Here is a 222926-nt window from a genome sequence, read left to right on the forward strand (position 1 = left end):
CACAGAATCCTGAGAGAAAATAAAGTTGTTGCTTTGAACATTAAGATTGGAAGTGGTTTGCTCCACAGGAAGATAGCCTCACCAGTGACCGTCTATCCCATGTGACTTCAAGGAGGTCAGAAAGCTCCCCAGTCTCACACTGTCTATTAGGACCATTGTATGCCAATTTCGCAGGGGAGGGAGTGAGGAAAGGGGAAGTTGCCAAAGAAGGGAGAGAAGGCAGAGGTTGGAGCCATGCAGAGAAGAGAGCCTCAGCTGCTTGCCAGTCCCAGCACCAACACTTGCCTTTGGGCCAATGGTTGCAATGCTGTTTCTTAGGTTTTAGCTTTCCCTTAGGTGAACTTTGTTTTGAAACAGTCTACCATTGTAGTGACAGCTAGAATGAAGCCAAGGTTACGTGTTCATTTCTCCCATGGTTATTTGGGTTGTGTTCCTCCTCTAAAGATCCCTCACTGAATATCAATAGGTGGGTTAGTTCCAAGGAAGACCAGGCCAGATTCACAGGGTGGGACGACTGAAAACATGCTTATTGGTATCTTTACTCACAGAGGGCCAGAAAATTCACTGTCATGTAGTTAAGACAGGATGTTTTAAGCACTTATTATTTCACATTGTATGATTTTTTTTTCTCTCCATGTCAAGAAAAATCAACCATTTAAAACCTTGTTTCCTTTACTCTTAAATCATTGTTTTTTAAAGGTGGGAGTGAAAGTTATCCAGGTCTATAAATGTCTTTTCAAAAAAGTAATATCTCTTTTTATTAGTGTATGCAGAGTTTTAAAAGAACTATAATGAAGCATGGTAACTACACAAATATCACTTTACATAGCATTTTTAATCATTGTGAAAGACAAGCCATTTGCTCATTGGTTCTTGATATTTTCCCATTTATATTCAGATTAATGAAGAACTAATAGCCATCATCTGGCTGAATTGTAGCGAGGAGTTTACATTGTGAAAGTCTCATATATAAAATTTTATTCTCTAATAGAAAAAAGGGAAATAGTAAAAATTATTAATATTTAAAATAGTTATAAAATACATTTCCCTCTCTAAATGGCTTGGTAACTTTAAGAGTCTTTCCTATGTCTTTGAATATTCAATTCTAGTAAATATCACAGCCAAAAAGTTCCAAGCGAAGTGCAATACTTTGATTCCATGTTTTAGGAATGATGCGGATAAACCTGGAAATAATTGGTGGGTTGAAAAAGTTCTTCACGTGTCCTTTCACATTATTATTTCCTTCGAAAATCTGAAAGCAAAATATGAGAAGATCTTTAATTATGATGTAATGGGTATGAAAATCTTATTGATAATTTTTTTTTTGCAATTTTAGTTCAAGCTGAGGACATCAATGAACACATACGTTATCAAAGATGATCTTTGGTCAATTATGAAATCACATGCCTAGCAGACCTCTTTAGGGATTCCACCCCACTGGCTGGAAAAATAGAGACATTTGACATCTGACATGGTGCTGTGGAGCAGTTATGAAACCATCTCTGCCCATAGCTCCTTGGTAGCTGTGTGACTTTGGGCAGGTGACATATATTCTCCGATTCTCCATTTCCTCACCAGAAAAATGGAGATAACAAAAGTTTACCTCACAGGAGTCATCCTTAAGATTTTTCAAAAAGTATGTAAATATATGACAGATGCATAGTAAGTGCCAGACAGTGGTTAGTTGTCACCAACATTTAAAGTAAAATGCAACCATGTGTTTTTACTTATTCTTTTTTGGCAAATGCCTTCTATCCTCACTTGAACTGTGTTCCATGCCTTTTTTTCCTTTTAGCATTCCCAGCAGGTTCCCCAACATTTACACACAGCAGAAGCTAAGTCACTATTTGTTTATGACAACGATGCTTACCCAGCTATAGAGACACTTTAGTACAGCGACAGATAAAACCAGCCAAACCAACCAACCGACCAACCAACCAATCAACAGACTAAACAAACATCTCAGGAACTTAAAAAGAGAGAGAAGTTCAAATTCATTCACCAAGATAAGTTCTGAGTCCAGGATGAGCATCCAGTAAAGGTTTATCCCCTTCTGTGTTGCCCCTCCTACTGGCTCCAGCCTGATTTCCCTTCCTGGAATTTTAGACTCACCACCTTAGATATGCCCCCAGGAGCATTTTAGAAACAAGGAATTAAGGACTATAATGGAATAGTTCGTCTTGCAAGAAATTAGTTTCTTCATCAGTGAGGATAACAACTGTCTCCTGCTTAATAATATGATACACAATGCTTCATGGCTGTGGGTATTTGATCAGTCAAGAATAACAAGTATACCCAAGGTAATGCTAATATGATGTTATTTCACAGTGGAGGGTTTTCTAGACCCATGTTATGGACTGCATGTTGGTGTCCCCCTCAAAATAATACATCGAAACCCTAATCTTCAGTGGGATAGTATTAGGAGGTAGAGCCTTTGGGAGGTAATTAGGATTAGAGTAGGTTGTGAGGGTGGGGGCCATCCTGATGGGATTAATACAAAAAGAGGAGAAGAGGTGGGATCTCTCTTCCTGCACCAAGGAAGGCCATGGGGGGACATAACCAAGGAGAGAGCCTTCATCAGGAACCCAACCATGCTGGCACCCTTCTCTTGGATTCCAGCCTTCAAAACTGTGAAAGAGAAGTGTTTGTGGCTTTCAACTATGATCATTTATTACAGCAGTGCAAGCCCACTGAGACAGCAGTTTACCATCTTTCTCAATCAGAGCTAATGATGGCTCATACCTCTCCCTGGTGTTTTGTTCTATTTCACAGGTGGCCCAGCCACTGCTGAAAGATAGTCTGCATGGTCTCTGTCCCCACACCAGCTACCTGCCAAGCTAGGGTTCGGACTTATTAGAGAGGAGATGCATGTCCGCGCATATTTGTCAAAGGCAAAGAGCTATTTGCAAATAGAGGTACTTCTCTCATAGCAGTTTGTGAATTGCTTTGTTGTTGCCAGGACAGCACCCTATACCTTGTCCACCATGGAGGATTTCTGCCTGTAAGGCTTCCATTCCATTCCCTGGTCACTGTAGTGGATGGTGTAGCTTTTCACATACATTTCGGAGGACAGAGACTTGCAACCCTGTGTTACAATTGCAGTTATTTTCTTGATTTTGAGCAGATCAATTTGTAACCACTGTTTGTTGTTGTTTGCCTGTAAAAATGATGAAGACACATGAATAAGGCAGATATTAAATCCTTTGATTTTTTAGACCAAGGTATCAGAAATGTGCAGTGCTCAAAAGCATTTTTCTCTCATCCCTTATGATTTTCTATCTCCTAAAGGACTTCCCTGTTCCCTCTTGTTTGTTGTTGCAGGCATATATAAACTTTTACTAGAGTATTTCATATCTTATACAATAATGGTTTATTTGTTTGTATCCCTTACTCTTTGAAGGCAGGGATCTATTGTGTTTCAATGTATAGCACACAGTTGGTATTCAGTGAATATTGCTGAATGAATAAATGAATGAATCTTGAGAAAAAGTTAGATTGCTAAATCATCTGTAAATATTATTTTCTTAAACAGATTTGTTTAAATGCCATGATGATATTTCTGATGGGTTATCTGGGAAAGGATTGAATAGTATCCTCTGTAACTTATTTTAGAAAAGTCTCACTTTTCTTTCCATCACTTCTGTCAACTAGGAGGAATAGTCCAATTTCTTCTTTTCTGATATTTCAAATAAATGTAATATTTGAAATACCTGATAAAGCCATGCCTAGGACTTGATATGGCATGATAGATATCCTGTCTCTGGCCTAACAAAATGCCTAATCACATGTTTGCTGACACATACTTGGAGAAAGAGGATCAGAAGGACTGAGTTTTAGAGTAATCAGAGACAATTTTTCACCTTTGGAGGATACATCATGCCCCATAGTCTCATTCAGTTCTATATGAAATAGTGAATATTGATGTATTTCTTTAACATCACTTATGTGTACAAGTATGTATGTGTATATGTTTATACACAGATATATGTATATATTCATATATTGTATGCATTTTTAAAGCAACTTGATTGAATTAAAATTATTGTATTAATTTTTTTTGTTAATTTTGTAACATTCTGTAGTGACATTTGGTGATTTCTTAGTGTATCACCAGGCTGAATAGTAACCAATACAGGTTGTACTAGAGATACAGAGGCAGATATCTAGAGGGTTTTTGAAGGTATAAAAAATTTTCATAGACATAAAAGAGGTAGAGACACCTCAGTTTGTATGTGTGCCTGCATAGTGTCTAGCCTCTCTAAAGAGACCCTATAAAGACATCTAATATTAATAGAAGATTAAGTGAAACGGTTATGATTTAGAATTCCAGATTTGAAATAATGGCATTAAAAATTAGAATTAGTATTTCATCTTTGAAGCCATTATTATATCACAAAGACTAAAAGCGGATTACATACAGAACAAAGTTTTCCAAAAAGCTGTAAAATACAAGGTAGGGTGACAAAGTTATTCCATTAATAGATCTAAAGGGTTTTCTGGGGGAAAAAATGGATGAGATCCTTTCTCCTTAACTTTTTCTTTTATTTTTTATTATTTTATTTATGCAATGATATAAATGCAATGCAATATAACATTATTACTTTTATTATTTTAACTTCTTTAGGTCTCTTTTACCACTCTGCAAAATTGCAAAATGAGGTGTTTGCATGGCTTCAAATGGTGGGAGGGCCAATGACCTGTTTATCGGGAATATAGGCTTCCTGATTCTCCCACCAAACTAAGCTAAAATGATTTAATCTCTTTTGTGTTTAAATTTAAAAGGGAAAGACTAGACTGGATACTTTGTAAACCCCTTGCCGTTCTTACATTCTGTGGAGTCTGTGATGGACCAGAAATTAGTTTTGAGACACAAATGTCAGTTCCCAAGACTACCCGTATGGGGCCCATCCAAGTTCTTTTGTTTTCTCCACTACCACCACAACTCTCTTTCCATTACTGGCAGCTTAACATAAATATAGGTCCTGGGATTCTATGGAGTCCAGGGAACTAGAATGTAGGTATCTTAAGGGAGGGACATCAGAGGATAGAAAATAAGGAAGGGTTAAGTTGATTGATAGAATCATTCTGATTTTCGATGCCATTGAGATTTTTCAAGTCAGTTGAAGAGTGAAATGAAAATGAGTAAACTATTAGCCATTAGCCTAAAAGTAAGTCACTGGAATTATTCAATGGGCTAATATTAGGGACAATATAATTCTCTGGAAGATGCTTATTAAACTTGGGCCACTGATTTACAACCCTGGTTTTGCAGCATTTTGCCATGCCTCCAACTGTCTAAAGGAAAGTCACAAAGTTCTCAAAAAAAAAATGGGAACAAAGAAATCTAAATAGCACTATTAAGAAAATGAAAAGTATTGCTAAATTTGAAAAAAGAAAGTGTTGCAATCTAAATCAATTATCACTAACATGAGTTGTTTTAATTAGGAGTTGGCAAACTACAGCCCAATGGCCATATTGGGCTCCCTGCCTATTTCTGTAAATGAAGTTTTATTAGAACATGGCCATGTTCATTTATTTATTGTTTATAGCTGTTTTCCTGCTACAATGGCAGAGTTGAGTAGTTATGACTGAGAACGTATGGCTCACAGAGTCCAAAATATTTATTATCTGGTCCTTTGCGGAAAAATTTTCCCACCCTTGATCTAAATCAAAACTAGACCAAGAAACTCAGAAATGATTTAAAAAAAAAGAAAGAAAGAAAGAAAGAAAGAAAGAAAGAAAGAAAGAAAGAAACCTCTCTGAGCCAAAATCAGAGTTAAAGTTATCAAGTCAACAGATATTCTAGATTCTCAGACATAGGATCATAATCTGCAGAAACAGAAGATTATATTCTGATTTCCCAGGATCCCCATGTTCTCTTTAGTGAGGGCGTTTGTTTTCTTCTGGAAGACTGAGTGAACTCCATTCATAGGCATATTTTACCTTGGCTTGCCAGGCATTCACACGACCCTGGGCATTAAGACGGGCACGGAAGGGTTCCCAGTAATCTCCCCACCAAGATTTTTTAAATGAGGAGGCTGTGATTTGCTTGTTTTCTATCTTTCCACTTTCCATGCCCAGTGGCGTGGAGCATCCTGTCAAAAGAAAAATAATGTGATTAATTATGCCCCACCAGTATTCCTTGCATGGTATTTTGTACTTGCAGAGGAGACAAGAAATAATATCTCTACTAACAATAAAAACAACCATTGCCAACAATGGATAGTTATTGCCCACATGTCAAATACTATTTTTAGGCTCTACATGTATTACTTGATGCTCCTAATTACCTCCATTTTACAAATAGGAAAACAAAAAAAAAGCACAGCAAGAAAAAGGAACTTGCCTGAAGTAACACTACTAGAGGAATCAGAAACTAAATTGGAGCCCAGGAAGTCTGATACCCAAACACCATGTTCTAAATATTTAAACTCATTTTCTTCCTTCAGAGAGCTATGGAAGCTTCTGTCTTTTCTTTGAGGTAGAAAATATTCCTACACTGTCTATGTATATAATAGTATATTCTATTTCTCTGTCTTAAAAAAGCTATAAAGAAGAAGATACAGTGGACCCTTGGTCATCACGTTCGACAGTTTATTTTAAACTCTTTGAGGATTCCTGTTATGCACCATTGGGAATTTTGCCAATGTGTGCACTTCAATGTTAGTCCTCAGGCTGTCTGTGAACATGAGAAACATAGTGAGTGAGTGCTGACTGCCCATCATCATCATCACCTCTGTGATGCTTTGTTCTTGTTGGTAAGTCATGCAGACATTTTCTTGAAGTGATATCTTTCTTTATGAAAAAAAAAAAGATTAAAAAAAACCCCTACTGCTAATAGTGATTATATCAAGAAAATTAGGGTTTTTTTTTTAAAGCAATGCTTCTTGAATAGAAAATGTTTTGAATAGATTAATAGTGTTGATTATCACATTTTAGAGCAGTTTAAATCTCTGATCTGAGTAAACTACCATTTACATCATATACCATATGGAAAGAAAAAAACAGTGACCCTTAAAAATCTTTGTTTTATATAGTAGAATTTTAGTATGGTCATTTATGATTACCTGGATTTATTTATACCACAGGTCACATTATATCCCCTGAAAAATACCAGCTTACATAGAAAAAGCCTGACTACCTAAATAGGGAGCCAAATGGAATGCAGAGTTTAATCAGTTTCAGGAAGTTTGGGGGTGCATGGGTGGCTCAGTCAGTTAAGGCTCCAACTCCTGATTTTGGCTCAGGGTTGTGAGATCAAGCCCTGCCTCAAGCTCCACACTGAACAGGGAGTCTGCCTGAGATTCTCTCTCTCCTTCTCCTTCTGCCCCTCCCCACCAGCACATACACACATACTCTCTCTCTCTCTCGAATGAATAAATCAATCTTAAAAAAATGATGCAAGAAGTTGGTAAGCACTTTAGATTTTTAAAGCATTCATTGAACATCTAATATATGACAGTAATGTTGCTAGATACTTTCATTACATTAAAGTCTGAGTGACCTGTGGACTTCGGAAGAGTCAGGCCTAGTCTGAAGCTTAGTTCTTATTGAAATAGCCTGATGGAAGTTATTCTAAGCTAGGGCTTTTCCTTGGAGGGTCAGGGCACTGTCCCTGCCATCCTGGTACTGTTAAGAGATGGTACCTACCCTCTGGCTGCTAGAACCAGTCTTGATCTAGGTCACAATGAGAGTTTACCCGAGCAGAAACTGTTTCACCAAGGTTTTTACCAGGCACCTCTGTGATTGAAGAGAACTAAAAATTCTACACGTTCTTCATATCTACTAAAGCTGGATTCTCTGAGAGGCATTCAAGACATAATACATCTTAGTTCCTTACCGTTAACCTCACAACCTTGCAGCTCCAATCGAAGAGCAGGTCTATTATAGGATCTAGTTGGAGTGATCCTAATATATCTAGCCACAATAGGTGGGTCAAAATTATTCTCTTTTATTGTAGAGGCATCTGAATTGCCATCAAAATACTAGAGGAAAAAAAAGAAAGCTTAGTTATTAAACAATTATCTATAAAGTAATTTTATAATAAAATTTCAGTTTAACTTAATATTGTCATATTAAGTTTTCATGTGGCCTGAATTAAACCTTGGTCTTAAGAAATTGGAGATATTTTCAATTCAGGAAGATGGTGTACATATACTTTGCCTTGTATCTCCTGCTGAGTACAGCTACAACATAAGAAGCCTCTGAAAGGTGGAGAGAAGAAGGCAGACTGGCTAGCGTCCTTGGGACTCAAGGAACAACATGGTGGTGGGCTCCCCAGGTTTTATTTTTGTCTCATATATCCCAGACTGGGAAGTGAAGAAGCCAGCAACCAGGAAACACCAATGAGTACAGACAAAATAAAGTTCTGGTGAAAGCTTCCTTCCTCCAGTCACACAACCAGGAAAGACCAGTCTAGAAAGACAGAAAATTTTCAGACAATAATTGCTCTACTTCTAACTAAACATTATAGAAAACACTGTGGCTCTTCCTCCACCCAGAGCAGTAAAGGCCAAGTTGGAGAGCCTAGACTTCCATGCTCATAAAACTGTAACAAGACACCTCCAAACACTCACTGGGATTGCATCAGAGAAAGCCAAATAGGAACCCAGGATTTTCATCTCCGCCAGCTGCTAATAAGGCTCCTACCACTGTAGTACCAGTGAAGACTATCCCATTTCCACCCAACAGCAAAGAGGAGTGGTCCTCCCTCATTGGGGAAGCTGGACTTCGAAGTCTACCTGGCAGTGATGAGGTGTGCCCCTGCCCCTTTCCTCGCTGGACCAGTGTCAGAAAGATTCAGCTAAAACAGAAGAGAAGGGAAGCAAGACTGAAGACCAGAAAAATAATAGATAAAGGCAGTGAAACAGCTAGTTCTTTGAAAAGATTAAAAAAAATAAGGCAAAAAAATAAGGCAAATATCTAGCAAGAATGAGAAAGTAAAATGAGAAGAGATGCACATTACTAATATCAAATTCAATAGGCAATATCACCGTAGACTCTACAGACATCAAAAGCATAAAAGAATACTACAAACACCTCTATCCACATAAATTTAACAACTTAGAGGAAATGGATCAATTATTGTAAAGCACTATCTCAACTTATCCAATATGAAATAGATCATTTGAACAGCCAGTAACTAGTAAAGAAATTGAATTCATAATTTAAAAGATCCTGGGGCAGCCTGGGTGGCTCAGCGGTTTAGTGCTGCCTTCAGCCCAGGCCTTGATCCTGGAGACCCGGGATTGAGTCTCACATAAGGCTCCCTGCATGGAGCCTGCTTCTTCCTCTGCCTGTGTTTGCCTCTCTCTCTCTCTTCTTTCTCTGTCTCTCTCTCTCATGAATAAATAAATAATCTAAAAAAAAATATCCTGGAAAAGAAACCACTAGGCCCATGTAGTTTTACTGGTGAATTCTACAAATATTTAAAGAACACCAACTACCAACTCTAGAAAATCTTTCCCAAAAGACAGAAGAGCATGCTTCCCAAATCATTTTATGAAGCTAGTATTACTCTGATATCAAAACCAGAGAGTACAAAAAAATAAAACTATACACCAACATTCCTCATGAATATAAGTACTAACGTCTTTAAGCTATGAACTCTAACTGTAATCTGTGTTCTCTCCAAAACTGATTAGTAGGAAGTATAAGTTGAGATTTTCAGGATCTATTCTAAGGTATAGTGCAAATAATTTATTATTAGAGATAGCTAATAATACAGATACTAGAAAAATAGTCAATGATTTACAGGAAAAATGAAACAGATTTAAAGTTATCAGCATAATAATGGCAGACTGACTCCTTACATTCTGATAGTTCTCTTTGGAAAGGGGGTTATGAAGGAGTTTGGGACTGGTACACATGGGATATTGGGAATAATTCTGGCTGAGCCTCTGAAAGACCCAGAAAGGGATTGTCATTCCTAAGGCAGAGCAGAAAAAAAGTCTGAAAAGCACACTGCTTCCGAGCATAACTGGCATTAACATTGCTATTTCCTTCAAGTCCACTGAAATAAAGAATAAAATAAAATGTAAAAGTTAGTATAATCAAAACTCTTGGAGGCCAGTTTTTAGTGTGAGCTCCTTAAAAGCACAAGACCAGATATTCTACTCTGTCCTACACCATCTGCCAACCTGAGAAATCTGGGTATTTAGTTTGATCAAAAAGTGGGCTTTTTGTGGAGTTTTGGAGTCTCAGGTCAGACTTATCACTTTAACTTGTAATACCAGACCCTCATTTTGCCACTTTCTTGCATAAGGCCCGAAGAAAGACATTTGTATTTCTCCCATCCAGAAAGGTATTTTTTTTTCCAGAAAGCTATTTTTAAAAAAGACATAGTGATAGGCATAGTCATAGTAACCTAGTGACCCCAGGGTGTGTCTTGAGATTCAGAAAGAAACGAGGCACACAGACCATCACATTCTTTGTACTGTTGCCTTTGAAGATCTGCCAGTTTGTCCGGTCAGAGCTGTATGCCACATAGAACTCCATGGTGTAGTAGGACTTCAGATACTGTTTGGCACCTTGTGTCTGGATCCCTGTTAACACGACCTCCCTCTGCATGTCTATCTGCAATATAGCAAAGCCATTAAACAGAACTGTTCTTGTCAACAAGTCACACAATTAAGTCCCTCCTTAATTCTTTGTGTAACCAGCTTTCTTTAGAACCAAAAAGTCAGCACCAAAAAGTTCTTAGCAAACTAATAAAATGGCTAGATACAATCCGTAGTTGAGCACAGGGTACCTGGACTTAAATCCAGCTGTATGTGACTTTTGGCAGGTAATTAGTCCTCTGTGCCTTAGTTTTTGCATCTGTGAAAAAGATATCTAGGGTATTACTAGAACTAACCTCATATGGTTCATTTTGACTATGTAAAGTACTTAGGATAGTGCCTAGAACATTGCAAGAACAACAAAGAGAAATTATTAAATCACTGTCACTTTATTATAATGGTACTGTAAATATTGTCAGGTTTATAAAATATACCTGGATCCAAGGTTTAGAGTCAAGTTCTGTTGAAGGTTTTTCTGGGATCCAAGCATTATATGACCCACCATTATTTAATCTTGCTAATTTGGGCTCCCAATAACCTAAGTCCAAAACAGAAAAAAAAATATTTTGAATTAAAAAACAAAAACATATAACTAGCAATTTCCCAAGTAAGTTTAGTCCCAGTGGAAGACCAGATCTCTGCAGGAGCTTCTACTGAATTTAAGAGACCAGACAGCTGACATAGGCCTCAGCTACTAAGTCAGTTCATGGTGATGAAATCTTCAGGTCTGCTTGGTCAGTTGTCAACTACCACCCACCTCCTTTCTTGTACAGAAGTTGTGTTTATCTTTTCTCACTTATGTTAATGTGGTTGTTGCTGAGTGTGCTTGCTTATGGGGAGGACGTGGAAGGACTTATGGGAGCCTCATGATCCCTTGAAACTGACCTCTTGGTCCTGGGTAGGGATTTGAGGCAGAGAGAGGAAATTTAGGAAATCCTGACAGACTGGGTGATCAGCAAAGTTTCTTGAATGGGTGAGTGGTTGGCACAAGAAAGAGCCCTATTAACAGGGAGAATAGTATCTGGCCATAAGACCTTGTAAATCTGGCTGGAATATTACACTTGTGATCAAACCTGGGACGAGGATGAATGGGGAAAGTTTTGGAAACAGGTACATGATATTAAGAGTAAGGAATTCACTCCTTGTTCAATCCCCGCTGAGAGGTTGTACTGCTTGTGTAGAGATTCTGAGGACCCCTCGCTCTTGGTCTTTCCTGGGACAGACTCTTTGGGAACATTATACACCAGAGAGGGTGACAGTGATCAAGGAGTGCCAACAGGTTTTAGTGCCTATCATATTGCTCCTTCCTCTACCAGATGAGCACCTCAAGATGGAGCTGCTTTACCATGTGGTAGAGAAAAGCCTGGAGGGGAGTCATGATCCATAGATTAAATAGGCAGGGTTGTCATGGGTTGTTTTTCAGGCTGTGTACTGCATAACTGTAGGATATGCTTCCAAAGTCTATGATGCTGCTACTTACCCAAATGCTCAGAAGCCTTAATTTGTGAATCAGCTATGATGCCAGTGCTTAGTCCCATTGGCATCTTACATTCTACAAAACAAAGCAAACCAGAACAATGAATAATTTTTGCTTAGAAAATACACATAACAAAGTAAAAGTTCCATGGCTAGAGATTATACCCCTGGTGGGTGAGCTGGTTTCATCTACCTTGTAAGGTACTGACTTAAAATATGCCTGGTTATAAAATGGTCAATGTACTAGCAAGACTGGTGCTTTAACAGAAATAGTGACATCCTAGAGGAAAACATGGAAATCCTGAAGCAATTAGTTTTAAACTGATTTCCATCAGTTTATATCTTGAAATAAACAATTATACAACATGAAGTATTACCCCTTATAAGTCTACATTCCCAAAAGTTGACTTGAAAGTTACGGAGTTATTTACATTCTGATCACAAAAGAAAATGCCAGCTACTGAGATATCTGGATATTGACACGGTACTTGCTACTTAACAGATACTTCATAAATGCTGGCTGGCTGACTTGCTTGGCTGGAGGGGTAGACAGATGGAAATGATTTCTCAAATACTGAAATGCCAAGTTCAGAGACTATCCCAGTCATTGTTGAATTCCTGGTATCTTTTCCCCTCTCTATTCTAGGAGACTGGAAAATTCTCGCATTCTCTTTCCCACGAATTACACATCATGAAGGAAGATACTTTATATTGGTTCCCCAACTGAGAAGAATGCCTTTGGGCTGAAACATGTGATTTAAGTTTCCTGGAAGACTCATGTTTGCAGTGCAATCAGATGATGGGTCAGAATAAAAGTGGTTACTGGTATACATGATGCCTCTGTCATGCAGAGTTCTCAGAGCTCAATATTTCCAATCTAAAAGTTAATAATGTTCTAGCAGGGACCCTCCGGCTAAAAATATCATGTGGCTCTTGGATGGTACCTCTGTCTATGATGAGAAATGGTGTTTGCATCCCTGCTCTCTGGTTTTCTCCAACCTCTGTGTTGAGGAGCCACCAACCAGGTTTTGATGACTTCATTTCAAGAGTTTTAAATGAACCTAAAATAGACAGTGAAGGACGTTAACCACCCCAAGTTAACAATATTAGTTGGCAGCTATCAAAGAATCCTAACATCCCTGCACCACAAGAGGCTTTAGAAAATAAATGAAAAATGATCTATTCTCTTTAGGCAGGACCAGAGGTGTAAATGAACAGATAAAAACAAAACAGCAATACACATATACATTAGTAAAAATAAATTGCCCCAGGACCTTAAAAAATCTCCAACACCCCTTACTAGAAAGAAACTTTCATTTATCTACACATAACATCACAAGCTAACCCATGCATAATACAGTTTCTGAGTTCTAAGTATTAAAACAACCTTGAATGACTTATCATTGGGCCTCAAGACTACTGTACATGTTTCCTTTCTCTCCCTTTATTTCATTAGTTTTTTCTTTTTTATGAGAAAATTAAAGTCAAACATTCTTCTCCCATATTTTCAGGTTTCCTATTAATTTTACATATTTGGATAGAGATGCACATAAATTGTTTCAGAAAATCACTGAAAGAATGACATTTCTGAAACTTCTGATTGTCCATTCTGATATTTAATGCTTCCCATTGCCAGTTAATTCTGAAATTCTGCTGACTGTAATTCATGTCTATTTTCCAGATTGTGAGTTAAAATTAATAGCTGATGGTCATCCTCCTTTAATACCAGAAAAAGATTCTAGCCTCCCACACTCCAATACAGGTATTTAGATTTGAAGGTTTAGATGGGCCAGCCAATTCCAGCTTCTCAGTGTTTCACACAGGCTTGTGGGAAGGGGGACCCATCTGGCAATTTTACATCCAGTGAAAAGTCAGGAATAAGTCTGGCCTAATCCCCTCCATCTCTGATTTTAACAGAGTGAGTCTTTATAGCTTTATTAGTGAGCCACAGCCTGAATGAAGCAAACAAGAATACCCTTTCCCCATCCTTAACCAAACCAGTCCCAATTGGACCTGCTGTACCTTTCTGAGGCTGACTCACATAGCAACTTCTCCATCCAAAGTACTGGCAAGGGATGCCTGTCTGCCTTCACTAGCTTCTCACAGCATTTGTGGAAGATAGGCTACTTGTGAAAAATGCAGTGTCTCTGGCACCTGCCCAAGATCTAGCAGATCAAAGTCTTTGAAAGCAAAATCTCTGCCTTAGCATTTGCATTTTAACCAGCTTCTGAGAATTTTACTATGCCTGTTACAGTTTGAGAGTCCATGGCATCTAGCACTCATACCCCTACTCACACAGAGATACACCTACAAACAACTCGTTGGCACATAAAAATCCTTTGTGATTTTTTTTAAAACCTTCTCATTATTTTGTACACGAAAAGCTCTAACTACCCTTCTTATTCTTTAGCTTTTGTGATCATTAAAAAATTCCCCCTCCTACCAAACAGCCTCATGAGTCAGTTTAAGATTAAGATTCCTGTAGCTGTTTGCCCAAAGATATCGGAGTGAGAGTGTGAGGAATAGAATTCAAGAATGCAAGAATCCCTAAACCCTAGGAAGTTTTTAATCTCCTTCCCAACCAACAGAAAGCTTTCGCTGCCTGAGCCGTGTGGGATTCATTTCGTAATCTGTTTAAGACCTGGCCTAAGTGACCCAGAGTGGTTTGGAGAAAACTGCATAAGACATACCATCTTTGTAGAACTGAGTTGAACCACACATTTAGCTGGGAAAAGAGATTTAGCCTGTGTGGTGCTATAAATAGTGAACGCATTAGCTGGCTCTTTTGTACTCTGTATTTTGTTTGAGGATAAGTCTCTGCTCGTGATCTCTGCCAGAACCCATGCCTGACTCTTAGGCAGTAAATGCACAGGAGGGAATGAGGGACAGTGACAGTTGCCAAGATTGCCTCCTCTAGCCATTTTTCATCAGGGACCTCTTTTTATTGTGCACTTCTTTACCAGGCAGCAGGGGCCAGACCCCTAGCTGGTGCTGTTGAGTGCCATTTTCCAGCAAGGTCTGGCCATGAAAATGAACCACATGGATGTCTCGGGAGCCGCCCATGTTCAACAGATGCAACCTCACCCACTCTTGCTCGTACATTCTCAGGCCGGGCAAGTTGTAGGTCATCCCATTGATGGCTGAAAGGACAGAGAGTTGCGATCAGTTAGAAATCTGTGTACACCAGCAGAGAGGCGAGTAAGGAGGTCTGAGGCATCCCAGCTACCACCCATCTTCCTGTCGCTGTGACTACCCAGGCACAATAAGGACCCCTGTGTGTCCTGATATCAGTGAGAGGCTAAAACACGTCCTCTTCACACTAGCCAACAGCAGTTTCCTGCAGTTTATCACTCTCCAACCCCCACTTCACACTTCCCTTGCTCTGTATTTCACTCACTTACCCTTGACATTTACAGTGTAGGTTTTCCTGTGCTACAAAAACACAAATATGAGCCAGATAAGTGACTCCAGTGGTTAGAGGAAAGAGAGTGAGGGGGTACACAAAACATCATTGCAAGGCTGCCTAAATTTAGAGATAGTTCCAGGCAAAATCAGGAAGGCAGACCACTGAGGTTCATGTTTATTCATTTGTATGATAGCTCCTCTGCCCTTTTCCCAGCTTAAATGTCAAGGGTTCTCAGGCTTCATCCACTCTCTGCTCAGTGAAACATATGTGAGAATGTATGTGTGTGTGTATGTGTGTGTGAATGAGTGTGTGTGCTTAAATCATCTGGTGAGCTTAATCACCTTAAAAAATAATACAAAATTTTAATGATATAGCTTTGGGCTCCCATGCATTTAACTGAGATTGAAGTGAGTGAAGTTTTTATTAGTGATATTGTTCTAAAGTTAAAAGAACTACGATGGAATTTCAGGAACTGAGCAAGTGAATTCGGGGAGGGAGAGGAGTTGAGATCATCTTGGCACCCAGGCATGAGAGCACCTACCTTCCCACTCCTAATGCCAGGCCTTACTCCCTCATCAGGGCAGGAAATAGATCTCAAGTGATTATCAGGTCAGCATTGCTAAATCATTACATTAGGATATGGAATGTAGACACTCAACATAGCAGGTGCTCAGTAAACATTTGATAAATTAAACTGAGTGATAGAGTTTGTTCATTTATTCACTAATTCAGTAAACAATTACTGAGCGCATACTGCAAAGGCCAGGTGCTGAGTCTGAAGCTGGGAACTCAGGTGGTCTGCTCAATCAAATACCCTGATAAATACTATACCATGGGGATTACCCAATTACAGAGACTTCAACTACAATGCATTTAAAACTAAACCATACTGGATGTATTTTACTCTTTCTTTGAGGAATTGGGAAGCAGTGGCTTGAGGGTTCTCAGACATCACAGGATAGCCAAGAGACCAGCAGATCTGATTCTGAGGCCTATGCTTTCCCATGAGGTTGGGAGATTTCAAGAGAGTTTGCTTCCCACCCCCAAGACCAGTGTCATGGATTAAAAAGCCTAGAAATGGTAGGAGAAGAGAAAAGGAAGTTCTGCTTGGAGTTTATCAGTTAGCTTTCCACTGATTCTATTTTAGAACACCTAATAGAATCTTTTTAACCTTGTGCCATAAGCAGTCAGGGGGTAGGGTTTTAGAGCAGATCATAAATCATATTGTTTACGTCTCTACTCCAAAGTGTTGATATGGGTGAGATCAGATTGTATTCCACATGAACAGAAGTTTAATGAGAAAAGTAGAGTTAAGAAGGGCAGCCCAAGTGTAAATGGGCCAGAGGGGGCAGTATAGACCTACTTAGCCTTGGTGAATTATGGTGGCAGTGAAGTGGATGTTGTGTATGTCTTTATTATTATTATTATTATTATTATTATTATTATTATTATTTTTCCTTAAGCAATAGCAACTTTCTCCTTTCCTGTTACATGGAATGACTGACCCCTACCCAAAGCATAGATCCTTCATGTCAGAAATCTTTCAGCCATCCCCTACATTCACCAAAATCTGAAAACAGTGCTTATCAGTTTCCATTTATTCTCTAACCCCCAAGTCATTCTCTTTGTTGTTCACCAAATCCTAAATTCTATCTTTCTCTAAAACTACTTTTAACTCAGTGGACACTTAACAGACAAAATTCCTGAATGGAGTTCAGGGTACATATGCTTTTCTCACTCCCTGACAAATGCTCCCTTGACATGATTCTCCTATCACTCAACTACCCAGTGTTCTATCTTGTTCTATTTTAGATGCTTCGGATGCCACCTGGGAACTTCTGAGAGCTGGAACTGTCACCATCATTCTTCTTTAGAAAGTACATATGGGTAATTACTTTTTCTAAATAAATGATTGTTCCTTTAGTGATCAAAGACAGGTTTATTAACTGTTTACACTGCAGAGTAATGCTAATGCTTTTTGATTCATGCTACCAGCTGTGGCACACTGGCTTTTTGTTGGTTGGTCTCCCGTGCTAGCTTTCAGACCTTCTCTGGGTCCTTTATGTGCAGTGCCACCTGCCGGGTGACATTAGCCCTCAGACATTTAAGGACCAGCGGTGGGTTGTAGCTCCCAATTTTTCAGAAGCACCTTTTGTCTAATTTTATGAAGACCTAGGGCAAGAATCACAGTCACCCCTTGTGATTTAGTTCAGAGATTAGATCAAAGTCAAAGGAAAATACCATGAAACTCATGAGAGTGTTTTGCTTCTGATGATGTAAGTCTCCAGGACCTTGGGGACTGGGCCTTCTTTTTATAGTACCAGCTCTTCTTCTCATCAAAGACCATAAAAAGTAAGACGAATTCTCTTATATCCATGGGTGTGTTGCTCTTATCAAGTACTCCTTTTCGACAGATCAGAAGGGGACCTATCAAGCCAGAATGGATATCCTTTTCCTGGAAGACAGTAGATGCAAATTTCACAGATTTTCTCTTTCTCAGGATTTCCTTTGCTTTTTGGTAATCTCTGATTTATAGAGAAGAGGAAACCTCAGGGGCTCTGAATTTGAAGATTATAGATGAGTAGCTTATTAAGCATGGGTATCATCTGATTTTGTAGCACTCATAGTCCTTTATCTGATTAGTCCTTTATCTCGGCATGTCAGTAATGATAATGTTAATGAAAATATCAGTACTATTTTAATTACTATTTATTGAGCATCTACTCTCATAGCAAATATTTTGCTGGTAGTATCTTATTTAATTCAGACAACAATCCTGTTTAATAAAAATAAGCTCACTTATTAAGCAAACATTACCAAGTGTTTATTGTGTGCTATCTACTGTTTTCTCATTTTTAGCTTTAGAAACTGAGGCTGAGTGAGATCAAGTAATTATCTTAGGCTCACATGGTAAGTGACAGCATAGGGATTGAAATCTGTCTGTGCTCTCTCTCTCTCTACCATGCCCCAAATGAAGCCACCTTGATTTTGCAGTTCTTTCATAAAGAAAGAACAAAAGAAAGCTAAAACTTGCTCAAGGAAATTGCAAATCAATGTCTTCCTCTGCAAAGGTAGTCACTCTGACTGGGGTCAACCATTTCAATACTCCTCCCTCCTCTCCACTGAACACCTGCTACTCTCCCACAATCATCTGAAGACAAATAGCTATAGACTGTTACCCAATATCCTTACACATTCCTCATGGAGAGCAAGACATTTAACGAGAAATCATTTGACTCTTCCGTTTGGTGGACTCACGTCATAAGGTTAGGGAAATGACAAAAACTTTCAATCAGTATGCCTACCGGGTTTACTGCTGAGTAGTAGGCCCATGCCCGACAGGCAGAGCCAGGATTTTCCGGCCCAGATCGTGTGGTGGCGTGCCATACATACGTATAACTGCTATTTGGCTGAACAGCATTATCTTCCTTAAACCATTCAGGAGAGTCATCTTCATAAGTCTTTCCCTCTGATGATTTTTCATAGGAAAGCCCATGGGCATGAAGAGAGTATGGTCTGGATGCTAAATTTTTAAAACGAACCTAGAAAAAAGAATGATCCACAAATGGACTTAAGTTCAACAAAAATCCAAATTTAAAAAAATGGTCATATTATAAGCAAAAGTGGATGGTTAGAGACTTAGATCTATATACAGTAAGATATATTAATTGCATACAAGTACAAAGTAACATATACATTATGTCATCTAGTTTTTACAACTGTGAGTCAGATAGGGCCCAAGCAGCTTACCCTAGAAACCCCAAACATGTTTGTTCTTTGGCTCAAAACAGAAGTATTGACATTAGGCACAAATGAAATGATCACAGCAGGTGCTGCAGATTTGAAGGTGAATGAGCTTTGGATCTTGCTCACAATACGCTTTCAACCTCCTGATGAAGACACCTACACATGTGGATTCAAGTTATAAATATAGAGACCAAAAGTGTGTAAACAAAGTATGAATGGGGTTAGATGGGGATGCTTGAAAGGAGCAATTGGAAGGCAGCTATGCTCACCACTATACCACCAACGCGAAAGGAGCAATTGGGTTGAATGTGCAGGAGAGGTTGTGTAGTAAAGACAGTTTCTTAGGGAAAACATATTTGGCCCTTACAGAATGAACAGGAGCTCAGCAAAGGCCAAAATAAAATCATGAGATCATTTTTTTCTTTTCTTTTTTTTTGAGACCATTTTTTTTCTTGAAGATTATCAAATTACTTGGCAAGCAGTCTCTGAAGAGAAATGTAATTATTTGTTAATTTTGGAAAATAAATTACCTATAGCCCTCTTGCCCCTTTCGCTGCTACAACCCTCTGGTGCTTGTGAAAATTCCTCTGATGATCTTAGCAATGCTCAAAAGATGACTTACTTGAATAACATCATCCACTTCAGCTCTAATAACAGGACCAAGAATGCCGAGATGCTCTTCATACTCCCCCAAAGGATCACGTTTGGTAAAAGTGCTATCAAGGTACTTTCGAAAGACTACTTTCTTGTATACGGTGTTCTCTTGAGCATGTATATGGTCATCGACATCGTCACTAAAATAATTAAGAATGGTATTTGTTTAAAAGAACAAATGAAAGACCATTCAAAGAATTAGGGGAATTATCCCTGTTTTGGGTATAGTATCTAGCATTAATCAATACTTGAGGAACACATGAATGAGAATATAATGAGTAAAAACTTAAACCAGTAAATATCCTTCAGATCCTAGTTCGCATATCATTGCTTAGGTTGTTTTCCTATGAACTTTTAGACTAGGCCAAATCTCTCTATATCATTCTTTAAGTTTCCATAGTATTGTCAGAGTATATATAGTATATTCTTGTAGTATTTTTATATTTCTCTAGTATATATGGTAAATTATATGTCATTTATTTGTGATATTATCTATTAAAATCTGACTCTGATACTAGAGTGAAAGCCCCATGAGGTCAGGAATCATACCTAGTTTGCTCACTGTTTTATTTCTAGTACCTCACAAGTTACCTGGCACATAGTAGGTACTTGATAGATTTTTGTTTAATGCATTAATGAATGAACAAATATAATCATATATTCATATCGCAAATTTTAATATCAGCAGCAGACAAAGCCATGCAATGGGATAGTGCCAGGGCTTGGGGCTGTCAGGTGACAATTGTCACCCCTGTGAAGGCCACTAGGTGGCAGTTTGTACTCTGAAAGTAGCCATTCTCACATTTGCTTTGTTAAATCAGATTATTCCTTGTGTAATTCACCAGCCCCGTCTGGGGCCAGAGCACATCATATTTTCTCACTGACTCTTAAATTTCTCAAGCCTGTGGAAGCAGGCCAAAAGCTCCTCCATTAGTCTCATAGTATTTTTTATGCACCAGGAGAATCCCATGCTGCCTTCCTTCCAGTCTTCCTGGACCACTGGCCCCATCCATCCAGACTCTGAGCATAACATAGTTTCACAGAACACATGGGGACAAGCAAAGCAACTTTGACTGCCATAAACATGGGTTGCATATCTGGAATGGTATATAAGATTTTGAAGGAATTGGTTCCATTCCTTTCCACTTTGGAAAGGCCTTGAATCTTACTCCTTTAGGGCCTCTCTTAGAAATCCCTAGATAAACTATTTATTCTCATATAACAATGGGAAAATGTGTATGTGTGTGTGTGTGTGTGTTTTATTATTGTATTTTAGAGGAAGAAGAACAGAGGAAGAGGGAGAGAGAGAATCTTAAGCAGGCTCCATGCCCAGTGTGGAGCCTGATATAGCCCTGAAATCATGACCTGAACTGAAATCAAGAGTTGGAAGCTTAACTGACTAAGCCACCCAGGCACCCTGAAAATGTGTTTTAAACTAACAGAGTTCTTATATGGAAATGCCAGGATGCAGATTAATGAAATAATTTCTGTAAGCCATACCATGCATTGTGTCTCCTTACTCTAATTACACTTTGGTTTTTGATTTTTAGTGTAACTGTAAGCTTCTGTAAAAGCTGTGTACTATAGTTAGACAGTTTAAGCATGGTCACCACATTGTGTCCCAGAGAACCTGTAGAACCTTGCCCCTTGTCCCTCTCTCTCTTCTTTCTCTATATTGTTATCCAAGAATACAGAGTCCAGCCCATTATGGCTTTCCATCGTTAAGCAGAATTGAATTGAAAACTCTTTTAAAAATGTATATGGATTCCTTAGAAACCCTCTGTTGTAAGTTAGGACACTTACAAACTTGCATGAACTCCTTCAGCTCTGTGGTTGAAGGGTGGCTGGAACCCTGCAACGTTAAATCTGAAGAGGATCTTGGGGGCCATTTGGTGTAACACCTTTATTTAAAAAATGAAAGTAACAAGGTCCAGGAAAGGAACTGACATATTCCAGGAAACAAGGAATGGCTTAGAACTTTTGAAGTGTTTCTCATTGATCTTTGGATAAACACCAAAATTCTTCCCATGGCCTACAAAACCTAGTGGCATTTGGTCTTTGCAGAGCTAGTGCTTTCTTAGCACTCACTCTCTTCTTGAGCTCCAACTACACATGCTTGAGGACTTCCTTCTTCCACAGGGCCTCATCATGCTTTTCTCTCTGTCTAGACTGTTCTCTCCTCTCTACTTCTTGCCTGGTTCATTCCTATTCATCTTCTGATCTCAGGTCAAATGCCACTCCTTCAGGGTCAGATTCCTCAAGTCTCATATCACCATGTATCTACCTTTCCTTCTCAGTCTTTAGCTAGTTATATTTTACACTTATTTATGTGAGCAATAAATTCATATCCACCCACCCAACTAGACACAAATTCCATGGGGACAGGAGTCATGTATATTTACATTCTCTTTTAGAGTCTCAGCACTTAGCACAATGCTTAGGAGAGAATAAGCATTCATTAAAGAGTTATTAAATGGGGATCCCTGGGTGGCGCAGCGGTTTGGCGCCTGCCTTTGGCCCAGGGCGCGATCCTGGAGACCCGGGATCGAGTCCCACGTCGGGCTCCCGGTGCATGGAGCCTGCTTCTCCCTCTGCCTGTGTCTCTGCCTCTCTCTCTCTCTGTGTGACTATCATAAATGAATAATAAAAAAAGTTTAAAAAAAAAAAAGAGTTATTAAATGAGTGATTCTATTAGCCAAGTTAAAAAGGTTGTCTGTCGAGGTCTGGAGAAAGTGTTGTTTGGTCAAAGTCTGGAGAAAAGGTTGTCTGGTCGAGGTCTGGAGAAAAGGTTGTCTGGTCGAGGTCTGGAGAAAGTGTTGTTTGGTCAAAGTCTGGAGAAAGGGTTGTCTTGCTGAGGTCTGGAGAAAAGGTTGTCTGGTCGAGGTCTGGAGAAAGTGTTGTTTGGTCAAAGTCTGGAGAAAGGGTTGTCTTGCTGAGGTCTGGAGAAAGGGTTGTCTGGCTGAGGTCTGGAGAAAAGGTTGTTTGGTCGAGGTCTGGAGAAAAGGTTGTCTGGTCGAGGTCTGGAAAAAGCGTTGTTTGGTCAAAGTCTGGAGAAAAGGTTGTCTGATCGAGGTCTGGAAAAAGCGTTGTTTGGTCAAAGTCTGGAGAAAAGGTTGTCTGGTCGAGGTCTGGAGAAAGGGTTGTCTGGTCGAGGTCTGAGAAAAGGTTGTCTGTCGAGGTCTGGAGAAAGTGTTGTTTGGTCAAATTTACCCAGAATTATTTCCTTGGACTGTAGCAATCTTTTTAGCAGTAGTGGAAAATGAGAATATAAAAGGAGGAAATTTGGTCAAACCTTTGAGCAAATTTTGAATAATCCCAGTATAGTTCTTCAGCAGCAATGTAATAATATTTTCTGTTTCCATTGTTGCTGCGGAGGTACCATGCTGCAATGTTGTCAGGATTTCTGGAGGAGTTAATGTCTGTCCTAGTGTCAGTTTGGTAAGGGTCATCATAGGTCACATAACCAATTTCAGCAGAGTATTCTTCACTGCTCTCTTCCTTCTGCCTTGGAATAATCTCAATATAATCTCCATCATTTGCACTGAGACCTACTACAACTGGTGGATTAAGTTCCTCTGGTGGAAAAGCATTATTTAGGGTAGGAGATGGTGTGAGAGATGGCACCTGACCAAGGTCTGGATAAGGCAAAGTTTGGTCAAAGTCTGGAGAAAAGGTTGTCTGTCGAGGTCTGGAGAAAGTGTTGTTTGGTCAAAGTCTGGAGAAAGGGTTGTCTTGCTGAGGTCTGGAGAAAAGGTTGTCTGGTCGAGGTCTGGAGAAAGGGTTGTCTTGCTGAGGTCTGGAGAAAGTGTTGTTTGGTCAAAGTCTGGAGAAAAGGTTGTCTGTCGAGGTCTGGAGAAAAGGTTGTCTGTCGAGGTCTGGAGAGAGAGTTGCCTGGCTGAGGTCTGGGGAAAGTGTTGTTTGGTCAAAGTCTGGAGAAAGGGTTGTCTTGCTGAGGTCTGGAGAAAAGGTTGTCTGGTCGAGGTCTGGAGAAAGTGTTGTTTGGTCAAAGTCTGGAGAAAAGGTTGTCTGTCGAGGTCTGGAGAAAAGGTTGTCTGATCGAGGTCTGGAAAAAGCGTTGTTTGGTCAAAGTCTGGAGAAAGGGTTGTCTTGCTGAGGTCTGGAGAAAGTGTTGTTTGGTCAAAGTCTGGAGAAAAGGTTGTCTGGTCGAGGTCTGAGAAAAGGTTGTCTGATCGAGGTCTGGAAAAAGCGTTGTTTGGTCAAAGTCTGGAGAAAGGGTTGTCTGGTCGAGGTCTGGAAAAAGCGTTGTTTGGTCGAAGTCTGGAGAAAGGGTTGTCTGGTCGAGGTCTGGAGAAAAGGTTGTCTGATCGAGGTCTGGAAAAAGCGTTGTTTGGTCGAAGTCTGGAGAAAGGGTTGTCTTGCTGAGGTCTGGAGAAAGGGTTGTCTGGCTGAGGTCTGGAGAAAAGGTTGTCTGTCGAGGTCTGGAGAAAGGGTTGTCTGGTCGAGGTCTGAGAAAAGGTTGTCTGATCGAGGTCTGGAAAAAGCGTTGTTTGGTCAAAGTCTGGAGAAAAGGTTGTCTGATCGAGGTCTGGAAAAAGCGTTGTTTGGTCAAAGTCTGGAGAAAGGGTTGTCTTGCTGAGGTCTGGAGAAAGTGTTGTTTGGTCAAAGTCTGGAGAAAAGGTTGTCTGATCGAGGTCTGGAAAAAGCGTTGTTTGGTCAAAGTCTGGAGAAAGGGTTGTCTTGCTGAGGTCTGGAGAAAGTGTTGTTTGGTCAAAGTCTGGAGAAAGGGTTGTCTTGCTGAGGTCTGGAGAAAGTGTTGTTTGGTCAAAGTCTGGAGAAAGGGTTGTCTGGTCGAGGTCTGGAAAAAGCGTTGTTTGGTCAAAGTCTGGAGAAAAGGTTGTCTGTCGAGGTCTGGAGAAAGTGTTGTTTGATCAAAGTCTGGAGAAAGGGTTGTCTGGCTGAGGTCTGGAGAAAGGGTTGTCTGGCTGAGGTCTGGAGAAAAGGTTGTCTGGTCGAGGTCTGGAGAAAAGGTTGTCTGGTCGAGGTCTGGAGAAAAGGTTGTCTGGTCGAGGTCTGGAAAAAGCGTTGTTTGGTCAAAGTCTGGAGAAAGGGTTGTCTTGCTGAGGTCTGGAGAAAGGGTTGTCTGGCTGAGGTCTGGAGAAAAGGTTGTCTGGTCGAGGTCTGGAAAAAGCGTTGTCTTGCTGAGGTCTGGAGAAAGGGTTGTCTGGCTGAGGTCTGGAGAAAAGGTTGTCTGGTCGAGGTCTGGAGAAAAGGTTGTCTGATCGAGGTCTGGAAAAAGTGTTGTTTGGTCAAAGTCTGGAGAAAGGGTTGTCCGGCTGAGGTCTGCAGAAAAGGTGGTCTGGCTGAGGTCTGGAGAAAAGGTTGTCTGGTCGAGGTCTGGAGAAAGCGTTGTTTGGTCGAAGTCTGGAGAAAGGGTTGTCTTGCTGAGGTCTGGAGAAAGGGTTGTCTGGTCGAGATCTGCAGATATGGTTGCCTGCCAGGCTTCAGGTTCCAAGGAGGGGAACATTTGACCAATGTCAGTAGGGAAGGGCTCGTGTCTTAGGTCATAGTCCTGCATCTGGCCAGGCTCTGGAGGAGACGTGTGACTAGAGTCCACAGTGGAGTGCAATGAATCAGAGTCTTGAATAGGGAATGTTTGATAGTGTTCTTCTGGGAGTACTGTCTGATAAAGATCTAAAGGGGAGCTTGTTTGACTGGTGTCATTTGGGGGATTCTGATTATGGTCAGGAAGTGAGGCTAACAGGGTACGATTCATAGAGGGGAATGTGTGATTGAGGTCTGCAGGAAAAGATCTTCCATTGGATTTATGGAGTAATGATGAATGATCAAGTCTCCTGTCTGAAAATGTGGTATTGGCCTTTCCTCTTAGAGGATGGAAGCTCCTTGGAGATAGAGGAATAGGGTGTGCAAGCTTCTGTTCTTTTTTCTTTTTTCGTGTCTTAATGAGAAAAAGGCTTTTCTTCAATCCACCATTTCCTCTGTCCCATTTTACTTGTAGAGTTTTATTTCTAACTCGAGAAAATTTTGGGTAACCACTCTGCTTTCTGTGGTTGTTTGAGAGTGGGATGCTTTCTCCCCAAGACTTTGATGTATTCTGGGGGCTGTCCAGCAGCTTATCAACAGCCATGTCTTCATCAGCATCTGGGACTATTTCATAACTACCTTTCTCAGAAACAAGATGCCATTTCCCATTCAAAATCTTAGATGGATTCTTTTGTTTTAAAAGTAACAGATCATTGGGAAGGTCTTTCCAGGGTCCTATTCTGGAAGGAGAAGAGTTGCCTTGGCTTAAATGTCTCCCAGGTTTAGGTGCTGAAAATCCTACCTGGGAGAACTTGTGCTTTGCTGTGTGCTCTCTTCCCTTATGCCTAGCATGTTCTTGATTCCTGAATCCTTCTGCATCAAGTGGAAGTAATTTTACCCCTGTGATATCTGACTGCAGAGGATCCTCCATAGAATCTTCAGAATAAGGGCTAGAATGCTCTGCTGTGGAATGGTTGAGAACTGAGTTATTGTCTAAGCCAATGTGTCCGAGAAGGGGACCAGCTGTGGTGGCTTCTGGGTGAGGAAGAGCTTTCTGAGGTTTTGCAAAGTTATAGACAATAAGCCTGCTAAAATTACGTAAGGAAGAAGAATTGGAATTAAGAGCTGTATCGGTATTTGGAGGATCGAATTCAGAATTGTTCTCCAGAGCTAGGGCAGTAAGATTAAACTCATCTTCCTCTTGATTAAGTGATGAATTTCTGAATGACCTAATTCCTAACCATGAAGCCAGGTTGTTCTGGTAATCATAGTCAGCATCATTCTCATCACCATTGTCTTCTGGGGAATCACGCATTTTCCGTGTAGTCATGACTGTAGGTGCTGGAGATTCATATATAATCTCATAGGAGTCTTCATAATCATCCCGGATACACTTAACATCCCTGAATCTCAGCCTTAGGTTTTTGCTTCTTGGACTGGAATTTATTGTAGTTAACATCCAAGTTCCTGCAGAACAGAGACAGAGAAAACAGAGAGTGCTAAATCCAGAAAAATATATAGAAACCCTACAATCCATTGTGGCAGATAATTTTCAATGAACATGATCAGTTAGTGATACTCAAGTGTGGTGTAGGGGCCACTGCTGATCATGTTCTACAATGACATAAGGAGAGAAGTTGGGTGTAAGTTGTTTAGAAAACTGTTTACCAATTTGACATTGCTGTGTATCCAAGCATGGGATCAGTGCGCTTATCTCATATAACAGAATATGGATCAAAAGTATTGATCAGTGGAGACTAGGGAGAAAAGTATTAGCACAGATAGTTTAAGAGTCACTATACTTAAGAAGGATGTTAGGAATAAAGTGGGCTTTGAATATCATAAACGTCTTGCTTGAAAATTGGAGTAGGGGGGAGGATGATGATGTTCACTCCTATAAGTAAGAGACATCTAGATATTTCTAAGCAATACATGATTCAAGTGGGCCCAGGGAAATTTTGAATCTCTTTGAAATGGTATTATCCACTGGCATACAGATGATTTCCGGGGGGAGTTTCCAATAGTTACCACTTGTTGAGTGTCTGCTGAGTCCTAAGCACTTGGTATATATGACAATTAATGGTCAAAACAACCCTGTTAAATGTTATTGTGTTTTTGAGATGAATACATAGAAGCTCAGTGAGGTCAAGTAACATGTCCAAGGTTACACAGATACTGAGTGTCAGAGCACATCTGAGGAACTCCAAAGCCCATGTGCTTTCCATGCTTTCCACTGCTGTCTCTGAGTCCAGCCTCCAAGGCTCTGTATCTGATGATCACTAACCCACAGTGGCATGGCTAGCTTTAAACACTGGAAAGCTCATTTTGATAAAAGAAACACTCTTTTGTGGCTGAATGTTCATGCTTTCTCCTCAAAATCATACCTTATCTTTTTGCTGTTGTGTCTGTACTTCTCATTTAGCCTGGAGAAGAATATATGAAACCCACATTAGGGGACTGGACCCATTTAAGTAATTAATTCCCCAAACAGAAATCATGAAAAGTATTGAAAGGAAAGCCTGTAAGGTACCAGAAAGATAAACTCAGGAACTGTGGTAGTCTGGAAAGCTGCAGCAGACTTTTATAGACCAGAGGTTCCTTTCCAACTGTCTAGGCTCTTACCAACATTATCCATTGTGACGGTCACAGATTCCCCACGCATAGGGAAGAGGGTCAAGGTGTCTTCATGTCTCTTTCCATAGATGAATGAATGCCCAGTGAAGTGAATGGTCAAAATGTCATCCTGGGTCCCTATACTGCAGAAGTGCCACTGGACAGTGTCATCAAAGCAGAATCCTAGTGTGGGTATACTCTCGGGCACATAGCCATTGATAGCTGAAAGAGTAAAATCTGTTAACATACAAGCCTCTGCCAACAAAAAGGAATGTGTCTAATTATACCTAAGATTAATGTCTCAATATTAATTTGGTTGTGTCAAAGCAGTAATTATGATAAACTTCACCAGGTCTAACATGTGACTAGAAGGTCAAACTCAGAACTCAGACATCCCATATGAGAACTTATTTTCCTAAGTTCTCCTTTGGCTAAGGGAAAAATATTAGGATAAAGACAAAGCCTTTCATTCATGTTGACTTATTCATTCATTTGTCAAGTGTATATCAAATGCCCTGTTTTCCACATTTTGCTTTTAAAAATATTCTAGAGCGTCTGCCTTGGGCTCAGGTCATGATCCTGGGGTCCTGGGATAGAATCCCTGCTTCTCCCTCTGCCTATGTCTCTGCCTCTCTTTCTGTGTCTCTCATGAATAAATAAATAAAATCTTAAAAAAAAGATATTCTAAACATCAACTTAGAATATTATTTAGAATAACTTCCTGGAAGAAAAGCATAATATAAGAAATTCATATTGACATATTAGTGAATAAGAAGTAATGTCCCTAAAAGGCATGCATATTTAGCACATTTACCAATTTTTTTATTGTTCCTTCTTTACATTGAGATAATCTATAGTTTTCATTCAAGTACTGAGTTCACACATTTTCATTATCTTTCAAAAGCAGTATCTTTACTTAGGTTTTAAGCATGGTATTAAAATCACAGGTTTAATTTCTATGAGGGCAAGGCCCACATCAGCCCAGGTTACCACTCCAGTCCTGATAATAGTACAATGTCTGGCACTAGTGAACACTTAAATATTTACTGAATAACTTCCTGACATAATACGCTTGTAGTTTGTATTATATTCAGGAGACTCTTCTAAATGGTTTATAGCTGTATGGTCTACTACTGTAGCCACTAGTTCAAGTGGCTATTGAGCACTCGAAATGTGGACAAACTGGATTGAGATGTGCTGTAAGTGTAAAATACACATCAGATTTCAGAGACCTAGTATGAAATAAAAAAGGAAATCTCATCAATTTTTATATTGGTTTATATTAAAATGATAATATTTGGGATATATTTCTCTTTATTCATATAGCTACTAGAAATTTTTAAATTATATTTGTGGCTCACACATAATTTCTAATGGATAGTACTAGACCAAAACTATGACAGATTCACTGCCAAAAATGAAATTATGCAAAGAAAGCTGAATAACTCCCCATTTGGAATTATTTTCATGGCACATGCCAGTTCTGATAATTCCAATAATTCATCTGAAACTATATGAATAAACTATGGAGAAGTCCTCCTCATATCTATGATTACCTATTAGAGAAAGTGATCATAATGACTCTTGACTGAGGAACAGTGGTGGAGACACTGACCACTGTGGCAAAGTTTGCTTCTAGCTGGTTTACTGAAATTTCTCTCAGTCTTCTCATAGCATTGGCTTTTGGTGCTGAAATTGAAAACCACAGCAAATGCCTCAACTTTGGCTCATGGAATTCCTTCTGTTCTGAACTTCTTACTGCTCACTTCAAACCTCTTCATGGTTTGGCTTTTTAAGATTCTTGGCTCCCCATATGCATATTGCCTTAGTTTGATTTGGCCATCCACCTTTGGATTACTTACTTTCTTTCTGCCCTGGCCATAAAGACTGTTCACCTTGCACCCAGTCTAAAACTCCCATATACTGCTGACCAAAGCCTGTGGCCCCTTTCCTCACCACCCCCACCTCTCACTCTGTTTCTTTAGAGTGGATATGCCAAGAGCATGTACATATACGTATATGCACATTTGGAGCATGAGACCAAGAAGCTTTCCTAAGGAGAACAAGCTTTTGGCCATTTGCTTAACAGGGTTGCTCTCACCCAGTAACTTCATCAGCAAATCCCTGGACTGCAATTGAGGATGAGAGATGAGTGGATTCTAATCCATGTCTCTGCCTTTATGCACAGTCATACTGTAAGCATGGGAGTGAAAACATGATGGACAAAAACAGTGATTTGACTTACTGCTCATGATGTTTGATTCATAAAACTTGGGGTCATCACGTTTCACCTTATCAGGATTTTCACAGAACTTGTTGATATTGTCCTCAATGTACCAGCTCTTGTTCTCATCAAACACAGCAAACACAGCCTGCTGCTCAATGTCTGCTGCCCTCTGGAGGATAAACGTGCTGTGTTCAGTAATTAATGTTACAGTTGATACTAACCCACAATACTGAGTTCTTCTCAGAAACCAAAGAGGCACAGTCTTGGGGACACTGAAGCCACAAATTCAGGCATTTATGAGAGCCAATTTTGTACAGAGCCTTTTTTTTGGACAGAGCCTTTGTTAGAACCAATGTAATATGCAAAGACAGAGCAGATCAGAAAACACCCTAATAGAAAAATTTCTTCTCCTCATGGCAGCTGTAATTGTTATCTCTGTAAGTGGATACATTTTAACCTGAATAATGGACTAGATGTGCTCCAAATAGTTGCAAAGGATAGAGCAGAAGTTGTAATAGGAAAGCTTTCTATTTCTCCCTGTTTCCTTTCTTAGCTCAAGAAATTAAAGTCTTCCAAATACCCATTTCTGATTTTTCTAGGAATAGATTTATTTTGTATGCCTTAGGATGAACTTCTTTGATTATAGCTTTGCCTTAATGGGAATTTTAAGTTAATAATATAAGACTATTATTCTCCAATGAAGATCCATATCTTTGTTCACTTTTTTCTCTATAATTTAGTCTCACTAGAGGTGGACCATTGCCTGGGTTCAACTTCATCAGATGCTATGTCCCCAAATTGTTATCTCTCTGGTGCAGGTCTCTTAAAAATAACAAGGGTTGGTAGAAAGCTTTACACTTTTACCAGGTGGTATCTCGCTGAGCCCCAAAATAACCCTGTAAAATTTGTTTAGGAGGGCATTACCCATTTGATAGAAGGAAGAAATAAAAAAAAGGCTAAGTGACTTGCTGATCACACAGCAGAAGACCTGGAATTTCACACCAAGACAAAATGTGGTGTCACATGATAGAACTGCCTTCTAGAGTAAGAATCTAGATGAAAATAGACAAGAAAAAAAAAAAGCCCAAAGGAATAAATGTTGTCAGATTTTCTCTGAAGAGGACAACATAATATTTTCTGTTCTCTAGAAGAAGCCTCATTATTTAGCAAGGAGATCTAATCTGTTCCAGCCAGAAGAAGTTCTCAGAGTTTCTGAAAGTTTATTTCATGGATGGAATACCTGTATGCCTCGCTTATCCAGGGATCTGCTCTTACAAATTAGAAGTAGCCCAATCAGCCCAGAGGCAATGTCCCTTGTGACGTCCACATTACTGTAGTATGGTCTCGTTAAGCACTGTGCATCATTTTCTGTGGGTTCATCAGACTCTAGGATGTTCCACTTATAAGTATAGGTTTCCCCTGGTTGAACTGCTCTGATCATGGTGTTATTGTCTGAAAGAAAATAGAGTCAAAATTGTTCCCATTTTCAAAATGATTACATTAAACAAATAGACAAACGGTGAGTTCTCATTAAAACCAATTAATATTAGGAAAGGAATATTCTTTTTATATTAAGCTCCACTTAACAGAACCCTGGATTACACGTCGCCATTAGAGATTGCTCCACTAGAGGCCGCTATGGCCGCTATGGCACCCATGGGACTAAGAATTTACTTCCTAAGCACTAAAGTAAACTAAACCCCTGAAGTGAGCAGGGTTTGGTTCTGACTTTTAGGATACCCTACTTGTATAGTGCCTGACTGCACAAGTTACATTACTGAGGAAAGAGGACCGTAGGAAAATGTGGCATCCTCTCAGAGGTGAATAGTCTCATTCAGTAGACTCCAATTCAAACCTGAAGTGAAGGAAGAGTTGACTTCATCTTCATAAGGAGAGAAGGTCACTCCATGAGGGTAAATGCTGTAGACACGGCTGGCCATATTTTTGAACACGATCTACAAAGTTAATTCAAATTCATTATTTCAGGACTTAAATTCAATCGTGAAAATTACCATAGGATGCTAGCTTGGCATATCCACTTGTTGGAGGGTGCGTGTGTGCGTGTGTGCAAACTTGTTCTGTTCCTCTCGGCAGCAACCTCTTCCCATCACCTGGCAGAAACTTATGAGACAGTTTCACTCACATGGTAAGGTGGAAAATGGAAAGAGAAGTCTTCCCTTAGAAGTGACATTTTCCTCACAATATATCACTCTTTCCAAACTGATCCCCACGCCCCATCCCCTCTCCTCTCTGCTTGGACCACATCTGTCTTCAGATGTGTCTGTTCCTTCTCCTCTTTAGACCATGATCCCCTTCTCCAGCCTGGCAGATCTCCTAGGACAGTGTCTTGGTGTCATGTTCTGAAGGGCACACAAATAGCCAGATCCTGAATCTCCAGGGAGGTATATTTATACTTGCTAAAAAGCACCTAAAAGGGATGGGGGAAATCAGAAATGAGGGAAGGGAAAGAGGAACTGAGAAAGGCTACTTTCTATCCCTCTGTTATTTTTAAATGAACAGAATTGTCCTTGGGTGCAGATATGTTAGTTCACCCCCACAAAGGGGTGGAGGGGGAGCATCATTTACACAGGAGTCCTAGTTAGGCTCCTTAATCTTCAAAAGAGAACTTTAATCTTATCTTCTGTTGATTGATTGCCAAAGCGTTTGGATCACCCTTAATCTATAGATAACCTGCATTCTAGAATCTTGCCAAAGATTGCAACCTTTACTTCTCTGCTGCTCAGTTTTTATCAAAAGCTTGATAACATATTTTTAAGGAAAGTTGTCTGAAGAACACTTGGTGTTCTTGAATCATATCTAAATTTACCTTCATTGGATTCTAATCATGGGAGAACTACATACTTAGAGCACAATGATGAATTGTTTCTACTCAATTATGTTTACTGTTATGCTCTCAAGCTATAATGACAAACATTGTTTTACAAAACTATGGGACTTACTGGTTTACTTATTAAAGAATAATTTGTTTATTTGAGAGACAAAGAGAATGTGTGAAGTGGGGCAGGGGCAGAGGGAGAGAGAGAATCTCAAGCAGACTCCCTGCTGAGCATGGAGCCAGATGAGGGCTCGGTCTCAGGACCCTGAGATTATGACCTGAGCCGAATCAAGAGTCAGATGCTTAACCGACTGAGCCACCCAGGGGCCCCAGCAATTTACTTACTATACCATTGTAGGGGTTATATCAAGGATTCTATGTACTATATTATACTGCATCCTCTTTTTAAGGATCCATGGGAGAAACTGGTCTTGGTATCAAGGGAAACTATGTTTTCTTTATGACTACTGTGAACCTTGCCTTGACATATTTTACTTGGCTACTAGTAAGCTTTGGACAAAATTTGTAGACAACATGCATATGGCATGTGTTTTATTATACCTATGCATGGCTTTATTTTCTTTGTCCTCATATTATCTTTCACCTCTCTTTGGCTCTTTGTTTTTTTCCTTTATAATTTGATAAATTGTCTCAGATGCTTTGTATTATAAGGTAGGCTATAAATCAGAGCAAATACTACGTAAAAACTAGAGTTGCATTTGAATTAAAAACTATATGGACAGGGTGCCTGCGTGGCTCAGTGGTTGAGTGTCTGCCTATGGTTCAGGTCATGGTCCTGGAGTCCTGGGATCAAGTCCTGCATCAGGCTCCCTGTGGAGAGTCTGCTTCTTCCTCTGCCTATGTCTCTGCCTTGCTCTGTGTGTGTCTCATGAAAAAATAAATAAAATCTTTAAAAAACCTACATGGACATATTTTTCTTTTTAATACAAATAACCAGTACTTATAAACTGTCTTTCCTATTTAATTTCTTCCATGGTTCTATATTTCTGTTACTTACTTTGAGTGTGTCTCTGACCTGGGCTCTGATAATAGGGCCCAAGATCCCATCTTCTTTGACATTCAAATTCTCCAAACGCTTGGTGAAAGACTCATCTTGGTACTGTTTGTAGACAACCTTCTTATACTGTTTCCCAATTTGGTTTGAGAAATTATCCAAATGCAGAGATCTGTATTTTCTTAAAGTGAAATGAATTTTTTAAAAAATTAAACCATTTCCTCAACTAAAGACCCCAGTATGATGAGGAAACCCTTGTACTTAGAAGTTCTGCTCTTGGATTAGCAAAAGTGCTAGTTTTCTAAAAAAAAAAAAAAAAAATCTTAATGTGGTTTGCAAAGTCCCAATATCTGCTCTCTAGTTGGCAGACTGAAAACCTCTTATCTGTCTTCTCTACCACTGATAAAGTTGTAGCATGGTTGGAAATAACTACTTAGAACTTCCTGTCACTCTGGTCACTAGAATAGACCTTAGATATCTCTGGGAAAAGGTCTACCCAAAAGAAAGGAGAGGCCATACTATGATTTTTTCTCAAGTCTTCCTTATCACTTAATTTATGGTAACTTTATTGACTTCCCAGGTATTTCTCAATCTCTAAAAGTATGTTCCCATACCAAGAAGCTTTGACTATCTTTATTAGACATAGTTCTACACTGTTGAGCTAGCCCTCCTACCATCCACCCAATCCCAGTGCCAACTAAAAAACAACCACCTTCACCCATCTTCTATAGCTACTGTGATAAAAGATTTGGGGCAGCAACATGAAACACTTTTCTTCCTGGTCCTCTTTATTGTCTTAGTTTGTAAAAATGGAAGTTCCATGATAGAATTTACCCATTTTTGTGCATTTATTTTGCACAATAAAAAGCACACACTGGGGGATCCCTGGGTGGCTCAGTGGTTTAGCGCCTGCCTTCAGCCCAGGGTGTGATCCTGGAGTCCCGGGATTGAGTCCCACGTCGGGCTTCCTGCATGGAGCCTGCTTCTGCCTCTCTCTCTCTCTCTCTCCCTGTGTCTCTCATGAATGCATGAATGAATAAATAAAATTTTTAAAAAAAGCACACACTGTTGCCAGAGTCCTGGAATCTTATCTCAGTTCTGTCAATTATTATTATATAATCCTGAGCAAGTTCCTCTTTTGCTCTTTTTCTCAGTTAAATTTTTTTGAATAGCAAATACATTCAAATGATTTTGATTGCAGTAGAAAGCTCTCATTCACACAGTATATCCCATCAACCCCACCTCTTTGACCTTCCCTGATGTTCCCTGAAGTTCCTAAATATTCACTTGCATTAATTTCATATGTATAATTCCATCATATTCCATCATGTTTAGCATCTTTGCTAAATATATATAATTCCATCATATTTAGCATCTTTATGCATAAATATGCAAATATGACTTGCAAATATAAATATTCTTATACTCTCATTCCTTTTACAAAAGGCATTTTGACTTTTTTTGCATTTTTGAGAATGCATTTTTGAGGTGATTTTGACAAATAAAAATTGTATGTATTTAAGAAGTACAACGTGATTATTTATATATGTATATATGTGATCACCATTTAAGCTAATTAACACTTCCATCAACTCATCTCATTACTATTTTCTTTTTTGTGATGAGAACAGTTAAGATCTAATGTCTTAACAAATTTCAAGTATACAATATTAACTATAGTCACCATGCTGCTTAATTAGTTCCACATATAAGTGAGATTATGCAGTATTTGTCATTTTGTGTCTGGAATATGTCTTAGCATGATATCCTACAGTTTCATCCACGTTTTTTTAAATGACAGGCTTTCCTTCTTTTTTAAGGCTGAGTAATATTCCATAGTGTGTGTGTGTGTGTGTGTGTGTGTGTGTGTGTGTGATATTTTCTTTATCCATTCATCCATCAACAGACACTCAGGTTGTTTCCATATCTTAGCTATCGTGAATAATGCTGCAATGGACTTGGGAGTGCAAATATCTCTTTAAAATATTGATTTCATTTCCTTTGGATATATATTCAGAAGTGGGATTGCTGGATCATATGGTACTTCTACTTTTAATTTTTGGTGGAGCGTTCTTACTATTTTTCCATAATGGCTATTCCAATTTACATTCTCGCCAACAGTGTACAGAGTTCCATTTTCTTCATACCCTCATCAACCCTGGCTACCTCTTTTTTATAGTAGCCATCCTCATAGGTATGAAGTGATAATCTCACTGTGGATATGATTTGTATTTCTCTAATGACTAGTGATGTTGAATACTTTTTCATATACCCATTTGCTATTTGTGTCTTCTTTGGAAAAATGCCAATTTAGGTCCTTTGCTCATTTTTAAAAATTTATTTTCTTATTTTAAACATTTTATTTTAAGTAATCTCTACACCCAATATGGGGCTTGAACTCACAACCCCACGATCAAGGGTCCCACATGCTCCACTTACTGAGCCAGTCAGGTACCCACCTTTTCCTATTTTTAAATCAGGTAGGGTCTTTTTGGTATTGAGTTTTTAAATATATTTTAGGTTTCAACAGCTTATTAAAGATATGGTTTGTAAATATTTTCTCTCATTCCATAGGTTGCTTTTTTTGTTTTGTTTTATTGATTGTTTCTTTTGCTGTCCAGAAGCTTTTTAGTTTGATGTAGTCCCACTTGTTTATTTCTGTTTTTGTTGCCTGTGCTTTTTGTGTTTTGGCTTCTTTGGTCTAAGTGTCTGTTTTTATGGCATCATTATACTATTTGATTTCTATAGCTTTGCAATATAGTTTCAAATAAAAAGTGTGATGGCTCCAGCTTTGCTCTTCTTGTTCAAGATTGTTTTGGCTATTCAGGATCTTTTGTGATTTCAAATGAGTCTTAGAATTGTTTTTTCCATTTTTCTGAAAAATGCCATTGGAATTTTTTAGGGATTGTATTGAATCTGTAGATCACTTTGATTAATATGAATATTTTAGCAAAATTAGTTCTTCCAATCCATTAACATAGAACATTTTTCTTTTTGGTTGTTTCCTCTTCAATATCTTTCATCAGTATTTTATAGTTTTTGTTTTCATTGTATAGATCTTTTACCTCCTTGGTTAAATTTGTTCCTAAGTGTTATTATTTTTAATTCTATTGGAATGGCTTGTTTTCTTCATTTCTGTTTTGGATAGATTGCTATTAGTTTAATAAGTGCAGCTGATTTTTATAAATTTAATTCATATACTGCAACTTACTGCATTATTTTATTAGTTATAATAGATTTTTGGTGGAATCCTAAGGGTTTTCTATATATAAAATCATATTATCTGCAAAGAGAGACAATTTTACTTTTTCCTTAGCAATTTGGATAACTTTTATTTCTTTTTCTTGCCTGATTGCTGTGGCTAGGATTTCTAGCACTATGTTGACTAAAGATGGTAGGCACTCTTGTTTTGTTCCTGACCTTAGAGAAAAAGCTTTCTTTGAATATGATGCTAGCTTTTGGTTTGTCATATATGGCCTTTATTGTATACATTTCTTCTGTACCTAACTTGTTAAGAGTTTTTTATCAAGATAAGTGTTGAATTTTGTCAATTGTTTCTTCTGCATCACCTGGGTTGCTATTATACTTTTATCCTTCATTTTGTTGATATGATATATTATGTTTATTGATTTGTACATGGTGAAAAATCCAAAAATGATAATCCAAATATGATATATTATGTTTATTGATTTGTACATGGTGAAAAATCCAAAAATCCTCACTTGATCATGGTGTATGATCATTTTAATCTGCTGTATACTAATACTTTGGTGATTTTTGCATCTGTGTTCAACAAGGATATTGGCTGTCATTTTCTTTTTTTGTATTCTCCTTATCTGGCTTTGGCATGAGGAAAATGCTGGCCTTGTAAAATAAGTTTGGAAGTGTTGTCTCCTCTTCAATATTTTGGAAGAATTTGTAGCTTAGTATTAATTCTTTAAATGTTTGGTATAATTCATCTGTGAAGCCATGTGATACTGGGCTTTTCTTTGTTCAGAGGCTTTTGATCACTGATTCAATCTTCTTACTTGTTACTGGTCAGTTCAGATGTTCTATTTCTTTATGATTCAGTCTTCCTAGGGTGTATATTTCTAGGAAATTATCCATTTATTCTAGACTATCCAATATGTTGGCATATCATCATTATAGTAGTCTCTCAGGATCCTTTGCATCTCTGTGGTATCAATTGTAATGTCTCCTCTTTCAGTTATAATTTTAATTATTTGAGTCCTCTCTTTCCTTGGTTAGTTTGGCTAAAGGTTTGTCCATTTGGTTTATCTTTTCAAAAAAACTATCAGTTATGTTGATCTTTTCTATTTTTTTTCCAGTGTCTACCTCATTTATTTTTCCTCTAATCTTTATTTCATTCCTTCTGCCAACTGGGCTTAATCTGCAGTGCCCGTCCAACTCCTTGAGGTATAAAGTTAGGTTATTTGAGAACTTTCTTTGTTTTTTAATGTAGGCATTTATTTCTATAAACTTCTCTCATAACTGTTTTTGCTGTATTCCTAAGTTTTTGTATGTTGTGTTTCCATTTTCATTTGTCTCATGATATTTTTTAAAAATTTCCCACTAGATTTCTTTTTGACCATTATGGAAAGTATGTTTAATTTCCACATATTTGTGAATTTTCCAATTTTCTTTCTGTTACTGATTTCCAGTTTCATACCACTGTGGTCAGAAAAGATATTTATTTGGTATGATTTTGGTAAGACTTATTTTGTGACCTAACATATGATGTATCCTAGAGAATATTTCATGTATGGTTGCAAAGAATATGTATTCTGCTGCTGTTGGATGGATTGTTCTTTACATGTCTATTAGGTCTAATTGGTTTATAGTGTTATTCAATTCCACTATTTCCTTATTGATTTTATGTCTAGATGATTTATCTATTGTTTAAAGTGAGGTATTTAATTTGCCACTTTTATTGTATTGTATATTTCTCCATTCAGTTCTCTTAATATCTGCTTCATATATTTAGGTGGTCCAATGTTAGGGGGTATATATATTTTTAATTGTTATAACCTCTTGATAAATTAACCCCTTTATCATATAGTGACCTTATCTCTTATGACAGTTTGGCTTAAAGTCTATTTTGCCTTATATAATTATAGCCACTTCTGTTCTCCTTTGGTTACTATTTGCATGGAAATTTTTTTTTTATCATTTTACTTTTAACAAATGTATATCCTTAAAGCTAAAGTGAGGGGCGCAGCGGTTTGGCGCCTGCCTGTGGCCCAGGGCTGATCCTGGAGACCGGGGATCGAATCCCACGTCAGGCTCCCAGTGCGTGGAGCCTGCTTTTCCCTCTGCCTGTGTCTCTGCCTCTCTCTCTCTGTGTGTGACTATCATAAATAAAAAAATAAAATAAAATAAAATAAAATAAAATAAAATAAAAGCTAAAGTGAGTCTCTTGTAGGCAGTACATTATTAGATCTCAGTTTTTATCCATCTGGCTACTCTTATCTTTTTATTGGAGAATTTAATCCATTTTTATTTAGAATAAGCATTGATAGGTAAGGATTTACTATTGATATTTTGTTGTTTTCTGACTTTCTTGTAGTTCTTTTGCTTCTTTCTTCCTCTGTTGCTATATTTCCTGTGATTTGCTGATTTTTTTGTACTTATATGTTTTTATTCTTTTATCTTCTGTGTACCTACTAGAGGTAGAAATTTTTGCTTTGTGGGTGCCATGAGGCTTATATCAAATGTCTAAAAGTTCTAACAATTTATTTTAAGCTGATGACAACTTAAATTCAACTGTATAAAAATTTCTACATACTATTACTTACTATTCCCTCCCAATTTGTGCTATTGATGTAGCACTTTATATCTTTGTATATCCATTAACAAAGTATTTAACCTGGTGATTTTAATGCTTTTGTCTTTAGACTTTTATTTTAAAGTTTTTTAAAATTTTAAATAGAGTTAAAAGTCATTATGCACCACCATTACAGTATTAGAGTATTCTGAATTTGACTATATATTTAGCTTTACCAGAAATTTTTATACTTTCATGTTGTTACTTAGTGTCCTTTCAACTTAAAGAACTCTCTTTAGCATTTCTTGTAAGGCAGGCTAGTGATGCTTAATTCTCTCAGCTTTTCTTTGTCTTGGAATGTCTCTATCTCTCCGCTTCTAAAGAACAGCTTTGATTGATTTAGTATTATTTGTTGGCAGATCGTTCTTTTTTTTCCTTTCAGAAACTTGAGTATATCCCACACTTTCCTAGCTTACAAGGTTTCTTCTGAGAAATCTCTATAGCCTTATAGGGGTCCCCTTGTATATGACGAGTTCTTTATCTCTTGCTTCTTTCGGGATTCTCTCTTTGACTTTTGACAATTTCATAATCATATATCTCAGGATAATATTTGGGTAGATCTTGCTTGAAGTCCTTTGAGGTTCATGAATATGTTTATCTATAACCCTCCCAAGATTGGGGAAGTTTTTAGTTATTAGCCTTAATTTAATTTAATTTATTCATGAGAGACACAGAAAGAGGCAGAGACATAGGTAGAGGGAGAAGCAGGTTCCTTGCAGGGAGTCAGATGTGAGACTTGATCCCTGGACCGCGGGATCACACTCTGAGCCAAAGGCAGAGACAACTACTGAGCTACCCAGGTGTCCCAGTCACTATCTTCATATAAGCTTTCTGCTCCTTCATTTCTTCTCCTTTAGGGATTCTCATCATGCATATATTCATTCTTTTGATGGTATCCTATAGGTAATATAAGCTTTCTTCACTCTCTTCCATTTTTTTCCTTTTTGTCTTTGTAACTGAATAATTTCTCATTATTTATTTTTCTGAAATTTTCTTCTGCATGATCCAGTCTGCTATTGAAGCTTTCTATTGAATTTTTAGGTTCTGTCATTATATCCTTCTGTTCTAGGTTCTCTGTTTAGTTATTTTTGATGGTTTTTATTTATTTATTACACTTATTTTATTTATGTATTGTTTTCCTGATTTCATTTCATTGCCTATCTGTTCTCCTGCACCTCACTGAACTTCTTTAAGATGATTATTTTGAATTTTTCATGAGAGAATTTGTAGATTTCTATTTCTTTCACATTGATTACTTGAGTTTTATTAGTTTCCTTTGTAGTGCCATATTTGCCTGACTTTTTGTGATTCGTGTAGCCTTGTGTTCATGTACATTTGAAGGTTTAAACGCTTTCTTTCAGTATTACTAATTTTGTCAGGTAGAGAATCCTGTTAAGTCTCGGCTGCTGGGATTACTTCTGTGATTACAGTTGAATGAAGCTGGAACCAGGTCATGTAGCTGCTTCTGAGCCTGTAGTGGCATCTGTGGTTGGCAGGCCTTTTACCAGGGGCTCAGGTGGGCATGGACCCTATCTGGTCTCTGGGCTGATGGGACTGCCCCTAGGACCTTGGTCAGTAAAGCTAGTGTTGGGATAGTGGCTTATTTCAAAGTCTAAAGTTGAGTCTGCAAATGGCAGCATTGTTATTTTTTTTGATGGGTGTGGCTCCTATTTGGTCCTTGAGAAGGCTCCCACCAGGCCATTGAGTATGTCCCTGGGTGGGCAAGACTGCAGTTGGCAGAGTTGGAGCTGGGTTACAGTGATGCTTCAAGATCTGCAGTGGGACTAAGATCTGTAGACCAGCCTCCTGGGGCATAGATGGTTGTCGCTCCCTCAAAGTCTCTTAGCTGTCAGGACTATTCCAGGGCTGAAGCTGGTTACAGGGCCACTTTTAGATCTATACTCAGACCAAAATCTGTAGGCCACCCTCTAGGGTCACAGACAGGTGTGACTTCTCTCGGGTCCTTTGGCAAATGGAGCTGGTGTCAAGACCAAGGCCAAGTGGGGCTATACCTGAGTCCACGATGCGACAAGGCTGTTTCCAAGTTTGTAGCTGGGAGCACCAACAATGAATCTACCACCTGAGCATGAGATGCCTTCTCAAAATATCCTTCTTTTGTCTTGGCTCCCACTGGGAAGATCTTGAAGTTTCTCAAATTCCTACCTCAACCCCAAAGCTCTCACAGAAGTACTTCTCTTTGTGGATAGCTGTCAAATTGCTATTGCTGTGTGGGGAGATGAGCAGGAGATCTCCTATTCTACCATTTTTTCCTCCCTTGAATTCTTAATCTAACAATGTATCTTGGAGAACTTTTTATATTAATACACAGGGGGCATTTACATCCTTTCTCGAAAACAGATACATAGTATTCCATCATATAGATGTGCCATAATTTATTAAACTAATTTCCTACTGATGGATATTAGGTTATTTCCAATCTTTTGCTACTACTAACAGTGCAGCAGTGAATATCCAGTACATACATCATTTCACATGTGAACAAGTATGTCTATAGAGCAAATTCCCAAAGTAAGATTGTTGGGTCAGAGGACATATGCATTTATAATTGTGATACATATTTTCAAAAACATCCTCTAGAATAGCTGTACCAAACTACTCTTCCACCAACAATGTATGATAGTGCTGTTTCCTACAGCCTTGTCAACAGATTATATCATCTGGATTTGTGAGTCTGAGAGGTAGAAAATAGTATCTCAGTGTAGTTTAATTTGCACTTCTCTTATCGTGAGTGAGCTCAAATATTTTTCAAGTGTCAAGAGTTATTTGAATTTCTAAATTTCTTACTCTCTCATATCTTTTTAATCTAAAAAATAAATAAAAGCTGTTTGTAACTTGGAGAGTTAAAGTAACACTCATAGAAAATATTTCACACAGTGCTTGGCAATAGCAAGCATCCGACAAGTGGTAGCTGCTATTACTATTACTACTTCTACTACTACTGTCATTATTGTTACTACTACTATTACTACTCTTATGATGCTGAGTTCCCTTGGTGAGTTTAGAGTAATTCCAGATTGGTTTGGACAAAAAGACTTGAATCCAATACATATATACTCTTCAGAGCTATCAACTCATGGCATTTCATGCCATGAACCTATGACCCCTGAACCTTCACACAGTGATAAGAACCCCAAAACTCACTTGTCCATATTTGCTGGTATTACAGGTGCATAGTCCCAAATGACTTCTTCTGCAGCGATGAAGTATTCCCACCTCTTCATGTACCGCCTCTGGTCACGAGTCAGTTTCTTAGGATTCCTGGTTTTCTTTGCACAGTTTTTAATGTCTATGTAAGCCTGCATCCCAGCTGAATTAGAATACAAAGGCAGTGAAGGAATTTGAGAGAAGAAATTATAGCTGACCAAAATGCCTATCTTTTAAAAAAACTTATGGAGGGTTTAAATAATACCTTTATTGTTAAGTAAAGGTAATGCTCAGACAAATTCTGAACATTTTGGTCTGCAGCTCTTCTGGTGCAGTACAGAAAGGGGCAGGAATAAAAAGCAAAGGAAAGAGAGGATGGGTTAGAGAAAAAACTTGAAAAGACTTTCTTTGTTTCCTTCAGGAAAAGAAGTATAATTTCAAGATCCTTAAAATCTTATGACTTAGGCCTTGTTGATTTCTCATTTTTCCTGTCATCTGTCCCTTTATTTGTAAAATGGAGATAATGGTAGTACATACCGTGCAAAATTGTTGTTAAAAATTAAATAAGTAGGGATGCCTGTATGGCTCAGCAGTTGGGCATCTGCCTTTGGCTTAGGTCATGATCCCGGGGTCCTGGGATCGAGTCCCACATCAGGCTCCCCGTGGGCAGCCTGCTTCTCCCTCTGCCTATATTTCTGCCCCTCTCTCTCTGTGTGTGTTTCTCATGTGTAAATAAATAAAATCTTCTTTGAAAATTAAGTAAGTTAATATAAAAAGCATTTAATGTCAATAATATTACTGTTGTTGTTGTTTTATTGTTATTGGGGACTCTATCTTCCAGGTATGTATGGTGACAATTTCAAAATTTTGACTGCTCAGTGTGAATAGGAAACAAAATAGTCCCATCAAACTGTCTCTTTCTTATGTGTCTGGCTTTTATATACATTGTTTTATAAGAAAATAATTTCCTATAGTGATACCATTTACTTACATTTTGGCCTCCTTTTACCCAGACCTTCTTCCCAACAGTTTTAAAGCAACAATGTGTAATAGAACAATTAGTTATTTTGTTTACATGATCCCACATAACAACCCTGGGCTGATTTTCTTTTCCCCACCAAAATTTACTGATGTTCTTTAAAGCTCACTCCTCAGCTAGTTAAATATTATGTTTTTTTTTTTCCATTCAAAATCCATCCATTGGGTTGCTCTTTATTCCAGGTTTTGTGTTCGTCTTTTTACAAAAAAGAATCTTTTCAGGTTAAATCTTTTGCACTTTCAGTAACTTTGTGCCTCCATAAATTTGCAGACGTTTGATTTGTTCTAGCACTTAGATTTTTTTTCTTTAGCTGAATACTAAAGCCCATGGAAGAATATCTCTATGTATGTATTTGTTTCCTTCCTTTTTTTCTCCTTTTGAGGAAGTAGACCCTTCTTCAGCTTTTGCTTCACTTTAAAAATTTTTTGTCAATTTCCCCACTTCCTCCATCCCAATGAATGTGTTATAAGTCTAAGAGCAGAAGAACTAAATTCTGTTCTCAGGACTAAGGTATGTGTGTCTGGAGCATGAATGGCTTGAAAGGGCAAAGGAGAATGGGGGAGTTAGTGTTTGGGTAGAAAAGATCCTATATTCACAAGCAAAATTGTTGGAGGAATTTCTTACCTTGAAAATGTCTTGTGATGAGAGAAGATATGATCCACTTTCCCTGTGGGCTCATAGTCATGTTTGCAGTAGTGGATGTAGCACTGACAAGGGTGATGGCTGAGATCTTATGATGATTCTGCTCCAAGACCTGGCCATTGAAATGAATGGAGAACAGTTCTGGCCCAGAGCTCATTCCAATCAGATGCCAGCTAATGTGGTCATGGGCACAAACCGTGATATCTGACAGGGAGAGATGGGGAGTGAAACAGGCAGTCAGCACTTTATAATAAAAAATTCAAAAAATAAAAATAAAACAAAATAAAATAAAATAAAATAAAAAAATTCACTCTCTAGACACGTATTGAACACCTCCTATGCATCAGGCATTGTTTCTGGGGGTATAGACACTCCACCTGTGGTTCCTGCCCTAGCAAAGTAGACATCTGAGGGACGGGAAAACAAGCAGTCATAACTCATTGCAATGACTGGTACTCTAGAGGTAAGAATAGAGCCCAGAGATGAGGAAAGCTAATTCAAAAACACAAGGATTGCTAAGGGATTAGCCAGGGAGGAAACCAAGTAGGTAACCGATCATCCTGGTTTACCTGGGACTGAGGAGTTTCCCAGGATGCAGGACTTCCTGCAGGGAAAGCCTGGGGTATTGGTCACTCTAGAATCAATTTAGGCTCAGCTGGAGGGAATTACCAGAGCCCTCAGTAAGGCTGAGTTCAGAGGCCTAATCCTCTCAGCTGGATAGAGGTCAAAGCTCTGCCTAAGGGAAGGATGTGAAGATGCTTTAATAATTTTTTATTGCTTCTATAACCACTTGTTGATTGTTTAAGTGATTGATTGTTTAAGTGACAAGGCAATGAATTATTCTGTGGAATATAGCCTCTCCTTAAATGCAATGGACAAGTCTTCATTATGCTAGGCCACTGGGAGCATTTCATGGATGAAATAATGAAAACTGAGGACAAAAGTTGAGTTCTGCTCCTTTTGTGTGCTCACAGTTACTGGGAAAATGTTAATTTGCTCTGTAGGAGGTTCCAACCCTAGCTTCAATCCTTGGCTTGAGTTTCAAATTTCAGATCCATAATCACTAGATACTACATTATGGGACTGAGAATCAGTTCCATACCCATAGAGAGGCTGAGGGGCTTGTATTTTTTAAGAGACCACTTTAGGGATTCCTAGACGGTGGGTGAGAACAAGAAGTTAGAAACTTTGAACAAGAAACTAGAAGGTAGGAGGCTTTGATGAAAGTATTTATCTACCCCAAAGAAGTGCTTATGCTGAATTAAGCACTTAATATATCTGTATTAGCATTTATTTTTTTAAAAAACTTTATTTACTTATTCATGAGACACACACACACAGAGAGAGAGAGAGAGAGAGAGAGAGAGAGAGAGAGGCAGAGACACAGGCAGAGGGAGAAGCAGGCTCCATGCAGGGAGCCGGACTTGGGACTCCATCCCGGGTCTCCAGGATCACAACCTGGGCTGAAGGTGGTGCTAAACCGCTGAGCCACCCAGGCTGCCTGTATTAGCATTTATTGCATTTATTTAATTTACCTGCTCCATAATGTAATTGCACAGTATTAACTTTTCTGTTCTACTAACAATGGCCCCCAATCCTGCCTCTCTTAAAGCCCCAACTACTCTTTTTTGACTATAAACTCATAATCTCTATGCCCTGACCAAATTATTAATTTTTTGCATATGGCTTGCCTTTGTTTGACTTCTATAAGTTTATAGAAATGATTCACTCTGCCAGGACACAGATACAAGGTCTCCTTGACCACTCCCCTCTAAAGATTAGAGCACTGGCAATGCTATTTTGTATGTAAAAAATTCCTAAACACTCCCTGCTCCAGGGTAAATGGTCAATCCATTTTTGTAAATAGTCACATTGAGACAATAAGCTTCCAAGGATCACACTAAGCAAAGATGGAACAAGGCTGGAACTCAGATCTAAGACAGAGGTCAATTAACTAATTTTTGGAACTCTGAACAATCAAAACCAGAGTCATCTGAACACATTTATAATAACCCAGGTGGGAAGATAGCGCCAAATCAAATAGAATACAGTTTAAAAGCAATGTCCAGACCTCAACTTTTGACAAGTTTTGTTTTCCGTAAGTAAAGCCACTTGTGATTTTCAGATACAGAGAATGACCTCTGAGAAGCTTAGTGTTTTGAAGTATGGAATTATTTAATAAAATAATGTTTTCATTTTTCCCTTATTTTCCTCAGGATCTTGGGTTCTAAGTCGTTTCTATCAGAGGTGGAAGGAGTCTGGATGGGAGTCAGTTTTGTCGTTTTTCTTGCTCTTAACAGTTGCTATGATTTTGCTTTTCCAAAAAAGTCTCTATGCAAATGGAAAGAGAGAAGGTCCTACGTGCCATTGGATATTACTCATCCATCACCTTTTGAAATGCTCATAGTATTTTTGTTAGTGGGATATTTCTCCTAATCTATTCATCTTCACTCTAAATGTCTTCCTTGTATTCTTTCTGCTAATCCTTCCTGCTAGGGATTGACCTTGAATTTGTATTTTGTAGAGTTTCCTCTATGGAAGAAGCCATGACCACCATGTAGCAGGGACCAAAGAACTCACTGAAGGAGACTGAGCTACTATCTTGGACGTCTTCCTGGAGGCACAGGGTAAGGTGAAACCTGCTCAGATTCCTACATCCAATATATTAAGCTACACAGTCTTTCTCTTAGGTAACTTCCACTTGTCTGTTGAAGTTGTTGTTAAACAAACAAAAAAACAGATGATGAAATCTTGAGAACCACTGAAGTGGATTACATTATCTTTCTGATTAGGAGTTGAAAAACAGTATGAATTTGGTCAACTTCCATAGAGCTATGAGGAAAACAATGGGACCAAAGGCACTGACGATTTTGTTGTGGTTGGATAGCGTGCAGCCCACATATTACCTGGCATTGTCCCATTCACATAGCCATTGACTGTGTACATTAAAGATGATGACTGGCTCCAGCTCTTGCTTTCATCAAACACAGCAAACATCAGCACATGTTGTTTGTCAAACATCTTCTGAATCCCATTCTCAGTGAGGGTGCCTATGAAAGAAAAGATGTACTTTTTAATAGCATCCCGGACAGAAGACTCTCACTACGAATTCCCAGATAGCAAAAAATTTAAGGCAAGCAGCCAATCATAATGGTAACTTTAAGAAGTTCTTATTTTAAAAATAGCATCTTGGGGCCCCTTCATGACTCAGTTGGTTCAGCAGTCAATTCTTGATTTCGACTCAGGTCATGATCTCAGGGCCATGAGGCTGAGCCCTCCATTGAGCTCCACACTCAGCATGAAATCTGCTTGAGATTCTTGCTCTGCTTCTGTCCCTCCCCCACTAGTGTGCGCATACACTCTGCCTCTGAAATAAATTAATAAATCTTTTAAAAATAGCATTTTTAACAAGTAATAATGATTAGGGGCTTACTAAAATCCTGGTACCACAGTAAGTTTTTTCTCTGACACCTTACAGCCTCGAGGAATGGGGATTTAAAGGTAAACTTAATCAGGCACAAGGAAAAAAAATATTTGGTGACTGTCAAGGCTTTAGTGAAAGTGTTCATTTCCTCTAGTGTCAACAGGCCAATAAACAGGTACTTAAGTTCAGCTGGCAAAGTATACTCCAAGTTTCATATAGCCATCTTGCTTGTGCATGTGATGAGGCACTAGAGAATTTGTTGAGGTTAAGGTTAATCCATTCTCACAGCTGACAAAGGCAGCTGACAGTAAATGAAAGTAAAATAGGACCTTTTTATAAATTTGAATTTTTTTCAGTGCCATCACAGCATCTTTTATATACTAGGCAATGAAAACGTGTATTTCTGTACTGAACAAAAGAATTAGGAATGTATGTATATATGGTGTGTGTGTGTATGTGTAGACAGATGGTGAATCTACCACATTATTTCCCACAGTGTAGTATATCATGGTTGTTTGTTGTTTTAATGAAAGACAGGCTGAATTATTTGGGTGTAAAATGAAAATTCATGCTTCCTCCTAGGCCCAGCCAATGAATTTTTTTTATAAAGTCAATCAAATATGTTTGAAATCTGCCACCCAAACTGTCCAGTGTTCTTGTTTATAAGAAAGGAAGCTTGAGTTTTGAGTGTTTGTATACCAAATTACCAACCCAAACCTCAATTATGTTAGTCAAAGTTCTAAGTACACTCAACAACATATAGGCTACTGTATAATTTCAAAAAGACTTGGCCTTGAGGTCAGTGTTACAGATTATACAGGCATGGTATCAGAACATACTCTCAGGGATTTACCTGGGGAGTCTTCCAGGACTGAGACAAAGGAAAGGTTAAAAAAAAAATAGGAAGATTCCAACCTTTAAATACCAATCTCAAGCGAGGATCCGGTTTCCGCACTCCTCCCTTTGTTTGATTTATAGAAAGGTTCCAAGATTCTCCTAAGTCTCATTCCATTATAGTATGTCTTACCATTTCAATTTTAGTTTTTGCTCTCTTTTATTTTTTACCTTTCTTACAAATAAGCAGAGGTCCAATCAGCCCAGAGTTGAAGTCCTGTATCAAATTGTCATAGGAGTAATAGATGTGTGTAAGGCATGGAGGGTCATTGTGTGTGGGCCCGCTGTCCTCACTGATATGCCATTCATAGGTGTATTCCTGTCCTGGAGCTATGGCATCATCCATCTTCTCCATAGGGAATGTGTGGTCAGAGTAAGAAGCACCTGGAGAAAAAGAGCCATGAAAACATCTGGACAGTTACTGGGGATGACTTTTTCACCATCCTTAAATTTAGAGGAACATACGATCTCTATAGAGGTATATATACTTTCTGTAGTGAACTTTCACTTTTAAGAAAGATTCACATATACCCACTTCTGTGTCTTTGCAATTATGAAAGCTTTGGCCCATGGTGATCTGAAGTGAATAAGAAAGCTGCTAGTATATTTGTTAAAGTTTAGGAAGTTAATTTTCCAGGGTATCTAAATTATTATTATTTAAATATAATCAGAGATCTGAATCACCTTTGGTTAGTAAATCATCTCAGAATAAGAGGATGAGGATGGGTTCTATTTCTATTTTTCTCTATGGTGCTTGACAAGACATCTTCCATTAGCATGGGATGTGAGTACACTCAGAGCTGTTCCTATATTGTTTTGTCTTTCTTCTGTATTTCATATCTTTCTCACCTCTGCCACTTTCAGCCCTATTTTATGACTTTATCACAGCTCCATCTTCTGAGCATCCCAACTGTGCCCAGCTTGGAGTCCAGCTCGTTTAATTAGGTGAATTTCACTATCATCAGCAGGTGCCGGGATTTCTCTTGGAGATGCATTTATCTTTGTTTGGGACCACAGCGTGATAAATTTGACATGGAAAGGGTGATCATCAGAGTGGAGACATGGGCAGCCAATAAGGATCAGAAAAAAGGGCTCAAATGTTTTACACGATGGGGTGAAAGGCTCATGGAAACTATTCTTACGAAGCGACTGTGCTTTTTGAAACCAAATGATTAATTTGACATGGAAAGGGGGATCATCAGAGTAGAGACATGGGCAGCCAATCAGATAGAAAAAGGCTCAAATGTTTTACATGATGCGGTGAAAGCCTCATGGAAACTATTCTTACTGAAGTGACTGTGCTTTTTGAAACCAAATGATTAATTTCTTTGCTCCCATTCTCTTCCCCTCTTCTTCTCTTTATTCCTCCCTTCCTCTCTCTTTTTTCTGCCCCCTCCCTCTCTTCCTTTCATCATCTTTATCGAAGTGTAAGTTGCATACAATAAAATCCACCAACTTTAAGTAGAATGTTTGCTTAACTTTGACAAATGTGTACAGATGTATAGCTACCATCAGAATGAAGGTGCAGAACAGTTGTTTCACTCTGAGAAGCTGCCTTGTACCACTTCCAGTCATCCCTTCCCCCACTCTCTGGGCCCAGCTGCTGCAGATCTGCTTTCTGCCACTATATGCCTCTTTCCTATAAGGTCCTATAAGTGGAACAATACATTATATACCCTCTTCTGTTTGTTAGTGTTAGTTAGGATGGTATATCTTTTTTTATCTTTACTTTTCCTGTCCTTGTCTTTAAAATGGATTTCTCAAATTCAGCATAGAGTAAGGTCTATGCTGAATTGTCTTCTGGCTGCATTGTTTCTACTGATGTTTGCTGTCATTCTGTTTTTTGTTTACCCAGTCTTACAACCCATCTCTTCATTATAGTGTTCTTCCCATGTGCTTATAATTATTGATATAGTTGAGTTTAAGTCTACCATCTTGCTCTTGTCTTTATTCCTTTTTCTTTTCTTTTTTGCTTTATTTTAGATTATTTCTTTTTAGCTAGCTCCACTATTATTTTATTAGCTTTGCTTTGTTTTTTTTTTATTAGTGTAAACATTCACATATTTAATAGTACCTTTAAAATAAGCATTACTACATTTAAAATGGTTCCAAAATGAATCTATAAATTAGTGGTCCCCTTCAGTTTACAAGATACGACTTTAACTTATCAGAGTCTATCTTCAAATAATACTATACCATTTCACTCATAAGACACTTGTAATGGTATATTTCCATTTCCTCCTCCTAGCTTCTTTGCTTTTGTATTATGCATACAATTTATTTCTGTATATACAATACACCTAATACTAATTTGTTATCATTTTTGCTTTAAAGTGCAGATAATTATCTTTTTAAGAGATAAAAGGAGGAAATATTTTATCTGTATTTACCCATTTATGGAGCTTTTTATTCCTTCTTGTGGATCCAAATATCTTTTTAATATCATTTTTTTCCTGACTGAAAGACTTAGTTTAACACATTTTTCTGGTGTGCTAGTGAGAAATTATTTCTTCTTTCTATGCCCAAGATAGTCTTTATTTTTTCTTCATTTTAAATGGATATTTTTGCTTGGTTTAGAATACTAAGTGGACGAATTACCCTCCCCCGCTCCATACCAGTACTTTAAAGAAACCCCTAATTGTCTTCTGGCTGCATTGTTTCTACTGATGTTTGCTGTCATTCTGATTTTTGTTTCTGTGTCTTTTTTCATCACAGGTCTTCAGTAACTTGATTATGATGTGCCTCGGCATGGTTTTCTTCATGTTTCTTCTTTTTGTTTTTTTTCAAGCCTTTGTAGGTTTATAGATGTCATCACATTTGGAGATTTTTCAGCCATGATTTCTTCACATATTTCTTCTGTTCCTCCCCATTCTAGGATTCCAATTACACATATGTGACATCACTTGATATTGTCGCATAGATTATTGATGCTTTGTTCATTTTGCTCAGTCTTTTTTATCTTCAAAATTCATTCAGATAGTTTCTATTGCTATATATAATATTCTCTAATGTTTTCTTTTACAGGGCTGTTAATTTCATCCGGTGTACTTCCCACTTCAGCTATTATATTCATCTGTAGAGTTTCCATTTATGTGTTTTTATGTCTTCTGTCTCTCTCCTCATCATGCTCTAGAGCATATGGAGAATGCTTATAATAGTTGTCTTAATATCTTTGCCTGCCAGTTCCACCATTTCTTTTATCTCTGATTCTATTTCTATTGATTACTTAATTTCTTCTTGATTATGGGTAGTACTTTTTCTGCTTCTTTTAATGCTTGTTAATTTTTATTAACATTGTGAGTTTTACATGTTGATTGCTGGATTTTGTTGCATTCTTGTAACTAGTATTGAATTTTATGCTGGCACATAGTTGAGAGACACGGAATTGATTTGATACTTTCAAGTCTTTTTTTTTAAGGCTTTGTCACCTTTTGAGTAGTGTGCAGTCTAGACCAATTTTATCTAATTCCTGTGCCTTCTGTTGATTCTACCTCTACTCATTGCCCATTTATTAGGAGGCCTTCCCATATTTGATGATGGGAACAATAAACTATTTTTATGTGTGTGGTCTAGGGACTGTTCTGCCTGTTTCTTCCTTTCTTTCAATACTTTCCTCATATGCATGTGCAGATCACCGCTTAGTTGAAGACTCGATAGGACATCTGTGTAGATTCTCAAAAACGCTTTCTCTGTGTCTGTACCGTCCTCTTCAGGATTCTGTCCTACAAATCCAGCCACTTTTGCCTACCAAAAGCCTAAACTATGGTTCCTTAACTCAAAAGACTGTTGACCCTTATTGTGCTATGCCCTGAAAACCCTCTCTATGCAGGGAGCTTGGGTATACCTAGGACCTACTTCATTTGTTATTCTTCTCCCATGGAGCGTTCTCTCATACTGTCTGTTGTTCAGTGTCTGAAAACTACTCTTTCATATATTTTGTCTGTCTAGTTAAGCAAAGGAGTGAATCTGATACCTCATTTCCAGAAGCCAAAGTGTGAGATGCTAAATTTCTATATAGAATATTTTATATTGCAGCAATGTCAGCTACTCTTGTCTAATTGCACATCATCAGGAAAATCTAATCCACTCACAAGCACTCATGTGAGCTTGAATGCCATCAGCATATGCTTGGGCTCTCCAGATGAGAGTGAGAAATAGAGTACATGCATCCATCACCAATGAGGCAGAAGACTAAATCAGGTTACTATTTTCTCAACATAAATCCAACTGTGTTAACTCTTTCTGAAAAACTTCAGGAGCATTGCCTTACCCATAGGATAAAGTCCAAGTTTGTTGCTATGGCAGTTGAAGTCATTCATAAGTTTTCCTATACAGTGTCATCTCCCTCCATACCTTTTATCTGTGCACATTTTGTACTCTAATGGTGACCTATTACCACCAAAATATATCCTAAGTTTGCATTCTTCTCTGTAGCTCTAATACCATCACCCTAGGATAAAACTAGACTCCAGAATTAGCCTATTAACTGGTCACTGGGGTTCTGGTACAAAAAGTACTCTCCTAATCCATTTCCCAACTTGTATACAGAATGATCCCTTAAAACTCCAGATCTTACTTTGCCATATTCCTGTTTAAAATCTTGACAATAGCTTCTTCTTTCACAAAATTCTGAAGATGGACCATAAGTCCATGTATAATCTACCCCTGCTTCTTGCTCCATTCTCATGTTATGTGACTTTCCCCCTTGTTTACTATGTACCACACTCTTGGGCCACCTTTTAGTTCCTCCAAACAAGCCAAATTCCATCCTGCTTTAGGGTCTTTACAGATATGACTCCTTCTGTTTAGAATGTTCTTCCTCGCTGTCTTCCTTTGGATAAATGTGTGCTCATCCTTTAGATGTCACCTTAAATGCAAGCCTACTCCTTTTCTGATCTCTAATTGTGCTACATATTTTTTCTTTTACAGCACCCATCATAATTTATAATTAAATATATGTGGCCCTATATGGTTGATTTTGTTTTTTCCTAATAGATCATAGCTATTTGCAACATACACATTTCTGTCACCAGAATGTGAGCAACTCAAAGGCAGGTGCTGGATTGTATTTGTGTTAATATCTCTGGTCCTTTCATAGTGCCTAGCATGGAGAAAGTGCTTACTGAGTGTTTACTGAATTCCTAAGATTTAAGGTCCTATAGGTTTGAATCAAGGTTATCAAGTCCTAGCTTACAGGTGTTTTGTTAGGATTGCATGGTATTACAAATAATTAAATGCCAACATTAACATTATGGAAATATTATGTAAGAATCTGAGTTGCTATCTTCTCTAAAACAGCAACAACAACTAAAATGTGGAGGTCTTACGACACTGGACCAAATTCCTGCATAGAATTTGCCTGTCCTGAGTCCTGGCTATCCTCTTGAGATAGGACAGTGGCTCTGTGATTCCCAGTCCCTAAAGGACACATTTTTTTCCCACTGAATTAGCCTCCTGACTGCTATAGACATCTGAGTTGTGACCCTTGTGCTAGTGAAAAGCTTAACATAGGATTCCGTTGTATCTTTTTTCCCCTCACAGATAGTTTGGCACTGATAACCAGTATTTACCATAGGCTGAACTTTCACTCTGATGATCAAAGGATCTGCATATTAAAATCATTACGAGTTGAGAAATGTTAAAAGATTGACAACTTCCTGAGAGAAATATTATTTCAGTCTAAATTGAAAAGAAAAAAAAGAATTTATAAGGAAGAATCTCTGCTAATAAACAGGAAGAATTATCTCTGGAAAGTTACAAAATAGCTTTGGAAGCAAAGAACAAACAGATCTGATAAGAATAGTTGCCCTCTCAGGTCAAACTTTGTCTATTGACTGGACCTGGCATAGCAAGTTGTTGACTAAAGTTATCTCGAATCAAGCATGATGGCTTTTAGTGTTTCCTGCTTCTTGGTCTCATGAAGTTAGAAAATGATGTTCCTGGACATGCTTCCACTGTTCCAACTGTTAAAACATCACAGGAAATTCCTGTAGTAGAAAGTGGCATTCTTTCCATTGCCTTCATAAGCTCTCAAAAAGACAAAATGTGATATTCTTTGTAGGGTGAGAGATAACTTTGAAGTTCTTCCTCTTTCTCTGGATAAGTGCATGCTAATAATCCTTCAGACATCAGCCTAATGCCAGTTTAATATATATATATATATATATATATATATACATATACATATATATAATAGTATATATATATAATAGTATTCCTAAATACATATAATATTCATTATAACTTTTAATTAAATATTTGTGAGATTTTGTAATAAATGATACTTTCTCCCATTAGGTTGTGGGAGAGGCCAGAGTTGAAATTTCTTGGTTGTATCATTGTATCACTTGCTGACTGTGTGAATTTGGGAGTTTCTTAACCTCCCTTTTAGCCTCACTTTTCTTATTTGTAACAATATATCTCTAGCAATAACATTATTGTTTTTGATGGGTTATGAGGAGTAAAAAACATATATAAAATGTCTGGCTCCAAACCAATGCTATGGCAGCCAGTCACAATGTATTTTAGTATGTTGACTATTTTCTTTCTCAGTCACTTTGCAATTGATACAGCCTCTTTCCTTTGTGTTTTACCTCTGATAAGATGGGTCTAAGTGCCGTTGAGTTCTCTCAACACGTGAGAAAGATTAGAGGTGCTGACATATCTACTCTAAATGTGGTAAAACTGGTAATAAGGGATCCCTGGGTGGCGCAGCGGTTTGGCGCCTGCCTTTGGCCCAGGGCGCGATCCCGGAGACCCGGGATCGAATCCCACGTCAGGCTCCCAGTGCATGGAGCCTGCTTCTCCCTCTGCCTGCGTCTCTGCCTCTCTCTCTCTCTCTCTCTCTCTCTCTCTCTCTCTGTATGACTATCATAAAAAAAAAAAAACTGGTAATAAGATCGGTAATTGCTCACAATCACCAGCAAAATTAATAAATTTCAGAACAAGGGGAAAATAATGTGTAGGCTCTACTTTCTAATCCACTCCTCAGTCCCTCAGTTCAGAAATCATCATCATCACCATCATCATCATGATCATGTTCCAGGCTCTGTGGGAGGTCCTGGCCACAAATAGAAAGAAGTTGGTAAGACCCTGAGGGGCTCACAGCTCAGTTCACAGTAGTGTACATGCTGGTGCCTTTGTTGTGATGGGTTTCACCTCTAGATTTCTTCTAGGGCCACTTCAGTGGAGAAGCCACAGTTAGAACACATTGTGCATCATATTATGAACAAAACAATATAAATACCTAAGGATCACCTAAAAGGCTTTAATTTAACACATAGTAGATATAGCAGTGTGACTGATTTTCAGATGATATCAAAGTTATTTTTAAATGGTCAGGGTTTCATATCCAGTTTTATTTGAACAAACAACAGTTTTTAAATGTTTGTCTAGGGGCGCGTGGATGGCTCAGGTTGAGTGTTTGCCTTCAGCCCAGGTCACCATCTCAAAGTCCTGGGATCAAGCCCCGCCTCAGGCTCCCCACTTGGTGAGGAGTCTGTTTCTCCCTCTGCCCCTCCACGCCACTTGTATTCTCTCTCAAATAAATTTTTAAAAATTAAGAAAATTCTGTCTAGTTGACCAAAATACATTATTGATAATTTCATATTCATTTGAAAAGAATAGGAATATGAAGTTACATACAAGATAAAATCTCAAATAATTGAATGAATGGTTTTAATTAAGTTTACTATACTACGTGAAAGGTGAATTATGAGCATCTTGAAATGAATAGTGAACAACTTTGTCCATGGGGAAAGATTCTCTAATGACACTGAGTGAGGATTCTGATGAGATAATTTCAGGATAATTTTAACATTTTTATTCTTTTCACTTCAAAGTATTTAATCTTACATTTAGTCTAGAATAAAACAGGCATGTTGTATCTTTGATTTTGCAACTTTGATAATATGAGGCATGAAATACAAACTGTTACTTAGAGGAATCATTTTTGAAATGCATTTTTGGTTAATCTGGTTTTAACTTTGTAATCAAAATAAAAGTTTCAGGGCAGCCCGGGTGGCTCAGGGGTTTAGTGCCGCCTTCAGCCGAGGGCGTGATCCTGGAGACCCGGGTTCGAGTCCCATTTCAGGCTCCCTGCATGGAGCCTGCTTCTCCCTCTGTCTGTGTCTCCGCCTCTCTCTCTCCTGTGTGTGTGTGTGTCTCTCATGAATAAATAAATAAAATCTTTTTTAAAAAATAAATTTTCAGCTCTTAACTGAAGAAAGGAGAAACAGGCAGGAAAGACTATTGTGCTAGAGCACAAGAAGTCTTTATCGGTTTCTTATGAGAGTAGATTCTTCACACAAGGGTAACCCTTTATTTTATATTTACTCAAGTCTCTTCACTTCCTGCTCAGTCAGCATTGCAATTTGTTTACTTGTCACCATAAACCAATTAGTTGCCAAAAAGCTGTCAGTATTTTTTTTTTTCAAATGTAATATGTTGCGTGTACAAGCTTCGGGAAAGTTACATAAAGATCCACTTTGGTCACTCATTAGGGTGCTCATTCTTGAGATCCTCGCTTGTTACTCTTTTTTTTTTTTTTTTTTTTTTAACAGATCCTTTCCTCTCTAACTTAGTGAGTGTTTCAGTTTTCATTCAAAGACTCAGAGCCTTCTTTTAGAAGCTGTAATTTAGGTAATGGCCAAAGGAGAATGCTGATGTTTTCCAAGGAAACAGATTCTTCTGCACAGGGCAGGCAAGTCTGCCTGTCTTGCTTTCCTTCCTTCTTCCTTCCTTCCTTCCTTTCTTTCTTTCTCTTCTTTCTTTCTTTCTTTCTTTCTTTCTTTCTTTCTTTCTTTCTTTCTCTTTCTTTCTTTCTTTCTTTTTCTTTCTTCTCTCTTCTTCTTTCCTTCTTTCTTTCAGATTTTATTTATTTATTCAAGAGAGACATAGACAGAAGCAGAGACATAGGCAGAGGGAGAAGCAGGTTTCCTGCAGTGAGCCCTATGTGGGACTCTATCCCACTACCCTGGGATCACAACCTGAGCCAAAGGCAGACACTCAACCACTGAGCCACCCAAGTGCCCTGCAAGTCTCTTTCGAAAGGGAGTTCACATTTTTGAGGTTTATGAGAATTATTATATCAGCCACTATAGTTTGTTTGGAGTACTTATCATATATTCAAAGAAGTGTCTGTAGAAAGCCAAAATATTCAGACAAAAAGTGAAACATATCATTGCCCACATTATGTCAAGCATTAGAATGCTTTGGAAAAACCCAAAAGACTAAGTTTTCATGTAGAGAATTTGGCAACTAGATGCAAAAAACAATCTCTGGTGTTTTTATAAATGCGTTTATCTCTCTTTCTCTCCCCTTATCTATTTATTTCTATTTTGTTCAGAGTTGGCTTGCTAGTCGACAGCTAAATATTATAAAATTAATTTTGTGTCATAATGCAACACACATATATAAGTGAAAATATAAAGAAAATAAAAGAATAATATTAAGATTCACTCTGAAACAAAACTTTAAAGTTAATTGACCAAATCAGCTACAAAATCTTATTGAAGAACAAAATTTGCTCAATGGTGCATCATTACAAACAGTTCGGTGCATGTGAGCTACAGTTTCTGAGATTTTGGCCTGAAATTGAAATGCTTAGTGATAGAAAGTATTTAAGTGATTAGGTATAGCTGTAGATATTTTATTTCCATGTTTAAAAATATATTCCTACAGTGACGCCTGTGTGGCTCAGGGGTTGAGCCTCTGCCTTTGGCCCAGGGCATGATCCTGGAGTCCCAGAAAAAGTCCCAAATTTTGCGTCTCTCTCTGCCTGTGTCTCTGCCTCTCTCTCTGTGTCTCTCATGAATAAATAAATAAAATCTTAAATATATATATATATATATATAAATGACTAAAGGAATGTATATATAAATACATGACTAAAGGAAATGCTCTTCCAAGTATTTTTACAAATCGTGATTTGTGCAGTCTGTTGAATGGTTACTCATCTTCGCCCTGTGTACTAGTGAGGTATCTCCCAGGCACACCTGGGGAGGGGTACAACTGGTATTGGTTTGGCAACACCAAGCTACAACCTATCTTTTATGTCAGGTGCTGCGAATTTATGGATGAAAGGCCAGCATGAGACTTCCACACTGAGTGGCATCTTTCCTGGCCAGAACTCAGATTTCTAACCATCTCCTAACTAAAGCATAGCCAAGAATTTGAAAAAGCAACAAGGCTTCTGGGCAACCAAAATAGATGTTAAAAAACAAACAAACATGAATGGAAGCTCAGGGTCTTTACCCATATGTCTATGGGTATTGTATATGGTAAAGTACCATATACAATAATGTAGACCTTCATTTTGAATTGGTTTACTTAGACTGCACATAATTCTAACATTTGTGGTTGTTCATAAAACCTCACAGTAGATTAGAAGTAATGGCTTAGAAAGAGATTAGAGTTTTATTTCTCATCTTCTGTTTAAAGAGTCTGGGGAAGTATAACATATATCTGAAGTGATTGAAAAATATCTTAGACACTTAAACAAGTAAACCCCTGGCTATCTGGAAAATGTAATGATTCAAAATGACTCATTCCTTTGTGTCTGGATAAGTGAGGTTTTCTGCACAATTTTAGTTCATTGTGGTGTCTAAATTCTATGAGAGAGTTTTATTTCATCCAAGTACAAATAAAATGATGAGCACTTTCCAAGGCCAAGGCCTTCCCTCAATCTAAGCTACTGGAAACAAATTTTAATGTTCGAATCATGAAGAGCCATGAAATAACCATAACAACAGTGACTAACATTGTCTACCAACCATGTGCCAAGAACTTTACATATATTATGACTAATCTCCACAATAACTTTCTTTTTTTTTTTTTTCACAATAACCTTCAATGGGAGGAATTTCGCCCATCTCACAGATATAAAACTAAGGGTGAGTGGTAAAGAATATTTCCCAAATTTAAAGCCAGGCCATTCTGGCTTTAAAGCCAGCATTATTTCTATGGCTATCTTTTCCTTCTAGCTGATGAGAGTAGGTATCCAAATCTTTGGTGGGCTCAAGGATTAATTACCAGAGAAGTAGGATTGCTGTCAAGGTTGGATCTTTGACTAGTTAGATCAAGCAGCCACAGAGGCAAGGACTGAGTCCTGCCTTAGGCCTATCATACTGTCTCAACCTCCCACCATCCATCTCTCAAATACCTACATTTGCAAAAAAGGAATCTGGATCCTCATGTAGCTGGCTCAGTATATGGTTAATTGATTTCCACCCTGCCCCAAATAGTTTAAACCATAGAGGAAGGCTATCGGCCAGGGTGAATGTCAGGCAAGAAGTGGATGCTGTATTTTGATGCAGAGAGCATGCTAAAATGAACAGAAGACTTGTCACACCATGAAGGGCACTCTATCTTAAATAGATAGGGCTTGCATCTCATTTCCAAAATAAAATTTAATTTTCCCCACCAATTTGTATTTACCGTTCTCAGGTTTAGGAGATTAGGGGCAATGATCAGGTGACCAGTGGAAGTGGTGGGAGCATCTTAAACAATCGCTTATAGATGACTACTGGCTGTGGGGGAGTGTAAGAACAAATAAATACACAGTAGAGGAAGGGGGGATAATGTTGCAATTGTTGTTCCCTGTGCAAACAGCCCAGCTGGAGTACAAAGTCCACGAACCTTATCTCCTCCCACATTTGAAACAGAACCAGGATGTGACATTTTGGAGGTTCTTCCCTCTAGCCTTACTCTGCTGAATTCTTGATGTAGTTATCTGGAAGCCTAATAAGTAGGTTAAATGGTTGTTTGCTATTCCATTGTATGATTTTAGGAACATAGGACTCTTGCCCGTGCTGCCTCACTCAGTCTTGCCAAATTGGCTCATTAAAACACCTGAAATTTCACAGTTAATCCTTCATTGTTTTTCCTCAAGCCAAAGATTAAGTGCTAATGCAAATACTCCTGGGAAGGGTAGTTCATCGACCTATTATCAGTTATATATACCTTAGTTGGAATGAGTTTGATTACTAATCTACACACCAAAAAAATCAATGTAAAATTCACTTTGTAATCCATAAATTATCAGATAAATATGAAATTATCTGAACACATTTAAAAATTTATAATGGAGATGTAACAATTTGAACACATTTCAATTGAAGAATCAACTTTACCTCATGTCTAATATCTATCAAGTGTTCATTATATGCTAGATACTATTCAAAGATTTCATGAAAACAAACCGACATAGGGTAGGTATGATTCTTATTCTCATTTTCAGGTGAGAGACATGAGGCACAAAGAGGTTAGGTAACTTTTCAAAAGTCACGCAGCTAGTAAGTGTAAGCCATGATTTGCACTAAACGGTCTACTTCCAGAACTTGCACTGTAAACCACTTTCTTACTCAATTGCCCCCTTCAAAGATATTACGGCTGGAACATATTGGAGAAAGAGGATTTGAGTCATGTAAGGTCCAAAGTTTTTTAAAACTGTTATTATACCAATATCTATTGCAATGTGGATACAATTTTCTTCTATCAGCTCCTAAGAGAACTCCACTGTGCTTGTTGTGGTCTGAACATCAGCATAATGGAAATAATAAGAATGATGTCAACAATAGGTACTTATTGTCATGTGGCTGATGTGGTCACTTTTATCTTTGTGATCTTGGCCATTATTGTCATCATCATTGTTGTGGTTTATTGAAGGCTTACCATGTTCCAGGATTCATATTTTATACACTACCTAAACAGTCTCATTTTAATACTCAAAGCAACCTTATAGGGTGGGTATGACCTTATTTATTTATTTATTTATTTATTTATTTATTTATTTATTTCCATTCACATTTTATAGATGAAAAGACTAAAGGTCAGAGATGTTAAGCTCCTAGAACCAGAAGTGATGCAACTAGAAATTGAACCTAACTCTGCCTTCAAAGCTTATGTTCTCAACCATTTCACTTTGTCCAAAATTTTAATAATACTTCTACTACGATGACCACCACCACTACCACAAAATACCACTTATTAAGTGTGCTTTATCTGTAGGGCTAGCCCTCTGTCAGGCTAGTCCTATGTCACTACTTTAAGCTGTGGTTTATGGGCTACATCCAGTCAGCTGCCTGTTTTTGTAAATAAAGTTTTACTGAGACATAGCCATACTCATTCACTTAGACATTGTCTGTGACTGCATTTGTACTAAAAGATAGAGAGTTGAGTAGTTACAATGGAGATCCCAAAGCCAATCATACTTATTATCTGCCTTCTCACAGAGAATTTTGTGGACAAAAAAAAAAAAAAAAAAAAGAATTTTGTGGACACCCTTGCTTTAAGCCACTTGGCAATGTGTATGTGCTAGTGTTCTCATTTTACAGATGAACATACTGGAATTTAGAAAGACTAGGTAATTTGCCTATCCAAGTGTTAAAGAGCAAGAACCCAGTGAAAACCTGAAGTCTAGATGACTCCAGAATTTGTTCATTTTCCTCTCTGAAACTTACAAAGGCAATAATTTTCATAATTACCTGTTGAAGGAAAGATTTCTCTAACATGTCGCTAATGATCTGGTTTTAAATATCTGACACTGGTGTTAGAGTTGTACATTTTCCGCTGCCAGAGGAATATTAAATTACTCTTACCTTCTGAGAATTTGCTGTATCTAATTCCTTGAGGATGGATGCTTATGGGCTTGTCTGCCTTATTCTTAAAGTGAACTTTTATGATGTCTCCAACTTCAGCATATAGAGTAGGCCCAAGAAGTCCTATGGAAACAAGGATTTATAATATATCTGTGTTCATGACTATCATAGGTGAAGCTGCTAAGCACAGAGATATGCAGAGAATCCCATGAATGACAGCTGTCGTTCCTCCGGGTCCTAAGGCTGGCCTGTTTGTCTTCATTCTAGAAGGCTTTGCCAGTTCATCATCTCTACATTGCATGTGGTCAGGTCAGGACAGGAAGGTAAAAATGCTTGGATTGGGCCCAAAGCAAGTCAAGAGAGAGGAGGAGTTCTGACCAATGTCTACCTCCTTCTGACCCCTGTCATTTCTTGGAGATTATTGCCTTCAGTCAAGAAAAGAAAGGTGTTTATTTTCAATTATGTGGGGTGACTTGAGGAAAGGCAGCTGACTCCCTGATGTGGGAGATTTCAGAGACTCAATGAAGTGAGGGAGAAAATCCCATGGTACTCTGGCCCTGAAGCAAGTTCACAGTCCCTGATGCAAGAGTGAACTTGATGTATCCAAAAAACAGTAAGAAAAACAATGCAGGCAGAGTGAGAAGACATGAAGGAGGGGCTCATGTGAGGCTTTATGGGCCATAGTGAGGACTTTCAATTTTCTTCTAGGTGAAGTGGGAAATCACCGGGGCTTTGTATAGCAGACAGACACGGTCTGATGTGTTTTAAAAGCTCATTCTGAAAAAAAGGTAAATCCTAGCTGCTGTGTAGAAAACAGTCTGTGTAGTGATGGGAGGTGGAAACAGGAGCAGGTGGTACAGACAAGCCAGCATGCGCAGCAGTGAAGTAAGTGGTGAGAAGAGGTTGAATTCTGGACATTTTGAAGGTAGAGTCAGCTGGATTTGCTGATGGGTTGGACGTGACATGTGAGAGAAGGAAATCAAGGATGACCCTGAGGTTTTTTAATCTGAGCAATGGGGTAAACAATGTTATCAGTTACTTCAATGTGGAATACACTGGGACAGCAGTTTAGAGGTGCAGAAATCAAGAATGAAGTTTCACTTACTACAGGACACGTATTGTGCTAAATCCTGGGGCCACATGGATAAATAAGACATTGTTCCTCTCCTTAAAGAGCACTCACTAGTTGGGGATAAATATATGGTAGGAGCTACCACGGAGCTACCACTATGTGGGCATAGTGCATACCAGGGCCATTTCAGAGATTGGGATTAGCTTGTACAAAGGGCCTGTGGCACTATAAAACTTGGCTTATTAAGAAAACTGACAGATGGCCACAGTGAAGGTGAAGTTTAACAGATAAGATAGAGAGGCAGAAAGTGAGGCTGAAGGCATGATCAGAGGCCCCATCATGTAGGGCCTTCTAGACCTTTTAGAGTTTTGCCTCTAAGAGTATCTGGAAGCCATTAAAGAGTTTTTAGCAGAGGTGAGACATGGATTTGGGTTTTAAATCTCTGGCTGCATTGGTGGAGGATAAGCTGGGAAGAGCTCAGAGTGGATACAGAGAGAATAGATAAAAGGCTCCAGGGGGCAATGGTGGTGACTTAGTGTAAGGTTATAGTAATGGAAGTGACAAGAACATACTAGAGATCTACTAGGAGATCAAACTGTCAGGATTTGATGGATGGGATACGGGTGGAGGATGAGGGAGACCAAGTTGCCATGGATGGCTGGTGATGTTCTGGCTGGGGGGCTGGGTGTAGGAGGGTACCATTCTCTGAAATGATGACACTGCAGGAGAGTTTTGTTTGGTGGATATCAGAGGCAGAGTAATGGCTCCCCAGAATGTCCACATCGTAATTCCTGGGATCTGTGAATACACTACCTGGCATGGCCAAAGGGGCTCTGCAGATGTGACGACTAAGGTAAGGATGTTGGATGGGAGAGTTTCCTAGATTATTATCCAGGGTTGGGGGACAATGTAATCAAGGACCCTTATAAACAGATGGGGGAGAAGCCCTCTTTCTCTACTCCTATCTTCTACCTGCAGTTTTTTTCCTTTCCCTGAACTCCCAGTCCTAGAGTTTATACTGATCTTGTGCCTGGAGCTTTTGTTTGTTTTTGTGTTAGCTCTGCACAGGACTGGGGAGGTCACAGTGTTCAATTCTCATTTTAGAGATAGTTACAAAACCTGGGATGTGGAGGCAGGGAGGGTGGCTTGTTCAAGGTCAGTCAATCACTGCGTGGCATTGCTGGGGTTAGGACTCCGGTCTCTGGACTCTTGAACCAAAGCTTTCTCTACCATCTTGCACAGAGCAAGTTCAGAACCACCCCCTTTCCTGAAATGGTTCCAATTTCTACACCATTTTTGACTCCTGGCCACATCTAACTCCACTAGCTGACCTCTCTCTTCTGGCTGTTACCCTTAGTTCTACCTCCTAATGGAAGCCCCTGCTGGCTATTCCCAGTGGGGATGCCTGAGAGCCCAAAAGAGTGCTGACTCTGTTGTCACTGTGTGCACTGCATTTAGTTGCCATGGTGGCCTTGCTCAGGTGATTTGTTTGTTGGCATCACATGGCTACAAATGCCCGGTGCCCAGGATAAGTCTCCTAAGTTATTTAACCTAATAAGACCTCTTGCTGCAATGAATCGTTTGAAGCATTTATTTGCCTCTCCTTTCTGTTCCTTTGGAATTAGGGCAAAACAAAGGGATGTTTTCATAAATACAAACCAATTACCTTCCCACATGTGGGCAAACACATGCCTGAATGTTGCCTGAGCTTCATCAGCCTCTATCAGCCAGATGGCCTGGGACCCTCCCCACCCCTCCTCTGTGCCAGGCACTGCAGCCAGGGAAGGAGTTGCCTATCTTGAGGCCCCAGGAAGGTAGCACAGTGTGTACCCAATTTCATGCAGTTTTGGAGTTGAAAAGGACAACATGAAGTCAGCTAATCCAATCCCCTGTGTTCAGGTGAATAACGCATTACAGAAAACAGGGCAGCCCATTGTTGTAGCTATTTTAAAACCCCTCAGGGGCAAACATTTCATAACCTTCCTTGAGGAAATTCAGAAAGTCAACACTAGTCATTTCAAAGCCCCAGACAGGATTCTTAAAATAAGCCCAGCCCCTCCACCTGTCCACATGTGTGCAAACCTCCCCAGACAGGCACATTCAGACCCCTAGTCCTATAAGTTCACCCCTACTCTCGTTACAGTGACTTCTGGGCTCATACTGCAGAAGTGTCACATGACTTGTTTGGGGTTCAGCTAGAATCACACAATCCAGTAGGGGAGCAAGAAATAGGGGAAAGGTGCCAATGACCTAGAACCAGGCTGGGGAACGGAGCAAGTCACAGAGTCAATGGCAGTGTTTCAACCTGGAGCTTCTTAGGCTTTACCTCAGATTTGACTCACTGTTTCAGCTACTGTAGTGATACAAAGATGAATAAAATACTACCCTTGCCTTTCAGGGATTCATAGTTAAGTAACTTTGGGAGTTCAGGAGGAAGCTGCTTAAAAATGGTATTAAAATGCCTCAGAGTTCACATAAAACAAATGTGTTATGAGATACACAGGAGTTGACAGGTGATTTTTAAGGACACAGGGCTTAAACATAAATTTATGACCAAGGTCTACTTCTAATTAATGAGACTAAAGCTGGAAATTTCTACAAAAGGTAATCATCTCAAAGGATTTTTTTAAAGATTTTATTTATTTATTCATGAGAGACACACACAAAGAGAGAGAGAAAGAGAGGCAGAGGGAGAAGCAGGCTCCATGCAGGGAGCCTAATGTGGGACTCCATCCGGGGTCTCCAGGATCATGCCCTGGGCTGAAGGTGGCGATAAACTGCTGAGCCACCTGGCTGCCCTCAAAGGATTTTGATTACAGTGGCTCTCCTCTCTAAAAACTATCAACAATTCCTTCCTGTTCAGAAAATAGTCTCCAGCCTGGCACTGGCCTTTCCAGCACTTATGGTACTCAGCACAGTGCCTTACACAGCCCAGACATTGAAATTCAGTTAACTTGGTCAAAGCCACAAAAGGTAAGGCTCTCAAACACCTGCCCAATTCCTCTATTTCCCAGGCCTAATGAATATGCTTCCCAGTTCATTTTCCCTTTACCTACCTACAATTTAATTTAATGAAATAGTTAAGTATCTGTTGTACATACTAAGCTTGGAGCTGGAGCTATGAAAATGAAGAGACTCTGTTTCAGAGGACAGGAGATCCTTCAACTTTCTGCCCACAACTACAAACTCTATTTTAGTAGTAACCTTACTGTCTGTTGCCTTATTGGCTCCTGTGAAGTATCCCTTCTACCTCAAGCTAATTCAGCCCAAACTCTGAATCATATCACTTCTTATTTCTTCTGAGTCTGGTTTTAGCAATTATTCTTCCTCAGATGTCATTAGCCTCCCCTTTTCTGTCAGATATCTTAGGTCACTGTATTCTTGTTTGTAAAACTCCAAAGTATTCTTAAGCCCCTCATTCCCTTCCAGAACTACCCTGTCTCTCCTCACATGTGGAGCCACGTTTCAGAAAGGAGTTACCTATAAGTTACCCCTGCTTCCATTTTCCCCATTCACTTCCATTCACCAAGGGAGGTGGCCCTGGGGAAAGTGGGTAAAGAGAATTTCAAGAAGAGGGATCACTAAATGTCTTAGTAATGTCAAGTGGGAAAAGAACTGGAAAGAAACCGGTGGTTCTGGCATCTCAGGGTCATGGGTGCCCTCTTTTGAGAGTGAGTTTAGTGGATTTCTATTAGTGAGGATTAGAGAGGGAATATATGGAGAGGAAACAATATTACAGAGAACAGAGTGGGCTGCTCATATAAGAAAGGCAAGACAGAGGAAAGGCAGGTGATGTCAAGGGGAGATTTTCTTCTACACGGGGGTTGATTTGAACATAGTCGTTGAGCTTTAACTGAAGGGAAGGCTCCAGCCAAAGACTGAAGATAAAGGGAGATCAGAGGAGGCAGGATGGAACAGTTTGCACAGAAAGGTAGAAGGATGAATCTGGGTGTGTTGACCAGTCTTCACTCGGTTAGTATGGAAGGATGAGTGATTACTGATCAGGGGACCCAATGGAGGAAGTTCTCTCTTCATGGCCTCTATCATTCCTGTGAAATATGGTATCGTATTTAAGAACCCGAAAGTCCATTTGACCTACATTCTTTGATTAAAGAAGAGATGAGGAAAGGAGTTCTGGGTTGCTCAGTCTGTTAAGCATCTGACTTGGCCTCAGGTCATGATGTCAGGGTCCTGGGATGGAGCTCCACATCAGGCTCCGGGCTCAAGGCTCTGGACAGCTTCACACTTAGTGGGGAGTCTGCTTTGCCCTTTTCCTCTGCCCCTCCCCTCACTCATACTTTGTCTTTCTCTCAAATAAAAAAAGAGATGAAGAAAAGGGAGATATTTTTCTTTGAAAATGATAGCTGTTGTATACCTCACACTAAATAAAACAGGAGAAGAGATGGGAAAAACAGATGCAAAAGAGCCAGCCCTATATGGTTCCTTGGAATGAATCCAGAGAGCTGGATAGAAGCAATAGATCATTTGTTAGGGTTCATCTACATTCAGTAAACTATACCAGAAGCTCCAGGAAGGCAGGATACGTCTCTACCTTGTCCATTGTGGCATCCATAGTGCCTTCTTTAATGCCCAGCCCATAGCAGGTGCTCAATAATAGTTGGTTTGGTGAATGAATAAAATTCAAACAAAGGTTTTGTTTAGATTTTTGATCAGTGTTAAAAATAGCCAGCTTCATGGGCATGTTACCTCATGGGCCAGACAGACCCCCTGGTGTAATGTTTTGCTGATACTATTTTGAAATTCTCAAAAATATGAATCTAAGGCCACACATTTTCATTTTTCTTTAATTTAAATTCAATTTGCCAACATATAACACCAGTGTTTACCACATCATGTACCCTCCCCAATGCCCATCACCCAGTTACCCCATCCTCCCACCCACCACCCCTCCAACAACCCTCAGTTTGTTTCCCAGAGTTAAGAGTCTCTCATGATTTGTCACAGTTTCATTTTTCACTGGGCCCCACAAATTATGCAGCCCATATTGGTTAAAGACAACAAAAGCACACATTACTAAAAAATGTCGCTAAACAGTTATTTCAGATATCCAAGAATATCAAATTATCATAGAGATTTATCTTTAAAATTAAATAATGTACTTCAGGCTTACCTGAAATTTTGGATCGTGGCTTTTCTTTCTGAAAATATGGTTCATACTCTCTGTAGACAATTTTCTTAAAGGAAGTATTTGAGCTAGAAATAAAGTACAGAAATTAATTTGAAAGTCGTATATGACATCTACATCTCACATCACAAAATGAATGGATTTCTCGTATCCTCAGATAGGTAGTAGGAATAATGGTATTTTAATTGTATTTCAGAAACCAGGGTTTTACAAATATGCATAATAGGTGGGGTTAAAAATGATTACTGATCTCTTCAAGAATATTCTGTTGTGATAATCAGTCTTTCCCAAATTTAGTCTGTCCACTAATCCTGTTACTCAGAATCTATTTTCTAAAAAAGAACCCAAGATTATTGTGTGAACCCAAACTTTAGGCTTAGATCGTAAATGACTAAAAATATAACCAAATCCTTTATGAATAAATACATGGTCTGTTTTTTTACCTGATGAACCACATACAGTTTTGAATTATTGGGGAACATTATAAAGAACCACTGATTTGGTGGACTCTATTTCTAATTGGGAAGTTGGAGAGGGCCAATGGAGTTAAAGCCCTGGGGATTCATACTGGAAATGAACAAACAAATGAAAAAGGCAAGTCTTGGAAAATGCAAGTCACTTGTCCAGAGGAGAAACAAGGGATAAACGGCACAGCCAAGTCACAAAGAGGTGAAACCACTGCGTTCATGGTAAAGAATTCACAGAAAAGGAAGCAGGTAGAGTAGAACCCTAGAACCCTAGAGAGAAAAAAAACATGTTTTTATTTGCAATATCTGTTGCTACGTACATATAAGTGACTCAATAATTTTCCTTAGAAAAGTTTTCAAAAACATTTATGTCAGACTTGGGATAAGAATGATAGATACGTCCCACCTCTGAAAGGCATTCTCCTGCTAATATTGGATGAAGTAAGGGGAAGGATCTTTGTTTTGTGCTAAAGTAGACTTTGACAAAGAATGGAGTGGTATATGTTGATCTCCTTATAGTGAGTATCATTCTGCTGTAGATGCAGGACACTTGATCACCAGTTCTTAGTTTAGGCAGTTAGATTTACAGGTTATATTTTTTCACAAGAAAGTACCAGAGAGAAATGGCATGATTTGAGGTTCAAAAATACTGACAGTTGGTCTAGGTTATCATTTTATGGTTTTGGATCAATAATTGACACTGGAAGTATGAGAATTCTGGAAACTCGACCACAGGGTGAGGGGATCAAATAACCAGTCATGGTTCCCTCTGGACTCCCCACGTGAGTTAGGCTTTTGCCCTGCGTGGTTCTGCTTCCAGAATTCTGCTTGTTATTTTTAGAGTTAACTACAGAAGAACAAACTCCCAAGCATAAGCACAGAGTACTCCAGCAAAGACAACAAGCAGGTTAATGTCTGCCCATGAGCAAAAGAGATTAATGTTGGAAAGCCTGTGATTTTCTTTGGGGTTTTGGCAGTTCTCTAAGGGTGTGGGTGTGATCTAGATCATCAACTCGAAAGACAATATTTAAAATGATGTTTTTTAAAAAAGGATTTCTCCTCAAAGTAACCCAGTTACAAAGCAATTCTTTAAGGGGCTTAATGTTATACACTACAAGACTCTTAAAATATTGCATTATTTCTGGCTGATTGCTTTGGTTTTGTAATCATAAAAGAGGAACTTGTCTTTCACAATCATTTAAACTGTGATATTAAGTTTAAAAAAAATGAGTCATACTGAGAGGTTTACCAATGAAAAAATTTAAATATAACCAACTGGAAATAGTGAGTAAGTCCTATAATTTATCTAATTTCTGGGAAGTCTTATTTTTATCCTTTCAATTAGGAAAAATAGTTTTCAGTTCAAAAATAGAGTTTTATTATTTAAGCCACCTTTTAGTTACATATGTCTGTTAATAGTGGCCTTTCCAAACTAGCCAGGGTAGACTATATCCCATGGACTAAGAATGCGAAAAAAAATGAAGAGTCACATGAAGCAGAAGAAAAGGTAAAAGAACAAAAATGTTGCATGTTTATGGACTGATGGTGGTTTGAACGTCATTTGTAAGAATACAACAAAATTATGGCAATTTGGCAATTGTTATTGAACAATCTGCTTAAATAAAAGACAATGCATACATCCTTAGTTTTGGAAGATGAAGCTATGTGGAGAAAGAATAAATAATATGTAACTGGAAGTTCTATAAAAAATACTAGGCTACTAAAATCTGGAATGGGACTTTGCAGGAAGGGCTAATGAGGGGGCTGGTGCCTGGTGCTTTAGAATCAATCAATGAACTAACAATCAATCACACCAACAAAACTGTATTAACAAACCCTTCAAACAGCATCTAGACAACAAAACTTCCTGTCTAACACACTGTATTATTAGAAATAAGAATAGCAGTTTTGTTTTAAAATGAGTAATATAGAGTTTTAAATGAGCAACATGGTACCCCCCCCCCCTTTTTAAGCCACGGAATTGCAAAGGGAAAGCTCCCCAAAAGCTCACTCGGACACGGGACCTGCCTCACCTGGGGTTGGTGGGCTCGGGGCGGTAGTTCCAGCTGATGCCCTGAGCAGCCACGTAGAACTGCCTGAGCCGCGCCGCTCCGGCCCCCCAGCGGCCCCAGCTCCCCCAGCCCGCGCAGCCGGCGCCCAGCAGCACCAGGACCCAGAGGCGCGCGCAGCCTGGGGCCATGGCTCGGCTCGGGCTCCTGGGACCGCGGACCGGCCCCGCCGCAGTGCGCCCGGAGGCTGCGGGGGCGGTGTCCTCCTGCCCTTCTGCCCCTCCGGGTGCCGGGGCCGCGCAGCCTCCCGCCGTCGTCCCCACCAGCGCCCTTCCAGGCCGGGGGTGGCGAGGTCACCGCCCCCGACGGAGCAGGTAAGGGCAGAGCGAGCCGACGAGTGAATGTTTCACGCAGGTGGAGACAGCCCCGAGTGCAGAGGCTCCGGCCGCTGGCGCCGCAGTGCGCGGGCTTCCTGAGCCGCGGGCCAGACCGCTCCTGCGCTTCCACCTGCTGAGGCCGCTGGGGCAACAGCCCTCACCACCCACCGTAAAAACCAACAGGGCGAAGTTCACGCTTGCAAGACCCTCTGCAATCCCCAGTGCAATGTCACCCCATGCCCGCAACTACATCAGTTTCCCTTGGTCTGGGGGAAAGGGTACTCTGCCCGTTAGGGGCACGGAAACATTAGACTCCGGGGAGGAAGCAGGGAGATGAGCACCAGAACGGGGCCTGCAGGCCTGGACCACTTTACTGATTTCTACCCACGCACTGTTCTGTCTTGATGAGGGTCTGTGGCCACAAAAGTAGCAGAGCAGAGACAATCAGCAGAGCAGACTCAGTTGCACTTACTGCTGTGCGGGCTTGGGTAAGTGACTCAACCTCTTTAGGGCTCAGTTTTGACATCTGCACAAGAGGGGGATATGAATTTTTCCCAGATGCAGTTGTTGGGAGGATAAAAGGATATTGTGAGGTGTTTAATTCCAGAGCACACAACACATGTGTATTACTATGATTATGCTTTTCTTGTGTTTCTTGGAGGATCTGGCTGTTTCACACTGCCTCAAGATCTTATTATGCTATTGATAGAAAATCTGAGAATATATTGTCTGAAGCATCATTATAACTGTTCAAGATTCCCTGAATCAGGGCAGCCCGGGTGGCTCAGCGGTTTAGCGCCGCCTTCAGCCCAGGGCATGATCCTGGAGACTGGGGATCGAGTCCCACGTCGGGCTCCCTGCATGGAGCCTGCTTCTCCCTCTCCCCTGTGTCTGTGCCTCTCTCTCTGTGTGTGTCTCTCATGGATAAATAAATAAAATCTTAAAAAAAAAAAAAAAGATTCCCTGAATCTGCATTCCTCCAAGCTCCTGTCTTATGGTTTGTATCAATTGATTTGAAACATTATCTGGCACTTCACATGAGGTCTCCATGATGTTAGGCTCCTCCACACTCACTCCTCCCATACACAGTCTTCTGTTTCTTCCTTTGCTGATGTCACTCTGTGGACTTAGAATATCCATCTCTTCCTCTTAACTGAACACTGCTTCAGTTCAATCAGAGTCCTACCCATCTCCTTAATTCTGGACTCAAATAGACTATTTCCATTTTATAGATTACAACACTATTAAAATATAATACTCGCATTAATTACCCTCTATTACTTTGTGTCAGTGTTTATTGTTTCCTCAATTGGATTATAAACTGTTCAAGAGCACGAACAGTGCCTTACTCTTTCTTCTCTATCTATAATAGTTTGAAGCAATCTATAATTGGTTTGAAAGCTGATAAACCATCAGAATTCCCTGGGAAAGCTTTTACAAATTATAGATCCTGACTCAGGACATAGGACTGTTAACTATTGTCCTTTAATACCCAGCCTAGTGATAAGCAGTCAGAGATGCTATTGACGTTGTATCAGAGAAACTTTTTAGTTATTTTTTAAATTTTTATTTATTTATTTTAAAAGATTTTATTTATTTATTCATGAGAGACACACAGAGAGAGGCAGAAACAGAGGCAGAGGGAGAAGCAGGCTTCCCACGGGGAGCCTGATGCGAGACTCTATCCCAGAACTCTGGGATCATGCCCTGAGCTGAAGGCAGATGCTCAACCACTAAGCCACCCGGGTGCTACTGGAGAAACTTTTTATTTTTATTTATTTGTTTATTTATTTATTCATGAGAGACAGAGAGAGAGAGAGAGGCAGAGACACAGGCAGAGGGAGAAGCAGGCTCCATGCAGGGAGCCCGATGTGGGACTCCATCCTGGGGCTGCAGGATCACACCCTGGGCTGAAGGCAGGCGTCAAACCGCTGAGCCACCCAGGGATTCCCTAAGGAGAAACTTTTTAAAAGCAATGTGTTCCTAAATCCCAAGGTTACTACCAAAGGTCTTGCAAAATTACCATAACTCTTAGACTGTTTTATCATTTTTATTTACATATTTACCCACATGTTATTCATTCTACATGACATGTTTATTGCAAGACGAAGGTATTGTTTGGCTGTCTATTTTTGCACCAGTTCCAGATAACTACTATGTAACTTTCAACAATCTACATATTAAACATGTGATTTAATAAATAACATCTGTTCTTCAGGTGATGAAGATTTTTTTCTGCTTTTCTGATTTTATTTCTTCTCTGGTTCTGTGTAGGGGCCAGAGGTATAGTATATATTTGCTGACTGATTGAAGGGTTAAGTTGTAATCAAGACAACAGTAATTATGCATTACATTGATGTAAAAAAAAAAAAACGATGTACACAGACATTATTGAACAAAACACCAAATAATAAAGCATGGCATTTGGGAAGAATCTTTTAAATCGCACATTTAAATTTTGGTCTTGAGGTTCTTTTGAGGAGAGTGACCAGTGGAGGGAAGGTGACAGTGCCTTCCTATCTTGATTCTTCGTCTTCTGCACTCTGGTGCCACCCAGAGGCTTCTCTGGAAGCCTTGCAGCAAGGGTGCAATACGCTTCATAAGCAGCAAACACTGGAGACCCCAGAAGATCTTATAGAAATTCCCTCAAGTCACAGATACCACCTGCCTTCCAACAAATTAGAGAACGCCTTCCTCCAATCCAAAAATAAAGAGGCATTTTTATTTTTCCACAGTTTGGTCTTCTGGTAAGTCAGATGCTTCAGTCTCTAATTAATTAGTCTGTCAAGAAAGTACAGCTGGGCAAAGCCCACAGACCACTGCAGACATTCAGTCCTGGCGTCTGAGACTTAAGGAAGAGGTGGAGCAGGAAAGGGTGAGGGGGTGGAGAGTTTGGACTTGTGGCACAATCCCTCTGCTCTCATCCAGAACTAATCTAAAGGAAACTCCATGTCTTTTTTTTTTTTTTTTTTCCTTACAAGTATTACCAGAAAACTGCAGCTAATATGCTACAGTGTAACTCAAGTCTGGCAGGAAAACTGGTGTTCAAAAATAGGATCCTGTGGAGGTTGAGTGTGGAGACCAGCAGGACAGGTCTCTGAAAATGAGACGAAAGAAATTAAAATAACTATATTTTCCTTAAAAGTAAGCAAGCTAGCTAGCTAGTTCTCAGCATATCTGTCCCTTGAGGATCAATATAATCCCTTCTAGCATCTGGGCTACTTTCCTTAGGAAACCCAGCTATCACTGAGCTTTTTGGAGGAGAGAATGCACCAGATTATTTTTGTTTTCCCAGCAAGTCACATAGGGGATTAGCTCCATAAAAGTTCATAAAAATTTTTTCCAGTAGTATGACTTCTGGTTACCAAGCAAGGACTATGGTGTTGTTAATACCTTCAAGCAGCCATTAATGGGGATGTCATACACCCTGAAATAATTATATCTTATTAGAACATTTCTATCCTGGAGGAAATGGAAATCCTCAAATAAACTTACTTTCTATTATCAGTCTACTGACATATCTTGTCCCCTGCTGCCAACACAATTTCCTTCAAGGCTTAAAAACTTAATACATGCTTAAAATCTAACTCATAATTATATGATGAAACATCAAGTTCTAATATTCCTTCTCTTTACCCTACTGGTCCATCTCCTTCAAAAATATCTTCATAGGTAACTTACCTTAAGGGGTTGGGTCAAATGCAGCATTCGTAAAAACTCCATATGTTCCCAGGTGGCTAAAGAACAGAAATACAAAGATGACCTGCCATACAGTGCTTGATCCTTGACCACAGTCCAGCACATACTTTCCGCAGAGACTGTGGATTACCACCCCACCCTGGAATTCTGCTTTAAAGGGAAACAAAAACAAATGCCTAAGAAATTTCTGAGATCCCACGTAGCAGCTCTGGGTAATTTACACTGCACTTACACCCACGTGAAGTTATTGTTGACACTCTAGGTACTAGAATACCTGCTATGGCTCTTCCTGGTGAAAAGAAATCCTCAGAACATGCCCAGCTTTGATATTTGATCATCTGGCCATAGTTTTCAAAGAATGGGAGTACTGCCTCCTATGGGTATTTTTTAATTTTCACAATTATCAAGAATTCTGCTGACACTGGGAAAGAGCTAGGGGTGCTGGATATCCCAATAGGCACCGGACACAAAAGAATTATCATACATTACATAAAATTTTAGAATATCTATTCAATATTCCTGTAGGTGAATAACATCTGAGCCTAGACTTAATTGCTTTAGATATAAATAATATATATTTTTGCATCTTTTAGAATACAATTGCCATGTGAGTTGAGGGAAGATTATGACAGGTTTTCTAATCCTTTACCAGAGTCATTCATCATTTAAAAAAAATCAAGTTGGTGTTGACAATGCCTCTGATGCTGTTTGAGACACTGATACTGATACGGTATTCCTAACTATTGGTCTTTATGTCCAAAGGTGCAAGTCTCTGATAACCTCATAGCATCCATTAGAGTAGTTTCTCAGCTTTGGAGTTTTATTTCTATTACATATCACTTACCCCTTTGTCTCTGCTTTGCTTTGTAATTAGAGCACTTACTGATTTTTAAAAACACTATGTTTGGTTAGGATATGTTATCTGTGTATTTTACTTTAGAATTAGTAAAGGGGACATTGCAAAAGATGTGTTGCAGAAAGGGGTCATTATGTATAATCATTCTGATATATTACAGTGAATGAAAAATCCAAATTTTACCAATTTAATCATATCATTCATGAAACATGTCTATCTTACCTGTGAGGGTTCAAGGGGCTTTCCCCATCATCTGGAATAAGCAAGAAGACACAAATGATCAGTTGAAAAGGAAAAAAAAAAACTATATGCAGGAGAAAGGTCATCAGTGGTAGGAGTTATTGGGGAAAGTCAGTAAACTGATTTTCAGATGGGTTCATTGTCAAGAGTATATTAGGAACAAGCTCTCTCTGAGAGGTAGGGCCTTTGTTAGGCTAAATTAAACATTTGACAGTATGTAATCTAGAGTTTTCTCATCTTTCTTCTCTTCCCATTCAGTGACAACCTCTTCTTCAACCTCTGGTCCCTGCCTTCAGCCTTTGGGCTACTTTTGGTTATTGTTGATACTGAGATCTTTGGTTCTTGAAACCTATTACTTTGGCACTTGTGGCTCCCTATCATTGCAACCTGTGTCACACTCCCTCCAGTCACTAATTGGGGAGGTTAATCACATAAAAAAATCCATACCAATATAACAAGGACTATTTTCCTTCTCTGGTAACACAAGTGACCAGAGCCTCCTATCTTAATCTAAATGATGGACTCTGAGAGTGGAAACTTTAAATATGGCAGCAGGCCTGTAAACCATCCCATGGATACATAAAAGGGGGAAAGCATCTCATGGCTAAATAAATTTAGAAAATATTCAGTCTGGGATGCCTGGGTGGCTCAGTGGCTGAGCATCTGCCTTTGGCTCAGGGCATGATCCCAGGATCCGGGATCAAGTTCCACATCAGGCTCCCTGCATGGAGCCTGCTTCTCCCTCTGCCTGTGTCCCTGCCTCTCTCTCTCTCTTCCTCTCTGTCTCTCATGAATAAATAAATAAAATCTTAAAAAAAAGAAAATATTAGGTCAAATGAAGATGAACAAGTACATTTATTACAGGGCATTTCTGGGTCTTCAAGGTGATAATGACTATGCATTTTGAATTTGCAGGACATGTATACAGCATTTTCCTATATTTGACCATAGAATCTTAGAAAGTTTAAAATTACCTTGGGACAGGTCAAGGAAAAGTTCCCCATTCTCCCAAATGAGCTTATTTATTATTAAAGATATTGGAGGATGGGTGGCTGCTGGTCTCTCTTCATAGTCTGGAGGATTCTCTAGCAATGTCTCAAAACTAAAGAAAGAATTTGGGGAAAATGCAGGAATAGTGTGATTCCTACATGAGAGTAGGATCTAGAGGGTTAGGAGGTCTTGCCTCTGCCTTCTGGATTTGGTTAAATAAACACAAATGTTACATGGAAGATCTGGTTGTGGCTCTTTAATCTTGAAGCAGAGTGTTACGCTGTGTCTTTTGTCCCACTCGCCCATTCACAGGAAGAGTATATGAAGGAGCTTTAGAAAACCAGCCTCAATGCAATGATGACTGTGGATGGAGAGAGCTCAAAAGTATAGAACAAGAGGTTCTGTCCTTGAGCAGTTAAGAATGGGTGCTGAAAGTCCTCCGTTCACAAAAACTCCATCAGATATAACGGCCATTCTCAGTTACCTGCATTTGAGTCGTCCTGACCCCTCAGGTGCCCAAAGTTACCTTCCATGAGAAATGATGAAGAGACCCATTAGCTTATGAAAAGAGGTTTCTGAGCTCATGGGCTGAGCATCTGAGGCAGACAAAGAAAGACTGTTTTAACATTTAAGAGACAGTTCGCCTCTTATACTCCTAGGCCAGAGCTCCTCCTTTGATGAACAGTCTGGTAAACACAGCTCCCTTATAGAGGGTCTTCATGCATTGGATCTCTTCCCTGCTTCAGTCCAGCATTAGCTCCACACATTTTCATAAGAATATACAGATGTGCTAGAGTATCACACCAGGTCATGACTAATCAGCTGCTCTTCACACCTCTAGCTTTATTTCTCATTTCCTCCACAGCATTTCTGATTCATAGGCACTAACTACCTAACACCATTGATCAATAAATAACCATCACATAAGAGAATTATGATGGAGGAGAACATGACACTTTCCAGTTAGTCCTAGAGATAACTAAGGTTACCTAGACCAGAGGTTCCCAAGTGCCAATGCACCAACTGGCCTCATCAGAATTTGGAGAGGAGGGCTTTTGAGAAACTTGGATTTCTAGGACTATGTCTATGTCTCTCTCTATGAGGAGGATCTGTGCTTTCATAAAGGTGATTCTGATGGGTAGTCAGATTCCAAGATGACTTCTCTTGGGCTAGTTTTCTTTAAATGCAAATTTTTTCAAAAACGAACTACTGATGTTGTAGTTTCACCACTCCTCTCCAAACGATAAGAAAGAAGAAAAGAAGGAGAAGACTTTTTCCTATTTACCTTTTTGTCTGAAGCGCTTTCTTAGCAGAGCCAGGAGTGTCCCACATGTCATCAAACCTATTGCAGAAGCCACTGCTCCACCAAAATAAGTCAGAGATTTTTGGATTGCCAATGGCCCTGCTGCAAAACAAACACACACAGGGCATAAGAACTGTGTTGCACAAAAGACCATCATTCTTCCAGAAGATGTCCCAAGAATTCTGAGATGTGAGATCAAGCATGATCATCAAAGGTCCTGGCACTGTTGACAACATAGCAGGAGAGATCTAGAAGCCACAAAACTACCACACAGAATGGGAAGCAGGGCCTGACTTTATTCCTAATGATTAAATATCAAACATAATGTCCAAAGGATACAGGGGAAGGACCTAATAAAGTGAATAAAATGATTAAAGAAGTAGAAGTTTGGGACACCTGGGTGGCTCAGTGGTTGAGCGTCTTGCCTTCAGCTCAGGGCATGATCCTAGGGTCCTGGGATCGAGAAGTATTACGCAAAGATTATAAAGAAATGAAAGGATTCATTTGACAAATCCGAGCTTTGAAAAAAAGATGTGGTGATTGTCTATACAGTCATTGAATTTAATTCCCACTGCTCTGCAGAAGGCAAGGAGATTCTGCTTGATTTGTCACAAAATATTTATTAATGCAGGGGAAACCCAGTGATGGAAATTAAGACCACTGTCAGAAATGCACAGAAATGAAACACTGATTTTATTATGTTCCTTCTCAAAATGACTTTCTAACCAAAAGGAAAATATACCTTTGCAGGCTGGCATGGGAGTTGACCATTGGCCATTCTCTTGGCATGCTGTTCTCGCTGATCCATTAAGTAACTGGCCCTCCAGACAATGGAAGCTACAGGTTGATCCATAGCTGAAATTTCCCCAAGGATTGGAGCAGTTCATCATGCCTGGCTCAATAATATGCAGCTCAGGGCATTTGATAGCTGCAGGGAAAAAGAATGCAGGAAAAACCAACATGGAGAATGAAGGTAATAGAGATTATGGTTTTGTTTGTAATCTGGCTAGTATTGGCAGCAAATGAGGTAGAATGTAGAAGATCAGAAAGTAGATGAGCCACTCAGAGAATAGTAGCCAAAGAACTAGGATGGGCATATAGCAACATTCAATAAATACCTACTAATGGCTTGATCAATTTACCTATAAAAATACTGTTTTCAAAATTTCACTTCTCAAAAATACTGTTCTAAACGTTATTATTACTACCACTGATAATTAGCTGGCACGTCAGCAGGTGTTTATTAAAATAGAAATTGTTCAGCATAGTTGCCTCTGGAAGTTTGAAGGAAGTAGAGATTGCCACCCTCTTTTAAATTTTCCTTCAGGGAACTTCAGGTTATCGTCCCTAATTTGTAGATGGGAAACTAAAGCTTGGGAAATTAAGTTTAACTCAAATAAACATTATTGAGCAATAGTGACATTTGCAAGGCACTGTCCTGGTCTTTGTGGGGAATCCAACATGGAGGAGACATAGTACTTCACATATGGTGTGACAGCTCTGCCAGAAGTATCATGATGGCTTATCTTTTTAGTTGGACTCCAATTATGAAAATATGGAATGTTTACATTATCACATAGTTAATGGAATTGCAACTTGTATTTGCAAATTCTTATAGTTTGTTTCATGTTCGGCATGCTTGTTTTCATACATTTGGACATTTGCAAATATTTCCTCCTTTATGTATTTGAGGCTAGGGCATTCGCTTGTGACATAGCAAGGGGAGAAGTGACATGCCTGTGGCATGTTACCTCCAACCGGGATTGGTGTAGATTTCATGGAGGAGCTGACATGGAGGTCATTGGGATTGGATGGAATTTCAACAGGCAGGTACAATTTTAAGTGTGAGTGCCAGCTGGAAGATAGCTTCAGAGCTGCCTGTTCCTTTCCCATTACCTTGGCATGTTGGCGTTCCTGCTGTCCATTTTCCTGAAGGTCTGCATCTGAGAGCACTGTCTCCCATGAGTATGAATCCAGCTTTGCATCCAAAGTAGCAAGTGGTATTCAGACCAAAGGTTCCCAGATGGTGCCTACAGGACACTGTTCCTTGCTCTGGAGTGATGAGGGCTGGACACTGAACCTTTAAAGTAGGAGCTGACACTATGCCTGCTGTGAAAACATGTTTCCATTTAGAGAGCTCCCAATAAAACGGAGCATAACAGAGTCAAGACTAACATGCGATAAACTGCCTTCCACTCTCGTAATAAGGGAGGCTCTAGCAAATAGCTCCTCAAGGAAGTTAAGGAAAATTGTTTATCTCAGGTATGGAAAACCAGATGAGAAAAAATACTTAAAAATATTCTTGGAGAAGAGTACTGGGTGGCTCAGTCAGTTAAGCATTCATCTCTTGATTTCGGCTCAAGTTGTGATTTTTAGGGTCATGAGATCGAGCCCTGCAATGAGCTCTGCACTGGGCATGGAGTCTGCTTAAGATTCTCTCTCTCCCTCTCCCTCTATACCTCTTCCCACCCCAAGTGCTTATGCACTTTCTCAAAAAAAAAAAAAAAGGTCTGTCTATCTATCTATCTATCTATCTATCTTTCTATCAACTATCTTTCTATCCTTGGAGAGATAATTCTCTAGACCAGAGGAAGAATAGGGGGTGGGGAATGATCAATGTTACCAATATTTTAAAAAAGTAATAAAAATTGAAGAGTTGGTGCAGAAATGTAAGAAATTTGGTAGAAAGCAAAATATGCATAGGCCAATTGCCTGCCCTTGCTGCTTTGTTGGGAGGTGGCACTATCTGCTGGCAGAAGGTCAGCATGAAATGTGAGGTATGCATGATGCCACTGGCTTTGCCACTAGCTTTCCATATGGCAGAAAGATGCTCAGTGACCTCTCTACACCTCAGTTCCTTGATTTGAGAAATTGGATCAGTGACTCCACCCCTTGTACTCCTCCTGGCAATGAAGCAATGGAGACTATTCAATCGACTCTGTAAAGGTCTCAGAAAAAGAGGTGAAAATTATGAAAGAAAATTTCTACTTAAAAATTAATATATCTTGGGACATGTGGGTAGCTCAGTTGGTTAAGCATCTGCCTTTGGCTTAGGTCATGATCCCGGGTTCCTGGTATCAAGCCCCACGTCAGGCTCCCTGCTCAGCAGGGAGCCTGCTTCTCCCTCTCCCTCTGCTCCTCCCCCTGCTGTTTTTTTCCTCTCTCTCTCTTTCTCATAAATAGATAAAACCTTAAAAGAATCAATATATCTTTTATTCACAAAAATAAGAAGTCCTGTCACACCTTATAAATTTTTTAAATCCATAGGCTATGTTTCCTAGATCTCAATAGATAACTCATTTTAAAATAAGAAAGGGAGCTTTCACAATAACAATATTATGATGTGTACCTGTCAAATAGTAAGAAAGAACTTATATAAGTGTTTGTTATTTTTGAAGAAATTTCTGGAAGAAGAACTGTCTCAGTGAGTGTATACTACTTTACCTTTGCAGATTGGTGCAGGTGCTGTCCATTTTCCCAAAGCTGTGCATTCAACATTATTGAATCCCTCCAGCTTAAAGCCCTTGTTACAGGAGAAATGACAGGTGGAGCCAACGCTGAATTCCTTATGAGTGTCAGAACAAGCCAGGCTTCCTCGCTCTGGAGCAAATAATTCTGGGCATTTGATGGCTGTAGAGTCAAATAAATTCTGTAACAATCTTCAAGCTTATTCAGAAGCTTGGTTTGCACTGAATTCATTCATTCATGTATTCAACAAATATGTATTGAGCACCCATTATATCAGGTATTTTGCCAGGCAGCAGGCATTCCACAATAAATAGCACAGATCGTTTGCTACAGTGGCAGGGGGAGGGATAGTGAGCTCACAAATGAAAGTATAGGTGGAAGTTACAAAAATGAAGAAGTCAAGGTCATACTTAAAACCCACAATTTCATCCTCTTCTCTATGCACTTGTGTTTCAGAGACTGCAAGCCTCCCATGGCTCTCACTATCCTGTCTGGATGGGTGCAGTCCAGGATTCCACTCCTGCTCTTCCTCCTGCCTAGAACTACTTCCTCTTAGATATCCTGCCATCTCCTCAAACTCAGTACATCTAAAAATCAATGACCATCTTCTGTTCTAAACTATTCCCTCCACTTGGATACCCAGAATGTTTTTTTAATACCATAGTTCCACAGCACAAGAAAGCTGAAGCTTCCTGGTCAAGCTAGATTAGTCCCTGGAAATTCTCTGAACTGACTTCATGTATACTTGCCTCTGTTTTTTGGCTCATGCTGCCCTAAATTTCTATTTTCACTGGAAAAAATTCTACCCATTGGATCCTGTAGGATCCAATTGAACACAGCCTCTTGTAGAGCCTCTGCTGCTCACTGCAGCCTGAAGTCTTCTCTGAACACATCCGTTTTTTGTTTGAACTCACATGCTGTCATAACACATGCTGTATTTTCCCTCACTCATTGGATGGAATGCCTCTAAAACCCAAGAGCCAGGGGCACCTCTCTGGCTAAGTTGGAAGACCATGTAGTTCTTGGTCTTGGGGTTGTGAGTTTAAGCCCCACATTGGGTATAGAGATTATTTAAATTGAAAAAAAAAGGAAACTAAAGAAAAAATCCCAAGAGCCATAAAGCTTTGTGTCTTTCACAGTTGACATTACTGGGTCTCAAGAGGTAGTACTCAGCAATCATTTGCCAAGTGGACAAATAAATGAATTTTAATTTAATAACCATTTCCCTCAAAGTTTTTTTTAAGATTTTATTTATTTATTCATGAGACACACACACACACACACACAGAGAGAGAGAGAGAGAGAGAGAGGCAGAGACACAGGCAGAGGGAGAAGCAGGCTCCATACAGGGAGCCCGACGTGGGACTCAATCCTGGGTCTCCAGGATCAGGCCCTGGACTGAAAGCGGCGCTAAACCACTGAGCCACTGGGGCTGCCCTCACTCAAAATTTTTTATAAATTATTATGGTCATATATTTCTGTTAGGATCATGTGTTTGTTTCCATGAAATTCTCTGACATAAGACTATTCTTTATCATCAAATATTTGACAAACTGATTATTCTTTCTTTATATCCAAGTTATTTGAAAGCAATGCCTTGGTCAAGTCAGACTCATTTTGCATAGCATTTTTACCTTTAAAACAAAACAAAATAAAACCTGTTGAAGTCTTAAATAGTGCCTCATAGTAAAGTGATATTTCTGGCCTTTATATATTGGCCCATGTGTTTTTCAGTTATAGGCTATTCACCAAAAGATCATGACTCTTTGCATGAATCCATTCAAATAACCAAAGTAATATACTGAATTTCAGTTTAGAATGCTCACATTTTGAGTAATTAATAACTCCATGTCTGGCAGATCAATTTCATTTACCAAACATTTATTGAATATGTCTATTGATATAAGTCATAGACATTAAACCACCTCTGAACATTTTCACCAAAACAACTTTTTCAGACTCTCTCAGGATTTCATAGTTAAGCCCAAGGAAATGTATGATGTCAGCTGTAGGACAGCGGGGACCTTGTCAGCTCTTTTCAACACTGCATTCCAAGGAATAGGGTCTGGCACTTTGTAAGGGCTCTTAAATGTTTGTCAAATGAATGAATAAGTTAATGAGCACAATTTAATTTGAGTGCATTCTAACGAATGTTTTTATGTCTGAAAATAAACAGGAGGAGTTACTGTTTGAAAAACTTAATTCGTGTGACCTATAGCATTAAATCCCCTTGGGGGCTATTGATTTGGTCTCAATATTGTTAGTCTTGTTCTGACAAGATTGTAGATACAGGTATTTGGGAGTTTTTAATTTTGTTTCTGTGGGATCCCTGGGTGGCTCAGCAGTTTAGTGCCTGCCCTCAGCCCAGGGCGTGATCCTGGAGACCCAGGATTGGGTCCCACGTTGGTCTCCCTGCATGGAGCCTGCTTCTCTCTCTGCCTGTGTCTCCGCCTCTCTCTCTCTCTCTCTCTCTCTCTCTCTCTCTCTCTGTCTCTTATGAATAAATAAATAAAATCTTAAAATTTTTGTTTTTGTTTTTGTACATGAAAGTTTCTAACTCTCTTAGGTAAGAATTAAACTTGTCCAAACAAAGGCCTCTAAATAACTTAAAAATTTTGACTTGAATCAAGTAAGGTAGTATTTTTCCTGACTGAGAAGCAGCCTTGATGAGGTACATAGAAGTCTATAAGGAATGACCTCTTGGATAACTTGAAAAAATAGTCATATTCTTAAGCCTACTGTAAAACTTTACCAAAACCCAAACAATTATAAGAAGAAAAGAAAACAGATAACAGTTGCTTTTATCACATGCTTAGGGTTCTATTTTTATGAACTTCTAAGGCAGTGCTACTACAATGACCCTCACTGATGTTTTCCTGTAATCAGTGAGGTAAGCGCATACAATTGCATGTAAATTCATGAATCATTAGGTTCACTGGTCCTTGGTCATCAACTGACAGCAGAGGGCCCAAGAACTGGTGTTCCAGCTAAAAAGGAAATATCTTTGGAACCAATCAAAAAGGAAATCTCACATTGCACTCCGAAATGAGTGACTGAGTGGTCCACCTGCTACAATGTCCTGCTAACTCAATGGCCCTCAAGCCCCTCTGATATATAGCCTAGATCCACAAAACTCTATGCAAAAATCAGTGTTCTGGGGTCAAAGCTGAAGGGTTAAAACTTATGGATTCAGGCATGTGGGAAAAGAAGAGAAATGATTTGTCTAAATCCAGAAAATAAATTTGGAGAATGAGATGAAAGCACAAGCACAAAAACTGGAGCTCAAGATCAGGCTCAGACAAGGCTGCCAGTTTTGAAGCCCACAGTCATCTCAAGTTGCCATCCACAGTCAGGATTGGCTCTTGGCCCTGAGCAGGGCTGTGGGGTGCTTGCAGGAGATAACAGGAAACAGGAGCTTTGGAGGTTATAGGTGTAACAACTACATTGGTTACATACGTGATTTAAAATTTTAGTGAGATAATTTTTGGCATTTTAAATTCTTTAGCCTTAATGCAGAATGTGGGAAAATATAGCCTATGGTAAATGTTGATGGAATAAATGAACAAGCAAATGAGAAATAAGTGGGGAAGTATGAGCCCTTAGCGTTGTCCCCCATAGTGTTCTAGATTGATGGCAGCATTCTATGTTTTCAACCTCAGAACTCCTGACCAGGGAAGAGAGTTCAGACATTAGCTCTTCCACTCCTCTCCTTTTGGAATCTAGAAAACTGAAGCCCACAGAGTGTGATGTGACTTATATGGCACAGGATTTGGGGAAGAGCAATATAGGTATTTGGGTATTAATCTAGTGTTCACTCCACAAGAAGGAATAAACAATATTTCAGCTATTTTTTCACACATTAATAGATTTCTACCAACACATTCTCTTGTCTGATTGCTAGGCATTGCCATTTCTGAAGTTCATTTCAGCCCTTAGAGTGGCAGCCTGGCTGCTGGCCAGTAGAAAAGAACACACAGAGACTGACCAGGGATGTTATGGACACTGCCACTGGGTGGCAGTGCAGTGTCAAAACTAGCTTAGAATCAGGGAGACCTGGGTTGGAATCCAGCTCCATACTTCCCAGCTCTTTGGCCTTTGCCTGCTATGGATCCTCTCAAATCCTCCATTACTTTTTCTTTAAAAGGGGATCATAAAAACCATGTTGTGTGGATCTAATGAGATTCTATCTATGAAATAGCTAGTACTTATCACACAAGCAATAAGCATTAGTTATTAGTGCTGGTTTTATTATTACTGAGTACACAGAACAATAAATTGGACCAATGATGTCTTTTGAAAGTAAATGTGAGCTGTGCATTAATTACTTCAGTAAACTTTTAGAGTACACTAAATGCTAAGGACTGTGTTAGTCAGATGTTTTTGGGGAAACAAAGATAGTAGGATCCAGCTCCTGCCTTTGAGGATCCTCCAATTTACTGTCAATAGGGTTTGTGCTCGAGTAAATTTAACCAGTAAATGATAAGTTGCATCTGAGCAAGAATTTGTCACATAGTCACTTCTGTCTACTTGCTGCAAAGGATACAAAGATGAAGAAGATATGGTTCCTGCCCTAGAGAACCTCATAGCCCATGTGGAGGCAGAGCCAGGACAGAAGTGCACAAGTAGCCTGTGAGGTCCTCAAGGGGCAGGGATGACATCTCATCCATCCCTGCATAAGCTCAGTGTGTGTGGCTTCAGTGGTGCTCACTGAAGGTGAATGTAGGAAGGAATAGTCAGTGGAAAAACACTTTATAAGGAAGTAAAAGTCCAGTGACAGCTGAGCTTTGTCACTTACTAAGGGTGTGAGTTGCAACAAGTTACTTAACCTCCCTGAGCCTCTGCTTCCTCATCTAGGAAATGGAGAGAACATTGCCTTTCCCCATTATTTCAGAATGGTGGCAAACATCAAATGTCATAGTGATATTAAAGTATATATGAAACTGAAATGTTTAAAGTTATAGGAATATTCAGAGAGCAAGACAGAAATTACTATGCTTTGTGGAGAGTGTGTTTCTTTTAGCTTAAGAACAGTTTTACACGAATCCCTGGTGATTTCTCCTTCTATAATATTAGCTGAGAAGCCATAAGAAAGGAGAGATCCATGATCCTACCTTCACATGTTGGTGAGGAGCCTGTCCAATGTCCAGATGGAGTACAATCCAATATTTCTGGTCCAGATAAAGAGAATCCTTCATCACAGGTGAATCGACATGTGGACCTATAACTGGAATTTCCAAGAGGCTGGACACAGGTCATTGTTCCATTGTGAGGGCTTAGCAGAGGTGTGCAGCTCATGGCTATCATGGGTACAGTAGACAGAGGAGAGAAGGGGTCATTTTAGAACACAGCAACCTGAAATTAGTGTATATGTACACATAGGGGCAGTATTTGGTTATAAATGATTGTTTGAATTTCATGCTGTTTTATCACCAGTTAGAGGTCTTGGGCATATAAAATAGCAGCAGCTAACAGTTGATTGGCATCCTGAAACCTTCGCACACAAAGAGCTTTAGAGGCTATTCTAAAAGGGAGCTGGTGGTTTGGAAATATAGTGATGCAGCTCATTTCAGGTGTCCCTGGACAGGCATGGAAGTAGCTGCTTCCTGGACACCAAAAGACCTAATGACCTTGCCAAAAAGCAGTGACAAATGATTGGAAATAGGAAAACGAAGTAAAATACTTTCTCCCCTCACAAAAGCTCTTTTCCCCAACTAAGGTATAGAAAGAATCTGGGTCCAAATATTAGTTGTGTTCCTTACCAGCAATGGGTCTCTAGACCTTTCTGAACTTCAGTTGTTTCATCTACGAAATTGGAAAAATAATACTTCTTGCCTTGCAGGGATCCTTAGTTATATAAAATATAAGTTAATTAAATCATATGTAAAAATTAAATTTAAAAATATTTTTAAAATCATGGATACATAGTAGGCACATAATATAACTGGCCATCTGCAAATACTCTTCCCATCAGTGTCATCCTATGACCAGCTCCAGTGACTCTACTTGTTCACTTATAAAAAAGGTAAATTAGATCTCATGGTTCTTTACCACAGTTTACAAATATGGAGTTTGAAGTGCTAGGGGACTTGCTTGGGTTGGAGGTCATGCTTTGTGACTTTGGGCAAGTCACTTAACCTCTCTGGGCCTCAGTATCTAAAATGTGGAGAATGGTATTGCACAGCTTCCCAAAAATTTTTACAAGGTTCAAAAGCAAAAACACTGTATATAAATGTTAATAGCTGTTGAGATATCCCGGTGCCAATTAATTAAGCTATAATGCCCAGGTTCAACATGTTGACATTAAAAAATGAAGACTAAAAGAATGCATGGTTTAGGGGTTTCCTCTTCACTGTTTAGTCTGATTAACTTTTGTATGGCTTTAGACCAAAGTTGCTGACAGTAGAGTTGAACCTGGGGCCATTCTTCTGTCACTGACTTGAACTGCTTGAGGTTCCAAGAGTACTTTTTATATCTTTCTCTTTCCTCCCCCTCTCCTTTTGCAGCTACATTTCCCTCAACCTGATCAACTTCTCCAAAGACTTAGTCATTTTCTGCCACTTGAAACATCTTTTATTCAGTATATGTGTGTGTGGTGGGAGAGAGGAGAGGAGACAACTCAAGAAGCTCGTAACCTGTAAGGACATATTGGGAGAGTCTTGGGGCCATGGAATCCATCTCCAGCTATTTTGTGGCCTTGCCTTTGATAGCTGGGGTGCATATCAGAGGGCAACAGGGCGAAGCGGACATTGAAAAGGGAAATTGTCTGATAACACTCTCTCAGAAGTCTTACAACAGCTAGAGGGTTGCAAGCCTCATGTACCTTCCTGCCCAGCCCACATTTGGGTATTTCACTTGATGCTCACCCAGCAACAATAGGAGAAAGTTCAGTTAGAGTAAACAAAGAGCTAAAAGCAGAAGGGAACTGGAAGGTCACAGGAAGCCATGGTGAGTGTCAACCTCCTTGCTGTGAAACACCCACAGGCAGGACAGTATGGGGCAATGAACTATAAACTCTGATTACTGTGATAGAATTCTGTGGAAGTATTCTAATCAGTGTGATCACTTTCCTCAGGGATTCTGAGTTCTTCCCTAAAGCTCATGGACTTTGTAATATATCCAGGCTTCAGTGTAGCCAGTATTAAAGCAGAGAAGTCAAGGTCACAAGCCTCACTCTGATCTTTCCAGACCGTGCTTGCAGGGTGTACTCAACCCCAGCACCAGTGGCTTGCCATGCTCTCTGGTGCCTGGAAATGAAAAATGTCCAATGAATTCTGTTGAATTCATTCATTCATTCACTCATTTATTCACTGTTGACCTAACTTAACAGTGGGGTGTATGTGTGTGTGTGTGTGTGTGTGTGTGTGTGTGTGAACACACTGGTGTGTGACCTGAATAGCAAGTGGTTTCCTCTTCATTAAAAACATGTCTACCTGCTTTCACTCAGATGTTAAAAGTCTGTACAAAGTGAAAGGCAAAGGCAAACAATGCAGAATTATCTAGTATTTTACCGATTTGATTTTATCATTAAAATTGCATATGCATCATAAAAATACTAATTGCATAGAGGGAAAAGTGAACGGGAAAAATATTGGAAGAATTCATATAAGAATGCTAACCATGCCTATTTCAGGCTGTATTTAAGAGGATTTTTTCTTTTTTTTCTTATATTTCTGTTGCTTTTATGAATGAAAATCTTGCTTCATAAAAGTGATATTGCCAGGGCACCTGGGTGGCTCAATGGTTGAGTATCTGCCTTTGGCTCAGGTCGTGTTCCTGGGGTCCTGGGATCGAGTGCCGCATCAGGATCCTTGTGAGGAGCCTGCTTCTCCCTCTGCCTATGTCTCTGCCTCTCTCTGTGTGTCTCTCCTGAATGAATAAATAAAATTGTTTAAAAAATAAAAACAAAGTGATATTGGCATAAATTTAACTGAAGAATTTGGCACATTGAGTGGAGAAAGGAATGGGGAGTATAAAAAGTGTATCTGCTCTTCAGATCCCAAACACAAGTGACTAGAACCAGTTCTATTTCATAAAATATTGGCAGACTATCCTGGCTTTCTTTTTGGTCAAGTACAATGCAGATTTACATCTTGAGGCTGAATGTGCATGTTTTATTTTCTGAGGATTCTATAATCTTGCATTTAGAGAAAATCTTCCTCTTTTCATCACTCTTCACTTAGTATCCTGAGTGTATTTCTCCATTCCTACACAGAACTTGGAGGATGTTTGCAGCCAGGCAGCTATGAATTTTGCCCCTCTCATTGCACTATTATACCTGTAGGTTGCCCCCATTCCGCCATATACTCCGTGGTTCCTAGGAACAAAGTGCCGGGTCAGCCTTGGGACAACCATCCTGAAGCTATTTTTTTCCTTCTGGCCTCCTTTCTAGACACTGTTTTTAGCCAAGAGAACGGTGTACCTGGCTTATGATAGAAGCCCCCAGGTTCTACAGTAGGGGCCATTCCCTGTCTCCTATTGCCAAGCATTGTGCTGCTCGTGTTATATGCCTGGCCACTAAAGGCACCTGCATTTGGAATCAGTGAGTTATAGGATGAAAGTGTTTGTTAATTTTCCAGTCCATTTCAAGCTTCTGGTCCTTAGACAGTCACCACCACTAAAATATAGCCTTTTAAAATACAGCCTACAATTGATTACAAGATGCCAGAAAGAATTCACCTTACCTTGACATTCTGGGGGAGGAGCACTCCAGTTCCCTGTACCCGAGCATTGCAGCATGCTTGCTCCCACCAGGAGTAAGCCTTCATCACAGGTGAAGCTGCAGGTTGATTGGTACCTAAAGGCACCAAATGGGTGGGAGCAGTTCACCTGGGCCTTGTTTGGAGCCAGAAGATCCTGGCACTGCAGAGCTACGAGGTGAGGAAGTAAGAGAGTGAGGACAGAGTAATACACAAGTACTCATTGGTTTTCACCCTTTTATTCTTTCTAGTGCCAAGAATGGATATTTCTGAATGGGGTGTGTTTAAACTGGAGGATGAGAAAAGCATCCATCACAATGGCACGTGAAGGATTTTATAAGGAAAATTCTAAGCCATTGTTAAGTATTTTCGCAAGATGCATGAATGACTTTTAAAAGATTATGCTTTTGGACCCATGAATGTATGCTAAGAATGTAGTCAAGATGGATATCAAAAAATCAATTCAGAGGTTTTTTTTAGTGAAACATTACTTGTAAGAGCAAAATATTGAAAATGAACACGAATGCCACTAATCAGAAGCTGAAAATAAATTATGGCGGGTCGATGAAAGGAATATTAAAGGTCACTAGTAATGATATATTCCACCTAGATATGGGAGGTGTCTCGATGTACAATGTTCAGTGAAAAAGCAGAATAAAAATTATATATATATATATGCTGTGATATCAAGCATATAAAATAGAAGGTCATAGAGAACAGGTGTATTCTAATACATTGTTTTTTCGCATCTTAAAGATGGAAACAATAATTGTAACTATCTTATGGAGATAGACTATAAAGTCCTCAATAAATATTATCTGCAGGTAGCAGCAAGCAGCCGCAGCTATGGTGGTAATAGATAGTAATGATACTATTAAAAGTACACATAGTTGCAGACCCTGACCATCATAGCAGAAAACACCTGGAAAACCTGGCAAGGGAGTTATTGAGACCATATCTTGGGAAGTTTAAGAGAGTATCCAACTATCCCTGGAGTGTGATGACATTTACATGCCTGGAGACAAAAATGGCCCCAGCGATCCCTTAAGATCCCTTCCTCTCTTTTAAGCACAGCAAAGGGCCCTTCTGTGTCTTTGTCTCTCTGACAATACATTCACAACACATCCCATTCCCTCACCATAGTGGCGCATGGTCATCTACTCCCTCACTGCCTCCTTTTTTGGTTTTTCTATTTTCTTATTGCAGTAGAATATGCATAGTATAAAATTTTCCATGTACCACTTCACTGTTTTTAAGTACACAGTTCACTAATAAAAAGTAACACATCGTTGTGCAGCCGCCACCACCAGCCGGCTACAGATCATTTGTCATCACCTCACACTAAAACTCCATCCTCATTAAACAGGAACTCCTCATTTCCCCTCCTCCCAGCCCCTGGCAACCGCTCTTCTACTTTCTCTATGATTTTGACTACTCTAGGGACTTCATGAGTGCATTCATACCTTATCCTTATCCGTCTTTTTATGACCAGCTTGTTTCACTTAGTAGAATGTCCCTGAGGTTCATCCATGTTATTACATATGTCAGAATCTCCTTCCTTTTCAAGGCTACATAATATTTCACCGTACATATAAACCACATTTGGCTTATCCTTTCATCCACTCATGGACACTTTGGGTTGTTTCTACATTTTAACTATTATAAACAATGTTGCTATGGACATGAGTGTATAAATCCCTTTCTCTCTTTGCAACCCTGCTTTCAAATCACTGCCTCGTTTTTAAATCAGGGTTTACTTAGATCCAGGGGATTCATATAAACTGCCCCGGGAGCCCAGTAAATAGCAACGTGAAATGCCAACACTGCCTTCCTGGGGCATGTCTTCTGTGTGCAGTAACCCTCATAAAAATAACCCTAGTGACTTCCCTATGCCTTTAATCTGTAAGAGCAAATATGAAAAGGTGAACTATTGAAAGATGACTTTGTAAAATCAGATCACAGACATATGATATATAAGGTAATGTTATTATTATTTTGCATACATTTGCAAAACTCATAGCAGTTTTAAGCTTGCTTAAACTTAAACTTGCTTGTAAAACACACATTAATTCACAGCCACAAATACTCCTATTTTACAAGAGGCCCTGAACTTCAGAGAGATCAAAAGCTTGTTGCCAGGAAATGACAGAACTAGATCAAATGCCTTGCCCATTACTCTTCTACCTTCCCACGTCATTGCTCATGCATCATTCCTCCTTCCTCCCAACCCCCAACTCCTTCATGCCAACCCACTCTATCAACCAGCACAAGCCTCACATTGAATTCTAATATGCTGTCCTGAACATGTGCTTTGCCCAGGCTTTCATCCCTAGGGCAGCACAAAGAGGGCCTGGCACTAGTAGTTCTTAGTGAATGTCTGACGAATAAATGAATGACTTCTAAATGTAGGTGTGATGCCTTTCATGAAATGAGAGATGCAGAAGGAAAGTTCCAATGTCACAGTACCTTGACAGGTAGGGGCTGGTGCTGTCCACTGTCCCAAGTCAGTACACTGGACTAGGTCAGCTCCTTCCAGCCTGAAACCCTCAGCACAATGGAAGCGACAGCTGGTGTTATACTGAAATGCTCTCGAGGATGGGGAGCAATCCATGCTTCCATGAACAGGACTCTTCAGTGGCCCACAGGCAACAGCTAAATAGAGAAAGTTGTCATCTGAAACTGGGTAATGGAAAGGCTCAGTTCCTTCTCAGGAGAGCCTTTCAAGAGATGCAGCTTTCCTACCCATATTATCAATATGTTCAGAAACCTGAATCCTCCCTTTACCATAAGGGAAACTGCCTGGATCACTGTCCTATGACCTCTTTGCCTGAATCACTCCCCTGCCCTTTGATCTCAGCTTAGACTTCACTGTCCTTGGGAGGCTGTTCCTGCCCACCCCAGCTGAGGGGTAGGGACTCCTCTAGTGAGCTCTAATGTCTAGTGAGTCTGCACTGTGCAGGCACTACTGTACTGCTGCCCCTTGGACCACTTGAGCTTGGGCTCAGTCATTTATACTTATATCCCAGGGCCTGGCAGGTACTTGGTACATCAAAGGTACTCTTTAAATATTTATTGGTGATATTTGTGGAATTGGATATGGAAAGAGTAGATACAGAACAGGCTGGACTTTCAAGGGAAAAGCTGGAATAACATAGCTTATTGTTGACACACTATTAATTGCCTAGGCTTATAAAATGATCCTGAGTGGGCCATGTCTCTGAAACACAGGATGTCATCCTCATCAGACTCAATTGCCAAAGTGAGTGCAGCCCAAGGGGAGTTCCTGCACAAAATAAAGCCCTGAGTGACCTCAGTTCTGATAAAGACTGGTTTCCTCATGTGCTTCCTTGATAAAGCATTTTGTCTCCAGGCTATTCCTGTTTTTTTTTTTTCATAGTGTGAAGACCCCCATCAAACCTGGGGCTTAGACCTTTGCTTTTTATAGAACTGGGGCCTCTAAGAACCAAAGATCCTCTAGTGCTTCTCTCTTCCTTTACAGATGAGAAAAGTGGGGTTCAGAAATGTTAAGTTATTTCCCTAAGGTCTTATATCTTATATCTGTAGCAGGGCTGGGCTTGTAATCTAGGTCTTCTGGGCACTCACTGATCCAATCCTCAATTTCCCCCCTTTCTGCCTTATGAGCTGAGGGTATGAGGCAACTGTACAGAATTCAGTTTTGTGCTCTTGTGCAACTGTGAAGGGTTGCATCACAGCCTCTGCCACTGCAGTGTGCTTCCCTCCATAGTCAAAGCCACCTCCAAAAGACCATGGGGAAGCCCCCTCTTTGTCCTAATAGCCAGCGTTCTGACTTCCTCTCAAGTAGAGGACTTGTCCCACAGCCTATATTACCAATAAGTCAGGAATGGGAAAAAAGGCAGAAATCTAATGCCTAGTCTAATGCTAGCTACTTTACACCTGCTAGTTAATTGTGTACTGTTTATATATTTCATTCTCACAAAAGCACCTGACAATTCTTAGCTCATTTCATGGATGAGAAAAGCATGCTTCCTGGAGGTTGGGAAACCTGTTCAAGTGTCAGTCTGGAGGGGGCTATCCTGAGCTGAAGAGCCCCTGATCTTTCCACAGTGCCATAACCCTATCCCGGGTGGAAGGGGGCAACTAAAGGAAACTCCTACCCTCACAGGCTGGTGGGGGTGCAGTCCACTGGCCAGAGCGAGTACAGTGGAGTGAGGCCCAGCCCCTCACTTGATAACCTGGTTCACATTCAAATTTGCATCTGGAGCCATACGCAAAGGCAGCGAGGGGATGAACACAGTCCATGGTTCCTTTGCTAGGGGCTTCCAGGAGTGGACACTGCACAACTGCAGAGAAGAACCAGGGAGAGAGAGAAAGATACTAAGGAAGGAGAAAACCAGGCCCACAGTGGGGGAGCAGTGATAAAACTACTTCAGGAAATCCAGGTAGACCTAGGAAACTCTAAGGGTCTCTCCCGATATTTGTCCAGAATTGGAGGACCAGTCCACAGGGTAATCTTAATCTTTAAAGAAAAGAGTCTTCCAAGCTTTTTCCTAATGTCCTCTCTTCCTTTTACCTCTATAAACCTGTCCAGGTAGGTCTTCTACACAGATGTAGATGCCATCCTTTCCTTCTTGAGAGAAATTTATGAATGGAGCCATTCTGTAACTGTTTGAGTGGGGAGTGGGGCTGTGAGTTTGGGAGAAGGGAGGACTTCTAAATTTAGTTTTTAGTGAAGTCAGACTCTTGTTTTTCTGGTGCCTGACACCCTTTTCCTATCCCAGATGTACCCAATGTACTGAGTGGCACGTGGAAGGAGAGTCAAGTTGTGACAGTTCAGGAAAACTTCTCCATAGCTGGCCACTGTCATCGGTACTCACAGCAAGAACTGGGTGCAGTGAACATTACACACCCTCAGCTGCTGGAAACTCACCTTCACACACTGGGGCTGCAGCCGTCCACATCCCTGAGGCTGTGCACTGTACCACCTCTGGCCCAACTAATGCAAATCCCTCTTCACAACTAAAGTGGCAGCTGGATTGATACTGGAATGCTTCGACAGAGTGAAGACAGTTCATGCTTCCTTGCTCAGGAGTCTTTAGGGGTGGACACTGGGTAGCTACAAACAACCACAGAGCAATAGCATGAGCCCTTGGGTTATGCTCCGCACCTGAGAAACCTCAGGATGCTAGAGCAGCTATCTATACCTATCCTACAGGACAAGGTGATACACTGGGCTGGTTAAATGGTATTTTTAACATAAAGGATCCAAACATCCTTATTTTTTATTTACTTTTTAGTTTTAAAAAGACTTATTTATTCATGAGAGACAGAGACAGAGATATAGGCAGAGGGAGAAGTAGGCTTCATGCAGGGAGCCTGATGTGGGACTCGATCCCAGAGTCCTGGGATGATGCCTTGAGCCAAAGGCAGATGCTCAACCACTGAGCCACCCAAGCGTCCCAGTCATTTACTTTTTAAAGAAGCAAGGTAAGGGGCACCTGGGCGGTTTAGCTGCTTAAGTGACTGCCTTTGGCTCAGGTCATAATCCCAGGGTCGTGGGATGAGCCCCAAATTGGGATTGGCTCTCTGCTCTGTAGGGAGTCTACTTCTCCCTCTCCTACTGCCCCCACTCATGCTTTCTCTCTCTCTTCAATAAAGAAAAATTTTTTAAAAAAATAAAGAAGCAAGCAAAGTAAAATGATCAAATTAATAATACTCAGCCCTAAATCCTCATTATTATACTCTGCTTTGCAATTAACAAAGAGAGGTAGATCCCTTTGTGATGCTTTTTCCTGAGAATCAAAAATTATGCTGATTATCTCACTATAGATACAAAACATCATGAAAACCAGTATTAGTGTTATTCTCATTGATGGATAATAGTAAAAATCAGAATTCCCCATCTAATGCAGAGACTCACTACTTCCCATGCTTTTAATGGAGAAAGCTTTTTTCCCCTCTGAAATTCTAGTTATCAGTGAAGATAGAAAGAATAGACTCTACATACCTACACATCGTGGTGGCTTATTTGTCCAGGTTCCAGAAGCCAAGCATTCCAGCTTGCTGGGTCCATTCAATTCGTACCCTTCAGTGCAGTAGAAGCTGCACTCTGAATTGAAAGAGAAGTTTCCTAGAGGGTGGCTGCAGTTCATGAGCACATGCTGTGGAAGATCAAAATCCCCACACTCTCTGACTGTAGGGACAAAATATTGATTTTTTTAAATTGCAGGTTTAAAGACAGTGTAAGTTTTCTATAAGTTGGAAGCTATTTGTATAACCCTCTTAACCCTGTCTTTCTAACCCAACCTGGTCACCTTTCCTTGGTTCCTATGTATTGACTACATCTTGGGAAATAATCAGTCTTTTACTGGTTTTTACTTTAAGTGAGCAAAATCAGCCTTTGTTTTGCTTCCTTTATGTTTCCCTTTTACCTTTTAGGATTTTCTGAGCAAATGTTCTTTTTTTTTTTAAATTAATTTTTATTGGTGTTCAATTTACCAACATACAGAAAAACACCCAGTGCTCATCCCGTCAAGTGTCCACCTCAGTGCCCGTCACCCATTCCCCTCCAACACCTGCCCTCCTCCCCTTCCACCACCCCTAGTTCGTTTCCCCGAGTTAGGAGTCTTTATGTTCTGTCTCCCTTCCTGATATTTCCCAACATTTCTTTTCCCTTCCTTTATATTCCCTTTCACTATTATTTATATTCCCCAAATGAATGAGAACATACACTGTTTGTCCTTCTCCGATTGACTTATTTCACTCAGCATAATACCCTCCAGTTCCATCCACGTTGAAGCAAATGGTGGGTATTTGTCATTTCTAATTGCTGAGTAATATTCCATTGTATACATAAACCACATCTTCTTTATCCATTCATCTTTCGATGGACACCGAGCTGAGCAAATGTTCTAATGAAATGTTTTACCCAGAGCATATGTCTTGGGACAATTGAAGTGGGGCCAAATGACAGACCATAGAGAGAGCCAGGACTAGCCATTATTCACTGGAGAGTCTCCAACACAGTTTGCTTCCTGGCACCACTTCCAGCACAAGACCAATAGCCACAATAATATCAACAAAATAGTGGCCTCACCATATTCACATTCTGATCCATAGAATCCGGGGAAGCAGGAGCAGGTGTAGTTCCCGATGGTCTCAATGCATTCTCCTTGCTTGCTACAGGACATGTCCTGGCAGGAGGCTGCATGGATACAGAAGGATAAGAATCATGGGCATTCCCGGGAGATGTGAAGAAAAGCTGACTTTTCTTAGCCCCTCTTAGATAAGATCATGCCGGCCACATAGCAGAAAATGACAGTGTCCTTTGGTGTGCCAGCTTGGTCCCTGTGAAGGACATTGTAGGAGCCCACCAGAGCAGTGAATAGCTTCCACTTTAGGCTGAGTTTAGTGTTGCCTAAGGAGGGATTGTTATGTGTGGCACAGAGAGACAAAGAGCCACTCTTAGATGTGTAGACAGAAAAACTCCTCTATGTGGTACAAAACAGATTGTGGCTTTTTAACCAATAATGCTCTTAGAGTTGTATAATTACAGAAGCCCCCATGACAGACAAAGGTTAGGAATCAGATGTGAGGGGTCACATAAATGTGATCAGGATCCTGGCTCTGCTGCCTACTATTATGCGACCTCAGGCAAGCTACTTCTCTGAGGCCAACTGGCCCAAGATCAGGGTCAAAGCCCTTGCACCTTTTGTCCATTTCAAATCTGCACCCAACACCACATGGTGGAGGGGTAGAGGAAGCAAATGAGATGCTTAAGACCTCTTCATGGTACAGGACAACAGTCTGCTGAAGAGATGTTTCACAGGTCCAACTATGCCAGGCTTATGTGTGGGCAATATGACTGGCCAGCCAGGCCCTTCTCAATAGAAGAAGGTCTGAATGCAGAAGGGCTAGGGTTTCTTTCCTGCAAGAGACTTTTTGGGAATGTGTACACTATGCACCTGATGGAGGGTTAACATTAGAATTGATATTATGAAAGCACTGAGAATAATTTTGCTGATGAGGTCAGAACTGGGGGCAAGGTCTGAGGCTAGACTATTTTCTGGTGATGTTCCCTCTGCACTAGGCCTTGACCACACATCGTCCACTTTGGTCCATTACAAAAGGAAACTCATATGTCACATAGAGGATTATACTAGATCTCAACTCTGAGATGCTCTCATTCCATAAGTTATGCAGGTTCTATAGGAAAACATTCCCTGAGGCAGCCAGCAAGTTTGGTGAAGCTGCATGGGAGCACTGGGTAGGGTTCCAAGTAACAGGAAGATGCAGGAGGAGCAGTAGCCAATAGACAGAGGTTTGGTCCACATCTTACATCCTATTCACCTTGACCCTACCAGTGTCTCCCAGCAGCAATACCTGTCTGTCCTATGCTCTGGGAGCACACAAATTCTATTCTGATTATAACTTCCTCAGGATCTCAGAATGTTAGAAATTAGAAAACAGTCAATTGTCTGTATTCTACTCCACGTCAGGGTTTCAGACAGGTTAGTAACTTTCTATAGCTTTGAATACCCAGGAAAAGACATAATGATGATTCACTGAATGAATCTTTTTTGCTAGGCTGTTCTGTGGTCTAGCAAATCCTAAAATTTAGAGCATTGACCCAACTTAATTTATTGTTGCAGTCTACAACTGCAGACAGTTGATGCAGACAGATGATACTCTATTTATCATCTATCTCCCACAGAGAGTTGATGGTTCCCCTATGCCCTTTATGTGTTGGATGGCAAAATGTGACTCAGTGATAGTGGCTGCCTAGAGTGTTGTATTGGTGGAGATGGAAACTGGCTATGTTCAGGCAAAATTGCAATAATTAGCCATATCCACCATTACTGCTGGTTAGAGGAGTGGCATTGTGCATACCAGTGGTTTCTGATCCCTTTTCTTCCTTGTAATTTTTTGCAAGCTTTGTTGGGGAAGATAGTCTTGCAGATATGGATGTTGAAGGTTGAGCAGGGAGGGGAAGCAGAGGCATACTGGAGCATCCACTGGCAACCAAACTAATCTTACAGGCATAGTTTCAGGAAGGCATAACCCAGGGAGTGTAGGGAGCTGACGGGGAGAACAGCAGGATGAGCAAATATTCTGGTAATGTTCATCCTAGCCTATAAAGAACAGGTTGTGATTTTTTTAATTAATAAATTTATTTGTTTGTTCATTTGTTTATAAATTATTTACAAAATGAGACCTAACTACATGACAAAGCATTTATGGATATGTTTTCCCTCAGATAGGAGGCTTGAGTGAGGAGAGAGAGAAGTAGAGGGAAAGCGGAGGAAGACTTCTGAGGGGATGTATTTATCATTTAAAGAGTTTAGAACATATGTAGCAGAGTGTGGCATCTGTAAGATGATTTATGAAAGAAGAGGCTCAGAGGACTCAGGACTATCTTGCCCGGGACGGTCAAGTCTCTCCCTAGCCACAGTGTTTGGGTGCTACATGGGGCAGAAAGAGTGCCTCTACATGAGAATCCACATCAGAAAGATGGAACTGGTTCTGGCACAGGTGCATGACTATATGAAGACCAAGCTTCCATGCATGTCTGCTTACTCAGGAACTGCTTACTTTGGTGAGAAGCAAATGCACTCCCAGTTACCTCTTTCTTCCCTTTCCTCACACCTCCAGCCCCTCCCAAAGTCCAGCACACCTGAATACATGCTGTTGTTGAAGGGAATCTATAAAGCATTTGTGATTGTTGGTCATGTTTTCACCTTGTCTTATGAGAACGTAGAGCAAAGAGTACAGTAGCATATGTGGTTAATAAGCACCAACTTCGGATCATGAGTTTGAAACCAACTCCACCATCAGTCTACGTATAGCTCCTCCACCATCAAGTAGTTTAGAACCTTGAGCAGATTCCTTACTAGCCTGAGCCTTTGTCTCATCAGTGAAATGAGAGTACTAGAGGACCTGATTGATGAGGGTTCTCATGAGGACTAAATGAAACTAACACGAAATAGACTCATGACCCACAAATTAATAACAATACCTGCAACATACTGATGTGCAGTAGGTGTGAGTTAGAGCTGTGTCTCCTGGGGGCGGGGCCAACCTACCTTTCAACTTATACCATCTCTTATACTACAGCAGAGTGGTGCAAAAAAAGCTCAGGACATAAATTTTAGGAGACTAAAACTTCCTGAGAGTCTATTTCATCTGTTACAAAACGAGGAAGGTGGATCAGATTATCATAAAAATGTCCTTTTAGTTTCAAAAATCCAGTTTTCTCTAATTCTGATCTTATATCCTTTCAGGTCGTCAACAGTGCTGATTATTATAGTTTATCCCTTTTCTCACTTCCCTGGATTTGTGACTCAATGTTAATGACTCAGTGGTTAGATCAATGAACGAGGGGAGGCATTTTTTTTTTTAAACAGACAAACTTCAGAATAGAGAAGATCCTACCTGTATAGCATAGAGCCCGCTTCCTTTTCCAGCAGGGTTCATCATTCCACTTGCCAGGGGCCGACAAGCTCTTGATGTAGATCTCCACACAGTCCTGATTGTTCTTTTTGTTGTTGGGCTCATTGTCAGCCCAGTTCTCGGCCTCTTCGGTGAGAGGCTTTTTGGTTCCCACCCAGGTCCATTTATCATTGATCTTTCGGATCCCAATCCAGTAGTAGGAATTGTAGTAAGGTATGACATCATTGAGGTAAGCAATTTCTTTTTTATTCTGGATGGCCACTAAATCTGTGTAGTGCTTCTGGCAGAAAATCCGGGAATAATTCCATGAATACGCTTTCGTGCTGTAATTATAGGTCCATCCTGCCACTTCTTTCTGCTTTATTAATTCTGGGTGAAGGAGAGTGAATGCCAGGTTAACATCCCTAACCAGAAGGATTTTATGAGCAAAAACACACTTCTAAGTAGTCAGATGAGTTTCTGACTGGAAGAAAAATACCTAAAACATGACTATTTTATGTCTAGTCTGGTTGTTTTAAGGAAGAAGAGTAGTTTCCATCTTTTACCTAAAAAAATACACATGAAGTCAGAATAGGAAATTGTATTCTGAGGATCCTTAGTATTAAAGATTTGGAATCATGTGATAACAGAGTTGGGTCATCTAATCTTCTCCTCCTTTCATAAATGGAAGAGACATATTGAGGAATTTGCCCAATTTAAATGACACATAAAATGTCTTGGTGGCTGCTCTAAGTCTCCAGGGTCTACCTCTTCATATGGAAAATAAGACGCTTGGTGATCTGGAGCTTACCTGCTGGCCCAGATTCATCACCTGCCACATTTACCTTCTTAGCAAAACAGACTCCCACTTCTGTGCCTTTGCAATGTTCTTTCTGCTATTCTGGCTGCTGTCCCCACTTATGCCTAGTAAACTTTTCCTCCCCCTACTTTCCCTGACTTGCCCAGGTAGGCTTGCTCCTCTTCCTCCAGGCTCCCACCGCACCTCATCTCTGCCTCCACCTCCCTTATAACTGGGCCCTAGAATGTCTCTTCCCGTGACATGGTCCACACCTGCTGGATTGTGAATCCTGAGAGTGGTCTGTTTTTATCTCTGGGTCCTTCACACCAAGCACAGAGCTGGGCACTTCACTGGTGTTCAGTAAAGACTTGTTGAGTGAAACACAGCATGTTTGTGGCAGAGGCAGCTTACAAATCAAATCTCCTGGTCTGCAATCTTACACTCATTCCATCTCTCTTGACTGTCTCTCTTTGATAAATTATGCTATGTCCTCCTCCTGCTCACTCACTTGTTAAAATAAGGCTTACAACAAGCCTTTTGAAGAAATGTTTGTCACATCAGATGAAATAAAGTATGTGCCCTTCAAAAGTGTAAGGGGCACTCTGATGAAAGATATTGTTTTTGTAGCCAGTGGGAACTCATCCAGGCCAGAAAAGGCCAGATCCCACGTGAAGAAGTGTACAATGCAAGCAATCAGACCTGGAAGTGGCTCTCTTTCCTGTTTATAGTCTTTTTTGTTCCTATTCACCCCTGTCCTCTGCTGCCCATATGAAGGTTATTTGTTCCTCCTTCACTGATACCTCTATTGCACTATTTTGCCCTAAGACTATTATTTTGGTGCCACCAGGGCTGCATTATTGACTTTCACAGAGCCTAGGTAGTTTTGCCTTTTTCAGCTGCTTCCTCCATAATAAAAATCTTGAAAGCTGGAACACCTGGATGGCTCAGCGATTGTCTGCATTCTGCTCAGAGCAGGATCCCAAGGTCTGGAATCGAGTTCAGCATTGGGCTTCTTGTGGGGAGCCTGCTTCTCTCTCTGCCTGTATCTCTGCCTCATTCTCTCTGCGTCTCTCATGAATAAATAAATAAAATCTTTTAAAAAAATAAAATCTTAAAAACTGTGTTTTACAGTTGCATTGGTATAAATATATATCCAGGACAGCCTGGGTGGCTCAGCATTTTAGCGCCGCCTTCAGCCCAGGGCCTGATCCTGGAGACCCGGGATCGAGTCCCACATCGGGCTCCCTGCATGGAGCATGCTTCTCTCTCTGCCTGTGTCTCTGCCTCTCTCTCTCTCTCTCTCTCTCTCTCTCTCTCTCTGTGTCTCTCATGAATAAATAAATAAAATCTTTAAAATATATATATGTATATATTCATTCATATTGTATAAGACATTTTTGTGGGTCCTTATCAGTAGTGTTGGCCAGTGCCTGCTGTGCCTAATGGATAATGGACCCTGGAGATGTCCATTTCAGTTTGTCTACAGTCTTTCCAGCACTAGGATGGTGTTGGGTGCATTTTTTTTTCTGGGCATCTGGGCGGGGACAGTATCCCCATGTCTCATAATGACTGGCTACTATCCTTAACTTCTCCTACTTGGAGAAGTTCCCCTAATTACTCAGGCCCAGATGATAGGTTAAAATTAAGTTTACCAAAAATCAGGACACTGAAGCAAAGGAGTTTGGCACTTGTGAAGATCACTCTCTGAAATCTCCAGTTCCTAATGGCTTTTAGGCAGCTGGCCTGAAACAAGAAAAGAAAACTTCCTTTTAGTATCCATGTGAAATCGATGTGGCCAAAAAAATTCTTGTTAACAATCATTATACTGAGTTAGAATCCTCCCTGTTTCCATCAAGGTGGAGGTTCAAGCCCTCTGCTTCCTGCTTGCTTCTTACTGCTCTGCTTCTGAGTCTGTATTCTTTTTTTTTTTATATATAAATTTTTGTTATTGGTGTTCAATTTGCCAACATATAGAATAAAACCCAGTGCTCATCCTATCAAGTGCCCCCCTCAGTGCCCATCACCCAGTCACCCCCACCCCCCGGCCTACCTCCCCTTCCACCACCCCTCGTTTGTTTCCCAGAGTTAGGAGTCTCTCATGTTCTGTCTCCCTTTCTGATATTCTGAACCAAGGCTGAGGACAGAATTTGTTTTTTCTTTCATTTGACAAATATTTACCAAGTAACTACTTGGTGCAACCAATATTTTCCATTTATGAAACAATTTGTAATACACACATCAGAAAAATATTGTCATTATTATTATGCAGTAATCTCCCCTGAAGAACTAGTATGCCATACTCCAAAATACTAGGAAGTTGCATGCAAACTCCCTGGCTGACCTATACTTTGATGCATAGGGCATCAATGAATTGTGCTGTGCTATATCATCTATCCTATATTACTGATCTATGTTTTGCCTTCCTGCTTGATAATTTCAGCCTGTGTCCACAATACTATTCAATATTTAATATATATGCATAGTACATATATATTTTAATATATATAATAAACTTGTTCCCCTCGGATCAATTATAAGTATTATTTCTAATAAGTTCCCTTCTGTTGGGATTTCATCAAATATCTTAATATTTAAAAAATATTTTTAGAAAAGTTCTGGGAATGCTCATCTTGTCCAACTCTCTCATGTTGCACATGAAAGTCCTGAAGGTTGGGGAATCTAAAATCACATATACTTTCAGAAAATTGAATCTTTCAAATTTTCAAATTTCAAAATTGAATCTTACCTTTTTTGTAAAGAAGATTTAGTGATCAATTAGAGACTTTAAGCTTAAAATTGCATTATATTAGATTAAAATTCTATAGAGGAAGTGGAAAAGAGATAGGAATTAAAGGAAAGAAAACAAATAATAACTATAACTATAATAACAAATAATAAAAGTTCCTATGATCCAAAACTTGTTTAATATTTTTTCTTAAGTGATGAGGGTCATTAGATCACTACAGTATTTAATTCCACAGGAATAAATTTTGAGAAGTGATGTGACATTTACTTATGTTAAAAGGCTAAACTTGGGGATCCCTGGGTGGCGCAGCAGTTTAGTGCCTGCCTTTGGCCCAGGGCGCGATCCTGGAGACCCGGAATCGAGTCCCACGTCGGGCTCCCGGTGCATGGAGCCTGCTTCTCCCTCTGCCTGTGTCTCTGCCTCTCTCTCTCTCTCTCTCTCTCTCTCTCTGTGACTATCATAAATAAAAATTAAAAAAAGGCTAAACTTTACAATGTATGGAACATCCCATCTTTTATTCATTTTAAAACCTAGACGGCAAAAAAAAAAAAAAAGTTAGCTTTCCACTTAGAAAGGTGTGAGACTTTACATAATTTTCCAGAATTCTTTCAGAGGCAATACTTTTGCTGCTGAAGAACACAATAACATAGATTTCATGAAGGGGATCCCAGTATTTACCTTTGAACCTGCACTGGGTTTCTTCACCAGTAGACTAGAGGAGAGGTGTAGTGTTTGTAATCTAGGGGTGCTCTCCCTGTCCCCTTTGGAAGTGTTTGTCTCCTTGTACATTTCTCCCTGGAACACTTCTAGGAGGTTCTCTGGCTTTAGGGTGAGCCCAAGGAAGTGTGTGGGAGGCTGATCAGGGGAGGCTGCTGTCTCCCTATCAGTGCCCAACTCCAGCCACTATCCCAAAAGAGCTGTTTTATATTTTACCTAGTATAAAATTTGAAATATGGTTTAAACAGAATTGAGAGACAGCTTTTAAAATTTCAAGGTTTTCTTTTTTTAAAGGTCTTATTTCTTTGAGACCAAGAGAGAGAAAGAATGAGAGAGAGAGAGAGAGAGAGAGAGCGCACACAGGCAGGGAGAGGGGCAGAGGGAGGGGGAGAAGCAGACTCTCTGCTGAGCAGGGAGCCTGATGTGGGGCTTGATCCCAGGATCCTGGGATCATGACCTGAAACGAAGGCATGCTTAACCAAGTGAGCTACCCAGGTGCCCCAAATCCAAGGTTTTCAAGGTGGATGTTGGGTTAATAGAGTGATTCTTATTCTTGCAGGACTTTTTGATTCCTTTGAAAGTCTGAACAAAGCTATAGTCAGGACGGACCACAAGTTCAAATCTTTGTGAACTGTAAGGCAACAGAGTAAGTCACTGGCAAAGAACAAGGGTTTTGTGTATGGGCATGGAAGATGCATGATGCCTAATAATCTTCCTCTGAGGGGCCCTTTTCCTCTGAAACCTCCTTGGGGTGGGCAGGCTTTCTCACATCTGCTCCTGTTCTACAGTGTCATCTTCAAGTCTAAGATCCTGGAGATTTAAGGACTGTTCCCCGATATTACAAAGCCAGTTAAGTGTTGAAACAAGAGGAAATGTCTCTAAGAGAAATGGCCACGTGCTTTGCTAATCTTTAATGTTTTCTGGCAGTCAACTTCAAACTGGAAGCCACTGGGAAAAAGTCTGAGACTGGGTCATTAGAATCACATCCTGAACCTGTGTAAACCTTCATTAAAGCTGCTTCACACTGTGGTTATCTTTAATTTTACTTTTCCTAAGAATTAAAAGTATGAGGTGAAGAGAAGGGCAGAGAGAAAGTGGAAGACCAAGTGTTTTTTCCCTCACTCTCACTTTGCTCGGGATGACCTATGGATGCCAGCAGGAGTCCCATAGCTGCCAGCATTGTGGGTGGTGTACAGTTGGCAGAAATGGTACCATGGAAAGGGGTTCAGTCTCCTGCCCATGTTGTAGACCACAGCTGTGCACTTTTAGAGGCAGAATTGATAATGTCCCTCCTTGGATCGTTTGCCTTCTGCCCTGATACTGGTTTCTCTCCTTTCTCTACAGTTTAGCTTCCTTAACTTCCTTGGCACCCTTTACTCTCCAGCCTTCTCCCATCACCAGCCCACAAAAGTGCTTTTGCTAACTTTACCACTGAAATCCCAATTATCAAACCCAATGAACACTTTCCCTTCTTATCTTCCTTGACCTTTATGCAGCAATAAATACTAGTGACTACTTCCTCTTATTTAAAATGCTTCCATTGGTTCTTCTTTTGACTCTTCTCTGACATCTTGAGCAATTTTGATGAGTCTTCCTTTGAATCTACCTCAACCTTCTGCTTTCACTTGTAGAGATAGAGATTTCCCTGGGTTCCTGACTCCATGACCCTATTTTTTTTTATCACTCTTCTGCTTTCCAGAGGTCTTCTTCTGGCCATCCGTTTGCCAAATGGCCCTCAGGCATCATCTCCATTCCTGACTATCTTCCTGAGCATGCCATCTGCAATCTAAATGCAAAGCAAGCAAATGAGCATACAGCCGGAGGATGCTGCTGGTGGAGGCTTTTCAAGGGCCAGATGACTTATGTCAGAATCTCAGCTATAGTAGAGAGCAGAAGTTAATGCTTAATAAATATTGTATGAATGAATGAAAAATAAATGAAAGAACTATGGCAGAGGAATGACTAGAAGTAAGAGAAGTGTGTGCTGAGTAGGAAAATATAAAGATATGTGATGATTATTGCTCAGTATTTAAGGGTTATAGCAGTGGTTGTATCAAATTTAAAAATGTATTATGATTAAGCAGAAGAGCATAAGAAAGCTGTGCAAAAAAAAATGATCTTGGTACTATGTCTCATTCTCTTTGCGTGTGAGAGAGACAAGGGACATGATGGCTCACACCCTGTGTGAAGAAACAAATGAGCTGATTCACTCTCTTAAACCGTGCAGGTGAGATAGAGGGAATACGTGAAGAAGTGGGGAAACCAAGGATTGTTATAATAGGTGTTGTGTTTCAGGAAAGCTTGTGGGGCATCAAATAGTAGCAGCACCTCAAAGTTAGGGATGAGAAAGCAAATTTCGGTCTAACCCTCTGGAGTGAGTGTGACTCTCAGAAAGGCTCTAGCAGGGCAGCCTGGGTGGCTCAGTGGTTTAGCACCTCCTTCAGCCCAGGGCCTGATCCTGGGGATCTGGGATCGAGTCCCATGTCGGGCTCTCTGCGTGGAGCCTGCTTCTCCCTCAGCCTATGTCTCTGCTTCTCTCTCTGTGTGTGTCTCTCATGAATGAATAAATAAAATTAAAAAAAAAAGGCTCTAGCACTAAAGGGTGATCATATAAGGAGTTTACAGACAGTTTCATTGACCTGAGTCCTATGACCCTGAAGTCCTTCATCAAGTGGGCTGTGTAGGGAAGACCAAGGATCTCTCTCTTTTGTCCGAACCCTTCACATCAACTTGTCATCAAAACCTATTGACTTTACCTTCTGACCAGATAGCTAGTCATTCTCCAGATTTACACTTACCGCTAAAGTACTAGTGCAGACATCATTCTTTCTTTCCTGCATATATTTTAATTAGCCTCTTATCCTCAAGTTACCCATTTTCAATTCTTTCTCTAGAATGAAGTCAGAATGATATTCCTAACACAAAAGCCTGATCATATCACTTTACTATTTAAAATCCATCAGGTGTTCCTACTCCTTGAGCAATAAACACAAACTCTTCAAGATGAAGAACTCTTTAAGACCCTTTGAAATGTGGATTCTTCCTTTTGCCTATCTCATCTCTTGCCATTAATTTTCAATTTATTCACTGCTTCCATACAATTCTACAATGTATTTATAACAAAACATTTTGTAGTTTCCAGAATGCGCTATATGTGCCCTATGTTCTCCTTTTATGTGTTCCTAGCTCTGTAAATCCAAAAATCTCCTCCTGAAAGGAGACTTCTCTATCACCAATCCTGCCCTCCCCCACTGTCCCCACCAAGACGGGTGCTCCCTGTTATTGCTTGTTCTTTCCCATTGCTTATTTCAGTAACTATTGATTTATCAATTGCCTACAACGTGTTGGATACTCTTTGAAGTACTGGAGTTACAATGATGAAAACAGAAATCATTCCTGTCCTTGTGTAATATACAGTCTGTTGAGGAAGACAATGAAATGCCAATAAATACAAGCAGTTCATAACAAATAAACCTGGAAGCTAGTGATAAGTGCTAGGTAGGGAATCAAAGTGGGGTTATGTGGTAGAGGGAATGCATGGTTACCTTAAGCAGGGAGCTAAAGGCAGATCTCTCTGAGGAGGTCATTTTGAACTGAAAGCAGAATGGCCAGAAAAAGCCAGCCAGGGAGAAGCAGGAAGAAGAGAATTAAAGACAAAAGGAAAATCCAATGTGAAGGCTTTGGGTGGTAGCAAAGTGTGGAGTGTTCACAGAACATGAAGCCATTAGTGTGTCTGGAATGGAATGAGCAGTGGGAGGAAGAGCATGAGATGAAGCTGGTGACAGATCACTCCAGGGCTTTGAGAACTAAAACAAGGGGATGAGATTTTGTTCTAAGTGCAAAGAGGAGTCAGAGGCTGGGGGGTGTGGATTTTAGTAGAGGCAATGATGTGGTCTGATTGATGTTAAAGACTGGGAGGTCCTAGAGGTTAATTGAAAAGGTAGGTTTGATGAGGGAGCAAAAGGGAAACTGAGGGCACAGCACAAGTTAACACCTGGCACCCCGCATCCCTCCTGGTGGGATATGTGTGACATTCCTCAGACACTCCTGGCTACCCAAGAACAAAGGGAAGGGAGAAACAAAGGGTTATCTGAGATCACAGTCCTGCAGGACAGGAGTCTCCATCAGTTTGCGACTGTCCTAATGATTTACAAGAATAAAACAATCTCCAGAAAGCTATAGATTCAATTTCCTGGAACCCTAACATCACCCTTACCTCCATAGGGTAGAAAATTTTTTATAATCAATCATTCCTCACAACCCCAGTGCAGCTCTTTCTGCCCATGGGTCCTGTCCCTGTGCTATAATAAAAACACCCTTTTTGCAGTGAAAATATCTCAAGAATTCTTTCTTGGCCACAGGCTCTGAACACCCCCACTCCAAACCACATCAGGTTAGGGCTGGATTTTGTGAGTCTGACATAATATGTCACAAAAGAGATCTAATTTTCAGGGCTTTGAACAGAGAAGCATCCTGAACAGATGCACCTGACAGTGATGGTTTTGATGAATTAGTGGCAGAGAGGCTGTGCTGTGAAAAGGGAAGGCTACTGTACTAGTCTCAGCAGGAGTGAAAGGTGTTCTGGCTTGGGTCGGGATCAATGGGAATGCAAAGCAGGGAAGTAGATGTGAGAGTTCTGGAGGAGACAGAACTATACAAATAGCTGGTAGCAGAGTCCAGGTTTCACAAGGCATTAGAACTGCCACAAACTTCCCTGAAGTTTCTGGATGGTAGTGGTGGTGGCATAGCACAGATGTTAGTAGTTCCAATAATTTAAAGGTAGAAAATGAAACACAGCAAGAGAGAGACAGAGAGAGATCTCTAGAAATAAAGACAGGAAGGAGCCCAGGACATTAACACAAAGAATCAAAGCACATATTTACATTAGACTACCAATCGCCATTATTTAGGTTGAAATACTAGTATTAAAAATAAAGTGGCATGTCTAGTTTTCAAAAGTCCATTAGAGCATGACTGAGCTATATATCCCTACAAATATAGAGGGATCATTTTATATTTGACTTGATAAAATTTCTGTTTGCTTTTCAAAGAAGTGAGACACCTAGAAGACAATGTAATAAATGTCGTTCATGAAACCACCATGTGCCTACTTTCCAGGATTGATTCAGGCTCTTTTCTCAGTGTTGCCCATTATGCAGTAGGTCATTTTGACTTTTGAAGATTTGATTAATAAGCTTCCACCTACAGAATTCTGAAGCTACATATTCTAAGAGCCAATAGCCAGCCCGAAGAGTGGGAACTGTGTAGCTACATTTCAAAAAACAGGTCATGGAAGGAAGAGTAAGAACTAGAAGCCACAGACCTAAAGTAGTTACGGTATAAATGGAAGAGAATCCACACTTGTTAAGGTATGAATGGAAGAGAATCTACATCTGCTTCTTAATCCACGAAAACTCTAACATCAGAACACTTTAGCTGCAAGTTCCCAGTCAAGAGTTCTCTCTCTGAGATTCCTCTGATTGAAAACACTCCACCAGAGAATCCTTAATCTCTTTCTTCAGGTCCTGGAGGTTAATTGAAACCACTCTGACCTTGAAGCCAGATTTACATACAGAGGGTTGAGGTTCCTGAGTCCCAAGAGCCAAATGTACTCGGGGGCAAAGGAAGAGGTCCTACTTTTGGAATATGGTAACAGTTCTAGAGCTGGAGTCCTCAGCACTAGATTGCAGAGTTCCAGCCTAGCTTCAAGATACTAGTGGAGGAGCTTCTAAAAAGAAAGCACAGGAGGCAATAGAGTAGAGTTCTTAACCCAAAACCCATGTGGGGGCTGGGGAACCCCCTGTACTTGTCTAGAAAGCTTAGTGTTTATGTGGACATTTGCATTTTCATCTGGGATGAAGAGCTGTACTTTCACTAGAACCTCAAAGAACTCCATGATCCAATGGGTCAATATACTTCTGAAATAGAGGAGGATCCCAAATTAAATAGAAGGAAGAGATGACTAACTCCTGGTCCATGTAAGTTGACCAACACAATATGATATGCAAAAGATGGAACAAAAGCAATCCACATTCTTATGTCATTGGAGTTCAAACTCAGGAGACTCAAACTCATTCCTGTTCTCTTCAGAGTCTTCTCTTTTATCCCCAATAAAGAAAATCCCCACTGCAAATATTTGAAAAGTGTATGTAAAGTAAAAAGGTGGCGTGAATCACGTAGGAGTGCTACTTTCTTCTGGCATCTAGAAAGGGACTAAAAAACAGAGACAGTTGGTTTCTTGTTAGCCACAGATTGCAGGATTTTGGACTTTGGGAGCCTGAGACTGTGGGAGATACTCCTGGTAAGTCGGGAGTAAAACCGTGTGTCTTATCTGTTAATGAGTTCAAGAATGTCTAGTTTTCCTGGGATCTTCCCTGGATCCTAAACCCCACAATGTTTTTCTTTTTCACAACAATAATAACTGGCATTTACTAAGCAGTTCCCATGTGTCAGCCTCAGATTTAAATTCTTTTCAGTGCAAACTTATTTAATCTTCACAATGACACTGTGGGGTGCTAGAATTATATCTATTTTACAGATAAAGAAACTGAGTCACTAACAGGACAGAGACTTAAGGCAGAAATGGAAGCCATATAGAGATACTCCACATGAGTCCCAGTGGACTTCTAGGGCTTAGAGAAGGAACCAGAAAGGCTGGCATGAGAACACATGCAATCATAGGTTGTCCCAGGGCACCTATTCAACTTTGCCTTCAAGCCAGAGAGAAGAGCGATCCTAAGAAGGAGTTCAAGGTTTTACCAAGATCTGCGCCATGAGAGTTTCTGTAAACTCTAATAGGAAAAACAGCGGCAGTGGAGTCAGAGGATAGAAGTCTAGATCCAGACCATGTCAAGCCTAGCAGTGAGGCCATAGGTAAAATGCCTGGTCTCTATAAGGCTTAGTGGAACGTGGAAATGGCAACCTCAACACCCAAGGATATTGACCAAGGAGGGTCAATGTGGACAGCAGGCTTAGAGATGCTCACACTCTAAAGAGCTGTTCAACATAAAATACCATGACTACTACCGTTCCTCCTCACTTTCTGATCCTTTACCTGCCTGACTCAGCCTCCATGCCACATCTCATCCAGTTCCCAGAGTACAGAGAAATGAACTTACCATCTCCTCTGAGCCTCGGCTTCCTTTCAGCCGTCTGCCCAACCCAGACTTCTTATAGTCTTGCTGCCTCCCCTCAGTGTCAAGCTGTTTAGAAAAGCAACTTCCTAGTTCAGCAAGTTCCAGAAATTCACCGCAGCCCTTCCCACGAAGTTGGATGTTGATAACACAAGAGCAGTTGATAATACTTAGTAGCAATGGTCACCAGGAGGGCAGAAGGTCACCTACTTCCATGGGAGATGGTCTGGAGACAGGGGCAAGTGTGAATCACTCCTGGACATCCCGGGCTGTGCAGTGCAGGAATCATGCCCACACCCCCAGGAGTCAAATTTCCTCTAATTATGATACAAGCCTCAGTTTAAGGTCGTACATTTGGAAAATATGTTTTGTCTTAATCATAATGCCCAGTGCAAATTTTCCAGTTATTGTGAAGTCTCAGTCAATGTTAACAATTCCAGCAGCCTTCTCAGGCAAGGGAGCAAAAATAATAATACAAAAAAATAAGGTAGGGAAGAAAAAAGCCACTAAGAAAATCCTGACAATGAGGGGTGATTGCTGGAAACAGTCTTAAAATGAAATATAACAAACATGGGTCATTATTAGAAAAATTTCTCAGATGGATCTGAGGGAAGGTGCTCTGTAGATGGTAGGTCCATATTGATAGTGTGTTTTAAGGTGCATAATGTTAAGTTTTAGAGAGTCTGAGGGAAGTAGAGAAGGATTTCTGGGAAGCTAAATGGCAGAAAAACACTTGACTTTGTTGAAAAGCTGTTCAGGCTGAATATCTGAACAAATATTTTGCTCAAGAGATATCATCTATGTAGAAAATTTAGATTGTTTCTAATTATGTGGCCATTAAAAATGCAATGTAATTCCAATGTAGTTTAGTTAGTAGTGTAATTTATCTGTTTCATATGTTTTCTCATCTCTTGATAGTCTATGGGCCCCTCTCCTATGTTAGTTTTTCTCTGCTATTGTGTCTAGCAGAGGACAAATAGACACTCAGCAAATACCTGTAGCTTATTAGTTAGATTAATGACTCTGGGTAGACACGATGAAAATGCCACCTCCCCTCTCTACATGGATTTCTACTTATCCTATTACATAGATGCATTCATACATGCAACAAGTATTTGAGTTGCTTCGGGGTTCCAGGAAACGTGCTAGCACTAGGGATTTGGTAAAACCCTAGTGGGATTCACTTTTTTTTTTTAAGGAGGAGACATTAGATATTAAATAAAAATCACACATATAAATACAGAAAGAAAAAAACATGGTGCAGTGAAAGGATATGATGGGAACTTGACCTGAGGAAGGCTCCCCAGAGACAGTGATTTCAGAGCTGAGGTCTTACTTCGAATAAGCATTACTGCATCAGGTGAGGAGAACATTCTAGGTCAGTAAAGACTTGGGGCAGCCTGCCTGGAGGGGGTAAAGGAGGCTAGACAGGTAGAGAGCCTCTCTGGACCATGCCCAGTCTCAGATCATGTTATGGCTGTCAGTATGTGTGCCATCTGTCATCGTGTGAAATAAAAGGCAGTTAATTCCTTCTGTACACCTGGTCCCTCTACTCGGAGAATGCTAGGGAACTTTCTACATAACAGGCTGTAGGATGACAGGCTAGAACTTTAAAAAGAGCATATAGCTCTTCCCCCTTATTGTTAATACAATGTGTTCATTGCTAAGAAAAAAAGAAAAAAAAAAGACAAGAAAATTCAGAAAAGCACAGAGAAGGGGGAAAAGATCTCCCATAATACTGAATTGGAATTGGAATAGAACTGAAATCCCATTACATCCATTCAGTACAATGCTGTTTTGTTTTGTTTCATAATATATCATAGACCTTTGTGATGCTTTAAAGTATATTTATGCTGTAGTTACAACTAAAAAAAACCACTATATATAAATAGATGAAAGTAGAGATATACGTACAACATAAAGATCAACAATGAAGGATAAAGTCAACTCTTCCATGGCTTAAGTGGACATTATCAAAACTTCCCAGAAAGCAGGGATTGGGAGAAGAAAAAAACTTACCAGACAAAAGAAGCCCTTGTGGCTTATTTGCCTGAAGTATCTGTCCCTCCCCTGGTGGCTGACACAGTCATGAAAAAAGATATCAACCCTCCCTGTATAGCTTTCAGAAGATACTACCCACAAGTCTCTTGAGCTTCTAAAATCTTCCCGCAGAAATTCTATTTAAATTGGCCTGTGGTGTTATGATTAAGCATTTCTTTTCTCTATCTTTGCCCTCCAGTTTTGAAGGGAAGGAAAGGCAGTGCAGTCATTCATCTTGGCAAAGGTCTCAGGCAGTGAATATGCCCACCCACATAACCTTAAAAAGAAATTGAATTCCTTGGACAAATTCCCCATTACTGTGTTTATGCCTTCTCAGCCCCACTGGGGGTTCATTTATTTATCCTATGCATCTTTATGTGGATGTGCTCTGTGTTACCATCTAAGTGAATAAGACACAGCCTCCATCCTGGAGGAGTTCAAAAACCAGTGGAGACACAGACACAGAAACAGATAATTATGAAAACCTTGGAGGAGCCAGCATATGCACCCATTCTTGCATCAGCCCCCTCAGAAGACAGCTAATTACTTGATGGGAGCAACGGAGAGTGGTTAGAGGAGGTGCTTGAAGGAAACAGCCCTTCTGCTGAATGGAAGAAGTAGGATACTTTTGTGCAAGCTCAGTGGCTGGACATATACACACAGACAATACTCTAAATTAATCAGATTAATTAGGACTTGCTTTATCACATTAAAAGTATTTTTACTCCTCCAAAAGCATGTTGGAAGAGTATATGTCTGGGGCCCTTTGATTATCAGAAGGCTGTGATAACCATAGAAAGGTTATCACCTATACTAGGACACTAGAAAAATAATGAAATGGTGACCTGTCTATAAATCAACACTATTAATAGGCTATTTAAAAGTCACTGAGGAAGTGAAACAGAGATACTGTTGTTAGACTTATGAGCTACCATTGCTGAGCACTTATTCTTAGGCCAGACTTTGTGGGAAGCATTTAAAAATCTGTGTCTCATTTACTCCTCACAATGGCTTTATGAGGCAGATTCTATCTGCCCAGGTGGTCCATCTATTCGGAGATTATTATAACTGACATTTTATTGAAAAAAAAATGAGACTTGGGGGTTAGATGCCTTGCTCAAGATGACAGCTGACAAAATAAAAGGAAAAAATTCAAATTTGAGTCTAGTTAAAACAATATTACACTAAGCTCTGGGTTTTTTTAAATTAAACTCAGTAAAAAGTGCTTCCTGGGAAGGGAAGAAGAGGTGCCTCTGACCCCCTTCTCTTGTAGTCTGGTAAGTGTTCTATGCTCAAAAGCTCTGGCACTGAAAGATGTATTAAGAGTTAAACTGAATCAAGCTACTTATCACATCCATATCAGGACACAATATTACTTCTCAGCTCAGGGTCTGCTGTTACTGAGCTTGATTGGGTTAACATTACCTTGATCACAGAGGGAAGTTGTAGCCAATCTGCTGGGGAAGGTATTTTTTATCTGAAAATGTGAGGCAAACATAAAAATGTTCCAATTCACTTCAGAGGAAAAAAAGGCAAGAATGGATGGGAAGCAGAACAGGCTAATTTCTTTTCTTTTCTTTTCTTTTCTTTTCTTTTCTTTTCTTTTCTTTCCTTTTCTTTTCTTTTTTTCTTTCTTTCCTTTCCTTTCCTTTCCTTTCCTTTCTTTTCTTTTCTTTCTTTTTTTTTTTTTTTTACTTTCAGTTTAGTTAACATAGAGTGTATTATTAGTTTCAGGGGTAGAACTTAGTGATTCACCAGTTGCAAGTATAACACGTAGTGCTCATCACATCACATGCCCTCCTTAATGCTAGTTGCCTAGTTACCCCATCCCCCCACCCAGCTCCCCTCCAGCCACCCTCATTTTGTTTCCTATGGTTGTCTCTTATGGTTTATCACCCTCTCTGTTTTTATCTTATTTTATTTTTCCTTCCCTTCCCCTGTGTTCATTTGTTTTGTTTCTTAAATTCTACGTATGAGTGAAATCATATGGTATTTGTCTATGATTGACTTATGTCGCTTAGCACAATACCTTCCAGTTCCATCCATGTCACTGCAAATGGCAAGATTTCATTCTTTTTGATGGCTGAATAGTATCCCATTGTGTATAAATACCACATATTTTTTATCCATTCATTTGTTGATAGACATCTGCGCTCTTTCCATACTTGGGCTATTGCAGGTATTGCTGCTATAAACACTGAAGAACAGGCTAATTTCTGAGCCCCCATCCAGTCATCTAGACTAAGATTATATACTTCCGAGTTTCTACAGTTTCCTATAACCTTCCTCATTGACTTGCTTTGCTCTTTCCCAAGATCAAGTATAATAAAAGATTGAAGAGCTGCTGATCTTTGCATCATATAATTTGCCTTCTTTTATTGCACCCAGGGGAGTGCCTCTAATGGCAATTATGCCTGCTCTCTGAAATCATTCATTTCTTTGAGGAATATATCTCTGAAATAGCAAATAAGATAGCAAACTGGGAGAAAAATACATCACATATTTTCATTACAAGATATTATCCAGTAAAGCCAGTTTGATGATTTGAATTGCTGTTGAGACTAATAACGACCTCACAGTTACCACCACCTTCAGCAATCTAGAGGCAGGACAACCAAATACAGAATTAAAAATATGAATTTGGCATTCAGAGGCACCTCTGGTGGTTCAGAAAAGTGATTCTCTTATTACTTAAACTTTTTTTTTTAATTGAGAGCTAAGTGTATTATGGAATAAGACCTCTCAGACAAGCATCCCTCTACTTAACAGCATTATCATCAATAATTTATTGACTGGCTCTTGTGAGTGAGACATTGTCCTAGAACTTGGGACTTGACACATATGAAAGTCAATTTGCTGAGTCTGTATGGAGAGTTGCCTCTGCAAGCTTTCAATCTAGCTGGAGATGTAAGCCACATGCAGAGAAAGGAGAGATGATGACATGAGATTGTACATGCCCATACAGACCAGGAGGTGTCTAGAGTGCAGTGAGACTGTGAGCTAGCTGAGAACTGGGGCTGGACAGGAGAGGCATCTTGCGCTTTCTGCCCCAACCACACAAGTCTAGAGGATGGCAGCTTCCCACAGCATCCTGTACAGCTGTGACTCTTCCTAGATAGCCAATTCGATTATTTCTGAAAATGCTAATATTTATTAGGTTTTGGAAATTGAGCAATTTCAGGGACACCTGGGTGGCTCAGTTGGTTAAGTGTCTGACTTTGGATTTTGGCCTAGGTCATGATCTTGGAGTAGTGGGATTGAATTCTGCATTGGCTGCATTGGGCTCTACAATGAGCGTTGATCATGGAGCCTGCTTGGGATTCTCTTTCCCTTTCCCTCTGCTTCTCCTCCCATCCACCTCCATCCACCCCGCTAGCACTCTCTCTCTCAAAAAACAAAAAGAAGAAGAAAGAAGAAAGAAGAAGAAGAAGAAGAAGAAGAAGAAGAAGAAGAAGAAAGTGCAAAGAAAGAAAAAAAAAGAAAAGAAATTGAGTAATTTCATATTAAGCAGAGAGGGATTGCAGGGGAGAAATGCATTTTATACTTCTTCCCAACACACACACACACACACACACACACACACACACTGCACATACACTTTTATTTTTAAGTACTATTTTCAACTATAATAATTTTTTATGAGTCTGGTGAATGTAGAACTTTCTTTTCCTTTTTCTTTGCTATTTTTCCCTAACTTCCTCAATTCTGAGTCAAAAATGTCTGACCTCATCCTGGCAGAAAGTGTCCAAACTCTATTGCGGGGCAGGGTCTGGGCCAGTTTAAGCTTAGGGCTAAGTCCCTAGGAACTAAATGAAGAAGGTTCTGGGAAGAAAGAGTCAGATGGACAGTTCTGGACCTTAAGGAGATCTGAAAGTCAAATCTCTGAAGCCACAGACAACATCAAGAGAGGAGGAACTTTGCAAAGGAGAGGAGGCCAAAGGACAGTGAGAGGACAGGCTAGGGCACCAGCAAGGAGCCCATACTCCTTCTTGATTGGCCTGGCTTACCGCATAGGAGGGTCAGGATGAGTATCAGAAAAGGCAAACACAAAAAAAAAAGAAAAAAAAAAAAAGAAAAGGCAAACACCATCTCCTCCATTCTGAAAGTATTTGAGGTGGGGGATCTTCAAGTTTTGGAAGAGAAACTGTATTCTTTGGAGGATCTGAAATGGCAGGCAAGAGACAGTCACATGAGAGAAGGCGTGTAGACAGCCACTGCCTTTGCTGATTGGGCCTGGAAATCCATCTTTCTGCGACCCTAAGTTTCTCCAATGCAGAAACCATGCCTTAGTTGTTTTTGTGTCCCCTGGCTTTCAGTAAACCTGTTAAAAGTCAATTCAAGTCACATCAGATTCCTTGCCTCTGGGCCAGTCCTCTCTGGCCACACACTGACTTTCCCATTACACAACTTTCTGTTTAAACAAAAACATAATAGAACTGATAAAATAGGGGATCCGTGGGTGGCTCAGCGGTTTAGCGCCTGCATTCGGCCCAGGGGGTGATCCTGCAGTTGGGGATCCAGTCCCACTTCGGGCTCCCTGCATGGAGCCTGCTTCTCCCTCTGCCTGTCTCTGCCCGCCCCCCTCTCTTTCTTTCTCATGAGTAAACAATAAAATAAAAACTTAAAAAAAAAAAAAAGAACTGAAAAAATACTAGATTGCTTGTGCAATCTGACCAAGGGTGTGCTTACCCAGGGGAGGCAGACTCTCTAGGCCTGAACAGTACAAAGGCAACTTTAGCGCCTCCCTAGACCCCCAGTGGATAGGTAATTTTGAACTATGTTTCAAAATTGCTTCCCTTTCTTGTCAATATCTTGCTTATCAAAATGGGTAATTTACTGAAACACATGTAACCTCAAGCTATGACATTAAACAATAGATTAGAATAAAATAGAGAATTAGAAAAATAACAGCTGTGTAGAGTGACTTTGCTGGAAGTAATCAAATCAAATGCAAAGTTTTAATTCTCAAATAATTCTATGATTCTGGCTCTGATAAAAGGGAAGGGAATTGTTTTACCAAAAAGGGATAATAGCCACTTAGGGATTTGCTTTCCTTTTAACAGTTAAGAGACAGGTAAAGGCATAATTTGAGATTGTTATTTGGGTGACCGCTTTTTTGTACTTAAACTTTACTTCCTAAGTATTCTCTTTAAATGGCTAGTTTGTTGTTTCTTTGTTATAACAGTAAAACTAAAATTTTGTAGCTCATCTGTTACTGTAAATAATAAAAATAAATTTCCACATGAATATAGTCCTTTGCTAAAATGAAAGCATAAAAGTAATATATTCTCTTATAAAGATCCATACCATACAGAAATGCAAAAAGAAGTAAAAGCCATTAGTCATATTCACTAAAGACAACTACTGTTTTTTTTTTTTTTAAAGACAATCACTGTTAACAAGTTGGTAGGCTTTCAGAATTTTTTAGCTCATATATTCACAAATAAATTTTCAGTAAAAATATATTCAAGCTTTATTTTTTATTAGTTTTTAAAACTAAACTGCATATTAAAGACATCTTTTCATGTTAATATAGGTCTACATCAATCTTTATAAGGGCTGCATAATATTCTATTTTACAATGCAGCATAACTTATTTAAAATATTCCATACTGATGAAAATCCTCCCATTTGTTTTTGTTTATCATAATTGATTGACCTTTTATTTTAAAAATTACAAGGAGCGATTTCTAGCATTGAAAGTATTGCCTGGGCAGCTCTGGTGGCTCAGCGGTTTAGCGCCGCCTTCAGCCCGGGGTATGATCCTGGAGACCCTGGATCAAGTCCCACGTCAGGCTCCCTGCATGGAGCCTGCTTCTTCCTCTGCCTGTGTCTCTGCCTCTCTCTGTGTCTCTCATGAATAAATAAATAAAATCTTTGAAAAAAAAAAAAGAAAGTATTGCCTGTATCAAACACTCATATCACTATTAATTCCATCGAAAAGCTGCCTTTTATTTTTTAAGACACTAAGTCCAACTGATGGGGTACATGTCCTTAAAATAGAGTTTCCATTGTTTATCCAAATGTCAAAATTAAGATTATTGAGAAGTTTATTGCTTTATGGCTGAGCAAGATGCTGCTAGCACATTTTAGGTAAATAATATTCTTTATTAGAATTATGAGGTCATCTGTTTAAAACTTTCAGGATAATTCACAGAATACAGATTTATTTATTCAAATTACACACTGAAAGTTTGGGCTATTAGCTATACAAGTACCTCTTTAAAGAAATAAGACACAAATAAATCTGCCTTGATATACTATACATAATTGAAATAAATAAAGCCTGGAAGACCAATTTTGTTATACCATGTTCTGTTAGGGTCTTTAAAAAAAAATCACATATTTAGTAGTCCATTTGTGCTTAAAATATTTATAAGCATGAGAAGCTTAAAGAAAAAAAAACTTCTGTACATGATGATAAAAAAGTAATAAACGTTTTTGAAATTGGATTGTAATTTAAAACACTTTCCTAAAGAAATTCTTGGTATTCCCCAAAGATTCAGATGCAATGAAACGTCGGGACACCTGCACCCCGATGTTTCTAGCAGCAATGGCCACAATAGCCAAACTGTGGAAGGAGCCTCGGTGTCCATCGAAAGATGAATGGATAAAGAAGATGTGGTTTATGTATACAATGGAATATTACTCAGCAATTAGAAACGACAAATACCCACCATTTGCTTCAACGTGGATGGAACTAGAGGGTACTATGCTGAGTGAAGTAAGTCAATCGGAGAAGGACAAACAGTGTATGTTCTCATTCATTTGGGGAATATGAATAATAGTGAAAGGGAATATAAAGGAAGGGAAAAGAAATGTTGGGAAATATCAGGAAGGGAGACAGAACATAAAGACTCCTAACCCTGGGAAACGAACTAGGGGTGGTGGAAGGGGAGGAGGGCGGGTGTCGGAGGGGAATGGGTGACGGGCACTGAGGTGGACACTTGACGGGATGAGCACTGGGTGTTTTTCTGTATGTTGGTAAATTGAACACCAATAAAAATTAATTAAAAAAAAAAAGAAATTCTTGGTATTATCTTTTTTTTTTTTTTTTTTTGGTAATTGCTATCAAAAACAACACTGCAAGACATCCCAGGACATTTATTTTTTGCCTGTATTTTTCCTATAATTTCTCTAGGAAAACTGCTACAAGTAGATTTACTAGGGTGGAAGTGTATAGTATAGCACTTCAGCCAGTCTTGAGGGTTAACTTGCTCCCAGATAATACACTCCTTACTTGATGACCTAAGGCCCTTGATCTGGAACAGAACTAATTTTTTTTGCATATTTTTTTATTGGAGTTCGATATGCCAGCATATAGCATAACGCCCAGTGCTCATCCTGTCAAGTGCCCCCTCAGTGCCCATCACCCAGTCACCCCAACCCCCCTGCCCACCTCCCTTCCACTACCTCTTGTTCGTTTCCCAGAGTTAGGAGTCTTCCATGTTCTGTCTCCCTTTCTGATATTTCTCACTCATTTTTTCTCTTTTCCCCTTTATTCCCTTTCACTATTTTTTATATTCCCCAAATGAATGAGACCATATAATGTTTGTCCTTCTCCGATTGACTTACTTCACTCAGCATAATACCCTCCAGTTCTGTCCACATTGAAGCAAAAGGTGGGTATTCATCATTTCTAAAGGCTGAGTGATATTCCATTGTATACATAAACCACATCTTCTTTATCCATTCATCTTTCGATGGACACCAAAGCTCCTTCCACAGTTTGGCTATTGTGGACATTGCTGCTAGAAACATCGGGGTGCAGGTGTCTCGGTTTTTCACTGCATCTGTATCTTTGGGGTAAATCCCCAGCAGTGCAATTGCTGGGTCATAGGGCAGTTCTATTTTTAACTCTTTGAGGAACCTCCACACAGTTTTCCAGAGTGGCTGTACCAGTTCCCATTCCCACCAACAGTGCAAGAGGGTTCCCCTTTCTCCACATCCTCTCCAACATTTGTTGTTTCCTGTCTTGTTAATTTTCCCCATTCTCACTGGTGTGAGGTGGTATCTCATTGTGGTTTTGATTTGTATTTCCCCGATGGCCAGTGATGCGGAGCATTTTCTCATGTGCTTGTTTTGATGGCCATGTGTATGTCTTCTTTGGTGAAATTTTTGTTCTAGCCCTTTATCTGATAGGTCATTTGCAAATATCTTCTCCCATTCTGTAGGTTGTCTTTTAGTTTTGTTGACTATTTCTTTGGCTGTGCAGAAGCTTTTATCTTGATGAAGTCCCAATAGTTCATTTTTGCTTTTGTTTCCCTTGCCTTCATAGATGTATCTTGCAAGAAGTTGCTGTGACCAAGTTAAAAAAAGGTGTTGTCTGTGTTCTTCTCTAGGATTTTGATAGAATCTTGTCTCACATTTAGATCTTTCATCCATTTTGAGTTTATCTTTGTGTATGGTGTATGAGAATGGTCTAGTTTCATTCTTCTGCACGTGGATGTCCAATTTTCCCAGCACCATTTATTGAAGAGACTGTCCTTTTTCCAGTGGATAGTCTTTCCTGCTTTGTCGAATATTAGTTGACCATAGAGTTGAGGGCCCATTTCTGGGTTCTCTATTCTGTTTCATTGATCTGTGTCTGTTTTTGTGCCAGTACCATACTGTCTTGATGATCACAGCTTTGTAGTACAACCTGAAATCTGGCATTGTGATGCCCCTGGCTCTGGTTTGCTTTTTCAATATTCCCCTGGATATTCGGGGTCTTTTCTGATTCCACACAAATCTTAAGATTATTTGTGGAACAGAACTAATTTGCTTTCTCTGAGATTCGCAGACCACTGGCCTGAGGAGTGAAGAACTGGAATGTTCCCAAGCCACAGAAGAAGGACATGTGTTTGAAGCCACATTGGCTTTCTGATTAAGCGAGCATTTTTTAGCAAAGCATTTTCCTTTTTTAGGTCACACAAATGATTTTACTAACCTCTCTTTGTGCATCTATAGATCTTGCCCTTCTTTGCAGATAGAACAGAGTACTCCTGCACACCATGGAGCCAGAAAAAGACCCTCTCACAATCTCTAAGCACTGAGATAACAAGCGCTGAGACAATATTTGTAGCTGGTAGCATCGAGTCTGCACAAGATCTGGAAATGTTGCAGTTACTGCACTCCCTGTGCTGATGAACTACCCTAAACCCCTTCAAAAGCCCCTGGGCTGATTGTTTCCTTTGCTGTGCAGTAGCTTTTTATCTTGATGAAGTCCCAATAGATCATTTTTGCTTTTGTTTCTCTTGCCTTTGGAGACATGTCTGGCAAGAAGTTGCTATAGCCAAGGTCACAGAGGTTACTGTCTGTGTTCTCTAGGATTTTGATGGATTCCTGTCTCACATTTAGGTCTTTTATCCATTTTGGGTTTATTTTTGTGTATGGTGTAAGAAAGAGGTCCAGTTTCATTCTTCTACATGTGGCTGTCCAATTTTCCCAATACCATTTGTTGAAAAGACTCTCTTTTTTCCATTGGATATTCTTCCTTGCTTTGTCAAAGATTAGTTGACCATAGAGTTGAGTATTCACTTCTGAGTTCTCTATGAACTCAGAAATTCTGAGTTCCATTGATCTATGTGTCTGTTTTTGTGCCAATACCATGCTGTCTTGATGATTACAGCTTTGTAATACAAGCTTGAAGTCCAGAATTGTGATGCCACCAGCTTTAGTTTTCTTTTTAGCATTCCTCTGGCTATTCCATACAAATTGGATTCCATACAAATTTTAGAATTATTTGTTCCAGCTCTGTGAAAATGATGGTATTTTGATGGGGATTGCACCAAATGTATAGATTGCTTTGGGTAGTATAGACATTTTAACAGTACTTATTCTTCCAATCCATGAGCATGGACTGTTTTTCCATTTCTTTGTGTCTTCCTCAATTTATTTCATAAGTGTTCTATACTTTTCAGAGTACAGACCCTTTGCCTCTTTGGTTAGGTTTATTCCCAGTATTTTATGGTTTTTGGTGCAATTGTAAATGTTATCGATTCCTTAATTTCTCTTTCATCTGTCTCATTGTTAGTGTATAGACTTGCAACTGATTTCTGTGCAATGATTTTATATCCTGCCACTTTTGTGGGTAGAGTTTTTTGGGTGAAGTCTTTTGGGTTTTCAAAGCAGTCAACAAAACCAAAAGACAACTTATAGAATGGGAGAAAATATTTGCAAATGTCTTACCAGATAAAGGACTAGTATCCAAGATCTGTAAGGAATATATCAAACTCAACACTCAAAAAAATAAGTCAAGAAATGAGCAGAAGTCATGAACAGATGTTTCTCCTAAGAGAATACAAATGGGCAACAGACACATGAAAATATGCTCAACATCACCCAACATTAGAGATTCAAAGCAAAACCACAATGTGATACCACCTCACACCAGTCAGAAAGGCTAAAATTAACAAGTCAGGAAACAACAAATGTTAGTGAGGATGTGAAGAATGGGGAACTCTTGTACACTGTTGGTGGGAATACAAGCTGGTGCAGCTGCTCTGGAAAAAACAGTATGGAGGTTCCTCAAGAAGTTAAAAATAGAGATACCCTATAACCCAGCAATTGCACTACTAGGTATTTACCCCAAAGATATGAATATAATGATCCAAAGGGGCACTCACACCCTAATGTTTATAGTAGCAATGTCCATAATAGTCAAACTGTGGATAGAGCCCAGATGTCCATCGAGAGATGAATGAATAAAGAAGGTGTGGTATATATACACAGTGGAATATTACTTAGCCATCAAAAATGAAATCTTACCATTTGCAATGACTTGGATGGAACTAAAGGTATTATGCTAAGTGATCAGAGAAAGTCAATCAGAGAAAGACATATGATTTCATTCATCTGTGGAATTTAAGAAACAAAACAAAATCATAGGGGAAGGGAGGGAAAAAATAAAATAAGATGAAATCAGAGAGGGAGATAAGCCATAAGTAACTCTTAATCATAAGAAACAACTACGTTGCTGGAAAGGTGGTGGGTGAGGAGATGGGGTAACAGAGTGATTGACATTAAGGAGAATATGTGATGTAATGAGTACTCGGTATTATAAACAACAGATGAATCACTGAATTCTACCTGTGAAACTAATAACATACTATATATTAATTAATTGAATTTAAATAAGATAAAATTAAAACAAAACAAAATAACAAAACCCTGGGCCAGGCAGAAGCATGGGAGTGACTTTTGGACAAAAGCCCACCTTATCTCCAGGTGGCTGTCCTCCTGCATAAAGCTCAAACTCCTTTCCAAGCAAAAACTCATCTTTTGAGGAAGAGCCATTCAGGTGATTGGCAGCCAGTTGTACTTGGGTTTGGTAACACATGTGCACCTAAAAGATTGACAGATATTATTTCATTATCCCCCAAATGAAAGTATAAATTTGAACTCTTGCAACAGTATCTGAGAGTGCACCCAAACCTGCTCTGGCTCTCAGCTTTGTCAGTCTTAAGAGACTTGGCCAAGCTGGTACACAACAGCAACAACAGAAGATTCATTTTTGTAAATTCTATGACTTAAGTTACTGTGGAGTTCACCCAGTATGTAATGTTTCAAAGAAATATTTTTAAAAATGAGGACACTGTGTAAAGTTGCCTTGGATGTCACCTTGTGTCACTCACAAGCTGAGGGACTTTGGTACAGACGCAAGCAGTGAGGCATGAAAGGTGAAAGGGTGGCTCATGAAAGGCTGGCTCAACGAAGGTGAAAAATAAATGAAAAGATAGGCATCCATGACACAAATGTGGACTGCCCCCTGGGTTTTGTGGCTGTTGCTACTCTAGTTGTTCAACTTCGGCCTGACTGCCTCTTGGAGGATTGGTGAAGTGGCTCATTTTTAGAAAATGAAGTCTTTTCATTCCTCAGTGTCCTGGAGACTTCGTGGCTAGAAATCCGTTAATTCCAAGAGGGGAATTCTGGTAAACATGTGAATGTGAATAGTATGAAAACTCCCTACATATTGTGGAACAATTGACATTCAAATCCCTTCATTACCAAAATGGGTCATTGAATGAAATATTTATACTCTGTGATATCAAATATACGATAACATAATAAGGAAATACAAAAACAGCAATACATAAGGTTACTTAGCTGGAGGTAATCAAATCAAGTTTGATTTTTTTTAACCATCAAATAATTCTATGATCCTGGCTTCCAACAGGAGGGAATTCCCTTATCCAGAGTTTTAATAACCTTCCTGAGGATTTGCTTAAGAGGTGATGGGGTGGGGTGCACTTTGGGAGCACAGTCAGTTAAACGCCTGGCTCCTGATTTCTGCTCAGGTCATGATCTCAGGGTCCTAGGATCTAGCCTCCTGTGGGGGTTTGCTGCGGCAAAGTGTGTGTTGAGTGCTTACACACGCTGCCACCATGGGGCTCTGTTCAGGCCAAGCCGCAGCAGCTGTGATGTGATCACAGGGATGCTTCTTTTCTAAAAGCTATCCTCCCTGGACTATTTCAAAAATCCATGAATTGGAGACTCAGGCTGCAGGAATTCTGGGAAGATCATGGAGTATGTGGTAATGTCAGCGGAGTCCTTATCTTCAATGCCTTACTATGTTTTAATGTGTTTTTTTTTTCAGTAATTGCAACAATGAAGGCTGCATCCTGCCCCACAACTCAGTAAGATTTTGCTATAGTCTGACTTTCTCCTCTAAATTGCCTAACCTTGACATGCAGATGCATTATGGAGGGAATATCTATGCACAACTCTGCATCAGAAATGGGGTTTGGGATCTGCATACCCCCTCTGAGCTAAGGAAGCCCTGGTGGCCCACCAGTGCAAGCTCAGGGTTACCATTCCTTATGGCCTGCTACTTTGGCCTTGTCCTAAGAAGCTTCAATAAGTAAGATGATGACTTAAAACTCTCTTTTGAAACTGTGAATGACAATTAGCAATGCAGATCAACAAGTCAGACTTGGGAACTAAATAGTATGGGGAAAAATTCTTCATAAAGAAGAATGAATATGATGGGGAAAAGAGTCTCTTCAATAAGTGGCGTTGGGAAAACTGGACAGCAAGATGCAAAAGAATGACACCGGATCATTTTCTTACTTCATATAAAACAATAAACCCCAAATGTCTCCTAAGACAAGGACAACAAAAATAAAAATAAACACATAGGATTACATAAAAATAAGAAGCTTTTGTGACAGCAAAGGAAACCATCAACAGGCAACCCATTCAACAGGAGGAGATATTTGCAAATGGCATAACTAATAATGGGTTCATATCCAAAATATATAAGGAACTCAAACAACTTAACATCAAAAAACCCGAAACAATTCAATCTAAAAATCGGCAAGAACCTAAATAGATATATCTTCAAAGAAGGCATCCACATAGCCAACAGACACAAAAAAGATGCTCAACATCACTATCAGGAAAATGCAAATCAAAACCACAGTGACAAATCACCTGACACCTGTCAGAATGACCATTACCTAAAAGACAAAAAATAACAAGTGTTAGTGAGGGTGTGGAAAAAGGGAACCCTCTCGCACTGTTGATGAGAATGCAAACTGGGGGCAACCACTGTGGAAAACAGTATGGGAGTTCCTCAAAAATTAAAAATAGAATTACCTTACAATTCAGCAATTCCACATCTAGATATTTACCCAAAGAAAATGAAAACACTAATTCAAAAAGATATATGCACTCCATGTTCATTGCAGCACTGTTTACATAGCCAAGATTTGGAAATGACCTAAGTGTCTATTGATAGATGAATGGATAAAGAAGATGCAGTGTATATATATATATGATGGAATATTACTCAGCCATAAAAAAGAATGAAATCTTGCCAAATGCAACAACACAGAAGGACTTAGAGATTCTTATGCTAAGTGAAATAAAGCAGACAGAGAAATACAAATAGCATATGTGGAATCTGAAAAACCAAACAAATGAACAATAGTTAAAAAAAAAAAACACAGAAAATGACCCATAAATACCGAGAATAATCTGGCAGTGGCTGCCAGAATGGAGGGAGGTGGGGGATGGGAAAAACAGGGCAAGAGGATTAAAAAATATAAACTTCTACTTCTAAAATAAATAAGATATGGGGATACCATGTATAGCATAGGAAATATAGTTAATAATATGTAACAGCTTTGTATGGTGACAGATGGTAGCTAGATGTATGGCAGTGATTACTTTATGATGTATGTAAGTGTTATATCACTATGTTGTATGCATGAAAGGAAAATACTATTATATGCCAGGTATACTACAGTAAGAACTTACATAATATGGTTGAAAAGTTATTAAATCTTGTTTAAAAAAAAGAAACTAAGTCATGAGCTAAACAAAGCTTTCCTCCAATAAGGATTTAATTTCATCAATCAAGAATCAGAAGACCATCATACACAACTTGTTATTTGCTATGCTCAGTGAAATAAAAGAGGAAATGGCATCAGGGACAGATATGAGAAAAAAAACAAGTTCATGATATGTGATAGAGCAAAGAAATAATGGTAAAAAACAAAACAAAACAAAACAAAAAAAACAAAAAAAACCCAAAAACAGTAAAAAGCAGGATTGTTGCTGTGAAAAGTAACTGCATAATACAAAGGAGTTTCTATGATTGAGAACTTGTCTCTTAAGTCAGGTAGTCTGGCTTTAACCAAATTACAATTCTGTCACTTATCAGCTATATGGCCTTGAAAAAATTACTAGAGCTTTATGTTTCATTCATAAAATAAGGGTAATGAGATTAAAAGAAATAATGAATTTATCAATCTTAACATAGTACCTGGTATCTAGCAAATAATCTATAAAATAATGCCTATTTTTATTTTTTTGTTAACCAATAAATTTGGCATTTATTCTTTGGATTTAGGCACTCAGGGTCTTCTATCAATTTTCCAACATCCCTAGAAGAGAGAGACATGTACAATATGATCACTATTGTTGAGAAAATTGTTTTTTTAAATTTTTTAAATTTTATTTTATTTAAATTCGGTTAATTAACATAGAGTGTATTATTAGTTTCAGAGGTAGAGGTCAGTGATTCATCAGTATTATATAACACCCAGTGCTCATCACATCACATGCCCTCCTTAATGTCCATCACCCCGTTATCCTGTCCCCTGAACTCCTCCCCTCCAGGAACCCTCAGTTTCCTACAGTTAAGAGTCTCTTATAATTGCTCCCTCTCTGATTTTGTCTTGTTTTATTTTTCTCTCCCTTCTATACTCCTGTGTTTTGTTTCTTTAATTCCACCATATAAGTTAGATCATACGATAATTGTCTTTCTCTGATTGACTTATGTCACTTACCCGAATAACCACTAGTTCTGTCCAAGTAATTGCAAATGGTAATATTTCATTTTTTATGGCTGAATAATATTCCAATATATATATATATATATATATATATATATATATATATATGTAATAACATCTTTATTCTTCATCTGTTGATGGACATATGGGCTCTTTCCACAGTTTGGCTATTGTGGACATTACTGTTATAAACATTGGGGTGCAGGTCCCCCTTTGGATTACTACATCTGTTATCTCTGGGGTAAATACCTAGTAATGCAAATGCTGGGTCGTAGGGTATCTCTATTTTTAACTTCTTGAGGAACCTCCACACTGTTTTCCAGAGTGGCTTCACCGGCTTGCATTCCCACCAGCAGTGTGCAAGGGTTTTCTCTTTCTCCACATCCTCACTGTTTGTTGTTTCCTGACTTGTTAATTTTAGCCATTCAGACTGATGTAAGGTGGTATCTCATTGCAGTTTTGATTTGAATCCCTGAGGTTGAGTGATATTGAACATGTTTTCATGTGTCTGTTAGCCATTTGTAAGGGCAAATGGTTTGTACAAGGCATATTGATTAAACAATTACCTAAGAAAAAGAATGAGATTTTGAAGAGTAACGAAAGCTATATCTCCCCAGTGTGACCATGAATAAAACAGGTAAAGGGAGGCACAAGGGAAGCACCAGATTTTTTGATCCTCCCATTCCTATGCAGATGACTGACCTGAATGTTCCAGAAGAATACTAGTGGTTACCAGCAGACCCTAGTCTAGTATGGAATCATAAACTGCTTTCCATTGCCTATGGAAGATTCATTTTCTCACTAGGGTTCCCTATGTTACTAGGTTGGCCAACTCATATTCTTCTACTTGGGGGATACTTAACATGGATGGAACTAGAGGGTATTATGTTAAGTGAAGTAAGTCAATGAGAGAAAGACAATTATCATATGATTTGAACCACATGTGGAATTTAAGAAACAAAACAGGATCATAGAAGAAGAGAAGGAAAATTAAAATAAGATGAAATCAGAGAAATAGATACAAATTGTAAGAGACTCTTAATCATAGGAAACAAATTGAGTGTTACTAGAGGGGACTGGGGTAGGGAAATGGGGTAACTGGGTGATGGACATTAAGGAGGGCACCTGATATAATAAGCGCTGGGTGTTCTGTAAGACTGATGAATCGCTGAACTCTACCTCTGAAATTAATAATATATTCTATGTTAATTAATTGAATTAAAAAATTTAAATATAAATAAATAAATCCTTAAAAATAAATAAGTCACGGGGATGAAAAGTGCAGCATAGAGAATATAGTCAATAATACTGTAATACACTTATTTAGTGAGCAGTTTGTAATGTACACAATTTCAGAAACCCTATGTTGTACAACTGAAACTAATTTATTTATTTATTTATTTTAAGATTTTTTTTTATTTATTCATGATAGACAGAGAGAGAGAGAGAAAAGCAGAGACACAGGCAGAGGGAGAAGCAGGCTCCATGCAGGGAGCCCGACATGGGACTCGATCCCAGGACTTCAAGATCACACCCTGGGCTGAAGGCGGTGCGAAACCGCTGAGCCACCTGGGCTGCCCCACTTGAAACTAATTTAATATTATAAATCAGCTATATTTCAATGAAAAATTAAAAAATTAAAAAAAGATAATCTTCAAGGATCTCTGGTATAAAGACAATTACATACAAAGGGTCGTGGCATGGTGTAGGAAAATTGGCTTATTCATACCATCTCTTAAGATCCCAACTGGGGTAATAAGCAATGGAGAAACAATTGTAAACCACCCGGTTCTATCACTTCTAGGTGGTGTGTACCTATCAATTAAAAAGGGGGCCATAAAATCCGAGATTCCCTAGGGAGCAATATAAGATTGCAGATGGTGATAAGCAGAATGCGGCAGCACTAGAGACTGATTTAGCCTATGTCACAACTGGGCCAGGCCCCAGCTTTGGTTTGGGCACCGCCACCGGAGCAGCCAGGCGGCACTGTCTCTTCCTGCCTTCCAGTTCTTGGAGAATTACACAGGAAGCCAGTTACACTGATCTGGCAAACTTGGATGATAAATAGTCGATGCCTTTCCCAGGCAGCATTATCTTCCCTTTTCATACCTTCCATTGTGGAAAACTCTAAACAAACCAGATTAACTGGAATTCAACATCTTCCTTTCTATAGTGAGGAGTTTCCTTGCTGAACTCTTTTAGGAAACTCCATTTTGGGAGGGGGTTTATAAAACTGGAAAAAGAAAGCCTTAACATCAATACGTAATCATTTTTATGTGTTGAAAACAAATACCTGATAAGAAAAATTTTATACGTCGAACAGGTTGCTATAAAGCAATGATGGTAAACAATCTCTATATTACAATATGGATGAATCTCAGTAGTGAAAGAAACCACGCCAAAAACCAAAAAAAAAAAGAGACATAGTGAAACTGAAATATTTTATAAAGTTCAAAACAGGTGGGACCGACCTGTGCTGTCAGAAATCAGAAAAGGAGTTATCCTTGGTGGGTGGGAGGTGGTTAACAACTGGGCAGGATAGGAGGGACGCTTCTGGGGTGTGGTAATGATCTGTTTCTTGATCTGGGTGCTGATTACATGAATGTGTTCAGTTCGAGGAAATTCATCAAGCTGTACTTTCTTGACATATATCCTTTCTCGTGTCTATTTTTTATTTTAAAAAGTTCAAACAGTGATCAGCAATAATTAGCTAAGTTAGCCTCTCAGCATTCTGGCTTGATCATGGTTTCACTTTTCCAGAAAATAAGCCATCAATCATTTTAAGAATGGGTAAATTTGGGAGGAAAGATTGTAGTAAAAAATTAAGAACTTTGGTTGAATTAGGTCATTTATCAGGTCATAGGTTTCTTACATTCATAGGTTTATTTCCCACACATTACAGAGCATGGTTTCTTCCTTGATTCCAGCCCTCAACATCCACCTCCAACACCAGAAACATGCATTTAACCACACTTGGTAAAAAGGGAAAAGGAGAAATTTGGTTCTATTTCCTATCAGATAGGGTAGAAAGTATTTAAAACTTGTCAGGAAAAATAATCTGAAACTATATGTATGCCATAGGATGGAAGTTTCATACTTCTCTTTCTTTTTTCTCAAGATCTGTTCCTTAAGTCCATCGGCTGTCCCATCTGCTGCTGCTTCATTTCTCATCCACAGGGCCAGTCCTGAAAAGAGCAGACTGGGGCCAGGAAGGATTCTCCAAAGAAGCACAAATGGAAGTCATCCTAGTACTTGCAGTTAAATTTAAAAATAATACCATCTTAATAGGAGTATATTTCTAAAAACCACTTGGAATTCTATCACCCAGAAAAAATAGTAAAGAGTGTGGTATATAAATAGTACATACATGCACGGGTACACATACACATATACATACATACATGTATATACATATGCCATCCTAGACTTCTTTCTCTTCCTACCTGCTGGGTATTGGTAACACATTTTACTCAAAAGAAGGTGAGGGAGAATTAAAATGTTCTGTGGCATAGATCTGAGCATTTGTGTTAAAATAAAATGTTTAATTCACTGGAGAAATTAACATTTGTTAAGCAAAGAACCAGGCACTTTACATATGTGATGTTTAATCTCACAATGGAGTTGAATCTAATAACAATCCTGCAGCACTGACATATCCTCCATGATATATATATGTGTGTGTGGACATAGAGCCTCAGAGAGATTAAATTATATGATAGGGCAAAGTCATATAATTAGGAAGTGGAAGAGTCAGGATTTGGCTGCAGTTCTAAATGATTTGGAAGCCTTTGCTTTTCCACAATAGCATGCCTCCCATGAAGAGAAGCCCCTTCCTGTGTTTGATTTAAGTCAGGCAAATATTGATTTGAATGTTAGAGATTTATTGTTAAATGGTGAAAAATTTGAGTATAGTATCATATCTTCTGAAGCTAAAGGACTCTTATTCAACATTTAGTTGAGAAATTTAGTGGATGTGAGTCTCAATTTTTATGTATTTTTTTAGAGATAAGTCATGGAAAGATTCAGTGTGAATGTTTTTTCCTTTGGATATCAGCTCCCCCCCCCACTCCATCAGAAGATAATATTTTAAATCCAAATCTAATTTTTATAGTATATAGGATATTTTCCCAAAATGTGTTATAATGTTTATAATTAAATCAACATACCATTATTGTTTTTAAAAAGTAGATGTTACAAAAATCATAAATAATATTTTTTTAAAAGTTGCTTGAAATCCTACCACCTAGAGATAGTTGTGGTTAAAAATTTGATATAGAATATCTACATACATGTACACACCCATGTACACACATATTCCTATATTTCTTTCTCAGTATAAGACATATATAAATTTGAATAAAAACTGAGAGAGTAATGACATTTGAATAAAAATAAATACAACGTTTTATGCTTTAACACTATGCTTTTATTTTATAGCATGTACCATGCAGCCATGAAATAGTGATTTACATGATCATTGTTAGTATCGCCAGGAGTTAAGTGGGCACACTCCGGAGCTAAACCCCCTGGATTTAAATCCCAGTTTTGGGACGCCTGGATGGCTCAGCGGTTGAGCATCTGCCTTTGGCTCAGGTCATGATCCCAGGTCTGGGGACTGAGTCCTGCATCCGGCTCCCTGCAGGGAGCCTGCTTCTCTCTTTGCCTACGTCTCTGTCTCTCATTATTATATAAATAAAATCTTTAAAAAAATAGCTTTAAATCCCAGATCTGTCATTGACTAGATATGTAATTTTGAGCAAGTTACTCTTCTTCCTCAGCTTCTTCATCTGCAAAATAGAGACAAAAATAACATTAACCTCACAGAGTTAGTTTACTGCTGAGGTATTTGAGTTTGACAGAATGGTGGGAAAATGCCCAAACTTTTGAGTCAGGCAAACAGATTTCAGATTTTATTTATTTGAGAGAGAAGAGAGAGAGAGAGAGAGAGAGAGAGAGAGAGAGAATGGCGCGGGGGGGGGGGGCGGTAGAGGGAGAAGGAAGAGAGAGAGAGAGAATCTCAAACAGGGTCTCTGCATCCAGCGGGACTCAATCTCATGACTCTGAGACCATGACCTGAGCCAAAATCAAGAGTCAGTCTCTTAACCAACTAAACCACTCAGGTGCACTCAGGCAAACGGATTTAAAACCTTATTCCTTCATCCTCAACTGTTGACTCTTTTTGAGAAAGGGGAGGTCAACTGACTGAACTTTCTGAGCCTCTGATTTCCATCTATACAACAGAGATAATTCCTTCTTGCAACACTTTTTTTTTTTTAAAGTACCTTCCAAAGCTCTCTAATTTTTTTTTAACTTTTATTTATTTATGATAGTCACACACACACAGAGAGAGAGAGAGGCAGAGACACAGGCAGAGAGAGAAGCAGGCTCCATGCACGGGGAGCCCGACGTGGGATTCGATCCCGGGTCTCCAGGATCGCGCCCTGGGCCAAAGGCAGGCGCCAAACCGCTGCGCCACCCAGGGATCCCCCCCCTTTTTTTTAAAGCCTTCTTGCAACATTTTTATGTGAATTTGAGACCATTGTGATTGTCTATCCACAAATGGTAGTAATTTTTATACAAATACTACATTTTAGTATCCAGAGTAAATACCTTGCTTAACCCAAGGGGGTGCCATCCATATGAAATACATCGTAAATGGTGTCCCCTGGAATAGTGAAGTATGTATGGGAGCTCTAAGGCTATCCAGAGTGACTTTGCAGGTCATAATCATCATGAAGTAGCCTTTTATTAGTCTCTCAGGCTGAATGTATTTGGGGTTCATAAGAGCAATTTAGGGTTAATATTAGCTGCAGAGACCTTCTACAAGTGATATTCTCATTTTAAGGCTATGGAAAATGACACACAGCTATAAACTTGGGAACTGGGTTTAATATTAAGCCTTTTAAATTCCAGCTTCACTATTCCTCTCAAGCCCAATAAACACAGTGGCAGAGGGAGAAGGATAAAGTAAACTCTGACTAGACAAGTTAATATCGGTGCTTGTGCTATGTGCTCCTTTATCATTCATGCTACAGAGCTTGGTCATATCAACTCCCTTGTGTACCCCATCTCTCTTCTGCATCCAGGGGCAGTTCAGCTGGTGCTCACAGTCAGGACAGAGGGACGGAATATACAGAAAGACCCTCCTCTGCAATCTGACCAACCGGATATTTGGCAATAACAAATTGCTTCTGAGGAAAAGTGAGTCTCTTGGCATGTCCCTTGTCAGCATTACAAAGCTGATAGCTAAATTTATCTTCACTTATACCAACACACTCTGTTATCCAAATTGTTATCTGTTTGCATTGCTACTGTTGCTACCAGGGCATGAATCAGGCTCCGACTCAGATGTTTCCCTAGGACTTTCTTCTGGGCATCATCTGAAAATGTTCGATGAATACACTTTCAGCCAACCCGGGGGCTGACTAGCACTTGGCCAGGGAGGCTTCAGCCAAGCCTGGGCATTACTTTTCAACAAAGCAGGAAGGGGAAGTGGTGACCTGTAACCTCAGGGAACTTTTCCAGATGGCCCACCCAATATCTGTCGTCTTCTGAGGAAGTGGCCCAGCCTAGACAACTCACATATGGGAGAAATACAAACCCTAACGAGGAGAAGCAGACCCTTAGCCAGGGGTGATGGTTCAGGACCACCACCAGTTTCTGTCTAAAGTTTTTTGAAGGCATTCAGGTGTTGTCAAAAATAAATGATCTTGGGTTAACTGTAACTAGAATATTGGCTTTCCCCTTGTGGAAGAGTTGGCCAATCACATCTGTCTCTACTCATTCCCCCAAAGAAAAGAAAATATACTGAGGCTTCAGCAAGAGGGATTTAAGCTAGATGTAAAGAACTTCTTGTAATACTAGTTTAATTACACGTCACAACTACTTTTTTCAGGGAGGTACTGTTCAGGATCCTTCCTGGAAAAGGAAAGCTAAAATGATCTTGCAGCTAAGCAGAACTCTGCAGGGTTTGGGTCCACAATGACATATTATCCCTGTCATGAAGTATGGTGGAATGAGTGGGAGTGTTTTGTGTTAGACTGTTTCTGTTCTTGGGATCCCTGGATGGCTCAGCAGTTTAGGCCTGCCTTGGGCCTAGGGTGTGATCCTGAAGTCCTGGAATCAAGTCCCACATCAGGCTCCCTGCATGGAGCCTGCTTCTCCCTCTGCCTCTCTCTCTCTCTCTTTCTCTTTGTGTGTGTGTGTGTGTCTCATGAATAAATAAATAAAATCTTTTAAAAAAAGAATGTTTTTATTCCTATTTACAAGGCATAAATAGATGGGTTACATTTTTATCTTGGTTTCACTCTAACATTTACTGAGCACAGCTGCGAGCAATTTTCAGGCCTTAATCATCTGGCCGTTGACTTTAGGAGCTAATCATCTGGAAGAAGAATTATACACCAAATATGTGACAGATTGTGATCAATACTGTAATTCCACAGAGTGTTGTTAAAATTTAGTACAGGAAGAGATGACTCCAATTTGGGGATTTAGGAGAAATCCCCTTTCATGAGCTAGGTCTTGCAGGATGAGCTAGGCTTGAATAAATGGGGATCGGGGAAGGTTTAGGCGACAGCTCAAGTGAAGATTTGGAAACAAGAAAGCACAGAGCAAATTCAGGAAAGGCAACTACTCTAGGGTGTCTAGAGCCTAAGTCGAGGACCAACTGCACCAGCCAGACCTTGGGCACACAGCATAATGGAGAATTGAAGTAGTGATGATAGTGTGTCAGGTCAGGTTCTCCAATACACAGGCACTTAGATGGGTAGACAGATATTTAACTCACCATCTGGTTCAAGAGTCGTGTTGAAAGAAACACCCATGGAAGCTAAACGGAACAAATCAGTAGGGAGGAAGAACCTTTAGAATGGGATGCAAGCATGACTCCTATAAAAGAAGGGGGAAGGAAGGGAGAATGGGTAGTAGGCACACCAGATGGTAGCACAGCCCTGCCACAGCTTCAGCCAGCCCAGCTGGGAATCCTCTAGGCAAAGTCCTGCATGAGAGGAGCCCCACACCCATACAATGAGCCTGTACTACATGGTGAATGTTGTGGGCAATAATTCCCTTTTATGACTTGCCAAAAGTTTTCCTTTTTAAAAATCATAAGTTCTTTGTTTTTTTTGCAATTTTGAGATGCTTATATAGTTTTTATTTTCTAATCTATTAATTGGTGATTTATAAAGATTTTCTAATGTAAATTCTCCCCTTATACTCCACAAATAGACCTAGATTGAACACAAGGTTATATTTTTTTGTTTTCTGCTATATTTGGCTTATTAATACTATATGTAAAATTTTTTCACATATATTTATGAGTGACATGGGACTATAACTGTTTTTTTTCTTCCAAAATTTTTATCTGGTTTATGAATCTAGAATATTTTAGCCTCATAAAATAGTTGGAGAATAGTTCATTATTTTATATCTCTAGAAATTGTTGAACATATGTGATAAAATCTGGAGTTTCTTTGTTTGCTTGCTTGAAAATTGGTAGAACCCACCTGTAGAACTATCTAAGTCTGATGTTTTATTTCCTTTTAAAGATTTTGTTTATCTATTTGAGAGAGAGAATGTGGGGGCCAGAGGGAGAGAGAAAGACTCCCTGCTGAGTGGGGTCCCAAAGTGGGGCTAGGCCCCAGGACCCTAAGATCATGACCTGAGCAAAAGTTAGAGACTTAACTGAGCCACTCAGGCACCCTGAGACTGATGAAAACATGTGATATGAGTTTTAACTCCAGGTTCAAATTTTTAATGATTATAGGAGACCATTCAGTCTTTCTATTTTGGGAGGAATAAAATTCTCAAGTAATTTTTTTTCTTTAGCAAATGTGTTTAAATTGATATTACCAAATATAATTTTAGTAAATTGTTCTTACTGTTTTCTTAATTTAAAAAAAAAACATCCATCAGGCAGCCCAATTGGCTCAGTGGTTTAGCGCTGCCTTCAGCCCAGGGCGTGATCCGGGAGGCCCGGGATCCAGTCCCATGTCGGCCTCCCTGCATGGAGTCTGCTTCTCCCTCTGCCTGTGTCTCTGCCTCTCTCTCTGTCTCTGTGTCTCTCATGAATAAATAAATAAAATCTTTAAAAAAAATCATCCATGATATCTTTAAATATATATATTTTATACTTCTAATTTTGTACATTTATACCATTTTTCTTTTTTTATTAGGTTGTCTACTTTTGATCCTCTTTGATCCTATTGTCCTTTGTTTCTCTATATTAATTTCTTCTCTTAAATATATTCTTTCCATCTTTTTACTTGCTTATGGCTTGTTCTGTCATTTGCTTCTCTAATTCCTTAAATTGAATGTTTAAGTTTTAGCCTTCTTGGCTTTTCTAATATAAGCATTACAATGATAAATTTTCTTTGACTTTTTTTTTTGCTGGTATGCACTATTTTTAATATCATCCAATTATAATAGTTCAAAATTTTCTTTCTGATTTTTTGACTTATGAGTTATTTAAATATATTTAAATATTAAGGATACTAGAATTTTTAAAAATTTATTTTTTTATTAAAACAAATAGAAGGGTCTTTGATCTGTATAATTCTAGTTCCTAGAAATTTATTGACACTTGCTTTACAGCTCAATATATGGTTTATTTCTGTATATATTCCAAATGTAGTAGAATTGCCTAATTGTTAAGTGAGATATTCTGTACACATTCATGAAATCAAGCATAGGTCTTTTTGCATGGGGTTTGCAGGTGAATACACAATCTGATGAAGATGAAAAGACTGATTATCTGTAAAGTTGGGCTTTTTTTTTTTTTCAGATTTTTATTTATTCGTTCATGAGAGACACAAAGAGAGAGGCAGAGATGTAGGCAGAGGGAGAAGCAGGCTTCTCGAAGAGAGCCCGATGTGGGACTCGATTCCCTGACCAGATCAGGCCCTGAGCTGAAGCCAGTTGCTCAACCTCTGAGCCACCCAGGTGTCCCAAAGTTGGCCTCTTTAAAGAAATTGCAGGGATGCCTGGGTGGCATTAGTCTGTTAAGCATATGAATTCTGCTCTGGTTGGTTGGGACCTGAGGGTCCCAGGATCAACCCCAGGGCAGCTCTGCACTCAGCGGGCAGTCTGCTTCTGCCTCTCCCTCTGCTGCTTCCCCCATTCATGCTCCTGCTTCTGCTGGAGCTCATGCGTGTGTTCTCTCTCTCAAAAAAATTTTTTTAAAATCTTGTTAAAAAATTGCAGTGTGGAAACAAGCAGTGATTTTTAATCTCTGGGCCTTAGCTACCCTCTAGGCAAGAAGTCTTTTTTTTTTTTAAAATCATCCATACATACATCTGTATTTTCTCAACTAGTGGATAGTAAAAATAACTACTATCTTGCAATTTTGTAACTTTAATGAGAATTCCTCATAATAGAAAAGTTTGGATTCCTGCAGTTACATGCTTTCTAAAGAGATACTGATTTCTCTAGGAAGTTCATCCAAAACTCCAGAGGTAATTAGCACAATCAAGCATGTCTTGTGCACCATCAAACTTGCCTTCCGCTTAAGTCTAAATCCACATGAAACTGACCACTCAGTCCAAGTGAGCCCTACCCACAGACATTTCCAGAAGCTTCCCAGTGCATTGAGACAGGGTTGGCCTGTCTGCATTAGAGTCTCTATCAAAATGGCATTTCTGAAACTAAACTCATATTGCTTTCATTTAAGGAGTCAGAATTGATTCAAACCCACATTTTTAAGAGCTTTGAGTTTGGGGGCTTTTCCTAACCTTCTTATCCTCCGTCTCACCACTTGCCTTCATGAATCCAGAGCCATTCTGACTGTATCCCTGACTCAGTCCTATATTAACAATAAAGGAGATATGTTCATGAAGAGGAAATATAACAAAGAAGGGACTTTCCTACAAGTTCTTTGAAAAAGAGAATATTTGCATAAACCATATTTAACCAGAACCTTTGTTTTATGTTTTTCCTTTCTGAATGCTTTGTTGCAGCTCCTTACAGTTGCCCTCTCTGTCCCTCCACCCCAGCCAGTCAGAAACCAAAGCCTTGACAATGTTTCAAGATCTGAGATCTTCCTGGCCCCCACCCAAATCATCAGGCCTGAATAATTACATTCACTGACTAGTCTCCCTGCTTCCGTTTCTCTGGACTCTTAAACCCTTGAAGTGAACATCTTCCCAGAATGTCACTATGATCCTGTCACTCTCTTGCTCAAGGGTTCCCAGAAACCCCAGAATAAATTTTGCAGGCTTTCACCTGGGATTTAAAGCTGTTTTATGCCTTTGTCATTGCTGGTTCTCTGCTAAGCCCATAAAACCTGTCTGACATCTCTGACTTCAATACCTTTACATTGGTTGCTTAACTTACCTTCTGGTTCCTAATTAGACCTCATTCAGGATCTAATTCTATCTATACATTCTGCTGCCTTTTGCCATGTGATCCCTCCCTTCTCTGAACCACAGCATCTCTGGCTTGCACTCCTCAGCATGCTATGGCATATGTTGCCTCGACTTGCAGTTAGAGATACTTTTCCCTCCCACCTCTAGATGCTCTGTGTGTCCACAGCCTCTGGTAACGTTTCTCGTAATGTTCTTCTACCTGAGAGCCTTATCAAGAAAGGACAGTTTTCTCCTGATATAATATGGATTTGGATTTTTAAAAATTATTTATTTATTTATTCATGAAACACACACACAGAGAGAGAGAGAGAGAGAGAGAGAGAGAGAGAGAGAGAGGGCAGAACCACAGGCAGAGGGAGAAGAAGGCTCCATGCAGGGAGCCCAACATGTGACTCCATCCCAATTCTCCAGGATCACACCCTGGGTGAAGGCGGTGCTAAACTGCTGAGCCACCCGGACTGCCCGAATTTGGATGTTAAATAAGATAATTGGATGTCACCTAAGATAAGTTTAAGATAATTAACTTTAAAAATCCCTTACCCTAATAATATGATCATCATGCTACCTACTACTATTACAACTATTAGTACACTACCATCAGATCTGTTGCTTTGACCAAGGTACCGAGTAAAGCTTAGCTCCAATTAGCCTTTCAGGGTCACACAGGGAAGGCTGTACCTCATGGAATGCTGACAGCCACTAATAAGGCAAGACTGCCAAGGCCGAAGGGAAATAAAATATCTCATTATTTCTACTAATTATTCTGCTAATAATTTCCCTGTCCTTTATCACAGGTAATGGATTGTTTTGGTTCTAGTGACTTTTATTTCCTGAATGGGTCATGTAAACAGAGGGAAGAACCAAATTTCTAGAGTCAAGACGTGGAAATGTTCAAAGAACTTTGGGAAAAGACAATGAAGAGACAGCTGGCAGAGAATAGGATCTTTGAGGATGAAGAGCATAGATGTCTAAAGGATAACTTTATTAATTTTCCACAGTCTGATTTGGATATGAAGCCTTTTACTTGACTCATCTGTTTCTCATTAAATCATTATGGAGCTATGTCTGTTTCAGAGTGTATCAAAGAAGAGAGCACAGTCCTGTGGAGGTCAAGGGTGAAAACTAGGGCATACATGGGAAGTGTGTGACACTCAGATGATAGGTTTGCCTTAACAGAGCTAAGGTCATAAAATTAAATATCAATTTAATGAAATATTTCCCGAGGAAACTGCATTAATATAGCCCAGGCTCACTGAGCTCTAGTGAACAAATACATAGAAATGGGTGTATCCCTTGGACTCTTGTCATTTTCACAAAGCCTGGTATTCTGGGTTATGAGAGAAAGGGCTTATTTCATTTACTCTGGAGCACAATTGTGTGAGGAAGATAATGGTAGCCTCATTTCATAAATAAATCTGAAATTCCGAAAGTTAATGACTTGCAGGGTCACATCATAGGGGCAGAGGCAGGATTCCCACTGAGGGGGGTTCCCCAGCCTGTGCCCTTCCATGTCACCCCAGCAAGAGTGCAGGTAGCAGAGCTGACCTGTGGTGAAAATCTAAGCACCGGGATCCTATTTGAACAAATGAAGAGCCCTCTGGTTTCTAAGCTCAGGACAAGTTCTCAGACCTGCTTCTGCTCAAGCTTATGCATAAGATCCAAAATCCTACACCGAGAAAGCATGGAAAGCAAGATTTGGAACATTATTTTTAATGTTCAGGTCACAAATCAGTTTCACACCTGACTCAATCATCGCAATAACTCCAAGAGGCAAATAAGGCATATTTCATTCTTATGCTACAAGTAAGGAAACAGGAAACTAAGTATCAGGGACGTTAAACCCAAGGTCTTTGGAGAAATTTATCTTATGAGTCCTTATGTTTTTTTTTATGAATGTTGTGAATAGTTATCTAACAGATGTAGCATGACATAATTCCTAAGATCACATATTAGCTTTATGGCTTAAACAAAGGACTGTGTTTTTAAGTCTATACACATCTCATTCTCAAGAAATAGCCACCATATGGGTTCTTTGATTCTGATGTCTTAGTTGAATAAGGCCTTGCAATCAGGGCTGCTGTGTGAGTCTGTGCAGGTCGTGCATTGTACAACTCTACAGGATATATCTTAAATTACATGAATGTCAATGGTATAGCCTAGATTTATATTGTATAATATGGAGAATTTTTTGCAACAGCCCATACTGTAATGCAGGATCTGAAATGGATTTGAGAAAAAATATAATCATTACGAAAAAATCATCCTCACAACATGTGTAATTTTGTATGAAAGCAGTATTGGTCATGGGGCAAGAAGGTATTTCAACTAGTTTTTACCAGGTCCCTATTCTGTTATAGGAAGCTAGTCACATTAGACGAGTATCTGTTCAAGTCATCATATGCCATGGAGAGATGTTTTACTGCAATTTATATCTAGAGTACGCTATATGCTTTCTGAGTTACATGAATACACAGTTACTGAGTGTCCAGTAATGAGCTAGACACTCTAGGGATGTGACAATCTCTGCTTTTGAGGTGGATAGAATTTCATTGGGAGAAAACATACACATGACCATTTTTAAAACAACAGACTAAGTAACATTTAAAAAAGACTAAATACAAAACTGCATGTTATAGACCAATTTTGCATCAAGAAGCCACAAGTCTGGGCCAGCTTTGAAAGGAGTAGCTATGAAAGAAGTGGGCGCGGGCAGCGGGTGGTGGAGAGGGTACCCGAGATGGATCTTAAATACTAGAGAGACTCTCCATAGATGGGTTAGAGGGCTGGGGTGGAGGAATCTCTTTTCACTTGTTTTAACTCTTCCATGTAACACTGAAGACGTGTTCCCTGCAGTTAGGATCCTAGTGATGTTTCTTTATTAACAATATAGTGGTCACTAAAAAAAAAAAAAAAAAAAAAAAGCATCCAATACAAGACATCTTGGTGAGTCTAATAAAAAGAGCAACACTGAAAACCAAAAACAAATCAGTGCAGGCTCTCTCTGTGTTCTCTCTCTTGGTTTCGTGCTCCTGAGATGCCTCATGTGGAAGCCAGCCAACTAAGAAGAGGAGACAGAAGGTGGGGAGGCTGGAGGCAGTTAAATAGGATGGTCTCAATTTATAGCAGGTGAGGCTACCATGCAAGTAGGACTTTCTCTGTTTGGAGCAGAACCCCATTACTTTGCTGGAGTTGGAAAGCAAGGGTAACATCACTTTTATGAACTTCTCTCTAAGAATATACCCTTAGAGGTGACTGGAGGGCAGGGGAGATCAAACATGAATATACTCCTAGAGGTGACTGGAGGGCAGGCGAGATCAAACATGACTCACAACAAAATGGAGTCTATAAGTACACATGTATCAAGTTTCCACTGTATTTAAAGTCATCAGGTAGAGCGTTGGGTTGAAATTGGAAGTAGAGTTAAGACAGCAAAATCAGACATCTTCACAATCCATTGCAATCTTCTCCCCCCGCAGGGTCCACAAGAAAGAGACTAAAACACTGAGCTATATAAAGCACTGTAGGGTGCGAGAGTGGGTGAGGGACACAATGGGAGCAGAAATTGCTGCTGGTCCTGTTGAAATCTTTCCAGATGTGCTGAAAGAGACGCACTCCATCTTCAATGTAGGAGACACCACCACGTACTACTATTGAGGGAGGGATTTGAAGCATCCAGGGACACTTGAGTAAGTTTCCCAAGAATTTTCTTTCACAGAAGGTGCTTTAATACGGATCATCCATGCTGAATGAAAAACAGGAGAATATAAATTAAAATAAAGAGCTTAAAACTTGCAAAACTGAACAGTGTTAGCAGTAAAGGTAAATATTCATGAAGGTCAGAAGAGGAGTGAAGGAAAATGCCTTTCCAATAGATTGGACAGGGCACAGGACAATCACTAAGGCAAAGGAATGAGAAGAAAATCCTGGAGCAATGCTTCTCACGCTTGCAGCTGCTTAACCCCAGAGGTGGTGGTAAAATGCAGATGGATTCAGTAGGTTTGAGTGGGGCCTGAGATTCTCCATTTCTCACAAGCTCCCTGGTGATACTAATGCTGCTGGTCCATGGACCACACTTGGAGACATTTCTGGGGCACGGGCTTTGACTTTGGATTGAAATGAGTTTGAAGGGCATTTTAGATAGATTTTGAGCAGTGGAAATTCAGTGAGAAGTAGAAGATGACAATGCTCAAGTGGAAAGAGAAATTAGAGAAAAATCAAAACTCATGAAAGGTATGGTGGTAATTCTAAATGTCTGATTCTGGTGGGACATGTTTTAAGGGGATAGTGACAAATCTCATTTCCTGAAATAAATGGCACCTTTTTGTGTGTGTGACACAGTTGTCTCCTCCTTACAGAGGATGGGGGAGGCCTTTGGGAGAGAGGGAACCAAATATGGCATGTCTTAATAGCACCTTTCAAAGGGAGAACCAGATTCTAAGACTCTGCTCTCATGATGAACTGCCAGGGCAAACCACAGTTCAACAGCTGCAAATGTGCTTGCCAATACAGAGATAAAAATGTTTCTGAAAACAAAGTTTCACATATACCCTCCACTGAGGTTGGCATTGTATCTTCCTGTGTATCTTGGGTGTAGGTTTTACCCAGGCAGAATTTAGACACTAGAAACCAAATGAGGTGGTAAACAGAACCAATTTGCAGAAGAATAAAAATAACCCAGCAAGAATTGAAACCACCAATGCCCTAGGAGATGGTCATTTACCAGCAAAGAGTTAATAAAGATGAACACAATGGATTATGACGGTTGGCTCCAGAACTTAAAAAAAAAAAGTTCCAGTGTTTCATGTGATGGTTTTCATTTTTTTTTTTATGTTTCTTCCATCTTATCCTTTCTCAGTGCCATCACAAATGGTTTCAGGGTGAAAAATTATACATCGTGGGTGGAGGGTGTCTGGGACTTAGAACTCTATCATTAGAGTCATGAGTCCTGAGTTCTAGAAGCATAAGGATTAAGAGCATGATCTTTGGATCTAGATGGGTACAAATCTCAGCTCTGTCACTCATTCTGTGACCTCAGGCTAGATATTTTATTTCTCTTTGCCTCTGTTCCTTTACCTGTAAAGTGAGGATATTAATAGTACTTCTCAACCACAGGTTTGTAGGCAACATTTAATTATCTCAGACACTTAAAACACTCAGAGCAGTGTGCAGCATGGCATGAATTAATGTTTCACAAATGTTTACAATTATTTTAACTATGTCACTAGCTCAGAGCCTACTGGAAAGTTATTTAACTGACTCAGTTATAAGGAAAGTTTGAACATCATGTCCATCAAGATCCTTTCAAGACCTAAAATTTTATAATTGCATGAATTAAAGTCACCTTGGTCAACAAAATGACCAAAAAATGCTTCTTTGCAAAGTCCTAGGATATCTGGTGATGCGTTCAGAACCTACCTTGACGGGGTCAGCCTTCCCTTACAACTTCTGTTCACAGCTTCTCTACACCTTGGGCTCTGGGCAGTTCCAGTCAGTGATCTCCAAACATGCTGTCCCTGCCCCACTGCCATAGTATGTTTACACCATTTCCCTGTAGTCTGTCTTCCCTGCTTCTCTCCATACACCTAAATCCTATCCATTCTTGAAACCAACCCAGGGTCCACCTTCTTTATAAGGTTTTCTGTGATCACCAAGCTTCTTTGTATCAAAAAAGTCCTTTAACACAGAGTTCATTGGCCATTACCATCTGCCTTATATTGTTCTGAAAATAATTCTTTTATTTTTCTGTCTTACTAGATAATAATCTTCCTGAGGTCAGGGTCAAGGACTTACTTCTTTTAGTTTTCAGTCAAGCTTAGCATTGCTCCAGCACAAAAGTATGCAGTAAACAACTATTGATTGATTCATTGTAAAAATCAGTGAGTCATTAAACTTAATATGGCAATTAGTTGAGTGTGGTAATTAATGCTAATACTCTTCCTGCTAGCCTCTCTTCCTGTCCCCCAAGGTCTTCTAAAAAACTGAATTGATCTGCTTCCATCTAGTGGCAATTAAAAACAGGTGGTTCCTGTGACAAGAAAAGGGCTCTGGGTGGATTGTGCCAGAAAAGACTTTCACTCAGTAGGTGTGAGCATGAAAGAAATCTTTACATCTTGTGGATTTCCTGCCCACAGAGATAGGCAGCCCAGCCCAGAGAAGGGTCTAGGTCCCCATCTGCACTATCAAATGGAATATAGGGTGGTAACATAGAATAGAACCTCCACTGACCCAATGTCCTTCCCCAGTTATCCAGTTTCTGTCTCATCTCCTAGCCAAGGTTTTAAAAAGAGATGGCTTACATGTTCTGCCTCTCTACTTCCTCATTTCCACTGAATCCTCAACACTTAGCAATCAGACTTCCGTCATGACCTCAAACACTGAGAACAGTCTTTGCACTGACACCCTTGTTACATCCAGTGAGAACTCACCAGGCAGCACTTGAAACTGTTTCTACTTCTTTCTTTCCTTGGTATTCATGATCCAGACTCTCCTCATTTTCCTTCTGTCTCTCTGGCAACCTCTCCCCATCCTCCTTTTTCCTTCACCGACCTGTTTGATATGGATGTTCCCCTGGTTCCCGCCTCTCTCCCACAACCTTTTTTTTTTTTTTTCCACAACCTTTTTTTTTCTCCCACTCCACACTCTCCCCAAAATAGCAGGTAACCTCCTGGAATGAGAGAACTCCGAAATCCACTCTCCTGCCCCAAGATGGCCCCTGTGCTACAGACTGAACCAATTAAATGTGGATGAGCCACAGTCACCACAGCTCAATAAAGACAAAACTGAATCTATGATCTTCACCTCCAAAACTTCTCATTCTTTTGTCTTCCCTTCTCAGTACATAGTATAGTGTATAGTAACCATCCACCAGTTCCCAATAAAAAACATGAGGACTTCTGATTCTTCTTTCTCAGCCAATTAACTACACTCTCACCTCATGAACTCAACCTCATTGGTATTTCTCTAGATGGGCACCATCATCTTTAACCTAATATCTGCCCCCAAAACAGTTCTTTGCCTTCAGACTCACCCAACTCCCCTGTTTGCAGAATGATCTTTATAAGATGCAAATTTCAGCATGACATTCACCTGCTTTACCCCAAAGACCTCAGGATTAAGTCCATACTCCTTACTATGGCTTATAAATTATTCTATGATCTGGCTTATGTTGCCTTATGTCTCCTTGGAATCTCTTTTTTAATAGATATTTTATTTAAATGTAACGTAGCTGACATATAAGGTATTATTAGTTTCAAGGGTAGAATTTAGTGATTTTTCAGTTGCATATAACAACCCGTACTCATTACATCACATGCCCTCCTTAATGCCCATCACCCAGGTACCCCATCCCCCCACCAGCCTCCCCTCTAGCAACCTTCAGTGTGTTCCCCAGAGTTGAGTGTCCCATGACTTCTCTTTTGCACTCACAGCTACAGCTCACTGAACTAGTAAGAACTTCATAACAATTTGTGGTTGGTAGCATGGTTGTCTGAATGAGCAACCAATCTCCTCAGGGACCATTCTGCTTCTTCCAGCATTTCAGTTTTCTTTTTAAGATTTTATTTATTTATTCATGAGAGACGAGAGAGAGAGAGAGAGAGAGAGAGAGAGAGAGAGAGAGAGAGAGAGAGAGCCTGAGAGGCAGAAAGAGAAGCAGGCTCCATGCAGGCAGCCCAATGTGGGACTCGATCCTGGGACTTCAGGATCACACCCTGGGCTGAAGGCAGACCCTCAACCACTGAGCCACCCAAGTGTCCTGTATTTCAGTTTTCTACCTGGGCTCTCAGTATATACCAAAGCCTCACCTCCATAGTTGTTCCTATTTATAATCTCCTTCCCAAAATCCCAAAGCAAGTCACTGGACCCCTGAACTGAGAAATGTTTGCCATCCTCACTTCTGCAGGTGGACCATGTATGGACACATGTGTACATCTCTTCTCAGTCTGTGTTTCTCCAGTTGAAAAAACATCTGAGGTTCAAAACCAAGCTAAAAAAAAATTGCCTCACTGGGGAAGCCACAGGCAGAATTCATGTTCCCTACCTCTTCCATATTTCTGAAGGTCAATGCTTATCAGCGCAGTAGTCCTTTATATTCTTATACTAGGCACTGAAGGCCTGGGGTCCAGAATTAGGGCCTGAGATTTATTAGTTTCTCAAAAAATGCTTGATGAATTGAATGTTTCCTAAATACTGTACTTGATATTGCCCTTGTATTCCTCTAGGAAAAGAAGAGACATATCATAAAGCTTCCAATCCTTACAGAAAATTCAGGGATAACCAGAAAGAGCTTCATTCACATGTCCTTTCTTAATAGGGCATCATTCATTCATTCTAACCCCCTGGCACTGAAACAAAACCACCCATACACAAAAAAACCAGAAGCATAGCTTTTCAAAGAGGCTAGTAGATAATCACTTTATATGGAAATTTCATTGAATGAGATCCCATGTAAATAGTTACTAAGGAGTTAATGTGTCTAGCTATAACAGGAAGTACCTCAAGGAAGGTAGAGAAAAGATCAACAAATGCAGAAACTCCTCACTGATGAAACTTACCTTTTCTGAGATCTTTTACCTAAAAAAAGAAGAAATAGAAAAATGGCATCAGCATAAGTAGGCAATTCCAATTTTTTTTTTTTTTAAGTAAGAGGGAAGGCAGAGTCCCACTCCTAAAACTGGCTTTTGAAGTGTATCACACATTGGTTGGGTGGACCCCATCTGTGCGTAAGGGGATTTGAGATGCTGACTTAATGTTCTAATTCAAACAGAGGTAGAGACTCAGGTATGACTGATCCACTGATGCACATGCTTCTGCATTCCATTCCACCCTCTGTGCTGATCATGAAGACAGAAGTCTAGCCCAAATTGTCTGGCTGTCAGTCCTGCTATACCCATACACGTTGTTTACCCCTTCTCACCCACCATCTTAGCCCACCTGCAGATTCTTCCCTAAGAGACTTGGCTGCTAATCCTGTAAGAATATGTGTCATTACGTCTCACATCACCTTGTCTGTGAAAATCCACAAAGAAATTTCACTTGGGTCTCAGTGGCAGGAATTACTCATCTCATCTGAGTAACTGATGTGTTTTTATCTCACAAACACAGTAAATATCGTAACAAGTTACACTCCCTTCTTTGGCTGCCAGGAAACAGACCAGAGCTGAGACCCTTTTCTGTCAAGTGTACAGAGCTTTGTGACACATATTTTTGTGTACCAACCGCACCTCTTGCTCCAACTTATTTTTGCAACCTAAATTTTGGGCTTCTTTTCTTATCTACTTTTAGACTAATTTTAACTTACTATGTTGAATGCATTTCATAAACCGTCTTACATAATTTCTGAAAAAAGCAGTGTATAAATAAATAGATCAATGAATGAACTGCAGGGTTGGACTCTAGAGGGAAAAAAAGGCAAAAAAAAAAAACTTTTTGAAAAAAAAAAAAAAACACCTGGAAGCACTGTATTTCAGTGGCTATAAACTGGAGCTCTAGAATCATCCAATCTGGGTGCAAATTCTGTTTTATCAACTGTGGTATGTCTCTGAATAACTGCTTACCCTCTCAAGCCACAGTTCATCTGTAAAAGGAGTATGATAATTACATCTTCCTCATGGAGTTGGTAAAATAAAACGTATTCAAAGTATTTAGGCCAGGGTCTAGCACATACACAGTGCTGCTTGCTCAGTTACTGTTTTAAGCCTTTAAAATATTAGAATTTACTATTTTAAAAATTTCTTCCAAAATTCAGCCTGCTGATTACATGAGCTGAATGCATTTGAGAAAGGAGAATTAAATCTGAATTACTTTCAAGTTCTGCTTGTTTATCTTCATAGAAATATATTTTCCTTTTAGGAACAATGAAACACATAACAACACATAAGCAAGAATCTGTCACTATTGAGAGAGTTCTTTGTGAAGAAAAAGGAAGTAAGGGGCATGTGTTCAGTTTCATGCCCCATTCTAACCCTGCGGGTTAATTCAGGTGGGAAATTCTCCCAACCAAGAGAAAATATAGAGCCTCATTAATCTGAACACCATTGGTGTTAGGGGACATGTATGGATGGAAATCTATCTCTCATTCTGGCCCCTGCCAATATGGGATTTGAGAGATTTGGTCTAAAATCACTGCCTCAGTTTCCTTATTTATCAAACAGGGCCAATGATAATGACTAATCAGAGAACGATTATCTAGGTGAAAAAAAAACTATTTCTAGATAAGCTCATACAGAAGGGCACACATTTCTGGATTTGCATTTATTTCTCTTCTAGAAGAAAGGAGCAAATGCCTGGGTATCAAGACAACTAGAGCAGCGACTGAAGTGCAGGTTCAGAAAATCCATCCAAGGACAGGACAGGTATCAAGAATCTAGTTGTGGGACACCTGCATTGCTCAGTGGTTAAGTGTCTGCCTTCAGCTCAGGTCGTGATCCTGGGGTCTTGGGATCAAGTCCCGCATCGGGCTCCCCAAAGGGAGCTTGCTTCTCCCTCTGCCTATGTCTCTGCCTGTCTCTCTCTGTGTCTCTCATGAATAAATAAAATCTTAAAAAAAAAAAAAAAAGAATCTAGTCATTTCACTGGCTACTATGTCCTAAATATTCACCTTTCCTCTTTTTCCAGCTTGTTGAACCCAAAACACTTATTAAATCTTCCCAGTTGATAACTACTATATATATGCAGCTTATTGCTTTTCACTTTTTTCTTGTAAATGTGCCAGCTACACCGTTAGAAAAGCTCTGGGGGGTTAGCCTGGGAACCTATCCATCATTCCTAACACCATTGCTATAGGAAAAACATTCTTCATGTTGCAAAGAACTAACTTACAACTACAATCATTGGAAAACAAAGTTACTTGGAAGTTGGAAATATCAGAAGATGTTCTATAAATGAAGGCTATTAAAATGCTACATTAAAGATACCCTGACTCCCCTACAAACTCAGTGATCTTATGGGGCTTCTGTTCTTTTTGTTGGCATACATGTATCTAGCCTAACTGCCCGTTATCAGTTTCCTGTTTGCCCCACACTTATTCCCACAGCAGGGGCATGTAGTTTTCAAGTTATCAGTTTGAGATCTTGTACAGAAATGACTCCAAGGTAAAAAATTTAAAAACAACAACCCCACTACTTTTCTCAGCCCTGCTGATAGAACCACTTGAGCTTGCTAACCCCCGCCCCTCACCCTGCCACTGAATACAAGTGACTTCATTGTATTCTTTTGATTCTGCTATCAGTTATTAAAAGACTGGAATTTGGGGATATCCTCCTTATTAAGATGACTCACAGCCCCCAATTCCTTAAAGGTTATTTAGAGAACAGCCCAGAGGGCAGTGTGTAATGAATGGCCCACTGTATTCTCTACCCCTCATTTCTATCACCATTACCCAAGGTAGGAGGGGAAAAAAGATGATTGGGGTCAGGCTTTGAAGACTCAATCGAAAGGATAACCAATGGTGGGAGAAAAAATATCATTCTTCCTGTGCCTTAGTGTAATACTTAAGTGCTTAATATCATGCAGTAAGATCATGGGATCCAATCTTAGCAGAATTCCAAAAGCAGGAGCAGAGACATTTGAACTGCTCAGTGCTCTCACTTGACACTAGTGAAGATTTAGCACATCAACAGTGCCCCCATCCATTTTCTTTCTGAGTTGGTTATAAAATGAATCTAGTGCCATTCTTAAATTTGGAATGAAAGATCAGATCATAGTAGAAGATTGATTGGTAGATAATATTCCTATAATTGGCAGTGAGGATGGGTGAGGGGCAGCCTTTATACACCATATTCAATGAGCAGAATACATACTAATTAATTGATGGAAGTAAAATTAAAATGGCAATCAGCTGACTCCATAGAAATGCAACGCAAAGCAGTTGGTTAGCAATTATTTTGAGATCATCGATGGCCTCTGAACTTAAAGCAGGGATATCTCAAAAGCTGCTTAATCTCCATGAATTTCATAGTCTTAAACATTTCTGTCAGGTCAGTTTGTCCAAACGTGGCAGTGCATACCCAGGGCCTGCCAGACCGTGGGTCTCTAACCAGCGAGTCAATCTCACTTTGAGGTTTGGACATACTTAGGGGGGAGTTGAGGGGAGTGATGCTGTTGTTTTTCCCTGGTGTCCCATGTACTGTTCCAGACAGCAGCTATTAGCTTCTCAAACAGTCCTCCTTATTCCCTTTTCTTCTCCAGGCCAGAGTGGAGGGAAAGCAAATCCAGTGCATTTGGTTAGAGCTGTGACCTCAGTGAATAGACACTGGGGAGAAAGCGTGAGGATTTCTTCCAGGGACAGTGTAATTCCCACACATTAGAAGCCAGACAGGTATGTGGCTCAGATTTTGAGGAACAGTACCTTAAAAACATCAGATTCATTTTCTAGTGGAATTGAAGCACTGAGATCAAAGGCATGGAGACTTCTTAAAGGACAGAGATTATGCATCCTTTTTTCAGAATTAAATAAGAGCAAAGAATCATTAAAATATCTCGTTTGTCTATTATTACTCTAGCATGCCTTGAAAACACTAGGCATTTTTAAAAGGTTTGTCGGATAAAAAGCACAATACAGCCAACTTGTTTTAATGGAAGCATACGTGAGTTGTTTCACACATCCCCAGGGATGATGTTTATAGAACACAGAGCTTGGTATCCTGCTTCAGGTGAATTGATCATACTTAACTTCCTGTGGGTTTCAATGTTTTTTTCCACCTTGAATTGTATTACTTTCATATGAAGGCAACTCACATACCTTTCTTTAATCTTCTTGCCAGCCAAATGATAAATGCCAACCCAGCAAAAGCAGTAACCATGACTGCCACCGGAATGAAGAGAGGGTTATAGTCACCCTCCTTGATCATTGAGAAACTCCGGTCCACTTCTGAAAGAGATCAGTAAGGCACATAGCATGAGGCCACAGCACCACTTACTTAGGCGCCATCTTGTGACATTAGACTTTGTTCCTCCACCACGTATTCCAGTAATAACCCATTTGATGCCATTTGACAGATGAAGAAACCGCCATGGGAATGACCATGATGAGTATTCAGCAGAGGCAGAGATGGGACAAACTTTTCTAGGCCGAAGCCTATAAATTCTTAATTTCTAGATATGCAGTTAATGGAATTCCCAGAAGAGGTGCCTAAAAGTCTTGGCAAAGTGTGGTCATCATTGCATTTACTTCCATGGCCTTGTTCAATAGTTGGGACTCTAAGACACGAGGAGGATCTAAAATATCTAATATGACCTCAGAAAAAATAAAATCCAGTGATCTGAACGAGATAACATATCAATCAAAGGAAACTATTAATGCTTTTATTTTGAAACAGCTGTGCAAACATAGGCACTTGTTTACATGCCAAGAACCCACACTAAACTGTCTTTCAAATGATGTAGTCCTACCATGTATTTCTACTTCCTTCACAAATAACTAAATGGATACACCTATATATCCTCTTGAAAGGGTAAACTAGGGGCAGCCTGGGTAGCTCAGCAGTTTAGCACCGCCTTCGGCCCAGGGCATGATCCTGGAGACCCAGGATCGAGTCCCATGTCAGGCTCCCTCTATGTAGCCTGCTTCTCCCTCTGTTTGTGTCTCTACCTCTCTGTCTCTCTGTTTCTCATGAATAAACAAATAATAATAAAATCTTAAAAAAAATAGAGTGAATTAAGTTCATTTGGGAACTTTTATTGAAGAAATACCCATATGAATAAAGTGTATGTTCTGAAACCGCCAACTAAATAAACATACTTTTGCATATTAGTACAGGGTCTGTATCCCTTATTCTTCATGTTATTTTGATGAACCCTTTCAAAGTGGTTCCATCTTCATACCCAAAAATATAATAGAAAAAGGGCTCAAGTTCTCAGATGATGAAAACAGAGAACAACTTATTTGCTTATCATAGGCACTGCATCAAGTGGAGAGCCTATGGAAATGAGGAAGACATAGTCCTCCTCACACACAGATTAGGGAGGCATCAGCTTAGTGGTAATAGAGAAATGTCCACTATTTGGGGAATTAGGTAGTCATTGGTGACCTTTTAGAGACATTTTAATGGCCTAACAGAAGTGCGATAGCAGTGGAATAGAAGAATGAAGAAGAGAAATAAGTCAGAGACAATTAGTGCCTGTAGATGTTAAGAGTTAAGGTAGGAGGAGTTGAAAATCAGCTGAAGAAACAAATGGCTGCCATCGAAAGAATACACAAGAACAGCCCAGGATTTTACAGTAAATTAAGACGTACAAATTTATTTTTAGGCCATATACATTTAGCAAAATGAAATATAAAAGTTTACTCTATTTTCCCCACTATCTTCCTATCCACCAGCTCCATTTTCTAATCTTTAGTATATCAGGGCAAACTTACTTACTTTGACATATTGGTTTAGGGCTTGACCAGATTCTAGATGATTGGCAAATAGTTTCCTTCTCCCCAATTAATTCGGTTCCTTCTGAGCAGTTAAAGGTGCAAGTGGAGGTAAAGCTGAAGTTCCCCAGGGTGTGACTACAGTCCATGGTCCCCAAATCAGGGGCCTCCAAAGGCACACATTGAATTACTTCAATGAAAAAGAAAAAAAGCAGTATTTCTGAGCAGAGACCTTGACCAAATGTTTTAACCAATGTTGGCTTGACACAACTATAGAACCACTTGATTGAATCTAGACCTTTAGAATCTCCAAAAATTAGTTCTGATAATGCTGCTTCCAGACTTTACTTTCCTGAGAATGATAGAGAGTGCTGTGTCAGAGGGGGAAGCCAGGAGCACTGACAGCCCTTGGGGGGTAGGAGGGAGGGGAAGCAGGGATGGTGCTCCAGGTTGCTACCCTAGTTTGCTGCCCAGGTTGCTGCTCCTGGTTGCTGCCCTAGTCCTGGTAACTCTGCAACACCACTGGAAGTGCCATGCTATATGGCCTTGGCCTCCAGAGATCTTATGGAATAGGTTCAGTGAATGCAGAGAATTCCTACTGTTCCATTTCTTCTAAAGCAAACAGGGTTGAAAAACACCCCAATTGTCTGAAATAAGTCACTGAACTTTTGCAAAATTCAGCAGGTTGGTCAATTTAGCTCTATGACTTCAATATTATTTTGAGAGCTTTTCTGAGAGTTAAACCACCTAAAATTAGTGAGGCAGGTGCATAAATGGAGAAAATGTAACTAAAACATTTACAACGTTACAAGTTCAGACACCACCAGTTTTCTCCCATATAGGGATAGTTTACATGACAGTTAAAAAGAAAAAAATCCACCATATTTCAAATAAAAAAAGAAGAAGATCAAGAGACTATGTTTGTTTTTCATAGCAGTTGTTATTCCCTTGAGAGTTCATAGAGAAGGAAAAGTAAAAATGATTTCAAGAATAAACCAAATAAAACAATAAAAAAACCTCTACTGGGGCTCCTGGGTGGTTCAGTAAGTTAAGTGTCAGACTCTTGATCTCAGTTCAGGTCTTGATCTCAGTCAGGGTTGTGAGTTCAAGCCCCACATTGTGTACACTGGGCGTGGAGCCCACTTTAAAAACAAAACAAAACAAAACACCAAACCCTCAACTCCCTGAGAAGGAAACTGGTTGGTGTTCAGTAAGATGCCACATAAAATGGGTGTTACTGAGAGGACAGAAGAACCAGCAAGACTGGCTACTTATGCCATGCCAATAAGAAAACTAAAATAAAAATTACAGTATAGTTACACCATGTATTACTGAAAATTATGTGCATATTTTGAGATGGTTTCAGAGGTATTTGGTTGTTTTTTATTTGTGGCTTTTCTTCTTGATATGAGCAACAACGGTCCCTTTAAAAACATCATGGTATGATCTAAGCTAGATTAAATTATGTTCCAAAGAGGACAGAGACTTCTTAGCAAGTTTCTACTGCATTTTCTCGGTTTGTAAACCCTAGACAGCCATGACAAAGCTTCTAGTCTGAAGAGTTACTCACCTTGACAGGTTGGTTCTTGAGATGACCAGTTTCCAAAAGGTCCACAAGTGGTTTCCTCAATCCCAATGAGGTCTGTCCCCATAGAGCAATTGAAGGTGCAGGTGGAGGTAAAGCTGAAGTCCCCCAAGGGGTGACTACAGTCCATGGTCCCCAAATCAGGGGCCTCCAAAGGCTCACACTGAATCACTGCAGCAAGAAAAGAAACAGCATTGGCTAGTGTGAGGCAGACCTGATATCTGGGGTTAAATCCTAGCTCTGCCTTTGCACAAGGTAAATTACCTCTTCTAGCTCCAGTCTCTTCTTCTATGAAAGAGGAATCATGATAGTTGTATTAGCTTCCTAGAGTTGGTGTGGGAATTAAACGATCTAACACAGATCAATAACTTAGAAGAGAACCTGGCTCATAGGAAGAACTAATTAAACATTAGCTAGTCTTTTTATTATTATTGGCATTATCTAAGGAGAGAATGTTTAAACCTAGGTAGGTTTCCATGGGAATGACCAGACCAGTTTGGAAATAACTATCGCATCAGAGTGCCTACGTATATTAGAGTGCTGGGATCAGGAGGCATAGAAAAAGAGTGGGAAAGCTTTAGGAAGCATCTCGGCCTTGATTCTGTCTTCAACCACTCTAGCTCCTACTTTCACCCCTCTTCATAAATTATCTATTTTCCTTCTCTGACTGGTGGTATAGTAGATCAAATTGAGCCTTGGAAATCAGTCTTCACATTTCTAGGTCCTGCCATATCATTTGAGCAAATATTTCTACTCTTCTGTCCTATTCCTTATCAAATTTGAGCCATGATTCAGACCTTACTTTTGAGATGTCACGTAAGAATGGACTTGAGGAGCTAGAAGAATTTTTATATTTTCCATATATAGTACAAACCCAAATTAAATTATTATGTTCTCCAATTCAACCCATGCCTACAAGCAGGTTTTTAATATATTCCAGGCATAGCCTCATTCTGACATATGAAATGGTAAATGCTTACTAATCTCAAGCTTCTATCAGTCTTCTAGGGGACATAGACAAGTAAATGGATGACTTCAATATATGTGGGATAAACAAGAAAGAAATATGTGGAACTATTAGAACATGGAATAGGGAGACTTAGCTTGTTCTAAGTCTAAAGAAAGCTTTCTGAAAAAAATGGTCCCTAAACTATGTCTTAAAGATGAACAGGTGTGCTAGCCATGTGCAAAGTGAGAGAGAGAAAACCTTGAGCAAGTCAATGAGATACAAAGAACATATGAAAAGTGTGGAGAACTCCAAGCATTTTAATGTTACTAGAAGGAAAGAGGAGGTAGGAGATGATGTGAGATGAAATTAGAAAGAAAGGTAGGAGTTAAAGCAAAATGCTGTTATCTTTTTTTTCATTGATCTAATGAGTACCTACTATACATTGAGCTTTTCTCTAAGTGTGAGGAGTTCAGATTTCATCCTGTAGGACAAATGATGGTTAGAAATTGAAGGGTGCATATATGTGTGATGTTTGTCTGATTGTTTTTGATTGATCAGCCTACCTATAGTATGAATAGTATGTTAATGGGGAGTTAATTTAAAGTTGTGGAACTCAAATAAGAAATTAATGCAATAACCTAGAAGGAATGAGGGCAGTGGTAGCAGAATCAACAAATAAGAGGCAAATTAGAGAAATATTAATAAATAATTAATAATTAATTAAATTATAAAAATGAGTAGTGTGTTACTTGCATAAATGTAAGGGGAGGTGAAAGAGTTTCATATCAGGTTGCCCACATAAATGGTGAGGTCTCATACCAGGATAAGAAATACAAAAAGGAAACCTGGCCAGGACAGTTGATTTTACAGTCTCTGGGGCATCAAAAGAGATATGCCTAGCTGGAAAGGGCTGGAAAAAGATCTGTCAGTGTGAAGCTCACATGCATTTGTGAGTCCACAGAAGTTGGTAGTTTGACCAAAACGGGGTCATGTAGAGTCCTTGGACAAAAGATAGAAGAAGATGAGAAATAACAATATAGTATGGGCTTGGATAAGTGCCAGTGAAGAATCCCAAGAAGAAATGATTACAGGTAGAAAGAAGACCAGAAAAGAACGATAAAATGGAAGCTGAGAGAAAAAAGAAAAAGAGTAAAATGTTTGAAAAGGAGTGAAATGGGCATGCCAAAGATATAAGAATTAAAAAATAAAAGATAAAAATATTAAGGATAAATAAAGAAATAAACAAAAATAAACTTCAGAAGTGGAGTGAAGGTATTGGGTAGGAATTGAGTGAAATGAGTTAGACCTATTCCAGTTATTTGACATTTGACTTTAATTCCTCAGGTTTTTTTTTTAAGATTTTATTTATTTATTCATGAGAGAGAGAGAGAGAGAGAGAGAGCAGAGACATAGACAGAGGGAGAAGCAGACTCCCTGCAGGGAGCCTGATGTGACTGGATCCCAGGGCTCTGGGATCACGTCCTGAGCCCAAGGCAGATGCTCAACCACTGAGCCAACCAGAAGCCCCTAATTCTTTGTTCTTTACAAACACTGCTTTTCTCTTCTTATACTTTTTTGTCCTATGCACCAGATACTTCAACCGTGGTTTTGAAACTCAATCAATATCAATCAAAGGATTTAATATTTCTTTCAGTAGTGAGTTGACTAGGTCAAAGACTCCTTGACTTTGAATCTACATGCTCTTTCCTTTCTGTTTCTACCACCATGACTGTGAATGATTTCAACAGACTCCCACCGATTTTCTCCATCTTCTCTTTTTGATCTCCAATCCATTTTATGCATTGCTTCTAGGAAAATTGCCCCAAATGTAGGTGTTAAGATGCTAAGTGGCCTCCCATTGTCAAATAAAGGCCAGATCCTTGCATTAGGCAGTTAACTCCAGTTTACCTTGCTTTCCATCAAACTAAATTATGAGCATATATAATTTCCACTAGGTAATTGCAAATCCTTTATGGGCAGAATCTATAATAGATTTGTCTCTGTGTCCCCCCAAATACCCAGCCCAATTAAATGTGTTAGATTTACTACTATGTTTCTATGACCTATATTCATATCATTATGTGAACTTTTTGGGCTTCCCTGTCATGACTTTGTGGATTACATAAAAAAGCGAGATTACCTAATGGGTAACTCATCCCCTTCATAATAAATGACAATGTTTCTTTCAAGTGTTAGGCTTCTCATGAATCCAACAAATTGGCTAGATTATGAGTTCCCTAAGAACAGGAATCTACCATCCTTGATGCATTATTGTCATTGTTCCAGCTTTCTTCCCAGCCCTGGGTTCTTTGTGGTAGAAAGATTTGCTAAGAAGTGAAACTTCATGCTGACTTATGAAATCTTTCAGGAAAGCTAACAACATTGTGCAAGGATATCCTTCTGATCAAAACTTCTCATTTCTCAGAATGGCTAGTATAATTTCGTCCCAGTCAAATTCCACAAGCTACAATAACCCCTGTAACTTTACATAGGAAGAGACAAAGTCAGGAAAGGGAGCTTACCGAATTGACACTGGGGCCCATAGTAGCCCACATCACAGTTACAGGTGTAGTTATTGATGGTTTCCACACATTCTCCGTGGTTGCCACATGACGAGGGCTGACAAGAAGCTTTAAGGAGAGGTCAAAAATAAATTATTGTAATGTGATTACTTCTTAGTACTCATAGTTATTTCATTAGGAATAGATAAGTTTTTTGCTGCAACTATTTTAATAAACAGGAAAGGTTTATTTGTACATTCATAGGATTTTTGCATAAAAGCCATATGCTAGAATTTTTTGTTTATGTAATATACTGGCCATGTAGCCACAGACATATACATAGAATGAATTCACCAAGGCCAATACTACATAACATTTTGCGGAAACTTAGTGACATACTTTGAAACTCTTGGAATTACTTTGTTATAAATATTATAAGCAGGTTAAATGATGACCTAACTATTTCTGCAATATGCTTGGCAATCCCTTTCTTTATAGAAAGTACCAGAGAAAGATTAAGAAGTCTGTGGAGAGCCCAATTTACAAGACATCAAATTCAGTATGTTTCAATGTTGAAATATGACTTGGAAAAATCTGACTGTTTTAGAACTGAAAACAGAAATTTTCATCTTCCACAGATAATGAAATATGGCAGTATTTCATTATGTAGAACCATATAAGATTAAGCCAAGAAGGAAACATGAGCATAAAGCCCCTTACCTTCCAATGAGGAAACGGGGGTCATGGCCTGAGCTCTTGGCCAGACCCATCTTCTGCTTCCACTTCCTTACCTTACTTCTCACATACACTCACATAATGATGTAAATTGATTTAGAATGTAATTTTTCGGTGTTAGGACCAGCCTCACATGCACAGAAGTGACATGATTTTATTTTATTTTATTTTTGAGGACTGGATTTATTTTAGACTGTACTAGGAACTCCTTTCTTTCCTACCACCCACTCTGGGATTAGTCCCATCATTCTCTCTACTGTGGCCACTCCCTACCTGTGTAACAGAGGGCTATCTTTTGTTTGAAGCAGGAGTCATCATTCCACTTTCCTGCATCTCTGGTCCTCTTGATGTAGATCTCCACACAGTCCTCTTTGGACTTTTTGTTGTTAGGCTCTCCAACTCCCCAGTTCTCTGCTTCTCTGGTTAGAGACTTGTTGGTTCCTACCCAAGTCCATATCCCCCCTACCTTCCGGATGCCTATCCAGTAGTAAGTGGGGCTGAAGGGAAGTGTCGTCTGCAGGTATTCAATTTCCCCCTTGTTTTGTATGGCAACTAAATCTGTGTAATTTGCTTGACAGAACCTTCTAGCCTTTGCCCAGTTCATGGGTTTTTCAGAATGGTGGTAAGTCCAGCAGTTGGTTCCATGATGTGCAAGGAAATCTGAAAGACACCAGTGTGAACTATGTAGGTTCACAGTTAACAGCTGAAAAGAATCTAGAAGTAATCCAGGCTGAGCCTGCCACGGAGCGATGATGAAACCAAGACCACAGAATCAGTCATTTGCAGATTTGAAGTAGAACCTAGACCTTAGGGTTCTAATCACTTTTCATGGTAACATAAAATACTTTTTACTCATCTCTCTGTTTTAGGCAAATTTGGTGGCTTCCTAGATTAATTTTTATAACATCATTTTTTCTCAAAATTCTTCCAAGTGAAATTTAACTGACATATTTTAGAAATTCATATTTCTTTTTCCATTTATGTATAATTATATTTCCCTAAAACTTACTCTCCATTTTTTTTATCCTGGGATAATTTCCTAAAAGCCAACATTTATCTTTCTATGGGAGAATAATATGAGGACAGGCATAACAACATACTTTTAAGTAATCTTTTTCATATCAAAAAGATAATCTTTTACCACAGGAAGAGCTGCTTCTGGGAAAGCCTCAATACATAACTCAAGCCTTATATATTTAACTATATATTTCTAAAAAGAAAAATTTACAAAACTAAATGAAGCAGGATTATGAAATTGATTTAGATCATGTTCTGTGCACAAAAATACTCAGCTGATGGTGTTTAACAATCATATGGCACTTTGAAAATGAGGACTTTGACAAAAATAGAAATAAATACATAATTATGCCATGACCTCGTGGTAGCATATGCCATTCTAAGCATGGTATGATCTATGTGAAACACAGTTCTACCATTAAGGTAAATGTTTTTTTGACCATCAACATTTGTTGAGTTTTCACCAGGTAGGACAAAAACCATGGAAGATACCAAAGAAAACATAGATTCAATTTTTACAGTCTCCTAAGGCTTATGAACAAGGAATAACATATGCAAAGAAAGCGCAATTAATTTTGATCAAATTAAATATGTCAGAAGGGAACAGAAAACAGAGAAACAGATATGATTAATGAATATAAAGAATGTAATAAAATAAACATTTGGAACAGAGTTGTAAAGAAACATTCTACCAGAATATAAGTCTTAAGAAGGAAGAAACTGGTTCAGTGTTGTAACCTCAGTGCCTAGAAGAGTGTCTGGCACATTCCAGGAACTTGGAAAACACTCGTTGAATGAAAAGAGTGCCAACTTTGCAGGTGACATGAGGCAGACACAGTATAAGGAATATGTCAGGGGCAGAGGAAAGTACATGTGTTTGGCCAGAGCTAAAAATCTAGGCTAAAGGTTAAAAGGACACTAGATTACTTGGGAATGGCAAAGAAGGTTTAAGACAATTGCAGCAGAGTCTTCAAGGATCAGACATAAAACTTGTCACACCAATGGGAGAAGAATAAAAAAATACATAGAGGGTCTGACCTTAAAGAGCTCATACTTTAATTGTAGAAATGACCTAGATGTGCACTAAACTACTGATAAAAAATAGAAAGTACAGAGCACCTACCTGACTGGCTGAGTTGGAAGAGCATGCAATTCTTGATCTTGGGGATGTGAGTTCAAGCCCCACATTGGGTGTAGAGATCACTTAAAAATAATTTTTTTTAAAAAAAGAAAGAACCATGCTAAATATTTGGTATGGATTCTAAATGTCCCATCAGATATTTATTTTATTTTTTTTTTAAGATTTTATTTATTTATTCATGAGAGACAGAGAGAGAGAGAGATTGAGAGAGAGAGAGGCAGAGACACAGGCAGAGAGAGCTGCAGGCTCCATGCAGGGAGCCCGACATGGGACTCAATCTCAGGTCTCCAGGATCACAACCTGAGCTGAAGGCGGTGCTAAACCGCCGAGCCACCCAGGCTGCCCCCATCAGATATTTCTTAACTGACTTTATTTCTTCATAATTAAGACTTATGTGGGATTATCAGGATCTGGACTGTGCAATGAGGGTGTGGCAGGTTTTGGATGTTTCTGAGGAAGTACTAGAGGTAACAAGAAGAAAAGAAAGAAGAAAAAGATGTTCATAGGAAAGATAGAATTAACAACTATCTACCTAATAATCTTTGCTGCAACTATGTACACCCAGTGGATATTTAAGAAAAATAAGCATTAAGTTAAAAAGGGCTTAGCAATATACAAATACCATAACATACCAAAATAGAGCACTGTCCAGACCCAAAACTTGAAGACATGCCATGAGCACCTCTGAGCGCTCTGACATTTCCATGGAAATATCTGCAAAGAAAATACAAAGCTATAGTTAGATTATGTTCTTAAGTCACAAGTTAACAGCACCTTAAGAAGGTAGCTGAACTTTCTTAATGTTCAAAATAAAATACACTTACTTACTAACCCTGTCTAAGGTAAGAAGTTTCTTAGATGTGTACAAAAAAGTGGCATTAAATTTGCTTTGAAATTGATAAAGAGTTGTTTCTTTTCTTTTTCATGTTTTAGCCTCAGGTTGCTGATTGTGACTACTCTGATTTTCTCTACATTTCAGTAATTTTTTGAATTTCCTTTCTGCTGAGCTGTTAGAGGACACTATTTGAAACTTAATATATATATATATATATATATATATATATATATATATATATATATTAGTTCTTTGATGCTTAATGAACTCTTGGTGTCTGGGATTTAAAAGTTAAATTTTTATACTGGATTATAATGGTTCAATGCTTCAGATACTTAAAAGTATCAGATAGCCAGACACCAACAAAGAAAAGCAATTCATTTCTTTTTCCATTTAAAAGGAATACATTTTTCAGAACCCAGACCACAAATTCTCTGCACACCTTAAACCTATTTTCTGAAGTGTATCACTTCTCCAGTAACCCCAATGTTTATCCACAAAAGTGCTCATTTCAACAAGGTAGTTCTCCCTCAAGAATCTCACCAGAGACAAGTCAATGAGGAGAAATCAGCACATCTGAGAAGAAAGGTTCTAAGAGCACTTTTTAGATCCAGCATTTGTAATTCTTGGCTTTGCTAAAACCAAAAATGAAATGTGTTATGTCTTGTCCTTTGCCACCTGTCTTTGAAATCCCAACGGGTTCTAGCTGAGTAACTGGAAGTCCTTGAGGCTGAAAAGCTCACCATAGCTTTGTTCTTCCTTCTTTAGTTCTTCTGGACTTCAGCCTGTGAACTCAGCACCAAGGTGTCTGGCTCCTTGCCCACAGCTGGGTGTGCTGTGCTTTGGGAGGCTAGGTGGAGTGCCACCAGAAAGGCTTGCTTTCTTTCATTTCTCAGACAGTCTCACATCCTCCTCCCCTTTCCCCACCCCTTTCCTAGTCTAGTTTCTGTCACCACCCAGAGAAAAGAAAAGCTGTTAACCAGGGGCATTGTTGCTAGATTCTCTCCCCCTTCCTTCCCTCCTCCTTCTCCTACATCCTTCTTTCCCTCCTTCCCTCCCTTCCTCCCTCTCTCCTCTCTTCCTCCCTCCCTCCTGTCTTTCTTCCCTCCTGCCTTCCTTCTCCTCTTTCTCCCTCTCTTTGCTTCCCTCTCTCCTCCACTCCCATCTCTCTTGCTATCTCTCTTTCCTGCCTTTCTTTTTGAATAAACCCTGTACTAACTCTTGGTTATCCATGGTAAAGGGTCCCAGATAACTGCAAACACCACACAGTCAAAACAGCAGCGTTTTGAACCAATTCCTGATGCCTGTTTAGCCTCAGTAAACAGTTCCTGCTCCTTCTTTCCTTGCTCGCCCCCAGGTGGAGGTCCTTGGTAATGGTACCTCCTAAAGTTAAGCCCTAATGAGAACAAAGCCCTGGGGAGGTTTTTGCCCTGTGACTTTGGGGGTCTAGAGTACTTTTACATTTCTGAACTGTAAAATATGAAGGAAATAGGCTGCATATGAAATTAGGACCTATATGATGGAGGACAGTGAAAAGTGAGGATATAATCAGCTTTGTATTTTTTAAAAGATAAGTAATAACAGCAATAACTGGAGAGCTCTGCCAACACTGCAAGCACTGCACGTGGATCAGGTCATTGGATCTTCATGAAGGTTAAGTACTACTATCCCCCAGCCTGCACTATCATCATTCCCATTTTAAAAGGGTCTCAGAGAGCTTAAGGAAGTTGTGTTTAGTCACAAAGCTAATAAGAGACACAGCTGGGGTTTTTAACCAAGACCAGTCAGTTCTGAAGCCTCTGATCTTGATGATTAGGGGGCACACCTTCTACCAAGAACTTGGAAGACAAGTTGAAGTGGGGACAAAGCTGGAGCCAAGGAGCTCCATGAGGTGCCCATGTTCCTACTATCATAACCTGAAGGAATGTCTAGATTTGTATTTCTGAGTCTTCTCCTTCAATTCTCTCTTGACACTTGTCCAATCAGACTATCAATCATGTTGATTCCCTGAGACTGCTCCCGCCAAGGTCCTCCATTTCACCAAAGCCAACAACAGATTCTCCATCCTCGTGTTATCTAATCAATCAGCCTCTGGTTCCCTCCTACCTCGCAGGAATGTTCCTTCTCTGTTTCATTTGTTGATCTCATCTCTCCACTCTGCAAATGCTTGGAGTGCTCCAGTGCTCATCTTACTTTTCTTCTTTTCTTGGTGATCCAAGCCAGCCTCTTCACCTTGAAGAGCATCTAAATGTTTGATGACTCCCAAATTTGTATTTCCAGCAAGGACTCTTCCCAGCCAAACGCCTACTTGATATTTCCAATTAATTGTTTTAAAAGCCTCTCAAAGGGACACCTGGGTGGCTTAGTGGGTGAGTGTCTGCTTTTGGCTCGAATGTGATCCCGCAGTCCTGGGATCAAATCCCACATTAGGGTCCCCATGGGGATCCTGCTTCCCCTTCTGCCTATGTCTTTGCCTCTCTCTTTTTGTGTCTTTCAGGAATAAATAAGTAAAATCTTTAAAAATGAAATAAAAGCCTCTCAAATTTTACATGTGCCAAAATGAACTTCTGAATTCCTCTTCCCAAGCTTCTTGCCACCTCAGTAAATTCTAAGTCCATTCTTCCAGTTACTTAAACCAAAGCTTTTGGTGTTAGTGAGATTCCCCTCTTCTTCTGACAACTTATATCTCATATGTCATCAAATTTTGTTGGCTTTGCCATCCAAATATCCAATCACCTATTAGTCAAACCAGTCAGGCACGAGCCCGCCAGTGATGCAGTCTGCAGGGCTCAGCCTCCTGGGACACAGGGCAGGGAGGCCTGAGAATGCATAGATAGTGAGGGGGGTGTGGCAGAGGGGAAGAAGATGACCAGAACACAAGAACACACATCAGATCCTCCAATGGCTTCTCACCCCACACAGAGTAAAATCTAAAGTCCTTATGATGGCTCACAAAATCTTACATGGTCAGGCACCTGCTTCCTAATCATTTTTGTTCTCTGAGATGTCCATTCTTCTTTTGTAAGCTCAGCTATTCATTTAAATAGGTTATTATAATCCACCTATAAATTTAAAATACAGCAGTAGAATTTTCAGAATATTAATTCTCTATATTTTCAGTAGCAGAAGGTCCAGCATTCTATAAATGCCAGTTGAATAAGTGAATAAACAAACTGCAAATGTCCTTTTCTTCTTTTAAGGAAAGACTTTATCTCCCCTTTTTTAAGTTTTATTATTTTGTTGGATATCTTTGTTATTCTACTGGTTTGTTGGACATTCTTACTCTTCTTTGAAAGCTGAGATCTAGGATTTTCTTAGAAAGCTGGTTTAGGGCAGTTGGCGAGGAAAGACATCGCTAAGGGGCTTGCCTGAGGTGGGGGGATTCTAACATTTTCAGAAAATCTTTTGGAAAGAACAAGTCTACTTCAATAAATGAAGGAGAATAAAGAAAATTCAAGCCCTTCAGTAACCTCAGCAAACCTGGACCACACAAAACCATGTTGGTACTGGAATAAGAAAGACTTGGCTCCTACACCCTCACAGCTGGAGGGACTCGATCCAGCCACTGAGGCCCCGTGTCACCAAAAAGGGGTTCTGTTCATCTTTGATGTGGGCACACGCTTGGGATTACACTATGATACCCTGGCAACTGGAATGATTTATTTTAATCGCTTCTACATGTCTCATTCCTTCAAGCAATTCCCAAGATATGTGACGGGAGCTTGTTGTCTCCTTCTGGCTGGGAAAGTAGAAGAAACGCCAAAGAAATGTAAAGATATCATCAAAACAGCTTGTAGTTTATTAAATGATGTACAATTTGGCCAGTTTGGAAATGATCCAAAGGAAGAAGTGATGGTTCTAGAGAGAATCCTACTCCAGGCCATAAAGTGTGATTTATTTTTTAAATATTTTTTTAATTTTTTATTTATTTATGATAGTCACCGAGAGAGAGAGAGAGAGAGAGAGAGAGAGAGAGAGAGAGAGAGAGGCAGAGACATAGGCAGAGGGAGAAGCAGGATCCATGCTGGGAGCCCGATGTGGGACTCGATCCCGGGTCTCAAGGATCGCGCCCTGGGCCAAAGGCAGGCGCCAAACCGCTGTGCCACCCAGGGATCCCTAAAGTGTGATTTACAGGTGGAACATCCATACCAGTTTCTCCTCAAGCAGCCAAACAACTCAAAGGCAATAAAAACAAAATTCAAAAGTTCTTTCAAATTATATGGACGTTTGTAAATAGTCTCTACACGACCTTGTCACTAGTGGGAGCCAGAGATCATAGCAGGGGCAGTGATGTATCGCGCAGGACATTTGTGCAAATTTGAAATAGGAGAATGGAAACTCCAAACCCATGTATAGGAGATGGTGGGAGCAGTTTGTGCAGGATGTCCCTGTGGACGTTCTGGAAGACATCTGCCACCCAATCCTGGATCTTTACCCACAAGGAAAACAACAGATGCCTCATCACACACCCCACCAGCTGCAGCAGCCCCCACCTCCCCAGTCTACACCGCAAGCGCCACAGGTGCCACCGCCCCAGCCAGCGCAGAAGGCCTCGCAGCCGCCCGCCCACACAGCCCCCGCCGCAGCAGGGCCCGCAGCCGGACAAGCCAGCCCGCACCCAGTCCTCCCCGCACCCAGTCCTCCCGCAGCCCAGTCCTCCCCGCGCCCAGTCCTCCCCGCACCCAGTCCTCCCCGCACCCAGTCCTCCCCACACTCAGTCCTCCCCGCGCCCAGTCCTCCCCGCAGCCCAGTCCTCCCCGCACCCAGTCCTCCCCGCACTCAGTCCTCCCCGCAGCCCAGTCCTCCCCGCACCCAGTCCTCCCCGCGCCCAGTCCTCCTCGCACCCAGTCCTCCTCGCACCCAGTCCTCCCCGCCCGCCGGCGAAGCCACTATGGTTGTTTCTCCCAAGGAAGAGAGCAAAGCAGCAGAAACACCGCCACCTAAATCCCCCAAATTGAGACCGCTCACCCTCCACTGCCTCTGGCCCACCCCCCTGCAGACCCGAAGCCTCCCCTCTGGGCCCCCTTAGGCTAGGCGGAGCCCCCGGACCCTGTGGATGCCAGTGAGCTCCCCAGAGTCCAGATTCCTCCTCCCGCCCACCTGCCCCCGGGCACCTGCAGCCCCCACCGCCCTCCAGCTGCGTGACCGCGACGTCTACCACCAGCTCCTACATGTCGGGAGGGGGCCACCAGAGCCTGCAGTCCATGGTGAAGACCGAGGGCCCCTCGTATGGCACCCGGCCCCCAGCCTATGGCCCGCCAGCGCACCTGCCCTGCCACCTACACGTCTATCCCCCCAACCCGCCCCCTCCCCTAGTGCCCCCTCCACCAGCCTCCTTCCCCCCTCCTGCCATGCCCCCTACTCCCCCCACCTACAACCCCAACATCCTCCCCACCCCCACGCCTGCCCCCCAACCCACGCAGCGCCCCTTCCCCTCCCCCAGGCCTGGGCCTGCCACCTGCCAGCTACCCCCCTCTGGCTGTCCACACCCCCCCCCCAGGACCGCCCGTGCCCCCACCCATCCCCCCACCCATCCCCCCACCCGGCATGCCTCTAGTTGGGGGGCTGGGGCGGGCAGCCTGGATGAGATAACGCGATGCCTTTTCTTACCCTTGGTTTTTTAAGCAAAGTTTTTCCAATCAACTCGAAGAGTAGTTTAAGTGGGTAAGCAGCAGGTACCTTCTATAATACCAGACAGTTGCAGTGTGGGAAGACACAGACCCGACCCTGAGATGAAATCGGGGAGGTCGTCCTCCGCGTCGGGAGAATGGGGCCTCCGCACTAGTGAAAATGTTAACCAGCCGTAGTGGCTCAAGAAATAGCTTCAGTAAGGAGTGAATTTCCTTCTAGAGATCAGTGCCTATTTTTCCTGGAAATGCCATTTCAAATAGTCCAGTTCCATCTGAAGTCAAGTTGTTGTCTTCACTTTCATTCTGTGACGTTCTCTCCCGACACCCAGTAGGTCAGACGAACCACTTTTTTGATTTAGAGATTTTTACATCCTTTGTATTAAACTTATTTTGAAGAAGAAGACAAAAAAAAGCAAGCTGGTTTAGGTCGTCTGGCACCCAGCCCAAACTACCTCCAGACTCCAGACTTGTACCATGGCTACATGATACACCGAAATTTCAGGCGCTTGTCAAGGAAAGCGAGACCTCAGGTCCAACCAAATTTGGGGTTTTGGGGGGTGTGGGGGCGGAGAGGAGTTATTCAGTGACATCGTCAGATATACACATAATTTATTCACTTTTCTATACATTTTATATCAAGTTAGATTTTAGAGGACTCAGACCACATCAACTTAGCTCCTCACTAAGTTCCTCTCACTGAGTTCATCAATGACGTTTTTGGGCTTTTATCAAAGCATTTTTGTATGGATGTTTTTGAGTCATATGGATGGATTTTCTATTTATTAAAAACACTTTTCTTGAGCATTCAGTGAAAATTTTGGCTTAAAGTTAGTACACATTCATCTATACCATGGAATATGATTCAACCATGAAAAGCAGTGAAGTATTGATACATGGTATAACGTGGATGTACTTTGAATGCATTACACTTGGTGAAAGAAGTCAGACACAAAAGGCCAGATATTGTGCAACCTCATTTTATGAAACATCTAGAATAGACAAATCCATAGAAATAGAAAGCAAACTGGTGGTTGCCAGGGGCTAGGAAGAGAGAGGAATGGGAACTGACTGACTTCATGGGTATAGGGTTTTCCTTAGTTGAGAATATGTTTAACTAGATAAAGGTGGTGATTGCACAGCACTATGAAATGTACCACTCTGAATCACACACTTTGCAATGGTTGCTTTTATGTTATATGAACTTCAATAATAATAATTTTAAAAACAGTGCACATTCAATCTAAAGAGAAGATTTTGGGTAAGCAAGGTCATAGGACATGTTAGCAGCCACTTGAATGGTGGTCAGAAGAGTGGTTTTTTTGGGTATTCTGTGGTCCCCAAAGGGCAGAACTAGAATGATTAGATGAGCATTATAAGCCATCACAAAACCCTGGAGAGACTGAAGCCAATTCTGGAGGACTATTTGCCCACCGTGAGATGGTTGAACAAAGGGTCATGGAGTACCATTGACAGAAGAAGCCTTAGGTCCATAAAAAGGACCACTGGCCTTCCCTTGTGCCTAACCCCCTTCACAGATGACTGCAAGGCTTACTTGTCCATTGCTGCCAACCAAGGCTGTGTTCACCGCAGTTTCCAACATGAGTTTATCATGGGTAGAAGGAATGCATAGTCTCATCCAACAACCAGTAACCCCACAGCCTGGATGCCCAGTTCTCCAATAGCATCCTCCTTCACTCAGCTTAAACTACTTTAGTAGTTTGGTTGGACATAGTTGGACATAGCCTCAACTTTGACATCACCCAAAACTATATCAGCTCTAAAATCACATACTCCAGCATCTCACTCTTTAATTACTGCTGCCTATTCTTGTAGATCTAGTGTTCAAGTATCTCACTGGAACACTTGTCAATCTTACCTCATTGAACATCCAGGCCATTAACTAGTTCTTTTATTCCTTCTTTTTTTTCTGTTCTGTTCTGTACTGTTGCCAAGATATGACAAGACATATCTTGTCTCCATAATTGGATTTTAAAACTTGCCTTCTGAGACAATTCATTCCATTTGAGAAAAATGGTCCTGCTCCTTATCGTGAGCCCATTTGCATTTGTTTGTCCACTTATTCATTCGTACATTCACAAAATATTTGTTAAGTATCTACAGCATATTGGGAATATGCTACATTCCAGAAACACAGCAATGAACAAGGTCATTTGTTCCTACCCTTAAGGAACTTAGAATCTAGTAGAAAAGACAGACATTAAGCAATTACACAAATAATTAGTTAATTAGAATTAAAGGAAGAAAGAAAACTATGTGCTGTAAGAGCATTAAAGAGATGACCTAATCTAAGCAGTCAATTGTCATGAAGGGACATTTGAGCAGAGAACCTGAAACCTGAGTAGGAGTCAAACAGGCAAAAAGTGGGGATCTCCTAGATGGGGAGGGTAGATAACTCCAGGTGAAAGAAGCTAACGTGTTCAAAAGCACCAAGTGGGCAGACACAGCTCTCCATTGTGGATAGAGTATAACGCCTAAAGAGGGATGGTGTGAAATGAGGAGTGTAGATAGGCAAGACTAGATTTTGTGTGACTTGTGGCCTGTGGCAATGACTTGGAACCACACAGTCCCTCCCAACAGCAAACTGAGACCCTGGAGACAAATGAGTTTTGGGGATTTTATCATGTAATCCAGGGATGGTGGTAAGGGTCTGTTCTGAGGCTCTCAGTGTAAATGGAATACAGCTGGTTAAGGATTATTAAAAGAGTTATTAATAGAAAGGATTTGGCACCATTGGGACAGTACGAAGAAAAATAAAATCCCCTTTATTATATCCAAAGCTCTGTTGTGGTGTTGGTTGCACCATCTTAAGAATATGCCTCCCCTCCCCAAAAAAAGAATATACCCAGACTACTGGAGTGTACACTTAAAAGGGTGAGTTTTATGGTACGTGAATTTTATCCAAATAAAATAGAACTTTTAAGAAAGGACCTACACCCAGATCTAAATACAAACATTTTTATTATCAAACTTTGTACTGCCATGTCAAATACAAAATAGGTATGGCATAAGCCTAAATAAATACATACTTTAAAAGCTATAAAATATTTTAAAATCATAATTTAAAATACTTTATCAAACCCAAACACAGACCACACTTACATTCCAGACAATATTTCCATTGCAGTATATACAAATATTCATATTTACAATATTTGAGCAATTTCAGAGAAAATGATAAGTAGGTATTCCATAGGTACCTATTCCATAGGTAGCTTTATTTCCCAGAGTTCTTTTGCCCTGTCAAAATCTCTGACGTTCTGACCCTTAGCCTCTTCTCTGTTTACTTTTGGCTTTGCCTTTGCCAACATGCAGCCAGCACTTAATCTGAAACTTTTATTTTTCAATACATGCTAAATTAGTGAAAGTGAGGGAGAGTTTTGATTCTCACATCATTTGCAAGATGGAGCAAGAAGTTCTGGTGATGGACGGGCCAAGAATTTCTCACTGCCAATGATCAATCGAATCTTGGAGATTCCTTAGGAATTTTAAACTCCTTTATACATAAATATAAACCCTCATACAGACTCTCCTTTCTTCACGAACATCCTAATAAACAAAATAACTCAATTAGGGAATAAATATTAAAAGTCTTCACTTTTTAAAAAAATCCACTGGGCAAATCTTTTACACAGTGAGTTCCTACCATGAATTTAAAATTTTATGTAATATTCAAGAATTATATGTTGACACATTGCACCTGACAAGCATCTTTGTAAGAATGCAAAGCACATCCATATTTCTATATGTTTTTTTCAACAAAGATATTCATAAAAGTGTACCTTAACTGGTTTGCATTTATGTTTACATAATACATAAATGGCCTCACGGAAGTTTTTCCATGGAAAACCACATACCTCTGAAAAAATAGCTGACAGTGTACAAATATATGCCATGCAGGTTCTACTCTCCTGATACTACTCATATTTTTATTTTTTTTAAAGTAGGCTCCACATCCAGCATGGAGCCCAATGAAGAGCTTGAACTCATGACCCTGAGACTAAGACCTGAGCTGAGGTCAAGAGTCAGATACTTAACTGACTGAGCCACCTAGGTGCCCCACTATTCATGTTTTAAGAAGCAACTATAGTAAAAACATTCACAACTTTACACTGATTCACGTAATACTGGGGACAGCATTTGCCCCTTTTAAAAATGAATTTACTACAGATATAACATTAGAGTCCCTTCATAAACAAAGATCCGTGATAAGTAACTTTTACCCTATCATAGCCCTAACATGCATATATTTTAAAGTCTCTAAACACTTACACTGAATTAAGAATTAGGGAAAATTGTACTTTAGCCAATGCAAATAAAAGAACACTTTAAAATCTCTAAGAACTCTTTAAAATGCACTGAATCCCACAGGGGTAAAAGGGATTAGGACTGTGCTTAGCAATCCTTGCACAAAGTATTAAGCAGGATTTCCCCCATGTACTCGCCTGTGGGCATTTAAAATATTTTTTTGCATGTTGGTGATAGAATATCTTTGACCAAGTTGTTTCCCCTAAACTCCTTGACAGTTATTCATCCCAGTGACAGTAACCGTGTAATCAGTAGTTGAGACACAGTGAGGAGCAAAAGAAAGAAATAATATCACAAAATACTGTTTCTCTGCTGAGATCTCAGAGTGAGCAGGGAAGAGAGTTAGAACAGGGATTCGGAGATTCCAGACCCTGAGTCTCTTCACTTTTGCCTGGAAGAGAACATGTTTTCCCTCCATCAGCCAACATTTTCCAGATGCTGAGAAGAGGAAAGAGAAAGCCGAGTCTTGCTGGTGGCAGGCTGGCCTCACCCACTGGAGTTTGGAACGTTGAAGTCCTCATGGGGGCCATGCTCTCAGCTGTAAAGGTGGCAGGTTGTGGGAGGTGAGAAGTGCCAGGAACCAGAGGAGTGCTCTCTGTCTCTACCATCATCAGAATATTGCTCTAGTTCCCGGGAGGTACCGGTGTTCCTGCAAAGGAAGGGTGCATGCCATCAGGACACTTAATATTCTGCATTAATAGCAACAACCAAATTCACCTTCTAGCACAAACCACTGTGTTCACTGTCACTGGGGAGTCCAAATTTGAACAGCAAACTCCTATTCTGTTAGGGCAACTAATCTATTCTGTATGATACCATAACAGTGGATACATGGCATTATACACTTGTCAAAACCCATGGAATATACAAAACCAAGAAGGAATTCTAATGTAAACTGTGGACTTTAGTTAATAATAATGTATCAATATTGGCCCATCAGTTGTAACAAAATGCCACACTAGCTTGAGTTGTTAATAACAGAAGAAATTGGAGCATCAGGGGGTATGTTGGAATTCTAGTTTTTGCTCTCTTTTTCTGTAAATCTAAAACTGCTTAAAAATATAAAGTCTATTAGTTTACAAAATCTATTCAGGGAGGACTTCATTCTTCCAAACTCTCACAAAGCTGAGCAGAGTGGCCAAAAACACAGTTCTAGATCTAGACTACCTGGGTTTGAATTCTGGCTCACTAGCTTTGAAATTTCAGGCAAGTTATGTAACTTGTCTGTTCCTCATATTCTTCATCTATATGATAAGAAATATAGCAACAGTCCCTATCTCACACAATTCCTATCTTAGGGCAGTACGTAGAAAATAATAAATATCACATAAGTGTTAGCTATCATTATTCTTATTAACTTTCACAAGGGAAATCACTATGTAAAGGCCAGATCCTTGCTGCTTTCCCCTCCTTCTACAAAGAAACGAAACAGCTTTCCTTAAAACACTGTGAAGATGGTAATACTCTGCGTCAGAAAATAGGCAGGTTTGGAGAATTCAAGGGGCAACAGGACACAAAGAACAGATACGTTCTCTCAAAATCATATGTGATTTCAAGTCTTACCTAATTCCTTTGGACTTAAAATAACTACAAAGGCATGTGATAGGATCCGTCTGATTGAAGGCTCTGGCAACTGCTGTGGAATACATGAGAACACTAAGTCAAACACTGTTTTCCAACACAAACAGATAAAAATGTACAGAATAGTCAATGGCATGCTTCAGACAAGAATACAACTCACCTGGCAGGAACAAATTTCTTTGCTGCAAGAAAAAGAAAACCATTAATTTGGACTAAAAGACTTTTTAAAAACATATCAAATTCAGAAACAATATGGCTCTATTCACCAGGGGACACCATTCCTTTGGGGACCCTGTAATAATCAGAGCACAAACACATCTTGGTGACATGCAAAGCACACTTTCATCTTAAGGGCTCAGCGGATAGCTGTAGCCTCAGCTTGTCAAGTTCATCTGCCAGTTTTTCATGAGAAGTCCCAAATCTAGATTTTATGTGCGATTTCCCATTTTATAAATATCAGAAATTAACTCGAAAAATAATAAATATTCTGTAAACCAAACAAATCATAATGGCTAGATATGTTTGCATAAGTCCCCAGGAGATACCCCACATTTAAGCCTGTATTCCAAATAAATATTTTGGAAATGTTTTGCCATTTCCTGGGAGCACTAACTACATAAGTCTGACTGCACAGCTCCCAGGGGAACCACAGAATTCCGGTGAACAGCATCCCTTAGAGTTGTCCACTGTTAACTTTTATTTTTCCTAAAACTCTTCCCACTTTGAGTTGTACTATAAACCCTTTCTCTAAGACCATGGCTCAATTAATGGCAGTTTATTAGTGTTTATCTAGCAACTCGAGTCTAATTACTGTTTAAATGTGCAAGAGAAAACAGGATTCATCAGTGAGGGGAGAAAAGACATTTTTCAAAAATATTTTGGGTGGGATACACTCACAAGCTCCCTTACCTCTCTTCCGCAGGCGTTTCAGGAGCCAGAGGAGAAATGAGGCTACTGTCAGGAGGGAGGTCCCCCCAGCAGTGAGTCCAACTGCCAAGGGAATGCTGGACTCCGTGGGAGCTAGGCAAACAGTGGAGGAAGAACTGTCATGAGAAGGAACTGAATTTAAAGTCTTTCTGTTCTAGCCATTTGCCCTTTCCTTTGCACATTGATTAGCCATCAACTTCAATACATAAGGAGGAGGCATGGTAGGTACTAAAGGCCTCTGAGGTCAGCCCAAACCACCCATGCCAGACGGTATCCCGCCACTGCCATGAGAGCTCTTATCTGCCAGAACCCACTGCTCCTCGGTCAATACCGCATGTGTGCTCTCTCCCTTACTTGGTTTCCTTTTCCCTTCTTTGACCGGTATCTCCCCTTTTTCCACTTGTCAGAATGTTACCCATTCTGTTACCCGTACCCCTTGTCACTTGCCATCTCTTCTGTTTCCTCTCTATCACCACAAAATTAAATATTCTCCAGCTTATTAACCTTGGGAACCTTTCTGGTTTAATGAATGGTTCATTGCTTTCCCCTTCTTCCTTCCAGTCCCCCAGACAACCAGTGCCAATCAGGGCTTCACCTTCACAGGTAGGCAGCATCCCAGACCAGTGTCCCGTGGCGTCACACATCAGAGCTGCAGAGCCATTGAGTGTCCATCCTTCAGGACATGCAAATGCACACACAGCACCAAACACAGGCTCCCCACTGCAGCTTATGTTCATCTTTCCGGAAACTGCCAGACTTGAACATTGCACCACTGCAAATGATGAGCACATAGGTAGATGTTAACAAAAATCTCCTGGGAAAATGGCTAACACTGACTGAAAAGTCATCAGTAAACATAACATATAAGCACTTAGTTTTCAGCATGTAGGGAATTAGGATCAAGCCCCGTGGGGCAATACTGCTTCAGATACATACAAAGTATTTGATCTAACTCCTTAAAGTGTAAATTCAGTCCTACCTTGGCAAGAGGGGACCTCCTGTGACCACCGTCCCTGAGATGTGCACTCAAGCTGAGCTGACCCATGTAATTCAAAACCTTCCTCACAGCTGAAGGCACAGGAGGACTTGTAGGTGAACTCTCCAGTAGAGGAATGGGCACACCTCACCAAGCCATCCTGGGGCTGCTGGACAGCATCACATTTCACAGCTGGAAGACATGAGTGAGCACATTAAAAGTCTGTATCAGGCAGCAACAGGTGTCTCACATAATCAAATCCTGAGCTCTTCAATAGTTTTTATCTTAATATTAAAGCAAAAACTTTACCTTCACATGTGGGCTCTTCACTGTCCCATTTGCCTGTGAGGCCACACTGGAGTGTTTTGGATCCCTTCAACACAAATCCCTGCTCACAGAAGAACTCACAGCTGGACCCACTTTGGAAACTCCCAGAAGCACCAGGAAGACAGCTCATGTAGCCTCTCTCTGGGCTGGACAAGGCCTTGCACTGAGAAGCTGAGACATCAAAATGATGGTCAGAAAAGATTGCAGTGGAACTGGCGAGTCCTTGGAATTTGATGAATGAATCCATTCATTTTGGACAAAGCAATGCTCAGAGATACCAAGGCTCTTCATTAATCCCTGGACAACTGGGAAGATGACTGTTTTCTTTGAATGCCAGCCCCTTCATTGATAATGGCCCTCGGTAAAGGACAGCCTTTAAGAGAACCAGTGGATCCTGAGAACTTGAAGTTACAGTCAAGAGAAAGATTTTACATAGTCAGAGACCAACTTATGGGTCCTGAATGCTAATGGATGATGCCAAAATATAAGGAAGGTAAGGAGGCAGCACATAAAATGTGTCTGCTTTGCAGTTTGGCTTTGGTCTTGTGGCTTCTTACCACTAGAAATGATTGTGTACAATATCTGGCTGTAAGAATACCAGTTTGTGATAGCTTGCTTTCAACATCACTGCTCTTGCTTTAAAATGAATTAAGTTTTAGCACTTAGGCATGTATTAAGGGTGTCTTTATGTATGACACCACACTTGGTGCATTCTCATCACTGCTAATCATGAGCAGTTTCAGAAGAAAAGTATTAAGAGTTTTAAAATCAAGTCATGTTCTCAGAATCCCACTTTAAATCTTCTCATGTGATTTCCCCTTAGATTAAGCTCTCTGCCCACTCCATAGCAATGTCTACAAAGCTCTATTTGCTCAGCACGGTCAAGAAACCTGCAAAGCATGCACTCTCAGTACATACAATCCTTTCCCCAGGTAAGCTTTGGTTCTTTTGTATGAAACTCAAAATAGAAGATAATGTTGCCCATCACATCTGATTACTCTAGTCAAAGTAGGCATCTAGTTTCATTTTAACAGCCCATGTTTGAAGATCGCTGCCCTTTCAGGAAGGGGATGTGTAAAGGAGGAGCTCTTGGGCTTACCTTTACAAACTGGGACTTGCTGACTCCATTGTCCTTGTGCAGTACATTCAATTTGGGCTGGCCCTTGCATCAGGAAGCCTTCCTTGCAGGTGAAATTGCAGGAGGATCTGACGGTGAACTCACCAGCAGGGGAATGGCTACAGCTCACAGACCCATTCTGAGGATGGCCGATGGCACCGCATGTCACAGCTATAACATAGGTAATCATGGACATTAGCAAGTCTGACCATTTAAAGTACAAGTTGAGAAAAAGAATGTTTACAGTAAATCTTGCTGTGGAGCCATTCTACCTTTACATGTTGGCTTCCTGTTGTCCCAGTTCCCGGATGAGGTACACTGGAGGCGCTTGGGTCCCATTAGTTCAAATCCTTCTTCACACTCAAAGGTACATGTCGTGTTCCATGGGAAGTTTCCAGAGCTTTGGAGACAGTCCATGACTCCATTGGCAGGATTTGTCAAAGCACTGCACTCAACCACTGGGGATTGAGAAAGCATCATGAATTTTACAGAAGAATGATACGTTCACTTCCTATTGAGTTGAAGTTTATAACAGGGCAAGGAAGCAGCCTTCAAACAGCAGATCCCAAAGTCCTAGGTTAATTCTTGGAAGCATGCACAGACACAATAAAGCTTTTATGCTTTTTCCTAATACCTTCATCTTCCCTGATTGATTTATACTTTGACTATGCTGAGTGGTCTCTGGCCTGTGTTAACATACCTCATCATGTCTCTGATCTATTTTAAGTAAGGCAAAAACAAAGAAAAATAAACAGATTCTAGATCAGGATTTATAACTAATGGTGACAGCAAGAATACTGACATACACAACACATTCATTTATGTCAGCCCAGCAGGACCTGGACACAAAAAGTTTCCATCTCCAGCTTAGAAAGATAAGCCTGAGGGGAAAAAAAAAACGCTGTCAGGACTGCTTGACTACCATGGTCTTCAATTTATGTACTGCATCGAGAGAGGCCGGGCAGGGGGAGAGAAGTCATGAAGATTTCTCAAAGTGTGGTGCCACTGCTATAGGCACTCCCTTACACACCACCAGAGCCTCAGAAGCACCAATCTCAATAATAAAAACTCTCTCAACCCAAGCAGGTGCCCTATTGGCCACACAAGCTGGCTGGGAGAAGAAGTCTTATTAAAAACAAAAACAAAAAGAACTTTCCCTGGAGTTTTGAAAATGCTGTAAGTTGGATCAAAAACCAAGGCAACAGGGATGAGTTAGAGAATGTTGTGTGTGCATTTGGAGAGAAGTTTACCATTGCAGGCTGGAGGAGAAGCGCTCCATTCCCCTGTGGAAGTGCACTGTGTGGCTTCCGTGCTGCTTGGGAGGTAACCCCTGTCACAGCTGACAAAGCAGGAAGAATTGTAGCTGAAGGTCCCCAGAGGGTGAGTGCAAACCAGGCTTCCATGTTCAGGGGCCTCCTGGGCTTGACAGGTCACAACTGAAAGGAGAAACCACATCAGATCTGCTCTCTATCACCCAGCATAAAATAAGAAAGTCCTGGATACTGTAACTACAATTTATCAAATGCCTCCTATGTGCCAGGCACTATGCATTCATTCACATAGACCTAACTATTGGGGTTCATACTATTATTACCACCATCATTTTACAGTGAGACAGCTGGCACTCAGGGAGTTTAACTACCCAGTCCAGGTGCTGTAAGTAATAGTGGTTTTGAAGCCAAGGCATGATGGCCTTGGCTCTTACGCACCACGTGACACTACATGTCCCAGGGAAGGGAAGACATGCACACCTGATACCAAAGTCATCTAGGACACAGGATGGTGCTATTAACTCAAGTGAAGGAATGGGTGAAACGAGGACTTACCTTGCTCACACCTGAGACCGCTGAAGCCAGGGTGGCACTTGCATGTGTAGTTGTTGACAGTCTCCACACACTCACCATGGCCGCTGCAGGATGTAGGGGTACAGGCAGCTGCAGAAAACACAATCCATGATGAGGAGGATCATCATTGTGCTTGTTATGCTTTCCCTTGGACTTAGGATCAGCAGTGTGTGACAGAGGTGTCACCAATTATAGGGACTGCCAGAGATTTTAACTGGAGTGCTTCACATAACGCCAGGGCTCAGCTATCTTAAACCTTGATGTTAATGTAGAGATGTCAGGGGTATAGCTGTCACTGGCATCAAGAATAGAAAATTCCCTTTATCATGAATTTGAAAGATAGTTCTCCTCCTACACATAAATGAGTAAAGTGTGTTGTATGTGTATACACTATACACATACATATACAATATATATAATACTATATATGTATTGACATACATATATGCATATGCGTACACATATGCTTTCTTGCCTACATTAACACAAAGAAGCAAAAAGATATAATATACCAAATAGAATGCTTTAAAATTGTATTTTTTAGAACAGAAAATTACCATAGTAGAGACCAGAGTTTTCATGCTGTCAGCAACTTGTCAAGATGCCCACAGCCTGAACCTCTCTCCCACAGCAGCCCATACCTGTGTAACATAAGGCAAGCTTCTTTTTGTCACATCTCTCATCATTCCACTTCCCCGAGTCCTTGTCCCTCTTGATGTAGATCTCCACACAGTCTTCATTGTTTTGCTTATTGTTTGGTTCACCAGGAGCCCAGTTCTTGGCTTCTTCGGTCAGTAGCTTCTGGGTCCCTATCCAGGTCCACTTCTTGTTGACCTTCCTGATTCCAATCCAGTAGTAAGTTGGTGTATAGCTGAACACGGAGTTCAGGTATTTAATCTCTTCCTGGTTTTGAATCGCGACAAGATGTGTGTACCTTTGCTGACAGTAAGTACTAGCCTCGTCAAAAGTCATGGCTTCTGTGGAGGCATTGTATGACCAGGCTCCACCCTCTTTAAATAGGAGAAGCACTAAAGGGGAAAGGATGAAAGGCATGGGAAGGTTAGCACTGCTATGGTTTGACTGTATTAACTGGGCTTTTTACAATCTTATTGTCATCATACAGTGGCCTTTGGAATGTCTCAAATTTTTTTCACCTTTTCCAAAGTAAGAAGGGGTACAGGTGAGAAACTACCATAAACTACGCCTATCTTTGGTGGTTGAGCCTCCCTACGCTCATCCACCATAATCTATCAGTATGTCCACTACGGTAGAATAAGAATCAGAGTAACTAAGCTTTTTGAGCACTTAATACACACCATTAAGCACCGTCTGATGCCCTTTCTGTGATGCTGGCTCCTCACAATGCCTCTGGGAAATAGGCTATCTATGATCAACACTTTATACATTAGGAAGCTGAGACACAAAGAGGTCAATTGCCCCTGGCCCAGGCTGGAACACATTGTGTAGAGAGGCCAGAGATGCTGCTAAACATCCTACAATGCACCAGCTCCCTGTGAGGAGCAGATATTCTGTCTGAAATACCAGTAGTGTCAAGGATGAGAAACTCTGGTCTAACAAATGACACTGACTTACCAAGAGTAAGAGCAGGGAAAAGCTGTGAAGTGATCATGACTTCTAGAGTTCTTTTCATCAAAAAATTAGTCTTGAAATGACTTTCTGTGGAGAGAGGGAGTACAAAATTCATTATAGAAAGACATTTTAGGTAGCAGTTACTGAGATCATTCTACAATGATGTTTTTAGCAGTATCATAAGATTTTAGGTAAAGGATAACAGTGCCATCATCTTTGTTTCAAAGAAGTTGACGGGATTGCACACATACAAAATTAAAATTTTCATCATGTAGATGAAAGAGAAAAGCCAGAGTTTAATGAGTCTGAATACAACAAGAACCTGAACAAGTCTTTTTGTCAAAAGGCTCTCTGCATCTCTATTCATATGGATAATCTTGTTTCATGGCCACCCCCATAAAGACTCTTTGCACTTACTATTCTGTGAAGCGGTGGTTTTGATGCCGATATGATTCTTGATTGTGTCACTGCTGCTTCTGTCTCGTACCAGTTCACAGGTCTGATGTGAAGTCAGCCAAGAACAGCAGAGCACTGCTCCTGTTGGAGCCCCTTTATAGGGAAGCTCGCTTCCTGTGAGTAATAGGAGGATATGTCCAAGCCCAGTGAAGAGGAATTCCCCAGCAGCATCCAAAAAGTTTCCCGGGAATATCCATAACCGAAAAAATTACAGTGATGTCAGAAACTCTAAGCCTCCAAGCTAATTCTTCTTTGCTCACGTGCCCTTTTATTTTACATTAATCCTATCAATATGGCATACATTTGGGTTTTAAATTTTAATAACATAAAATTGATGTCTTTAAAAAGTTTAAAAACTTTGCTTATTAGCAGCATCTCTCCTGTAATTGTGGTGGTGACCAGAATAAGAAGCAAAACTCAGACTTAGTTTTATTATCTGTGGACTACCATTCTTAATTTTCTCACCTGTAGCTGTCAGCTGTGGGCCACCAATCTTTTTTTCTCTCTCTCTCATCTACCAATTCAACCCATTTTAACGTACAGCGTCTCACATAGGAATGAGTCACAAAGTATATCCTCAGATCTTGTGCATAATGATAGCTAAATTACTAGAAATAATATCTCCCAGGTAAATATTTGAAATAATTCCTTGTTTCTTAAAAACAACAAAAATGGGAAACAGATTTAGTTGTCCATGTCTGGAAAACATTTATTCATGATTTGTTCAGTGAAAAAAAAAGATGAAAACTATATGTGTTCATAATTAATTGACTCAAATTTTATTTAAGAGTTTTAAATTATGTATGTGTAAAGAATAACAAAACTGTACCCAAATGTTAACAGTGGCTAACTTTGGGTGGCAAGACTTGGGGTAACTTTCTTCATGAATAAATTCTTCATGAGTATTTTCAGCATTTTCCAATTTTGGCAATGGCTCTCTATTACTTTTACAGTAAAAATAACACAGTTTAAAGGATCCTATGTCCAAATGCAAGTGAAGGGGATCTATATAATATCACTTATTCTACTCTTCATATTGACATTTCTTTGGGGTGATAGCATATCCCCTTCTCTGCATCTTGTCTAATTTAAATGATAGACACAGTAAATGCAGATCATTTAAATTTCCATAGGGAAAGTTGTTGACCCCTACAAGTACCTTCTAGAAGATCCTAATTGCAAAGGAAAATTCTCTCTTTGGCTAAATTTACGTTGAGAGAACTTCGGGGAGATAATCCAATAACAGAAGGAGATATAAGAGAGATAAGAAGTGGAGTAAATTTGAGAGGAAAGGTTCTTTATTATCAGACTTATGATATTCCAAACCCACTCACCCTTAAAGTTATCCTGCATTCTCCCAAAATATTCCCCTGAGGTTGGGTCAGCAAATCAGGTACCCGGGTACTGGGACCTAGAGGCTTTCTTCAGGCTCCAGGGTTGCTGCAGAGGCCATGAGCAGACTTAGCCTCCCTCTCATGGAGACACCTCAGCACAGTGAGAGGCAGGAGGGGGAGAGACAGCAACTGTCAGGATCTGATGAGGGCACCCACTTGCTGAAGATGGAGGATGAGTTGAACAATTGAGCAAGAGCTGAATAGCTGGGGATTTTGAGCATAATCTCCCCCTCCCCAAATAAACCTATGTTCCCTGAGTAATAGGCTGACTAGAAGTGCCTGAAAGCCCCATCGAATCTCCCAGGTTCTGAAGATGTACATTGCAGTCCCTCTACTGCTTAGTTTAAACTCTGGCTTCGTATGGATTCCTTTACAGCCTGCACACTGGGGAGACTAAGGGAAGAGGAAAGACAATGCAAACCTGAGCTCAGTCCAAGCTCCAGCACCAAAACTATTTCATCTGTGAGGCGCCACACATCCTGGCTTCTTCATCCCTTTTCCTGGAAGTCATTTGTCCTCTTCTTGCCAGCCTTTAATGGGCATCAAGAACTTTACCGACCTTCCCTTCATTGCCCAGACTCATTCTCACCTTTATGGTGAAGAGGTATCCCTTAGGGAGTGAGAGACAGCCAAGAAAAGGATATGGGGGTTGCCAGGACAAATGTTCCAATTTTATCCAAAGCCATCCTATCTACTTCCAACAGCTAGGGACAAATAAAAGGTATGTACAGGAGACTGTTGGGTTTAATGGATGGTAGCACCAGCCATAACCACATGGGGCAAGACCAACTTTCAAGGCATGAATTTGGCTTTGGTTCCTCACTGCTGAAGGGAACTGCAAGGCATGGGCAGTAGCCTTCTCAGGGCTCTTGATTGGTTCCCTTTCCCCTGAGGAGTATTGCTGGGCACTTTTTTTGTTTTAGTCTTGATAGCTTCCTCATCACATTCTACTCTGCCAACACCTAATGTACTTCTGCAGAGTTTAAGGTAAGGAGAGGAAATCCCAATATGGACACAATTCTATTTACAGAATAAAAATGTGATATTTCTCATACACCCCGATTGTGAAATGAAATGAACAACAATGATTAAAAAAAAACCAATATAATGATTTAAAATGTCATTTCTTCATCAAAGCATAAGCCTATTTAATGGAAAGCTGGTCTTGTTCCTTTTGAATTTATCAAAATAGGTAGGCATGTTCACTCATTTGGGATTTGTAGCTATCTTAGAACACCTGAGTCAGGTGAGAGCCCCGGGCTCTTCCTCAGTCTGAGCTCCCACGCTCAGAGGGGACAGTGGGGTTCAGACACTTCTCTCACAGGAAGAAGGCTCACTGCGCAGCTTGTTTAAAATGTGTGTCTCAGGTCCAATGCTCAGAGACTCTGACTCAGTGGGTCTGGGTGGGGCCCAGGAATCTTCATTGTCAATGAACATCTCAGATAATTCTGAAACAGATGCCCAAACCCCACCACACTTTGAGATGTAACGGCCCAGGGCCACCCTAATTTAGGAGAGAATATTAAGAAGACCCTATGGCTGGTGCTTAGTGATAGGTACCAGAAGTTTGACTAAAATGTCACTGTAGCTAATCCTGACACCCTCTCTGCTGGATGGCCAGAGGCCCTATTTGTAACAGTGCTGGGACCAAACAAGTAATTGGGATGAGTGGATGCTGAGTTCTTATATGTGAAAGTAAGTGGATTTTAACTAAAGAAAGAGAACAACTGCTTGAAGAAGTGATGTAAGTATATAGATATTCAGGTATTCTCCTCCCTTCCTTCAGAAGCACTCTGTAATTCCACAAATTTCCCATTATGAACTTCCTAAACAATTGTGAGACTTACAAATTTGATGTGTTTCCTTGCTTCCTATTTGGCAGCGCCTTATCTTAAAGTTTCCTCTTTCTGTTTTGGGGTCTAAGAACTAACTAATGGGAATATCTTCAAAATGAGCCAACTGCGGTGAATTCCCAAAGCGGAAGAAACAAGTGCGGGCAGCCTGGTGAATTGACAGAGCTTTTCCTGAGTGTAGCCAGACTGTTTGCCGACACTGGTTAACTGACTGAAGAAAATGTCCCTAGATTTTAGAAAAATCCCTTTGCTTGTTTTCCTTGGCCATAGTGCTGCCTGTTTTGTAACACAGAGATTTCCTAAAGGACTATTCTTAGCTTTGCTCTCAGTGCTTCACATCAGAAAAATTGGGGTCTGGTCAGTCTTTGAATGACAAGAGATTACTGTTTCATACTAGTTAGTTCCATAACTTGGAGCAAGGTTTTTTTTTGTCTCTTTAAGCCTCAGATTTCCCATCTGAGAACCAAAGGTGCTTGACTGAAGTCCTGGCTGCTATAATATATTATAACATAATGTATAAATATAGGAAAAGACACCGATTTAGGTCCAAATGTTCATTATTTTTCCTTGCTGTGACATCTTTAGGTAATAATCAATAATGATATCATATATAAAGTGTCTACTGGATACCAAGTGCTTTACATACATTACTCCATACAAATTTCACAAAATAAAAGCAGACATTATTCATTTCATTTCACAGAGGATGAAACACGAACCCAGAGAAGTTAAACAACATGCTGTAATTTTTTTGAGTTATTAAATGATCAACAGGGATTCAAATCCATGTTTGTGTTTGTTCTTCTAAAGACTGTGTCCTTTGTGTTCATTCCATGCCTGCTCAGACAAAAACCCCAGCAGGAAATATACCTTAGTTTTTGCATGTAAAAAATGTTAAAGCAGCATCTTTCACTTTCCCTACCCATGGCTGGCCCTGTCAATTCAGTGTCATGTTGGGATCCTTTTAAAGTGGACCCTAAGACAAGGATGCGAATGAAAGTCATTTATTTGGGACATGATCCCAGGAAGCATAGTAGGTGAGTAAGGAAGTATGACAGGGAAAACAAGGAACCTGGTAAAGGGTGTGCTAATAAGCAGGTTACCACTGTGGGAACAAGGCCTCAGCCCACCAGGGAGCTCTGGGAGATGTCTAAGATTTGCCCCAAGGAGGGGTGAAGGAATTGGGGTGGACCCACCAACTCCAATCTGTCATTGGCTGAGAGCTGAGCAGGGAGGATGTGGTTAATTCCTCTGCACTTTCAGAGGAATTGTCTGGATCCCTGAGGCCAGACAAAGCCCTCCACAAAGAATGGCAGGTGTTTACAGGTGGGAATGACATGATCTGGCTTCTGTATGCAGTGTTGGGACAAGATGGGTTTGTTAGTTTCCTACTACTGCTGTAACAAATTACTACAAATTTGATGGCTAAAAACAACTCAAATTTATCATAGTTTCTGTAGGTCAGAAATATGGTGGATGGCTTCTTTACTCTGGGTTTCACATTGTCAAAATCAAAGTGTAAGCCATTTTGGCTCTTCTTGGGAGATCTTGGGAATAACCTACTTCCAAGATCATTCAGATGGTTGTCAGAATCCAGTTTTTTTGTGGTTGCTGGCTGCCAACCAGGAGTCACTCTCAGTGTCTGGGGCCTACATCTCCTGGCCTATGACCCTTTCTCTTTCCAAACTCAGCAATGGCTGAATCCCTCCCTCAAATCTCTCCAACTTCTTCTTCTGCCTCATTGCTCTTCTGTCCACCACTTCTGCATGGATTTGAAACAAGGGAGGACAGAAGGACCAGTATTCCCAAGGACATACTTTTTTGTTGAAAGTGCTTTAAAAAGGAAAATTGCTATTTTCATTTACATTTCATATTTCTATACATATTATTAGAGGTCAGCTATTTTTAAGGATCTCAGATGATCTAACCAGCCTTCAGTGTGTATCCTGTCCTACTTCTGACTCTACTTATGGTGTGACCATTTTTGCTATAATCTCAAAGGAGAAAAATAAAACTTATAAAATGGCAAAAACAACAACAAAATAATCTCATTCTGAGCATTCCAGTAACTTTTTTATGTTTATACCTAGCTGTATCAATAGTTGGTTTGTGTAAAATGGTTAGTAAGGCCAAAGATAAAAGCTTTCTTTTTCTCTCTTTTTTGATCTGTGAACTTGCTGCTTATTTTTTGGCCTGTGTGATGTATATGCGAAACAATTTTGTCCAATAATAAACTGGAATTTTATTTCGCTGAGTCATCCTAAAAAAGAGAGATATGTAAGGACTGATTCACTATTTGGAGTCATTTTCCAATACATGATGTTTGCTATAACCTACTTTTACTTACTGTCCATTAATTGCTGGTGTTCAAATTCTTACTGAAAAATTCGGGTAATTCTGGACATCATAGAGTATTTCATTTGTTGTTGCATCCCCAGCACCTGATTCAGCCTGGCTTTTAGTAAATGATCACAGATATTTGTTAAATTAACAAATGAATGAAGTCACTTGAAATCTTGACTTTTGCATCCTAATCATGAATTTCAGAATAGTTGGCATCCTAAAAAGGAAGTGTTCTTTCTATTTCAATCTCATACAATGTAAAGACAGAAAACCATATGGGAAAAGCCTCAGTATCTCCTAGTACCAAACTGAATGCCAAATTTGAGAAGCTAAGTGAGAGGTTTGATGAACCTATCCACGTCCCTCTTCATGCTGAGTGCCTACCTATAGTCAAATCACAGAAAAGTAAGGAGCACTCCTTTAGGGGGATACTTCCACATGGAAAATAACGAGGCTCAATTATTATAAGTGGTTTTTATCTTTAAAGGCAGTAGGAGGGATCCCTGGGTGGCGCAGCGGTTTGGCGCCTGCCTTTGGCCCAGGGCACGATCCTGGAGACCCGGGATCGAGTCCCACGTCGCGCTCCCGGTGCATGGAGCCTGCTTCTCCCTCTGCCTGTGTCTCTGCCTGTGTCTCTGCCTCTCTCTCTCTCTCTCTCTCTCTCTCTCTCTCTCTGACTATCATAAATAAATTTAAAAAAAAATTAAAAAAAAAATAAAGGCAGTAGGAGATTTTTCTCAATAAGAAATGATTCTGACCTATGCCATTCGCAAATCTTCTTTAAAATACCTTAAAATTCTAGGGTGCGTGGGTGGCTTAGTTGGTTAAGTGTCCAACTCTTGATCTGACCTCAGGTCTTGATATTAGGGTAGCAAATTCAAGCCCATTTTGTGCGCCACACTGGACATGGAGCCTACTTAAAAAAAAATCTTAAAATTTTACTAGAATATGTGGAACTTCCCTACCTAGTTCTGGGAAGTTATAGCCTTCATGTCAAAACTGGACAATGCTAGAACAAAGGTAGGAAACCAATCTCTTTTATGATGAGAACGTCTAGAGAGAAGAGCCCTCTGGACTCCTCCCACACACCAAGTCAGCCACCCTGGCACTGACTGTGTGTGTGTACAACTATGCCTTGTCCACAGACAAGGGCCATCTATCTATGATGTAGCAATCAGGACAGTCAGCTGCATCCACTTCACCTTGTTTGCCAGTGTTACAGGGGGGCAAGGTAATGTTTATGGGGAAGCAGAGCATCCAGGGTGAATAAATGATAAACCTGACAATGAGAAGCTTGCACGAATTGTCCAGAAAGAGGACTGCGGAAGAAGGTTTGGGGCTAACTTCCAAAATAGAATTTTCTTGCTCTCTGGATGTTGGCTTCCTTGACCTTTGATGGTTAGAGGTTCCTTTCCTTGTTCAACAATGTTGATTTTGGAGAGAAAACAGAGCTCAAAAACCCACAGGTCATCCCCTGAGGAATGTTACTGGAATACAGAGGGCAGTTTCACAAAACCAGCCAGGACTCATCTCTGCTTCTAGTAGATAGGAAGAGAGGAAGAGATGAACAATACCTTTTTAAGAAGCTCAGTTTTATCGCTTGATCTTACAAAAAGATGCCTCCAGTCAGTCTAGCTAAAGGTAATCAGCATGGGAGCGTCTTTATGATTCCACCAAGTGGAATGTTTCCCTTAATTAAGAGAGCCTCCCCTGACTTGGGAAAATGAAATACTTTCTCTGATGTGAGTGTCGGGCAGCCATAATTCCCATTGACCAAAAACTCAGGAAAATTAAGGCAATTATCTGAAGTGATCAGAAATTAGTCATTTTCCTCCCTGGAAATATTCAGAAAATTGAAGCAAAAGTACATTCTTTTGGGTTTTCTTTATCTAATAGATAATTGATGACAGTCTTCACTTTGCTGGATTACTGGGAAGTAGCATGAAATAGAAGAAAAATCTGCTCATTGTAGTTATGAAGGTCAGCAAAACAAACAAACATTTTGGCTAATGCCACAAACTGGCTGTGTGATCTTCAGCGAAGTATTAAATCTCTCTGAAGTTCAGATTCATTATCTGTAAAACAATATGGTATCTGTCAAATGTGAATTCTTTCTACATTGTAACACTGTGGGTTTTTTTTAAAGAAAGTAAAAATAAAGGAAATAATATGAATAAAACACTTGGCTATGGATAGTCACTCCATAAATAGTGCCATGTAAAATACTGCTAGAAATGTACATTTTATTTTATTGTGGGGGGTGGGGGGCAGAGGGAGAGGGAGAGAAAGAATCTCATGACCCAGAGATCATTACCTGAGCTGAAATCAAGAGTCAGATGGCTTAACCATCTGTGTCATCCAGGTGCCCTAGAAATGCTAATTTTAGAATTAGCTATTCAGAGATGGCTGAGCTGTCTATGCCAGATGGCAACTGAGAATTTGCCTGGCCTTTATACCAGGACTAAATAATTGTTAGCAAATGCCTGAATCTTAAATTAGACTCTATCCACCTGGGCAGGTGGAAACTTTCCAGGCTAGTGTTCTGTAGCCCTTTCCTTGAGAAACAGATCCTGGATTGAATGAAGGAAAAGAAATAGGAAAGACTGCCCATGGTAAAGCAATACAGTTCTCTGGAAAATTTGGAGAGGATGGACTGAACCCCGGAAGATGAAGTAGAAAAGATACTCCACCTTCCTATGAAGTGGGTACCAAGGCCTACCAGAGTTCCCAGTTGTATATAATGCCACCCACAGCAGTAGCTTACAAAATATGTTCCATAGAACACTACTTTCCACTGATGTGAAAAAAATATCAGAGGCAAATAAGTTTGGAAATACTACATAATACAGCTCCCTTCTTGAAGAGTCTTGAAGAGCCTCTTAAAAGCCCTGAGAAGTTCTTCAGTATAGTGGATATGTGTTCTTAATTCAGTAGGTTCCCAATCTACTTGATTATGGATTCTTTTTTCCCTACAACACCATTCTCTGATGTACCGCTAACAGTATGAAAAACTATGCACAAGGTTATTCATTATGGCCATAATTTTAGTAGCAGAATATTGGGAACAACCTAAATTAAAATGCACAGCATTTATCCTTTCTCCATAATCTATGTATACATAATTAAAACTCATAGAGCCCTAGAGAGAATGACTCAGCACTACCTAGGGGACAGTCTACCAATGTATACTTGCCTTTCTTGTGTGCTTTGTAAATCATGCAAATTCCAGTCTTTGCAAAATTATAAATGACCAAATGTTGTGTCCATTCAACACTCAAGTCTGCAAATAAATTGTCTTAGTAAGCCAAGGGCCGCTGTATAGATAAGTGTTTCTGTAAACATTGGTTCTCCTTTAATGAAAATTGTCCTGTTGATAAAAAAAAAAGGAAAACATTTTGTACAAGAATAAAATTCTCCAGCCTCCTACCTACATAAGCAGAAATATAAGATGTTTTCCTATCATTTTTTCCCACCTATTTTACAACCTTTGACGTTGACTTGGACACTCATTTTCCCTTTTGTACATAGTCATGTAAAAAAAGTTCAAGGTAGGAGAAACTTGTTTTGAGATTTGTTTTGCTGAGTAATTGATCCTAAAAGAAATTTGGCTTTGCTTTTGCAAAGTTCAGCATAATAGTGTGCGAATTTTTCAGAGATAATCATTTTTAAAACTGTTTTTATTTGGTTAAATGTTCTAAGACTATGCAGCAGAGCCTTCTTGCCTTAGACCAGACTAGTTACAAATAAGCAGATTCTCTCAAAATATAAATATAAAAATTCCAAGGCAGATAAGGCAGATATGGAGGAGTCTCCACTTGTGCTATTTGTGGAGATTTAAGAGAACCATAGAAAGTCTCAACAAAGAAAAAAATTATAAAAATTATGGAAGGTGAAAGGAAGAAGGAGAATCAGGACCAGATGAGATCAAATTATTTGAAGAGGGGGGGTCTTTTCAAAAGTTTGACAGCACACTTATAGTGAGACTGAGGGGAAATGTCACTTGAATGTTCCTGGTGTGGATGGTACCACTGTTATAGAGAGGAATTTGGGTGGGGCACCTGGGTGGCTCAGTGGTTGAGTGTCTACCTTCTGCTCAGGTCATGATCACAGGGTCCTGAGACTGAGTCCCGCATCAGGTTCCCTGTAAGGAGTCTGCTTCTCCCTCTATCAATGTCTCTGCCTCTCTCGGTGTGTCTCTCATGAATAAATAAATTAAAAATCTTAAAAAAAAAAAAAGAGTTTGGAAATATGTAGCAAAATTACACATGCACTTTTTCTTTATTTATTTTTAATACATTTTTTTAAAGATTTTATTTATTTATTCATGAGAATACACAGAGAGGAGAGAGAAGAGAGGCAGAGACACAGACAGAGGGAGAAGCAGGCTCCATGCAGGGAGCCTGATGTGGGACTCCATCCCGGGTCTCCAGGATCACGCCCTGGGCTGAAGGCGGCGCTAACATGGCACTAAACCGCTGAGGCACCCAGGCTGTCTGCGCTTATTCTTTAACCAAACAATCCCATTTCTAGGAATTTGGGGTGAAGATATACTCCAAAAGTATAAAAGTATATATGCACAAGTTTATATACTACAGTATAATTTTAAAGCAAAATATTGGGAATATTCTAAATGGACAAAATAGGAAACATAATGAATGACAATAATACATCTTTACAATGGAGTGCTGTTCAATTATGTTGTTAATTTTAAAAACTCAAAGTGCCAAAGGGTGTATGGTATGCCAGCTTTAGTATAGAAAATGGGAAATAAGATATTTATGTATGCATCTGCTTATTTGCAATAATAAGCACCAGAAGTTTAAGTCAGAAACTCATAATATTGGTTATCTCTTGGCATTAGTGGAGATAGGATGGAAGAGAATGAGGCTTCTTTGAGTATGTATCTACATATGGTTTTGACTGAGAAACCCATATTTATGTTTATACATTAAAAAATAAAAATAAACTAACATAAACTCAGAGAAGAAAAAAAAAGAGCCAATTCAAATACCAGTGGAACATAGTGCTCTGACTGTCCATACTTAGTGGATATATTCTAAGGACAAAAAGAATTGTAAAAACATCTTGGACTTTGGCTTGTAGGATTTTATTAGTAGCAACATTGATGCCTAATTCTGAAACTACTTTTTGCGTATTACAGGGTTGAATAAGTGAATAAATATATTGATGTTATGAGGAACTAAAATTATCACTGTGGGAGAAGAGAAATATAAATGTAGATTTGACAAATGAGAGAAAGACCCTGTGATGAGATATCCTTATAAAATCATGGTTTAAAAAAAAAATACATCTCCTAGCTTTATCCACTGACAGGGCCTACACTCAGTAATATCCTAGTGGAAATAAGTGCATCTATTGCCAAAAATGTAATTTCTAAGTACCTTTCTCCAAATGGTACAAGGTTTCCTTAGGGAAATAACTGAATCCAGGTCTGGAACAGGTAAAGTACAAGGTGAGCCTGGAATTTCTTGCTGTGCCAGAAATAAGCAAGTGTGCAAAAACTTAGGGGAACATGTCAAAAGGACACATGAGACAGCTGGAAGTAATAAGCCTCACGGGCCAGAATTGGGACAACTTGAGCATTAAAAAGAATATGAGGGGTGCCTGGGTGGCTCAGCAGTTGAGCGTCTGTCTTTGGCCCAGGGCGTGATCCTGGAGTCCCAGGATTGAGTCCCACACCGGGCTCCCTGCACGGAGCCTGCTTCTCCCTCTGCTTATGTCTCTGCCTCTCTCTCTCTCAGTGTCTTTCATGAATAAATAAATAAAATCTTAAAAAAAAGAATATGAGATAAATAGATTATAATACTTTGAATAAAAAAGAATCCATAGCCCATGGAGGAAAAAGGGAGGGGAAGCTCTTACTTATTGAAGAATATTAAATAACAAATAGAGAAGTAATGACAGAACTGGAGAAAAATTGTTTTGCAAATGACATTTGTAATAATCATTTTAAAGACATCTGAATGCATATATAAAACTGTTGTTTTGTAAAAAAAAAATAGATAATAGCATATGCAAAGTTTTTAAAATGATAAACCTTATTATATCTGTTGGTAGATAAGGTCGACCACATTTGAACCTGTTGACGACAAGCAGACATTTTTGTGCCTCTTTATGTGATATAGTAAGAAGTATACACCATTATGTATGAAGTATTCTTGACTAAATAAATGAACCTGAATCTAGAACAAGCCTCTAAATCTAACCATCAGTTTATAGAAAATACCATCCCATATCCATTAAAATGATAAAACTTGGTAAATCTGATCTCAGCAAGCTTGGTGAAGATATGGAACATTGGAAACTCTGACACCCTGGTGGTAGAGTGCAAACTGGCTGAAACGATTTGAATTTGACAGTACTTAAATAATGGAGAAAATCACCTTCTTTCAGGCAAGAATACACTAATGGATGTATTGTCATTGAGTAAAGATAATTGGGAAATGAGGTATTCATACAGTCTCAAGATATCACCCTATGGTATCAATAAATTGATAACTTATTAATTACCAATGAGAAGAGGTGCCTTTACAATGGAGAAATCTGACAGATACCACCTTATTTTAGTGTTCAACTGAACATCACCAACAATAGATCAAATTGAATTATGTGTCTCCTAAAATGATGCACTGGAAAGAATACAACAACATCATCAATGTCATATTTTTTCCTTTTGAGCAAGCCACCTAAGGGGAAGACCAAATTTGTTACCCACTTTCTGGGGTTGTTGATTTTAATTTCAGGATGTGAGATTCCTTATTTTCTTGGCAGGTCAGTAATTCATTTAAGAAGATAGTGTTCATCTCTTATTCAGTATGTTGGTTGTTTTAATTTGGAGGTTCATCGTATGGCCAGAAATGGAAAATGGCATGGTTTTTTTGAAAACGTCTAACTCTATACTTCTTCGTGTGTATCACGTAGATTCATACAGGCCTTTTGCCTAGTAATGTGATAAAGGCTATAAAAATGTTTATACCCTTTAGTTCAATAAGAAGACTCTTGAGAATTTATTCTAAGGAAATAATATAATAGTAACAAATGTTATTAGCATAAAACATAACAATTTGATTTGGGCAACCAAATACTGGAAAGAACCTAAATGTCCATTAGGGAAATCATTTAGTGTGCAACCACTAAAATGTTTATTATGAAGACTGTGCTAATGTGGAAGATAATTCTGATGCTAAATTCTAATAGCGGAACATAAAATTTGTGCACATGCCAATGGCAACTTCTAGCAAAATATGTGCACATAAGAATAAGATGATACACAAAAGGTAGTTGCTAGAATGAGGAATTATGGTTGATTTTGTCTTCATTTTTTTTCTTTAATACTTGGTGCACCATTTTAATTTTAAAATGCAAAAGAATTCTTCACTTCAAGGGAAAAAGAGATGTGTTTGATTATTCTATTCTTCCTGGAGTCCTGGCAGTTGCTTCATGTGTAAAATGAGGACTTTAATTCCAGTTTTGATGACATGATATTAAAGAATCTAACTCGGTAACCGTCACATGGAAAATAGTTAATAAATGGTTATCAACCTTTTTTTTTCTCATACTTAATCACAGTAAGACAAGGGGTGAAGAGGGATCAAGGCCCCCTGAGAGGTCCAGCATGGATGTGGCAGCACCAGCCCCGAAGAGAGAGGATCTTAGGAAAGATGACAGTACCAGAGCAGACAGCTATGTGAGAATTCAGGAGCCAATGCTTCCATCAAAGAGCTATTTTGCTGATTCCTTTTCAGAAACTGAAAAGGAACTTTGCTTACCCTTTCATGAATGGAGGCAGAGGAAAGGCAGTCAGGCATGCTCCTAGCTGTTTGTGCTGCTTAATCTGACTTCGGTCTTTCTTGTCCATACAATGGAAAGTAGATCTGGAAAGTAGTTCTATTTAAGTAGAACTTAAATAAAGTTCCTGTTCTGCCATTTACAATGTGACCCAGCAAGACCATTGTGTTCTCTCAACCTCAGTTTCTCTGCTTGTAAAATGGGAATATTAATTCATACCCCACTTGCCTTTTAAGGGTTTGTAAGTTCTAAAATGCAAACACAGGAAAATTGCTATTCTCATTATGTTAGTAAAGTTATTCTGAGAGATGATAGGAGAATTGTTGATTTAACCTCACTGGCATGTTCCAGGTTTATCTCAAAAAAGGACTTCCATCCTATTTTTTTTCATCTCCATCCCCTACCACCACGCCCTGAGGAAATGCTAAACTTCACATGGTTAAAAATAAATCTTGCATAATGTCTGACATCCACATGTTCACACCATTTATTGGAAAACTATTTATATTTGTGTTTTCTGCATATAAATTTTGGAGATATTATTAAGGAGATAGAGGACTACACATATTTTAGTAAATATTTCATGTTTCACAGGATGTCCCAGACAATAGACAGCTCCCAGTGTTTTATGGCTACTAACCACACTGAGATGTGGATGAATGGGGAAGTCAAATTAGAGCTCTTACAAGTCTCAGTGAGGACAGGTACATGATCCAAATGAAGAGATAAGAGTTTGTGAAATATTAGTTAAGTGTAAAAATTGTGACAATATGTTCTGGAAGAAATGTTGTCAATAGCTATCAAAATTCTACCTATTGACCCAGAAATATCCACGTAGATAACCATATAAAAAGTTGTTCATTGCAGTATTATTTGTAATAACAAAAAGAAAAAAAATTGTTACAGCATACATAAAATGTAAAGTTGGGGGAGTAAAAAATAAGTTCTTTTAGAATGTCTTCAAACTTAAGTAGCTATCAAACTAATACAAACTGCTATATACTTAGGATGTCATTTGTGAACCTTATGGTAACCATAAATCTCAAATCTATAATAGATACACCAAAAATAAAGAGAGTGGAAGCCAAGCATAACACTACAGAAAGTTGTCAATGACAAGGAAAGAGAATAAAAGAAAGGAACAGAGCAATTAGCATAGTGGCTGGTATGAGAAAAAAAGGCTCAATAAAAACTTGGAAAGAACTAATAAATCCACTAAGAATGGGAATAGCAGTTCTCATAGAGAGAACTATGAGCCAAATATTTGACATCATCCTGAAAGTAGAAGATTTAGTATAGGCAGAAAGTATGCACTTAGAATATAGAAAATGTGAATTATGGCCGGTAAGAGAAACCTCATCTTTGTTTTATCTTGCCAACCACATTGTCAATTCCACGTTTCTGACGGTTTTATTTCTTTTTTCCTTTTTTTCAGTTATATTCAATATTTCTGTTCTTCAGATTGAATAGTTCTAATTAACTAACTGCAAGTTCAAGAACTCCATTCTGTTCTCTCTAATCTGCTGCTAAGTCTATTCAGTGAATTTTTAATTTTAGATATTATATATTTTTGTTCTAGAATTTCCCCATGGATTTTTTTATAGTTTCCATTTCTTTGTGAAGATTTCCTATTTCTTCATTAATTAGGATCATATTTTCCCATTGATTTCCCAAATAATTTTTGAGCATGATTATAATAGCTGCTCTGAAATCATTGTTTCAAATTTCAACACCTGCAGTATCTTGGGCTCAGTCTTTTTTAAATTGCCTTTTTTAAAAGTATGGGTCATATTTTCTTGTTTATCTATATGTATAATAATTTTTGGTTGCCACCCGAGCATTTTGAACTGCTTATTATGGAGACTCTGGATTCTCTAAAGAGTATGAGTTTTTTCCACCAGGCAGGTAACTTGATTGAATTCAAACTCTGAGCTTTAGCCTCTCAGTAATGGACAGCAGCTGCAATCTTTGTTCAATTCTTTAACCATTAATCATATGTTTGACATCTGCCATGCATACATACAGTTCATGGGTGGGCTAAAGATTTGGACATATTATATACAGAATTTGGAGCTCCCGTTTCTAAATGTGTCATTTTGTGGATTGCCTCCTTCAGTTCTTATGACTGGTCTGAGTTCTGCCCTTTGGGTTCTTCAGGCTAATAAGATTTTGGATTTTCTATCTAAATTTTAGCTTGATGAAGCTTCTGCACAGCAAAAGAAACAGTCAACAAAACTAAAAGACAACCTACAGAATGGGAGAAGATATTTGTAAATGACCTATCAGATAAAGGACTAGTATCCAAGATCTATAAAGAACTTATTAAACTCAACAGCAAAGAAACAAACAATCCAATCATGAAATGGGCAAAAGACATGAACAGAAATCTCACAGAGGAAGACATAGACATGGCCAACATGCACATGAGAAAATGCTCCGCATCACTTGCCATCAGGGAAATACAAATCAAAACCACAATGAGGATGTGGAGAAAGGGGAACCCTCTTGCACTGTTGGTAGGAATGTGAACTGGTGCAGCCACTCTGGAAAACTGTGTGGAGGTTCCTCAAAGAGTTAAAAATAGATCTGCCCTACCACCCAGCAATTGCACTGCTGGGGATTTACCCCAAAGATACAGATGCAGTGAAATGCCGGGACACCTGCACCCTGATGTTTATAGCAGCAATGTCCACAATAGCCAAACTGTGGAAGGAGCCTCGGTGTCCATCGAAAGATGAATGGATAAAGAAGACGTGGTCTATATATACAATGGAATATTACTCAGCCATTAGAAATGACAAATACCCACCATTTGCTTCGATGTGGATGGAACTGGAGGGTATTATGCTGAGTGAAGTAAGTCAATCGGAGAAGGACAAACATTATATGGTCTCATTCATTTGGGGAATATAAAAAATAGTGAAAGGGAATAAAGGGGAAAGGAGAAAAAATGAGTGGGAAATATCAGAAAGGGAGACAGAACATGAGAGACTCCTAACTCTGGGAAACGAACAAGGGGTGGTAGAAAAGGAGGTGGGTGGGGGGTGGGGGTGACTGGGTGATGGGCACTGAGGGGGGCACTTGATGGGATGAGCACTGAGTGTTATGCTGTATGTTGGCAAATTGAACTCCAATAAAAAAAAAGAACTCTAAAAAAATTTTAGCTTGCTCTGAGTGTAAAAAAAAAAAAATCTAGAAAAAAAGGGAAATTTTTTCATCTCTGCTCTTATTCCCTTCTTCAAGTGTAGACATCCCTCTGATGCCTGCCTACTTTAGGTTACTCTCCAGAGTCCAGAATTTATGGTTATTTTCTATGGGAGAGTTAGTCTGATAGGAACTACTGCTCCATAACTAGAAGCTTCTAAATATAACTGGTTTCTGAATGGTATTTTTCTTTGGGAAGGACTTTCAGCTACTTCCTGTGTACTTCCTTATTTCCCGTTTTTCTCAGTCATATTCTTTTTATTTCCTTAATTCCTAAGTCAGATATTTCTCTTCTTGTAGATTTATTGACATTATCAAGTGTCCCCTATATGGTTAAATATAATTTCCCTTGTATTTAGAAAAAGGAAAAATATTACTGCTTATTAGTGAACAATGGTATAGTATAAGAAAAAAGTGCTGATCTTTGTAGCCAGATAATTTGGGTTAGGATCTCAGATTGTCACATATTAGCTGAATGGCTTTGAGAAATTAATTTAATTAATTTAATCTTTACAAATAACAGGCTTCTAATTTGCAGAATAAAAATAATAATTCCTAGTTCATTGGATTGCTGTGAAGAGAAGAGACAACTAACATAACCTAACCTATTGCCTGGCACAGAATAGGTACTCCAAAAATAGTAGCAATTTAAAAACAGTGGCATTTTTAAAAACAGACTTTATTTTTAGAGAAGTTTTAGGTTCACAAATCAAGCAAAAAGTAGAGTACTCATATAACTCCTTTAATTACTTTTCCTTCCTCCTACCTGGCCTCCCCCATTATCCATGTTTCCCACCAGAGTGACATACCTGTCACTATTAATGGATCCACTACAGGGATACATCATTACCATCCAAAGTGCACAGTTTACATTAGGGTTCACTCTTGATGTTGTACATTCTATGAGTTCAGACAAATTTATAATCATATGTACCCACCACTGTAGTCCCATACAAAATAGCTTCACTGCCCTAAAAATCCTATGTGCTCCACCTATTTATCACTCCCTCCTCTCAATTCCTGACACCCACTGTCTTCATTGTTTTGACTTTTCCAGAATGTCATCTAGTTGGAATCCTAGAGTATGCAACTTTTTCAGATGGTCTTGTTCATTTAATATTATGCACTTATGTTATCTTCATGTTTTCATGGCTTGATATCTAATTTCTTTTAACACTGAGTAATAGCATTGTATTTATGTAACAAATAAATACATAATAGCATTGTATTTATGTAATAAATAAATAAATAATAAATAACCTGTATGACAGTTTATTTATCCATTTACCTAGTGACAGACATCTTGTTTATTTCCAAGTTTGGCATTTATGAATAAAGCTGCTGTAAACACCCATGTGCAGGTTTTCATGTGGACATAAGTTTTCAATTTGTGTAGAAGTGTGATTGTTGGATTGTATGGTAAGGGTGTATATGGTTTTTAAGAAACTGCTTTCCTGGGATGCCTGGATGGTTCAGTGGTTGAGTGTCTGCCTTTGGCTCAGGGCATGATCCTGGAGTTCCGGGATCAAGTCCTACACAGGGCTCCTGTGAGGAGTCTGCTTCTCCTCTAGGAGAAGCTACTCTAGGATTCCAACTAGATGACATTCTGGAAAAGTCAAAACTATGAAGACAGTGGGTGTCAGGAATTGAGAGGAGGGAGTAATAAATAGGTGGAGCACATAGGATTTTTAGGGCAGTGAAGCTATTTTGTATGGGACTACAGTGGTGGGTACATATGATTATAAATTTGTCTGAACTATGTCTCTGCCTTCTCTCTGTGTCTCTCATGAATAAATAAATAAAAGCTTTAAAAAAAGGAAAGAAACCACCTTCCAAACTACTCTCCAAAGTAGCTATACCATTTGTGTTCCTACCAACAATGAATGAGAGTTCCTATGTAATGACAGTACTGTCTTTTGTTAAGAGTCCATCAATTAATGAGATACTCTGTCCACAGCTGGTGTTTTTAATGATTATCCTTTTCTCTCCCATCCCCTCCACCACTTCTGCCTCTGACATGCACAAGAAGGAAAGGAACTTTTCCTGTGTAATTAGCTCACACTGGTTTTATCCTTTTCAATCTGCCAGTGAGCTGAAGCATGACTTTTGGTTTAATTCAATGAATTTTGCTCTGCACTGGTGTCAAACTGCTTGTAGTGTCATGTCTCCTGACCTGCACTATAAGCTCTCATAGAGCAAAACCTATATGTATGCATGCTAGCTTGACACCATGGCACACATCGAAGTTTTTATGTATTGTTACATGAATTGATTCTTTCTGAGTTAAAGACAACTTCCACAGTAGTACTTCCACATCATTAATTTTTTCATTTCACACTCAGGCCCTAATCTATGAAAAGTGAATTGGATCAGGCTGAGAATTAGATCACCATTCACTGCTAAGGTTGTCTGAGAGTCTTCTATGTCGTCAGTTCCTTCCCAGTCCTCTTCTTTTTTGTGGACAATGTGGGTGTGGCTCAAGAGAAAATTCAGTAGGTAAGTTTTCTCAATGCACAACTTCTCTATTACCTCTTGTAGTTCACAAGTGAAATAGGACAGAGCATCCAGTGCCTTGCAAATTGTCTTGTATATAGTAGGCACTAAATAAATGTCTGTTGAATAAATCAGTAACAAATCCTTACCCTTAGAAAATATAGTAGGTGGAGTTATGGACTCTCCCCTCCCAAAATGCTCAAACTCTAATCCCTGAATCTTATATACTACATTACATGGCAAGAGGGACTTTGCTGACATGATTAAGGGTAGAGACCCTGAGACTATGAGATTATCCAGGCTACCCATGTGAGCCTGCACTAATCATGTGAGACTTAAAAGCAAAAAACATTTCCTTCCTAGGTTGTAAAGAGATGAGATAGAGGAAAAAGAAGAGATTTGAAGTGGGAACGTGAGTATACCCACTACTGCTGGCTTTGAAGTTAGAGGAAGGAGGTCTCAAGCCAAGGAATGTGGCTATATTTGAGAAATTGGGGAAAGTGCTCAGCTGACAACAATCAAGAAAGCAGGGACCTCAATCCTAAGAACTGTTTTCAGCCAACAACTCAAATAAGCAAGGAAACGGATCTCCCCCTCAAGCCTGCAGAGAGGAATGCAGCCCTGCGACACCTTGATTTTAGCCAGGTGAGAGACCTGTGTCAGACTTCTGACCTACAGAACAGTAAGATACTAAATTTGTGTGATAAGCTGCTAAATTTGTGGTAACTTATTACTTCAACAATGGAAAGCTAGTATAAGAAGAATTCATTGTGAGCTCTTTCCTGAAAATTTTGCAGATATCTGCGCCTATGCTGGACAAGCTTCTCAGATGATTAGCTGGCTCTATGGCAAACTATTATGTCCAGATCTCCAGCCTCACTTTCTTAGGCTCACTTTATATCCAGTATATCCATAGGAAAGTCAATGCTGGATCCTGAGTAGCTAGGAAGATAAATGGGATTGGAAATGAGTTATGCTTCAAGCAGGAGAACAAGTGGTAGGAAACTGGCGTGACTTGGGCTGCAGTCACAGTGCCTGATGGAATCTGGTCATAATGAAGGATATAACAGTAATAATGGCTTTATCTTCCAAGGTCTCCAATGTCCCATAGCACTAGTTGGACAAAACTGGTTGGAAATGAGCTTAAATGGGGGATTTCCTGAACATATTCCCTATTGTTACAAAGCTGAGTTGGCTTCCTCATCTACAATTATGCCAAGTAGTCACACTACACAGTCTCTAGGGAGATTATATTAGTGATTTCTTTCAACATAAGCAACTTCTTAATAGATATTTATACTAGGAGCAAAAGAGTCAATGGCTTTTCCACTAGGAGTAAATTGGCTATCCAACTAGAAAGGAAGATTGGTAAAGGGTGATCTCCAGGAAGCCACGAAGTGGATTGCCACCTGACTGTGTTGTGTACTTCCTTATTTTACTTCTCAGCAGACTTTATTCCAGAATATCAGTTTGATTTGTATTAACTCACGCCCCTTAGGTTTGATCCGAGGAGAATTTGTTCCATGGACAAGGAAGATCTAGTTTGGGGTCTGGAGTCATGTGATTGACTCCAGTTAAGTGTAGCTAGTGAGTGGCAGTGAGTGATGACGCTCAAATTGTATTTAATGCCTGAAGTGCTGAGCAGGAACAAGTATGTTCTGGCCCATTTCACAAAGCACTTGAAAATTTCCTTTAGAAATCCTAAACATAGACACTTAGTAACTATTATGTCAGCAAAGCATAATTATTATTAACTAAACTCCTAGGTAAGTATTTTAGTTACTATTTTACAAATTATTATAATTGACAGTGATCCAAGCCAGCAGACTATGCGATACATGATTGATTGTCCACACTGCTAAAATAAGTTATTTTACAAATGCAATGGAATTCATGTGTAGTTTCTACCCAAACCTGAGGCTACAGCTCTGCCAAAAATAGGTCTGTGTTTTCCAATCTGCTACCATATGGAAGAATTTGAGTTTACTTGGCAATTTAGACCTACTTATAGAAGACCAGCTAGGTTTTTTTTCACTTCTCTTTGCTTTAAGCATTAATATAACTAACAACTGTAAAATACCTGCTCTTAACTTGACAAAAATTCCTCAAGTTAGGACATTCTTATGTGAGGACAGATAGTCATTTCTGTGGATGATGGTCTGTTTTCCCCCTCTGTTTAAGAGACAGAAGATAAAATGGACCACACCTATTTAGCACAGATATAGGTGTGAGAGAGGAATGTAGGTTGCTCTCCATGTTTGGTTTGGGTAATAAAGGGTTATGTTAATCCACATAGAAAATACAGTATTACTGGTATGTAGGGGAAAATGAGTTCAAGTTTTAACAAGCTGAGTTCAAGAATGTGACACATCCAGGTCAATTTACTTAATAGGCAATTGGAAGCAAAGTTCTGGACCTTAGGAGAGAAGTATAACCAAAAGCTGGTAGGACAATTGTACAGATATTCTGGAAAATAGTTTGGCAGTTTCTTACACTAAACATGTACTAACCATGCAACCCAGCAATTGAGCTTTGAACACTTATTCTAGAGAAATGGAAAAAAAAAGATCTGTTGACACAAAAATTTGTAAATGAATGTTTGTAGAAACTTCATTCATAAAAAACTGGAAATAGCCCAAATGTCCTTTAGTAGGTAAATGGTTAAACAAATGTGGTACATTCATTCAATGGAATGCTACTTATAAATAAAAAGAAATGTAGTTATGAGCTACAATTTGATTGATACATGCAATAATATGGATGATCTCAAGGGGGTTGATGCTGAGCAAAATAAAAAAGCAGTTCTGAATAGTACATACTGTGTGATTTTACTTATGTAACATTTTAAAATAATAAAATAATAAAAATAGAGATGAAATAGTAGTTGCCTCTGATTCAGGTTGGAGAGTGGGATATAACTATTAAGCAGTAGCAAAAGACAGCCATGCAGTTGAAGAGTTCTTTCTTTATTTTTCTTTTTTAATTTTTTTATTTTATTTATGATAGTCACAGAGAGAGAGAGAGAGAGAGAGAGGCAGAGACACAGGCAGAGGGAGAAGCAGGCTCCATGCACCGGGAGCCCGATGTGGGATTCGATCCCGGGTCTCCAGGATCGCGCCCTGGGCCAAAGACAGGCGCCAAACCGCTGCGCCACCCAGGGATCCCCAGTTGAAGAGTTCTGTATCTTAGCTGTGGTGGTGTTTACATGAATCTACTCATGTGACAAAACTGCATAACTTTACACACATATAAAGCTGGTGAAATCTGATAAAGCTGTGTATTTTACCAATGTCAATATCCATCTTTTAAAATTGAACTATAGTTATACAAAATTAGTTGACTTAAAGGAAACTACCTTCAAGAATGTGGATGAACCAATCCACATCAATTGAAAGGTCTTAAGAGCAAAACTGTTGTTTCTTAGGAAGGAAGAAATTCTGCTTCAAGAGTGTGACATCAGGTTCTGCCTGAGTTTCTAGTCCATTAGAATATATCTGTTACACTGCAAAGAAGGAAGGAAGGAAGGAAGGAAGGAAGGAAGGAAGGAAGGAAGGAAGGAAGGCCCTAATCTTATGGATTTAAGGTCTTGATTTAGAATTGATGAAGGACATTGAGACTTGATGCATATAAAGAATATAGGGAGAGAAGTCACAAAGGCCACCGGGAATTCAAGCACACACTTACTCTGAAGAAAAGGACTTGTGGATCATCTCTTCCCTTACCTGTTGTATCACCACCATTGGCTGCCATCCTTCTCCTCTAAATATGCCTTTCCAAGCCACTTGCCAAATCTAAGCACTCCCTTCACACCTCATGGGAGACTCCAAACTAGTTTCTCTGTTTCCATTTCCTCCTGTGTCCAAAACATTCTGCATTCCATGACAAGATACACTTTCCTTAAATTGAATTTGCAGTATATTATTTGTACAATTAAAGATTTTTAATGTTTTCCCATTATCTATATAAATAAAGCTCTGACTCCTTAGCCTGGGCATCAAAGCTCTCCCCCATCAGAACTCAATCTGACGGTATGGGATTAATTCCACCCCAGTAGTTGGCCATTCACTGGCCCTCTGCCTCTTGCCTAAGCCTTCTCTGCCACTGATTGTTTCTGAAGTGGTATCCTCTCTCTACTCAACTGTATCCAGTTATTCAACTGTTACTCAGCTTGTTACTTGACTGTATTCAACCTCCAATGCCATGTTCTTGTCCACCCCCTATAAAGCATCCCACAACTACTCCAGCCCGCAGTGATTTTTACCTATTCTGCACTTCAGGACATTCTTCTGACTCTGTAATTCACATTTATTCACAGATGATCTTGTGATATTCCATGTTGACTTATTTACTTTTAATTTTCACTTGATAATCCAACCATTCAACAAATATTTGTTAAATGCCAAACAGAATAAGATGATTGCGTTTAAGTATATTACAGTTAGTTTGAGATTTTATTTTCTTATCGACAAGTAGAAAAACAATTATAATGTACTAAGTATTGTGATAGAAGAAGTATTAGTGCACAGGATAGGGGAAACTTAATCCAGTCTGGAAGTCCAGGAAAAACAAGTTGCAAGATCACAGTGAACATGTATATACGATGATACTTGTTTTTTTCTGCCTCAGTTGTCTGCCTGAAGAAAGAAATAACTTTTACAAATGGCAAATTCCCAACCTCAAGTTCAAGGATACTGCCCAGTTAAAATTAATCATATGTCTGACTTTGGCTTAGAAATATGTTTCTGAAATTTGGTGATTATAGACCGATTCCCCAATCTGATACATAGGAAACATGCAGCAAAGAGCTGAGGGGTCCATGCACAGTAGGGTAATGAACCAAAAGCCGTTGGTTTGCATAGGAAATGCCTTGATTAACTGAACCTTTAAATTTTTTTTTACATATTAGTCACTAGGACTATTTTCTGATTGCTATGGCAATAAGCTATTTAAAATACGTGTTCAGGGCACCTGGCTGGCTCAGTTAATAGAGCATGCGACCCTTGAGCTCAGGGTCATGAGCTCAAGCTAGACACTGGGCGTAGAGCGTACTCAAAAATAAATAAATAAATAAATAAAACAGGATTCCGTTAGAAATTGTCACACCATTGTCTCAGTCAAAGCCACCAGGATTTGTCTTGTTATTGACATTTATGGGAATACTCAATTCCAGGAAGACAAAGAGACCTCTGAACTTTCTAAATGTGGCCTCCAAGCTTTCTGGTCTGAATGGGAACAGTTTGGCAAGATCATCAACAATGACTGCAGAGCAAATGGAGTCCAAGCTAAGACCTAAAAGGTAAGCAGAAATTAGTCAGGCAAAGATGGATACAGAGGAGGAAGAGCATCCAAGGACAGAGACAATATATGCAGAGTGGTAAGTAGTGACAATGCAATCAAAGACATGAAGCATTCAGAGGGGCTCTGGGTAGTGAAAGATAAGCCTAGACAGATAAGGGGGACACCTGGATGGTTCAGTTGGTTGGGCATCTACCTTTGGCTCAGGTCCTGATTCCAAGGTCCTGAGATTGAGCCCTGCATTGGGCTCCCTGCTCAGTGAGGAGTCTGCTTCCCTCTGCCTTTGTTCCTGCTTGTGTGCTCAATCTCTCTCTCATAACTAACTAAATGAAATCTTTTTAAAAAGCCTAGACAGATAAGGAAGCAGTGAGCAGCTTGTAAGCTCTGGGTAATAAGTGCCTGGACATTATCCTCCACGCAGTGGGAAACAGCTAAGAATTGTTTCACTCATTCATTCAACAAACATAGATTGAGTGCTCTGTGAGCAAGGCTCCATTCTAAGCAATAAGGAGTGAATAAGCTAAAGTTCTAGACCTCACAGACCTGACATTCCAGAGAGGGAAGGTAGATAGTAAATGAGTAAACATATAATTGAACAAGGTGATTTCAGACAATTATGTCTATTGTGAAGAAAATACAGGTTATGGACACTGACAAGGCAAAAGCAGAATGTCTACTTAAGTTGGAATGGTTAGAAAAGGTCTCTTAGAGAAAGTAAGCACATTTGAGCTCAGATATGAAGAATACCAAGAAGCTAGGTGTGCAAATATGTGGGCACAGAAGTTTAGAGTGAATAGCTAAGTACAAATATCCTAAGGTAGTAGTACTAGTGGCCTGTTTCAGCAACAAAAAGAATGACAGTGTGCCTGTAGTGTATGTAGTGAACAAAGAGGGAAAAAAGGGGATATGCTGAAGTTGGAACTATGAACAGGGCATGATAATCTAGACCCTTAGAGATCATAAGTAAATTTATACAAATTTATCATGGATCATATTCCAATAGCATTTGAGAACCATTAGAAGTTTTCAACTAGGGTGGGAGGTTTGATTTCTATTTTTAAAAGGTAATTATGTAGAATCAATTATGAAATGGCAGGAATGAAATTAGTTAGGGGCCATTTCAGTATCCCAGACCAGGACTGGATTAGGATTGTAGTAGTGGAAATAAATAAAAATGGCACATATTTGAGATCTCTTTTGGAGGCAAAGCTAATGCAATTTGTTTATGAATCATGTGTGGGAATAGGGAAAGGGGGACAGTAACAATGATTCCTATATCTGTGCCTGAGCAACCAAATGAATGGGTGCTATGAATCGAGATAAGATTGAGAAGAAAAATTAAAATCACAAGCTTCATTTTGCCAAATTTATCATGAGAGTTATTTTAGACATGTAAATGAAGATTTTGAGAAGGTGCTTGCATATGAGCAGAGCTCAGTAGAAAGAAAAGGCCAAAGAAAATAATTTGAGAACTATTGGCTCATGCATGGTATTTAAAGTTGTGAGAGTAGATGAGATACTCAGAGTAGTGAAGATGAAGAGGTAACAAAGGCTTAAGGGTTCTCGGTGCATTTAGATAGTTATCAGAGCAATATGAACTGACAAAGGCAGTGAGATGGGAGAAAAACCAGGAGGATACAGCATCAAAGAAGGCAAGAGGAGAGAGGATTTTAACAAGGCAGTCATCAACTCCCGAGCAGTTGTATAAGTAAGGACAGAAAATTACCACTGGATCGGGGAATATGAAGTGATGTGTCCATTGAATGAAATGGTGAGACAGAAGATCAACTGGAATAGATTAAGGAAATGATGAAAAATAAGAACATGTAAACAGTAAGAGATGATATATATATATTTTTGTACAAGGGAACATAGGCATGGAGTCATAATACATCTTCTTTGTCCATGGAAATATAAATGGTTTGGGATAAGGAACAGTATTTTATCCTTCTTTATATACATCTATACTACCCAGCATATAGCTATGCTCACTATTCTCAATTCTTACTGGCTGAATGACAGGATGAGTGGATACATGGATACTTATGATTTGCCATGAAAGAGATACTGGTAACAGAATAAATCAACATTGTAGACAGGAGGCTTTAGAGTTTTGTTCTAACTTCCATGTCAGTAAAACAGGACACCAGAAGAGCCCTTGAAATTCAGATACATTGTTTCTTAGAATTTTAAAATATGATCATTGATATTGACATGTTTTTAGTGGAAAATTTTTGGTTTTTCATTGATTGTGACTAATATCTTGCAGGTTGCTTCCTGTTCAGGATAGAAGCTTGAAGACCCTTTTAGAAAGGTCCAAGGTTCATTAGGTACTTAGGATTAACTGTTTCCAAAATTCTATCAGTAGCAAGAAAAGTGCTTATATGCTTGATTGGACTAGACGACCAAAAAACAGTTCTCAAACAAGATTTGTTTTATGAAGACACTTTCCATAGCAATTGGACAATAGTCCTCAGTGACTAACATGGTAAGACAAAGGATGGAAGCTGTTTCCCCCAACCTCTTGCCTCGCTGTACCTTATCTTTCCACCCTTTGTTCCTGAAACTGTGAAAATCATAAACTTACTAAGGGCTGAATAGCCCCTGGAGAATTGCTGTATACTCACAAACTTACAATGGGCAGATTTATAAGCCATGATGATAACTGACTAATAGGAAATACCCTGAACTGAAAATGAGAGTTTTTCATTTGCAAATGGGTTCCCTTTCTCAGAGAAATTACTGGAGAAAATATCACACAAGCAAAATTAATCTTTGGAGACCCTCTTTGCATGTGTGTGTCTTCTCCTTCCATAGCCACCAGAGGTATCATTGTCCTCAGGTCTCACCTCTACACACGCACATATACAAAAAGTGATTTGATAAAATAATTTACATGAATGTATTAGTGTCCTAATGTAATTATGCTTTCAAAGGAATCCCATGAAGAGAACACTGTTTGATGCGACAATAGCCTCTCTACTCCATTTCAAATGCTTTGGACAAAGGGTTGGGAAGTACATGTGAATAGGGGTTCCTTGGTCCCCTCCAATCATACAATGTGTGCAGGCACTCCATGCACCAGATTTTATATCAAAATTTGCTTGATAACTATTAATCTATTATTGAATTACCTTCTTCTCTAAGAAAATACAAAAAAGCACTCGCAGTTGACTTTTAGGGGATTTGGCTCTCTGTGACAATATTTACTTGACAAATGTTTACCGATTATGTGCTAAGTGCATTTTACTAGGTACTGGAACTAGGTAAATGTTTAGCACGTATTATTTCATTTAATCCTCACCAAACAAACAAACAAACCCTATGAGATTAGTTTTATGATCCCCATTTTACAGATGAAGAAACTGGTGCTCAGATCCCGTTAGCTAACTGGTTCAAACTCATGCAGTTACTACGGTATAGAACTAAGAGTCAAAGCATGGTCACAAATGCTTTAAACATATGGACTGAGACTAAATTGTGGCACCCTCATTCAATTCCTGTTATAAAGCTGTTTTTTAAAATTTCTAACCCCTCTTCAAAATACAGCCTGCCCTAACAACATTCTATGAGAACCTTGAGGAGTATAGCAATAGAGTCAGCGTTTCACAGCACTTATCTAAATCTGAAATGGCTTTCTATTGTCTCAAGGATAAAGGCAAAATTCCTTAAGACTTTAGGATTTGGCTCAATCATTTTCAAGAACACTACCATCAGCATTTCCTTAACAAATCTTCCTCACACCAATACCTTCCCAGGATGGCTTCCCTTTCTTTTCAATTTAGCTGCTTCCACACCTCAAAACCTATCTCTGTGAATCTTGCCATAACCCCCCAGACTCTAGCTCTTTCTCTGAATTCCTAGAAAATGTTTTCTCTCACTCACCATCTGGATGAGAAGGTTTTTAGTGCTTATTAACTACTTAATACAAAGTCAGGGACTATGTGTCTTACACTCTTACATCAGACAGGGCCTAGAGAGAGTGGGAGTTTGGCAAAGGTTGTTGATGGCTTAATCAATGTGCAGAAATATTCAGAGCCACCAGTTATCATACATTATTTCTATCCTCATCAGCGATCAAAATTGAGGGAACAGTGCTTTTCTAATATAGGAAAGCACAAAGCATTGAAATGTAGCATAGAACCCCAAACCCCTTGCCAGCTGAAGCCAACCTACTTTTGGATCAACTCATCTTGATCCAAGTTTGCAAATTGCAAAAACATACGAAGGGCTAATGAATGGATATGAGTAGAAGGGTTCTTATGAGAGGCTATATCTTGACATATCAGCTTAGCACAATTGGAGGCACTATACATGTATATTTACACTAATCTTTTACCTCAGGCAACACACACATGCAAGGATCCTACTAAGTGTTACCATCAAGGGTCTGTTGGCAGCTCACAGATCCATGGTTGTTTTTTTGCACTGGACAGGAGACATATTCCAGGTATAAGGACTTACCATTGTTATCTTACAGATGAGTCACTGAACTTGGGTCATTGGTTTCATTCAGCCAAATCCCAAAGCTGTGGAAATCTCACTCTCTCCTACTCTGCATCTCCACCCCGGCAACTGAGAGTGGTTGGAGAAAAGCCACAAAACCTTGCTCACTGGTCTTCCTTGAAATTCATGATTATGAACGTCAAGCGGTCCCTACACTGTCACCTACTAATCATATTATATTTCCCAAGTTCTATTCATTTGCCTATTTAATGGATGACTACTCACACCATTCCCTCTCTCCTCAGACTTCCAGTATCTTCTTCCCTACAATCAGTGTTAACTGATAACATTGTTTGCTATTTCACTGAAAGAAATAGGAGCCATCAATGAGATTTCTACAAAATCCCACCGTTTCATTTTCCCCTATACCATATGCTTTAAATTTCCTCTTGTTTACATGTGTGTACTATCTGTCTGTGCTTCTCAGGGTGTACTGTCTGTCTTTGCTTCTCTGGATGTACTGTCTGTGCTTCTCAGGTCAACCCTTTCACATGGCCTTGCATATAATCTAATCTTGTCAATCAGAGCCACTACTCCAATAATTTTCTTTCTTTTCTTCTCTTCCATCAAGTCCTCCATCTTAGAGGAATCAGTCTATCATCATTCAAACATCCTATGTTCTATTTTCCCCCTACCTTAAGAAACCATTCTCCAAATCTCACTTCTTCCAGCTGTCACCTTATTTCTCCACTCTTCAAACTCGTTGTATGTGTTTTGTCCCTAGCCTCCTCTTGATTTCTTTTGGACATACTCCATTTATGCTTCCATTTCAATTGCTCCACCAAAACCACTCCTATTAACAGTACTGTGGACCTCCACATTGCTAAATCCAGTGGCATTGATCTTCCTTGGCCAGTCTACAGCATTTGACACTCAGTCTCTTTCTCCATTCATCCGTCCATTTCCAGGACATCACACTCTCCACTTTCAGTCATTTTTACAGGTTTGTAAGTGTATTACATTTTGCTGCCTAGTGAATGATGACAGGCAATGGTCACTTAAGACATTAAGTGGTCAGTTCCTTTATTAGGATAAAGGTGATTTCCTTCCCATCACAGGGCATATTTTTATTTCCAATTCGATTCCTTTATGTTATCCTTCATATTCTTGCCTGTTTCCTTTACATCAGTTTATCCACCATGAAGGAAACTTGACAAACATTTACATTGGTATAAATAAATATAGTTGGGCTTTTGGCTTGAGTCTTAACTAGATACGCCAAAAGACAACTATGGGAGACTAAGGAGCTCCCTGGGAGTAAGTTTATTAGAATTAGAACATAGAAACAGAATATACAGTTAAATTTGAATGTCAGATAAACAAATTCTTTTTTAGTATACATATGTCCAGTAAAATATTTGTATTTTATCTGACAATTCTCCTGGAGACAGGACTCATCTATTTTCAAGAAAGAGGATTTTGTCACAAATCCTTAGGATGGGAAGAAGGTTTGTTTTCTAATTATGACATCTTCCTCCCAGTTCTGTATGTGCCCAGACCTGTAGTGAACTCATGACAGAATCCAGAGGAGGTGGGGGTGAATGCCTTGCTAAAAGAAAGAAAAAAGCTTTAAATACAACTAAAAAACCTTTTGCACTAATAGAATGTAATCCAAGAAAGGGGTACAGCAGAAGGTTCTGCAAAGAACTTGTGTCAGAACAGCTTTGGCATCTTGGAACTATGCTCTGTGGAAAATGTAGGTGCTTGGTAAGAGGTATCAGAGCCTGTGGTGCCCACTGGAAGCACTGTTGGTACCCACTAAAGAGAGCAGGGCCTTAAAGAAGCAATGGTGCCCAGAGATGAATGGCAGTTCCTGGAAGGGGCAGTGCTGTTTTGTTTGATTCACCATAAAATCCAATAAAGGGACACCATGAAGAATAGGCTCGATTTCCTTTGTTTCAAGTTTGGAAATATCTCCTGAGAATTGACATTGAAAAGAGTACTGGTATGGTCTACACCAGCACAACTAATTAATCCAAGGGTCAAAGACCCAGAGGGTAACAAGGCACTGAATCACTGTATCAGGTGTCTGTGTCTGTTGGGATAAAGGGTCATTGTGGACCACAGAATGACTGTCCTATGTTTGGGAGAGTCCCCTGAAAAAACAACAAGATCAAGAGAGCCCCACATAAAACATAAATGTAAAAGGATTCAAATTTCCATTCATCAGCTTTTCATATATTTAGCCTTTTGCTAACTTTAAAGCAAAATTTGACATTAGGATGGTTGTTGCAGGACTTTTTCCATGTTATGACTTCATGTTTTGTCCTTTCTCATATTAAAAGCTATATTTTTTTCAAATTTGATTTCTTGCATGTTGACGTTAATGATGACAGAAATAATATATAATCTGGTGATTGTGAATATTTCCACCAATCAATGAAACCATCCGTTGATATTTACAAAACTCTATTATATAGATAAAGCACAGCTAATACAAGAATTTAAGACATGTAGTTCTCACTTTGAAGACATTAAAATTTCACTGGGAGAGTAATAAGCATTATTGTAGCCAGGAGCCACCTGTCCTGTTTTGCCTAGAACAGTCCTAGTTTACACCTGATGCCCTGGAAAGTTTATTAAATCTGTTTCACCTTAATCTCAAGTGTCTCAATTTTGGATGATAATTATATGACTGTAAAGCTTTTCATTTGAGGTTACACAGACATATTATAGGGAAAGAAGTTCAGAGAAAAGAACCAACATAGTGGATCAAAAGGTTAGGATAGGCCTCACAGAGGGAGGGCTTAGGGTAGACCTTGAATGAGGAATAGAAATGTTAAAATCTAAGAGAAAAAAAAAGGAAAACAGTGTGAAACTTCCTCAAAAAGTTAAAAATAGAACTACTATACAATCTAGCAATTCCACTTCTGGGTATGTATGTTAAGGAAACAAAATCACTGTGTCAAAGAGATATCTGCACCCCCATATTCATTGCAGCATTATTAATAATAGCTAAAATTGGAAACAATTTCAGTGCCCATCAACAGATAAATGGAAGAAAATGTACTGTATGCACATACACACACACACACACACACACACACACAAACGCTATGCAGCCATAGAAAACAAAGGAAATCCTTCCATTGTGACAACATGGATGGACCTCAAGAGCATTATGCAAAGTGAAATAAGTTAGACAGGAAAAGACAAATACTATATGATCTCATATGTGGAATAAAAAGAACTCACAGAAAAAGAGATCAGATTTGTAGTTGTCAGAGGCAGGGGACTGAGAGAATTGGATGAAGAGGTCAAAAGTACAAACTTCCAATTATAAAATAAATAAGTACTGGGGATGTGATAATGTACAACATGATAACTACAGTTAATTCTGATATATGGTATATTTAAAAATTGCTAAGAGTAAATCCTAAAAATTCTCTCACAAGAAAAATACACTTTTTCTTTTTTTATCTATATGAGATGATGAATGTTAACTAAACTTGTGACAATCATTTTGCAAGGTATGTGAGTCAAGTCTATGCTATACACCATAAACCTGTGCAGTGCTGTATGCCAATTGTGTCTCAATAAAACTGAAAGAAAAAATAAAATTAATAAGAGAAAGAGAAAGGAAGCACAGGTAGTCATAATGGGGTGAGTAATCTTTGATACTGAAATATTGCTTTGGGTGGAATAGTTATAGCAATGTTGTAGAGACAGGATAGAAATAGTAGTTTTGGCTACATTAGGAGAGTCTTGAATATAGACTGAGTGATTAGAATTTTACCCTTGAGATAATAAAGATACTAACATTTTTTAGGTAGAAGAGTGAAAAGACACCGACTCTTTTCTCAGGCACATAGATCTTTCTCCAGAAGTCTGTTGAAGCAGCTGCATTTAATATAATCAATGGTATCAATGCAAGTCATTTTTACAATTTCCCCTAGAAAGTCTTCCATAGTGACCCACTTTTATCCTTCTTTATGAAAGCTTCATGAGTGCTCTTTCCTGTAAACATAGTCCTTATGGTCTGGAGGTAATGTAAATTGATACAGTTATGAGGGGGGTATACCAGAGATGGTACAAACATCCTGGTGCATCTTATGCCATGGAGATAAACCAAGAGTTAATTTCTTCTTATGTTTTAGATAAAAAGTGAATACAAGTGTATGGTCTAATATTTTCTTCCTGCATTACACTAAGGTGTCTTATATCCCCACGTTGGAGATCATAGTCTTTGAGAAAGAGAAGCTACTAAAATTTTTAATCAAAGAAGAGATGGGATGAAATTAGTGTGCTATGAAAACTATTATGTCTTGGTATGGGTTGAATGTATTAGTAATGGTTGAATTTGTATTGGGTGCACTGGGGAATCCTTGATTAGAGAGAGATAAACATAGGAAGCAATTAATTAAATAATGGCAGTTACAGCACTAGAAATGTTTGTTTTAGCCAAACATGATAAAGAAAAAGGAAATAGGAATCAGGAGCAGTGGTTTTAAATAAGACGATTGTCACAGATTTATAGGAAACTTTAATATACATTTGAAACTCATAACTTAGTGGGGGATAAACAGACAATAACCAGCATTTGATTGAAACTACAAGAGAGATCTTAGTCATTTGAGAAAGGGCATGCTCATAGTTACCAAGGGTACAAGTCAGGTCTAAGACTCATGTCTGTCTGACTTCTATTCCAGTGGCTTTTCCACCACACCACACAACCTGCTGCTAACTTGGATGGTTATCTTTCCTCTGTGCTACTGTTCTTAGATGTGCTTAGTTATTAAGAAACAAGAGAGAGTCACAACACCCTGGTGTGAAGATGTCAGTAATGTTTCCATTGCTTTCTAGGAGAATTTTATAAATGTACCCACCTCTCAGTCAGGCAGGCTAAAATAAGAATGCAGACTGAGCCTGTTTCACTTGGAATACAACACAGTCACTTCCCTGCAAAAAAATAAACATACTCCACAGATGGATCATGACATGTGGTAAGTGAAATCCAAGGGTTCATGCTCGGAGGTCTGTTACTAGCTTAACAGATAGGAAGGGTGGCATTTTCCTTGAATCTTGGGTGTAGCTTTGGTTACCATATAATTAAGATTGGTAGGATGAAGTTTCAAAGAAATTTAATTGATGGAAAACTTTAACAAGAAAGATATGGACTTCAGATGCTTTTATCACTCTCAGAGCCAGCTTCACGTCTGATGGGTCATGTAGCTCCATGATTTAGAGCTCTGCTTCTAAGGGTGCTGTCCAGAGTCCAGCAGCATTGGCATCACCTGAGGCTTGTTAGAAATGCAGACTCTCCTCCTGTCCCAGCACCTAGAAATATGCTTGGCAGATAGGGCGGGGCAGATAGGGCGGGTGCTCAGTAAATATTCAATGAATTAATGAACTAATTACTCCCAGGATTCAGCTTTTTCACAGACTGGTCCTGCCTGTTAGCATCCAGCTCTCTGTACTTCCAACTCCACTCTCCTATCAATCTGATGAAAATCCACTTATATTTGAGGCTGAGGTCAAGTGTTATCTCTTATAAGAAGTCTTCCCTCACTGGTCCACAGGAATTTCTCTACGCTGCTAGCACTGTCTTAACACTGATTGCCATTATTGCATTCTCCTGTTGCATGTGAATTGTCTGCCTGCATATGTATGTAAGGAAACTAGGAGTTTTTCCTAATGAAACAAAATCCCTGGCCTTTAGGATTGGCAGTGGGGAGAAGACTCTAATTAGACAGTGGAGGGGAGTATTCCCCTAACATTCTCCTTATGAGAGGTAGGATACTCATATTCAGCCGACAATTCCTTATAGCCTGCCTTCACTTGGAAGAGGTCATCTGTCCCTTCAGGACTGACTCAATTCTTGAACTTCAGAGTCAAAAGAAGAAAAGCAAAATTTTCTAGCTCTGTGATCAATTGTCTAACTTCTGTTTCCACTTGAAAATCTACCAAGTTGCCACCAGATGATTGATATTGGGAAATAACCACCCATCCTCTTCCCTTTCCATTTTCTCCCTTGACATTCCATTACAGGCATAAGGTCTTCCTCTATAGCTCAAAGGACAACCCTGTCAGGAGACTACACAGCATGTATAATATCACACAAAGGTTTACTAATTGTGTCACTATTTCTAACTTAGATTGGAAGCTTGATAAAAGCATGGAACATATCATTTTATCTCTACATCTCATTCTCAAGCTCAGTGCCTAACACATCATTGGAAGTTAATACTTGGGGGGTGGGGCAAGATGGTGGAGGAGTTGGGTCCCCAAGTCACCTGTCCCCACCAACTTACCTAGATAACTTTCTAATCATCCTGAAAACCCATGAAATCAACCTGAGATTTAAAGAGACAACAGCTAGAACGCTACAGAGAGAAGAGTTTGTGCTTCTAACAAGTACAACTCATTTTTAGCCATTCTGCACTGAGCAAAATGACTAGAATGAACTCACTACAAAAGAAAGAATCAGAAACAGTACTCTCTGCCATAGAGTTGCAGAATTTGGATTACAATTTGATGTCAGAAAGCCAATTCAGAAGCACAATTATAAGTCTACTAGTGGCCCTGGAAAAAAGCATAAAGGATTCAAGAGACTTCTTGACTGCAGAATTTAGATCTAATCAGGCCAATATTAAAAATCAATTAAATGAGAAGCAATCCAAACTGGAGGACCTAATGATGAGGGTTAATGAGGTAGAAGAAAGAATGAGTGACATAGAAGACAAGTTGATGGCAAGGAAGGAAGCTGAGGAAAAAAGAGAAAACAATTAAAAGATCACAAGGAAAGGTTAAGGGAAATAAATGACAGCCTCAGAAGGAAAAATTTACATTTAATTGGGGTTCTAGAAGGCGCCGAGAGGGACAGAGGACCAGAAAGCATATTTGAACAAATCATAGCTGAGAACTTCCCTAATTTGGGGAGGGAAACAGGCATTCAGATCCAGGAGATAGAGAGGTCCCCCCTAAAATCAATAAAAACCATTCAACACCTCGACATTTAATAGTGAAGCTTGCAAATTCCAAAGATAAAGAGAAAATCCTTAAAAAAGCAAGAGACAAGAGATCCCTAACTTATATGAGGAGAAATATTATTAGATTAACAGCGACCTCCACAGAGACCTGGCAGGCCAGAAAGGGCTGGCAGGATACATTCAGGGTCCTAAATGAGAAAAACATGCAGCCAAGAATACTCTATCCAGCAAGGTTCTCATTCAAAATAGAAGGAGAGATAAAAAGCTTCCAAGATAGGCAGAAACAGAATATGTGACCACCAAATCAGCTCTGCAAGAAATATTAAGGGGGACTCTGTAAAAGAAAGAGGAAGCCCAAAGAAACAATCCACAAAAACAGGGACTGAATAGATATTATGATGACACTAAATTCATATCTTTCAATAGTAACTCTGAACATGAATGAGCTTAATGATCCCATCAAAAGGCGAAATAGACCCATCTATTTGCTGTCGACAAGAGATTCATGTTAGACCTAAGGACACCTATAGCCTGAAATGAAAGGCTCGAGAACCATTTACCATTCAAATGGTCCTCAAAAGAAAGCAGGGGTAGCAATCCTCATATCAGATAAATTAAACCTTATCCCAAAGACTGTAGTAAGAGATGACGAGGGACACTATATCATACTTAAAAGATATATCCAACAAGAGGACCTAAAAATCATGAATATTTATGCCCCTAATGTGGGAGCTGCCAAGTATATCAATCAATTAATAACCAAAGTAAAGACATACTTAGATAATAATACACTAATACTGGGAGACTTCAACATGGCACTTTCTCAAAATGACAGATAACCTAAGCACAACATCTCCAGAGAAACAAGAGCTTTAAATGATACACTGGACCAGATGAATTTCACAGATATATACAGAACTTTACATCCAAACGCAACTGAATACACATTCTTCTCAAGTGCACGTGGAACTTTCTCCGAATAGACCATATACTGGGTTACAAATCAGGTCTCAACTGATACCAAAAGATTAGGATTGTCCCCTGCATATTTTCAGACCATAATGCTTTGAAACTTGAACTCAATCGCAAGAAGAAATTTGGAGGAAACTCAAACACATGGAGGTTAAAGAGCATCCTGCTAAAAGATGAAAGGGTCAACCAGGAAATTAGAGAAGAATTAAAAAGATTCATGGAAACTAATAAGAATGAAGATACAACTGTTCAAAATCTTTGGGATACAACAAAAGCAGTCCTAGGAGGGAAATACATCGCAATACAAGCATCCCTCAAAAAATTGGAAAAAACTCAAATACACAAGCTAACCTTGCACCTAAAGGAACTGGAGAAAGAACAGCAAATACAATCTACACGCAGCAGAAGAAGAGAGTTAATAAAGATTCGAGCAGAACTCCGTGAAATAGAGACCAGAAGAACTGTAGAACAGATCAACAAAACCAGGAGTTCGTTCTTTGAAAGAATTAATAAGATAGATAAACCATTACCCAGCCTTATTAAAAACAAAAGAGATGGGGCGGCCCAATTGGCTCAGTGGTTTAGCACCGCCTCAGCCCAGGGGGTGATCCTGGAGCCCCGGGATTGAGTCCTACATCGGACTCCCTGCATGGAGCCTGCTTTTTCCCTCTGCCTGTGTCTCTGCCTCTCTCTCTCTCTCTCTCTCTCTCTCTCTCTCTCATGAATAAATAAAATCTTAAAAAAAACAAAAGAGAAAAGACTCTAATTAATAAAATCACAAATGAAAAAGTAGAGATCACAACCAATACCAAGGAAATACAAATGATTTTTAAGTGATTTTAAAAACATATTAGGAACAGCTATATACCAATAAATTAGGCAATCTAGAAGAAATGGACGCATTTCTGGAAAACCACAAACTACCAAAACTGGAACAGGAAGAAATAGAAAACCTGAACAGGCCAATAACCAGGGAGGAAATTGAAGCAGTCATCAAAAACCTCCCAAGACACAAAAGTCCAGGGCCAGATGGCTTCCCAGGGGAATTCTACCAAACATTTAAAGAAGAAACAACACATATTCTACTAAAGCTGTTCCGAAAGATAGAAAGGGATGGAATACTTCCAAACTTGTTCCATGAGGCCAGCTTAATTCTAAAACCAAAGACCCCACCAAAAAGAAGAATTATAGACCAATATCTCTGATGAACACAGATGCAAAAATTCTCAACAAGATACTAGCCAATAGGATCCAATAGTACATTAAGAAGATTATGCATCATGACCAAGTGGGATTTATCCCAGGATGCAAGGCTGGTTCAACACTCATAAAACAATCAATGTGATAGATCATAACAAGAGAAAAAAACAAGAACCATATGATCCTCTCAATAGATGCAGAGAAAGCATTGACAAAATAGAGCATCCATTTCTGATCAAAACTCTTAAGAGTGTATGGATAGAGGGAATTCCTCAGCATCTTAAAAGCCATCTATGAAAAGCCCACAGCAAATATCATTCTCAATATGGAAACACTGAGAGCCTTTTCCCTAAGAACAGGAACGCGACAGGGATGTCCATTCTCACCACTGTTATTCAACATAGTATTAGAAGTCCTAGCCTCAGCAATCAGGCAACAAAGTGAAATAAAAAGCATTCAAATTGGTAAAGAATAAGTCAAACTCTCTCTCTTTGCAGGTGACATGATACTGTACATAGAAAACCCAAAAGACTCCACCTCAAGATTGCTAGAACTCATACAGCAATTCGGCAATGTGGCAGGATACAAAATCAATGCAAAAAAAAAAAAAAAAGAAAAAAAAAGAAAGAAAAAGAAATCAGTGGCATTTCTATACACTAACAATGAGACTGAATAAAAAGAAATTAAGGAGTCCATCCCATTTACAATTGTACCCAAAAGCATAAGATACCTAGGAATAAACCTAACCAAAGAGGTAAAGGATCTATACCCTAAAAACTACAGAACACTTCTGAAAGAAAGTGAGGAAGACACAAAAAGATGGAAAAATATTCCATGCTCATGGATTGGAAGAATTAATATTGTGAAAATGTCAATGCTACCCAGGGCAATTTACATGTGTAATGTAATCCCTATCAAAATACCATGGACTTTCTTCAGAGAGTTGGAACAAATCATCTTCATATTTGTGTGGAATCAGAAAAGACCCTGAATAGCCAGGGGAATATTGAAAAAGAAAACCAGAGCCAGGGGCATCACAATGCCAGATTTCAGGTTGTACTACAAAGCTATGATCATCAAGACAGTGTGGTACTGACACAAAAACAGACACATAGATCAATGGAACAGAATAGAGAACCCAGAAATGGGCCCTCAACTCTATGGTCGACTAATATTTGACAAAGCAGGAAAGACTATCCACTGGAAAAAGGACAGTTTCTTCAATAAGTGGTGCTGGGAAAATTGGACAGACATGTGAAGAAGAATGAAACTAGACTATTCTATTACACCATACACAAAGATAAACTCAAAATGGATGAAAGATCTAAATGTGAGACAAAAATCCATCAAAATCCTAGAGGAGAACACAGGCAAGACCCTTTTTTGAACTTGGCCACAGCAACTTCTTGCAAGATCCATCTATGAAGGCAAGGGAAACAAAAGCAAAAATGAATTATTGGGACTTCATCAAAATAAAAAGCTTCTGCACAACAAAAGAAACAGTCAACAAAACTAAAAGACAACCTACAGAATGGGAGAAGATATTTGTAAATGACCTATCAGATAAAGGGATAGTATTTAAGATCTATAAAGAACTTATTAAAC

At 39.5% G+C, this 222926-nt stretch overlaps 4 protein-coding genes, 1 long non-coding RNA gene and 1 pseudogene across 7 annotated transcripts; 2 read left to right on the forward strand and 4 right to left on the reverse strand.

Moving 5' to 3' along the window:
* Window positions 1-733: 733 nt before the first annotated feature.
* F5 (coagulation factor V) lies at window positions 734-71735 on the reverse strand. Its single transcript, XM_041752793.1, is given in 27 exon segments — window positions 734-1252; window positions 2975-3157; window positions 5944-6095; window positions 7841-7985; window positions 10420-10575; window positions 10994-11097; window positions 12040-12111; window positions 12980-13096; window positions 14996-15175; window positions 17683-17896; window positions 18747-18983; window positions 19811-19982; window positions 23135-23523; window positions 24435-24706; window positions 24709-26811; window positions 27967-28179; window positions 30203-30353; window positions 31425-31636; window positions 32040-32139; window positions 34039-34216; window positions 43022-43187; window positions 44688-44909; window positions 47612-47755; window positions 49195-49407; window positions 62622-62744; window positions 68825-68907; window positions 71340-71735. Coding segments are annotated over 27 exon segments (6615 nt in total). The 5' UTR covers window positions 71507-71735; the 3' UTR covers window positions 734-1105.
* On the forward strand, window positions 22599-23829 carry LOC121489597. Its single transcript, XR_005987368.1, has 3 exons — window positions 22599-22644; window positions 23529-23609; window positions 23797-23829. It is a non-coding gene; the product is annotated as an uncharacterized LOC121489597 (long non-coding RNA).
* A 1994-nt stretch (window positions 71736-73729) lies between the features above and the next one.
* LOC121489576 (selectin P) lies at window positions 73730-112995 on the reverse strand. Of its 3 annotated transcripts, none has more exons than XM_041752772.1 (17): window positions 112732-112995; window positions 103803-103893; window positions 101355-101741; window positions 98020-98127; window positions 96931-97116; window positions 95854-96039; window positions 95081-95266; window positions 93411-93596; window positions 90930-91115; window positions 87360-87545; window positions 82225-82410; window positions 80677-80886; window positions 79523-79708; window positions 78763-78882; window positions 76470-76500; window positions 75374-75429; window positions 73730-74789 (listed from the first exon to the last, which is right to left on the reverse strand). In XM_041752772.1, exons 1-16 carry the CDS (start codon window positions 112732-112734, stop codon window positions 75375-75377), a joined length of 2493 nt encoding a protein of 830 aa, XP_041608706.1. In that variant the 5' UTR covers window positions 112735-112995; the 3' UTR covers window positions 73730-74789; window position 75374. The 3 variants fall into 3 exon arrangements, with proteins under 3 accessions (XP_041608706.1, XP_041608697.1, XP_041608716.1); XM_041752763.1 differs by having other exon boundaries at window positions 80677-80889; XM_041752782.1 differs by lacking the exon at window positions 95081-95266 and having other exon boundaries at window positions 80677-80889.
* Window positions 112996-144784: 31789 nt separating this feature from the next.
* Window positions 144785-165783, reverse strand: SELL (selectin L). The gene is made up of 10 exons (XM_041763297.1): window positions 165769-165783; window positions 165293-165399; window positions 164347-164428; window positions 161830-162216; window positions 160843-160950; window positions 157357-157542; window positions 155791-155976; window positions 154170-154298; window positions 149983-150001; window positions 144785-145172 (listed from the first exon to the last, which is right to left on the reverse strand). The coding sequence occupies exons 2-10, from the start codon at window positions 165293-165295 to the stop codon at window positions 145154-145156; spliced, it is 1119 nt and encodes a 372-aa protein (XP_041619231.1). The 5' UTR covers window positions 165296-165399; window positions 165769-165783; the 3' UTR covers window positions 144785-145153.
* A 2141-nt stretch (window positions 165784-167924) lies between these two features.
* On the forward strand, window positions 167925-170141 carry LOC121473924 (annotated as a pseudogene).
* A 3044-nt stretch (window positions 170142-173185) lies between these two features.
* Window positions 173186-184724, reverse strand: SELE (selectin E). Its single transcript, XM_041762910.1, has 15 exons — window positions 184658-184724; window positions 183285-183437; window positions 182871-182954; window positions 181919-182305; window positions 181260-181367; window positions 180684-180869; window positions 179706-179891; window positions 179416-179604; window positions 178299-178487; window positions 177993-178181; window positions 177609-177785; window positions 176996-177106; window positions 176247-176268; window positions 176069-176141; window positions 173186-175154 (listed from the first exon to the last, which is right to left on the reverse strand). The coding sequence occupies exons 1-14, from the start codon at window positions 184674-184676 to the stop codon at window positions 176093-176095; spliced, it is 2049 nt and encodes a 682-aa protein (XP_041618844.1). The 5' UTR covers window positions 184677-184724; the 3' UTR covers window positions 173186-175154; window positions 176069-176092.
* Window positions 184725-222926: the final 38202 nt, after the last annotated feature.

Source organism: Vulpes lagopus, chromosome 1, assembly GCF_018345385.1.
Source record: "Vulpes lagopus strain Blue_001 chromosome 1, ASM1834538v1, whole genome shotgun sequence".
Lineage (NCBI taxonomy): Eukaryota > Metazoa > Chordata > Mammalia > Carnivora > Canidae > Vulpes > Vulpes lagopus.

Coding starts and splice junctions, on each gene's coding strand:
- SELE (XM_041762910.1), bottom strand. Junction 179,605..179,705: donor CAGGAAGCCAACATGTAAAG/GTAGAATGGCTC, acceptor CCTATGTTATAG/CTGTGACATGCGGTGCCATC. Junction 177,786..177,992: donor GGAGGTCCCCTCTTGCCAAG/GTAGGACTGAAT, acceptor CATCATTTGCAG/TGGTGCAATGTTCAAGTCTG.
- SELL (XM_041763297.1), bottom strand. Junction 157,543..160,842: donor TGGGCCCCAGTGTCAATTCG/GTAAGCTCCCTT, acceptor TTCTTGCTGCAG/TGATTCAGTGTGAGCCTTTG. Junction 155,977..157,356: donor TCAAGAACCAACCTGTCAAG/GTGAGTAACTCT, acceptor TTTTCATTGAAG/TAATTCAATGTGTGCCTTTG.
- LOC121489576 (XM_041752763.1), bottom strand. Junction 98,128..101,354: donor GCGGGCTCTATGCTATACAG/GTAGGATCTTCT, acceptor GTATCCATGCAG/CCTCCTGCCAGGACATGTCC. Junction 87,546..90,929: donor TCCTCCCCCAGAATGTCAAG/GTAAGGTGAATT, acceptor TACCCATGATAG/CCATGAGCTGCACACCTCTG.